General features: G+C 41.4%; 4 protein-coding genes across 7 annotated transcripts; 3 read left to right on the top strand and 1 right to left on the bottom strand.

Annotated features, from left to right (window-relative positions):
* The first annotated feature begins 32,432 nt into the window (after nucleotides 1–32,432).
* Nucleotides 32,433–123,320, top strand: rps6ka1 (ribosomal protein S6 kinase a, polypeptide 1). 3 transcript variants are annotated; one of them, XM_078423329.1, is made up of 23 exons: nucleotides 32,433–32,692; nucleotides 45,313–45,357; nucleotides 76,080–76,133; nucleotides 88,698–88,814; nucleotides 90,878–90,959; nucleotides 91,098–91,178; nucleotides 91,344–91,423; nucleotides 92,410–92,516; nucleotides 95,170–95,207; nucleotides 98,771–98,913; nucleotides 100,072–100,142; nucleotides 101,230–101,318; nucleotides 102,598–102,662; nucleotides 104,407–104,509; nucleotides 106,057–106,187; nucleotides 109,147–109,272; nucleotides 110,982–111,071; nucleotides 112,773–112,931; nucleotides 115,302–115,463; nucleotides 116,627–116,703; nucleotides 118,190–118,307; nucleotides 118,591–118,728; nucleotides 119,926–123,320. In XM_078423329.1, exons 1-23 carry the CDS (start codon nucleotides 32,630–32,632, stop codon nucleotides 120,049–120,051), a joined length of 2,265 nt encoding a protein of 754 aa, XP_078279455.1. In that variant the 5' UTR covers nucleotides 32,433–32,629; the 3' UTR covers nucleotides 120,052–123,320. The 3 variants fall into 3 exon arrangements, with proteins under 3 accessions (XP_078279455.1, XP_078279456.1, XP_078279457.1); XM_078423330.1 differs by lacking the exon at nucleotides 76,080–76,133; XM_078423331.1 differs by lacking the exons at nucleotides 32,433–32,692; nucleotides 45,313–45,357; nucleotides 76,080–76,133 and adding an exon at nucleotides 81,323–81,406.
* A 4,299-nt stretch (nucleotides 123,321–127,619) lies between these two features.
* cep85 (centrosomal protein 85) lies at nucleotides 127,620–171,745 on the top strand. 2 transcript variants are annotated; one of them, XM_078423225.1, is made up of 14 exons: nucleotides 127,620–127,734; nucleotides 137,175–137,244; nucleotides 143,158–143,307; nucleotides 146,487–147,310; nucleotides 147,818–147,948; nucleotides 149,496–149,613; nucleotides 150,189–150,374; nucleotides 152,553–152,705; nucleotides 154,184–154,338; nucleotides 156,710–156,827; nucleotides 160,467–160,517; nucleotides 161,356–161,463; nucleotides 164,146–164,371; nucleotides 169,663–171,745. In XM_078423225.1, exons 1-14 carry the CDS (start codon nucleotides 127,696–127,698, stop codon nucleotides 169,824–169,826), a joined length of 2,493 nt encoding a protein of 830 aa, XP_078279351.1. In that variant the 5' UTR covers nucleotides 127,620–127,695; the 3' UTR covers nucleotides 169,827–171,745. The 2 variants fall into 2 exon arrangements, with proteins under 2 accessions (XP_078279351.1, XP_078279353.1); XM_078423227.1 differs by lacking the exon at nucleotides 137,175–137,244 and having other exon boundaries at nucleotides 127,628–127,734; nucleotides 146,639–147,310.
* Nucleotides 171,746–173,033: 1,288 nt separating this feature from the next.
* LOC144606818 (SH3 domain-binding glutamic acid-rich-like protein 3) lies at nucleotides 173,034–183,027 on the top strand. Its single transcript, XM_078423216.1, is given in 5 exon segments — nucleotides 173,034–173,069; nucleotides 173,564–173,737; nucleotides 178,906–179,025; nucleotides 179,027–179,074; nucleotides 181,426–183,027. Coding segments are annotated over 4 exon segments (327 nt in total). The 5' UTR covers nucleotides 173,034–173,069; nucleotides 173,564–173,644; the 3' UTR covers nucleotides 181,492–183,027.
* A 3,100-nt stretch (nucleotides 183,028–186,127) lies between these two features.
* Nucleotides 186,128–239,795, bottom strand: ubxn11 (UBX domain protein 11). The gene is given in 15 exon segments (XM_078423332.1): nucleotides 186,128–186,798; nucleotides 186,800–186,926; nucleotides 189,184–189,330; nucleotides 190,479–190,549; nucleotides 196,895–196,998; nucleotides 199,534–199,681; nucleotides 200,631–200,708; nucleotides 200,959–201,176; nucleotides 222,323–222,449; nucleotides 223,718–223,794; nucleotides 224,500–224,554; nucleotides 225,427–225,527; nucleotides 226,513–226,614; nucleotides 234,679–234,716; nucleotides 239,532–239,795. Coding segments are annotated over 15 exon segments (1,518 nt in total). The 5' UTR covers nucleotides 239,606–239,795; the 3' UTR covers nucleotides 186,128–186,747.
* Nucleotides 239,796–244,215: the final 4,420 nt, after the last annotated feature.

Here is a 244,215-nt window from a genome sequence, read left to right as displayed (position 1 = left end):
CGGGGCGGTCGAAGCTGCTACGGCTGGAGCTCCCGATAGCCGGTCGCCATCCAGGGACCTGCGAACTCCCGATGTTGCGGTCTGCAGGGCCCACGGCCGAAGCCTCCGAGATGGTAAGTCCAGGCCCTGCGACCGGAGTCTTCAAGGTCGATCCCAGCTGGAGGCCGCCGACTCCACGATGTTAGGCCGTAGCGCGAACGGAGATACGACACGATAAAGGTCGCATCTCCGTTGAGGAGATTAGAAAAAAAAATGTTTCCCCCCATCCCCCACATAAACAGAGTTAAAAATAGAACAAAACGTACATTAAACGATGACAATAGACAAAAAAACAAAAAAAAGACAGAGAGACTGCCGGTGAGCCGCAGCTGCAGAACACAGCCACGCCCCCAAGATGCCATAACCAGCCTCTCGAAGCACTTCATAATGGTGGATCTCAAGGTCACTGGACGTTAGTCATTAAGGCATGTGATCTTGTATTATTTTTGTACTGGAGTGATAGTGGTCTTCTTGAAGCGGAATGGAGTACCAAGTAGCTGAAAGATGTCAGTGAACACTCCCGTTAGTTGGCCCATGCAGTTCCTAAGGACACAGCCAGTGACTCCGTCAGGGCCAGTTGCTTTCCATGGGTTCACCCTCTGGAAGAGCAATCTAATTTCTGCAACATTGACCATGGGAAAAGGCACATGCAAGTCTGACGGAACAGATGTTGGCCTTCTGCTCCGAGTATCAAATGCATTAAGTTCATCAGGTTGGGCCGCAGTTTCATAAACGATGTTGACTTTGTTTTGCAGCCCGTTGTAGTATTCAGGCCTTGCCACAGTCGACGGTGTCCAAGTGATTACGCTGGGACTCATGTTTGTCCCGGTATTTTCTGTTCTTTCCCTCTTATGCAAGTTAAGTTTCAATTGCAGGCTTTGTGTCATTCACCCAGGTCGAGATGTGAAACTTTAAACCTTCCTCGTCTGCGAAATTGAACGCACTTGTTGGTTAAAGATGCCAAGGTGTTGCAGGAGCAATGCACTAGCTTCAGACATAGGAATCTGACAATAGGTTTTCTGATTTTCAATCACTTGTTGGGAAAACTTAAAAACAAATAGATAGCACCTAACGTCAAGTGATGTTGGTTGAAATTAGGTGCAAATAGGCTCGATTATATGACAGTGATTGTAGATGTTGAAACCTAACCCCCAGTGGGGAAATTCTGGTATCTTCCAGAAACGTAATGGACTTACACTGACCAAAATAAAGATGCAAATTCTAACTACAGAGAAGAGGGAAAAAATACAAATGAATGCCAAAATGAAAAGGTAGCCACAACATATTTGTTCCAGCGTGTAGAAGTTTATATATTTCCCTTGCTAGGGGGTTGTTGGGGGTTGGCTGCTTGTCTACATGCTCAGACCATTAAATTGTTCATGATGTTTATTAAAAATAAGGGTTTAAGATGCTCTCTCATAGTTACCTGACAGAAGGTGTTGAAACCCTGTTTTTAACATTACATCTTTAATATTTTTTATAATCCCAAGAGCCTTGATGGAGAAGAGATCAAATTAAGAGCTCCAAGGTCTAACATAAAATAAAATGTTAGAAATACTCAAGAACTCTTGGTATATTTTTTAGGAAGAAGGAATCATATACCATTACCAAGGAATACACATTGCTCCCAAAATTCAGTCCCATTGACTTCAAGGAAATCTGGATTTCATTCATTCTTTTGAAATCTACAGTGACAATTTTAAGAAGCAGAGAGGCATATGCTCCTATTGTGAATTCATCACTTGTAACCCAGGATTATTTTCTCCCCGAGAGGGTCCTAAGAAATGTTATGGAGGAAAGTATTTCAACAAGAATCTTCAGTGTGCCTGCAGGAAGAAAATACTGTTTAATGTTCCAATTTGAAGGCTGAGCATTGCTATGGTTACAAGACCTGGAAAACACAATGGAGAGATCAGCGACAATCTTACAATGTTGTAACAAGTGCCCGCTTTTAGTGCTACATGCTGGACTATGCATTGATTCCATTTTCTCAGTGAATTACTGCAGCAATTGAACCACAAAGGAAGATTTCAGCTCGATTTTTAAATGAAGAAAAAAAATGAATGAAATAAGATTTAGTGTATTTTTATTTGCCAATCTCTGCTAATGGAGACTACAACCTCCATGTTTTAAATGTAATCACTTAATAAATATCATGGTAAATAAATACTGAATTTTGGAGTGCGACGGAGATTAAGATGAGTAAACCAAAACCTTTCGGCATTGATTATCTTCTTTATGTTTGTTGATTCATATACTGTTTCCCAGATAGTTCTTATGACACAATTATGAACAACTTTACAAGTATAGTTTGGAGATTAATTCATCATTTACTCTGCCCTGTCTTACTCTTTCATTCATCATATTTTACCAGTTACCATTCATCACAGTGAATGATTTCAATAAATTGCTTGAAATATATCACTGAACCAAGAAACCCCACAATGATTTGGCTTATTCATTCAATACTCTCTCAACCATTTAGCTGCTGATACAGCATCAACTCATCTAGATACATGCAGGACTTATCTTTGTATTGTACCATAGAGAAGGACCAACTCTAGATATTGTGATGGTAGAAGTAATTATTGATGAATGATAGAAACTCCACTGTGTGGTACCTTTGGATGGATGGACTAAAGATCTTCCTCATCAGTAATAATCTCATAATTTTAAGATTGCACATGATGAATTATGAAGCATATGCAGTAGATATTTGTTGTGTAACAAGGTTCCATAACACGTAGTAGACCAACCATTTGTACCTTTCCTAATATTTTGAGAGGCAGTTGGCCTGTACACATGAGTAATCCAATAACAGAGGCCTCAGTTTAATATCTGATCTGAAGGGCAACACTTAAGATTCAGCAGAATTGCTTCATTGTTGTATAAGAAGTTTATACTGTTTAGTTTAGTTTAGTTTAGAAATACTGAACGGAAACAGGCCTTTCGGCCCACTGAGTCCACACCGTCCAGCGGTTCCCGCACACTTACACTATCCTATACACACTCTAGGAACAATTTACACATACACCAAGCCAATTAATCTACATATCTGTACGTCTTTGGAGTGTGGGAGGAAACCGAAGATCTCAGAGAAAACCCATGCGGTCACGGGGAGACGTACAAACTCCGTACGGACGGCACCCGTGGTTGGAATTGAACCCGGGTCTCTGGCGCTGCAAGCACTGTAAGGCAGCAACTCTACCGCTGCGCCACCATGGATGACTATATTGTAAAGATGCACAGGGACGAGTGGTCTCAGATGTGGAAGATCAACACATGGGCAGTTAGTTAGTTAGTGCAGAATGATATGAGCACTCACAGATTGCGCTTTTGTTTTGCACTAATAATGGGGCGTTTTATTTATTGAACTTTTAAAATTTTGTTTATTATGTTATATACGGAGTACTATGGTTATAGACCTGTTATACTGCTGCAAGTAAGAACTTCATTGTTCTGTTTTGGTACATATGACAATTAAGTATTCTTGACTCTTGATTCTGGATGGGGATGGGAGGTGCAGAGTGGAATAGGGGAATGTACAGTAACTAACTCAATTATTCATTGAAACAGCTGCCTTAAACTTATCTTTTATTCATTCGAGGGAACTGGGCTTCGCAAGCTGAGCCAACATTTAATTGCCCATCCCTAATTGCCCTTGAGAAGATGGTGGTGAGCTGCCTTCTTGAGCTACTCCAGTCCTTGAGGTGTGGGTTGACCATAATACTGTTAGCGAGGGAGTTCCTGGACTTTGACCCTGGATCCAGGATTTTTAATGGTCTCATTTTGCTCTGTGCTATTTTATGATCTGATGGAATGGAGTGGCCCCACTTACATAAGTAACCAGAACAGAAACTGTCAAAACTCATCAGCTACTGCTTTTTATAGCTAATAGCGCTGAAGCCTAGCACTGATGTCATTCAAGCTGTGGCTTTACAATAAGCTACAGGGAATTTATTTTAAAAGTAAATCCTTCAAATAAAACACTTTTTAAAGTATCATTGGTATTCCGACGTGTCTAAGGCTATTAAATCAAACCTGACCACTTAGGGCATAGTGTCAATGTTTACAGGCAATGTGAAACTCAGATAAACCATGGGCAGTGAAGAGGCTAGGAAAACATCCAGGAGATTGCAGGAACCAGCATTCTATTGTAAGAGCTACAATAGAAAATAAATCATTGAGTGTAACAAGTCAAGAAGACAGTGAACAATATATATATGCAATCTTGGGCTTTCCATACAGGGGCATAGAGAACAAAACGAGGCAAGTTACCTCAAAGGCTTCAACTGGAGAACTACGTTCATTTTTCGGAGAGATGTGAAGTCGAGATTTAACATAATGATAATACAGTTAAGCGAGTGAATTGTGGTTAAATTTATTACTTTGTTTCAATATATACTGCAAGGAGAAACCATCTGCATTGACAACATATTTAGTGAATGGAGAATACAATTGCCTGTATTTGTCAAAAACAAAACAAGGATGGGATGAGAGGATTTGTAAAAAATTATCTTGATTTGGAATGTCGCTGTGACTTGTTGCTACCGAAATGCTATTCAATAATGTGCTGACAGGAGCATGTGGATGTGTCCACAAATGTGTGGCGTGCATGTGAGTGTGTGTTCAGGTCCAGGCAGCGGAGTGTGATTTCATGTCAATTTGGCCTCCTTTGATACTGGACCAAGAGGTCACATGCAGTAATAGCTGCTGTGCAACAACCATCCCAAATTAAAAGAAATCACACACATGCAACTTCAACTCTTCAGCATGAGGTTTGGGGCCATGAATATCAGGCATCTTATGAACAGCCTCAACCTCAACATCATTGCTTTAACATTGTCCAGGAAATGCAATGTGACATGATATCATTGCAGAATTTGATCGGTTCAGAGAGCAAGGTGATATGTACATCTTCTTTGGAAAACGCAAATCAGAAGACAAACTTAATTTTCATGGGGTAGCTTAGCAAACTGAAACTAAACGAGCCTTGCACCTCAGTGGATCTCCCCTGGGATCGCCACTTAATTCTCTAAATCCACTATCAAGCTAAGTGAATCAATGTCAGTGCCCTCTCCTTGCTCAACAACTCCAGCATGACTCCAGTGGGAAGGTCGTGTTGTTTACCTGCCTGACTAACACCAGATTCCCAAACAGGTACTCTATTTTGAGCTCTGTTATACAGATGGACAGAGGATGGTTCAAGAACGCTGTCAATGATTTCCCCCAGCTGTGGGGGTGTCCCTGGTCCAAGGCTGCTCAAACTGAAGGAAGGATATTTAGAACTATTGTTGCTCCCAATTATTGAAGCATACAGAGGACAAGTACAAAGTTCATAAGACACAGGAGCAGAATTTGGGCATTCAGCCCATCGAATCTGCTCCGCCATTTGATCATGGCTGATCTATTTTTCCCCCTTAACCCCATTCCCCTGCCTTCTCCCTGCAACCTTTGACACCCCTACTAATCAAGAGCTTATCAATCTCAACTTTAAAATACCCAATGACGGCCTCCACCACCGTCTCTAGTTAAATAAATTCCTCCTCATCTCCATTCTAAAGGTATGCCCTTTTATTCTGAGCCTGTGCCCTCTGGACCTACTGGAAACATCCACTCCATATCCACTCTATCTAGGCCATGGAACAAGTGCTGAACAAGTGCGACACCTTCCAAACAATCCACCTGCCTTCGCAATAAGCATCTCCTGTGCCATCTGTGAGGTGGCACAACAGCCAGAACAGCCACCTCAGAACCCATAAAACTGATATGGAAGCAACTGCCCTCAGTCCCAAAGGATTGTTGAAAAAAAGGAATGCTTGCCTTAGAAAAGCAGAACAAGTGGATGGTAAATAAACCCCTTCTATTATTGGTTGCAGAAAGCAGTTAATCAGCTGGTGTCACATGTGATTTAGTGATAGCAACACCAAGGACTGAGCTATTTTATAAAAATAGAGATCCTTCCTGTAATAGGATGAGATGTGAAAATATCCCAAGGCTTTTACAGATTCTTAACGTTCTCAGGTGACAGGGTTAACAGAGATGGAATTTAACATCTGATTCATATAATGTAGGAAATCAGCGCCTGATTTTATTTCAAGAGGGAAAAGTGTTGGGATATCCAAACAAATTAAAACTGGACACAACAAATACCATTTCTCTGAAAACGACTATCTTTACGTAAATAGAAATGTGAGCTTAATGTATAGAATGCATGAATCTTGGTAAATTAATTATAATGTTCTGTTAAGAGGAAATCAATAGTAAACTGATGTGATTTTGATTTTAAGTTTCTCTTCTTACATTTTATGTTATTATACAGGATAATGTAATAGTACTTGAAAACAATGATGTGCCTTTGATGTTGCAATGATGAAGAGCGAGCGTCAGTTTAAGAAAACTTTGCTGAGTTACTGCAGTGCGTTCTGTATATCACATGTTTTCGTTTAGAGATATGTCGTGGAAGCAGGCCCTTCAGCCCACAGAGTCCATGCCAACCAACGATTAGAGATTGGCTGTAAAATTTAAATTAGTTAATTGGCAAATTAGTAAATTGATCAGCAAATAAAAGTCGGGCTTGTTGAGGTGAAGTGGGAGGTAAAGTGTGAGTATTTGGTGTGGAGGTGGTATTTGAATTGGTTCCGCATGTGAATTGGTTCTGCATGTGAATTGGTTCTGCATGTGAATTGGTTCTGCATGTGAATTGGTTCTGCATGTGAATTGGTTCTGCATGTGAATTGGTTCTGCATGTGAATTGGTTCTGCATGTGAATTGGTTCTGCATGTGAATTGGTTCTGCATGTGAATTGGTTCTGCATGTGAATTGGTTCTGCATGTGAATTGGTTCTGCATGTGAATTGGTTCTGCATGTGAATTGGTTCTGCATGTGTCTGATATTTTAAACATGCGACTATTGCAGTGCAGAAGGAGGCTGTTGGCAGCAGAGAAGGGAATAGGTTTCACTCAACTCTGTGTCTCAATTGTAATTTGTGATTTTGTCCACTGAAGTAATGGCAGACAAGTTGTTAGTGTCTCTCCTGCAGGATGTGGGAAGTCAGGGACACTGCTGGTGCTTCTGACAACTACACCTGCAGAAATTGTGTCCAGGTGCAGCTCCAGAATGAATGTGTTAGGGAACTAGAGCAGCAGCTACATGACCTCTGGACCAGCTGGGAAAATTAGTTTCCTGGACAAGACCTACAGTGAGGTTGTCACACTGAGGATACAGAAGAGCAAAGGTGGGTGACAATGAGGAAGAGAAGTAAATATGGAGTGCAGGAGCCCCTGATGGCTGTACTTATTGAAAACAGGTATACCCTTGCGGAAGCTGTCTGAGTGGATGACACTACAAGATTGAGTGGCAGCCAGGCCTGTGACTCCAACCTTGGTGCTGAGGCTCAATGGGGAAGAGTGATGTCAGACAGGGCCATAGTGGTGGGGGACTTGATAGTCAGAGGTGTGGACAGGAGATTCTGTGGCAGCAGGTGAGACTCCAGGATGGTGTGTTGCCTCCCTGGTGCCAGGGTCCAGGACGTCTTGAAGTGGCTGCACAGCATCTTCAAGAGTGAGGGGGAGCAGCTGGAAGTTGCTGTGCATGATGGCACGAATGATATAGGTAGGAAGGAGGTACTGCAACATAAGTTTATGGAATTGGGTAGAAGACTGAAAAGCAGGACCTGCAGGGTAGTGATCTCAGGATTGCTTCCAGTACCTCGTGCTAATGAAGGAAAGAACATGAAGATGGGGGAAATGAATGTGTGGCTGAGGAATTGGTGCAGGGGGCAGGGATTTACATTTCAGGATCATTGGGATCTCTTCTGGGGCAGGGGTGACCTGTACAAAAGGGACTGGTTGCACCTTAACTGGAGGGGGGCCAACATCCTAGCAGGCAGGTTTGCTAATGCTACATGGGAGGGTTTAAACTGGATTGGCAGGGGGGTGGGATCTCATACAGGACAGAGGCGTGTGAGAGGTTAGTGGACAGAATAGGCAGGTGAAAGGTGGAGAGTGAGGAGGGTTGGTTTAAACTGCATGTATTTTAATGCAAGGGGCCTGAGGGGTAAGGCAGATGAGCTTGGGGCATGGATAGGTACGAGCGACTGGGATGTTGTAGCCATAACTGAAACCTGGTTAAGGGACAGGACTGGCAGCTCAATGTTCTGAGGTACAGGAGCTTCAGGAGAGACGGGTGAGGGAAAAAGGGGAAGGGGGGGTTGCATTGTTGGTTAAGGAGGATGTCACGGCAGTGATCACATTATAAATGGTTCATCTAGTGATGCTATATGGGTGGAGCTGAGGAACAAAAAAGGGATGATCACCTTGTTGGGGTGTACTACTGAATAGTCAAAGGGAATTAGAAGAACAAATGTGCCAGGAGATTGCAAACAGCTGCAGGTCAAATAAGGTTGTTGTAGTAGGGGATTTTAACTTTCCCAATATAGACTGGGAAAATCATAGTGTGAAGGGTTTAAATGAGGTGCAATTCCTCAAAAGTGTTCAGGAGAGTTTTCTTAAGCAGCATGTAGAGGACCCCACACATGAGAGGGCAACACTGGATCTAGTATTGGGAAAGTGGGAAGGGCAAGTTAATGAAGTGTTTGTGGAGGAGCCTGTTGGGACCAATGACCATAGTTTGACTAGGTTTAAGATAGTTATGGATAGGGATGGAGAGGGTCCACGTGTTAAAATGCTCAACTGGGATAAGGCCAACTTTGAGAGGATGAGAGACGGTCTCGGTCAAGTTGATTGGAGCAGGTTATTTGAGGGGAAAGGAACATCGGCCAAGTGGGATGTTTTTAACTGTGCTGATGAAAGCTCAGGATATGTACGTCCCCGTTAGAGTGAAGGGCAAAGCAGGCAAACGTAAGGAAGCTTGGCTGACGAGGGAAATTGAGTTGTTGGTCAAAAACAAGAAGGATGCATGGGACAGGTATAGGCAACTGGGATCAATTGCATCTGTGGAGGAGTTTCGGAAGCTAAGGAGTAAACTGAAAAAGGAGATTAGAAGGACAAAAAGGGGCCAGCAGAAAGCATTTTAATAAATACATAAGGGGGAAAAGGGTAACTAGTGAGAGAGTGGGACTTCTCAGGAATCAAAGCGATCACCTCTGTGTGGAGCCACAGGAGATGGGCAAGGTCCTCAATGAGTATTTCTCCTCTGTATTTACTGAGGAGAAAGACAGTAGGATGGATGAACTTGGGGCAGTCAATGGAAATGTCTTGAGAGCAGTCAGTGTTACCATACTGAAGGTACTGTCGTGTATGAAGGTAGACAAATCTCCAGGGCCTGATCAGATATATCCCAGGACTTAGCGGGAAACTAGAGTGGAAATTGCGGGAGTCCGGGTTGAAATTTACGAGTTGCCCTTAAATCCAGGAGAGGTGCCGGAAGACTGGAGGGTGGCAAATGTTGTGCCTCTTTTCAAGAAGGGCTGCAGGGGAAATGATGGGAACTATAGGCCAGTGAGCTTAACATCTGTAGTTGAAAAGTTACCAGAGTATTATGAGGTTGTACAGGCATTTGGATGGGCAAGGGCTGATTAGGGATAATCAGCATGGTTTTGTACGTGGGAGGTCGTGTCTCAAATCTGATTGTTTTGAAGACGTGACCAAAAAGGTCGATAAGGGCAGATCTATAGATGTTGTGTGCTGGATTTCAGTAAGGCATTTGACAAGGTTCTGCATGGTAGGCTGCTCTGGAAGGTTAGATCTCATGGAATCCAAGGAGAGATAGCTGAATAAACAGCAAATTGGCTCCATGGAAGGATGCAGAGGGTGATGGTGGAAGGTTGGTTCTCGGACTAGAGGCCTGTGACTAGTGGCGTGCCTCAGGGTTTGGTGCTGGGCCCGTTGCTGTTGGTCATCTACATCAGTGCTTCTTAAACTGGTGAATGGTTCACCCAAGGGTGAATGAAATTATTTTGGTGTGAATGAAACTAGAGTGGTGAATGAAGGGTGAATGACTTAATATATATTGTCGTCGTGGCTATCCCTCAAGGTCGAGGATGATGGTCTACGTTCCGAAGAACGAAGATTCCTGTGCGTGTGTTTGTTTAACGTGTACTTGATGTTGCTCTCCAAGAAGCACACGGTCCTTCACAAATCAATCAACTAATTCCAATGGCAAGGGAACCAAGACGATTGGAGCTCATAGATGTGTTACAGCCTTCATCCGCCTTCATAGCTGTTGAGTTCAAGATAACTTTGTCCGCCTGGTCTGCCGTTGAGGTCTTGTAGGTTCGATCGTTCTTAGTCTGGACCCTCATCCTCGACCTTACCATCATGGGTGGCCCTATCAGAAGCTAGTACTTCTGACGCCATTTCTCTCGGAATCACGGGGGCACGCAAGCCTCTTCACCACAACAAGGTGAACAAGGTTAATATATAAAATTATACACAAGGGAGAATAAGGAAAATTACCAAAAAACATAAGGAAATTTAGTCAAGGGTGAATGAAATTTTGTAATAAAGACTCAAGAGTGAATGACACTGAAATAGTTTAAGAAGCACTGATCGACATCAATGATTTGGATAAGAACGTACAGGGCAAGATTAGCATGTTTGTTGATGATACAAAAGTGATTGGTTTTGCAGATAGTGAAGATGTTTGTGAAAGATTGCAGCAAGATCTGGATCGATTGGCCAGGTGGGCGGAGGAATGTTTGATGGAATTTAACACAGAGAAGTATGAGGTGTTACATTCGAACAACGGCAGGACCTACACAGTAAATGATGGGCCTCTGGGTAGTGTTATAGAGCAGAGGGATTCAGGAGTACAGGTGCATGGTTCCTTGAAGGTCGCGTCTCAGGTGGATAAGGTGGTCAAAAAGGCTTTGGCCTTTATCAATCAGAGTATTGAGTATAGAAGTTGGGAGGTCATGTTGCAGTTGTATAAGACGTTGGTGAGACTGCATTTAGAATATTGTGTTCAGTTCTGGGCACCATGTTAAAGGAAAGATATTGTCAAGCTTGAAAGGGTTCAGGAAAGATTTACGAGGATGTTGCCAGGACGAGAGGGTTTGAGCTATAGGGAGAGGTTAAGTAGGCTGGGTCTCTATTCCATGGAGTGCAGGAGGATAAGGGGTGATCCTGTAGAGGTGTACAAATCGTTAGAGGATTAGATTGGGTAGATGCACAGTCTCTTGCCCAGAGTGGGGGAATCGAGCTCATAGGTTCAAGGTAAAGGGGAGAAGATTTAATAGGAATCTGAGGAGTAACCTTTTCACACAAAGGGTGGTCGGTGTATGGAACAAGCTGCCAGAGGAGGTAGTTGAGGCTGGGACTATCCCGTCATTTAAGGAACAGTTAGACAGATACATGGTCAGGACAGGTTTGGAGGGATATGGACCAAGTGCAGGCAAGTGGGACTAGTCTAGCTGAGACATTGTGTGGGCAAGTTGGGCCAAAAGGCCTGTTTCCACACCCTGACTCTATGACCTGTACACCAGTTCTATCCTACACAATGTACAGAAGCCAATTAACCTACAAACCTGTATGTTTTGGGAATGTGGGAGGAAACCAGAGCATCTCTTGGGTAGCTTCATAGGTCTTTCTGAGCCACTCTGGTTCAGGTGAAGGAGTTCCATTACTTTTATAAATGATGGCTGGACTTCGAGAGGCCATGGAGAACCACTCATTGCAACCAGTCTCCAACCTTCTCTCAGACATTGTGAATATAGCTGCTCCAATTAAACTCAAAGTGAAAACAGTTAGACCTCCCCATCCAGCAGTTAACAGTGAAGATCGCAACAACAACAATTTGAGGATAGGCCTTCTATGGCTATCATCAAGCAGAGAAGGCATTCAGCATAGGATAGTCCAAGGCTGTGAAGGCACACAAAAGGTGGCAATGAATTTCATCTTGATGCCTGCCTTTGCTGAATGATCAATATTCTCAGGGTCTTGTGTTGGACTATCATTGTTGAGGATGGAAGGGCACAGCATTGCACAATGGGAACATGTTGGCAAAGGACCTTTGGTTTGTTCATTTCAGGCATTAGGCACATGTGCATTCATATTTATGATGCAACATTAATAGCCCCAGTATCTGCTTCAGAACCTATCAAAGAAATCACTCATCAACTTGACTTTACGTTTTTCCCCCAGAGTTATTGCAAAGGTGAACCATTAAGAATGCCAGTTATAAATGTTATACATATTGATAGTACTGATAAACAGAAAAATATTAATTATTTATTGATGTATCTTGAGTGATTGGAATCCTTTTAATTAGCTGGGAAGCAGTTTTAACTAATAGTTAATAAAAAATATTGGAAGATCTATAACAATTAATGAATATAAATACCAAAAAAATTCTACAATTTTGTAGATAGCTCATGTAAAACAAATAGGCAAGGAGGACTGTTGTGTTTTCTATTTCTTCCTTGAGATTACCTGTAAATTCAAAGATGTAGTTTTGTCATTTCAGTTTTGTGCAATTGAAAATAGATTTTTGCCAGGGTGTGAACAACCATATATTAGTCATTTAGCATTACTCGAGCCATTCATCTGGTCACTTATTTGAAAACCAGAGTGATTTCCACATCAAGGGGTTACAAGGTGACTTTGTTCTTACTGTAAACCTCTTTTGGAATAACTTGACCAATGTTATCCTGGGGACACCAACCATTTGGCATTCTTGCACTGACTGTCCGGCCACTGAATTACTTACCAATATCCTTCTGACTCCCTGCACACTGCATTGACACACCATCTTGCACACTGCATTGACACACCATTGACACACTGCATTTGCACTGCATTGACACACCATCTTTCCACCCCAATCAATTTCCAATAACCTGATCTGCTCAACTCCACCTAAACCATAAAGTTCTATGGATTTAAATGTAAATCCCTTTTTCCACTGACCCAACTGCACGTCTCAAACATCCCAATGCTAAATCCATCCCCGTGGTCTGACTCATATTTCGCTTGGGCAGCTTACACCCCAGCGGTATGAACATTGACTTCTGTAACTTCAAGTAACCCTTGCTTTCCCTCTCTTTCCATCCCCCCCCCCTTCCCAGTTCTCCGACCAGTCCTCAAGTGTAGGTCTCCAAATGTTGTGACTCAAACTAACTGCCAGTCTCCAATACCCCAGCTCCATTGCTGCATTTTAATCCATCCCCTCCCTAACCATGTATAAATAATGGAAAGTAAAGAGTCAAAAAAGCTGCTGACATACAAATTCAGTAAAGAGATCCCATTTAAATGAAATCTGGAGATGGAAGAGGTTACAGCGGGATGCTTTTGTAATAGTTAAGCATGATTAGTATAATTAGCTGTAAGAATTTGCATGGAGAAACAATCAACTAAAATGTCACATACAAATATTATTTCCATTGAAAGGATAATGGTTCTAATTTGTCACTGCTGTATATTGTTGCCTCTCACTGAAATACAAAATGATGTGAAGGAGAGCATTTGCCAGATGAAAGAGTCAAGTATCAACCAGTCACTCCATGATTCTCAACCGTGCCCATTCAGTTAGAAGCTGGTGTAGGTGTGTTCCACTATCTATTACTCCATCAATTTTTATGTTGCAACAAGTTTACTAATCAGTCCACTGACATTCTCATCCAAGGTATTTATTTCACAAAATGCTGGAGTAACTCAACAGGTCAGGCAGCATCTCAGGAGAGAAGGAATGGGTGACGTTTCGGATCGAGACCCTTCTTCAGACAAGTCATTTGTATACATGATAAACAACAATAGGCCCAGAACTGATCCTGAGGTATCGACTGACGTCTATTACAAACCCACTGACTCCCACAACTATCTCGACTACACTTCTTCTCACCCTGCTTTCTGCAAAGACTCTATCCCCTACTCCCAAATCCTCCCTCCACGCCGCATCTGCGCCCAAGATGAGGTGTTCCATACCAGGACATCTGACATGTCCTTATTCTTTAGGGAACGGGGGTTCCTCTCTCACATCATAGATGAGACCCTCACTTGTGTCTCCTCGGTACCCCACAGCTCTGCCCTTGCTCCCCTCCCCCTAGTTGCAACAGAGACAGTCCCCATAGTCCTTACCTTTCACCCCATCAGCTGTCACATACAACACATAATCCTCCAAAGATTTCACCACCTCCAACGGGATCCTACTAGTTACATCTTCCCATCTCCACCCCTTTCCGCCTTCCGCAGAGACCGTTCCCTCCTCAACTCCCTAGTTAACTCATCCCTTCCCAACCAAACCACCCCATCGCCAGGTACCTTCTGCAACTGCAGAAGATGCAACACCTGTCCCTATACCTCCTCCCTCGACTCTGTCCAGGGAGCCTGACGGTCCTTTCAGGTTGAGCAGAGGTTCATTTGCATCTCCTCCAACTTCATCTACTGTATCCGTTGTTCAAGAAGTGGACTCTTATACTTTGGCACGACCAAACATAGACTGGGCGATCGTTTTGCTGAATCCCTTTGCTCAGTCTGCCTGAACCTACCTGATCCCCCGGTTGCTAGACATTTTAATTCTCTTTCCCATTCCCACACAGGCCTTTCTGTCCTAGGTCTCCTCCATTGTCAGAGTGAGGCTAAACGCAAATTGGAGGAACTGTATCTCATTTTTCGCATGGGCAGCTTACAGAATTCTATCAAGGCACTTTCCACTCAAATTTGTGAACATTTTGTGTGATAAAGTGTCTTGATTCAACTAGATTTTAAATGTAAATCGAAATCAGTATTTAAGTTTATTGTGAAAGACTTTTTCAGGATGCATTAAAAATTGATAAGTATTGGGGAAAAGGAAATAAAATTCAAACATTTTGTGTAAATTAAAAAAAAAAATCTCAGTTGAAAAGGTTTTTATTCTCTGTTAACGTGCAGCTGGAGATCTGTAAAAAATGTGTGTGCATGGCAAGGAACAAACGTGGAAATCATATTAAAAATTCATATGAGACAATCAGAAAATGATAGGTTTCATTGGGATAAAATAGAACATCTAAAATAAGCATTAAATGGAAACAAACTCCTTCAGGTGGAAAATTAAGAATATGTTTAAAGAACGCACAATGTAAAACAGCACTTGCATGCATATGAACAATACATTAGATCACCAATTATATAATATTTAGCTAAAGACACAAATTGGAGATACAAAACAGGAAACTAATTAAAGGGATACTTTTCCACACTCTTTATTGGCTATTCCTTAACTAACAAAAACTGAGAGCTAGAAATTTAACAAGCACTTCATATTTATTTAAGCAATGTGAGAGAGAATTGAAGTTTAAAATCGATCATGGACATTTCCATGGTTGGAATGTGGTTATCATATTCCAGTTTTGAATGTGTGTTATGCACTGATGATGGGTGCTGATCGTGTGCATTAGTGGCATTATTCAATGTGCAAAATGTCTGATGTTCCTGTTGGAACAACTATGTGAGCTTTAACATGTAGTGAAACGTTCAGACCTGAACTGGAGAAATAAGCTTCTCAAAGGACAAGAGGTCGCCAATATGGCATGCGAGACCTCTATTTTTCCTTGGACCATTTCAAAGATTACTCCTAAACTCTACTTGGAAATAAGTATTGTTTCATTGGTTGTTGAATAAAGGGTTCCTGGTCCTGTGTCCATCTGCCAGTCATTGCCAGGGAATGTGTGTGAAGCTTGCTGCTTAAACTGGCAGTTCCTTTTGAGTTTCAACCATTATGGGGTGGGGTTGGGGAGAGGAAGAAGTGTTGCTCATCAGTTTCTGCTTTTTCTCTGACTTTTGTACTGCTATCATGTCCAATCATGTTAAGGCCCAAAATGTATAAATCTTACAAGCACAATTCTCTGCGTGTGTAAGCACAGAAGATCCATTCTTTGTGGCCCTGGAAGAAACTCTTGTGGATTCACTACCGAATTCTATGCTGTAACACATTTCTGTGGATGTTGGAATTTCAACATGTCCGTCTTCAGAAAGAATTTATTTTCTCTACTGACATGTGACTTTAGCAAGTCCTTTCTTTTTTGCATTGCATAAAAAGAATTTTTAAAAACAAAGCCTTTGGTAAACTTTTTCAGTTAAGATTCATTTTGTAATGTTCATGCTCTTGCCAAATGGTGAATAATCTTTGTTTTTGTCACCATATAGCTCACCGATTGGAGCCTTATATGCTGTAACAGCAAAAGAAGAGCTGAATTTTCATGCCAGCATACAATTCCTTGAGATCCTGCAAGTAACTAACTGCAAGGAAGTTGAAACACAAGCTTCTACCTAGAATACATCATGCAACTAGAGTGTAAGTCCTTTACATACAACATCATACAAGTGTTTCGTTATTTTTCAGGCTGCAGCTGCAAAAAAATTCCTTCTGTTCTGAATATGTTCAAAGAAGGGTCTCGGCCCAAAATATCACATATTCCTTCTCTCCAGAGATGCTGCCTGTCCCGCTGAGTTACTCCAGCATTTTGTGTCTTTCTTCAGTGTAAACTAGCATCTGCAGTTCCCTCCTACACATTATTTTTTTACATTTTTTAGAACAGAAATAATTATCAAGGCTGGGAGAAACATTCTTAACTTTGAATTTATATGTTCGAATAATATGTCTGGTATATATTTTGGGGGTTAATTAAGGCATAAACTGTTTCCACTGTGAAAATAAAAAGTACAATAATACTAGGATGCTGTGGAATGTATTTTTAGAATTTGATTTCATGATTTTGCTAAAACAGGAAGTGGCAACAGGAGAATTTCATGGGAGTAATACCAGTGGACCTGCTTTTGCTTTCTCCCTGGCACTCAAATAGGATGTAAAAATGTGAATGGAGGAAATATGAAAACAATTGATATAAAATTATTGATATAATTGATATAAAAGGCTATAAAATTCCAAAGCAAAAGATGAAATATTATTCATCAAGCTGCTGTTGAGCTTTATTGGAGATGTAAAGGGGCCTAAGTATAGAGAAGTCAGAGGTGAAGTTAGGACCAGAAATAAAATTGGAGAAATAAGGTCTGAGGTGAAGTTAGGACCAGAAATAAAATTTGAGAAGTAAGGTAATCATTTTCAATGAATAATAGGATACCTTCAAATACCAGGAGTGGATATTTCACAACCAATTGCTTCAGAAGATGTGAAAGAATTGGGTTGGATATAAAAAGAGGGTAAGTAACAAAAGGATTGAAGTCAAAGAGACAATAGCAGATCGATTGGGGGCTATAATAAAAGGGAATCTACCAGTAACACAAAACTGGTGGGACCATCTAAGGAGTACAATGGAGATACTGTATATTGAAGGAGACAAAATGCAGAACCCCTATGTGGACTTCCCATGGATATTAGATCAAATAAAAGTGATATAGAGAAGTTAGATGACATTACACAAAGTAAAAAAAGAGACACAGTCCAGATTAGGTGCTGAGGGAAAAGTAGAAATCTTGGAGGTGCTGTATATGGTTTTCCAAACATTCTTGGATAGAGGGGTTGTGCCGATGTCCCAAAGGATTGTAAATATCCACCCTATTTTCAGAAAAAAGTAAAACAATTAGTAATTACAGACTAGGCAGTTTAACTTGGACAAGCATTAACTATTGGAGGAGAATGTGCACGAATTTGTTAAAGACAAATTACACCTGATAAAGTTGATAGTTTTTTTGATGAGATATTGAAGAGGTTATTTGAGGGCAATGTAATTAGATGTATTTCTGAAAGGAGTTTGATGAAGTACCACATAGATTGTTAATGATATTCAGGATAATGAGATAAAAGAGACAGTAGCAACATGTATAATATTCATTAAGGGAATAAAATAGAGTTGTGGTGACTTTTTTTATACTGGAAGGCATGTTCCCTAGGATTTATTACGAGTGGACTAACTGCAATAGCTGTGGGTGATGATTTGGAAGAGAGCCAGGGAGTAAGTTCAAATTATTTTACTTCAATATTTTTGACTGATTTGTAAATGTTTTAATGTGATTTAATTAACCCTTATGTTCATTTTAAAAACTATATTAGTTTTAATTCTCTGTTGTTCAACGTGGGCCTTGGCGGCAACGGAGCCTTGGTGGCAGTGGGGCCTTGCGGTCGATGAGCGTGAGGGGGGAGGGGAAGACAATGGGGACCCGGTGTGGGGGGACCGCCGTGAAGAACAATGGGAACCCGGCATGAGGGGACCACTGTGAGGGTCGGTGGGAGAATAAAAGGGGACCAGGTGTGGAGGAGGCACTCTAATTTAGAATCCTCTGCCCAGGGGATAAGTCTATGTTTGTTTGTTTGTTCATTTTTTCCGGTGAGGGCGCCGTGCATACGGCAGCCAGCTGACAGTCGCTTGTCTTTTTCTTTTTGTTTTCACTTTTAATTTCAAGTTTTTGTGTACCTTGTGTGTTGTGACTGTCAGCAGACCAATTTCCCTCCGGGGATGAATAAAGTTTTATCGTATCGTACTCATCACAAAACGCCAGTGAGTTCATCATAATTTTCCTTTAACATAGCCTTCCCTAATCAATCCCCACTTGTCCAACAGCTAGCAAATGTTTGAGCTTTACTGACTGGGAGTTGCTGGATTTATCTTTAAATTTTTCTGAAACAAATGCAATTCACCAGTCTGCCTATCTGCAGACGTTTGAAGAATCCCACATCCTCAATTTCTAGTCCTATTTCTTTCAGCAATCTAGAATGCATCGAATGTGACCAAAGAAATGTATCTACCAAATATAGCTATCCTTTCTTGTACCTTGCTTTATGAACTTTTCGCCCATTCCATATCTCAAGTATACCTTCCTTTTCTGTGATCGCAGCAATATCTTTGGTGAAGATCATGTAACATGTTCAATTAATGCCTCAGCCATGCAGTCTGCCTCGATAACCAGATCTTCTTTTTGATCCTTGATTGGTCTCATATCTTCTCTTACTTCCTGTTAACTCTTTACATACCTGAGAAAATCATTGGATACTCTTATTTCTGTTGCCAGTCTTTTTTCGTGGTCTTTCCTTTGACTCTTACGTTCTTTCTAGTTTGACTCTGAACTTACTCTAATCAACTTGGGTTCTCACTTGTGTTATCAATCTGACACCTTTTTGGTTTTCTCTTTATAATCCCTTGATCATGCAACAAGCCCTCATTTTAATTACCCTCACTTTCTCCCTTATAAAATCATATCTAAGCCAGAAAGGCTGCTCATTTTTCCACAGCAATTCTAAACCTTGGATGTTCTGATCGCTGTTCCCTAAAAGATCTCCCACTATCTATTTGCTCCTTTCCCCAGGACCAATTTCAGCAATGCTTCTTACCTCATTGGGCCAGTAGAGAGGTCTGATAGACAGTGGGAAGAGGAGGTTATCAGTGATGAATGGTTGATGAGTGAGCAGGACCTGTGGGAACAAAAATGGCAACAAAGTTTATTAAGAATGAAACATGAGATATGAGGAAGATACGAGTGACTGTTTCAGTAGCAACTGGGATTATCAATGCAGGGTGGGTGTGTATCAGAAGTGGAAGTAGACTGCACTGTGATGGGGAGAACGTTGGATTTGAAACTAATCTTTGAGTCAAGCTGGAAGAATGCAAACAATTTAGCTGAACTTGAGAAGCTGAATAGGGAATGGAACAAAATTAGTTTCAAAGATATGAGTTTGTGGTGGGGGCTAAAGGTACCACGAGAATTCTGCGAAGGGAATAGACATATGATATTTCAAGTTGGGACCCTTCTTCAGACACTAAGACTAAATAAGGGTCATGACCCGAAACATTGACTGTCATTCTTTCCACAGATGCTGCCTGACCTGATGAGTTCCCCCAGCACTTTGTATTGTGACAAGAGAGATGCTGTCTTCAGTTTTCCAATTTTTAACTGGTGGAAATTATGGCCGAGAAGGGATACTGGGCAATAAATCTATTAAGCTGAATGAGTGGTTTAACTGAGGGGGGGATGGTGGAGTGAAAAAGATAGGGGTTGTCAAAAAAAGAGTTGGATAGTGGGCAGAATAGCTTGGGGAAGAGGCCAAAGATGGATTAATGGAATACTCAAAACATTACTGGGATAAGGTCAGAGAGAGTAATCATTGCTGAGAATGTGTCAGATGCAATTTGATAAGTAAGTGAACCGACCAAGAAAGAGTAATAACAGTATCTGGCTCTAACTAGCTAAATTATAACATACACTACCTCTATCATTATGCACCATTATTTGAATTATTTTCAGGTCTAAAATATCATTTGCTAATAGTAAAATACATCAAAATAAATTAATAATCTCTTGAAAATGGCTGATAATTCTTAAATAATCTACAAACGTAATAACTTCACTCTGACAGATCGATGCTCATAATCTCGAGGTTACTCTTATGTACAGTATGCACACCGCAACATTCTTATCAAATAGCTAGGCATGCCAAGACACATTTTTGTTAAAGTTGTTTTCTGAATATTATTCACAACCCAGTGTTTCTTAATGTTGGTTTGTTCATGTCATTACAATTTTCAAATATTTAAACCTTACTATTTATGTGACCTTTGAAATATAGTAAGCCCATTAGTAGTATGCCTCAAGCACACAGAATCGAGCTGTATCGTACCACGGCTTTTATGATAACCTTTGCCTGGTCAATAGATTTAAGGAGACAGGTAAGATTAAAATCATCCAGGTTAAAAATACAAACATGCTCAAACACTCTGCATCCACTTAGAAGAAGAAAATTTGCAATGATTTTTGCTTCAACTTTTCTGTACAAATAATGTTATGCAGTTCAAAATTTAAATCTGGCTATTTGTTTCATTAATGTCAGCAAAAATACAATTTTTTTAACTGAATTGTTTTCATGGTTTTTACATTCAATATAATGATAGCCATTATAAATAACTATCATGCAAGGTAATGAAAGCTAGTCCCACTTAATTAATGTATTACTGTAACACTAAGAATTGTTAAGGGCCTTCCATAGCATCTGCTGTCAAGTGGCATTAACAAAGCATAAACTGTTATTGAAACAGTGTAACAAATCAAGGTATGATTTGCAAAGTTTAAAAGGACAGCTTCTTCTGTGTTTATGGTCATTTTTTGACCGGTGGGCTAATGCACCGAGGGACTAATAGCTTTTAAAAAATACAGCACAGATAAAGTTTGAGAGTAATTCTTATACTTTTAGTGAGTTTTGTGCTTGATGAAGGCAATGATTAGTTAGAGAAAGGAATAGGTGTCCAAAGGGAGCAATAAATAAAATGTGGTAAATGAACAGGACATGAAATTAATAGACTTGTTTATATTTAACAGAAATACTTCATGTTCTGCTTTACTTGGCTCCCAGTGGAATGCATTTCTGTTTAAAGTAAGATTGATTCCACAGTAACAGTTTCAATGTTAAACGACACTGCATGCAGCTGTTCAAAAGTCACAATTACTGTGCAATGTGAAAAATGAATTCCTTGTCTGAATGGCTGAAAACCAGAAAATTTGGCAGCAGAACTTGCAGCAACAGGAATTGGCCCAGATAACAAGCAGCAACTTGCATGTTGCTACAGTAGTTTAATTTCCTTTGGTGGGGTGAGAAGATTGTCTCAAGCAGGATCCCTGTCAGTTCATATATTGTTGAAGCAGGCAAATTCATTAACTGGAGTGCTGGAAAACAAAGAACAGTCACATCTATGTCATATTTTCGTTTTGGTCCATAGTCACAATCCCAGGGAAGTACGAGTACTGTGTAGGAAGGAACTGCAGATGATGGTTTACACCAAAGATAGACACAAAATGTTGGAGTAACTCAACAGGACAGGCAGCATCTCTGGAGAGGATTGGGTGACATTTTGGGTCAAGACCCTTCTTCAGACTGAGAATCATGAGAGAAGAAAACCAGAGATATGGAAGGGTACAAAGAGCATGTAAGGTATGAAAAGGACAGATCAAAGCAGACAGTGATCAAGGAAATGTACAATGGTTCATTGTTGGGTATGGAGAAGGTGATAACGATGCATACAAACAGTAAACATAGAAACATAGAAAATAGGTGCAGGAGTAGGCCATTCGGCCCTTTGAGTCTGCACCGCCATTCAATATGATCATGGCTGATCATCCAGCTCAGTAACCTGTACCTGCCTTCTCTCCATACCCCCTGATCCCTTTAGCCACAAGGGCCACATCTAACTCCCTCTTAAATATAGCCAATGAACTGGCCTCAACTACCTTCTGTGGCAGAGAATTCCACAGACTCACCATTCTGTGTGAAGAAATGTTTTCTCATCTCGGTCCTAAAGGACTTCCCCTTTATTCTTAAGCTGTGACCCCTGGTTCTGGACTCCCCCAACATCGGGAACAATCTTCCCACATTTAGCCTCTCCAACCCCTTAAGAATTTTATATGTTTCTATAAGATCCCCCCAGTCTTCTAAATTCCAGCGAGTACAAGCCTATGAATCAGGAGGGCAGTGAAACTAGTAGGAAAACTAGGGTGGGGATGGACAGAGAAAGAGAGAAAGGTATGTTACATAAATAGGTTGAAAAACCTTGAAGTTAGAGAAAACAATATTCATACCACTGGATTGTAAGCTGCCCAAATGAAATATGAGGTGCTGTTCCTCCAATTTGCATTTGGCCTCACTCTGACAGTGGAGGCAGCTAAGGACAGAAGGGTCAGTATGGGAATTTGAGGGGGAGTTAGAGTGTATTGCAACCGGGAGATCGTGTAGGCTGAGGCGGACTGAGCAAAGGTGTTCAGCAAAATGATTGCAGAGTCTGCGCTTGTTCACACCTCGAACAGTGGATACAGTAGATGAGGTTGGAGGAGGTGCAAGATAGGGTAGACAGGCCAGGGTGGAAATATCCAGCACTAGTGGGCATAGCTATAAGGTGAGAGGGGGAAAGTTTAATGGAGATATGCGGAGCAATTTTTTTGCAGTGGGAGCCGTAGTCGTCATACTAGTTTCATTGTTGTCTTGCTGAGTTTCACTGTTTATGTCACTCATTATCACTGCATAACTCATCGTTGACGTGCTGAGTTACTCCAGTTTTCTGTATCTGTCTTCAAGTCTATCCAAAGTGTAGCTGAAACCCTCTAATCCAAGCAGAATTCAGGTAATTTTCCTCTGCACCCTTCCCAAAACCTCCACATCCTTCCTGTTATGGGACAACTAGAGCTGCACGCAATACTCCGGTCACTGACTGGTCTGTAATGATGCAGCTGCAGCACTGAGGAAAGCCAGCCTGATGACTGACCGTGTCTGCATCCCTCCTCAGTGTGTAGGAAGGAACTGTAGATATTTGTTTACACCGAAGATAGACATGAAAAGCTAGAGTAACGCAGCGAATCTCAAAAAGCAACGATGAGGGGAAGGTGATAATCAGTAATACAAACAGTGAAACTCAGCAGGACCACAGTGAAAGTAGTACAAAGACTAGGGTAGGAGAGGGACAGAGAGAGAGAGAGAGGGGATGCAAGAGTTACTTACGTCTGCTTACAAGGGTTGCACAGACTGTTTTTATCACTTGTTATCACCTTCCGCACAACCAACAATGGGCCGCTGTGGGCTCCATCTTTCCTTGATGGTCATTGCTTTCTGCATATCTTTCATTCATTTGTCCTATGTACCTTTTCAGGCCTCTAGTTTCCCTCTCCCTTGACTCTCAGTCTGAAGAAGGTTCTTGCCACCTATTCCTTTTCTCCAGAGACGCTGCCTGACCCTCTGAGTTACCCCAACTCTTTGTGTCTGTCTTTAAGTCTATCCAAATTCTTCCTGTATCTGAAATCCTCTAGTCCAGGCAGCATTTTGGTAAATCTCCTCTGCACCCTTTCCAAAGCCTTCACATCCTTCCTGTAATGGGACAAGAGCTGCACACAATACTCTGGTCACTGACTGCTCTGCAGTGATTCAGCTGCAGCACTGAGGAAAGGCAGCTCAATGACTGATTGTGCCTGCTTATTCCCTCAGTAAACTGATCTCATCTACCTGCACATGATCCATATCCCTCTATTCCTGGTACCTATCTAAAAGTCTCTTAAATACCACTACGCTATATGCTTCCACCAACATCACTGGCAATGCATTCGAGGCTCCACTAGTCTCTAAAAAAACATGCCCCACACGTCTCCATTAAACTTTGCCTCTCACCTTATAACTATGTTCTCTAGTGTTCAGTTTATTGTCTCATGTACCAATGTACAGTGAAAAGCTTTTGTTGTGCGCTATCCAGTCAGCAGAAAGACAATACATGATTACAATCGAGCCATTTAAAGTGTAACTGTACATGATAAGGGAATAACGTTTAGTGCAAGGTAAAGCCCGATCAAGAATTGTCCGAGGGTCACCAAAGAGGTAGATAGTAGTTCATCACTGTTCTCTGGTTATGGTAGGAAGGTTCAGTTGCCTGATAACAGCTCGGAAGAAACTGTCCCTGAATCTGGAGGTGTGCGTTGCGTATTGGATAGTGTTGGACATTTCCACACAAGGAGAAAGGTTCTAATTGCCTTCACTCTCTATGTCGCTCTTAATTTTATAAACATCTATCAAGTCTCTCTTCTGGGGTAGGGGTGACCTGTACAAAAGGGATGGGTTACACCTTAACAGCAGGGGGACCAACATTCTGGCAGGCAGGTTTGCTAGTGCTACACGTGTGGGTTTAAACTAAGTAGTGGGGGGGGAGGGGTTGACAAATTGGGAATATGAAGATGGAGTTAAAGGGGAAGCGAATACAGGAGAAATTGCAAAGGACTCTCGAATAAATGGGAAGGAAAGTTCTAGATGGGATAAGAGAGTAAGTTCAGGGCCAATGGTGACCGGTGTGAGTGGGGAGGTGAATACCAAAGTTAAAGTGTTGTATTTAAATGCGCAAAGTATAAAAAATAAAGTGGATGAGCTTGAGGCTCACTTAGACATTGGCAAGTCTGATGTTGCAGCTACATGGCTACAAGAGGTCCAGGGCTGGGAACTGAATATTCAAGTTCTATAGTTCAATACTGAATATTCAAGTTCTATAGTTCTCAACGTATAGCAAAGACAGACAGGTGGGCAGAGGAGGTGGGGTCGCTCTGTTGGTAAGAAATGATATTTACTCCCTTGCAAGGGGTGACATAGAATCAGGAGATGTAGAATCAGTATGGATAGAAATGAGGAATTGTAAGGGAAAAAAGACCCTAATGGGAGTTATCTACAGGCCCCCAAACAGTAGCCTCGACATAGGGTGCAAGTTGAATCAAGAGCTAAAATTGGCATGTCGCAAATGTAATGCTACGGTGGTTATGGGAGATATCAACATGCAGGTTGACTGGGAAAATAATGTTGGTACTGGACCCCAGGAAAGGGAGTTTGTGGAGTGCCTCCGAGATGGATTCTTAGAACAGCTTGTACTGGAGCCTACTAGGGAGAAGGCAATTCTGGATTTAGTGTTGTGTAATGAACCTGATCTGATAAGGGAACTCAAGGTAAAAGAGCCATTAGGAGGCAGTGATCACAATATGATAAGTTTTACTCTACAAATTGAGAGGGAGAAGGGAAAATCGGAAGTGTCAGCATTACAGTATAGCAAAGGGGATTACAGAGGCATGAGGCAAGAGCTGGCCAGATTTGACTGGAAGGAGGCCCTAGCAGGGAAGACGGTGGAACAGCAATGGCAGGTATTCCTGGGAATAATGCAGAAGTTGCAGGATTAATTTATCCCAAAGAGGAGGAAAGATTCTAAGGGGAGTAAGAGGCACCCATGGCTGACAAGGGAAGTCAAGGACAGCATAAAAATAAAAGAGAAGTATAGCATAACAAAGAAGAGTGGGAAGCCAGAGAATTGGGACTCCTTTAAAGAGCAACAGAAGGTAACTAAAAAGGTAATATGGGGAGAAAAGATGAGGTACGAGGGTAAGCTAGCCAATAATATAAAGGAGGATAGTAAAAGCTTTTTTAGGTTTGTGAAGAGGAAAAAAATAGTCAAGGCAAATAGTCAGAAGCTGGGGAATTTATTATGGGGAACAAGTAAATGGCAGACGAGTTGAACCGGTACTTTGGATCTGTCCTCACTAAGGAAGATACAAACAATCTCCCAGATGTTCTAGTGGCCAGAGATCCTAGGGTGACGGAGGAACTGAAGGAAATTCACATTAGGCAGGAAATGGTGTTGGGTAGACTGATGGGACTGAAGGCTGATAAATCCCCAGGGCCTGATAGTCTGCATCCCAGGGTACTTAAGGAGGTGGCTCTAGAAATCGTGGATGCATTGGTGATCATTTTCCAATGTTCTATAGATTCAGGATCAGTTCCTGTGAATTGGAGGGTAGCTAATGTTATCCCACTTTTTAAAAAAGGAGGGAGAGAGAAAACTGGAAATTATAGACCAGTTAGTCTGACATCAGTGATGGGGAAGATGCTGGAGTCAATTATAAAAGATGAAATTGCGGAGCATTTGGATAGCAGTAACAGGATCGTTCTGAGTCAGCATGGATTTATGAAGGGGAAATCATGCTTGACTAATCTACTGGAATTTTTTGAGGATGTAACTAGGAAAATTGACAGGGGAGAGCCGGTGGATGTGGTGTACCTTGACTTTCAGAAAGCCTTTGACAAGGTCCCACATAGGAGATTAGTGGGCAAAATTAGAGCACATGGTATTGGGGGTAGGGTACTGACATGGATAGAAAATTGGTTGGCAGACAGAAAGCAAAGAGTGGGGATAAATAGGTCCCTTTCAGAATGGCAGGAAGTAACTAGTGGGGTACCGCAAGGCTCGGTGCTGGGACCGCAGCTATTTACAATATACATTAATGACTTGGATGAAGGGATTAAAAGTACCATTAGCAAATTTGCAGATGATATAAAGCTGGGTGGCAGTGTGAACTATGAGGAAGATGCTATGAGGTTGCAGGGTGACTTGGACAGGTTGTGTGAGTGGCCGGATGCATGGCAGATGCTGTTTAATGTGGATAAGTGTGAGGTTATAGACTTTGGTGGTAAGTTAGGAAAAGGGGACGTACAACGAGATCTGGGTGTCCTAGTGCATCAATCACTGAAAGGAAGCATGCAGCTACAGCAGGCAGTGAAGAAAGCCAATGGAATGCTGGCCTTCATAACAAGAGGAGTTGAGTATAGGAGCAAAGAGGTCCTTCTGCAGTTGTACAGGGCCCTAGTGAGACCGCACCTGGACTACTGTGTGCAGTTTTGGTCTCCAAATTTGAGGAAGGATATTCTTGCTATTGAGGGTGTGCAGCGTAGGTTTACTAGGTTAATTCCCAGAATGGTGGGACTGTCATATGATGAAAGCCTGGAGCGGCTAGGCTTGTATACACTGGAATTTAGAAGGATGAGAGAGGATCTTATCGAAACATAAGATTATTAAGGGGTTGGACACGTTAGAGGCAGGAAACATGTTCCCAATGTTGGGGGAGTCCAGATCCAGGGGCCACAGTTTAAGAATAAGGGGTAGGCCATTTAGAACGGAGATGATGAAAAACTTTTTCAGTCAGAGTTGTAAATCTGTGGAATTCTCTGCCTCAGAAGGCAGTGGAGGCCAATTCTCTGAATGCATTCAAGAGAGAGCTAGATAGAGCTCTTAAGGATAGCGGAGTCAGGGGGTATGGGGAGAAGGCAGGAACGGGGTACTGATTGAGAATGATCAGCCATGATCACATTGAATGGTGGTGCTGGCTCGAAGGGCCGAATGGCCTACTCCTGCACCTATTGTCTAAGTGTTCGCCCAGCCTCGTCACCTGGGTCCAGGGCTTCCACACCTCAAAAAAAAAATTCCTTAAATAGAATCCCAAATTTCCTGGAATTTGATGGTATTTCCTGAAATTTTCAAAAATGCTTCCAGCGTGCTATTTGTTGTTGTTTTTCTTTCGTGGGCACACGTTAACAACACAAAGAACACGGCAAAACAGATCTATGTAACTACACCATATCTGCCTGCTTCTGTTACTCACTTGCAGTGTTATGCAAGGCATTATACTCTGTGCACATATATGATGTAGCCTAGCCTGCATGGTATGCATATTGTGCGTTGAGTGCAGTGTGTGCCTGGAATACAGTGTCACAAAGAACTCATTACAACAAGGGTCATTGACTATGTTCACTTCAGTCTCTTTACTGGTCTTTAGTTCAGACACATTATGCAACATGCAGCTACTGTACAGTACATGTACAGGGAAATTATCTTTGGATTGTATGAAAGATGTACTGAAAAAATAATACATTTCATAACTTACCAATCTATCCCCTACTCCCAATTCCTCCGCCTGCGCCGCATCTGCGCCCGGGATGAGGTGTTTTACACTAGGGCATCAGAGATGGCCTCATTCTACAGGAAACGGGGCTTCCCCTCTTCCATTATAGATGAGGCTCTCATTAGGGTCTCTTCTACATCCCACAGCCCCGCTCTTGCTCCCCCGCCCCTCATTCATAACAAGGACAGAATCCCCCTCGTTCTCACCTTCCACCCCATCAGCCAGCGTATCCAACAAATCATCCACCAACATTTCCGTCACCTACAACGGGACCCCACTACTGGCCACATCTTCCCATCCCCTCCCCTTTCTGCATTTCGCAGAGACCGTTCCCTCCGTAACTCCATGGTCCACTCGCCCCTTCCTACCCAAACCACCCCATCCCCGGGCACTTTCTCCTGCAACTGCAGGAGATGGAACACCTGTCCCTTTACCTCTCCCCTCAACTCCATCCAAGGACCCAAACAGTCTTTCCAGGTGAGACAGAGGTTCACCTGTACCTCCTCCAACCTCATTTATTGTATCCGCTGCTCTAGATGTCAACTTCTTTACATCGGCGAAACCAAACGCAGGCTCGGCGATTGTTTCGCTCAATACCTTCGCTCAGTCCGCCTTAACCAAACTGATCTCCCGGTGGCTGAGCACTTTAACTCCCCCTCCCAGTCTGACTTTTCTGTCATGGGCCTCCTCCAGTGCCATAGTGAAGCCCACCGGAAATTGGAGGAACAGCACCTCATATTTCGCTTGGGCAGCTTGCAGCCCAGCGGTATGAACATTGACTTCTCCAACTTTAGATAGTTCCTCTGTCCCTCTCTTCTCCCCCCTCCCTCTTCCCAGTTCTTCCTCTAACTTCCTGTCTCCACCTATATCCTTCCTTTGTCCCTCCCCCCTGACATCAGTCTGAAGAAGGGTCTCGACCCGAAACGTCACCCATTCCTTCTCTCCTGAGATGCTGCCTGACCTGCTGAGTTACTCCAGCATTTTGTGAATAAATACCTTCGTTTTGTACCAGCATCTGCAGTTATTTTCTTACACTTATACTTGCAGAACTCAGCCATGAATTTCCTGCGGAGTTCAGCTGCCTCTGCATTGTCTGCATTAGCCTGCATCCTGGCATGTTGTTTGAGCATGCCCTTGCAAGGATCCAACTGTGCAGCTTGCTGTTGTCCTTTCTTCTGAAATGTTAGTTTTGTTAACAGCAGTCCAAGCAAGCTCTCTTGTTTTAGATTTGTCCTGTGGTCATTCTTTATCAGTTTGAGTTGGCTGAAAACCCTTTCAACAGCAGCATCTGAGAAAGGAAATGACAGCAACACGCTGATTACTTTGCTCAAATTTGTGTGCACTTTTGGTTTCCACAGGCATCTTTCTGTGTGAATACTTTTCTCCAATACTCCTGTACTGACAAACTGCCATTCAAAGTGGGGTGCATGGAGTGTGTTCTCCATTCAGTGTCAACATCTTGAACTGATGCAACTTCCTCCAGGTATGGAAGTTTTTGGTACAATGGTGCCAAGGATGGTTCAGTCAGATTGTATGCTACTGCTGGGACCAGACATCTCAGGAAATCCAGTTCCTGAAGATTGCTGAATCTGTGTTGGATCTGTTTCACACATTCCATGAGAAATTGCTTGCAGTGATTCTGGAACAATGTAACGTCTGGGTGGTTTTCCCCAACATTGTCACTGATACTTTGAATTGTGATTGAGGCCTTTACCCCAGTGTACACTTTACATAGTGGTATGTGATTTTCTTCATCATTCACATTGAGTTTTAAGGGGTCACACATTCTGACATGTGACAGCTCCATATAATCTGATGAAAGACCCACCAACAACTGTGAAACTTCATGTTTGAGAACATGCACGGTACGGCACGGTAGCACAGCGGTAGAGTTGCTGCTTTACAGCGAATGCAGCGCCGGAGACTCAGGTTCGATCCTGACTACGGGTGCTGCACTGTAAGGAGTTTGTACGTTCTCCCCGTGACCTGCGTGGGTTTTCTCCGAGATCTTCGGTTTCCTCCCACACTCCAAAGACGTACAGGTATGTAGGTTAATTGGCTGGGTAAATGTAAAAATTGTCCCTAGTGGGTGTAGGATGGTGTTAATGTACGGGGATCGTTGGGCGGCACGGACTTGGTGGGCCGAAAAGGCCTGTTTCCGGCTGTAGATATATGATATGATATGATATGCAGAAGAGGAACTTCACTCTGGAAGAGTTTATTGAATGAAGTGAATCTGCCAATGTTATATGACATAAACTCAAGGTATGCCAATGTGAACATATTGGTCAGGCTCTTCAGGATTGAGTCATTTGTATGTGTAGGATCTTCAATTGCAACTCCTTGGAAGTAGAGTTTTAGAGCTTCATACTGTTCTAGTATTCGGTCTACGCATTTTCATTGAAAGCTACCTGGTTGGTCCTGCCCTGAGGATATTATGATTGTCTATGTCAAAGAAATCCTGGAATTCCCTGAAAGCATGTCCTCTGTGAGGACATGCGGAAATGAGAGTAAATGTTCCTGCACAAGTCGTCCAGTGACTTTGGTAGCTTCAACGAAGCATGAGACGCACACAGATGAATTAAATGACAAGAGCATTTGATTGGCATGATCAAAGGGTGATGCTTACGAAGCAGCTGAGAAACTGAATGATGGACTCCAAACATAACATTGCATGTGTCCAATGACAAAATCCAATGACACTCTCCATTGGAATATGTTTTTCCTGCAAACACTGAATAACTGCATTGTAGATGGTATCTGCCTTTCCATTCGGCAGATCGATGAGATCAATAAATACAGTATTTATTTTGAAGCTTTCTGCGTCAAAATATGTCCCAATTACAGCCATTTAACTCTTTGTTGACTCATCAATGATTAATTAAAATTTGTGACCTTTCAGTTGTTCAACTCCCTCTTTCATGTAATGAAAGCCTAGCACCTGTCTGATTGTGATGGTTGCTTTCTGTTAACCTAAAGTAACATGCTTGAGAGTTTCAACAGAGGGAGATAAACACCTCAGCAATGCAAGCAGATCTGAGAGATATTGGAAGATTGTTTTCAACCAAGAAACTACACATCTTTATTTCCATTTTAGAAATCGAACTTGAAGACTGAAAGAACGTCTGGATTCCAGGTTGTGATTTAGCCAGATCCTCACTCATTTTGGAAGCTTGCTGACGAGTCTTGCTCTCTTTGTGTCTCATAAATGCACTTTTCCCCATAGTGATGTCCACTTTACAAATGCTACAAAACGGTACAAACTTCCCAGCGCTGTCTTTCTTCTTCTGCAGCCACTGTGAAAAAAGCGAGTTATGAAGCCACCCATCTGAAAACTTGGGTACATACTTAGCTTTCTTCTTGGCAGACAAACACGACAGTACTGCTTCTGGTGCATCGAACTGTTCCCCATCCTTGCTTGAACGGATCAGGGGGTATGGAGAGAAGGCAGGTACAGGCTACTGAGCTGGATGATCAGCCATGATCATATTGAATGGCGGTGCAGGCTCAAAGGGCCGAATGGCCTACTCCTGCACCTATTTTCTATGTTTCTATGTACCACCGCGAGGTCCATCATGAATATGATCGTCATTGGAACTTTTATTAGATCCAATCCCTTTCATCCAGTCTTACGCTTTGTAAAGTGATCCATTTCACAACACGATCCAAATCGCTTGGTATTGGATGATTTGATTCTGTACCAATTAAAGGTAAGTAAGAAAAATTGTTTGTTTTTGATTTTTTCTATTGTGCTTTGTCTTTACACATCCCAATTCTCTTGGTTTTGAATAAAAGAACAATGGTCATAAAATGTATGACTAAGTTATGAAGAAAGAATTTCATTTAAAACTACACATACCTAATTTCATTGAAGACATACTTGCTCCAGTGGTCTTCAACAGCAAATCACAAAGGTCCATTTCCCCCCACACCCCCATCTCCCACTGCTACTCCCCGTTTTGCGGAAAAATGTGAGGCGAAATCGGAATGTGGAAATGAAATAAGAAAGCGGAAACTTTCCGCCAAATTCGGTAAGGGTTGGGAGGTCTATCGGACCCCTTTGTGGGCCGGATGCAGAAATTTTCCAAAATTATTGATTTCCCTAAAATTACCCGAAGACAACCAGAATTTCGGGTAATTTCTGTCGCAGTGGGAACACAGGCAGCCTAGGCCTGGACCTGGACACGCCGGCCTTCTTTTGGCGGGCTTTGGCAGCACGCACGGACGACACCCAGCGTCATGACGTAGATGGCGCAGGTGGGCGGAGCCTGGCAGACGGCGGGGGAGCGGAGGCTGCGAGTTGGTGTCTGCGTTTCGCGGGATAGGGAGCTTTGGAGCGGCGCGGAGCGGCAGAGACTGAGATTTGACGCGGACCTCGCCTGGCGGCGGGCTCTGACTTGTTACCCGCTGTCTGACCCACCGACACCAGCTCACCCGGGAGCGTCCCCGCGTCCTCAAGCCGCTCGCGCAGGATGCCGTTGGCACAGTTAGCCGGACCCTGGCCCAAAGTGGACGTGGTTCACCTGGAAACTGAGGTAAATATTGCAGTCGACGGGGACATGCCTTGCTTGGAATGGGGGTCTAAAAGTCGCCCGAGGGCGGACGGTGGGCATTGACCGTGCGGCAAGGAGACCGCCACAACACCAGCTGGGGTGTCCGGCTGAGGTGATTGAATGGGAAACGATGCCGTCTGAGAAACTCTGAGTGTTTTGTGTGAAGGAGAGAGAATTCCATTGAAGTTGCGGTTGAAAGGGCTGGAGTGCTCCAGCTCGCACTTCTCAGCGGTGATTCACTGCAATTCCAGTTGAATTGTGCAAAAGCACTTTTCGGGCTATGTTGGATTGCTCACAGACGGCATTTATGAATAATCGAACCCATAAAACAGTAATTAAGTTTAACTTTGGAGATGCTGGTTATATTGGCAGGCTGTGGTTATAATTATAAACATTTAAAAAAAAATCGATCCTTGTAGTTCCTGTCAATATTTTGCTATGCGCTGTCAACATCACGTTTAGATTTTTCGAACTTCACTATTGTTGTTAATTTGTTGACTTTTGCACGAATAAACCAATGTATAACGCCTTTAAAGGGTCGCCATCTTTATGAACATTTTATCGGAATAACCCGATTAATTTTTCAATCGCTGGAAAATGAAATGACATTGACATTGAATATCTCGCATTACAGCATCAAAAAATGACACGAGAAAGAAAGAAAGGGATATAGCTTTTGTAATGGCATTGGATAAAACCTTTCATTGAAAGGATTAATGACCTTATACCCCGCAGCTACCAGGGGATTCCTCTTCCATGAGCATTGTTGTTCAGTCCAAAATACGAATAGTTACTACTTTGTAATATGGGAGCTCCCTTAATATGGAATTAAATCTGAAATCGAAGTACTGAAAAAAAGTACGTTTTACTACAGTGAGTAGAAGTGAAAGGTGGTGCATATGCCGGGTAGAAGTCCGACATAATGCACTTGGACAATGTTATTGCATTTTCCCAGAGAATAGCAGCCAGGGTTGAAAAATGCAGAGAGATCTCGAACTTGGGTAAAACGACTGAAACTGAATCAACGTCATCCTCGGGGAGGAAATATGATCCGGTGTAGTATCGTTGTAAACCATTACAGTTCATGTATTTTTCAGAGTTTGACTGAACTGTAGCAGAATTAAATGTTTTGTATTTTGCTAAATCTATTGAGTGATTCAATATATTCTTTTTGATCCAAATGGTATGCTCCAGAAATATCGTTCTAAACAAGTGCAATCGTTCGTTAAGGGGGAGGTGCAGCACAAATCTCATGGGCAGGTTATTCAGTTAACGATTATTTCTCTGAAGGACATGTGGTTTTAGTGCCCATTGATCTCGAAATCCTGCAATATTAAGGGTGTTCTTGAAACTGCAATGCTGACTACCTGGTAGAAATGTTCTGATATTATTATTTGATTGAATAAACTGCCAACACTAAATGAAATGTGGTTAATCAGCAACGTTGATAATTTGAAAGTCAAAAGGCATGTAACTGACATTGCATTTTTGTGTGGTTGACATTTCATGGAATAGGAACAGCTGTGGTCTGTATAATGGAAGGTCTTTGATGAAGCTACAAATAATATCATACTATTTTACTCCTTTCTAATATTCTGACATAAAAGACGTCCTGTGAGAATGCATGAAGGATATTAAATGACTAATCTTAGACATTCCTTTGGAATTGAGAATACATCCATTCCGGTTTTGTGGAGTTTGAAGGGGCTAAAGAGGCCATAGTTGGAACTGCTGATTCTTACCAGTGCGGCAGGTGGGTGGTTTGTTAGATGACATGGTTCCTTGCTTGTGCATGGGCTCAGAATGCTCATGAGGTGTGGCCTCAAGGTTCTCAATATCATCCTGAATGCTCCACCTTCAGTGTTCATGACCCACAGATACTCCCAAACATCAGTGAGAATGTTGCATCTCTTCAAGGAGGCTTCAAAAGCATCTTTAATATTTCTCTCTTGTCTGAATTGGGCATTTGAACAGTGTGATTTGCCCGACACAGCTGATTGAGTATAAATAGGACCTCCAGACTTGCGATGTTGGATTGGGAGAGAACATTGATATTATTTAGAATATAGACACAAAATGCTGGAGTAACTCAGCGAGACAGGCGGCATCTATGGAGAGAAGGAATGGGTGACGTTTCGGGTCGAGACCCTTCTTCAGACTGATGTCAGGGGAGTGGGCGGGACAGAGATAGAATGTAGTCGTAGACAGTAAGACTGGTGGGAGAACTGGGAAAGGGGAGGGGATGGACAGAGAGGGAAAGCAAGGGCTATTTGAAATTAGACTTCAAACTAACTTCAAACTTCAAGTTCTGTTCTAACTTCAAATAGCCCTTGCTTTCCCTCTCTCTCCATCCCCTTCCCAGTTCTCCCACCAGTCTTACTGTCTCCGACGACATTCTATATCTGTCCTACCTACTCCCTTGACATCAGTCTGAAGAGGGTCTCTACCTGAAACGTCATCCATTCCTTCTCACCATAGATGCTGCTTGTCCTGCTGATACAGTGTGGAAACAGGCCCTTCGGCCAACGGAGCCCACGCCGACAAAACATCACCCGTACATTCATTGTTATCCCAGTTTTGCATCCTACACGCAAGCCAATTGACCTACAAACCTGCATATATTTGGCATCATCTGAAGTTCTTTCCTACACATTGATATTATTTACGTCCGTGCAATGAATTTGAGGGAATTTGGAGACACAGAGTTCGTGTGGATATCTTTGAAGTACCTTGAGATTCTTGTTATATGTGGTCTGGGTCTCAAATGCTTTTCGGAGGGCAGGAATCACTGCTACCTGGTAGACCATGAATGATAACTTATGAAAAATAATAGCCCTTTAATTTTGCTTGTCACAAAATAAGTCCTTTTCAAGGCTACAGTAAACAGCTAAGAGAAAGCGATGCTACACTAAATGTAGTATCCAATATTATAAAAGTAACTTTGTAACTGCCTGTTGTAATTTTGAAATATTTTGGGGAAGCCAGCATGAGAAGCGTCTTGTGTAGAATCAGCAGTGAATGCATTACGATGTGGGTAAGTTATTTCACAATGGGAGTATTGCAAACAGATACCTAGTACAAGGATACACTTTCCTGAAAGTGGTATCATAGGTGATGAAGGAGACTTTTGGCCTGCTGGCCTTCATCAATAAGGGCATTGAGTATAGAAGGTGGGAGGTTATGTATTACAAGACATTGGGTAGGGTCAGGAAACATGTTATCAAACTGGAAAGAGTGCAGCAAAGACTGATGAGGATTTTGCCAGGACTTGAGGTCTGAGTTATACAGTGAGGTTAGGTAAATTGAGACTATATTCCTTGGAGTGTTGGAGACTTAGGGGTGATCTTGCAGAAATAAATAAAATCATGAGTGGACTAGATAGGGTGAATGCACAGAATCTTTTACCCAGGGTAGGGAAATCAAGAAACCTGAAATCAATCGTGAATCTGAGGGGCAACTTGAGCACACAGGAAGTGGTAGGTATATGGAACAAGCTGCTGATGAAGTGGTTGAGGCAGGTACATTAACATTTAAAAGACATTTGAACAGGCACATAGTTGGAAAGAGTTTAGAGAGATATGGGTCAAACTTGGGCAGATGGAACTCACATGGATGGGCATCCTGGTTGGCATGGATGAGTTGGGCTGAAGGCTCTGTTTTTGTGTTGTGTAATTGTGACTCCAGGTGTTGCTGTCACACATGTTTTTCAATTCCTTTTTCTAAAAATGCTAGCATATATTGGATATTCCTAATCACCCTTGATAAAGAGATGATAAGTCATGCTCGATCCTCTGAAGTCCTTTTGGTGAAGGTATTCCTACAGCACTATTGGGTTGGGAATTCCAGGATTTAGGCTCGCAGGCAATGAAGGAACCATGCCTGGGTGCTGTGCGACTTGCAGAACAGCCTACAGATGGTGATGTTCCCATAAACCTGCTCCTCGTGAGCTCTTTTTCGAGAAAGCCTGACGCTTGTCTGAATGTCACTTGTCGTATCAGCCCATGCCTGAATGTAATGTAGCTCTGCTGCATGCAAACTGCAACTGCCTCATTTGTTACGGAGTTGTGAATGGATTTGAGCATTATTTCATACCCAACTTGTGAACTGATGTTGGAAGGAAAGTCATTGATGAAGCAGCTCAAGGAGTTTGGGTCCAGGACTCTGCCTGTGAGCTCTGCAGCAAAGTCCTGGAGTGGGAGGGCTAACCGCCAACAATCGCTGCCACCTTCCTTTCGAGTACTTTAGGATCATTGGAGTGCTCTCTACTTGATGTCCTTTGATTTCAACGTTACTATGGTTTTTTGATGCCACATTTGGTTAAATGCTGTCTAAAAGTCAGGTTATTGCTGAATAAATTAGACGATGGGATTGTTGACACTGTCTTCTGTTGCATTGCTGCTGATTGAGAGTAGATAGTGGAGATCTGCCCCAGGTAGCGACAGTGTTCTGTTCCTGAGAATTGTTTACAACCTGAACAGTCTGCAAGTTGGAAATATGGCCACAAACTGAGTTCCCACATGCTGAAGATACTTGCAGCCCCACGGCAGTCAACAAACCCTGACCACTGGTGTCGCAAACACTCGTTCATATGTACTGGCTAGACACGTTGGGTATTCGTAAGCTGGGCAGGGCCTGTAATTAGCTGAATTGGATTTGTCCTGCTTTTTATGAACAGGTCAAACATGAATAATTTTCCATATTGTCAGGTGGATGCCGGTATTGTAGCTAGACTGGAGCACCATAACTGGATGTACAGCGAGTTCCAGAGTGCAGGTCTCCATTACTGCAGCTAAGATATTGTCTGGACCTGTAATTTTTGCTATATCCAGTGCTGTCAGCCACAAATCGAGCTTGGGTTTTCTGATGGGGTTCTTGCAGAGGGGGATTACTTAGTTCTGCCAATTGTATGCTGTTTCTATCTAACATATACTTACAATAGTACTAGGTTGTGATTTCACCAAGTTAATGACACACTCATAACTTACTCGATGCTGCTCCTGGTATGTCCTTCCTCATTGAAACATGTGTCTACTTTGTATGTAATGTTGGAGTGAAGGATAGAAAAAGTGTTCTTTCGATCCAATGAGTTTTAAAAAAAATTGTTAATTGCAATATTATGAGGGCAGGACTGATACCATTTTTAAGTTTACAAGTATCGAAGTTGCCTTTTCGTTTTTGTTATCTCAGGGAATTAAATGGCTCATTTGCCAAGTTTCTCTTATTGCATCTGTATATGAGATTACAGTAGCATTTAGTGCCAAATCTTTAATCAAATGTTTGGCTTTGACTCATTACAACATTCTCCCTAGGAAGTACAATTGTACCATCAATCTGATGTTTGAATTAATACATTTGATTATCCGAATCCAAGCTGATTTAAAAGCGAGGTTATTGGGGATTATATATGCTGTTTCATGTGTGTATTATATGTGTTCAATGCATGTGGCCATTATGATTTGTAAAACAAACTTAAGAATGGGCTGTTCTTAAGTCATTGCTTTGACTAATGGTGAAATGTAAGTCAGCAAGGTAATCTGTTTTTCAGCATGCATGCACATTTAACTTAAACTAAAACCATTAGGTACAAATGCATTATTTTGATTTAAATTTCATGTTCTTTCGAACTGCTGCTTCTTTGAAAATTGCAATTTGTGAATAATTAACTGATCATTCATAATTCTGGTTCATGCTGTGATATTTTGGTTGCTTTGCATCCATGCTTATCAAAACTTTTTTTTCTGATGATTATTCTGACTATTTTCTTTCCATAGATGCTGCCTGACTTTTGGCAATCTTTCCAGCTTTTACTGTTTCAGATTTTCAGCATTCACAGTTATTTAAAATATTCAGAATTTTTCCTGGCTTTTTCAGAAACATATAATTTTTAGTGTAGTTTAGAGATACAGCGTGGAAACAGGCCCTTTGGTCCACGGAGCCCACGCCGACAAAACATTACCCATACATTCATTCTGTTATCCCAGTTTTGCATCCTACATGCAAGCCAATTGACCTACAAACCTGCATATATTTGGGCATCATCTTCAGCTACCTTAATCACTGCTAACATTTTTAATTTTAATGCAACCATTATACCAAAAAGATGGTGGCTGCAATGCAGACCTTCTGAATTAACATCGCTCTCAAATTATGATTGCAATCAGCTAATTTTGATCTTTATTAATAGGCAAGATCTTTCCAGCTGAGTACCACTGGCTAGATTGGCTTCCTGCAGTTTCTCCACATACTAAATGCAACCTAAAGCAGGGTGGATCATTAGCATTTTGCCAGGGCTGTGGGAAATTATTTTAGGGTGTCGCATAAAGTGGGTCAGAATTTCTGTGCATAATTTATGGCAAGCATATTTTAGGGGGAGCAATGTATTTTTAATAATATGCTGATGTTTTTTCAAATGTAGGTTTGCAACTTTTTTATTTTGGTGACCCACATGTGGGTTGCAACCCATGAATTGATAATGACAGCCTTGTATATTTTACTTCCTCTCTGAAGAGATTTTGGTGTGATATTTATTTTTTTACTTTGATTAACTGTGCCTGATTTTCATCTTGCTGATGTTGATTTCATTTGAGTCTTTGGACATTTACAAGCAAACCAATTTACCAGTCAGTCCTGGGATGTGGTTTAGGGAATTGATGAGGGGTCTTTATTGCTGTGTCTCCGCTGGTACAACAAGGATGCAGAGTTTGTGTCTACTGATGCACAGTTTGCATGTCTTGTCGATGTTGGTGACTGCTGTACAAGTTTAAGGCCCATACTTTAAAATTGCATCTTCAATGATATGAAAGCATTTTCATGAATATTTGGATATAGTTTTGTGTGGTCAGTGGAGAGTTAGTTAAGACTGCCTTTTCATTGAGTGGATTGAATATGGGTGGATTTTACAATCTTCTCACAAACTCAGTGGTAATAAATTTTTAAAATGTCTATGCTGATCTGCAAGCATTGAATTGATTGGGGCTGGAAAGTATCCGGTTTTGAATTTAGGTTGACTGGACTTGCATCATCTTACATTTACATTGTGCCTTTTAAAGCAATGAAATGTTCACAAGGCGTTTCGCAGAAGCATCTGCCACGGAGATGCCAAGGGAATTACAGGGAGAGATGCCAAAAACCTGGTCAAGGAGAGAGACTTGATGCTGCTTATTGTAGAAAGAGTGGAAATGAGGCTGAGGTATAAGAGATAATTCCAAAATTTAGTGTTTAATCTAGAAATGGTTCGGCATTTGTAGAGCTCATGGAAGTTAAAGATGAGAATGAGTATTTCAATTGTGGGATATGAACCAAGGAAACTATAAATTTTGCAGCTGTTGCTTACCAGGGTGCCAATGCAGGTTAGTTAACGTTAGAGTGAGGGAGAATGGATATGTTATGTGGTTTAGGATATGGGTGTCAATTCTAGGTGAGCTGGTGTTTATGCCGATTGGCAAAAAAGTGCATTGGAATAACAAGGCCTCGGATAACAAAGGCACGAATGGGATTTTCAGCAGATGACCTATTTCCAGGTTCTAACAAAGTGTCCTAGATGTAAAACATTGTTTGTCATTTCACAGATGCTGCCAGACCTACAGTGTTTCCAGTATTTTCCGTTTTTATTTCTGTGAACAGTTTTCCATAGCCTTAGTTTCTTTTCAAAGAAAAGGGGTTGGTGATGAGGAAACATTTGTACCTGGTGGGATATAAACTACAATCTATTTTTGTCCGTATTTATCTGTGGACGGCTTGATTGTATTCATGTATAGTTCTCTGACAGTATACCACACAAACAAAAGTATTTCACTGTACCTCGATACAGGTGATAATAATAAACAAAACTATGTTAGTCAACCTATGTGACAATTTAGAGACTAGACCTCGAACGTGAATGGTGAGTTGTGCTCGGTGTCAACACTATACACATGAAACTGATGCTGTGGTTTCAGATATTTTTATCGAGGCAGCATATTATTGAGAAATATAAGACAGGAGAAATCTTCTTGGAGAATACCAGAGAAAATGGTGAGGTGTGGGAATGGAAGTCATTATAACTGATTCTTTTGCTAAGTCTAGGTAGATAAGAATAGAACTAAGCTTGTGGAGTTTCAGCTACCTGTATGGAAAGAAACTCTACTGTATTGCGGTTATGGGTGTTAATGGCATGCTTCTGTTTAGTAAATTTTGCATATTTTAAGAACTGATTTTTAAAAATTGGTCAGTTTGGTATCACACTGCAGTTATGTGATTTGAAATTTCGGTATCTTTGCAAAATTCCCCTGGAACATGACTCTAGAGTTACACTGTAATAAAATGGAGCTGCAGATGCTGATTTATACTAAAGGTAGACACAAAATACTGGAGTAACTCAGCAGGTCAGGCAGCAAAGATGGACACAAAAGCTGGAATAACTCAGCGGGACAGGCAGCATCTCTGGAGAGAAGGAATGGGTGATGTTTCGGGTCAAGACCCTTCTTCAGACTAGTTAGGGATAAGGGAAACGAGAGAAATAGACAATGATATAGAGAGATAAAGAACAACGAATGAAAGATATGCAAAAAGTAACAATGATAAAGGAGACAGGCCATTGTTAGCTGTTTGTTGGGTGAAAACGAGAAGCTGGTGTGACTTTGGTGGGGGAGGGATAGAGAGAAAGAGGGAATGTCGGGGTTACTTCAAGTTAGAGAAATCAATATTCATACCACTGGGCTATAAGTTGCCCAAGCAAAATATGAGATGCTGTTCCTCCAATTTGCGTTTAACCTCACTCTGACAATGGAGGAAACCTAGGACAGAAAGGTATGTGTGGGAATGGGAAAGAGAATTAAAGTGTTTAGCAACTGGGAGATCAGGTAGCTTCAGGTGGACTGAGTGAAGGTGTTCAGTGAAACGATCGCCCAGGCTACGTTTGGTCTCGCCGATGTATAAGGGTCCACATCTTGAACAATGGATACAGTAGATGAGGTTGAACGAGGTGCAAGTGATCCTCTGCCCAACCTGAAGGACTGTCGGGGTCCCTGGACAGAGTCGAGGGAGGAGGTATAGGGACAGGTGTTGCACCTTCTGTGGTTGCTGGGGAAAGTACCTGGGGAGGGAGTGGTTTGGGTGGGAAGGGATGGGTTAATCAGGTCTCCGCAGAAGGCGGAAAGTGGTAGAGAAGGGAAGATGTGACTAGTGTTCAGATCCCGTTGGAGGTGCTGAACATTTCGGAGGATTACGTGTTGTATGCAATGGCTAATGTGGTGAAAGGTAAGGACTAGGGCGGCTCTGTCTCTGATGCGATTAGGGGGAGGGGGAGCGGGAGCAAGGGCGGAGCTGCAGGGCACCGAGGAGACACGAGTGAGGGCTTCGTCTATGATGGGAGATGGAACCCTCATTCCCTAACGAATGAGATCTCGGATGTCCTGTATGGAACACCTCATCTTGAGCGCAGATGCAGTGTAGACGGAGGAATTGGGAGTAGGGAATTGTCTTTGCAGGAAGCAGGGTGGGAAGAAGTGTATTTGAGATAGTTGTGGGAGTCAGTAGGTTTGTAATAGACATCAGACGATAGTCGATTTCCTGTGATGGAGACTGTGAGATCAAGACTGTGGTCAGGTAGCATGTCTAGAGAAAATGAATAAGTGATGATTTGGGTCAGGACCCTTCTTCAAGACTGAAATGTCACTGATCCATTTTCTCCAGAGATGCTGCCTGACCCGCTGAGTCACTGCAGCAGTTTATCTATCCAGTTATACTGTCAGTTGTCAAATTCACAGAAATGGCACCATAATTGGTCCCAAAAATGATACAAAGACGAAATCCATATTGCATCTCTTTTTTAAGTGGGACATTTGACCCTTTCTACTGGTTGCCTAATCTAGCTGAGGTAGATTTATGGATACACCGGGAAGCTATACTTTTACGATAACCTGATTTGTAACATTGTTGAATAAAGCAATGATGCAAGCAAATAATAAAAGTGAAGACGGTGCTGCGTTTTTGCATGGAATCATGCCAATGAAAAGTCTATCAGAAAATTTACCTAGTGAGATCATTAGTGATTTTAATACCATTTAAGGTTTTGGAGTTATGGGTTTAATGTTTAATATTTGCAGATTATTTTTGAAACCTCTTCACCTACACAAGAATCTGGTGAAGAACATGGTTTAGCCGTTTTGGCTTTTCATACTTTTATTTAGGACACCCAGCCCTACTACCCATCACTACCCTACTACCCAGCCCTACTACCCTACACACATCACTACCATTTTCCAACTGTTGATGCAGGTCTGGACCCAACTAAGAGGAAAACAAGATCAGAAAAGGATTTTTTACTGCTTTTTAACCCTTTGTATGGAGCTGCAGTACAGACGAGAGAGAGTGAGAGTAAGCTTATAATAAGATATAATAAGCATAGTTTCATTAAACAAAAATCAGATTATGAAAATTTTGTTCTTTCAGTTGATCATTGGGGCAAAATAAAAACTAACAAAGACGTTTTAAGTTGCATTTAAATTTTAGGCGGAACCTTTTTAGTGTAGACTGTTTAAGGTGCCTTAAATCTTGCTAAACATTGGCCTTGCTCTGTTTCACATTTCCCTTTAAGATTCATCAACCAGGTTTTGCCAAATTAGTCCTCTTCCCACATGAAATGTTCATTGTTGGGCCAAATTGGAAAAAAATGTGAAGAATAGCTGCACAGTGCTTCAATATTTATTTAACAATTTGTATGGGTTTCAGTAGAAATGGTAAGGTCTTTGACATGTGGTTTGGCGTCACTTAAGAGCCTAAAATATTCTCTATTGCCTTTTCCTGTGGTTTGGATGATGGTGTTGTGTGGAAGTAGTTTAGTCCCTTATGGGAGAGTGAAGGAGAAGTTTCTCGTGGTTACAATTATTTGGCACTCCCTAGCATGAGCAAGATTCTCAAAGGCTTATGTACGGATTGTTTTAATTTCTTCAGATTTGGAATCCTATATGGATAAATAACATTTATGTCTAGTGTGTTTGGTGTTCTGGACCTGGGCAACAAAAACTAGACAACATTCAGGCATGGCTGATAATGGCAAGTATATTTGTACTAAAAAAAGGCTGCAAAACTGCCATCATATTAATAAGAGTGTCTACCTTCAATGATCAATTGCATTAGCATCATCAAAATCATCCTATCGATATTGTGCAGGTTACTATTGACTGGGATCTCGATTACACCAGCTCCATAAATAACACTTTATAATGCAAGTTAGAGGCTGGGAATGTCTTGCAATGAGTGGCTCAGCTTGGGACACCCCAAAGCCTTGCATCTATCAACAAGTCACAAGTCAGGTGTACAAATACATGCTATCTAAATGTGCAGCACCAACATCTTTAAGAGGGCCCATACCATTCAGGCCAAGCAGTTCACTTGATCTGCACCCCAAAACATTGACTCCCTCCAACTCTATCACATAGTGGCTGCAATGTATCCCAGCTACAAAATGCTGGGATATTTTGTATATTCACCTGTCACCTGTCTTGGCTATTCTGACAGAAGTGCCTAGACTCACCAGCTCCATTTGGACTTCTCAACTCCCCCATCAGGACAGAGGACAAAGGTAGCAGGTGAATGGGAATGCCACCACCTACAGGTCCCTTCCTGGTAACATTTCATCCTGATTTGGAAATATATTGTTGGATTCAAATTTTTGAACTCCCTTTCTAACAGTAGGGATATCTTGTCCAGAAGGTGCCTCATCACCATCTTACCAAAACCATTAAGGAATGAACGATAAATGCCAGCAATGCCCAGATCCCCCCTAAAAAAACACATGGAAAGAGTAGGAGTGATCTGAAAAGTCATGGAGAACCATGACTTTTGGCAGTGATGGAAGTACAGTTTGCATATTTTAAAATTGAAATTTGATGATTTTCGTGGTGGTTAGGATGTGTTGGAAACACACAAACAGGTTCAGTCAGAAAAACATGCCAGAGAATGTGAGGAGCCCCTGTGCCATAGGAAAAGTTTTTAAAAGGGAATTGAACATATTGGCGTTGTCTTAATAATTGATGTTAAAGGAACATTCCAACCAGTACTTCATGAGCTGAGCAGTCAAACACCACCTTGGCAATGAGAGGCAAAGAGCTAAAGCTGGATGTTTTCACATCAATTTATCCTGGGTAAAGTAATGTCTTAATGGAAAACAATGTTCACAGCATTATGTGATTTGTACGAGTGTGTGCTTCTCTCATGGCTCAGCCAGATTGGAATCCTCTGCTGTGCTGTAGTGACGTATTCTGCAGAGGCAACTGACATTTATTTAAATCACACGATGTAGGAGATCTGAACAGGTTTTCCCATTCATTGTGCAATCATCTATTTTGCATATAAAAACCGGAGTAAAACAGACGAATGTTATTTGAAGTTCGGCATTTTTTGAAAAACAGATTCTTCAAACAGTATTTCCATTGGAAGCTTTGCAATGGCTGGGTGTTTTTCCAAATCTGTACACACTATATCCTTGCATGGTACTTTTGTAAACTAAAATTTAACTATGCAGTTTGTAAGAATATATTTTATTGCATTGTTTGCTTTTTGCTTAATGATGTAATAATATTTGTACCTTTAGGTGACAATTTATTCTCTTTATTTTACAGAATGGGCATGGAGTGTCAGAGGAGATGGCAGATATTCCATCGCAGGTATTGATGTACAGTATGTTATAAGTGGAAGTATGTGAAAATAATTGGAGACATAAAAATTCAGTATATATAGAATGCTGCAGAATTAAAAATTCAGTTTCCAGATTAAAGTAATGATGGGAGCAATACTCTATTGCCAGGTGTCTCACCAGTTTAAAAATCTGTTATTGATACTGTTTAGGAAAGAAAGGCACTATGTAATCTGGAAATCAGAAATAAAAATACAAACTTGGGAGTGCATCTGTAGGGAGAGAAACAGAGTTAACATTCACCACAATGACCTTTCATTGGAATTGGAAAATGTTTTGGATACACAGATTTCAGTTCAAAAAGGCAGGCAAGTGTAAGACGAAAGAAGTCGTTAATAGGCTAAGTAAGCAGATAATCCAATGGTGAAGAGGTAATTGGGAGAGCTGGCATCTGAAACTACAGCAGGAAACACTAGATGTGAAATCTTGACAATTATATTTTTCCTTTCACTGTACTACTTTAACTTCTTTGTACCCTTCCAAAACCAGAAAAGGATTTAATTAATCTCCTATTTTCATGGCATCTTCTGCCATTTCTGATGCTTCCAAATTGATACTGCTATCATACACATCTTCCCCTTCCCTTGCCTTCCAGTGTTCAGATGCAATATCTCCATCAATACCCATTCTTCTTCCTTTGCATCATAGGAGATGCATTGTCTCAAATTTCCCCGCTTTCAACGTTGTAAACAATTTTCCAGGTGAAATAGTTGTTTGTTTACATCTTTCAGTTCCCTGCTCACAATGTGGCTTCCTTCATATCGTTGGGACCAAATGCAAACAATCCTGAGCTTCTGGCCCCGTGTCACTTAAAACATTGGTTCCACTCCCTCTCTGATCTTTTTACATGACAACCCCACCTCCTTCCCCTTGATGCTTGATATAAGCATGGAGAATAGCACAGCATCTTCCAAACTTAGCATTTCATTTTAGCAGTTAAGATACTGAAAATTTCCAGCCTTTTCCGATTTCATTTCTCACATGAATGGTGGGTTGTTCCCTTAATCCCTCATGATAGTGGTGGTTTGGGGAGGAGGAACATTGTGGATTGACACCGAAAAAAATAAATTACTATTGTGGATAGAAAAAAAGTGTTTCCTTTTTAGAATATGAGCATATCTTTAAATGAGTAATTTTATCTCGCCTGCTTTCCAATCTCTCTCAGTTCTTGCCTGTTCATTCTTTTCTTCCTCTATTCATTTCCCCTGAGCCTTAAACCCGTTGATTGTACAGCTTTCCCAATTCCAATCAAAGGTTATCAGTGTGCAATATAACAATTTCCTTGTCCACAGATGCTACCTGAGCATTTCTAATATTTTCTTTTATTGTTGCCACATATCTTTTTAATAGAATGCATGTCCATCTGTACTAGATGTTTAATACATCTTCATCGCACTGCTGCCTTACACTACCCTCCTTTGTACCTACAACACAACCAACTTTCACATCATCTGTAAATTTACTCACCATATCTTCCACAAATTGCTCACTGCTCACAAATGCTTGGTCAAGAAAACCCCTGACCACTTCTTCATGGATGCACTGCCTTTATAACGCACATCGTTGCCATCATTATTCCAAATATCATTTTACGACTTGAAAAGTTGCAGCAATTAATTAACAGTATATGGTGTTGGTTTTAAAATAAAGTTACAACAGACTTGAATGAAAATAAATTCAGTAAACAAATTAGTATTTTGTAACATAGATTCAGACCTCGGTGATTCAAGAGCTAGTCTGGAAGCTGCAATGTTCAGAGTATCTGCCTTCATCACATCCCCAGACAGAAGATAAGTTTTACTCCGATCCCTTTTATAGCTCACCTTAAACCCATGCCGCCTCATCTTGGACTCTTATCTTCTCATCTTCGATTCTTAAGGATTCTTGGCTGAAATGTTCCAAGCCAGGCAACATCCTGGTGAATTTCCTCTGTATCCTCTCCAGTGCAATTACGTGCTTTGTATAGCGTGACGATTCGAACAAAAAACTCCCAAGATTGACCTAAACAAAGTTTTATAAAGTTGTTTCCCGACTGTGATACTCTGTGCCATGTCCAATGTAAATATCCCAAATGCCTTCCTCTAGGATCTATAACTTGTTACACCTAGGTCCTCATTAACACTCCCTTGGGCCCCACAATTTTCTGCAAATGGTCTATCCCCTCCCAAAATACATCACCTCGTTCTTGAATCACCGAGATATAGAAGACTATGGATGGACGTACGATCTGCTGTATGACTTTATGACTTGATGGTGATAATTGTGCAAAATAAATGAATGCTTCACTTGTGAAACTTTTTCACAGTAAGTGTGCACTTGCACTGTAATGAATAATTTATTTTTTTATCATGTCTCGATCTGAGGCAGGGAAAGTAAACATTATACAATCGTCAACAGCCTTTTGTAATGTGATGAACTTCTTTAAACCCAGATTTGTGTGTCATACAATTACTGTTACATAATACATAATGTGTTCCCTTTTCAATTTCAATAGGCAACTTCTGCGCAAATAATTCGCTTGTGAATTAAACTAAATAAATTTAGGTAGATATGATTTAATGCTGGTTCAGTTTCTACAATTGGCAGCTGGGAACTTTATAGTGCTTGGAGTGTCCATTATCGCTAATGTAACAGCATTAGTATTGGAGAATGTTTCCGAGTAATTTTAAACTAGAAATCCTGGTGCCAGCAGTTGCCTTTATTGATGTCCACATGTCTTCTCAAATACTATTTAGGATTGTAGCACTACCTTTTTAAAAAAAATTGTATTGGCAAGGAAACTTGAAGCAATTCTCAGAAATTATTACAATCATTGTTCTCCAGCAATTCAGATCAATAATAAGCTATATATAAATCTCTTTAAAGGTACGTTGGATTTCTCTTTTTACACCGGTCTTTGATCTTTAAAAAAAAAAGGACCAATGTACTGTGGTTTAAGAACTTTATTTCCCAGCAGAAAGTTGAACATTAGGCTCAAAAGTGCTCTCAAACGCATTGGGCTAGGTACTGGGATGGAGTGCCATTGTTCTGATATGTTTCATGCCAACCTTGTTTTGTTTTGCTGGTTTAGAATTTCCAAAGACTGTAACAGTTTAAAATACAGATGCAGAAATTAATTGAAAGAGAAATACTGCTGGTTTTGGAAATCAGAAATGAGAACTGAAACATCCTGAAAATATTTGAGATAAATATTTTGGATTTTTAACCTTGCTTCAGAGCTTGATAAAAGCTTATAGAAATTGATAAGTGTGTAAACCACAAAGTGCTGGAATGACTAAGCGGGTTAGACTGCGTCTGTGGTGGGAATTATATGTTTGCTTGTGTGTCTACAGATGCTGCCTGACCAACTGAGTACTTCCACCATTTTGTTTACATTTTGATATGATAATTTAAGTAGAAAGTTTTGTTTCCATAAAATTAATGTGTCCTTGTACTTGTAGCTTGTTCAGATGAATATTGATATAAGCTTGGCTGCTGACATCCCCTCATTTTGCAAAATAAGTATTATGAGTGGGTGCTAAATGGATACCGCAACACTCTTACACTAGAATCATTGCTTTCCATATGGAAATGCAAATTCTATTTTTTGTTTTCATACACAATCCGCTCATTTATAATATCAGTCCTTATTGACAGTAACCTTTCCTACTTGCATCATATGGTGTGAGCTTTTAATTCAAGTGGGTCATGAGAGCCATTGACATCTAATGAATAATATGGGGAAAAAACAGAATGCTTAATTAAGTGCTTTAGTTTCGATATTTCACTCTATTGTAAGGAATCAATTCTCTTGTGGATAGACGAGGAAGGAGATAATAATGTGATAGAATTTTTCATGTAAGTGCAAAAGTATCACAAAATTGCAAATTTGCAGATGATACAAAGCTGGGTGGTAGTGTGAAATGTGAGGAAGATGCTATGAGGTTGCAGGGTGACTTGGACAGGTTGTGTGAGGGGGCGGATGCATGGCAGATGCAGTTTAATGTGGATAAGTGAGGTTATCCACTTTGGTGGTAAGAATAGGAAGGCAGAGTATTATCTGAATGGTGTCAAGTTAGGAAAAGGGGATGTACAACGAGGTCTGGGTGTCCTAGTGCATCAGTCACTGAAAGGAAGCATGCAGGTACAGCAGGCAGTGAAGAAAGCCAATGGAATGTTGGCCTTCATAACAAGAGGAGTTGAGTATAGGAGCAAAGAGGTCCTTCTGCAGTTGTACAGGGCCCTAGTGAGACCGCACCTGGAGTACTGTGTGCAGTTTTGGTCTCCAAATTTGAGGAAGGATATTCTTGCTATTGAGGGCGTGCAGCGTAGGTTTACTAGGTTAATTCCCAGAATGGCGGGACTGTCATATGTTGAAAGCCTGGAGTGGCTAGGCTTGTATACACTGGAATTTAGAAGGATGAGAGGGGATCTTATCGAAACATATAAGATTATTAAGGGGTTGGACACGTTAGAGGCAGGAAACATGTTCCCAATGTTGGGGGAGTCCAGATCCAGGGGCCACAGTTTAAGAATAAGGCGTAGGCCATTTAGAACGGAGATGATGAATAATTTTTTCAGTCAGAGAGTTGTAAATCTGTGGAATTCTCTGCCTCAGAAGGCAGTGGAGGCCAATTCTCTGAATGCATTCAAGAGAGAGCTAGATAGAGCTCCTAAGGGGGATGGGGAGAAGGCAGGAACGGGGTACTGATTGAGAATGATCAGCCATGATCACATTGAATGGCGGTGCTGGCTCGAAGGGCTGAATGGCCTCCTCCTGCACCTATTGTCTATTGTCTAAATTGTTGGTAAGTAAAATTTTAAATTTAAATGAAGCAAGCTATGCATTTAAAGCAGTTTGCAAGATAAAATGTCTTGCCTTGCAATATTTTTTAATGCAGCAAAAAATCTATTAATATGAGGTAATTAGTGCAACTCTTATGTTACCATAAGTGCAACTCTTATGTTATGTTACAAAGAAGGGTCTCGACCCGAAACGTCACCCATTCCTTCTCTCCCGAGATGTTGCCTGACCTGCTGAGTTACTCCAGCATTTTGTGAATAAATACCTTCGAGTGCAACTCTTATGTTACCCTCATGGTATATTACTGTCTAAAGAAGTCAGCAGGGAAACCATGATTTTATTCATGGTAACACTGGAGAGTATACCATGTAAACTTTTGTTTAACAAGAGAATGAAGAATAAACCTGCAAACTGTAGACAAGGCACTCCATTTCATTTGGGCACAGTTTTTTGAAATGTACAATGGAGATCTTAGTGAAGTTAATCATGGAAATGGATGTGGCCAAAATAGCCATTTTTGATTTGTTTCTTGCTTATTTCATCTTTGTATAAATTTTCAGGCTGTCTTTATGCATGCCGTGGTATAAATGTCACACTGTGGAATCTGGTTGAAACATTCTTGCATCATATTTAGCAGTTAGAATTGAGCAATGGTGTTTATTGGAGATAGATTTTCCGTTTCATTCATCTGTATTTCCATTTTATTCAGTTGTAAACAATACGATTCTTCTCCACAAACACCCTAATATCCCTCCATTTTTATGGTGGTCTCAATTAGCATTCTACAGATCCAGTCATGAGAGTACTTAAATCCATCTCAAGTTGACCAGGTCTAATACCTGGGTGATCTTTTATTATTTATGTTTATAGGCAGAGTATTGCTACATACAGATACCTACCAGTTGGCAGAGTGGGCAACAAAGAGAAAATAGAATGGTGATATGCTGACCCATGAGTGCAATGCCCATGGAGTGTGGACTTTGGCGAGTAAGGGATTTAAGTTGCTAATTGTAAAATTTCGACTTGTTTAATTGTCAAAATAAATGTATCTGTTTAGTGAGCTTAATTTAAGCTGAAGGAGGCAGCGCAGGGTGGTGGAGATCTATGCACTCCTATGTCCTGGCCCTCCATATAGTCAAAAGAACACTTGTCAGTTGGAGCAACTACTGCTCCAGATTTTGGAACTTGGTAGCAGCTGACATCACGTGCGAGGCTAAGTGTTTTGTGGCCAGCATCTTTCAGGAGGTGGTCTCCTTGCTTGTTCTATCATATGATGTAACCATGCATCAGAAGTCATCACATGGTGAATGCAATTCTTAAAGGTATATACATGCTCAAAATAGACTGCATTCTCTGCATGATATAATATGCCATTTCTATCGCTGGGGGGGGGTTGTGGGTTTTGCTACCTAATAGCATTTTGAAAGTAACCTCACCAGAAGGAAATCAGTTGTTCATGATGCGGCTTGTTGCCACTTTCTCAAGAGAAATTAGGATGGGTATTAATCCCTTGTTTCCCACACCTTCTCGACGAGCGAGATGAAGCAAATTTAACTAACTGCAGATCTTATTTCTGTTAAAAGTTTAATTGATATTTTGGTCGTTATATCCACTGGTGTGCGCATAACCTTTAAAAGCATGTTCAATATTTTGTTTCTAGGTTTGGTATTTGGAAAGATTCATTTGTTATTTAGAAAGGTATTTGTGTTTCAGTTTTGTATGACTAATACTACAGTCTTAAAATGGTCTGTTAAACTGGGTGAGGCCACTTTCTGGATCTGGTAATTGATCAAAGGTTAGTACAAGGTGAAAGAAAGTTGGCAGTTAGCCTGTAAAATGTATTTAAAAAAGATAAGAATTCTTTTGAGTTGCAAAGCATTGGCAGATTTGCTGGTACATAATGTTTAACTAAATGGGCATCAAAATGCTAGGCGTGAACAGCTAATCTGTCAGAAGGTTGATTTAATATTCTGTGTTGATATTCATGGTTATTAATCTATTTTTGTCTGATCTGCACATTTAACATGAGTTTGGATGTCCATTATTTGAAAAGAGAAGTGAGTTCTGACATTGACCTCTTTTCTCACATCTGGGCATCCATCATATTCTGTTAAATCTTTGTAGGTTTTATCTGAGTAACAGTGTTCATTTAGTTAATGCTTGTTGATTGGTGTGGTGACTAATTTGCTGCTGTACATTTTTTTTAAAGTTTGTTTGGCTTTCCTCACAACAAGAAGCGATAAGCCTATCCTTAACGTGTACAAAATCATGAGAGGAATAGATCAGGTGGACGCACAGAGTAAGGGAATCAAGAACCAGAGGACATAGGTTTAAGGTGAATGGGGAAAGATTTAATAGGAACCAAAAGGGTAACTTTTTCACATAGGGAGTGGGGGGTGTATGGAACAAGTTGTCGGAGGAGGTAGTTCAGACAGGTAGTCTCACAAAATTTAAGAAACATTTGCGCAAGTATGTGGATAGGACAGGTTTAGGGGGATAAGGGCCAAATGCAGGCAGGTGGGATAAGTATAGATGGGACTTGTTGGTTGGTGTGGGTAAGTTTGGTGGAAGGGCCTGTTTCCACATTGTATGACTCTAGGACTTGCTCAGTGTGGCACAGAGACTGCAGTCTGGGAATTGTTTACTGGGAGCTCTTTGGTGGTATCATTGGTGATTATTAGTCTTTGTAAAAGACAGTGGATCAAATACCCTGTAGACCTCAGTAAATACGTTGACAATCATCTGAAGATCCATTTCTGAATGACGTGCTACAGATGTTATCAATGTTCTGAAATAAAGATTGGAAATGCTGGGAAAAATACTGAGCAGGTCAAGTCACATCAAGAGAGAGAAATGGTCGATGCCCTTCCTATTTGTAAGCTTTCCTAGTTTTGATTAATGTTTTAATTTGCAGAATAAGGGAAGGTTGAGGAAAATAGACAATGTTAATGGGTGATTGAATATGACAATACAAATTGAGAGCATGAATACGCCACTAGGGCCATTGAGCCAACACCACTATTCAATTAGATTGTGACTGATCTGAATCTCTGTGGCGGTGCCCGGGGATTAGGCCACTCCCTGGGTCATCCACCTCGGCACTGAGTGGACAGGGCTGGGGAGGGGTCCGGAGCTACGGGGTTTGCCTGAAGGGGCTAGAGTGAACTCGTGCGGGAAACTGAAGAGAGTGAATGTTCTGATGCTACATTAAAATTACTGTTAATCCTTACCTGGCGTCTTGACTGATTCCTGCTGCATCCAGACCCACTACACCTCAATATATTCCTGTGCACTGTGGTAACCTTTTGCTCCCTTGATTTCAAGTACTTATCTAGCTCTTTGAGGAAGAGGTTTCCCAAGATTTGCAACCATGAGAGAAAAGAAAATTTGCTTCATCTCCATCTTGGATGGGTTACCCTTATTTTTAAACTGTGACCCATACTTCTAGGAATTCCCACCTCAAGAAACATTCTTGTCAAGACCCTCAGGTTCTTAAATGTTTTCTTCAAGTTCCTTCTAATTCTTGTATACTCCAGAGTTTTTTCAAGTAAGACTTTTCATTGTACCTGCACCTCGCCATACCTCGCATGTGACAATAAACTCAACTTGACTTGAGGGCGTACAAATCTAGCCTGTCCATGCTTTCCTCTTAGCACAGTGTGCCCATTCTTGGTATAGTAAATGACTTTGACCTACTTCCAGTATATTGACAATATTAAAAGAGGAGACAAGCACTGTACAGTTTTTTAATTATGGTGTTACCAATGTTTTATATGACTGAAGGGTGGTGACTATATTTATACCAAATGGGTCGAGCAATGTGATAGCTTCTTCCTATAAGTGTGAAAGGCAAAGATGATTAGGGAACCTTGGATGACAGATTATTAAAGGTTTGATTATTAAATAGTGTATGACAAGTATAGACAATTGGAATTGAATAAGTTTCTGGAGGAATATAGAGGGTGAAGGAGATGTAGAGCAAGGCCATGAAATATCGTTGTCAAATAAGAATGAGGAGACATATTATAAGAATATCAGGCACAAGAATAGCCAGGGAGAAAGTGGGTCTCCTTGGGGTCCAAAGGATAACCTATGTGTGGAGCCAGGAGATGTGGCAAGATTTAGTTTTGTTTTAGTTTTAGAGATACAAAGCGGAAATGGGCCCTTAGGCCCACAGAGTCCTCATTGACCAGCGACCCCCGCACATTAACACCATCCTACACACACTAGGGACAATTTACATTTATACCAATCCTGAATGAATGCTTATCTGTATTTAACCAAGGAGAAGCTTGTTGAAGATAATAAGTTCGGGGGGGGGGGGGGGGGGGGGTACATTGAATAGTTTAGAGCACATCAGTATTAACAAGGGGGAGATGTTAGAAGGCATTGAATTCATAAATGTTGGTAAATCTCCAGGACCAGATGAGATCAAACACAAAATGTAACTTGGAAACCTACTTATGGCTCAGAATCACTCAGGGTGGTTGAGTTTATGAAAGTTTGAAGAATATTATGGAATGATCAACAAACAGGGATTCCTCTTGGAAAAGTATGTCCAAGATTGTAAGTCTCAGTTACTGATTGGACTTAACTCTGGACCCTTCAATAAAGGCAGTTCTCGCCTCCACAACAATGAATTGCTGCTGATTTGATTGATTAGAACATTTCTTTTTCTGGCAAGAGGAACAAAGGTTAATTTGAGGTGGAAGAAGATGAGGAAGATTAAACTTAGTCATGACAAAATCTCCCAATCTGTCGTAGAACTTCCATTATAACAGTTCTTGAAATTAGTTCTATGGCCTTGTGCCTATATCCTCATTGTTCCATATGTCTCTTGCAAGCCACTGGCTAATAATGGCCTGAGATCTAATTCCACTGACCTTCATGTTGAATTACATTTATCCATCTTTGAATACCGTTTCCAACCAAACTGTAGTTTTTAAAGATCAGTTGCGTGAAGATTTACGCTGTTCGGAAAGGTTGAAACAAATTGGTTTTACTGAGGAATGGACTTGTTTCAAACTCAGTCATGCTTTCATATAATTCATCTTTATATCTGTGCAGATGTTTTAACTTTTTTTTTCACCAAGCTTTCTTAATGTTAAATTGTAAGAGCAGCTAGTGGAATGGATTAGAATACTGACCATTTTCTATAAATATTTGCAAAGAATTATGGACTGCTTATGTGTGACCCAGTGAATCTGACGTAGGAATACCAACATCGCAGTAAACGGGATCTTTATCTCTTTGTAATTAGACCCATCTTTTGATTGCTAGTTTTTAAATATCAGGAGTTAAAGTAATATAGAGGCACAGATGAAGATAACTGCAACAGATGTTTTACTAGTAAGATTACGTCCCACCAAAAAATGAAGGGATTAATGTGGCATTGTAATGAGGTTTCCAAATCCAGGCATTTCAACCGCACTGTGAAGTGTCAATGCATTTTTGACCAGGTTGGGGTGAGAGAATTCATGCATCCCTTAATCAAATCCCCCTGAGATGAGCAGTTATTTTCTGATTACAAGAATGCTTTGTCTTGGGTGGATATAGTTGTCAGTTTTTCTAATTTATTTAAATGTCTTTGATAAATAGTTTTTGATATTCAAAATGTTTAGATTATTTAGTTTGAAAACTAACTCCATAAAGTCAAAGCTTTTTAAATTGGATTTTTAGCCAGTATCATCTATATACTAAAACTCTTGTTTGAATTCTTGTTTGTGACTGAACTTAAGCCAAAACGGTATACGATAGCGCTACAATTTTAGGCCCACCTTACTCACCATTGTCACTTTAGTGATAATGCAAGTAGTTTTATTGAAATCGGTGTTATATTTTAGAAGTTATTCACATTTTAAAGTTTAAAAGGAGGGGAGCAGGGAGGAGGGAGGGAAGGGGGGAGGAGGGGAGGGTGGGGTTGAGGAGAGAGGGGAGTGGGAGAGGACAGGGTGCTGCACCAATGCAGGAGAGGTTTGGGCCCATTTAAAGTTTAAATCTATCCTAGCGGGGGAGGGAGGTGGGAGGAGGATAAGGGGGATGGTGTGGGGGGGGGAGGGGAAGGGAGGGGCAGAAAGCAGAGGGAGGGGGAAGGAGGGAGGGAGGGAGATGGGAGGGGGAGTGGGGGGGGGAGAGGGGAGGAGAGAATGAGGGAGGAGAGAATGAGGGAGGAGAGAATGGGGGAGGAGAGGGTGCTGCACCAATGCAGGAGAGGTTTGGGCCCAACGGGTCCACTTGGTCTAGTTTTACTTAAAATCAACAAAATCATTTCTGCAACTTCCCAGCACCCCAATTCAGGGTGCTCTAATCACAGGATAAGGACACCTATTTAAGACTGAGATGAACATTCTGTCAAAGATTGTGACTTAAGTCCCAAACCTGAAACATTAACTGTTTCTCTCTTCACAGATGCTATTTGAACTGTGCTTCCAACATTTTCTGTTCTTATTTCAGATTTCCAGCATCTGAAATACAATACAATACAATACAATATATCTTTATTGTCATTGTACACGGGTACAACGAGATTGGGAATGCGCCTCCCATACGATGCAATAAATTAATTAGCTAGTCAGTATTAATTTAAACAACCCAATGAAACAAATTAGAACAGTTTTAAAACAGAATAAAGTGCAAGTAGATCTGTGCTGGTTCACTGTGCGATGTGACCATCCGGCTCAGCAGGACCGGTTCGTAGCAGCTATGGCTCTGGGGATGTAGCTGTTCCTGAGTCTGGAGGTGCGGGCGTAAAAGGCCTTGTATCGTCTGCCCGATGGTAGAAGATCGAACAGACTGTTGCAGGGGTGTGAAGAGTCTTTGTGGATGCTGGTGGCTTTTCTGAGGCATAGTGTGTTGTAGATGCCCTCCAAGGCTGGTAGCTGTGTTCCGATGGTCCTCTGAGGTCTATGGACTACCCGCTGAAGAGCTTTCCTCTCTGCCTCCGTACAGCTGAGATACCACACAGGGATGCCAAGTGTTAGAATACACTCTATGGTGCCACGGTAGAAGGTCGTCAGCAGCTGTTGGGGTAGACCAGACTTTTTCAGTGTTCTTAGGTAGAACAGTCGTTGCTGTGCCTTCTTGACCAGCGCAGCAGTGTTATTGGACCATGTTAGGTCCTTTGAAATGCGAGTGCCCAGAAACTTGAAGCTGGACACTCTCTCCACACTGTCCCCATTGATAAAGATCGGGGCGTATTCCCCGTTGTGTGACCTACGGAAGTTGATGATCAGCTCCTTGGTCTTGGTGGTATCTAGGGACAGGTTGTTATCAAAGCACCAGTCCGCCAGGTTCTGCACCTCCGCTCTGTATTTTGTTTCATCACCGTTGGTGATCAGCTCGATCACCATTGTGTCGTCTCCAAACTTGACAATGGTGTTGATGTTGAATGCAGGAACACAGTCGTGTGTGAAGAGGGATTAGTGCATGGGGCTCAAAACACAGCCCTGTGGTGTGCCGGTACTCAGGGTGATAGTGGAGGACAGGTGCGGGCCCATTCTCACTGCCTGCAGTCGCTCCAGCAGGAAGTCCAGGATCCAGTCACATAACGACGAGCTGAGGCCTAGCTGGTGGAATTTGGTGATGAGCTTGGTGGTGATGACCGTGTTGAAGGCAGAGCTATAATCAATGAATAGCGTCCTCACGTAATTGCCCTGTCTCTCCAGGTGAGTCAGGACAGTGTGAAGAGCCAGAGAGATGGCGTCCTCTGTGGATCTGTTTGCCCTGTATGCAAATTGATGTGGGTCCAGTGAGTCAGGGATGCTGGATTTGATGTGTGAGAGGACCAGCCTTTCAAAGCACTTCATGACTATAGGAGTTAGGGCAACCGGACAGTAGTCGTTCAGGTTGGTGATCTTTGCTTTTTTTCGGCACCGGCACTATGGTAGCCGACTTCAGGCACTTGGGGACCTTAGCCAGAGATAATGACAGGTTAAAGATCCTGGTGAATACCTCAGCCAACTGTTCAGCACAGTCCCTAAGTACCCTTCCTTGAACTCCATCCGGGCCTGCAGCCTTGCATGGGTTGACCCTTTGCAGAGCGCGTTGTACTTCCTGTATGCTCAGTTGCAAGACCAGTCCCTCCGCCTCGGCTGGGGTTCTTCCACTCAAGGTGGTGTTGCCAGTTTTGAAGCGGGCAAAGAAGGTGTTTAGCTCGTTGGTTAGTGTGATATCGCTGTGGGGGCAGGCAGGGCTGCTCTTGTAGCCAGTGATGTCCCTGCCACATGCTTCTGGTGTCCGTGGTATTGAAGTGGTCTTCCACCCGTTGCCTGTGGGTGTCTTTGGCCCTTTTAATACCTTTGTTCAGGTTTGACCTGGCAACACTGTATGCTGAAGTGTCACCAGATTTAAAGGCATTGTTGCGTGCCCTCAACAGGTTCTGTACCTCCTTATTCATCCAGGGTTTCCGGTTTGGGAACATCTTTATTTCCTTGTCCTCCGTGACATTCTCCACACAGCAGTTGATGTAGGAGAGCACAGTGGATGTGTATTCCTCCAAGTCCTGTTGTGCAAACAGGTCCCAGTCGGTGCGATCAAAGCAGTTGTGGGGTGGCGTCCTCAGGCCATATTTTGACCGTCTTTATTGCAGGTTTGGTCTTGCGGATGAGGGGTTTGTATGCGGGCAGTAGAAGCAGTGAGAGGTGATCGGATTGTCCCAGGGTGGGCACGGGAGAGCTCTGTAGAAAGGTGGGAGATAATAGGGCAGGAGGTGTTGCACGTCCTGCATTTTTTTACAAGCGGTCATAAGATGTCGACTTGATATTGGTGGAAATAGAAGAGGAAACTGGATGGCGCAGACTTTTTGAAATGCTGAAATGGTATAGACAGGAATGATTGGCCTGGAAGTGGTAATACGTTGAAGGTGTCTGAAAATAGCGAGTAGTTGCAGCTTTCTAGCTGAGAGGCAACAAGATGAGAGTAGAAATGCAGAGAAAGGTACATACAGTTCAGAGCCATCAACTATGATGGAGGAAAATAACATTTGAAGAGGAAAGGCTTGATCATAAAGGGATGTTTATTACCACTAGTGTGGAATGCGGTGTTAGAACAGATTCAAATGTGAAACTAGGAGAATGGAGCACTAAGCCGGAGGGTAGGATCAATGTTGTCAAATTAGCTGTGAGAACCCAAGTGCTTGTAGTGGATTCTGGTTGTTAGCTTGCCCCCTGAAGTAGAAAAAGGGAAGTTGAGAAAGAAAGGGTACAGGTTGAAGATGAACTATTTGAAAGTGAGAGGAGAGTGGAAATTTGCAACAGAGATAATGAAAATATATAGAGTTGGAAACGGAACTGGATTGTCATCAAAGTTTGTGAAACCGTAATGCCTACAGTACCTCTTGCTGTCAGCACGATCAATGTTACAGCAAGGAATTATAGACAATAGACAATAGGTGCAGGAGTAGGCCATTCAGCCCTTCGAGCCAGCACCGCCATTCAATGCGATCATGGCTGATCACTCTCAATCAGTACCTGCCTTCTCCCCATACCCCCTCACTCCGCTATCCTTAAGAGCTCTATCCAGCTCTCTCTTGAATTGATGGAGGCATGTTTGAAATATTTGGTGGGGAAAGTACTGTGCTGCTATTCTGTATTTAACCACATGCTGTATTATCTCATAATTATCACAGCACATAATTTTAGCTTGGGGATCTAGTTCTGTCTTGGAAAACAATTCTTCAAATTGCGGTTAGAAAGGAAGAACATTATAAGTAGGATAAATAAGGATAGCCAGCTCATTGACATTGATCTTCTGAAATAGAGATGAAAAATTACGTATCAAAACAGGTGTAATTAGTTTATTGTCTTTTATACCAGGATGCAATGAATTTCCTTGTTCCTTGCATATTGCGTGCAGCTCAGAGGAGATAGTAAATGATAATAACGAGAGATGCAACAATAAATACAACAAATGTAGCAGATTGGAGCAAAGTTGTGCAGTCTGATGTACTACACATACTAAAGTGCAATTATGTGTTGGAATATGTGGCAGCACTTCTAGGGAGTGTGAAAGAGGTGATTTATTCAGGAGAATGATAGCTGTGGGGAAGAGGCTGTTCTTAAGTCTGGACATCTGGGGTTTTGAGCTCTTCTAGAAGGTGGAGGTGAAAAAAGGAACTGACTTGTGATAACTGAGGTAAATAAATTCTATTCAGGATGTCGATGAACCTCTTAATGGGAATTTTAATGAAATGTCCAGGGGACGGTGTCCAGTTGCTTAATTTGAATTTTTAAAGTCTGAATTAACTGGTTTGAAAAGAGACTTGTGACAACTATCGAACTAGAAGCAGAAGATATTTTGCTTTGCTAAGATAGTGACTATATATTGAAATGTGAATTTGACCTTGAACAGGCCATACTTCAAATGTATTCAGTGTACCAGACCTTTAGCGCATTAGCAGGTCAAGCAATACAAACGCATTTTAAAATAGGCTTTTGATCCAGTGTAATTGAAGAAAGGGTTTTAATGTTTTGCGTATTTTCTGCTTTCTCATCAGAGATCAGGCAGCTGCGTGAGGATCTGAAATGCATGCATTCCCTCTGAGTAATGTAAATCTCATGCATATGTGTTTATCCCTTGGTTTCATGAAATTGAAGAAATTTGTAGCATAGATGGAGGCATTCTGCTTATGTCTGTGCCCTCAGAGGAAGAGCTAATGTCAATGTCTCAGCTCTTGGTCCAAACATCTCCTTCATTGGTGTAGCACCCCCTCCTCCCCTTCACCCCTTCCCCATCCCCTTCACCCCTCCCTCTTTTTGTCCAGCATTTTGTCTCTACCTTCAGTTTTGAATAATCTGAGTATGGCCTACCCTCTCAACTGATCTAGATTATTTTGCAAATTTAGATATCCTTCCTCACGGTACACTGTACCACCAATTTCAAAACAAGAGTGAAGTCAGCACTGGTCCCTGTAGCATTCCACTGGTCATAGAAGCCAAAGTGCTTCAATGTGTTAAATCTAGCAGTTCACAGTAAATTCTGAATAGGGGTATGACATCTTATAACATCTTGTATGACATTTCCCATATGGCACATATAATTTCTGTCAATGAAATAAGGAAATTAATACTGTTCCTGGACAAATGATATGTTACTGAATGATGTGCATTTGAGGACATGTATAGGACGGCAATACATGCCGAATTACATAAAATTGAGATTGTGAAACCGAGGGACCTTGGAGTGAATGTCAACTGATCCGTAAAGGTAGTAAGATGGATCGATAAAGGGATGCTTTCTTTTAATAGCTAAGATTTCAAAATAAGAGTCGGGTTACCCTGCAGATAGACATAATGGTGTGCAGAGATCTTGTTGCCACATTATAGGGAAGATCTGAAAGCAGTGGGAGGGTTCAGAAGCGATTAATATTGCCTGAAACATTTAGCCAAAGGAAAGATTTGATAGGCTACAATTGCTTTCTTTGGAACAGAGGAGACCATCCCAAAGAGGTCATATAAAAAGAAAATCATATTCTAGAGATAAAGTACAAAACTTCTACAACACAATCCCTGGTGCATCCTGTCCCACCAGCAGTGTAAATCAACTAGAGATGGTAGTACACTCCAGTAAACCCAGTGCGGATGCATGTGTCCTTGCCAGCATTACCGTTGCAGCCCTTGGGGCCACAAAAGTTCCCACCTTCACAGTAAGGAGTTTCTCCATCGTGTTTTTGCTGTAGTCCTGTTGAATGGGATTGATATAAGGGATTGAGCAACTTGAAACATTCTTGAGGCTCTGTGGACCATTTATGGTAGCAGAAACGTTCATAATCTAACCTCATGGCCTGGCATAGATTAGCTCTCCTGTTCCATTCAAGATGGGGATTAACCATTTCTGCTCGTGAGGGCAATAATTTGGTTGACAAGTGCAGAAGAGTACGTTGGGAGCAACACGAGGAGTATCTGAAAATAATTTGTCACATTGGTGTAGTAGCAACAGAGGACTGTATATGTGCTGAACAGTATGCAGTGGGTAGTGCTAAGCCATCCCACAATCACTGGATCTGCAGTCCTGCTACATGAACGATAATGAATAGCTAAGCTAACAGGAGAACACTTTATTTTTAAAAAACCAGCAAGGCCCAGCAGGTGAATGCTAAAAATGAGGCTGAAGCACTTATAATAATTGTAACAGAAGTCGATCTATAAATAATTCCATTCACCCGATCGGATATCAATCTCTCCACAATTGCTGCCTGCCGTCATAAATATTTTCACCTTTATTTTCTGTTCTGTAAGATCCTAAGGTTCTGATGGTATGAGTGTGGAAATGATATTATCTCTGAAAATCTAGTGTCTCAGTGCTTTTAAAAATGTTATCTAGTTTGGACAGAGATACGTTGAATTATTTTCTGAGTCTTTGGAACCCTCTTATTCATCGCATGATAAAGGCTGAATCTTTTAAGGGAACTCTCTTATTCAAAGCATGATAAAGTCTGAATCTTTTAATATTTTAAGGTGGAGGTAGTTAGTAGATAAATAAGAGAGTGAAAGGTTACTTTGGATATAAATGAAGAGTGTTTAATTGTCAAAACAGCATTACATGTCTGTAAACATGGTACTCATAGATGGCACAACATACACATTCAACCAAAATATTAGTACAAAACAAAAGTCCGAAGTCTCCAGTGCAACCAAAATATTTCCTGGTTTAGTTGATATTTGTAGTATTTAAGAACCTGATGGTTGTTGGGGACAAGCGGTTCCTGGATCTGGAGATCCCAGTTTCCAGACACCGATACCTTCTTCCCGATGGCAGGAGTGAAATGAGAGCATGGACAGGGTGGTGAGGTTCCTTGATGATGCTGGATGCCCTTTTGAGGGCCACTGAAAAATCCCTTTGATGGTGGAATACAGAGTTGAGATTACAATTGGATTGGATCAGTTTTGATGTTAGACACTGCCACCTGTATATTCCACTGCTGGAGTAAATAAATATCTAAGCTATTATGATGATGAGTAAAAAGGTTAATTGATGGGGTGTAGTAAACTGGGATGCTTTGTCCCGATGTTATCCCATTTGAGAATTATTGGAATTGCACCCATTCAGATATGTGTAGAGTTTTCCATCACAGTCTTAACCTTTGCATTGTCAATGATGGAAAGGTTTTCTGGAGACAGGAGGTGAATCTGTGCTGCATTTCTGTGCCTGGGCATTTTCGTAATGATTTCTTTAGGTCCAGTTGAGTTTCAGGTCCATGGGGATTCCCAGAATATTGATGGATGGGTGGATGTTTATCAAGGGCAGGCAAGGTGATTCACTTTTATTGGAGATTGTCTTTGCCTGGCACTTGTGTGGTGTGCTTGCTTTATTTCAGCACATGCCTGAATGCTGTCTGGGTCATGCCGGATGGAGCCATGGATTGTTTCATTTACTGACGAGCTGGAAATGGAATTGGACTGTGTGTAATTATCAGTGGATATCTCCACTTCTGAACATGTGCTGGAAGGAAAACCATTGATGAAACAGCCCTGAGGAACACTTACGGTGATATCCTGGGGCTGAGAAAATTGAATTCCAATACTTCAATCATCTTCTGTGTGCGATACAATACCAATCATTGGAGCATTTTCTCTTTCTGCCCATCCACTATAAATTTTACCAAGGCATCATGCAGTCAGATGGCTATTTTGATATCAAGGATAGTCACTATCCTGATCCCTGGAACTCAGCTCTTTGGTCTTGCTTTTACAAGACTTTGGGATGTGAAGCTAAGGAGGCCTGTTGAAATCCATACTGGGCATTGGTGGATAGGTTTGTTGTGAGTAAGTGCTGCTGATGTTTCCATTACTTTGAGCATAGATTGAACTGGTGGTAATAGGCTGCGTTGTATTTGCCCTTTATTTATGAATGGAGGGTAGATTCACTTTCATCTGAGTATTTAAATTGCTCTTCATTACTTTTCTGAATGGCCACTAAACTTTCAGAGATTGTAACCATTGGTTCCTCACAGCCCAACCAGGGAACGGTACACCTGGTCAAACCAGTGAGAATTTTGTACTTTGAAATCAGTGCTCATTCTAAATTCAGGAGAATACAGGCCCAACCCCCGTATGACTAACTTTCCATCCCAGGAATCAATCTAGTAAACCTTCACTGTGTCCCTCCATTGCAAGTACAGTGAAAGTCTGATAGTCTACTGTTGGGAAATCCTGATGATTTGGTATCTGGTTCACCAAGTTATGTTTCCAGCTCTCTCTTTGACAAACTCGGGCCCCAGTTCCCGTGTCCTCATCCCGGTATCTGATTCCCCACCACATTTATTATCACACTGTGTAACCTCTTCAATGAAATAATTAATTTTAAAAGTTAAGAGCTATTAATAGAAGTGATATTTTGTGGTTCGGAAACCACCTAAGTGCTGATTGTGCTTGAGTTTTAGTTTATCCTACAGTGAGAGTAGATGTTAACACACTATTCCACATTATAGCCACACAGTGACCACATAGAGTTGAAGTAAGCTGTTTTGTACACTGTTTCCATAATCCTGTTGCAATAAAAGGCATTATAATGTTTTCTTTCCTAATTGTTTGTCGTACTGGTCTACTAGCATTCATCGTGCCGGGACATCCTGCGTGCCTCTGAGCAGCAATAATTCATTAACCTCTTGCCATTAAATTAATATTCAGCATTCACGATTGAACTCTGTTTTCCACCTATTGTGTCCTTGCATGTTCACTCAGCCTTTCTCTATCCCCCAAAACCCCTATGCTTGTTCTTCAACAACCCACACTGCCACCTAGCTTTATATTTTAAAAGCTCTGAAGCAAAATAATTGCATTATTTTTGAACAGCCTTTTTGATGTTGTTTTTTTCGCATGAGTTGCCTATTCCTGTCATGGAAATTGAAATGACAGTGGAAACTATTAATGTTTGTTGTTACATCAGGGAATTCAGAAGTTACTATTAGCAATTTCCTGCTGTTTCACTTGCTGTGTTGTTTTGTTGGCGTCTCCAGTGAATCAAAGTAAACGAATGATCTGACAAATGTGTCAAGGTGTTTTCTATTCATTGCTGAAACTATGTTGCATTGTAATAAGCTGTATTGCATTGAGCTGTAAATTTTTAATGACATTATGGGCTTGCGTTACTTGTCAGGTTCCATAAAAGATTGATTTGTTGATTATAATTTTGGTAAGTTCTATTTTCAAGGCTTAAAGTGCGATAGTTTAGCTTCTACTTTCTAACATAAAATGTACAGGCCATTTAATCCTAAATTTATGTTTCCATTTCTTAAGATCAGGAATGTTCCTGTTTCCAGTCCAATGCGATCACCATTTAACCTGATTCCATTAAGGTCCAAAAATCTATTGATCCTTTCTTGAATGACTCAACTATAGCAATCATGTGGTGGGGACCTACAAATAATTCATAGCATAAAATAAATTTCTTGTCTCTTTCCTCAGAGGTTGATCCCTTATCTATACTCAAGACTGTTCTAGGTCTTGATTGTCCTTCCAGAGTTTACTGCCAGCAATCTACACTGCAAATCTAACATTGTTTTAAACTTTAGGTGTTGGTCAAATTTAGTTAATCTTTCCTTATTGGGCTGCCTCTCATCCTTAGAATTAACTGAGAGAATCTATGTTGGATCGATTCCAAGGCAAGTGTAGCATATCCTCCTTTAAGGACAGAACAAAACTCGGCACAATACTCCAAATTAGGTTTCATGAAACCCTTTGGATTTTCAGTAAAGCTCAACATACCACCTGCCTGTGTATTAGTTTACTGTTCTTGCATTTTTATTTTCCATGTAACATCATAGAAAATTTATTGCAAAGGCAGATTTTAACCCATTTTATTTGATGGGCATGAAAGTATGACCCAGTCCTGTTTCACCTTCCAGCAGCAGCTCTGGAGCTTACTGTTACACTATTCTTCAGATACTTTTGAAATGTGAATAGGTTGGCTGCCTCTGCTTCCTTTTGAGGCCACGAGCTCTGACTCCTACCTCCACCTGGATGTTTTCATTCTCATCTGTCCCATTGTCCTATTAGTTGGTTTAAAAATCAACAATCCCTGGTTTTTGAGCCTTTTGTTGAGAAGAAATAAGTCCTTTTTATTTTATTGATTATTGTTTTCATTAATTATTATCATTTTCCTGCTCCTCCTGCAATCAATCTGAAGAAGTCCTCACCCAAAACATCACCTATCCATTTCTGCAGAGATGCCGTCTGACCCGTTGCGTTAGTCTAGCACTTTGTGTCTATCTTTGGTATAAACTAGCATCTGCACTTCCTTGTTGTAAGTTTTTTATAAACTCCGTCTTTGCCCTCATAATTTTACTTCAATTTCCATCCATTAACTTGTATTCAACCTCTCTGTTCCAGAGAAAACAACCCCAGTCTATGCATTGGTACCATTTTTTAAATTCTGGCTAACCCTGCTCACGTATTCTAGATGCTGCCTGACCCGAGATACTGCCTGACCCGTTGAGTTACTCCAGCATTTTGTGTCTACCTTTCAATTTAAACCAACATCTACAGTTTTTTTTTTTCCTACACATTTTGTGTCTACCACATATTCTAGGCCTCACCTATTAAAGATAAATATCTTGCATGCCTATACGGCCAATTTATTAAGCTGTTCTTTATCTTTGCATGGCTGAATGGATGTACATCTTAATGTCTTTTAGACCTCTCAGTTACATTCCATTGTTTATTCCCTTGTTTCATCTCCCAGATGCATTACTTCTCACAAGACTGATTTCCATTTGCCACGATTTTATCCAGCTGACCAGTCTATCTTTTATCTTGCCTACAATACAAGACTTTCTTATCATATCATCATATATATACAGCCGGAAACAGGCCTTTTCGGCCCTCCAAGTCCGTGCCGCCCAGCGATCCCCGTACATTAACACTATCCTACACCCACTAGGGACAATTTTTACATTTACCCAGCCAATTAACCTACATACCTGTACGTCTTTGGAGTGTGGGATGAAACCGAAGATCTCGGAGAAAACCCACGCACACTATCAACCACACTGCCAAATTTTGTATCATCTGGATTTTTAAATTGTGTTCCCAATATTTAAATCTAAGTCCAATCGTACATTAATGTCAATCAATTAAAGAAAGGTTGTATCTGACCATGCTGATTGCGATTTTTGAGTAATATCCTCAAGTCTCTTCAACAATCACAAATATTGTACAGAGCATAATTCCAACAATTGGGGGTAATTTCTCCTTCATTCTCTTTGAGCAGTTTTATCAGAGCTTTCTGATCCGCACAGTTAAATGTTGCCTTGATATCAAAGATGTTTACTTTTGGCTTGCTTCTGAAATTTAGTTTTCTGTTCCTGAATGTGGACTAAGGCTGTACTGAGGTGCAGGAATGAATGGAGCTGACAAAATCCAAACTGGAGTTTAATGCTAAAACAAGTTGGTGGTGCATGAAGCAGTTTGATTTAACTGCTGGTCATACCTTCCAGTGTTTTGTTCAGGATTGAAGGGCGGCGCAGTAATAGTGTTGTTGCCTTACGGAGCCAGACAAACAGGTTTGATCCTGTCTACGGGTGCTGTCTTACAAAGTTTGTACGTTCTCCCTGTGGCATTGTGGATTTTCTCTGGGGCTTCATTTTCTCCCACATTCCAAAGAAGTGCAGGTTTATAGGTTAATTGGCTTCTGTAAATTGTCCCTAATATGTAGGATAGAACTAGTATACAGGTGATCGTTGGTCGGCGGAAAGGTAGTGGGCCGAAGGGCCTGTTTCCATGCTCTATTTCTAAACAAAGCTAAAACAGATGGGACAATAATTGATTGGATTGTGTTTTGTTTTGTCCTGTTAGCCCGTTTTAAAACTTGTTAGGTAGAAGTTGAAGTAGTGCCTAAGTTTGGAGCAGAAGACTTCAATGTTGCTTAGGATGTTGAACAAAACATTAAGAGCTGAAAGAACTCAGCGGGACAGGCAGCATCTGGGGAGGGAATAGGCAGACCTTTATTTCCAAAAATAAACTTTGTTCAGAATAAAAAATGCATGCAAACAAGAACTATGCAAATGCATGCAATAAAAAATGCATGCAAACAAGAACTGCAAAACCTCTTCCGGCATTCTCAGCAGCTGTACATAAATTCATTAGCGTTGTATTTGGTAGTGTTCACAGAATATTATACCAGGCACCCTTGCCACTCATGGCCCCCCGGGGTGATATCCCCTCCCTCGTTTGAGGGGTGTCTCCACCAAACCTTGCCCCCAATGCACAGTAGCAGAAGTACCCCAAACTGTGGTCTTCCCCGGGGAATGAGCAGACGACGTTTCGGATCGGTTCCCTTCTTCAGACTGATTGCAATGGTGGGGAGAAAGCTGCAAAAGAGGTGGGACTGGACAAAGTCTGGCAAGTTACAGATGGAAACAGGGGGGATGATAATTGGGTGAAGTGACAAAGGCAAGAGGTGTAAAGGAGTTGAAAGGGTATCAGATAGGTCGAGGGGAGGAAAAGATAAAATGTAAAATGTTGTCGGTCCATAAAAATTGCTATAACCAGTGTTTTATGCTGATGTGTCATTTCGATTGAATCAAATTTACTGAAGCTTTTACGATGATGGGGAGCTCAAATGAGAAGTTGAGATGGGGCATTTCTGGCTGAAGATGTATGCAATACCTCAACCCTGTCTTCAGCATTTAAGAACTGCACCCCATTGCAGTTGAGGTGGAAATTTATTTTGCTCCTTTCCCTCGTGGAGCTTTTTGTCTGCCACCATACACAATTGAATGTGATAACAGTACAGTACTTTAATTTGAAGCATTAGTGTTAGGATTGCTCAGCTGTGTTTTTGCATGCTGCAGCTTTGCCAGATTGCCACTTCAATTTTTGGGATGCCCTATGCAGCAATTAACACGCTTTCAGTGCTGGAGGTAAGCCAATTTCCCTTATTTCCTATGATTTTTATTTCCCATGATCCAGATAAATCTAGATTTAGCAAACAAATAACTGACACTGCTTGTGATTTTTCTAACTGCTAAATGATGGATTCCAGCATTTTGCCACCAACAAGATGTCAGACTAATGGATTCATATTTACCTTTTTTTCCTGTCTATCCTTGCTGACTGATTGACAGTACCCTCGCTATTTTCTAATCTGGTATTGCTCAAGAATCCTGGGAATGTTGAAAGACCTTTACTGATGGTCTGCAGCAATAATGGGCCACTGTTCATTAAATTAAAAGATATGCCTGGTTTTGATTACCCTTTTCTCGGTTTTACTTTAATGATATCAATGATTTTTAGGCTCTTCTGTCATTTGATTTTACACATCACAGAAAAAGTCAATGTTTTTATCAACTTTCCAATTCAAATTTCTTATGACTTTGTCTCAATGGTGCTTGTGCTTAGTTTTGCTTTCTATGGAGACTCTTAATCCTTTTTGTGTTGCTCACTGTTATAAATTATCTTCTCCCCCTATCAGTTTTCCACTCATTCATTTCTGCTTCTGAAAGGTTTTCAGATTATCAATCTTTGTTAGCAAACAATGCATCGCTATTCTCAACAAACTTTTATTTCTCATTGTATATTTTAATTGAGAATTTTGGATTATTTCTTGACAGGTTTGAAATAATTCTTGAAATGTTGGTCTTTGGCCATTGTTAATTATTTTACTCTGTTTTTGCAATCCATCATAGCTTATGCACAACTCATAGCTGTGTAATGATCTATTTATCAATAATCCAGTTTCCCAGTAATCCAACCTTAATTTTGTGCGTTCTAAAATATTTCAGTTTTCTTCATTGGCAATACTTGTGCCTTGTCCTTGCTGGTTTGCTGTCTGTGTGATTTCAATGCCTTTGCTGACCAGTCAACATAATGACATTGGTTGCCTGAGATTCTATTGAATCGTACTAATAATCAATAACTGCAAAGGAGACATTCATGTCATTGGGAATGCTGGAACTTTGAGTATCTTTGTTGAAGGTTTGCAATGAATGCTGTTACTAGGCTGTTGTCTACCAAATCATTTCCACCATTTAAATGCTTTTGTAACTGCATTTCTCAAAAGCCTAAATTGAATGATTAATGAAGGTAGAGTCCTTATGATTTGATTTCAGCACCTGAATTTGCACTTAAAATAACTGTTATAGAGCACGACAATCAAGTAATGCATTTGCGTGGGAGTGTTGTAATCACCTCTTTTGCAGTGGTTGAAAAGTACTCTTTAAAAGCACATGGAAAGAAATAATTGTGCTCTGTACTTGTATGTAATTTAAATAATGGAGAACAGAAATATTGCGATGCTTTCAAATTTGAACCTCCTGCCCCTATCGCTTAATAAAACAAAGTTTATCCTCTTGTTTATTTTCAGGCAAAGGTGCATCTCCTAAAAAGTAATGAGATGACCATACCAAAAAATTACTATGGTGAGGCCAAATGTAAATTGGAACAACATCTCATATTCCGTTTAGGTAGTTTACAAACTAGTGATGTACAAATTTCAGATAACGCACAGCCCAGTGTTCTCCCCACATGCACTCTCCTGATCACCTAGGTTTCTTCCCCCTTTATCTTTCCCATTCCAGCCCTTCTCTCTCCCCCCCCCCCCCCACTTCCTCTCCCCTCCACCTGGTTCCTCCTGTTATTAAACCCTCATTCCTACTCCCCTCATCCGGTTCCAGCTTTCAGCCCCACACCTCTCATGTGCTGCTAAATTCTGGCAATCTATCCTCTTCCCCACCACTGTTCTGATGTAGTGTCTTAATTCGAAACAATGTCATATACCTTTTACCCTTACAGAGGCTGCTGGAGCCACTGAGTTCTTGAAGTGTTCTGATTTTTTTTTGGTGCTGCTCTGGCCTTCCCCAAGGCGTCCCACCCCTTCCCCAAGGCGTCCCACCCATGGCCTCGCTCTCTATCCTCCCTGTTTTTCTTTACAGTACTCTTTTTGCCCCACTACCATCAGCCTGCTAAATCCAGCTTTCCCACCCCTCCCCTCCAGCTTTTTGTCACTGGGCCTTCCTTTACATTTTTAACAGAAGAACAAAAACAGGAAGAATACTCAGAGCGGACATGGAAATTGTGCAAGGATGTAACATTTCGACAAGTTTCAACAGAGTTTGCTGTAATTAAAACTGATGGATCTTTAACTGAAGGTCTCAGTTAATAGATTTTGGCAAAATAAATGAAAACTAATTAACCCTTGAGCTAAACGACAAAAAAAAAATCAACCGCGAATTAGGGGTAAAGGTGCATAAAGGATGAGGTTGATAGTGACAATTGTATGCCCAGACCAGTGAAACAATTTAATCATAATCATACTTTATTAGCCAAGTATGTTTTGCAACATACGAGGAATTTTATTTGCCATACAGTCATACCAATAAAAAGCAACAGAACACACAAAATACATTTTAACATAAATCCATCACAGTGACTCCTCCACATTCCTCACTAGGATGGAAGGTGAAAAAAAGTTCAATCTTCTTCCCTTCTCCTGCGGTTGGGGGCCCCAAGCCTTCCGTTGACAGGGCGATCTTAGCTCTTGTAGCCAGCGGTCGAGCCCTCCATGTTGGGGCGATCAAGCTCCTGCATTGGGGGGGGATCTCAGCTCCCCCGCGCCAGATGATCTGACCCCGGGGTCGGGGCTAGTCGAACCTCTTGCATCTTTGGAGCTTCCCGACATTGGTCTTTACCTGAGACTGCGAGCTCCTCGATGGTGAAATCCGCAGGCCGCAGTTGGAGCGTCGATCCCAGGCAAGGGATCACGGTGTCCAAGGGATGGTGGGTCTATGGCCCCGTGGTGGAGCTCAAAGCCAGTCTCAAACAAAGCCGCCATCGACGTGATGTTAGGCCACAGAGCGACCGGAGATACGATCCGGAAAACAATCTCATCTCCGGCAAGGTAAGAGATTGAAAAAAAGTTTCCTCCAACACCCTAACCCACTCCCCACATGAAACAAACCAGAGAACATTAACACATACTTTTAAAACACACTAAAAATACCAAAAATGATGAAAAGCCAGACAGACCGTTGGCGAGGCTGCCATTGCTGATGGCGCCACCCGGTGGAATTTACTGTGAATAGTTTGGGGTTGATGACCACAAGATCACAGTCAGACCTAAGTTGCCAGATATGTTATTACTCTATTTCATATCCTATCCTTCCCACTCTACCGTGCCTCTTCTCATCACATTTGGTGGAAGAATCTTTAGGGACAAACCAGTCAGTTTAAGTAGAACAAAGCGTCAGTTCAGTGTAATTCAAGTTAAAATAATTCTGTTATTTCATGGCACGGGTGGCGTCAGCAATGGCTGCCTGCAACAGTCTCTCTGTCCCGTCCTTTTGTTGTTTGTATGTGTTAAATGTATGTTTTTAGTGTGCTTTTGCTTGTTTTATGTGGGGGGGGGGAGTTGGGGGAAACCTATTCTAATCTCTTACCTCGACAGATGCGGGGGGGGGTTTCCGTATCGTATCACCGTCCGCACTGCGGCCTAACATCGAGGAGTTGGCGGCCTTTGCTGGAGACCGACTTCGAGCTCCACTGTGGGCGTCTGCGGGACTTTAACATCGCGGAGCTTGCGGTCTCTGGTTAGAGACCGACTTCGGGAAATCCAAGCTGCAGGAGCTGAATTGTTGACCTGAAATGTTGATTTTGTTTCTTGCAATGGCATTTCCTAATTTTATCATGGAAGTTGCACTTTATGACCAGATTATGTATTACACCAAAAGTATTGTTTCTCTCATTGTCAGAATTTTCAGTCATGTGAGCTGAGATTGCTGAATACAATCACAGGTTGTAATTTAGAAGGATGAGAGGGGATCTTATCGAAACGTATAAGATTAATAAGGGGTTGGACACGTTAGAGGCAGGAAACATGTTCCCAATGTTGGGGGAGTCCAGAACAAGGGGCCACAGTTTAAGAATAAGGGGTAGGCTATTTAGAACGGAGATGGGGAAAAACTTTTTCAGTTAGAGAGTTGTGAATCTGGAATTCTCTGCCTCAGAAGGCAGTTGGGGCCAAGTCTCTGAATGCATTCAAGAGAGAGCTAGATAGAGCTCTTAAGGATAGCGGAGTCAGGGGGTATGGGGAGAAGGCAGGAACGGGGTACTGATTGAGAATGATCAGCCATGATCACATTGAATGGCGGTGCTGGCTTGAAGGGCCGAATGGCCTACTCCTGCACCTATTGTCTATTGTAATGTACATGGCAGCGCATAGATGTCTTTGTGGACATATGTTTTGATTGCAGAGCAACAGACTTTTCAATTTTATTATCTCTGGTGGGCGCTGCTGAGAATGCTTGAACAGGAATTATATCGCTTTGTGATAAATGTAGTGTAGATAATTTGAAGATTAATACTTCAATTCTGGTGCAAGCTGTAAATTATGCTCAAAAGACGATCATTGTGATGATATTTAAATCCATTGGAGAGAGCACGTGGCATTTTATAGCTTTTGTCTCAGATTACAGTTTCAATCTTCCTTCAGAAATCTAAGAATTAAAATGATTATTGTAAAAATATTTTTTCCTCACTGCTCGTTCTTTGAAATCAGGACAGATTTTATTAAAATTAGTCTTAACTGGATAACTTCAGATTCCATAGTGGGAGTTTAATCAGTGCTATTTTTGTTGACAGTATACGTGCACAGTGCAATCAAAGTCAAAAACGAAATTTTCAAATTTTTAATATTGCAAAAAGATTAGTTGAAAAAATAACATTTATTAATTAAATTAGGCAGTGTCTTAAACTGCTTAAGCAACCTATTGGACGACAAACTGCCATAGACAGCCACAGCAAAGAAGTATATGCATACAGTCACTTTTTTTGTCTACTAAAAAAGCACTGGGTTTAATTAATTGGTTGTGATATTTTTTAATACTGAAAGGCAAAAGTTGAGCTTATACAGGCAGCTTCAGGAACAATTTCATTGGAGGAATTACAATTTGATATCAGTATTGGGTGTTTTGTGATGCACAATGAGTGACCATTGTGGTTTTTCGAAAGGAAATTGCACAAGACCCTGAGTAAAAACTGAAATATAACTTGCCCAGTTCTAATGTGGTTACATTGCGGGCATGAATGGCTGTTACTAAGTACTGAAACAGTATGCTGAAGACACTGTTCGGCATTAAAACCAGGTTACAAGAAGTAAGTCTTTATTCTTGATTTTGTTAAGAATTTGGTCTTCTATTTGGAGTGCTTATTTCCGTTGCTGTTGTAGGTTTTATTTTGTTGACTTTTCTCATCTGGGATAGAAGTTTGCTGGAAGTGACTTTACAGAGTTTCATTTCTCTATTCTATGAATGGAGTTACGAGAAACTGGAAAAAGTAGGTGGTCTTAATAACTAACGTCTTTTTAGTTGATGCATACGGTCCGGTCCAAATTATCCACCAGTCACATATAGGCATTTTAAAAATGGTTTTTGTTGTCTTCCTAAATGATAAAAGCACTGCCCTGAGTAAACCCAAACTTGCAGATACCCAAATGCTAAGTTTGATCTCCTGTTTGTATCGTAAGCTGAACTGTGCTGGGAAGTAGGCTAGCCACAGTCCTATTTCCAGGGTAGAGTGTTTAGAACTAGAGGACATATGTTTATGGTAAGAGGGAAAAGCTTTAGAAGGAGCCTGAGGGCTAACATTTTATACACATATGGTACGGGCATGGTAAACACAACATAGGATGAACTGGTAGAGGAAGTGGTAGAGGCAAGTGTAATTATGGTACTTCAAAGATATTCCTGAGGGGCCTATTTTCATGCTGTGTAGCTCCATGGCACTTTTAGTTGGGGTTGCAGTTACCTTTGGTACTCTTGGGTGGATTTGGGAATGTAATTTCAGATTCCTGCATTTGATTATGATCAAGTGACCCCTGTAATATTCTGATTATCATGTTGAGATGATCTGCAAGCAAAGGGAGAAGCATGTGGAGTTGTGAGGGATCAATACAGCAAAACCATCATAACCAAGATGGGCCTTAATAATAGGCAGGTGCAGCTAATTTGAGAATTTGTCCAAACATCTTGTGCTCATTCATGTAGAATTGCCTTGTAGTGCGAGTAATGGACAGCAGTTGATGTCTACGGTTCTAAACTGCACCACAAATTCTGGTTCCAAGAAAAGTGATTGTTAAACAGGAGGTGGAAAAAAATACCTTGCAGCTTGCTGTAGCTGTAATTGCTTCCATAATTTACAGATTACATCAAAGCACATTCTGTGTTAGAGCTTCATTCCTAAAGATCAAAACAATTGATATAAAAGGACACAAAGATCTGGAGTAAATCAGCGGGTCAGGCAGCAACTCTGGAGGTAATGTTTCAGATTGGGATCCTTCTTCAAACCCGAACCAAAACATCACCTATCCATGTTCTCCAGATATGCTGTGTGGCCTGGTAAATTACTCCAGCACCTTGTGTCTTTTTGTGTAAACCAGCATCTGCAGTTCCATGTTTTCACATCTCAATTGATACGGTTAGCTGGTCAGCATTTTTTTTAAAGAAAAAAGAGATAACACTTCCAATGGTTCCCTTAATTTTGTAGCATGCTGTTTGATAATTATCATGTTATGCTCATTGTGCTTGAATTAACATTTGCACAGCTGGGTGCATCAAGCAACATTCTGTTACTGTCCATGAGCAAAGGGAGAAGCGGGTGGAATTGACAAAGCAACACAGCTGAACTGTGATTGCCAAGATGGGTGTCAACAAAAAAATATGCTTTGCAAATATGTTGTCTGACACTTCCAACAAAACAGGAGGCGGCCATTTGACCCATTGGATCAGTGCTGCCTTCGAGAAGAGCTATTCCTTTAGTCCCATTCTCAATTTCATTATTACCCTATAACCTTGCATCCTGGTCTCTCTGACCTATGCCCTTCAACTTTGATTTTTATTTTGCCATTAGCCTATTTAAAAGGGTAATATAGAGTAGCCAATTAATCTAAATCCCATGTGTTTTATTTTGCAATCTCTAATCTAGGAAAAGTCAGAAATCACATGGATAGAAAAGGATTTTGCCTCTTTAAGTTGCAAGGTAAGATGAAGACACATGTCATGCACATACTTCCACTGTTACCAAAATACATTGCCTTGCTTGGCAAATTGCACACTGATTATTCTGAATAGAACATTATGGCATTGACTTATTTTCTTAATGTTCCTATGTCTGGTCCTAATTTTTATTTACTTTTAAAATTTTATTTGGTATATATCATAGTGTAATATTTTTGTCCTATTGAACAATACTATGGGATGTATTTAGAACACTTTGTATGAAATTTGCATGGTTCGTTTTGTAAATCGGCTGTTTTTGAAGGCAATTCTGTTCACAACTGGATCTCTATGATCAACACAGCATGGGTATACTTAAAATGGATGCTGACTTGGTAAGATTTATTTGCAAGACAGATCGTGTGAAAGGTTTAATTCAGGAGAATAAATCTTGATGTTTTAAACTTCATCTGCACACTTCTCCCACACACCTTTATCTTATTGGAATGTTAGTTAAGTTTTGACATCCAAAATCACCATGAATGTTGTTGTTTGCTGTTAATTTTAACCAGTGAGAATTAGTTTCTGCCATTTTAGCCTGATTATTGTAATGCTATAGCTTTTAATTACATTTTGTTTGATATTCTTTAGTTTCATGGGGTAGAATTATATGTTAAACATTTCTGTGATCAGTTAGAGAAGTACATTGCTTGCACTGCAGATCATGAATTTGTAAAATACAGGAAAGGTCTTGCAACAGGTAGAATTACCAGAAAGGAGTTGATTAGTACTCACTTCCACTTATGTTGACTTGACACTGTCAAAAAGGAACCGAGACAAAAGGCTGACCAATGGTTGGAGAAGTGAGATGAATTGAAAGGAGTAAAATGGTTGAATTTAAATTGGACAATTTGGAGGCAGAAGGTAGACTTTCCTAGAAGCAATTATGTATTATTGAAGGCAAGTGGAAAGATTAACAGGTGTTTCTCCATGAATGTTGACGATTACATAAAATAGAGGCATACATTTTTCTCCAACTAACAATCTGGTCCAAGTATTGACTGGCACTGACCTAGTGCTCACGGATTAGAATTTAAGTGTGTCCACAAAGGTTTTCTGAAGCAATATATAGATGGATCTACAAGTGAGAGGGCTGTATGTGACCTATCTTAGGAAATGAGGCTGGGCAAGTAGTTTGTATGTCAGTGGGGAAGCATTTTCAGAATGTTAATTTCGAGGGAGTCATTGAAAAAGTTAAAGTCCTAAATTGGGGGAAGTTTAGTTTTGATGGCATCAGACGAAAACTCTCAAAAGTTGATTGAGAGTGGCTGTGGCAGGTAAAGCAACATCTGGCAAGCGGGAGACTTTTAAAAGTGAGATGGGAAGAGTTCAAGGCCAGCATGTTCTTGTCAGAATGAAGGACAAGAATGACAAGGTTAGGGAACCTTTGAAGAAGGATATTGTGGATCTATTCAGGAAAAAGGAGAAGGCATATGTCCGGTATAGGCAGCAGGGATCAAATGAGTCGTTTGAGGAGCATTAGGGATGTAGGAGTACACTTAAGAAGAAAATTGAGATATCTCTGGCAACTAAGATAAAGGAGAAACCTGAAAGATTCTTTAACTATGTTAAGAATTAACATGGTAGCTTGGGAGAGAAGGTCCTTAAGGAACTGAAATTTTAATGTGTGGAACCACAGGAAATGGGTGAAGTCTTAAATTATTATTTCTGGTTTGTATTTACCATGGATAAGGTCATGGAAGTTCGTGAGTTCAGGAAGGGACTGTTGACATCCTGAAACATGTCAATATTAAGAAAGAAAATGTGCTGGTGGTCATGAATTGCAAAAGGGTGTATGAATTCCATAACCTTGACCAGGTATATCCTAGAATATTGTGAGAAGTAAGGGGAGTTTGTGGCAGCCCTGGCAGAGATTGTTGCATCTTCATCAATCACAGGTGAGGTTCTGGAAGACTAAGATATCTGATGTTGTGCACTAAGAAGGGAAGCATATATAAGCCAGGGAACCACAGGCTGGTGAGGTTTATATTAGTGATAGAAATGTTTTTGAAAGGGATTCTGAAAAATATTTGCATTTGGAAAGGCATGGTCTGATTTGGGATTGGTGCATGGAAATCACGTATCTCACATTTGAGCCTTTTGAAGAGGTGACTAAGAGGATTGATGAGACAGTGATAGAATCTACATAGACTTCCTCATGACCTTTGACAAGATCTTGTGGAGACCCCAGTTGACCACAGGGATTGAGACTACGTCCTCTGTATCTCATTTAAATATTAATGATTTGGATGAGCATTGAGGTGGCATTGTTAGTAGGTACGCAGATGACGGTAGAGTGCACAGTGAAGGTTGTTGTCATAAGGTTACAGTCGGGTCTAGATCAAATGGGAAAGTGGTTCGGGAATTGCAACTGGAATTTAAACCAGGCCAGGGTTTTGAAGATGTGTTGGAGAACAGAGAGACCTTGGGGTACAAATACATAGTATCTTGAGAGTGGTGATACTGGTAGACAACTTGATGAAGAAGGTGTAAGGTATGCTTGCCTGCATTATCTGAAGCAGTGTGTACAAAAGAAAGTTCATCTTATTACAGTTGTACAAAATGTTTTTTAGGCCGCACATGGAGTATTATGTGCATTGCTGGCAGTCACATTACAGGAATAATATGATTAAGCTCGGAGGGGACCAAAATAGATCCACAAGCATATTTCCTGGATTGGAGTTCTTGAAGTACAAGGAGAGATTGGATAGGATGGTTTTGTTATCCCTGGAGTAAAGAAGGCAGAGAGGTGAAGTGATTGAGGCATACAAATCAGGCATGTGAATTTTCTGTGTTTTTGCGGATTTCCGCATTTAAAAAATCAGTTTTCCTCGCTTTTTGCATGATTTCCGTGTTTTTCACTTTGCCAAATAAACGGAGAAATCATATTGAAAAAAAAAAAAAAGTAAAATAAACAATGTATAGACTTGTAATGAACACTAGGGTTCCGCTAGAGATCGCTAGGGGTTCTGTGAGAAATCCCCCGCGCCCTGGATGTCTCCCCGAAAATGTGGCACCTAGGCTGGGCAAGGCAGCCAATCTCAACGTCATCAGGACTTCACGGCCGATTGGTGGGTTGAATTTGCAACATGCGGCCGGGGCTCTGGAACTCCAGCCCAGCTGGAGCCCGCAAATCTATCCCCTTAGCCGACTTCCTTGGCCTGCTGATTAAACCAGCAAAGCTCTGGAACCAAGAGTGCCAGAAAATCAGTGGTGGAACTGTAATAAATAAATATTACATTTAAGTGCAAGATTATACAACTAAATTAATGAAGACAGGGTTAAAATATAATATATAAAACACAGCAGAAAAGCCATTTACCATGTTTTTGGGCTGATTATCAATTAATGTGCAAATTTACTTAAATGTTATTAATGTACAGTGATATATTCACATTAATTTGTTATGTCAGTTTTTACTTTGAAATGCACTAAAAGAGGCTTGACTTTGGACATTTTCAAAAAATTTCAATTTTGAAGTGTTTGGTATCTGGAATGAGCTGCCAGTAGTGGTGATGGAGACAAGAACACCAATATTTAGGAGTCATCTGCACAGTTACTTGAGTGACCAGAGCACAGAGCTATATGTGATTAATGTGGGCGTGGGAGATTAGTATGAAGAGGCAAGAAGATCGGCATCGACAGGGTGAGCGGAAGAGCCTGTTTCAATGTTCTATAACTCTGAATGTCTGACTTTATGATAGCTTCAATCTTTTTTCTAAATTCTTTTCATTCTGTAGCAAATACTCTAGGTAATTTTTAAACTTTAAAATCTCTCTAAAAAATATAAGACCAACTTGGATGAAGGTGTCCACAGGACAAAGGTGAGCAAGGTGGTGCTAAAATTGTTGCGCTATCGTGTATCGGGTTTTTTTTCGTGTACCTTTTTTTGTGGATGAAAAGCACACAAAACAACCGGACAAAGAAACAACGGGACAAAGAAATAGATACAGAACAAACAAGATGAGTGTTTTAGTAATATAATATAATATAAATAGATAGATGTGCAGGGCAAGCCTTTTTTTACAGATATTGTTAGGTGCCTGGAACATGATGCCAGGGGTGGAGGTGGTGGTGTTTTAAGAGACATTTGGATACGCACGTGAATATGCAGGGGATGGAGGGGTATGGAATGTGAGCGGCAAGAAAATATTAGTTTAATTTGGCATCATGTTCGGCACAGACATCGTGAACAGAAGGGCCTGTTCCTGTGGTATTCTGATCAATGTTCTACATATAGACACAAAATTTCACCTTTTACATATTTTTAAAAAATTTGTTTCTTATTTTTATAATTCATGTGTAGCATTGTACTATTAATCATATTGGTTTGAAAATTGTAGCTGATGCTTAAATTAGAATACTTTGTGGAAATTGGGTTGTGGTTTGTGCAAGCTAAGATTTGCTGCTAACTGCAAGATTGACCAATTGCCATTAGTAAAAGTCAAGAAATAATGAAAATTAAAAATGCTCTAAAAATCTTTCAGATGTGTAATTCATTTATTTTGTTTGTCGCATTACCTCTATGTAGTGTTTCCCTGTTGAGATGAGTAGGAAAGAAAAATCTTGTTTTAAATATGTTGATACTGAGATTCAGGAAGCTTTGCTCTGCATTGTCAATTTGACAATTTTAGAAATAAATTTCATCTTTGCTTTAAATATTTTAATTGAAATGTCCCCTAAAAATTGTTAGGGGGCAACAATGAGTGAGGGAGTGGGTAGGCTGTACACATTGGAGGTTAAAGAAATGTTCATGTTTTGCTTTTAGGGTGTTGTATGAGTAGGAAGCCTGCGGTCTTTATTTTTGCTGCAAATATTCAGGTGCATATTCTTTCCAAGTAGCAGCAAGTTATCTTGTGCATTTGCTCTTCACTGATGCACCGTAAAAGTAATTGTGCATGTAGTTAAAAGAGCAAATTCAGTGCAGTTTGTAATCTGTTTTCTGACTGGCCAATAGACTCTTACAAATTCTTGATGTTATCTGGATCAGGGGTTATTACACAGGCAACTTCCTTCCTGTGCCAAAAGATAGTTTGATGTTTCATTTTGATTTCTCCTGAAGCTGCAACCTCTTTGAATTTTTAATGAGAATGTTTGTCTGCATATGCGTATTATGCTGTTTGTCCCAGTAGACTAAATGGCAAAATTATGGAAAAGGAGCCAAGAAGGTTCAAACTCCTAAAAAATTTCTTAGTTAATCGGCGCAAAAAGGGCCAGGACCAAATGTGCAAAGTGGACTCGTCAAGCTATGCTCAGGTATTTGTGTGAGTATTTGTCATTGTGTTATAACTGATTAAATTAGATGCAAAGCAATGAAAGAGAAATGTTTCAGGAATGTTACGCAGGCAAAGTGATGCCTCCTTTTGGAGTGGTATTTGGCAATCTTTACTTGGTGTTGCAGGAAAACCAGAAGAGTGTAACTTATCTGTATTTGTTGATGGTGCAACAATAAATGAGAAGACATACTGCAAAGAAAATATTTGGACTCTGAGGATAGAGATGGGTTGAGTGAGTGCATTAAAACTTGGCCATGGAAATTGAGCTAGAATACTGAGGTGATGCATTTTAGTAAGACAAATCAAAAGGGGAAGTCTTTTCCAAATGCAGAAAGGCTGCAAATGAGGGAAGTACAGAGAGATCTAGGTGTTCCTGTGCATGAATCACGTTGGCACGTAGGCACAGCAAGTAATTAAAAGATAACTATCATGTTGGCTTCACGCGAGGCTGCCGATGCTGGAATCTTGAGCAAAAAAAACTGCTGAAGTAACTCTTCTTCGGGTCAGGCAACATTTGTGGAGGGAAAAGGACAGATGATGTTTTGGGTCTGGGCCCTTCAGACCTGTACTGACCTATCTTTGGTTTCCTCTACTGCCACAGTGAGGTCACTTGAAAATTGGAAGAGCAACACCTCGTATTCTGCCTGGGTAGCCTGCAGCCCAATGATATGGACAATGAATGCACTAATTCTTCCACTTCCCCTCACTTTCTACCAGGTATTTCCCCTCTACTCCTTCAATCTGTCAAATGTCTGAATCCGAAAAGTCATCTGTCCATTTCCCTCTGCAGATATTGCCTGACCTGCGGAGTTCCTCCAGCAGTTTGTTTCTTGAAGATATTGGCTTCTGTTGCTAAGGCATTGGATTTAAAAAAAAGTATTTTTACAATTGTACAAGATGTTTGTGTGAAATTAGAAATGTGTACAATTTTGGTCCTCTTATTTGGGAAAGGATTTGCTAAAATTAGAGGCAGTCCAGAAGCGATGCACTAGGATATTTCCGGGATGAGACACCATCAAATCACAAACTACTAAAAAAAAATTGTCTTGCAAGTTTAGAAGAATACAGGGTAATTTTTGTCAAACTATGTAAGGTCCAAAGAGGGAATGATGAGGTAGATGTTGAAACTTACCACAAAGGTGACATAATTATGAGATAAGGGGTGACAATTAACACTGATGTGTGTCAGAACTTTTCTTATAGATTGGTGAATCCCAGAGGGTTGTGGTGGGCCTGATATTGAAAAATTGGGAAATTCAGGGCAAAGTAAAACTGGCACAAGGGAAGACCTAGGGGTGGGAATGACCTGCTATGATCATACTGAATGTAAGGGCAGGCTTGAGGAACCAGGTGCCTACTCCTATTTTCTGATGTGTTCTTAAATGTTAGCATGGCTTATTGAGTCTGAAGAAGGGTCTCGACCCGAAACGTTCAGTCTGAAGAAGGGTCTCGACCCGAAACGTCACCCGTTCCTTCTCTCCTGAGATGCTGCCTGACCTGCTGAGTTACTCCAGCATTTTGTGAATAAATACCTTCGATTTGTACCAGCATCTGCAGTTATTTTCTTACATGGCTTATTGTTGTATCTTTCGATAGAGTTTCTCAGTCTTCTATAATCACATCGCACCTTATGTCTTCATGGTTTCTTCATTCAGCTAAATTGCTGGAGGTTTTATCTGAAACTAAATTTTTAAAAATGATAATTGTTCCCTAATAGCCCATTAATTACCAGAGTCTCAATACATTCGTCCATAATATATAATGCTAGATCCAAAGTAATAGGTTCCCTCGTGGGTACCCCAACATACTGATTTTAGACCAGTTACATCTTCCCTCCCCAAATCCATGTTATTTATGCTATTGGAGCTCATTTAGATTCCCAGATATTTTTGTATCGCAGCTAAACTTGTTACGTGCACCTCTAATTTCCTGCTTTATGTTATGTGCTACAATTATATTATTATTTGAGAATTTATTCACAAAATGCTGGAGTAACTCAGCAGGGCAGGCAGCATCTCAGGAGAGAAGGAATGGGTGACGTTTCAGGTCGAGACCCTTCTTCAGACTGATGTCAGGGGGCGGGACAAAGGAAGGATATAGGTGGAGACAGGAAGTTAGAGGGAGAACTGGGAAGGGGGAGGGGAAGAGAGGGACAGAAGAACTATATAAAGTTGGAGAAGTCAATGTTCATACCGCTGGGCTGCAAGCTGCCCAAGTGAAATATGAGGTGCTGTTCCTCCAATTTCCGGTGGGCCTCACTATGGCACTGGAGGAGACCCATGACAGAAAGGTCAGACTGGGAGTGGGAGGGGGAGTTAAAGTGCTCAGCCACCGGGAGATCAGGTTGGTTAAGGCGGACTGAGCAGTGTTGAGCGAAACGATCGCCAAGCCTGCATTTGCCTGGTATTTTGCCTCTTGTATGGCTGGACTGGGTTAGCAGCCAATTTTTGCATTCAGGATGATTCACCATCCATACTGTGTCATCTAACCCATCAATACGGTCTCTTATCCCTTTCTTCTATGGTTGTTCCTCACTTTTTCTGAAGTTGGACTATGCTAGATGATTCAAGTACTCCATGTGGTGTTGAGTTTTGGATTCTAACCACTGGGTAAAAAGTTAATGATCATTAAGTGGATTGTCAACTTAATGATCAGTTTTAGCAACAAGTTTCCCATTTAACACTGAATTAGATACTATACCTTGCTGTGATCACAGTTTTTTAAGAGATCAATAATTGTGATGTAGAGGTAGCTTGCTTCTCAGTTCATTCCTCAATATATTACTCTAAAAAAACGTCTAGACCTCTTCAAACTCTTACTCCAACGGTGCGAGGTCCCAACCTGCTTTAAAAGACGTCCGTAATACGCACAAGAAAAATAAAGTGACATACCAATCGGTGGCATTCACGTCTCGTGATGAAGTGCTTTGAGTGGTTAGTTATGACGCAAATCAACTCCTGCCTTAGTAATAATCCGGACCCACTTCAGTTCACCTACTGCCTCAACTGATCGACAGTGGATGCAATCTCGCTAGCTCTCCACTCTTCAATGGACCAGTTGGGCAATAGGAAAACGTATGTCAAGATGCTGTTCATCAACTACAGATCTGTGTTTAGCACCACCATACTTTTCAACTTATCGTCAAACTCAGAGGACTGAGTCTTTGCTCCTCCCTGTGCAACTGATTTTTCGACTTCCTCATCGGCAGATAACAATGTATAAATTGGCCAGAACACCACCACCTTGCTGACCATCAGCACGGGCACTTCAAGACTGTGTGCTCAGCCCCTTGCTCTACTTTCTTTCTGTACCCATGATTGTGTTGCTAGAGACCGCTCCAATGCCATTTTAAAATTCACCACAATACCAGCGTCATGGATAAATAATGTGTAACAAGGAAGTACAGAAGGAGATTAATAATCTGGTTGAGTGATGCCATGAATCTGGTTCTCAACATTATCAAGACCAAAGAGCTGACTGTTGACCAGGATTTGAAAACCAAGTAATTATGCACCAAGCGATTATGCAGGGCAGCCATAGAGATAATCACCAGTTTCAAGTTCGTTGGCATTTACTTTTCTGAAGATTTGTCCTGGGCCCAGCACATTGACGCAATCACAAAGTAAGTTCATCAATGGAGACGCAAGAAACTGCAGATGCTGGAATTTTGAACAAAGTCGATTTTTTTTTTCCATGGGAGTTGATTCTGTTGAGATGTGTGGAACTCCCAGCAAATTCTGTGGTACAATTTCACAATTCAGTATGTACGATTTATCCATTGCTTGAATTATGGATGGCACAAAATAAGACAGAGTGTGAGTAGGAAATTATGAAGCCACATTGGAACTTGGAAAATAAGTTAAGGGAAGTATTGACGCAAAGTCTTAATCCAGCATTAGAATAAAAATATTGTAGGAAAATAACTGCAGATGCTGATACAAATCGAAGGTATCACAAAATGCTGAAGTAACTCAGCGGATCAGGCAGCATCTAGGAGAGAGGGAATGGGTGAAGTTTCGGGTCTAGACCCTTCTTCAGAATAAAAATATTTGTCTTTAATAGTATTAAGCATGTTATGATAGAGACTGAAATATGTCTGGTATTGCATCAAATTTAAAAACACTAATCATCATCAATTGGAAGCAAAAATTATAAAGGCAAATAAAATGAAATCCAAATACTCGGCTGAGGCCAGGGTGCTCCTTAGTCAATTCCACTCTCCTCGGAAGCAAGTTCCTAATCATTTCCACTTGCTGCATTAAAAAAAAGTTCTTCCTCACAGTTCTTCTTCTTGCCGAAAACCTTAAATCTGTGGTTTGAAATTTTTTAATTTTTAAATTTTCACTTATTCTCAGTGAATGGGAATAGATTTTTCTTATCTATGTCTGGTATAATCCCCATAAAATCTCCTTTAAATCCTCCTTTGCTCCTTGGAGAACAATCTTGCCCCTTTGATTTAACCTCTGTTAAAATCCCTCATCCTTAGATTGATTCTGGTTAATCCCCTCTGCATCTGCTCCAAGGTCTTCACATTTTTCACATCCTTCCCCGTGTGCGGTGACCAAAACTGGATGCACAACTTTTGTTATGGCCTAACTAGAATTTTATCAAGATTTAGCTCTCAATTTTGCATTGATTTTGTACTCAAAATCCTTATTTATGAAGCTCAGGATTTAATGTTTCTCACACTCTTCAAATATCCATGCACGTGAACCCGCAGTTCCCTCTTTGGCAGCAAGCTCTTTAGAATTGTGTAATTTACTTTGTGTTGCCTCTCCTGACCCTTCTGCTAAAATGAATTACCTCACCCTTCTTGGAATTAAATACCATCTGCCACTTTGCAAACTAATCTGTGGTGTTGCAGCTTATTGATCTTGTCCTCATTGTTTCCCACGCCTCTAAATTTGATATCATTGGCAGAATTTGAAGTTGTGCTGTGATATATATACATTAATTGGATATTGTAGATATTAGACCACAAAACAAAAAGTGAGTGGTTCCGACAGTAGCCTCGGTGAACATAACATTCAAATATAATGCAGTATGAAAATAACCAATTACCACAGCTCAGTGCTTTCCCTTTTAACTTAGCTAATGTGACTTTTTTTGGAAATCAGTTTTGCTAAACAGTCTTTGATGTGATACTTTGTCAAATGCTTTCTTAAAATCCATATACGTAGAAGATAGAGCAGTACAGCAGAGGAACAGGCACTTTGGTCCACATGTATGTTCTGTGTCTTTAAAAAACATCCCAGCACATATCTTTTAAACTTTGCCCCCTCGCCTTAAAGCTGTGCTCTCCATCCTTTGCCATTTCCCCCCTGGAAAAAGGATCCTGACTCTCTACTATATCTATAACTTTCTATAATTCTATCAGGTTATCTCTCAACCTCCAGGGCTCTAGTGAAAATAATGTTAGTCTGTCCAACCTTCACTTGTAGCTAATACTTCCTAATCCAGGTGATTCTGATAAACTCTTCTGCATCCTTTCCAAAGCCTCCACGTCTTTCCTGTAACAGGGCGACAATATCTGCATGCAATACTCCAGATGGAACCCGAACTAAGTCTTTTCGAGCTCCCTGACACATTTAAAAGCCTGACCAATTAAGGCAAGTACGCCGTATGCCTTCTTTATCACTATCTACTTGTGTTGTCACTTTCAGGGTTATGGACTGGGATCCCAAGTTCCCTCTATACATCAATGCTATTCAGGATCTTGCCATTAGCAGTATAATTTCCACTTACATTTGACATCCCAAAATGCAGGCTTGCTTGGATTAAACTCCATCTGCCATTTCTGTAGCCGATCTATATCCCGCTGTCCGCAATTCCAGTAATCTTGGTGTCATCTGCAAATTTACTAACCCACTGAACTTTTCTCTCTTATTTATCATATTGTTTACAGTGTACTATGTTTACATATTCTGTTGTGCTGCAGCAAGTAAGAATATCATTGTTTTATCTGGGAATTATGACAATAAAACACTCTTCAAGATTCAAGATTCAAGATAGCTTTATTTGTCATCCAATATTGGACGAAATTCAGTCACCCACAGTCCAACAATAAAAGCATTAAATAAGCATTAAAATTACACAACCCCAAAAAACCCCCAAAACACAGTCCAACAATAAAAGCATTAAATAGGCATTCAAATTACACAACCCCAAAAAACCCCAAAACACAGCCCAACAATAAAAGCATTAAATAGGCATTCAAATTACCCAACCCCAAAAACACACAAAAAAAGAAACATCCATCAAAGAAACATCCATCACAGTGAGTCTCCTCCAGTCCTCTCCTCACTGTGATGGAAGGCCACAATGTCTTTCCCTTCTCCTGCTGTCTTGACTCTTGACTCTTGATCTACATTAATAAATCTCACAGCCAAGAGAAGTCCCAGCACGGATTATTTCAGAACTCCACTTGTCACAGACCTTTGACCAGAATAATGCCCTTTCACTACCACCGTGTATTCTATGTGTATACCACTTCTGAATCCATATGACCAAATCCCCATGAATCCTGTGCATCTTAATCTTAATCTTAATCAGTCTGAAGAAGGGTCTTGACCCGAAACGTCACCCATTCCTTCTCTCCTGAGATGCTGCCTGACCTGCTGAGTTATTCCAGCATTTTGTGAATAAATACCTTCGAGTTGTACCAGCATCTGCAGTTAATTTCTTATATTATCTTAATCTTCTTGATCAACCTACTGTGGCGGACTAAATTAAATGCCTTATTTTCTTTCTTTCCTGGATGAAATGAAGTTTCTTTGACCTGAAAGGGTAACCATTTTTTATCATTTCATAGATGATTCCTAACCAACATTTTTATTCTGTTTCCATTTCAGCATTTTCAGCATCAACAGTATTTTTGATTTTCAGTTATGACTGGAAAAACTGGGTTTAAAATAAAAACACTTTCTGGGGAGAAAACGCCTTATGTACAAAAGCAAGGAAATCATGATAAATCTTATACTAGATCAGCCACAGCTCATCTCTCAAATCTGTATGAGAGACTTGAGAGGAAAAAAAATGAAGGGAGAGTACAGAAGGACTTTGGAGAGGGGAGGGGTTATTGGAGAGGATGCTTCAGTTTGCAAGGACAACGGTCAAAGTTGTGTCTTTTCAGGAGGGGGTGATGAAGACAGTTTTGAAGGGAAGTTCATGAGATCTGGCATTAAAGGAACACAAATAGGCATTGACTATCAATTTCTGCTGCCTTAAACTAGTAAAAAGTAAGAAATTAACGGGACTACCCTTGTTTTCAGGATGAAGAAAATGTGAAGGAGATCAACATAACTCATCATGTTAAAGAAGGATCAGAGAAAGCAGATACATCCCACTTTGAGCTCCTGAAGGTACTGGGCCAGGGATCGTTTGGAAAGGTCAGTTTGACTTGTACTATTATTTTGAACAATAGTTTGCTAGAATGTTTATCATGATGCATTGATTTTTCACTAAAATATATGATCTTTTTCCATTCTATTTTATTTCCAGGTATCTAAAATGAGGACTTTAGATCTGATAAATTCTTATTAACTGTTAGTTATTACAGTCTATATGGTACAGTACAAGATAAAAGATCCTTCAGCCCACAATGTCTGTGTGGAACATGATCCCAAATGAAATCTACTTCTCTGCCTGCATGTGAGCCCTATCCTTCCATTCCCTGCATATCCATGTGCCTATCCAAAAGCCTCTTAAATGCCACTATGGCATCTGCTTCCAACACCACCCATGGCAGCATTTTCCAGGCACCCACCATTCTCAGTGTAAAAAAAAACACACCGCACATATCTCCATTAAACTTTCCCTGTCCCACCTTAAAGCTATGCCCTGTTGTACTTAACAGTTACACCCAGGGAAAAAGCTTCTAACTGCCTACATGATCTATGCCTCTTGTAGTTTCCTAATCTTCCATCAGTCTCCTCTCAGCCCCTGACACTCCACAGAAAGCAATCCAGATTTGTCCAACCTCTCCATATAGATAATGCCCTCCAATCTAGGCAGCATTTTGCTTACATTTTCTGTACACCCTCTCCAAACCTTTCACATCCTTCCTGTAATGGGACAACCAGAACTGTACACAATACTCCAAGTTTTATAAAGATGCAACATGGCCTCCTGACTCCTGTACTTAATGCCCCAATCTTTGAAGGCAAGCGTACCATATGTCAACTTTATTACAGTTTCTGCAGTGATGCTACTTTCAGGGAGCTAAGGACTTGGACCCTAAGATTCCTCTGAGCATCGATATTATATATATATATACACGACCATTTAAAGAGAACAGATTGCATTTATGTATATTTTGTGCCTTTCAAGACACCTCTAAAACCCTTTACAATAAATAAAGCACCTTTGTAATATTGGAAATATGACGGCGTTTACACACAGATCTCTAAAACATAAATACCAGATTATCTATTTTAGCAATGACTAGACCAAGTGGACCTGTTGGGGCCAAACCTCTCCTGCATTGGTGAAGCACCCTCTCCTTCTCCCTCCACTCCCCCACTCCCTCCACCCCCCCACTCCCTCCACCCCCACTCCCTCCACCCCCACTCACTCCACCCCCACTCCCTCCACCCCCACTCCCTCCACCCCCACTCCCTCCACCCCCACTCCCTCCACCTCCACCCCCTCCCCCCCTTATCCTCCCTCCTTCCCCTCCCTCACCCTCAACCCCCCTTATCCTCCCTCCTCTCCCTCCCTCGGAGATATTTTAAAACTTTAAAATGTGAATAACTAAAAATATAACACCGATTTCAAAGAAATTTCTTCCATTAGCACCAAAGGGACGACGGTGAGGAAGGTGGGCCTAAAATTGTCGCACTATCGTGTACTGTTTTGGCTGTAGTTCAGGAACAAACAAACAAATAAACAAGAGTTTTAGTATATAGATGTTTCACGGCTAATGGTTGCTCAGAGCGTGAGAGTTGTCTTCCTTGTTCCTCTTTTAAATAACAGCACAAGAACCCATACTGGGCATTGATTCAATGACTCATTCAAAATATGGCACCATTAATAGTTGATGCACTTCCTAAATTGTACATGAGCATCTTGGCCTAGAATAAGTGCTTAATAAGACTTGAATTTATGAATATATTAAGATATTTAACTCCTGGTGGATCATTCAGACGTACTTGTTGGAAATCATTAAGTTTGATGTTAATGTTTGCATTCCCATAACAAATTTGTTCTTTATCTGGATTGTATCCATTGTGGAATATGCTTTTTGCACTCTTGATCACCTAACAGACAGCCTGCGGTGTGGCTTCTCTTCCCTCTAACCAATCCAACATGGGTAGATTAATTAGGTTAATTTTTGGCAGTTTATGTTCCAAAGAGCTTCACAAGGCTTCCCTTCATTTTAAGTTAAGGTTTTCAGGAAAGAAGTGGGCTAACAAAGATCTGTGGTTCAAGTTTAAAATCTGTTTTTTTGCAGGTGTTTCTTGTCAGAAAAATCAAAATGCCAGATGCAGGTCAGCTGTATGCCATGAAGGTACTGAAGAAAGCAACACTAAAAGGTAGATTCCTATTAAAGCAGAGTTGACAATGGAGGGTGGGATAGTGGAAAAACAATTAGACAATGTATACTGCACTGAATGCTGGAAAAAAATAATTTCACCAACATTGCACCAACAACAACTTTCCCTTTTTTTCAGTGCGAGATCGAGTACGGACAAAATTGGAGCGAGATATTTTGGTGGATGTAAATCACCCATTCATTGTGAAGCTGCATTATGGTGAGCTTTTGTTTTTGTTCTTTGAAAGCAATGCAGCAAATCTAAAACACTCACATGGGTTTAGAGCAAATGAAAAGTAATTGAAGGGATTATCAAAAGAGCATTTCAAAATCAGGATTTCAAAAGATGATGTGCATATGTTAAAAGCTGTTCACCTTTTGCCAGCTTTTCAAACAGAAGGCAAGCTTTACCTCATCCTGGACTTCCTCAGAGGAGGTGATCTATTTACCCGGCTTTCTAAAGAGGTATGATGTTTTCTCTCTCTTTCTCTTCCCTAAATATTGCACCCTTTGCTGCAAATTTGCAGAAGGATCGTCAATTTGGGTGAGATTCAGTCAAATATACAAACATTAGAACAGTCTAGAAGACAGAGCAGGCATGAGCATGATAAAAGTTTTGAAAAGCTAAATTGCATCTATTTTAATGTAAGAACCATTAATGTAATAATGTAAGGAGCCATAATACAAGGCAGAAGAACTTGAGTATTGATTGGTGCATGAGAGTATGATATTGCTGCAACCACTGAGACATGGTTGAAAGAAAGGCAGGACTGGCAACACGCCATTCCAGGACACAGAGGTTTAAGATGTGATGCTGGGTTTTTTTTTAAAAGAGAAGGCAATGCAGTTTGATTAAACTGCAATGCAGTTTGATGGTCTAAGTCATCCTCCTTTATTACTGCAGTGATAAAGGAGGATGACTTAGACCATGCCTGGAGTACTGTGTAAAGTTTTGGTCTCCACACTTAAGGGACAAGAAGACAAAGAAAAGATTCAATATTGTTGTTCCGGGGATGAAATGGTTAACGTATAAAGAGATGTTGAGCAAGTTGATTCCATACTTATTAGAGTTTAGAAGAATGAGACATAATAGTTTTGAAAGATATGATTGAGGGGTGTTCACAGGTGGATGCCTCGGAGGATGTTTCCCCTTTAGGGGGGCATCATTTCAGAACAAGGGCTCAGCATATTTAGTCCTGGGTGAGGAAGGCTTTTTCTCCTTGAAGGTCATTATTATTCCAATGTTCTACTGCATAGAGCTGTGGAGGCAGAGTCAATGAATATAATTATGGTGGAGAATAAAAGATATTTGAACCACAAGGGAGTCATAGAGTATGGAGAGAGACAAGGGAAAAGTGATTTTGAGTCCAAGATTGGATTGGCGATAATCTTAACGAATGGCAGAGCAGGCATGAAGGACTGATTGATCAACATCTCCTGCTCTCTTTTAGGTGATGTTCACAGAAGAAGATGTTAAGATATATCTGGCAGAATTGGCTTTAGCCTTGGACCACCTTCACAGTCTTGGAATTATCTACCGAGACCTCAAACCAGAAAAGTAAGTGTTACATGCTTAGACTTTTATACACAGGAGCCCTGCTTAGCTCTGTCACTCAATAAATTAATTTGTTGTGGGGCTTTGTCCTCCTTTCTGATTACTCATAGATATCACCTTGCATTTTCTTTCTGCTTTTTAAAAATGTGTAGACGATTGCTCAGTTGGCATGCGGTTCTGTTGGGAACCTATGGACAGGCTGCCAGGGCAAGCATTTCCTCTGCTCATTGCTCTAGTGTGGGGTTTAGGGACACAACCTGCCCCTCACAGTGAATGCAAGACATTGCTGGGGGTTTGCAGTGCAGAAAGAATGGGTCGACTGGGCTTATATTCACTGGAATTTAGGAGGATGAGAGGGGATCTTATAGAAACATATGAAATTCTTAAGGGATTGGACAGACTAGATGCAGGAAAAATGTTCCCGATGTTGGGGAGTCCAGAACCAGGGGTCACAGTTTAAGAATAAGGTGTAGCCTATTTAGGACTGAGATGAGGAAAAACCTTTTCACCCAGAGAGTTGTGAATCTGTGGAATTCTCTGCCACAGAAGGCAGTGGAGGCCAATTTACTGGATGTTTTCAAGAGAGAGTTAGACATAGCTCTTAGGGCTAATGGAATCAAGGGATATGGGAAAAAGCAGGAACGGGGTACTGATTTTGGATGATCAGCTATGATTATATTGAATGGCGGTGCTGGCTCGAAGGGCTGAATGGCCTACTCCTGCACCTATTTTCTATGTTTCATGCATTGTCAGATTGTCTCTTTTTATTTCATTCAATTTTCATAATTACAATAGAATGGTGGGTGAGTGGGGGGTAATATTCAGAAAAAATACCACGAGCCCAGCTAAAAAAGTCAAAGCAGTGGAGTATAGAATAATCTGAAAGTTTGGTAACTTAAATTGTAATTAAACTGATGTTTAATTATTTTATGATTTTGATTCAGTTGCAGTGGTCTTACCCAATGTATAAATCGTAATCTTGGTTTGGAGGCCAGTAACCACTGTCGTGCTTGTTACTGGAGAGAAATAATTGAGCAGAGGACAGCTGAGTAACCAAACAGAATAAAGAACAGCAGCTTCTGTCACATCCAGCTGATGGTGATGACAGTGGCCTTTCAATAGTCTGGGTAGTCTGTTAAACATGTAGAGCAGTTGCTGCCAAACTCTAGCTATGGCCCACATCTCAGCGTGGTGTGCTTGCATTTCATGCCCCAGCCTGCCCAACACAAGACCTTACAGCCAGCCCCCCCCTCCCACATCCAGAGGTGGGGAATTCATTATTGGATTCATGTGGGGTGCCCAGTGCGACAGGGTGGACAGCACATGTTCATGCCATGTTCCTTGTCTAGTGGTACTTTATAATAACACACCTCGAAGTAAAGGTAAAACAACCAACCCCTTTTGGCACTGGGAATACTAAGTGAGGCACCAGTATACTGATGTTTATGTATATATCACAAATAACTAATGTCCCAGCACAGATCCCTCTGAATGTCTTGAACTAAGATAAAGGTTTATGTATTGGGCCTAACAACTTCACAATAGACACCAAATCATAAATTGCTAGCTTAGCTTATATTGTTAAGCTTGAAAATTATTCAAAAGTAAAGTGCTTTGTCATTTTCTGCAGGGGCTCACTTCAGAGAGGTTTGTTTTCTAAACTCGACCCTCCTTTCCCTCACAATTATGTACTTTAATTCCAAAAATTGAATGAAAAGAATATATACTTATAATTATGAACCCCGATTTGAAAATCTAAGATCCAGCTTTAAATGAGCAACGAGCAATCTGCTGGAGGAACTCTGCTGGAAAAAGCAACATCTGTGGGAACACAGGAACTGTCAAAGTTTCTGGTCGCGGCCCTGCATCAAAATGGAGAGGTGCAGTGTCCTGCTTTAGAAAAATGCAGCAAAAAATATAGTTGTTTGGAGTGAGATTCTGTAAACCCATTGCAGGGCTAATTAGTTACATGTACCACAGGCAGTTGTGGGAGAGTCCGATACAATTGGAAGTCACGGAAAATAAGTGTGTTAAATGTGATTCGGTTAGATTGAGTGACAGAATGACAATACTCTGTATTTTCTGTATCTATTCATGTTTAGGAGTGCCGTGTGCAGTATGGAATTTTCTTGCCAGAACACTAAAATTCTATTCCAGCTTCAGTGACATGGTGGATTTGCAACTTATGTATTTAAAGTCGACCTCGAGCTGCAAAGTAGAGATGAAACTTTACTGATAAAATATCTTGCATAATATCATTCAATGTAAAGTTCTCACTCTTTGCAACTTCATGTTACTGCTGAGATCATGTTGACTTCCAACATGCCAGGGGCCACAGTTTGAGAATAAGGGGTAAGCCATTTAGAACAGAGATGAGGAAAAACTTTTTCAGTCATAGAGAATTGTAAATCTGTGGAATTCTCTGCCTCAGAAGGCAGTGGAGGCCAGTTCTCTGAATGCTTTCAAGAGAGAGCTAGATAGAGCTCTTAAGGATAGCGGAGTCAGGGGGTATGGGGAGAAGACAGGAACGGGGTACTGATTGAGAATGATCAGCCATGATCACATTGAATGTTGGTGCTGGCTCGAAGGGCTGAATGGCCTACTCCTGCACCTATTGTCTATTGTTTATTGTCTATTTTATTTTTTCTTCTCACAGTATTCTACTGGATGAAGAAGGACATATTAAGCTAACAGGTGAGCCGTAAAAGAACAGGAAATCTAATGTTAACTCATCTTTGACTGTTACAAATAGATTGCTCTTTGCTCAACAGATGTCACAAGCTATTAATTTGGTGTGGATTTTTCGACATTTCTTGCATTCTCGTAATGCTCTTATGCAACTTTTAATTGAGCAAGTACTCAAGTTGCAATTTATTTCTCTATTTGTTTACAACATATTGTTTCTGTAGAAATTATGCCTAAACGTAAAAGCTGGACCCTATTAGCGGAATGTTCCACATCTGGTCACAACAGCACAGCCTGAGACTATATCCAACATGGAAGAATAAAATTAAAGATCAGGCTCTGATGCACAATTTTTAAAAAAAGCACACATGCTGATTAACATTTCAACCATGCACGGGTACTCTCTGACCAAGCACAGCCTCACATTCTCTTGTCCACACCCTGTTCCTCAGACCTCTCCCTCTCAAAGTTCCATCTTTTCCTAATCCTCTCCCTTCATACCCCTTTCGCTAGCCCATTTCCATGTTCTCAGTTCTCCATCCAATTCCCAAAACCACACATCGTAATAACTAGGGGCCAATTCCAAACTGAGGGACATTTTTCCGTACTCCTCCTGGCAGCTGCTATATTTGATGCTCATGGCCTGTGTACATTCCCCTCAAGCTTACCCCAGAGGCACCACACTGTAACTATCTATGTATCTATGTAATGTTACCTGGTGTTCATCGGCCATGGTTGCCAAATCTGCAGTGAGCAGATGGGGGATCTCTGCATGTAAGTTGCTTAATTAAGTGATTTGTCCTTCACTGAATAGGTACCTCAGCTATGAATACCTCTCCTTGAATAGAGCTTTGTTTTCTGAGTCAGTTGATTTTCCTACCTCGGCAGTTCTGTTGCCATTGTCATTTAGGGACCAGGCTGATGGAGATGATGGACCAGATTATACAGTGGACAGTCCAGCATGTATTTCATTTTGTAGAGTCCACAAGATTGTCTGCAATTTGTACAGAGTCCACAAGGTTGTCCACATCACTCGTTGGTTGATGGACTGTCCACTGCCTAATCTGTTCTATCATCTGCATCTTGTAAAGGGATGTTATTCTGGCTGGAGGTCTGTGACCAGTGGTGTTCCACAGGGATCAATGTTGGGACCTTTTTTGTTTGTGATATATATATAAATGACTAGATGTAAATGTAGATGAGTTGGTTAGTAAGTTTGCAAATGATACAAAAATTGGAATTGTGGACAGTGAAAAAGGCTCTCAAGGGATGCAGTAGGATATAGTTGAATTACAGATATGGGCAGTTGAAATTTAATCGGGACACATGTGAGTGTTGCATTTGGGGAGGTTAGATGTAAGGGGAAAACATATATTGTGAATTGCAGGACGCTAAAGAGCATTAATGCACAGAGGAATCTTGAGGCTCAAGTCCATAGCTCCCTGAAAGTAGCAATACAAGTGGATAGAGTGGTGATGAAGCCGTATGGCATGCTTGCCTTCATCAGTTGAACATTAAGTACAAGAGTCAGGAAGGCACATTGCAATTTTATAAAATGTTGGTGAAATTGCATTTGGAGTATTATGTGCAGTTCTGGTCACCTTATTACAAGAGGAATGTGGAGGATTTGGAACACTGTCTGAATTGGTGGGTGTTGGTTGTAAGGAGAGAATGGAAAAACTTTGATTGTATTCTCTCAGCGTCAGATGCTGAGGGGAGACGATTGAAGTTTATAAAATTATGAGAAGCATAAGTAAGGTAGATGTTCAGAGTCTTTTTCACTGTTGGAAATATCAAATCCTGGTGGGAAGAGCATTAAGGTAAAAGGGAATGACAGGATTAAGTTAGATCATGCAGGCAAAAGGGATTAGTTCACTTTGGCATAATTTTGGCACAGAATTCATGGGATAAAGGGCATGTTCCTCTGCTGGACTGTTCCACGTTCTATGTTTCCTTCTTCTGAGACTCAAGAAATGAGAACCTGCAATGAAAAAGTAAATGAAAGAGTAAACTGAGTCGTTACGTTTAACAGGAATGTCGATGACTTCATCCCTCAGCATACTTTTGGCTACAGTCTTGCCACAAACCCGGCCCAGACAGAAGTTAAATAGGCAATGCAGCAACTGTAAAACAGCAAGGCCTCTGTACCAAATAAAATCTCTTCTGAAGTATTTGAAAAAAGATAGAAATAATTCTGGTGCAGATTCATGACCTAATTTCCCTCCTCTGGAAGTGGAGAATGGGCAAGGAGAGTTCAGAGACACCATTATTGTGATAATTTTCAGGAAAGGATCCCAGAGCCATTGTAGCAATTACTGGACACTACATCTGCTGCCTGCCACAGGGAAGGTAATTAATTCTCCTCTTCTATTGGCTGAAGAGCTGCTATCGGAGTTGCAATGTGGACTCAGTGAAAACGTAACATGGATATGATGTTTATCATGCAGTAAATGCAAAAAAATGCTCATTTAGTCACCAATGAATGCATGTGGCCTTTTTCAATCTCTCAAATGTCTTCAACTTGTTAATCAAGGAGAATAATGGAGAATCTTTCACACATTTGGCTGTCATGAGAAATTCATTCCACAATGAAAGCTTGGACTGCCGTCGGTCTGGCTGGAGCAGCCACTTGGGCCACATTGTGTTAATTGTCACCTGCCAAGCTTGGCATAGGCTGGATGAGAAATTTTATTATACATGTGATACACGATGGCATGCAAGTTCTGATCCCAAATGACAAATTTGCCACAAATCCAATCCCAATAAGTCACACTGATTTCCTTTATTTTTCTCTCTACAATATTGCACCTCGTCTCCCTAAAGCTTCTAATGGGAGTGGGGTTATTGGATGAATGGGGTCCCTTGATGTCTGAACACATGACCTTGACCTCTTCCACAGACGATGCTTGTTTCTGTGTACATTTGGTGGCTTGGCTCCAAGTTAATGTTGACTCTAAAGTGTATGAGAAATTGAGCTGCACGCTAAGTATCTTTAAGACAAAAGTCTTAAATATATTGATGATGAAATTGACCAGCATAGCACTCGGGGCCAGCCCAGTCTTCAGTTGACTGCCAAGACAGGGACCAAAATTGTCCCAAACGTACCCTGAAATGTGTGAATACTTTTAACATGCTAGAAGAATACAAGTTGTTTTGGGTATCCAAGTCATTTAATTTTTTTATCCAGTCATGATTTTTATACTTCAACCACTTCACTCATACGTGCATATCATAAAGCTCTGTTATACTGTTATACTGTTATCTCTATCCTGTATTTACTCTCTCCTTGCTCTTGCTCCATAATTCCCTGTTTATCCCTTCAAAATAATTGTATAATTGTCAAACTCCAACCTCTCAAAGAGAGTATTACCCCTCTAATGTTTACCATCATTGTTCAGTTCAGTGGTTCTCTGAAAATATTCAGAAAGGTGAATTTAGTAACTGTTGCTTGCTGGTGGTGGTGGTGGTAGCTGTTAAATATAAACAATAAAGTTGAAATAGAGCAACTGAGTCAAGCTGGTGACTGAACTGCTTGTATAAGTCTGACATAGTTTTATGTTCATGTTTTTAAGACTTTGGCCTGAGTAAGGAAGCTGTTGACCATGAGAAGAAGGCGTATTCGTTTTGTGGAACTGTTGAGTACATGGCTCCTGAAGTGGTTAATCGGCGTGGCCATACACACAGTGCTGACTGGTGGTCCTATGGTGTTTTAATGGTACTTTATCATTACTCCTATGCAATTTTACTCCCGGCTATCCATTTTTTAAAGACCATTTTCCAACTGGTGTCTCCAATCCACAAGCACACTCCAGGTAAACAGTGAGTGCCAAGCTTTGGCTATTTGCCACGGCCATTGCTGTTTTTCATTATATCATCAGTATTTCTTGGGGCAATGTCTCTGGTTGAGCAAGATTACACATCCCAGTTCTTTGGGTTCTGAAGTGATCAAACTCAATGCAGGATCTACAGTCTGCTACTAATGGGGTGGGTGGGGAGGATTATTCTACGTTCTGTCTCCTCCATTTGGCCTCTTCGTTATGGCAGTTGAGACATTCAAAGTGTTCAATGTCTTTCCAAATGCATCTCCACCAGTTTGAGCAGCTTTGGGCCAGGAACTGTTATGAGTCAGTGTGAATTTTCTTTTTTTACAAGTACCATACATTATGTAGGAGGTGATGGGACTTCTGGAGATGAGGATTGAAGTGGAGCAAATAGATCAGAAGAGTAAGTTGACAAGAAACAAGAAAACTTATATGAAGAGACACCACATGTATGTAGAAAGGAAGCAAGTGTTTAAAGTCATTCTTTGTCTTTTGGAGGATGAAACTGGGAAATTAATCAAAGGAAACTTGGAAATAACTCAGATTTTGAACAGATTGGTTATTCTCTACTGTAAGGATGAACATTAAAATAATCCTAATTATGGCAGAAAATCTTGTGGTGAAAGGGATGGAAAGAACATTAATTGTCACTGGAGGAAAAAGTGATATTTTTGAACTATAGATGAATTGAATGTTAAAGTAACAAAGCAGAAAAATGGAATTGAGGCGAAGCGTATATTGGTTTGATCTTATTGAATGGTGGAACCGGCTCAAGAAGGCCTTGTTAATAATAACTCTTGTTATTATTAACTGTGTTCATATGACAGAAGAGACATAATGTAAGTGAAACTGGGAACATTGCAGTTGTGACTCTAATTCCATCACTTAAATCTTGCTAGTTTTTAAAGTTACATCATACTTTAATGGTAGATTTTATTTCAAGGAGTGTAAAGGTTGCCCAGCACTATGTTGTTGAGCAGTTTTACTGAAGTGTTTTAGTCTCCTTTGAATTCTAAGCCACATTAATTATGTTTCTCTACTATTTTTTGCAGTTTGAAATGCTTACTGGTTCTCTGCCCTTCCAAGGAAAAGACAGAAAGGAAACCATGACGCTCATTCTGAAGTAAAATTATGTTATTTTGCTAATGCTAGTAATAGAGCTGGATGATCAGCCATGATCATATTGAATGGCGGTGCAGGCTCGAAGGGCCGAATGGCCTACTCCTGCACCTATTTTCTATGTTTCTAACAAAACATTCTTGTGATTCTGCTACAATGAATGTTCCTCCTTGAGATAAATCTGTGAGGGAATGGTGTGGGTGTTTATAGACGGAAGTGGTTGATTAGGGTACCTCACCATCATTTTGAGACAAATTATTGATGTCAGATAATGGCCTTGTCTACAATCCATGATTAATTGAAAAATGAAATGTACCTTTCAGCAAAAAAAAATCACCAATCCTTTCGACACCAGACTTTAACCTCCGATTTGGCTGTATTTCCTACATAAATGTGTAGAAAGTAAGCATTCGGCATTAGTTTGTATGATTCATTATGATTTCTGACTTAATTGATTTTGGGCATTAAAGTTTTTAAAGTAGTCTGGAATCAAATTCAAATAACAGTTTTTGAAAGTTCACATCACATTGTTGTTCTGAATCAATGTTTTTGCAGTAGTTTGAGATGGCTCAAGCTATCAACAATTCAAACTGTTGAGAATTGGAAACAGTTTATTTCTATAAATTTCATTAGTGACCTGTATATGATGATGATAGACACAAAAAGCTAGAGTAACTCAGCAGGACAGGCAGCATCTCTGGAGAGAAGGAATGGGTACCTTTTCGGGTCGAGATCCTTCTTCAGAAGAAGAACCAGTCTGAAGAAGGGTCTCGACCTGAAACGTCACCCATTCCTTCTCTCCAGAGATGCTGCCTGTCCCGTTGAGTTTCTCCAGCTTTTTGTGTCTTTCTTCAGTTAAACCAGCATCTGCAGTTCCTTCCTACACATGTATATGATGGTGTTGGGTATTAAGGTGCAAGTTTTATACATTTAAAGAATGATGTTTGGAGCAGCGCAAAATATAAAATGAAAATGGTGACTAAATTCACTTTGCAAATTAGACACTAATATTGTTGCTTCTGAATTTTTCGTGGTTAATGTGGATGAAATGTTCTGGAAAGGGCTTTTAAATTGTGAACTTTTTTCTATAGAGCGAAATTGGGGATGCCTCAGTTCTTGAGTGCTGATGCCCAAGGTTTGTTACGGGCACTTTTCAAGAGAAATCCTGGCAACAGATTAGGTAAATATTGAGCTGGGCTTTGTAGATTCAGATGCTTACATCATTAAATTTAATATTGAATGTGGAATTTCCTATTTCCCTGAAGTATAAGATAAAATCATTCTTTATAATTAACTTACTTTTTGAAAAGTTAAATTTGAACTCATAAGAGTTTATCACAATTCTTAATTGTTGAAAGCTGGCAGATGAATTTGCACATTTGGCTAAAACAACATTTTAGACAACTATTTAATCTGTTTGTAACTTCCTGCCCTCCTTGATATAATATACTATTCCACTTCCCGTCATGTGCAGACAGCTCTTTTCCTCTTAGTGGCTCATGCATTTATATAATCTCTTTAAGTAGTAAAACAAAAAGTGCTTCACGGGAGCATTATTGTAATACAATTTTATTGGAAATTGTCATAAATAAAAATTATCCACAAGAGTAATTTATTAAATGAAGTAAAATCTTAGTGTCAGAGCAGAATTTTTTACTGACTTTCTCCATGTAGACAGACAACTGCTGGCACTTTCCATTCTAAACATTGTTGTAAGGAGATAAGTTGATCACAAATAATTCTTAGCGGTGCAGTATAAACCAATATAAAAGATACCAGAAATATTCCAAATCCCTACCCCCTTTTAATAATGTAAAACAAAAAGAATAGAATACAAATTGAGAACATTCACTTGTTCTTGATATGCTTCACTTTGGCACAAAGTCTTCTAGGTACTGAAATTGATGGACTGTCCTTCTAGATCAGGTTGCAATTTTTCCAGAACCAAGCGTTGGACTATGCTGTTCTCACTTTGAAGATGAGAGGTGCTTAGATGGTATTTATGTATTTAAATGCTAATCGTATGCATTGATTTTGGCTGATATTTAGGAATACAGTATCTGAGTAAAGTAAGAATAAGATGTGGTGTTTCAACAGGTTAGGAAAATGGGTGAATTTGACAATATCACTGCTTGGGTTTCCTTCATGCCATCTTGAATTACCTAGTCAAATATTTCATTATGCCTTTCACAAAAAAATAAAATTCACTATATAAACTTGGGATTTAGTTTTGCTGTATAAGAATTTATGACCAGCAATTAAATATTCTTTAAAGAAGCAGAGGCAAAATCACATGAATGCTGGCAGTCTGAAGTGCTAAAACTGCAGATCAACAGAGAGAATCAAAGTCGATGATTTATGTTAATGACAGACATTTGGGAAATTAGGGAATCTACAATGTTAACATTGAAGAAGTGTTGACTGTTGTAACTTCATTGTCTCTATGATTTAACTTTTAGGAGCTGGCGTGGATGGTGTTGAAGAACTCAAACGGCATCCCTTCTTCGCAAATATAGATTGGAATGTAAGTGGCAAATATGTTTTGGCTATATTCTGTCAAAATGTCATCTATAATTCCAAAGCTCCGGATGGACATGACAAAGATACTGGCTCAATTCTTCAGTAACGTTCCTGTTCAACAACCAAAAACCCACAAAAAAGCAAAATAGAAGAAATTACCATTGTGTAATATTCCAGTAACTATTTCAGTGTAACTGAATGAATTAATTATTGGGATTAAGCTTCTAAAGAGGTGGACAAGCTTCCACTCCTGTTGCTTTGTGGTTTCTAAGCCCGGGAAGTTGGAAATTGTCACTCCATCTATCACATGTGTGCCCTCAAGACTGGCTGTCATCCATTTATAACCAGCATCGATAATGGGCGCACAAGAGATTACAGATGTTGGAATATTGAGCAAAAAACAAACTGCTGGAGAAACTCAGCGGGTCAGACAACATCAGTGGAGAAAAATGGAACGACGATGTTTTGGGTTGGGACCCTTTAATTTTTCCCTTGGCAGAGAGGTCATTTAACAAAGAAAGGTAGTTTATGAACACCTGACTTATGTAAAGCCTTACATATGAATAAGTGTTTGGAAGATCAGTGGGACGTGCTGGCTGCTGGGGAGGCTGCAGTTATTTTCTATCAGGTGGGAACAGGGTTTGCAGCTGCTTTTCTGACTTGCAAACCGTTTGTGTTATGAACAGTTCTAGGGAATGGAACCCTACAGAAAACCTGGGGAGAATTGGGAATGGACATAAAAATTAGATGGACATAAAAAGCAAATCTATTTGAGGATTAAAAAGTCACTCAAATAGTAGTGAAGGGTTGAAACTTGCTTCTTAAAGTTTGTGGAGGCATAGACTTTTTAAAATATCACCCTGGGTGCTGTAATTACACTCGTGAGAATATGGGCAGATCAAATGGATAGGTACAAATTTGCAATTAAAAATCATCTTTGCTGTAATGCTCACGGCTATAAATAAAGAACTGTAAGTCTGATTAGCCTTCATGGCCAACATGAACAAGGTAGAATGAAAGCAGAGTATTACAGAAGGTAATTGAGGCCAGTTCATTGGCTATATTTAAGAGGGAGTTAGATGTGGCCCTTTTTGCTAAAGGGATCAGGGAGTATGGAGAGAAGGCAGGTACAGGCTACTGAGCTGAATGATCAGCCATGATCATATTGAATGGCGGTGCAGGCTCGAAGGGCCGAATGGCCTACTCCTGCACCTATTTTCTATGTTTTTATGTTTCTATGATTTCCTCCATTACCAAAAGTAACATTTTGTGGCAGGGAATGCTTCATGCAGGAATATAGAATGCACTTTACTCTGCATAAATTAAAGGGAATTAAAAGAACAGAGTGAACTTCAGAATTTGAACTTTTGAGAGGGCATTGAATTTGACATTGATATCCCTGACAAATGTACTTTACTCATTGGCAGAGCTTGCTTCCCATGTTGAGAATGAAACCGTTAACGTTTACTCCAGAAGCCCACTACTACTATCACTGTTTTAGAATTTAATCTGGAGAGTTCTGGAACATGCCCAAACTCACCAACCTTAATTGGATGGCCCAGGGAGGGTGACCATTCCTCCTACCCTCCACTTGCATGACATTTTCATGAGGCATTGGCAAAAGCGGAAGTAAATTCATTAGGCATTTGGTATAGACGAGTATAAATGTCATTAAATATTTAATAGAAATAAAATAGTAGGGCAGGAAGAGTTTCTGTAAGTTTCATGTTTATTTTTAATGCATTTAGAAACTCTACAGAAGGGAACTGAAGCCGCCATTCAGACCGGCTGTGGCCAGGCCAGATGATACCTTTTATTTTGATCCTGAGTTTACGGAACGAACGCCCAAAGGTTTGTACCGGGTGTGTGCATGTGTGATGTCTAACTGACATAATTATGGTATTTAAACATAGCCACATCAAGATCTTTGAGGCTAAGACAGGGTAGTAACATCCAGCGAGTGGCAACTCTAGCATTGTAATTTGAGCTAAGTTATTTCAGAGTCAATTGGTTTTAAAGTTTATGTTGCTGTTTGACCTCCTCCCCCTGAGGCAATGTGAGTTGAGGGGTCTTTCCCTGAGAAAACAATGACTTTTGCTCAATGCCTGCCCAAAGAGGTATCCCATATTATGCCCCCTGTAAGATTGAGATTTAGACCTACAATTACACGGATCCTTAATGTCATGATGCTTTATTCTCCTTATTAGGCTCTTTCTACTGTCCTACATATATTGCATTTTTTTCTACAGTATTTCCTGTGCCTGACTAGAAAACTAATTAATTAAGATGAGTATCTTGTTGTCCATAATGCATATTAATGCTTAATCTTGTACGTCATGGTGTATTCTTTTGAAGATCTTGTGCAAGATACTAGCTTTCTCTGGTTTCTTGTTTTTGATTTTTTTTCAAATGGAGATTGAATTTGTTAAGATTTCCTTCCATTCTTGGCTTCTTAATTAGCCATGTTTTGACTGCTCTTGTCCATGTTGCATAAATATTCATACAATCCTAACACACAATGCAACGTTTTGGGGTCCTAATGCACATGACATTACTTTGTTTGTAGCCAAGTTTTCTCCCCACTCTATGGTTAATGTTCTGTGTAACAAGAACCCTCCATTAACTTAAGTTTAGTATGTCTAGTGTGAACCTCCCAGGCAGGTTAGCTGTAGGAGATATTATGATTGGATCCAATTCTATTTAACAAATATCTACTAGGACTTCTCAAGAACAATTATGTTGTATACTTCCATGGAGACATGAGACTGCTGGAGTTCCTTCAATTCTTTGTTTTTTGCTCAATTATACTTCCGTTCCTTAAACCTCTTAGAAAAACCAGAGCAAAGCCAAATGTGATGTCATGACGCTGCACATTCTAGGAAATTACCCTAAAATGTTTCATCATTATATTTTAAGTTTCTCATTTGTACAACATTTACCTGCCACCCCTTTAGGCAGAATGGCATTGTTAGTTTACCTAAGTTTACAAAGCGTCAAGATCCATTGTAATTACTTTGTGGTGCACTTCTCCACACAAGCAACATTTGTTCCTGATCAAAAAGCTGCTCCCTCACAGTGCTGGAGAGCCAGGTTCGATCTTCACTTTGGGGGCTGTCTATGTGGAGTTTGCACATTCACCCTGTGACCCATGTGAGCTTTCTCCGGGTGCTCCGGTTTCCTCCCACGTCCCAAAGATGTGCGTGTTTGTAGGTTAATTGGCCTCTGTAAAATTTCTGCTAATACGTAGGGAGAGGATAAAATAAATGAGATTACATTAAAAATAGTGTGAATGGGTGATCGGTAGTCGATGTGATGTGGACTTGTTGGGCCAAAGGGCCTGTTTCCATGCTGTATTTCTGAACTAAACTAAATATCAAATTCCTTTTACTGGATCCCAGATTCTCCTGGTGTTCCTCCAAGTGCCAGTGCCCACAAGTTATTCCGAGGCTTTAGTTTTGTGGCAACAGGAGTGGAAGAGGAAGAAGTAAAGAGTGTCAATTCAAATCTGGTCATTCACCCAGTGTTGCAGGTAAGATTATCATAACCACTTCAAATAGAGTAACCCTGTGTGGGGAAAGGTGGAGTGGCTTGGGCAAAGGAATAACTATTTATTTTCCTTTCCACGAAGCTGTAACTGTGATATGGAAAGAAAACCAATCCAAAGCTTGGCATGTTCTAATGAATAGAATCAGACCTAAACAGCACGGAAATGTGGCCTTCAGCCCATGTTTTCCGTTCCAACCAAGTTGGCATTCTGGGCTAGTCGCATTTACCCCATATCCCTCTAAATCCTTCCTATCCAAATATCTGTCTAAATGTCTTTTGAAAGTTGTAATTGTATCTGCTTCTTTTGTTTGATCTGGCAGCTCATTTCAGATGGGTTCTGATACCCTCTGAGTGAAAGATTTGCCCGTGAGGTCCTTCTTAAATCTCTCCTCTATGCCCTCTGGTGTTAGAATCCTCTGGCCTGGGGAAAAAACGAAGAGTCTGAAGAAGGGTCTCGACCCAAAACATCACCCATTCTATCTCTCCAGAGATACTGTCTGTCCTGCTGAGTTACTCCAGCATTTTGTGTTTATCTTCAAAAAAAAGGACCATGCTCCTCATCATCTTATGCACCCCAATAAGCTGTCTACCCTCGGCCGTCTCTGCTCTAAAGAAAAATGTCCTAGTTTATCCAACCTCTCCCTATACTTCAAGCCCACAAGTCCAAATAACATCCTTATCAATCTCTTTTGCACCCTCTCCATTTTAACATCACCCTTTCTGGATGACAAAAACTACACATTGTACTCCAAGCGTTGTTGTACACCAATGACTTGTACATCAGTAACATAATGTCCCAGCTTTTGTATTCATTACCCTTCCCATTGAAGGTGTGTGCCAAATGCTGCCTTCACCACATTGTCTACCTGACTCGCTACTTTCACGGAACCATATGCACATCGCTCTGTTCTGAAACACTCTCCAGGGGTCTACCATTTAACTGTGTTGAGATTTAATAATAAACAGTTAAAACTGCAACATGAAACCTTTCTGGCATAGATAGCCCCTTTATCAGAATTCCAAAAGTTAACTTCTGGCTTCTCCAACATAGAGGAAACGACATGATGCACAATGAATATAGTCCACTAGTTTGGAAAAAGTGCAAGAATATATCACCTGGAAAAAATGTTTGGGAAAGCTGGAATATGAGAAGGGAAGAGGTAAAAAAGCAGGTGTTGTATCTCTTGCTGTTTCTTGAACTGGGCTTGAGCTTCATTGGAGCAATTTAGGAGAGAATAAGGAAGGAGTGAGGCTGTTTGTCATTTACATGTAACATTGTTTCAGTTCAACATTAGTTCCAGGATTGCAACTTGCCTTCTGATGAGGCTCATCACAGCCTTCTGGACTCATTTACGTATTTCCCCATACACTTAATTTTGCTTTGCTTCTTAACCCATTAATTACATTTGCCTTGGACCATCATGCCTTTGGTCATTTCATCCCTCATGTTTTCCACCCATCTTATTCCCATTTTATTCTCCTTCATTCTCTCCATTGTTGTCCTTATTTTTGCACTTTTCCTTAACTTTTTCCGCCATTGGTGACATTATCAACCTGAAATGTTAACTTGGTCTTTACACAGAAGCTTATCAGCTCAGTATTTCCAGAATTTACTGTTTGTTATATTAGAAGTAGCAGATTGATTTTTGACTTTCATCAACTTCAATCGCCCTGATTATAAATTAATTTTGCCAGAATCTTTTAGCAGTTTATAAAATTGCTGTGAGGGGATCACCAAGGGTTTTATTCAGTGAAGTCTACGCTAATGGGTTGAATTTAACTGCCTGCAAACTGACAACCTAATATTCAATGTGACACACTCCTAATTACTTTAATCCTCAAAGCACCACAACGAAGAGCCAGCATCCAAAAATACCTCTGAGCCAGAAAGTCTTTTAATGTTTATTTTAGTCAGAGTTTATTAAACATAGTTTTTGAATCTTTACATAAACTTGTTTTTTTGAGATGGTCTTAGCAAACCTCTGACATTTTGTCAACATTTAAATAGTTAACATAATCCTTTTTTGACCTTAAATTCCTGTCCCTACTTTTCTCTTATTTTCCATTTAGTTTCTTGTGAACATTATTATTGGCTTTTCCTTTGCCGTACTTTATAATTGATTTCTTTGGGATCGGGAAATGAGGTACTAGCTGGTGGGTTTTTAGTTTTGTGAACAGTATCTTCCCCAGGGTTGTGACTTGTGCATGATTGTTATTTATTCTGTTTATTCTTAGCAAGTCTTGATCTATTTTGCTATCAAGCAATTTTAACACTTTTTTTATGGGATAAGTTCATTTTCACTTTTTCCCTCTGCATAGATGGTTTACTATGTAGGTAATACATTGTTATTATGTTCATACCTAATAAAATATTTCATTCCAATGTTAATTATGCTACATTTTCGACTTCGTATTTAGCTACACATTCATACTCAACATGATTGTCAACAAAACCATTCAAAAAGACTTATTCTTCCACAATCATTATTGATCTGCTTTCACTGTCAATTCCTTGCAGCTTCTAATTTAAAATTCGCATTCTGTGCAAAAAATCACATCTAATACTGCCGTTTCATTATCTACCCTTGGCTCTACATCACTTTTCTTCAGAGTTTTCCCTACTTTTCCTCTTTGGCTCAGGCTGTAAAAAACACCTTTTCCTACAAAACATTTTGGCCTCTGATTACCCAACTTTGAAAGCATTGTTTCTTCAGCCTTGATACCTCACCCTCCTCTTTTAGCATCCTCTTTAAAAATCTACCTCTGGATCACTACATCCAGTCTATTCTTTGGCTCCAACTTGTTTTCCTGGCTTTATTGTCATTTGGAGAATTTATCTGTATGAACATTACTTGATAAATATAGATTGTTAATTTAAATGGTGTGCAATGTAATGATGTGGAGGGACACATTTTTGAAGTAGTTGTGTTTTTTTTTTGCAGCAACTGCATGGAAACAACATGAATTTTACTGATGGTTACGAGGTGAAGGAGGATATTGGTGCAGGTTCATACTCTGTCTGTAAACGTTGCATTCACAAGACCACAAATATGGAGTATGCCGTCAAGGTAAGAATCATTCGTAAGAAGGTGCCTATTTGTTCTTACTGTTGGGTTGCACTCTGAGAGGCTGATGAGGCAAGCACATCCTTTGTGGTCCTACCCCGTAACTTAATAAAATATTAAAGTTTTAATTAAAAGGATTTCTACACCAAAAAGTTCTGTTTTTTTCAGTAGAGAACGATGGGAAGATCAGGCAAACAGTCTGTTCTCCTCTACAAATGAGGTTCTGATCCCCTTTGGTTTGCTATCTCCCTGGTATTCAAAAATCACTACTTAGACTCCAGGCCAAAATGAGAAAAATTTACACATGGCAAATTTATGTTTACCAATTACACATACATGTCCCTTGCATCAAAATCCACATGACAGTGTATAACTTAGTTAAGGTTGGTTAAATGCATGCAGGTGTGTTGCTGATATGAAACTGCTTATCAGTGTCGCATCTTGATGAACTTCCCTTTGCTTTATCAATTATGAGACATTTGAGACATTAAACAAGCAGCCAAAAGCTGTGCCTGAGCTATCTTCATTGCCTGGGTCTAAATAGGGAAACTCTGCTTCCTGGTGGAGTCTTCAGACAGTAATGGCACAGTGCAATAACTGCAATAACTGAAGAGTTGCTGCTTCACTGCGTCACTAATTCAGATTAATTCTTGACCGTGGAGGAGTTTGCACATTTTCTCGCCGACCACAGATTTCCCCTGGGTGATTCTTTTTCCCAGCCATTTTATAAAGATATGTGGGCTGTAAGGTTAATTGGCTGCTGTAAATTACCCTAATACGTAGGTGAGTGCTAAAATCTGAGGCTATTTAATGAGAATGTTGGGACAATAGTTTACAGGAATAAATTAGTGGAGCAGTAGCATTATGGTGCGAGCAATGAAGCCTTGATGGGCTGAATTGCCTCCTCCTATGTCATAAGAAAATATGAAAATTTTGAAACTGCACTGTAAATTTGTTTTTCTTGTGAGTATTTTCATATGCGTGGTGGAAATTTCTCATTTATAAACAGGGATTACCTCAGTTTAAATTTTACATTGTCAGAAATTTCACCAAGAAGTCGGCTAGTGTCAATTAAAGGTAAATCTTGCCTCCAGTGCAATCCTGTCTCTGTGCTATATGAAAGTCAGAAAGTCAGGGCTTTGGTTAGCCCGCATTTGGAGATTTGCATGCAGTTCTAGTCGCCCCAATGCAGGAAAGATGTGGAGGCTTTGGAGAGGGTGCAGAGGAGGTTTACCAGAAAGCGTGGGGCAAGTTCTTTTTTCCACAGAGTAGTGGGGGCCTGGAATGCAATGTCAGGTGTGGTGGTGGAGGCAGATGCATTAGTGGCATCTAAGAGGCTTATAAATAGGGACAAGGAATAGAAGGATATGGATCATGTACAGGCAGATGAAATCAGTTTAACTGGACATCATGTTCAGCACAAACATAGTGGACTGAAGTGCTCAATCATGTTCTATGTTCTATGCATGACTCTAAGACTCTTAAAAATTGTTTTTGTTATGATAGGTTGGGTAATATAACTCCACATTTCCTTTGGCAGATCATCTGATAAGTGTAGTCAGTGCTCAGAAACAGTGGCAAGATCTTACAACGGAAATAGAGCTTAATTTAATTGTCCCCACACTTCATCCCTGCATGATAATTCACCCATAGCCTACTTTAATTTGACTCTTATCTTTTAACAATTAAAATGAGGTCTTTGTTCATTTCAGATTGTTGAGAAGAGCAAGAGAGACCCTTCAGAGGAAGTTGAAATTCTGCTGCGGTATGGCCAACACCCAAACATTATTACGCTGAAAGATGTGAGTTTCAAGATACAGTGTACTGTGTGACTGGGTTTGAGGCATTAACAACAGGAAGAAATGCATGAGTCATAACCTGTGCAAATATTGAACCTGTCAATTTCCAAGTATTTCACTAAATGTTTGCAATTGTGTTAATGCAATAAATTAGATGTTAATCAAAAATGAAACAAAGCATGGACATAGCAAAGAATTAAACTATAAAGGTGATGTGCAGTACAATATTGTTCCAAGTTTTAAAAGTCAGCATGTGCAGCAAATGAATTCCTGAACGGGGCAAGAGAAGAAACTGCACAATGGAATCTATACAGCAACCCTTATGAATATAAAGAAAGTGAACATGTTTACACCAAGAAAATGTTGGGCTTAATTTCCGGATTTTCTTTTTCAATCCTCTTAATATATTTAAATTAATTTTTGAAGTGTGCCTATTGTGGGAAGAACGACAATTTTTGACCATCCCAAGTTTTGTAAATAGTTTGTATGGCTTTTAATCCAGTTCGCTAAGAGTCAACTTTTTTAATGAATGATTGGAGTTGTAAATAAACCAGATGAGGCAAGTTGCCAGGGCTATTTCTGCTAGACGATACAAAGATATTTATGGAATCTTTCATAGACACTTTAACTGAAACCAATCTTTTATTTGCAATTTCTCAAAAATGTCCAGATGACTTTTTAACTTTCATTTTATTGGATTATTAATTCAGTCCTTTTGATTGACATGATAGGTGACATTGCGGGTTGGGGCCCTTCTCAGACTGATTGTAGGGGCGAGAAGAAAGCTGGAAAAGGGATCATAAGAGATAGGAGTAGAATTAGGCCATTCGGCCCATCAAGTCTACTCTGCCATTCAATCATGGCTGATCTATCTCTTCCTCCTAAACCCATTCTCCTGCCTTCTCCCCATAACCTCTGACACCCGTACCAATCAAGAATCTATCTATCTCTGCCTCAAATATATCCACTGACTTTGCCTCTACAGCCTTCCGTGACAACGAATTCCACAGGTTTACCACCCTCTGACTAAAGAAATTTCTCCGCATCTCCTTCCTAAAAGAACGTCCTTTAATTCTGAGGCTGTGACCTCTAGTCCTAGACTCTCCGACTATTGAAAACATCCTCTCCAAATCCACTCTATCCAAGCCTTTCACTATTCTGTACGTTTCAATAAGGTCCCCCGCTCATTCTTTTGAATTCCAACGAATATTGGCTCATTGCCGTCAAACGCGCGTCATATATTAACCTAGTCGTTCCTGGGCTAATTCTTGTAAACCTCCTCTGGAGCCTCTCCAGAACCAGCACATCCTTCCTCAGATTTGGTGCCCAAAATTGCTCACAATATTCCAATTGTGACCTGACCATGTAGAGCCTCAGCATTACATCCCTGAGGAGAGGCGGATCAAAGCATGGCAGGTAATAGGTTGACACAGGTGAGGTGGTAGGGGGCTTGTGTTGACCATTACCTATGCACCATGGCCCATCTATCAATTGCCTGGGGCATGCAGGAATATCCAGTAATAAATCTGATTGATCTAGTTCCATTCAGTTTCTTTGGCAAAGAATTATGTGCCAAATTGGATTGGAAAAGGGAGAAAATAATCAAATCAGAACCAACAGCTAAAGAGTTAAATGGAAACAAGTTAGAGAACATTATGGGCTTCTCTGACAATCATTTGTTTTGACTTGGTTATGCTCGTCTAGGTCTACAATGACAATAAGCACATCTACCTCGTGACAGAGTTGATGAGAGGTGGTGAACTGTTGGATAAAATAATGCAGGAGAAAGGCTTTTCTGAGAGGGAGGCGAGTGCTCTTCTTCACACTATTGCCAAGACGGTGGAATACCTGCATTCCCAGGGGGTAAGTGATTATTGTTCCCTGTTTTTTATTGCTGCACAGACTATTTTTAAAAAAGCTGATTTGCTTTTCTGACTATTCATTCCTGGTATTTGTGTATCGCTGCATTTATTGCCCACTCCTAATGCTCCTGAACATTATGGCCATTTTAGAGGGCAGTGAGGTATCCACACATGACTGGAGATGTCTGTAGACCAGACTGAGTAAGGGTGATTGCCTTCCTTTCCCATTAGTGACCAGTGATGTTTTTAATAATGATACAGTTATATATCTGGTTCAGTAAAACTTGGATAATCCACTGTCCGAGCATTTGGAAATCCCAATGATTCGGCATCTGGTTCTTTGGTGATGTTTACTGTGCTTGCAATATGCTTGCTGGGACATTGGTTCCCACGTTTCCTTTAAACCGAGCAGGTTCACTGGAATGTCACTGTGTAACATCTTTTAAAATTGTGAATTTGAAGTTGTTGGAGTATCAATAAAAACGATACGTGATAGTCTGGAAAATCTTCTCGTCCAACAACTGCTTAAATTGTGCTCTCGTTTGAAATCCTGTACAACAATGAAATTAAGTATTTATCAAATGTTCTCCTCGGCCCCTTCTCCAGTGAGAAAAATCTAGAAGTCTTTTCCTAATGCAGATCAGGAAGTGAAGTGACTTGCAACTCTCTGCTGGGAGGATGCAGCTCTCCCAGACTTGCAGGAGGTGATGGTCCAGAAACATGTGCAGTTCAAATTGAGAATAAGAAAAAGAAATTTCAAAGAAACTGCGTTTTAATTGTTCTTTGTTTTAAATAGTTGTTGAGCAACACAATAGCACAGCTGGTAGAGCTCCTAAGTCAGCGCCGGAGACCCAGGTTCAATCCTGACCTCAGGTGATGTGTCTGTACTGAATCTACACATTGTCTACATGACCGTGCAGGTTTCCTCACACATGCCCAAAGACTGGGTTTGCAGGTTAATTGGCCTCTGTAAATTGCCCCTGGTGTGGAGTGTTTGCCAAAGTGAGATCTCATGAAAATAGTGTGAGCATGTGATTGATGGTGAGCATGGACCCAGTGGGCCAGAGGGCCGTTCCTATGCTGTATCTCTGAACTGAACTAAATTAACTTTTCAGTGTTGATCAATGTAACAAATATTTTCTCAAACCTAGTTTGGGTCCAGCCCAGGTTAATGTAAATTAAATAAATTTGAATAATTTAAATGTGATGATTTCAATATGTTTACATCCTGAATCTCATCGCAGAGAATGGTAGCAAAATGGTTGAATCACAATGGTAATAATCGAGAGGTCAGGCCGAATGATCTCAAGACACGAGTTCATAATCCATTGAGCTAGGTGGAAATTTAAATTTAGCTAATTAAAAATAAATCTGGAATTTTAAAAACGTTTGATTTTATCAGCAGAAGTTACGAGCAGATCTCAGGTTACAACAGTGTTCAATTCCTGAGGACTGTTTGTAAGTAAGAGGATCAGAGCTGTGACAGGAGAATGGGTGGGCACTGGCAGAATCTCACTGAGCACTCACTAGCAGCCTCACTGCATCAGCGTGGCTCAACTCAGGCTAGGTTTGTTATGACTAAGGGATGTGCGGTAGGGTAATTAGGTGCAGGAAAATGCCCTTTTTCTACCTGGTAGAATTAAACACCCTGCACTCACTCCTCAAGAATGACTGAGCTAATGGAATAAGGTGAAGCTATTATGTCTGTGTCATTTGTGGCTGATGTGTTTCTGGTTCTTGGATGTATTCAGCAGGTCAGATGATGCACAGAGAGGAGAAAACGAAATGGTAGCAGAAATTGTTCATATGTAGACACCAAGAAAGAGCATTTTATCTAAAGTTTGATATCAAATCCAAAAGGCTGCATCTTGCACAGATGGAAGATGTGATGTTGAAAGATCAGAGTGAGATGGTGCAATAAAGTGGCATGCAACTGGAAGCTTGTGGTTATTCCTTGATGCGCAAACAGGTTTTCAAAACCTGCCAAATAGGATTTAATTTGCTTTCTGTGAAAAGGAGGATTTAATAGTGAAATTTTCCCCAGTGACAAGGGCCTGTTCTTAAACAAGTTGTTTTGACGCATGGGTAGTTAAGAAACACAAATCTTTAGCATTATAGGTGGGATGTAGGGATTGCTGTTCAATATGGCAGGTAAGGAAGGAATTTTAAACAGCATTTAAATCAGACTCTAACTTCATAAGTTAGATAGAAATTGGATGACTGAAGTTGTTCCAAATCTGAATGTTGTTGCCTTTTAGTTTTCACTCATGAGAAATGTATTCTTCACACATATTTGTCAAAATACATTTGAGGCCTGTTTTAATCCACTGAGATCTTAATTTTGTTATTGATGACTTAATCTCTCTCCCAGGTGGTTCACAGAGACCTGAAGCCAAGCAATATCCTGTATGTCGATGATTCAGATAATCCTGAATCTATTCGAATCTGTGATTTTGGTTTTGCTAAGCAGCTGAGGGCTGACAATGGTCTACTCATGACTCCATGCTACACGGCCAACTTTGTGGCCCCAGAGGTAAGAACTACTTAAACAATTTTAATGATCATACGGGGAAATATGGATTAATTTCCAACAGATCTGCATTTCACAACTTTTACATTCTTTTGTGTGTTTTTTGTCTCTATCTGCCTTCGTTAACCATGTAACTTTATCAATATCAATGTCTGAAGAAGGGTCCCGACCCGAATCATCACCTATCCATTATCTCAAGAGATGCTGCCTGACCCGCTGAGTTACTGCAGCATTTTCTCTATCTAACTTTATCAATAGCTGATCAACATGGCAGCCCTGATCTTGGTTTATTAGAAATCAAAGATAATAGAGCAGAGATAGACCACTCGACCCTAACAACCGTAGTATGTCATGGTGCCATTTTAGTAGGCAGAAACTTGCAGAAACAATTAAAAAGAAAAATAACAAAAATCTATGAATTGATAGATGAGATATATTCTGCATTTTTATGGTATCATCACACATACAGTTCCCCCAAAACACTGATTACACTGCGAAAGGCATAGCGAACAGCGGGTTTTGCTTATTACAATGGCGGACGTTATGCTCTTTTGCGTTCTACACTTCAGTATATGCGGAGTGGTTCATCTTGCTCCTCTAGTATCTTTGTTAGAAATATTCTCTTTGTCCTGTCTGTCCCTCCCTCAACTGCTCTGAGAGTGACTGCCCCCAGCTGGCTGCCCTTAGTGTTTCAGTCTGAACTTAGAATCTTGAAAGGCGAATAACTGGATGAACCATCTGAGGCCAAATTTTGTGAAACATCTGGATTAAGAGTACATTCTTCTGACAAATGTATGCTAACAATTGATCCTCATCTATAAGTAAGAAGCAAGAATAAAGTTATCAAAATAGAAATATAACGATATATATTTTTAATCCTTGGACTGGCTTAGAAAGATTTAAGCTCATAACGAGTTTGTTTAGAATTACTGAACAGCTGGAAAGGAGACATATTTTTGTGCTTTAAATTATTTCTACAATGTGAGATTTATTGCAAAATGTGGCAAACAGAATTCCTGTGATATTTGTAAACAGAACATAGGGATTTTATTTTATCTTTTTATTGCACTTAATATTCCCCATTGACAATTTAAAGAGCATTGTTTTGAGCTAGTACATACCATTCACATTATGAATAGAAATGTATATAATGGATCTGTATTCAGGTTCTCAAACGCCAAGGATACGACGAAGGTTGTGATATTTGGAGTCTGGGCATTTTACTATACACCATGTTGGCTGGGTGAGTGGCTATTTTCCTTTTTTCTTTGGCCAGTGTTATATCAAAAATGTATCTGGTTATGTATCCTGTACAAATACACTTTCAATGCAAGCATTAGCAAGATCATTCCAGTTATTTTCTGGCAAATTGCAGTTTGTAAATCTGAAAAAAAATGCCCTGGCATACTTTGTACGAGTTATTGAGCTGACTACCGCTTTATTTCATCCTCTACCTGATTCAGTTAATAATAATTTGCCCTTTCAGGCAGATGTTTTATTTGTTCTAAATATAATTTATTCCTGAGCACTACATCCAATGTGACAGTTCAGTTGAGGTCTGAGTTGTGGGTTTCATTGTTTGAGTGAGACGTGAAATTGAAACCCTTCTGAATTTGAGCAATTGAGGAACTATAACATTAGTGAAAAACCAAGGCAACTGTCTGACCAATATTCTGTTATGAAATATACTGCAGAATAGATCATTGAATCACTAACCACTTTGCCCTGCAATTTTGCAGTGGACTAACTTCCTGCATGACTTTCTTGTGAGTAATTTGTGTGAGATATTTAGAGATTAAAATGTTAATGCTTTTATTCATTTGCTTTTCAAAAACAACCCTGACTAAAGGCCTGAATATATTACTTCTCTCTTGATATTTAATAGCTCTGCAACACAAAGTGCATTTGAAGATTCACGAAAGGAATTGTTAACAATTTCTAAATTTCAGGAACAACATTTCTATTTTAATCTGTGTTTGGTTCTGATGTTTAAAGGGCTAAACTTTCCATCTCTATGAATAACCATGTGACAAAGGCAACTGGCAAACTTACATCCTGCAGCAAAGAAGGGGTCATCATAAAGAAACATTACACTGCCTACAAATTTATAATCATGGTTGATTACAGTATAGGAATGAGGTTTTTGCAGTCTGAAAGAAAAATGTAAATTAGAGAAGTGTGTGATAAAGCATATCTTTCAACCGAAGCATAGCATTGACTTCACTTATCATATTGCCATTATTATCTGTAAGGCAGTGGGGTGTTCAACCAAAATTAACATTTAACAAAAGATGGGCTCCATATTCAACAAGGCAAGTTTTACCCATTTTCTTTCGACCTTTTTTCAGTACTTTTGTGCAAGTGTCTCGAGAGAGAATGTAAAAGATTGAATCACCTTCATAAGTGATACGGGCAGAATTGAGCCATTCGGCCCATCAAGTCTACTCCGCCTGTCTGCATGGCTGATCTATCTTTCCCTCTCAAACCCATTCTCCCTCTGGGTGAAATGCTGATTGTATATCTGGATCAGAAACCAAAGTTGCTTACACAAGATGATAACTGAGCAGTTGCTCTGTGAAATACTTTCATATTTGACATGGCTGAAAGTACCGTCATCCGCTATTTTAGTCAACATATTATTATGTATAGTGTAATATCAGGCTGTTAAAGTCGGTTCAAATCTTGTTGGTGCAGAATTCTGCTCATAACCTATGGCTACTTTAAACCAGGTTTACCCCATTTGCTAATGGCCCAGATGACACACCAAATGAGATTCTGGCTAGGATTGGAGGTGGTCACTACAGTTTGCAGGGTGGAAACTGGGACAAAGCTTCTTCTGCTGCAAAGGTCAGTTTAATTTATTTTAAATTATTTCCTAGCTTTGCACATTGTCCTTGGATACACTTAATCAGGTCCAGATATTTATCCATCATAATATGCCTTCAGACCACCAGCACCTCATCTGATTTGTGGATATGTAGCAATAAATCAGTACTATATGAATGTAAGTTTCTTCATTAAACATCAAATTCAATTTATTTACTATTGAACAATGTAATTGGTATTGTGTCTTTTGGTCAATGAATGCTGATAAAACACGTGCTTAAATTACAATATTCCTTATTGACAGGACCTTGTTTCCAAGATGTTGCATGTGGATCCACACCGACGACTGACAGCAAAACAGGTCCTGAAGCATCCATGGATTGTGAACCGAGATCAGCTGCCACGGAGCCAGCTTGCCCGGCACGATGTCAAGCTTGTTAAAGTAGGTTGTCATTGCAGCAGACATGTAATCACACAGCACGGACACAGGCCCTTTGGCTCAACTTGCCCATGCTGAGCTAGATGCCACTTCTACACCAGTCCCATCTGCCTGTGTTTGGCCCATGACCCAATTACTTAGATTTATAGTCAAAGAGTATGGATATGGGCTATTCGGCCCACCACATCAATACGAACAAGTCTGCACCCATCTATGTTAATCCCATTTTTGCCCTTATCCTTCTATTCCTAGGCACGATGTACGTGCTTGGTTAGATACTTAAATACTGTCAGTGGCTGCACTTCCACCATTCTCCCTGGCATTTCATTCCAGGTACTAGAATTGGCATGAAGAAAGATTCCTTTTAGATTACTTACCTCTGACTCTAAATCTGTCTTCTAATTTTATTAACCTCTGCTGAGGGGAGAGGCTTCCTGCAGTCTATCCTATTTATAGCCCTCATAGTTTTATATTCCCTCTTAAATTCCTCTTAATTGAAAACAACTAGCTTTTCCAGTCTCTCCTCATAACTGAAACATTCCACACCAGGCAATATTCTGTTAGTGAATTTCCTCTGCACCCCCTTCAGTGATTAAGCTCCCCCTTCCATTTCTCAGGCCACTTCACTCACACATTGATATCACCCTGGCTATCTTCCATACTTGCAACAACTCCATCAGTCTTTGTGTCGTCGTTTAGACCTGAAAATCTCCTACATCTACATCCAAATCGTTCACGTTGCAACCACAGGTAACTCTCTGCTACCAAACTCCATCCCTTTACTATCCCTTTGAATCCTCTTCCATCCTGATGGCATCAGTGTGATCTGGAACGGAATTACATGCATTTTCAGTTAAGGCACATTCCTGAGCAAGTGCACCGGAATCCTATTGTTTGGGCATCATCCTTCACAATACCTGGCTAGTCTGCACTTCCCAAGCAAATTAAAACATGTGAACTGTTCTGTTAGGTATACCAAACAGATGCTGTGATATTTCAACTTAATGCTAGTCTGGTGTGAATCCTTTTCAATTCCTGGTTTGACATAATTTTGGGGAAACAAAAATGGCATAATATTCAACTAAATTATGTTCATAAACCCAGAATCAATGATTATAAATGGAGGTAATGTACATCATGTGTTCTGTGCTGCAAATTGTTTCCTGGTTGGGTTTTGAAATAATGTTTTCTTCTGCCCAGGGTGCCATGGCTGCCACATTCTCAGCCTTGAGCAGCTCTCCACCAGCACCAAAACTGGAATCTGTGAAAGCATCAACCTTAGCTCAACGCAGAGAACTAAAGAAACTGCCATCCACATCACTGTAACTCAGTATTGGCACCTACAGCTCACCACAAACTAAGAGCACTTCTGGGAAAGCTAAATTCCATGCACAGTCATAGAGAGCGGCCCCCTCGAAGATACGGAGTTTGGAGCTTTGGGAATCGTTGGGCCAATTTTGGAGAACGTGAGAGACAAAGGAATGAAGCCAAGGAACTCTGCTTGCCATCATGTGAAGAATTTTACAAACTTTATTGCAGAGTCTTAAATATCTCGCACCAGTTTTTGCTGAACACCATCTCGAGCTGTCGGGAAGCTTTCAGGTTCTGTTCAAGAACATTTATTGTGGGTTTTTAATGCTTTACACAGAAAAATGCAGTATTTTTTAAACTGGCAATGAACATGTTATTGGGTGTAGGTCATGCAAACCATAATTGCCAGTGAATCCTTAAACTGTTATCAGATCAAAGTTTGGGTACAGATTATGCAGCAACATTCCTACGAGCTTTGAAGTTTTTAAATAATGATTGTGTCTGGAAGTTCATCATTGTTCAAGTGGTCCTTTTTGTTTCAGTACTATTTCCCCCTCCAATGCAGTTACCTAACTCATGCTATCTATATGTGGTAAAGGCTTCATTATGTACCATGAAAATCAATGTTTGTTGCTGCTTCAATTTATTTTTCCTAGGATTACATGAACAGAATAGCACAGTAAATGAAAAGCTGTATTATAATAACTTAATCTGCCAATGGGCAATTGAAATCAACCTAATACATTAGATATTATACATAAAGCAAGCATCAAAATGTTTAAGATCAACATAATCTGACACAAATATTTGGCAAACTATATACCCGTAGGTTATGTTGCTAGACATAGAACTATTTAGATAATAAACCATTTAGTTAGTTGTCCCATAACCATTGCTTGGATTTTGTTTTTGATTAACTATCCTGACACTGCCAAAATCTTTCTTATTACATACCTGAATAGTGTCAGTATCTCGAGCAACTTTATATCGGTGAATGACGGTATTGAGAGTGAATATTTGGTTGCATGTGGTAGAATCTGGAGGTGATTGTACACTGGGATGAGACTACAGCAGCAATGTTTGTGTATGCAGACCCTACATGTAAATGGAGTAATTATGTATTGGTGTGATTGTGTAACTGGGGATGGTTATATCAGGAGTGATTTGTGCATTGGGAATGTAATAACTTGGAGTGGTTGTGCTTTGAACTGTGCTAGTAATAGGACTGATTACTTATCGAAGGAGTACATGTAACTGGCATTATTGGAGATTCGGGTCTTGTCAGCAGCGTCTGCTGTGTTTGTGTTCCAATCAAGGCTGAAACAATAATGGTTTCAAAGATCAGTGATTTTAATAAGTAATAAAGATGATGAATAATTAAATTGAAATGCTTTCTTCATTGTCGGATCTTTAATAGGAATTCTTAATGCAATGCCGAGGGGAAACAGCTCTTCAAATTGAATGGTTGACTCCTGTTTCCTTATGATATGTTGGATAATTGATCTTAGGAGATGATAGCACTAGTTAAACAAATGGCATGATGAATTGCACATTCATTGGCAATAGGTTAAACATGAAGCATGTCTGTATGTTGTAGTGTTAGGGTGTAGTTCTAGACAGGCTGATCATTTTGAGGCAGTGTATGTAAACATTTATACTGAACCCAAAAGCACATTAGATTATTGGGGTACATGTGATTCGATTTTATTCTGTCTGTGAAATAATGTACTTGTATATTTTCCATGTACTGACCCACCAATAAATACCTCCAGCATTTGTTATCCTGAAGTGGAGGAAACTGACTGTCTTAAAACTCATTTAATTGCTCTTTGAAGAAAAAAAATCTCCCAGGTAGTTTATATACTATATAATTTTGGAGGTGCTTGTAATATAGTTACACAAAATATATAGATTTGCAAACCCCTATACAACATAGACATTTGACAGCCATTTAGCTACTTCTGATGTCTGTATTCTGTAGATGTCATACTCACACAGCACGGTAGTGCAGATGTGACGTATCCCATCACATACTTTACTGACTGCAGGATCATTCAACCTGGTTTGCTATCCTTTGCAGGAACAATCATCTTGCTCGATTACTGCACATCCTGAGAGTTACTCATGTTTATGAGATGATCATTGGTGACCAGGTCACTTATTCATTTAGCTATTTTTGCTGACACTGATGCAGTGTTTTTTTTGTGAATGGGCTGTGCAAAACAACTAAAGTTTGGAAATTTGATCATTGCTGCATAACTGAAAATTGAGTTTTCCCAAGGTGATCATGATAACAACAATTGCTCAGTTGTCCTGTGTGACTGGAAAATCAATAGGGCACTTCCTGGCATAACTTGCCTTTGGGTGTCCAATGTATTTTTTGAATTGTAAATGCTGCAATTTATCATACAGTGATCTTTTTGGAACATTGCAGGAAAAAATGGTCAATTTTTTCAGGAGAGTCATTGCAAATTCTTAGGACAAAGCTATGCTGGACTGGGACTCCATGACATTCATTTCCAATACATAGCCTCATTCTTCAGGACCCTAATGCACCATGCTACCATCCCATTGATTTCCCCAATCTCCTAACTCCCTGCATTCTTTGGGATCTTCCCCTGATTCTCTCTACCTCTCCTAACTTCCTTCAATCAGCTAGATCTCCAACCTCTTCCACTCCCCGCACCCCCATCTCCCAGCCTTAACTGTCCCTGCAACTCTAATCTTCAGCCAGCTGACAACTGGATCTCTTGACTTCTACTGAGCCAAATCAGCAACAAACTCCTGCCTCTGTTTCCACTTCCCAATCCGAATCAGACATGATGCAGCACCACAACTCTCTTCCTTTGACCCTAACAGCTTCTCTGATGGCGTTGGTGAAAACTGACCCTCAAGTTATTTAGATCGTTACATATTCTGATCATTATTTCTGATCCTGCATTCTCCAATGTTGTTGCTGCAGACAATCAGTGGGGTTGGACTCTGTTTCCAGCATAGATTGATATTGTTATGCCCACAGATTTTATTTTTAGGAGAACGAGGGTGGATGGGAGGGCATGGTGCTCTTCTGTTGTGTGGAACAAGCAAGGTGTAATTTCTGTAACTTGCAATCAACTTTAATGTTCTTATTAAAATTATGGGCTAAAATTAAGTTTCAAAGGATGTAACATTTTCTATCATTTGAGATGAATTGTTGATTTTGTAATTTGTTCATGTAATTTTAAGTTTTAAATGTCTCTGCTCCATTATCAGAGGTCTGTCTATACTGCAAAACCGAATAAACAGCAGAACTGCACTGCCTGAGTCTCATCAAATTTCTTCCATTTTTGAATTGCTTATGTAACAAGAATTTTGTTTGTACCATAGCAAAGAACGATAATAAACAGACTTGAATTTGAATGTGGGTTACAGAATGACAAGGACAGAAATTGGGATGCAGTCACCATGTCACTGTGTGACAAAGGTGGTTGTGAGGGGAATAATATTTTAATTGTGTAGGAAGGAACTGCAAATGCTGGTTTAAACTGAAGATAGACACAAAATGCTGGAGTAACTCAGCAGGACAGGCAGCATCTCTGGAAAGAAGGAATGGGTAACGTTTTGGGTCAAAAATGTTTTATTGTTGTATGTCCCAGATAGAACAATAAAATTCTTACTTGCAGCAGCACAACAGAATATGTAAACATAGAACACTGTAAACAATATAATAACGAGATTTTTAAAAGTTCAATGTGTATATTATTATATATATATATATATATACATATATATACAAATACACACATATATATATATATATATATATATATATATAGATCATATATATGCACACATACACACAAAAAACAAACAATAATAGTGCAATAATAGTCTATGTAGTTCAGAGCTTATTTGAGGTCAAGATCCTTCAGACAAAGTCATGGGAAAGGAAAATGAGAGAAATAGACGATGTAGCGAGATTTAGAACAATAAATTAAAGATATGCAAAAAAAATTAAACAATGATAAAGGACACAGGCCACTGTTAGCTGTTTGTTGGGTGAAAACGAGAAGATGGTGCGACGAGTGGAGGAGGGATGGAATGCCAGAGTTACTTGAAGTTAGACAAATCAAAATCATACCACTGGTTTGTGAGCTGCGCAAGTGAAATATGAGATGCTGTTCCTCCAATTTGCGTTTAGCCTCACTCTGACAATGGAGGAGTCCAAGGACAGGAAGGTCAGTGTGGAAATGGGAAGGAGAATTAAAGTGTTTAGCAACCGGGAGATCTGGTAGGTCCAGGCGGACTGAGCGAAGGAGTCGCTGATTCAGCCTCATCCCATCACTATTTACCAGACCAGACCTGAAATAGAAGCAACATCATTCAGATCATCACTCAGTGAATTTTGTGTGATTCCTGAACGACACTATTTCCAAAAACATTACCTTGTGAAAAAAATCGTGGTACTGACACTGCTTTTATTCACCTTTTCTGTGGCTGAAGATGTTGCTTTGGAAGATCTGTGTTATAACAAGAGTTGATCAGCAGGTCAAAATGTGGAAACCCACTTTTGATGAATTCAAGAAAAAGAAAATTGGGGGTACTTGTGAAGCAACTGTCTACTTCAAGGAAGTGCAATGGGTGATCTTACTTTTACATTTGCATGAATAACTAATCAATCGATCCAAAGATGTTTCAACCACTTGGCAATAGCATAATACCCTCACCTCTCCTGCGGGTACCAATTGTGAAACCATAATTACATTTGATTCTCGGAGGTGGGTTGGGGAGGCATGAGAACAAATGGAGCACCCTATTACAGGTGCACTAACCAGTCTAACTAATGATAATCAAATCCAGATAAGTCCCAATTTTGCCTCTTTTCCCATGGCAATCACAGAGCAAACATTAATCAATCAAACATTAATCGCAAGAATGCCATCTCTCTGCATCAATCCCCTTTGTTCTGGAGTTAACTGGACTATATGTTCTTTTACAAAATCAACACTGAAAGAGGAAAAGTAAAGTCTGCACAAAACAACGAAATATGTCCAAAATAGGGGCCAAATTCACAGTAACACTGACATTTTCCCCAAATCACTCTTTAATTGTATATGCTTACCTGATATGAGAAAATTCTACCTACTCAAACAATAAAACAAACAATCTATCTGTGTGGTAGGTGAAGAATTATTACTGACAGCTTTAAGCCATGAACATAATATGAACATCCTTTCTAGAAAGCTGAGGTTGCAAGGGAGTAAGGCAACAGCAAACAACATCAAATACCTTCTGTTTTGGTACAATATGGAGAAAAAAAAGCTTAGGTTTGCACAAGAGCTTCCTTGTAATACCACGATGAGTTATGTAGGCATGACTTGCAGACCTTGATGATGGACTTGGGAATTAGGGTGACTGAACAGTTTCTTACTGGGTGGGATAGAAGAGAAATGGACCATGTCCATAACCAAGAGAATATTTTAGGAAACCCTATATAATGCAATGAAAATGTAAGACATCGTCCGCTTGTTCCCTTTTCTCAATCCACGTTCAGAAGCAATGTTTAATAAATTTCAGATACAACAAAATCATAGAGGAAAGAGTTTTTGTCTGTCTAGGAAGTCTCTATGAGGTAACCAAAATGAACCTGCTAAGCAATTTTCTTCTCTCTACAGCTTAGTATCTTGACCTTTTTATATATTTTTATACTGATGACTGATTTAATTCAAGATATTCTGAGCCTGATCCATTCCAAGATATGGTGCCCACACCTAAACACTATGGCGATATTATAATCAGAGTTTCCATTGCAGACATTCCATTTAAATATTTTTGATACCTCCTTGCCAGCATTGAGTTATTTTCATTTATTCACATCACTATTTAGGAAATATTCTGATGAAATAGTCTCAATTCGTCAAAATGTGTGATCTCACATTGAGCTACATTTATCACAATCAATTAATGCTCTTGCTCCCTTTTTGAAATAATCTGGGCTATTTTATCACGTCTTATTCGTCCTATAAATTTGTGTCATTCTTCACTTAACACTTAAGCTACCAACATCAATCTCATGCACAAACAACAAAGTGCTCGAGGAACTCAGCGCCTCGTGTAGCCTCTGGATTTATTCATTCATTGAGAGAATAGACAAAGGACGTTTTGCGTCGGGACTCTTCATCCAAATGATGGAATTGGGGTAGAAAGATGGCAGAGGTGATGACAGCATAGCAAGTGATTTGTGGATAAAGGTGAGTGCATAGAAACAGAAAATTAGGTGCAGGAGTAGACCATCCGGCCCTTCGTGCTAGCACGGCCATTCAATATGATCGTGGCTGATCATCTTAAATCAGTACCCTATTCCTGCTTTTTCCCCATATCCCTTGATTCCTTTAGCCCCAAGAGCTAAATCTAACTTGAAAACATCCAATGAATTGGCCTCCACTGCCTTTTGTGGCAGAGAATTCCACAGATTCACAACTCTCTGGGTGAAGCAGATTTTCCTCATCTCAGTCCTAAATGGCCTACCCCTTATTCTTAAACTGTGACTCCTGGTTCTGGACTCCCCCAACATCGGGAACATTTTTCTTGTATCTAGCCTGTCCAATCCTTTAAGAATTTTATATTTTTCTATAAAATTCCCTCTCGTCCTAAATTCCAGTGAATACAAGCCCAGTCGACCCATCCTTTCATCATATGTCAGTCCTGTCATCCCGGGAATGAACCGGGATGCTGCACTCCCAGCAATGGCACCCCATCTCTTCCTTTCGGTCTATCCTTCCTGAATATTGAATATCCCTGCATGTTTATCTCCCAACCTTGGTCACCCTGAATCACGTCTCCGTAATTCCAACTATATCACATTTCCTGTAATGCAGAAAGGGAAAGCTGATGCAATCATTATCTTCCCCTCCTAATTGCTAATTAGTGATTTGATCAAGCAAACAACCTGCCGCACTGAAACTGCCTCATCAAAATAAGCCTGTGGAACTAAATTTCTTTGGTTAGATACAAGTTGGTAAAATAATGATATGACATATTTAACATTACTACCTTCTAGCCAACACAATTCTGCAATCTTCTATCAAAACTGGTCAGAGTGGGGTTTCAAAATTAGAGGGAACTAAAACAAAAAGTGTTAGAAACACTCAGCACAACAGGCAGCATTTGTGGAAATTTATCTGAAAACGGGTTGCTGCCTGTTTGGAGGGAAAAGGACCCTAACTGTCCTTTTCCCTCCAAAGACACCGCTTTACCCGCTGATCCAGCACGTTGTTTTTTTGTATTCAGGTTTCCAGCATCTGTTGTAATCTCTATTGCTCCAATTAAACGCGAGATTTATTTCACTTATTACGGTATGGGGCTTTAAGCGCCGCTTGTTGGTGTATTACGGCTTCCGGCAGTTCGTTTGAATCGCGTCCCGTGTTCGTTGCTGCAACCTGTGCTCGGCGCAACCAAACATCATGGCGGCCAAGGCACCGCCCCCCCGCGGGACTCATTGACAGCTCTCTCATCCAATAAACAACCGATCCTATTCCAGTGTCAGAGCTGGGGCCCGCGCTCGGCCAATTGGAGGAGTGGGCGGGGAGTAAGGGTTGGTTGCACGGTAGAGTAACGGCTTCCTCGGCGCGGCGTTGAGGGAGAGTCGCCAGTGTCCCTGCGGCAGATGCTCATGAATCCATGCCAGTGTTGCAGCTAATCGGCCGGCCAGAGTGCGAGGTGAGATGAGGGCTGTGGATGTGAAGCGAGGAGTATGGGTGTCTGGAACTGTAATGTTGCTGTGGTCGTTGTTAGGGTGACCCAAGACGCGTAGATTTTATGGGTCAAGGCCCTTACTTCTCTTAACCCAACCACCCTCACCTTGTCTAAAGTCCCTTCCCCACCCCCACCCTCCCCTCTCTCCCATCTCGCCCCTCACCTTCCCTCTCGCCCCCTAGTCTGGCTGCGCCTCTTCCCCACGTTCCCCTTGTAACACCTCCTACTCGTCCCCACAGCTCGCCCCCCCCCTTCACCCCCACAGCTTGTTTCACCCCCACAGCTTGTTTCACCCCCATAGTTCGCCTCCCCCTTCCGTTCTGCCTCCACCCCCACAGCTTGTTTCACCCCCACAGCTTGTTTCACCCCCATAGTTCGCCTCCCCCTTCCGTTCTGCCTCCACCCCCACAGCTTGTTTCACCCCCACAGCTTGTTTCACCCCCATAGTTCGCCTCCCCCCTCCGTTCTGCCTCCACCCCCACAGCTTGTTTCACCCCCACAGCTTGTTTCACCCCCATAGTTCGCCTCCCCCCTCCGTTCTGCCTCCACCCCCACAGCTTGTTTCACCCCCACAGCTTGTTTCACCCCCATAGTTCGCCTCCCCCCTCCGTTCTGCCTCCACCCCCCCCCCCCCCCATATTTCCCGGAACCTCTGCACCACCTTCTTCCCCCTACAACAACTCCTCTGCCCCCTTTGCTCGTCCCCTTCTTGTCCTCCTCCCTCTGTCCCCCTTGCACCTCCTCCCTCTGTCCCCCTTGCACCTCCTGCAGCTGCCCCCTTCCCCTCTACACCTTATTTTCAAAGCTACTGTCTGACTGCTGAACATTTACAGATTTTTATATTAAATTTGTTTACCAGGCAAAAGTAATTGGCCTCTTTTGTCATAGTGATACATCATGGAAGCAGTCCCTTTGGCCCAACTTGCTCATGCTGATCAAGATGTCTTATCTATGCTAGTCCCATTTGGCCCATAATGCTGTAAACCTTTCGTATTCATAAACATGTCCAAATGTCTTTTAAATGTTGTTTCAGCACCTGTCTCAACTAGCTCTTTCCATATATACCCACCACCCTTTGTGTGAAAATGTTACCCTCAAATTCTTATTAAATCTTTCTCCTCTCTTAAACTCGTGGTTCTTCTTTTCCCCTACCCTGGGCGAAACTCTGTACATTCATCCAATCTATTCACCTCATGATTTTGTGTTTTGTTCATTCCTTCCACCACTGATGTACCTTGGCAGCAGATTGTACCATGTGCAAGATGCACTTCAGCTGCATCAACAACACCATCAAAATCTGTGAACTTCAGCAAGGGGATGAGCAGCTGATGCTTGGCATTGCCATCATCTACCAGCTCGCCCAAGTCTCTCACTAGCCTGATGTATATTTTTCTGTTCCTTTATTGTTATTGCATTTAAATAAACTTGAACTCAATTTAGTGTAAACAATTTCTAATGTAATGTGCATACATTGAGGGTTTGCACTGGTTGGTAAAACGATCTTGACATCTTTTGAATTTTTACATAATTTGGGATCTTGGAACTGTTTGCATTAGCATTGTTAGCTGTGATAATAATCACACTGATCTGCAGTCTATCGGATGAGGGAGAGCCCTTTGAAATCTTAATTTAAATGCATTTATTTCAGTGAAGTATCCTGTTTATGTTACTCCCCCATAATGAGTCTTTCATTTGTGGTTCGAAATTGTTTATTCCTGATTTATGAAATATAGTTTATCTTTGTGCTTTAGTATTATATGCCCAGAAATGTATTATGTTGGCGGAATTAGAGTCTAATTATTGCAGTTTATACTTTGGAAAAGTTGCTTCACGTGAAATATTAAAACAATTAAGGTGTTGTCTGGTATCTTTATCTTAAAATATGTATAGTATCTGAGGTAAGCTAACTTTCCATTTGATAAATGCTGTCCTGGGTGCAGACACTAAAGGTCATCTGTATGTGCAGAATTGCATACATATGTCGCTAAACTGAGATACATTTGCACTTCAAATCAATCAAGTATTTGGGTTTGGCTTTTACTAAGCTTTGCATAATCTTGTAGATTTATCTATGTTATTAAAAATTAACTAACCAATGTTCTGTTAAAATAAAGGGCTGTGTGTCATTCCAGACTAGGTCCTCCTTTTATCTAATTGAATAGGCAGATTTGACCTTGGTTTATTGTTTCCTTCAAAGATGCAGCTTTTGCCAAAGCAGCAATAGCTTCAGCTAAAATTTTCCATTAAATTATGCTGTGTAGCTTAAAAAAACTAGAAAGTATTTGGGTGGTTGAGAAGGCGAGTTATCCACTGTGCCAGATTGATAACATCTCTTCTGGTTGGAACTTCAATCTGTTCTTATCAGAACAACTCAATTCACTGGTTAGAGAATATATTTCAGAACTTTTATTGTAGCAGTGTGGAGCGCCTCTAGGTTGCAGTTGGTAAGATGTCTTGTAGCCTAATTTAGACGGCAGTTTATTTAATTTTGAATGAATAAGATGCAGCATTCTAGGTTTCTTGTTTGGGGGGTGGGGGGGAGATTGTCGTTTGTCACGTTATGCTGTTGATTCTTTGTAGAGTGTTGTTGTGTTCTAGTAATACATGGTCAGCCCATTATGTTACTTCATGTAGATATAAATGAACTTGGAACACCACTTGAATCAGGACTTTTAAAAAAACGAACCCTGAGTTTGGGAACTCAGCTGGCCAGGTAGCACCTGTAGGGGGAAAAATGACAGGTGACATTTCAGTTTGGAGCCCTTGTTCTGACTGATGCGGTACTTTTCCCTTCACTGATGCTGCCAGACCAACTGAGTTCCTCCAGCACTTGTTTTTGTTCAAGATTCCAGCATTTGCAGTCTCTCGACTTAACTTTTCAAACTGTCCTATCTTAATTACTGTAAAATAGAATTTAATGAGTGTCTAGTTGTTATGGGAGTATGCAGCTTTTGTAAAGATAGCAAAAGTGTTTGAAGATATTGCCTCAAGTAAATCAAGTGCTTAATAAATGGAAGTACATTTTCTAAAAAAATGAATGTATGGGTTTAGTATAATAAATTTTGTATGTAAAGTGGTAATACTAGCCTCTGGCCTGCTCTCGTAGTTATGGTGTTTGTTTTGCTGGTCTCGTTGAGTTTCTGGCCAATGTGAGAAAAGTGCTGAGCCACAGGATCACAATGATATGGTTTTGAGCTGCCATATCTTTTCTCTCATTTAGCACAATGTAGTAAATGGTGTGACTAGAGTGAAGGTGTTCCACAATCAGTGCTATGGTCACTGCTACAAATGCATTGTCATAAGTGAGGGTGAGGTCAAGTAAATGCAGATCCATTCTGACAGCTGTCTTTCATTGCTCAGTCATTTTGGTCTGTAGCGATGCCACTCTTGATTATGGACATTGTAATCCCCTACCCAGAGTACACCTGTCTTTGCTACTTTCAGTGTCTTTTCTGAGTGTTGTTCAATGCAGACTCCGATTCAACAGTTAAGGGAGGGCAATAGATGGTAACCAGAGCGGGTTTCCTTGCTCATATTTGGCCTAATGCTGTGAAACTACTTGAGGCCTGGAGTTGATGTTGAAGACTCCATGGGCTATTTTTACCTGTGATCCAAAGTGCAGCTTTTTAATAGATCTGAACTATCGGTGAGCAGGATGTTTGTAATGCCATTGTCTCATTGGGTATGTCTCTTCAGTTTTACAAAGTTATTTTTCAACTAAAGGAATTTGTACATCACTGCCCACTTAAGAATACATTGAACTGAACTGTAAAGGATTTTGCACACCCTTTTTGATATGCACTTGAGATGTTTCCAGCAATGTATCCCTTTTATCAATCGAGGAATGGTTGGACAAAGTGCATGAATGGCCTCTCAGATGGTGAGTGAAAGCTTGGTGTGGTTAGCATGTGGGTGGGAAGGTGTGTTCAGAACATTTTGTAAATGAGAAATGGGAGCATTGAAGGCAGAGTTGTGAAGGAATGTGGCAGCCAAAAAAAAAACCTTTTGGTCTACCTTAAGGCTTGATCCTAATATGTGAAATATCTTAATGCATACACAGATGATACAGCATCGCATTATGGAAATTTGGATGTATGTTATTTGGAACGCAGCACAGAAACAGGTTGTTCTTCCGATTGTGTCCAAATTGGCATTTGTGACTAACTTGCCTTCCCATCATTCCAACTCTAGCAACATAATTTGTCCCTTTGCCCTCTTTTGCTTATCCAATTGTGCTTAAATTGATCCGATATTTGCTTCAATCATTTCCTGTTACTGTATAGTGAATTCCACATTCTCGCCACACTGAGTTTCTCCTCTATTGGGTGAAGTTTACGGATGGAGCATTGTTCTAAACTTTTTCACACCTCAATATAACTGTCTGTACACTATCTAACTTCTTTAATTTTAACAGCCACATATCAGGTGACTCTACAACTATACTTTTGCTCTCCACAAAGAGAAATTAAAAATGAAACTTAAAATAACATCGATTAGAAATTAGAAATAAAAATGTAGTTTTGATTTCAGTATCTTTTCAACCACTCCATCAAAGCCACATACATAAACTTGAGGGGCTGCAGCATGTTCAAGGACTGTTCACTGATGAAATTCTTCCCTTATTTCAGTAATTGCACCTAATATTAACTATTTTTGAACGAGCTGCTATATATCAGTGTTTATGTAAACAGAGAAGGGACTGCAGCTTATGTGGTCTCCCATTTTTTCCCTTTTCATTTTTCATACTTCCACTGCCTCCTCTTCCTTACCCCCTCCCATTCCAGTTAATGAATCTTGTCTGTTTAGTGGTCCCATTGTTTCTGTCCTATGTGATACTGCCAACACATAAATATGCATCTGTACAATGATATTCCTGTGTGAAGAGCATCCAGTGTGTCCAGGACGGCGCCATTCAGTCTGCCTGTACAGATTGGGATTCGTGACATTGGATTCCAATTCTCCAATGGCTGTATTATGTTACAGCCAAAGGTTTTCCTTGCTGTATTGCCGAGACCAATTGCTTAGTATGGTACACATTGCACCATGTCTCTCATTTGGAGGAGTGATGTAAACTGTGCATGTTGGTCTGTCAAAAACAATTTATTGCAAAGCTTTAACCCTTCTGTTAACAAGAATATTGATGGGGCATCTAATCATAAATCTCAATCCACAAAATGCTATAATGTTGAATACTGGAAGATTTTTATCTGTAAGTTCAAGGTGGCTTTGCAGGCCCATGAAAGGCCATGTGATGCTGTAATGCTTTACTTTGTGATCTCTTACAAATTGCTGGCACTTCCAATTAGGCTGTATTTTGAATAGACTTTGGCTTCCAACTGACCTTCCCAAATTGTTTATCTTGATTTATTTTTAACAACTGAATCTAAAATGGTAAATTTACTTTTTTTCCCTATTGTTGACTGGCTCGCAAGATAGATTGTAAATGCAATGTTGCGTCATTCTTCTTGGGATTGGGATATGCTACATAAACTTTTCTGATTATTGTCCACAGTACTTCCTCATCTTGACAGGTATTAAACTTTTTCAATTGGCCTGCTGATCACTTCTATCTGAGCTTGGAAATAGTGGCACTTTGGGCAAAGATTGCAAGTCATTTTTATATCTGGTGAACATGCAGGACTCCATGAATTGGTAACATTGTTGCAGGAAAAAGTATTGTATATGAGTTGAGTATAGTTTGTAAGAGATCAATAAAGTATAATCTGATTACAAAATCAACAAAAGTTTTCTGTTTTAAATTCTTATAACTTTTTGTCATATTTATTTTCAAGAGTTGATGTTGCACTTTAAATTCCAGTTATTGGAATAAATCTGAAACCTTGTATATCTTTTTTTACTGCAAAATATACCATTATTGACTGAATATTTGTGCATACTGGTTTTCTTGTCACTTTTTTCACAATAACTAAAGCTGAGTGTTTTGAAGCATCCTTGTTTGGCCAAATATGCAAATATTTTAAGTTCCTTTTTTAATAATTAATTGCTTTAATATTTGCCATTCTGTTGTTTTAAAGAAAAATGTTGCCTTGCTTTGATGTGATGATTTCTCTGGAAGACTGCTCGTATGCCATGTTTTAAAGATGGAACAGATGGCCTGCAATGCTTAAACCATGGTTGAAAAGAGTAGGATAAAAGGGTGAAGTAAATTGAGAAGTAGTGATTAGCTGGCTGTAGTTGATGTCATAGAGGGGTAATTGATTTGAATGTATCTTTTGTTAATGTTCCTGCCTTGGTAGTGCAACTTTGGCATATAAAGACCTCATGATGTCACTGTCATAGTGATGGTGTGTTTGTGAGCAGGGAATGGTGATTGTTAGACCACCATTAGCAAATTACAAATGACAAGGTTGAGGCATTGACACTTCAACGTGCAAATACACTTGGAACACCTGTTCCCTGGGTAGGCTTACGTATAGAGATGCATTGCTAAGACTACTGGTACAAACTCTTGTGCCTTGCCATTGCTAGGTTGGAAGTTCAGATTGAGGAGCTCAGCCCTCTGCTAGAACCCATGTGACAATTAAGCATTTAGTGATTTTATTGCTACATGACTTGCTACATATAGTATGAGCCACTAAGGTTAGGTGCAATAGCTGTCTGAGGGCTCATCTTGGTGGGTTGGGGTGAATATTCAGTGCTGATTGGGAGCTGCATCTATTGAGTACAGGGTTTTGCTGAGGCTGTTCTATCTCACCATAGTAGCATGGAGTCATACAGCTCAGCAAAAGGGCTTTCAGTGCACCATGTTCATGCTGACCATCAGTAACCCATTAATATTAATCCCATTTACACTTGGTGTTTTATATGACTTGATTCACGTGACTGTCCAGATACATTCTAAGTGTTGAAAGTACCTACCTCCTCTACGTTCTCAGGCAGTGCATTTCGCATTGCAACCATTGTCATGGTAAAAAGTATTTTCATAATATTTACTCTAATCTTCCTCAATCCAATGCTGTCTTGTTTTAGCCACCATCCTTCCTATCTATGCCTCCCATTATTTTATATACCTGCAACACGTCCTTCCTCAGCTTATCCAATCTTTGCTTGTTATGTGAAATCTTTCATCCCAGGCAACATCTGGGTAAATCACTTTTGCACCCCCTCTAGTGCAATCACATACTTCCTATAATGTTGTGACTAAAACCGCACACTGCAGTCCAGTTGTGGCTTAAAGTTTTATAAAGTTGTACTATGACATCCTTGAACTTGCATTTTTTCCCCTGGTTTATGAAAGTCAACATCCTGAATGCTTTTTCACCTCCTTATCTACCGTTAGGTGTTTGAGGATCCCTAATTCTCGATAGTCCCAGGAGCGCTGTAATTAACAGTGTGCTCTTATTAGGCCTTTTAAATCTGCATCACCTCACACTTGTCAGGAGATTAAATTCCATGTGCCATTCAACATTCCAGCTGGCCAATATTGTTTAATCTAATAGAAGCAGTTTATGCTTTTAATCTCCATGTCACTTTACCCACCCACATCAGCTCTGCCTATTGAACAGATTTGGTTTATCTATTTGATGTACATATACTTTATCTCCATTCCACTGCCAAATTTGTTTTAATTGCTGCCGCACTTCTTGCATACGCAGGTGCCTGAAGTGTCCTTGATTTCCCAGCTAGTGCAAGTGGAGCATGCCATGGGCAGAGATCTGCTGCTTAGGATTACATCTTTGATTAGCATGCTAAAAATTAAAGGGAGTGATTAATTATATCGGGGGCTTTATTCCGTAATAAGTACAATCTAGTTCAAGGTAAAATCCCAACGCTTGGAGATTTAAAGCTGTAAAGGAAGGTAGTAAAATCTACTTGTTGGTACTCACTAATCACCCTCCTCATTGAGATTCATTTCTGCTGACAAAACATGAGTAGGAACTGCCTGCCCCAAATGATCTGTCTCATTGTCTGTTAGATGTCCCCAACCTGGACATTATTCTTACTACGCAGAAATGTCTCCAAACTAAAAATTCATTGTATTTCCATTTTTGGTAAGTTAGACATGAATCCAAGAAACTATTGATTATCTGGAAAACACAATGCTGTTTTGATATTACTTTTTAAAAGTTGCTTTTTAACTTTTCACTTGCAAAATAGAGAATTGCTATGATTTTATGCATTGTTTTATTTTTGAATAGAATTTTAAATGGCTAATATATCTATTGAATAGTCAGAATGTTGTTCTGTGGTTCAGCATCGACTTTTGGGTGAATATCTTGTAATGTTTGGGATGCTTAGATTTATTATAATTTGAGGTTGTTAGATATGTCTCAATGTAATTCTTTTTCAAAATGGGGTAGAATAAGTGCTCCTTTGAAACATAGAAGATGGACACGAAAGAAGTACTCCTTGTGTCGAGTGAAAATTTGCTTCCTGTGCTGTAGAATTTTAAATAGTGAAACAAATTTTGCAATAGTACTTCTATCTCCTCCCCACCCTCTGCAAGTTTCTGCATTCCTTACACTTTTGATATTACATATAAATCACGGCTTACCAACTGTTGTGAAACTTTATTTTTTTAAAACATTTTCTAGTTTTTGTGTCTGGATTATGTCTACAACCAAGCAGGTTTATTAAAACAGTAAATTTTACATTTCTGATTAAAAATAATGTTTGATTATGAGTATCTTTATTAGTCATTTGGTGTGCTATAAAACACTTTTGTACCCATGTCAGAACAAGCCTGACTCTTTCAAAAAGGAGCTTTAGAAAAACTATTCTTAAAATAGATTTATAATTGTGCACCTCTGAATTATACTTTGGGGTGGATCAATCAGGGTATTACCATGGACACTAAGATTTTTTAAAATACTGGCATTAGCTCCTGTTGTGTAGCCGAGGAACATTAAATGTACATTTAAAAGATGTTAATATTTGGCTGTTTTCTAATAGGAAATTGTTCAATGTCTATTGTGTATTTTTGAACTAATTATTTATTTGAATTCTCTTATGTTTTCTGCCTGTTTTGATAAATCTGTACTTGATTTATCCAAACAAATAGTATTTTTTTTTACATAAGTTTTCAATATAAAATAAAACCAAGAGTAGCTCTATATGATAAACTGGTTGTGTTTGTAGTTGGCTGGGTTTTTTTTTGGCATGATATTTCCTCCTGGATTGTGACTATTTGCCCATCTGTGACTAAGAGTAGCCATTATCATTGTATCTGTGGAACCGAGTACTGAAAAAGCATGAGGGAAATGAATAATAGAGGTTAAGATGGTAAACTTTTGAGTCTAGAACGTTTTTACAGATTTCTGTGTGGATCTACAATTTGGAGTTTAAACATTAATGTGGTACTATGACATTTCTACATATAAACATATTATTTTACTTTTACAAAGGTATCTGAACTATTAATATTTTTTTTTAATTGTATGCAGGTGAACTCATTTTACATGGCTACCTCTAGGAAGCATAGAGACTCAATTGAACACCAGACCAACACAAAAGGTAAAACATTACAAATTTCAAAAACATAAATTTGCGGCTTGACTACATTAACATTGGTTCAGTTCTGGCAATCAGCACACACAGAACTGTGTCCTATGAGTTGCTTGTTGCAGCAACACACCATTCTACAATAAAAAAACAAAAATGTTATAAATGCCCAGAAGTTTGGGTTGTATCTGTATAGAAGAACGGTTGATTTTTCAGGTTGATGGATCTTCAGCACCAACAAAGTTGGAAAATAAGCTCAATTTAAGTTACCAAAAGGAGGGAGGAGTGCCGAGAAGAAAAGGGAATCTCTCCGACATGGAGATCTAAAAATTGAATGACATACTAGTTAGTGGTTCGGGTTGAGAAAGTGTATTAAAAGCTGATCAGTTTGGATGAGATGTAAGCAGAAGACGAAGGCGGTAGAAGAATGAGAATAATATTGTAGCTGAGATGCCAAATACTCCCCTTGCAGGAAATCTGAAATATAGAATGCTGGATCTACATGGGTCAGAAGGCATCTGAAGAGAAGCATTTCCAAAGTTTAGTTTAGAGATACAGTGCGGAAACAGGCCCTTTCGGCCCACCGGGTGTGCGCCGACCAGCGATTCCCGCACATTAACACTATCCTATATCAATTACGGACATTTTTACATTTACCAAGCCAATTAACCTACAAACCTGTGCGTCTTTGGAGTGTGGGAGGAAACCGAAGATCTTGGAGAAAACCCACGCAGGTCACGGGGAGAACGTACAAACTCCGTACAGCCAGTATCCGTAGTCGGGATCAAACCCAGGTCTCCGGCACTGCATTCGCAGCAACTTTACCTCTGCGCCATCGTGCCGCCCTTAAGACAATGTTTATGACAAAGGTCCTCCTTTTGTCATAAACTAAAAATGTGAGCATTGTGTCAAAATAGAACCTTGCATAAGAATAGTGTAAATACTGCTGCCCCAAGGGTGAAATAGTATCTTCCAATATACAAATATTTGAAGTGTAAGTGTATATAGCAACAAAATCTTCCATTTCTATCTCACTGTATTTGATGTATGTAACTGGAATCAATTAAAAAAATACTTGTTTCCAAATTGTCTAATCGGTTGGTGCATTTGGTTGTTAATCTCCTGGGCTTTTATTTGTATTCCAAAATTTGAAACTGTTTTGAAGGTCTGTCCAAGTATTATTGCATTGCCATTTATTCTGTTGAATTGGCCAGATTCTTTTTTTTTTTATATCAAAAAATACTTTATTCAAGTAATAAATATCTGCTTACAAAACATCTTCTTTTTTAACAAACCCATCCGACATTTCCGGAGGTTACACATTCGATACAGGCATTCACTTCAAATTTACAGACATTTACTTACATTTACACACCTTTACACAGTATCCCTTATTTGGAGGGGCGTCTCCACCACACCCTGCCCCCCATGTCCAGCAGCGGAAGGACCCTAGACTGCGGTCCTCCCCCACAGGGCCTTGGCGTTGGCTGCACCGAGCTTCAGTGCGTCCCTCAGCACGTACTCCTGCAGTCTGCAGCGGACCAGTCGGCAACATTCCTTGACTGACAGCTCGCTCCGCTGGGAGGTCAACAAAGTTCGGGCAGACCAAAGAGCGTCTTTCACCGAGTTGATGACCTTCCAGCAGCACTCGATCGATATTGGCCAGATTCTTTCACAATGAATAGTGTTCTTAGTCCTGTTAAACTGTGCTCTCACTGTAAATGAAACTGAAGGTTGGCATAAATTAAATTTCTTTAATGATGAGGTGAGCGTCACTGAAACACTTCATTATTTCATCGGGCAATATTTGTAAAATAAGAGTTGCTAATTTGGATGAAAAGTTCAAAATACTGTTGAAGACTAACTTTCTTTTTTGAAGTATGTTCTTTCCATAATTAAGGTGACATAATTAAATCACTGTAGGTATAACCAGTACTTGCCCATAACCACCCATGCCTTTTCCATTTTTGCCTCTTTTTTTAGCTTTATTCCTTCCCATCTACCGGGGATTCTGACATACTAGGATGTTTATTGCTGGACACCTTGTCCAAATGGATAGTCACTTGAGACAACACAATGAAGAGAAGGGAATCTGATAATGAGCATTAAAGCTGAGCTTCAGGTTAATACTTCAAGTTGAGAAACCTCTGTCATCCTGCTACTGCACTAGTAGATCAGCCTGAAGAAGGGTCTCAACCCGAAACGTCACCCATTCCTTCTCTCCAGAGATGCTGCCTTTTCCCGCTAAGTTACTCCAGCATTTTGTGTCTATCTTCTACCACTGCACTATTTAGTTTTGAAACAGTATAAGTTGGGACTGGTTTGAAATCTGCCTCGCCCTTGCAAAGAATCTCTACTAGTGTTGTTGTTAGCAATAATAAGCTTCTTTGTGCAGCTATGGAAATATGAAAAAAAAGTACATGTATTATGAGCTTTTTCCTTCAGGAAATATCATCCCTCCTAGGTATCTATTTTCAAAACTAATTACACTGCCTATAAATATGAAATACTTCATGTTTCTACCTTGAGAATAATGAACATATTCTATTGCACTGAACATTTTGTATCTAGATAAATGGTTTCATACCAATGAGTCTAAAATGTTATCTAAGTTGACTTTTAGTATGATCTTTTCTCATTGAAAAGCATGGGTAGAAATTAGGGGCATAAATATTTGATCGTCGCTCCCAATATTCTCATGATGTTGCACTGAATTAGTCCTTTTGTGTGGTAGTTGCATAATTTTACTGTAGTTCCACTTCGGGAAAAGAAACAGTATTGTAATGAAGTATCATAACTCAACGTGGTGTTAAAGTATATATCTCTTTGGTTATATCTGCTCATTTAGTGCTACTATTAGGCTACGGGGTAATAACGTTTTTTTGTGGGCAGCTGCTTGGTGCATTTCAGTTTTCTGGGTATGTAGCACGTTTTGCACGGTGTCTACCAATTCAAAGTGGCTTTTTGTGGCAAAAATCTTTCAAGTGGTTACTTGTGTATCAATGATTTACTAGTATAATGGTACTGGCAGATTATATCAACGTAAAATAGTTAGGAGCCAAATGAGGACTGGTGGCACAAACACTTTTATCCCAGTGCCATCTATGCTAATTGGGTCTAAATGTGCTCCGATTTCTGGAAATGTTTTGAGTGAATAAACTTGCAGCAGAAAATTGAGTGTTAATCCATTAATATTTGTCTAGAATGCAAGCTAGAGTGGAAGATTCACACTGGTTGGGGGATAAAATGCATATTGCCGTGTCCAAATGATTGTAGGGTAGGTGTGGTGTTTTAATTTGGAATACCAGCAGTGCATGGAAATTGAAGTTTTCAAGAAGCATTCCATTATCAATTTTTGACTTTGGGTTATTGAAGAGCAAATTGACTTCAGCCCTCATAACAGGCATGGTGCCAAGATGGGCAAAATGAACCTGAATTCCAAATATGAGCTGAATATGACCATCTGTGACACATTGCAGTTTAGCAGTAAGGTGTACAGGCAAAATTGTAATGGATAGGGTCTGGGTAAAACTTTCACATGTTCTTGTTCTTTGTGTAAAAGGAGTTTATTATGGTTATTTAAAGATAAACTAGAATATTGTTGTCGGAGACCCTTTGAAACATTTTTAACTGCTTCATCAATGAAATGCCTTGCAAAGCCAGACATTGAAATGGACACTTGTATTTGCAGCAGATATTGAAAGGGTTTCTGTTCACTTTTAGCAGACTTGGACATAATTCAGGCTTGTGCTGATCAGCGCAATGTAACTTTTAGTTGTACAGGTGCCAGACAGTAACTTTCTCAAGCAGAAGCCATTAACAATCACTTTATTCCATTCAATGGCATGAGTCTCAATTCCTATCAATATTCTGATGGTCATCATTGACCAGAAAGTTAACTGATTTGTGTTCTGCCATATTGTTCTGTATGGGCCTTTTTGAAATAGCTCAATGGAACAGAATCCCTTAATATACATTTTTTTTTCTAATATAGTGAGTGTAAACATGAGAAATGGAAACAAAGGTCGGTCATTGTGATCCTCGCTCCAGCTTTCTAACTAAACTGAACTGAAACTAAATTAAGATAATCTCTTATTCCCATTGCAAATATTATTTTCCTCCATTTCACTATATTCCATCTGTCAGGTCCTCACCCTTTACTTATCTTTTCTATAGTTCTATTAGCCTTTCTTCATCTTTCTTACAGCTTTCATCGGCACCTAGCTTTGTATCATCAATAAACTTGATCTTTTTACACTTGGTTCACTGCTCCAAAATACCGATACAGATTGTGAACAGCTGTGGTCCCAACACCTATGCTTACGCCATGTGCTAGGTATAGGCTCCCCAACTGAACATGAACTGCTTCCTTTTTACTGTCTGTTACCTATACATGTCTTATTATTGCAAATCCCACGTGCTCTTTTGTGATACCTTGAGGCCTCCTGAAAGTACAAATGCAAGTTATTTTAGGGTGTCCTTTTTATGGAATGGCTAAATGAAATTGTACACGTTCAAAATTCCATTAGCTGCTTTAATCTCCATGCTGTGCTTCAATCAGCCTCGAAATAGACTGGTGAAATCAGCTAAGCTTCCAGCACTTGGTTGTTGTCCAGTGACCTTTCTGAACAGAACATATTAAACATTGGCTGAGAATAGAATCCTGCTTTTTTTCCATGTAGAACAGTCCTGACGTGGAATATGTCCCGACCGGAATATGCTTGATGGCCTAGAGGCTGATGGCAATTTAATTGAAGCTGTTGGGTACCATTTAAAATTTCCTTTGCTCTTTCCTCTCTGTGTCTCTTCAGCAGTTTACCTTAACCTTGGATGTGGTGTCTCATTGTATCAATAACAGTATTTTTACTTTCTCCAGCTGTTAATTGTGATGGGGTGATAACCTGTATAGTTTTACCAAGTTCAAGTTTTGGTTGAGATCATGGAAATATTTTAGGACAGTTTCACCTGGACCAACGATGAATGCATCCTAAATGGAAAGAGTTGTTTCAACTATTATAGTTGATGTACATTATAGCTGGAATGCGCACTCGCTAATTATTGGGAAGGTGGAGGCTATTGTCTTTGAACTCTCCTTATTCACCTTTTCCAAAACCTGCCCTTTGCTCGTACTTGGTGCTATGCAATTCTTCAAATTGTCATCCTTCTTCTCAATTCATCCACATCCTGGCTCTAATCTCCTGTATCCCTCGTACCACTGAAGATATCTGGTTTCTCAATTCCAGCTCTTGGCGATCCATGGTTGTAATTGATGTCTCTGTCTTTTGTCAAAGCCCTGAACTCCAGAATCCATGAAATCCCTCTTTTGAATTTTTAATTATTCTCTAAAATGTTTAAAATCTGCCCATTTGAAGCATTTGATCATCTGCTCTAATATCATCTGATATGAAATAAAAACAAATTGTTGGAAATACTCTGCTCGTGCAGTAGCGGTAGAGAGATAAACAAGAATTAGAGGTTTTAAATCATTAACCTATGATTCTTATGAAAAGGTCACTGACTTGAAATGTTAATTCCAAATAGTTAAGTAGAATTTTGATTTATTTTAGCTTTCCATCAGCATACATACTTTCTATCTTCTGGTGTAGCTCTGTCAGAGTTTAGTTTGATGCTCTACCTGTGAAGCCTGGTTTTCTTTTATTCCTTGCTTGTGGTGACATGAAATGTTTCCTCATAGGAAGTGAACTATTTCAGAAATGTGGCTTTCCGCTATCATATACCTGTGCTTGAGCTCTGCTTCTCTAGCTATGCTGTATCATCGATTTATTCTAAAATTCCATCTTCCATACATTTTATCTGCGGATTTCTGAATGTTATTTCTTACCATGGTATCTGATGGAATGGAATCAAAATGCAGTTATCATTAAAGCAGACATTGAATTTGAATATGAATCCCCTTCTCCACAGACTCCAATTTACAGAGAACAAGTTATTGTGAAACTGAGTGGCAAACACCAATACTTTCACAAAAGTGCCAACGTAAGACTGAAAGCAGGCCCAGTACAGCTGATAGTGGGGACACGGCTTTGGGCACATCCTGTTCTGAGAGCACAGATGGTAAGTTGAAATGTGTGGGATGTATACACATGTACACTCTCTTTTAAATACCGAAGATGACTTCATATTCTGCTTCATGTTGTTGAATCTGAACTTGAGATTAATTTACTAGTTGTCAACTTTAACTGTGGTGATAGCTAGGTGTTAGGCAGGAAGAAAATTGGTCTTGGGTTACAAAGTCAGAAATCCAATAATCCAAGATGATTATTGAGTGGAAATTGAATTGGATTATGGTTGTGCTATCTTTTAGTAGATTATTGTGCTAGCATTCACTTTAGGTTTGCCGATGACATTACTTGTGTAATGCAACAACAGCACCCAGATGAAATGCCTAACATTCTTCTGATGAAGGATCCTGGACCTGAATTGTTAACTGATTCTCTTTCTGCAGATGCTACCAGACCTGAAATGTTTCCAGCATTTTCTCTTTTTAGTTCAGATTTCCAGCTTCCTGAAGCTTTCTGATTTTCATTCATCATACAGTATTTTTTATCTAGTTTAGTTTATTGTCACGTGTACCGAGGTAGAGTGAAAACCAGTCAGCAGAAAGACAGGACGGCATGGTTGTGCATCAGTAGAGTTGTCTTCCAGTGCCAGAGACCTAGGTTCGCTCCTGACTACAGGTGCTGGCAGTATGGAGTATGTATGCCATAGGAGAGGATAATTAATGCAGTTCCTGCATATTGTGCTTATTTTAATGATGCTATTCTTTTTTAACTCTATGGACATCCACAAATCTCTTTTTAAATCCCAATTAATTAAAAGAAAAGCATATGATCCATAAAAACCTGGAACAATTTCGTAAAATGGTAGAAATATACAGTAATGTGGTGATGAAAGATCCGTGCTTCAAACATTAATACCTCTCAGTGCTGTAAAAGTACCTCTCAAAGCTAATTATTTTCCAGGTGTTCTGAATAAGTTTGTAAATGACTGTGCACTTTTGTTTTGAAGCTCTACATTTGAAATTCATAGCTATATCTTTGATGTTATGTATAATTCAATGTTGTATTTTGCTGAAGTCCTAATACTGTATTCACCATATCTAACCGAGGCTGTGGGACTGTACAAGCTCTGCACTGTCACTCATGAAACTTGAGAAGCAGTTCTAATTATACCAGCAACACTCTTAATGTCAATGTGCTCACCGTTAAAATGGAATATTCGTACTCATTTCTTCTCCCATTTAGCTTGATCCTGATGAAAATTTGTTCCAATCAAACTTGTAGCAGTCAGCAACTGTTTGTATGTCTGAGCAAAGCTTGAGTTTCAGTGAAACCTGGGACATTTGTTTTGTTGACTATTTTAAATGACGGTGCTGCACAAATGGAGTTTTTTTTAGACTAAGTGTTGCCTTTCAGATTTAAAAGGTAAGATTTATTTGGTAAGATTCTAAGTTTGTGAGCACTTTGGGACTCATTTCTAGGATTTATTTCAGTTTGTTAATGAAACTAGTATCTCAATTTTAGCTACCTTGCAAGTGTAAAGTTCTGTTTCCCATTTAAAAATTGTTTCGCGAGTATCTTAAATTATTGTAGATGGCTGGTATGCATGCTTGTTTCAACACACTGGTTGGTGTCCATGGTCCCTTCAACACATCAGTCTATTTCCTGTACTAAGTTTAAATTGACTGGATTTGCAAAATAATTTATTCAGTGACTACTTTTAAATAAAAGGTTAATATATTGGAGTATTAATTGGTATAACATTCTAGTCTGTCACCAGCAATATCCCAAACGTTATGAATTAACGGAGTGTAACAGTTTCTAAATTAATTTACAATTACAAGGTGACAATTAAAATTTGCTCTTGTGCAATATTCCTTATCGAATTTTAAATTGTTGAACGAGTAATCCTTTTGCCAATATTGATGCAGCCAACAGTCAATGGGAGGTAGAGGAACTGATTTATAGGCAGATGTCGGAGAGATGCAATAAAAATAGGGTTATCAACTTAGGATTGCAATTTTGCGAATATTAACTGGGGTTGCCTTGGCGTTAAAGGCTTAGTATGTGTAATTTGAGAATTTTGATACATTACGTAGACATACCAACGAGAGAGAGTGCATTATTGAACCTTGGGCAATGTAGCTAGTCAAGTGGCGGGAGTGTCAGTGGTGGATCATATCTATTTTAAAGCTGTTATGGAAAAGGGTAGGATGGACTTGTAATAAAGATCTTAATATGGGGAGGCCAATTTCATTAATCTCAAAGGCAATTTCATTAATATTGCAGAGGTCGAGCAGGTATATTGTATCTGCTCTTTATTAGTTGGGGCATTGAATATGGAAATATGAAAATTATCCTCCAACTTTCTAAAAAGTTTTGATCAGACATCTCGTTGAGTAATGTCTGCTGTTCTGGACATCATGCCATACTATAAGGAGGATGTAATGGTGCTGGAAAGGATGCAGAGTGGATTTGCCAGGACGTGCCTGGGATGGAACATTTCTATTAGGAGAGATCGAAGACTTGAGGCTTGTTCTCTGGAGTGGAGGAGGTTGAGAGGGAATGTGGTTGAGGTTTATAAAATTTGATGGGTGGAGATGAGGTAGACATCAGGAAACTTTATTTCCCCATTTCAGGTAGATGAAACAAGAGGGCAAAGATTTGGGGTAAGGAGGAAGAATTTTAGAGGGGTTATATTATGGGGAGGATACCTGGAAAACACTGAGCATACTGGGTCGCTGACAGCATTTAAGTTCCTGGATGAGTGCTTAATTTGCCTAGAGAAATCCCATCCCCCAGCACTTGGTCTGTAGCAGAAAAGGCTACAGACCAAGTGCTGGGAGATGGTATTACTCTGGAAGGGTGAGCACTGGTTGTTCATTGGTGGGCCAAATGACCCGTTTCCAGGCTGTATGATTTTATGGACTAAGTTTTTGAAATTTAAAAATGCAAATTACAATTCAATTCTTTGAAACATTTCAATAACTGTCCATAATTTTTTTTATCATAAAAGCAGTATAAAGTAAACCAAGAGGGCTTAAATGTTTCATTTTTAATTATTTTTGATTAACTGCATATGCAGTAGTGTATGAAAATAGCCACCTGAAAATCTCACGAGATAAATGCAAGGAACCACCTATCCCTACTGTCTTTTTAAAACTGAGCCCTCTGTTGTGAATGGTGGCCATTCTTCAGAAAAATAATTTACATTTTGTCTTTCTCTCTGCATAGATTTCTGCTGCTTCACTGAGAGTTCTTCCTTCAAACCCATACACTCACAGTCCATCATCCCCACTGCCCATGTCATGCCTTCCACATCCGGCAATGTGCCATCTAACCTCCATCCAAAGGATAATTCAGTTTTCAGTTCCATGTCTCTACAGCTAAGTGGTCCGTCAGATGCAAGAGACGAAAAGTTTGGGAAGAAGTGTTCTTCATTATCCAAATTGAAAGGAATGGATATTTCCAGTTTTGAAACTAGAACCGGCAAAATAGATTCCTCTGCTAATGTGAGAGCTTTGCCTGCAGCTACAACAAATTCCTGCAGACCTGGATTGAATGTGCTTGACTGTTCTTCACACCCAAATGTTGAACATCTGAGATTGGAGGAAATTATGCAAAAATTTGAAACTCCTCATTTTGAACCAACCTTAAATCAGTCTGCATTTTTGGAGACAATGTGTGGTGATTCCCAGTACAGGTTTCAAGGATGTATCAGGGGCAACGGACATCTTAACATCAACAGTGCTGGAAATGAGGATAATTGCAATAGTTATGACATGACTTTTAAATCTTTACCCGAGAGTAAATCTGCACCAGTTGCAACTGCACAGTTGGGACCAAGACCTTGCTTGCAGCCAAATGTTGGAGGGGGCTCTGTTCCTGAAGGACTCCATAGTTCACAAGCACAGCAAACACTTTGGGCTCCAATAGGTTTGAGAGAACAAATGCACGGGAAGCAGCCCAGACTTCGATCCAAAGATAGACCTTGTGATCTGACTACATGGCAGCAACAACAGTTGGAGAGTCTAAGGCTACAAGTGGAACATATGCAGGTAAAGCAGTTATGTTCATTTTGCGCTTCAGAAATTTCTGTAACCAGGTGTGGAGGAAAAGGAGACAATTTTGTTATGATCGAAGATGTGTGGCATTTCCATTGTGGCATTCCCTACAGATGCACTTGTCACTAGGTCAATGAGCTATGTACTGCATCTCTAACGTCAGTGAAAGTTCAGATGGAGAAATTGAATGTGGCAAGTTCACTGCTGATACCAGTTCTCTTTCTCTACATTTTTCTTTTGGCTTTGATGGGTTAGTACATCTTCCTAAGAATTCTCGTGTTCTTGGGGGTGTTTGTCCATGATTGACTGAATTACTAAGTTAAATTGATTTTTTTTTTGGAGTAAGATTTTATGCAGGAATTGAGGAATTGTTTTGAGACATGACTCTTGTAACATTTGCACTTGGAGCTTTTTGAATCAAGACTAGTAGAAGTATTATTGTTATTATAGGTTTATGCTGCTTCCAATAGATTTATTTCTTTTCATTCTCATTCCTTTTAGGTTTTGAACCATGGATCTCAGCAATATCCCACGATATATCCTCCTTATGCACACCATGAACCTAATAAATGGGACCCACTTATAAAAGCAAATGAGAGCTTGTTGAAAGAGAAGGAACTGGTGATTGAAAGGTATATGTAGTTTGTGTTTGTAAAAATCTTTTCTATTGGGGTAGGCCAGGCTGTGAGAAAGATAGATGTACCCATTTGGTATTGATTTTTAAATGGTTTCTCCCTAGGTACAGTAGGGGTTTAAGCACAGTAAGGTTTAATGTAGTCATTCCTAACAAGTACTTCCAGGTACAAAGTATCACATGTTTTAGCAAATATTCTCAACTCATCTGCAGCAGATTTGAATGTTGATTGCATGCTGCTGTGAGATTTTCCAAAATACCTAATCTGGTGTTCCACTTTTCACACCAGATATGTCTACATCCCTTCAGTGACTAATATTTTGAGCATCTATTGAGATAATGGAAATTTATATTATTCCAGATTTCACAGGGATCCTTGTAAGAAATAGTTGGTTTTACCAGGCTGAGTTTCCTGTATCGGATGTGCTGAAACCATGCTGTTACAAACGATATGATTTTAAGTTCATATCATTATAATGCAAATCCAATCAATTAGCTACATGCATGAATGAAAAATACATCATAGAGTCATATAGTGATACAGTGTGGAAACAGGCCCTTCGGCACAACTTGCCCACACTGGCCAACATGTCCCAGCTACACTAATCCCACCTGCCTGCGCCTGGTCCATATCCCTCCAAACCTGTCCTATCCATGTACCTGTCCAACTGCTTCTTAAACAATGGGATATTCTCAGCCTCGACTACCTCCGCTGGTAGTTTGTTCCATACACCCACCGCCCTCTGTGTGGAAAAAGTTACCCCTCGGATTCGTACTAAGTCTTTCCTCGTTCACCTTGAACCTATGTCCTCTGGTCCTCGATTTCCCTACTTTGGGCAAGAGACTCTGTGCATCTACCCGATCTATTTCTTATGATTTTGTACACCTCTATAAGATCACCCCCCATCCTCCTGTGCTCCACCCAGCCTACTCAACCTCTCCCTATAGCTCACATCCTCTAGTCCTAGCAACATCCTCATAAATCTTTTCTGAACCCTTTCAAGCTTGACAATATCTTTCCTATAACATGGTGCCCAGAACCGAACACAGCATTTTAAATGCGTTATCACTAACGTCTTATACAACTGCAACATGACCTCCCAACTTCTATACTCAATACTCTGACTGATGAAGGCCAATGTGCCAAAAGCCTTTTTGACCACCTTATCTACTTGTGACTGGACTTTCAAGGACCCTTGCACCTGTACTCCTAGATCCCTCTGCTCTACAACACTCCCCAGAAGCCTACCATTTACTGTGTAGGTCATGCCCTTGTTAGACATCTCAAAATGCAACACCTCGCACTTCTCTGTATTAAATTCTATCAACCATTCCTCTGCCCACCAGGCCAATCGATCCAGATCCTGCTGTAATCTTTCACAACCATCTTCACTATCTGCAAAACCATTCACTTTTGAATCATCAGCATACTTGCTAATCTTGCCCTGTTTGTGCTCATTGTTTAAATAATCTTGAATTTGGACTCTTTAAACAATGTTGTACAGGCAGTATCAGTCACAATTTCTTCTTTGCTTGGCATTATAGGCAGAAACAACAGATCTCTCAGCTGGAGCAGAAGATGAGGGAGAGTGAGTTACAGATGCACAATGCTCTGTTTGGACGTACTGTACCACTCAGTGATGTCTGCATACTCCGACTGCAGGTACTATGGCTTAAATGATGAAACCTAGGACGAGACCAAGTCTGTAAAACAAATTGGATTTTGCAAGCCTAAAATATGGGGTATGGGGAGATTTAGAAAGATGAACAAATACCAAATTGAAGGAACTTGGCAAATCAGGAACATCTGGGGAGGAGAATGGACAGGTAATGTTTTATGTCTGGACCCTCCTTCAGACCATCAGTGAATCTAGAAAAGCGGAGGAGGATTAGGGGGTGGAGGGGTGGAACCTTGATCAAATTTTTTTTTAAACTGTTGCTGGAAATCTGAAATAAAATTGAAGGTCTAGCAATACTCAGCAGGTCTTGTAGCACTCTGCAGAATGATGCCAATGACACTGTAGAACAATTAACCATCATTCTCCATAGAGCCTGACCAGCTGTTTATTTGTGATGGTGAGTGTTAAATGCAATTTAGTAATTGAAATCATTGACCACATTGTATATATTTTACAATTAAACTTGGATGTTCAAATTATTGAGCCATTTTATTCATCAAATTTAAACAGGATTCCTTGTAAACAAAAATAATAAATTGGGGATTTCTTTGTTTCACAGGAATCTCTCAGGGAAAATGCTTTCTTGCGGGCACGTTTTGCTGAGCATTCAGAGGCTTTGGGAAGTGAGAAACTGGACATGGAGAAAAAATTAGCAACAGCAGAAGTGGAGGTTTGCCGGCTGAATGAGAGTATCGGAGAAACTGCGCAGAAGCATTCGGATGATATGAAGAGAATGGAAGAAAAGGCAAGTGTGGTGACAGGATGGGGTGGCTCTAAACTTGATTAGCCCCATCCGCAAACCAGACTTTCTATTCTAATTTCTTTGTGAAGCTGTGTGGGTTCATAAGACTACCTTTATTTGAAGATTTATCCATCAATACACTGAATCCAGCAATACCTGATTTATATCTGCTTTTATGTTTTGAGATGGGTGATGTAGCTCATATTTTGTCTGTTTTTATTTGCTGGATTTGGGCAGAAACCGCAGATGTGTTGGCAGTTGTCCAATTAATAGGAATCTAGTTAGGAGCCGGTAGGGCAGTGCAGTGAGATCAGGAGGGTGGTACAATGGCGCTGCTGGTAGAGCCGCTGCTTCACAATACCGGAGACCCAGGTTCGATCCTGTCCTTAGATGCTGTCTGTGTGGAGTTCACACTTTGTCCCTGTGACCGTATGGTGTCCTCTGGGTGCTCCGGTTTCTTCCTATGTCCCCAAGACATGAAGATTTTTATAGGTTAATTGGCCTCTGTAAATTACTGTTAGTGTGCAAGAAATGGATTAGAAAGTGGTCTAATTTAGAACAAGTGTGAACGAGTGATTGATGGTTGGCGTGGTTTCAGTGGGCAGAAAGGCCCTTTTCCATGCTGTGATCTCTAAACTAAATCTTAACTAGACATGCACAGTTCCAGTTTGCCACTGGGTGGTGCTGCTCACATGTGAATTCAAATTGCAGAAACCCACTGCATTGATTTGGTTAATTCACACATGGGAACAGTACTTTCAATCCAGTTTAGCCATGATCATCTTCAAAGACTAGTATAAACCTATTGGGGTAGGTGTAAATATAGTATTTGAAAGTAAAGTCAGGGAGAGTAAAGCAACATAATCAAAGGAAAGTAATGTTTTATTTACAGTAGTGGAAAGACCAGTATTAATTGAGGATACAAGGAACTGCACATGCTGATTTACAAAAAAAAAGGCACGGTGCTGGAGTAACTCAATGGGTCAGACGGCGTCTCTGGAGAAAGTGGATAGATGGCATTTCTGGTCGAGACCTTTCTTCTGACTGGATACTATCTTAATTGACCTTTTGTAATTTTCTACTGTTAAGGATAGTGAAAGGGGAACCAATCAAGCGAGTGGTTTGCTTTTGACATTGGGCCTGTCTTTTGAAGTTGCATTCATCCAGATATGGGGAGAATGAGGTTGTGATGTGGAAAGACTTTGGTAGTCTGGAAGTGAGTCACATGTCACAGGATACCTTGCCTCTGACTTCTTGTTATATTTGCGGCTCATGCAGTTGAGTTTCTGGTGAGAGGTTCCTCTCAGAATACGAATGGTAGAAGATGTGTCTGAGGTATTAAATATCTAGGGTAGGCAGTCAGATGCTTTCTTGAAGGTTGTGGCCTGGAGTTTATCAGAGCAAATGTGACTTGCCACTTATTAGCCAGGTCTGAATGGCCTTGCTGCAAATAGGTGTGCACTATATTTATTGAGGCGTTTTAAAAAGTAAATATTGTGCAGTGGTCAGCAAATATCCCCGGCTAGTAAGTGGGGAGGGAGCCCCATGGTGATTGAACACATCCTGCCAGTGGTGGCGGCCTGAAGAAAATGGCTACAACGTGAGCCACAACAACAGCTGCGGCAGCTGGTGAAGAAGGTCTCGTTAATGCACCTTGCGAGCCAGGGTTATTGCCTGTAGTTCTTTTCACTATAACTGAAATCTGTTATAAGGGGGTCTGCTAAAAAGAGAATTTACTCTGCTACAAAATAGCATACACCAATACAGCCTCAAACCTCTGATCTTAGTTTAACGCATAAGTATAACTTTGCATGTATTTCCCTTTAAACTTTGAATGTAACTACCTTAGTGGTAGCTTGTAGGGTGATCACTGGTATTAATGTTTGCCTCAATTCCCTTGTGCATTGTCAAATTTTAAAATACAAAAGTCTCAGCTGTGACAACTAATTGATGCAACTGTCTCCTTGATCGTGCTATTGTGTCCATGTATGTATATATGTTCATGAATTGGTATGTGACGTACTGTCTTGTTTAGCACTGTCGCACAACATTTTCCAATTTTTCACTAATCTACACAAAGTAAACATTAGAGTTAGGGTAAGGGTCTCTTTTGCAATCTGCAGTACATACAGAATATGAACTTTTTTAAACACCAATTATTCTGGCTTTGTATTGCTGTAGGTCCGAGGCCGTGACAAACACATCAACAACCTCAAGAGGAAGTGTCAGAAGGAGGCAGAACAGAATAGGGAGAAGCAGCAACGAATTGAAACTCTGGAGCGGTATCTAGCGGACTTGCCCACCCTGGATGATTATCAAAAGCAGAGCCAACAGGTGAGACTGACCGAGGGTGTGAGCAAATTAAGTTTGCATTGATAGTTGTAGTTTTACAAACTTAGTTTGTGAGCACCGATGTACACAACCTACCGTGAGCTGATATTTCCATGCCTTTCGTCCACAGCCACATAGCCTTGTAACATGGGTACATCCCTGGGCAGATTAATTGAATCATGCATATACCCGGATATAAATACCATGTTGCAGAGTTACATTTTATCCATTATTATTGCGCCATTACCACTTTGATATATTATATGTCCACCATGCTTCCTAATCAAGTTTTTAAATGGTTTAGTGTGGAATCACCAGATTCTGAGTTTCCAATGATTTTTCATCTCCATACCACAACTGAATTATGGCATCGATGAGCTTCTGTTTTCCTTTCAGAGATGAACCAGTTCTCCAGGTTTTCTATCTATCATGCCACCTAATTAGCACCAGTAAAGATTTTTTCTTGAAAGATTGTTGGCAGCATACCTCAGAAGAAATTTGCTAAATTATAAAATACAGTGGAACAATATGGAAGAGTGATGAGGTGCTGGACTAATGCATGCTTCTCTTTGACTGCATTGTTTTTACAATCATAAGGTCTGGTCTCTGTTCTAATGGAATTAGGGACTGAGCTCTAGAAGAAGTAAGTAATTTATTTATGTTGTAGTGCAAGATTATTGAGCTTCAATTATCAGAGTTGAAATGTGGAGGAAAATATAATTTCAGATGTCAATTTGCATTAATGCAAATACTGTATGCAATGTCCAATGAACCTTTACTTTTTTGACAATAGGCATACAGCAAGTTTCCCAATCTCTATTTTGCTTTTTGGCTTATTTTGGTCGTAGTTTGTATAAATTTTCATTATTTTGGGGTGTTGTGATATACTTGTGACGTGTCCTCTTCAGTCGTTTGCCCCTGGCTACAGTGTAGAAATGGCAAAATGTACTGGCAGATTGGTCAATCAAGTATACTGCCTTGCTGACTACTGTCCAACTATGATCTATCCATGGGTCCTCCAAGTTATTTAATATGCAGAGATATATAGGACTCTGACAGTGTGAATATCCCAGTCATATACACCAATGTACTCGTTCTGCTTTTGGGCAATTCGGTCACAGATATACTGTTTGATAGTAGACCTTAGCATTCAGTGATTCGAGAGCAGCTATTGGGAGCCACCAATAACTGTCCAAGGAATATTGTTCTATAAATCCTGCAAATACCTATATTGGTACTGTAGCATTTACCTTTATCACATTGTTTACCAACAGAGCTTGCCTCTATTTGCACTGAAGTTAAAGTCGGTCTCCTGTTTAATTTTTAATTAGGCAATGTTTGGACATTGGCATCCAAGGGCTGCTAAAAGAGTGAAGAGATAATAGCAGGAAAGTTAGGCTGACATGGGGAACTTGTGCAGGTATTATAGTTGTTGACTGTGCTGGTGTCTAGTATCATGGATCAAGTATTCTGTTTTGCAGCTGAAGGACTCTGAGCAGCAAACTGATCTGCTGCAGAGCACAGTACAGGATCTCGAGGCCAAACTTGGAGAAGCTCGTGCTCGCTGCAGGGAAAAGGACAACGTTCTGGAAAACCAAAAGCAGAAGGAGATGGAGCTGGTCTCCACTGTTCATGGGTAAAACAACCTATGGGCACTTGCATGTATTGTTCTGTTATTGCCCTAGGGGTTATCTATGGGATTGGGTCTGTAGTCTGAAATGCACAAGAGGGATTATTTTCCACCAATTTTATAGCTATCTCTTCAACCGTTTGCTGTGCAACACCAAAAAACTTCAGAATGAGTATAGCAATACTCATGAGTAAGAATACCATGAGTAAAAGCCAAGGGTACGCACCTATCCTCTAAATTTGTTCGTTCTGAGTGATCTACTGTGAATTTTTAGCACTTGCATTGTCTGCATTTATGCAAATATCAATGAAATTCTGAAAAGATAAATAATGAACCGCACAATGAAAGGTTATGCCTGGGCATGGAGCAGAGTCATGGTTTTACAGCACGGAAACAGATCCTTCTGCCTAAAATATTCAGGCCACTCTATACCCATCTACATTAACTCCATTTACCTGCATTAGGACCGTGTCTCAGTAGTTTGAGATTTTCATTAATAGAGTAGATCTCTTGGTCCTTAAATCAAAGTTAATTTTGCCTATTCTTGCTCCATGCCATAAGCTGAGAATTCCAAAGTTTAAATTAAATGTTTTTCAACACATACAGGGTGGTGAATGCCTGGATGGTGGAGGCAGATACTATAATGACATTTAAGAAACTTTTGGATAGGCACATGAATACGGAGGGATGTGGATTATGAGCTGGCAGATCAGAGTTGGTCTTGGCATAATCTTCCAAGACCAACTCTGATAGCGCAGCGGTAGAGTTGCTGCTTTACAGCGAATGCAGCGCCGGAGACTCAGGTTCGATCCTGACTACGGGTGCTGCACTGTAAGGAGTTTGTACGTTCTCCCCGTGACCTGCGTGGGTTTACTCCGAGATCTTCGGTTTCCTCCCACACTCCAAAGACGTACAGGTATGTAGGTTAATTGGCTGGGTAAAATGTAAAAATTGTCCCTAGTGGGTGTAGGATAGTGTTAATGTACGGGGATCACTGGGCGGCACAGACTTGGAGGGCCGAAAAGGCCTGTTTCCGGCTGTATGTATATGATATGATATGACACTGGCTGAAGGCTTGTTCTGGTGCTGTACTGTTATGTGGTCTATTATGGGGCACCATATTTGTTCTGAATTCATGGTTTGGCAGGCTGCTTGGTCTCCACTTCGCAGAGACCATGAAGATCATGTCACCAGTCTGAGTGCTGGTGAATCTCTGAACCCCCAGCATCTTCTAAAATCAGGTATCTAAAGCAATGGCAAACAATGTCTTTGTTACGTTCAGGAGTGAAATTCGTTTTCCAGGGCTGGAATTAAGCTAATATAACAATCTTATAATAGGAGTCCAAAGTTTACAGAAGTTTTTGAAATCAGTAAATTTCTTTCATTGTCATATAGACCCAGACTGGGTATCAAATGCGTTCTTTCCCATTTTCATAGTAGATGGTGGCGAACTAGCTGGATTTTTGCAAAAATCTTATTCTCAATTTATTATTGATTTCTGGGTTTCCTATGTTCAACCATACTGGAAAGAAATGGTTAATTAATTTAACCATAATTAATTTGCTGTTCGGATTGATTTGCTCCTTTCCTGCTACTCTCCAAAGCTGTCCCCTTCCTATGTTCCTATTCCTGGAGTCTCGGTCAGTGAGCCTAAGTATGTTCCTTGACATTCCTTCCTTCCATTCTGAAGGCTTCTAGCAGTCCTGTAATCCAGATTAGTTGACGCAAGTCAGTAATGCTTGCATCGCCAATAGTGGTCGCAAATAGGGAGGTCAGGAGATTTGATTGGATTGCTCAGTGTGACAGCAGAAGAGAGGTCCTGCTAGTTTGATACATGATTGATTAGAAGATAGGCTAATGCATGTTTGCTTAAATGCTAATCTTGGAAGCTCATGGGTGCTGGAAGCCGCAATAACTTCTGATGGCACATCAGAATTCGCACTCCACATTTTTAACAGTTGTAAGCAGAGTACAACCTGTCATGGTTTGTGTCAGGCGTTAATTTAATTTCTGAATTTGCAGTAATACACAATACTGCTACACAAAACAAGTTGCTGTACTCGTGATTAGGGATCCTGCCTTCAACATCCACTGTTTGGAAGAGTAAAATCACCTGTTACTAAACACTCCTCTTTTTAGCCCTTGGATTGTTGAGGAAAGCTGTTATGTCACCCCACTTAAATATGAATATATTATAACTACACATGACCATCACAAATGACCGCATGCTATTGCTGACTACTCAATACCCTGGAAGAATCCTTGGTGCACTTGACCATGTGAACATCTGAATTGATTCCAGATCTGTACCAACTATCCTTCGCATTTGTTATCGTAAATTCGGAAGAGATTTTGTGCCATACTGTTCTCTTTTCAGCCTCCAGGAGAAAGTTGCAAAATGCTTGGAGGATGGTGTGCGGTTACCTATCCTGAATGTAGAGACATTGAGGTGTGAGAGCAACAACCTCAAAGGAGATTATGAACGAGCTATGAAGGTGAGCATTCACCGTTAGGTGGCATCTGAAGATTGCTTGGTGTACGTTTGCTAATTATTTCAATGTTCCTTTGCGGCAAGTGAGCATCTCTTGCGCTTGTCGTTCCCAAATTGACTTGAAGCAGAAGTGAAATATCACCTTCCAATACTGCAGTTTATTCTGGTAACACTAACGTTTACAGCTGTGGGAGTACTAAGTTTAAGGATATGGTTCCAACAATGATTATATTTCCAGGTTAAGATGGTGCGTGTGACTTTGGATGGAACCCATAGTTAATGGTGCTTCTGACTTTGGGCCTCTTTGGTGGTGGTGCTTTCAGAGGAACAGGAAAGTACTTGGGTTGGATTTTACAGCCAGGTTATACTAATGGTGGAGGAAACAAACACTGAGGGTGGTGGATTGGTTCCTAATCAAGCGGGCAGCTTTATTCTTGCTGAGTTATTTGTATATAGGTTGAACACCGGTTTTCCGGCAACTGATAATCTGCTCCCCACTATAATCTGGACAGAATGATGAGAACTCAGTTGAAATTTTCTGAGTGGTCACAGGTAGCATTGTAAACTGAATGACCTGCCGACTCATCCCTGTTTAAAATTGTGACAAATTCACTAAACTGACTAAAAAGAAATCTAAAGGTGCTTTAGAGATGCGAGGATAATCAAGGAAAGAGTTTGGGTCCAAAAGTGGAAAATGTGGAGTCGGAGAATCTCTGTAGATTTATTTTTTCCACAAATTTTGGGTGAAGTTTATTCTGGAAATCAAAATTTTGAGTATTGAATTGTGAATTCTGTAGACACAAAATGCTAGAGTAACTCAGTGGCTGTAACGCAGTAGTCGCCTAGAAGGATGTTAGGAAATATGGAGAGCCAAAAGATCTTTAAGTGTAAGCACCCTTAAAGAATTGGCCACATTCTCATTCCTTTACTCTGTCCCGCATGCATTTTTCATATTCATTTGTCTTTTAAAAGCTAATTGCAGAATCTGCGCTTACTTTTTCTAACAATTGACAAACATTTAGTTTATTACAACTTCATCCCTGCTTTGAGCACTTCTGTCAAATCACTTTGATCTTTATACTAAAGCCAGTTTTTCCTGTCTGTTTATAAATGAAAGCTCATCCTGAGATTATTTTAATAAAATTGCTTAATTAATATCTGCACAATTTGGCACAATTACTAAACTGGGTCACCTAGAATAGGCCAAAGGATTCTAATTGCAGCCTAACCAGTGCTATTAGGTTTAACATTGCCCCCAAGATAATGTGTTCATTGACCCACTTGGAAAATCTTGGACCTTGGGTGCATTATTAATAAGGGATTATTGGCATGATTTACTTTTCAAAATGTGGGTGCCTGATTATCTGAAACTCTGCTCTTGAATTCCTTTTAAAGTTTTATCTGTCTTTGTAGAAGGCTTCATTCTTGTTTGTCACATTTCTTTAATGTTTGTTTGCAGACTTTATTTTGCTAGTCTGTCATTTTCACAAATGAACTCTTAATTTACGCGTGACGGCATTTTACTTGCTATATTTTCAATTTTCTCATCTGGTGCAACTTCACTGCAAATAATTCATGTTATTCTCTCAGTAAAATAACCACCTGATTGGATGTAATGTAAAAATGTAGTTCTTGCCATTTCACAATGGATATTGAGCCAATGGTTGACTGGATTTTAGAGGTGAAATGGAGGGCCATGAAGGGATTTCCAGAAAAAATAACTGAAGCACATGTTGTTGACCCTGGAGGAAATGGAAATTGGCTTGGCTGATCAAAGTGAGGAAAACAGAGGAAATGCTTCCATTGCAAAGTTAAAATATGAAAATTAAGCGATTGCGTTGCCGTTTTTTTGCCACACAAATAGTCCTACTCTTGTTCCTCTGGTCTCTGAGCTGATCTTGTGTTGACAATTTTTGTTTCAATCAGCCACCCTGCAAATGAATTCTACAGCATCACAACTGAGGTTGAATGTTGGATTTAATCTTGTATCTATGATTTCAGAATTTAGTGTTAGTGAGTGTTTCTATATTGCCAATACAACATGCTTTAAGTACTATTCCATGTGCTTGCTACCCTTGGCTTTGGTAGATGTGGTTAGGTAATGCTAGTGGTGTTTACTAAGAGGGTAACTGCTATGCATTTTGAAGATGGCGCACACCGATGCCATAATGTGTGGGTGATGAACGCCATGAACATTTAGGTTGGTAGATAGGGTGCCACTCAAGGATGTTGATCTTGAATGTTGTTGCTGCTGCACTCACCCAGTGAAGTGGAGAGCATTCTATTATGCTTCTGATGTGCGCATAGTGGCAATGGTTAGTTCATTGAGGCAGAATACAGTACAGCTGTGTTATGGAGGGATGCATTTCTAAATAACTGTATTGCTATTTTCTATAAAGGAAATCTTTGACAAAAATTGACACAATTTGTTTCTTTAACATTTTATTTACTTTGTTCTTATATAGATTCTGAATGAATTTTGATTCAGTATCTCACAAATTTTGGTTGTGATTTGTAATTTCTGTAAGTGTGAATCTCCTTTAGTTGAACTGTTGTACCGCTTGTGTTCCTGTAGTCATAATATTTATGTGGCTGTTCCATCTGTTTCTGGGGAATGGTGAAGTGCCATATAGTGATTGCAAGAGAACTTGATATTGCCACTGAATGTCCAGATTAGGTGGACAGTTCATACTGAGACTTGGTGCTTGGCATTATTGTGGCTTGCCACTCTTTAGCGCATGCTTGAATGTTATCTGACATTGCTGCATGCAGGCTTGGACTGATTCACTTTCTGAGGGGTTGTGAATAGAACTGAATACAATCATCAGTTAACATAGTCATTTTTAACAATATGGAAAAAAAGGTCATTAAAACAATTAAAAAATAGTTGAGACTATGGCACGGCCTGAGGAACTCGTGCAGTGATGTCCTGGGATTCGGGTGATTGACCTCTAGCAACCACATTTGTCTTTTTATGTGAGTTATGTTTCCAGCCATTGCAATGTCTTCCTCTTGATGATTAGTGACCAATTTTACCAGTGCTCCATGATGCTGCCCTCTGAAATGCTGCCTTGGTGTTTGAAGGACCTGTCATTTCATCTCTAGAATCCATCTCTCTGCATCTTTGAACCAAGTCTGTGGTTCGCATTTTGGAGCCATGTGGTCCAGACTAAACTCAAATTAGGTATTGTTGATCAAGTTGTTAGAGAATAAATACTGCTTTGATCTGGATAATAATGATCTAAATTCCGATATCAGAGTAATAATCAGCTAAATTGGATTTGTCTTCTAATCTTTAGTGATCTCTTCTGTGGTATGTCTAGAAATGGAGCACTGCAGCCCTGTTGATGGAGAGTTATAGGGTTTGATTTTGGGGGAAATTCTTTTTCTAGTGGATATTTTACTGGAGCTGCAGGAGAGTCATTGCACTCAAGGCAAAAACAATCTAGCATTAAGAAATAATTCACTGTAAATACCAAAATGTGATAATTGCTATTAAATTTATTGTTCAGTACCTGTGCCCTACTGTCCTGCTTACAAATATAGGTGGAGAATTTGATATGCAGGCATTTGTGTAAAGTGATTTGAAGATCTGACAAATCATGCTCTTTATGAATGTTGCTTCTAATTGTTTACTTGTTAGATTATCGATAAACAGCAAAGGAAAATGGAGCAGCTTGCCTCACAAATACAGGTAAGGAGACTTCCAAATCCAATTTCTGACACTTTGAGCTTTGGGAGTGATATTCAATACCAGCCTATAATATTGGGAAGAATTTCCAATAGTCAGGGTATTGAGTACAGTAGTTGGGATGTAATAAGAAAGACTGCTTATGCTGATTTTTATCAAAGGTAGATGTAAAATGCTAGAGTAACTCAGTGGGTTAGGCAGCATCTCTGGAGAAAATGGATTGGTGACTATTTGGGTCAGGACCCTCGCGACATTGTGTTACTGTTGTACATGACCTTGATGAGGCTGCATTTGGAGTATTTTGTTCACTTTTTGTCATGCTGCCAAAGGAAAGATGGTTTAAAGCTGGACAAAGTGCAAATAATATTTATGAAGACGTTGTCAGGACTCGAGAGCCAGTTACAGAGATTGGGCAGGCTAGGACTTTATTCCTTGGATTGCAGGAGGACGAAGGAGTAATCTGAGAGGTGTACAAGATCATGAAGGGAATAGGTTGGGTGAATACAGTCTTTTAACCAGAGTAGGGGAAACAAGAACCAAACATCATAGGTTTGAAGTGAGAGAGGAACAATTTAATAGGGACCTGAGAGACCAACTTTTCACACAGAGGATGATGAGTAGATGGAATGAGCTGCCAGAAGAGGTAGTGGAAGCAGGTACTATAACAACATTTTAAAAGACAAGTACATGGATAGGAAAGGTTTAGAGGGATATATTGGCCAAACAGGCAGGTGGGACTAGTGTAGTTGGGGCATCTTGGTGGTCTTGGGGAAAGTTGGGTCAAAGGGTATGTTTCCGTGCTGTATAGCTCCATAACTTTATTTTTTACACTGATCCATAGGCCCAGGAGGAACGGGTTATTCAGGAAGAGGGGACAAGCCAAGGTCTTCGAGAAGAACTGTCAGAGAAAGAAAATGGATCACAATTATTGAGAAAGGCAATGAAAGAGGTGAGAAATAGAGCTAAGACAGGCTTTCAGATCTCAAGATGAATCCTGGATCTGAAATAACTAGCTTCAAATAACTACAGCAATGCTCCTTTATGTTGGTATGCTCAAGTATTAAACAGTTTCATCCTTTTATTTTCACTAATTTCAATTTTACCAGACCTCATTGATGTGTACATCCAACATTGTCATGATGCCAAGACTCCTGCCATCCATCTTATCAATGCCCCTCAGTCACTTGGTTCTAGGGGAACAAAATCCCAGGCTAATCGGGCTCCTCAACCTCAAGCCCTCTGGTCACAACAATATTTTTGAATTTTTTACTGCACTTTAGCTAAATCATAACCTTTCTAGAGCTGCACATAATCCAGGTGCAGTCTCACCAGCTTTCTATACACTGCAACACGTCGTAATGATTGTATGCAATGCACCTTGCAAAAACAGCAAACACAGCCAATGCTTTTGTTTGTTGCCATTTTGTTTACCTGTGTCACTACTCTGAGGGAACTATACATATTAGTACCCCTAGGTTTTTATTATACAACACTCCCCAGGGCTCTGCAATTTATAATACAAGTCCTGTCCTGGTTTAACTTCCTAAATGCACCACTTTGTAGTTAACTTTGCAAAGTTAAATGCCATCTATTCCTTTGCTCACTTTCCCCTTTGCTCTAGATCCTGTTGTAAACAGAGACAATCGCCTCCAATGTCCACGCCAATTTTGGTGTCATCTGAAAACGTTCTAAATGTGCCGCTTACATTCTCATCCATATTGTTAATATATAAATGACAAACGGCAGGAGACTCGACTCGACACCAATCGCTACAACACACCTTTGGTCACAGGCTTTCAATCTGAAAACAACCCTCCATTACCACACCCTGATTCCCTCTACAAAGTCAATTTTGTATCTACTTGGTTAGCTCCCCATGCATCCCTTGTGGTCTTGTAATAACAAGGAACTACAGATGCTGATTTATACAAAAGAAAGGAACGCCATTTATGGAATTCAGTGGGTCAGGCTGCATCCCTGGAGCATGGATGAGTGACATTTCAGATTGTAACCCTTCAGACTGATTGAATATCTAAGATTTCTAGCATATGCCATTTTAAAATCCGATTTTCATTTCCTGTTCTCGGGGCCTTGTTTGTACAAGAAAAGCTCTATCTGTCTTTACAAAGTGGTATTTGGAGGGTGGAAGTAGGCTAATGGAGGGACAGGGCTGAAGGAACATCCTGACCTTTACCAGAGTAGCACCCAGGCTGATTCTGGAAATCTGGGCTGAGATAGGGAGGCAAGGGAAGAATGGTCTAATATCTGTCAGGGGATTGGCTAGGCCAATGTAGAAGCAAAGTGAAAGGAGTGCATGAACCACCTCTTAATTAACCAATTTATGGTTAACTGCAGGCTCAGCGATCGTTTTGCTGAACACCTCCGCTCAGTCTGTCTTAACCTACCTGATCTCCCGGTGGCTCAGCACTTCAACTCCCCTTCCCATTCCCAATCTGACCTTTGTCCTAGGCCTCCTCCATTGTCAGAGTGAAGCCTAGCGCAAATTGGAGGAATAGTACCTCATATTTTGCTTGGGTAGTTTACACCCCAGCGGTATGAACATTGACTTCTCTAACTTCAAATAGTCCCTGCTTTTCCTCTATCCCTCCACCTTCTCAGTTCTCCCACTAGTCTTCCTGTCTCCGACCTCATTCTATCTTTGTCCCGTCCCCTCTCCTGAATTCAGTCTGAAGAAGGGTCTCGACCCGAAACATCACCCATTCCTTCTCTTCCGAGATGCTGCCTCACCCGCTGAGTTACTCCAGCATTTTGTGTCTACCAATGGTTAACTGTCACTTGTTACGTTTGACACATGCTAAAGTTTTAACCTTATTTTACACTGTAGGTAATGGGAGCAGATTAAAATAAAAACAGGATTAATTTAATCAAAGAATGAATTACCTCTGCCTATTCAAAGACAACTGAGATTTGAAAGGATTGATTCCTTTGAGGATTTGCATTCCAAAGACGGATCTCAATTATGATGAACTTCTTTTTGCATTAACATTGTAAATTAAATTATTTTTTTATACAAAATTATTGTTTGCTGTAATTAGAAACAAACCTCATTTGGGCAAGGCTGTTTATTTGGAAAGTCTCATTAACCACCTGAACCAGTGGTTCAACTGATACTGATAGCAAATTTGTTTTTGACTCTTACTGTTTGATCTCCTTTTAGCTGAGATTTGGTGAGATTTAAAAAAATTATTATGGCTCATTTCATCTTTATGTTACAAAAAATACATATGTGACAAACAAACAATTTTCAAGATATTATTGCAACAGTTGCAATGCAAATGTAGATTAAAAGAATGCAACGTTGAGGAAATAAATGTCAGACGGGAGTGCCGAACTGGCTACAGCCTCGGTGAGAATGGGGCATTCAAGTGGCCACCATCTTTATAAATGCTTATTTTACATTATTCCTTGCAGCTCATGATAAGAGCTATGGAACTTCAAACTGTTTGGGGTTGCTTGGCTTTTTCCATTGCATACTGCTTTGTTTGCTTTATATGCATTTAAACGTATGTTGTAATTTCATCATCTTGGCACCATTCAGTTATGTTTGATCTGCCAGAGGAATTGTATTCCATAATCTCTAAAATCACTTTAACATTGCTCTGTATTTCAGCTTTCTGCACAGAATCAGGAACTTATTGAAAAGAACTTGACTCTTCAGGAACACTTGGGACAATTGGACCAAAGTAAGCAACTACCATTGGAGTGCATGCAGCTATCAGAGAAATTGCACAGAGAGCTGGCCAGGAGTCTGTATGATCTACAAGCAATTTGCAACATCCTCACACAGAGAACCCAAGGCAAAGATCCGAGCCTCTCTCTCCTCCTTGGTATACAATGTAAGTATCCAGTGTATCCTTGTGCTCTTTGAACAATGTAATTATTAGGTAACTAGATAATATCTAAAAATAGACGGGTGGAATATCTGCCATTGCATTAGTAGATCCGACAACAAAACTTTGAATCCCAAAGTTTTAAAAAACTAAGTCAGATTGGGGAGGATTAAACTAAATTGGCAATGTTTGGGGGGAAAAAAACAGCATTTTAGTAAAAAGTATTAAGATTTCATGATGGATAATGGTAGATAGTAGTATAGAAGGACTTACTCTTGCACGGTTAAAATGGAGCAGGCCAACGAGAGAAACATTTAGGAAGAACAATGAAAAAGGAGTGGAAGGTGCAATGGTGAAGGATGATCTGATCATAGAATTGTTACAGCACCAAAGTTTCAGTCCAAATCACTAGTTCCACGCCTTCTCAGGGTTGCAAAGGTTTCCTCGTATATTTATTTAATCTCCTTTTGAAGGCTCTTTTGGAACCTGCCTCTGTTACATATGCAGGCAATGTATTCCAGATTCCAACTCCATGATGAATGGGAGTGTGCCACTCCTGATTTTTATCCCTACTTTTCTTTGACCCCCTCCTTCAGTGGGGGATCATCCCCCTATACACACTGTCCAGACCCATCAACATATTGGAATTTCTATCAGATCTCCCTTTGGCCTTCCCTTTAAGCTGTCCCAGCTTCCCTAATCCATCCTTGTAATTATAACCTTGCATCCCTGGAGCCATTCTTATAAATCTGTGGATCCTGTCCGATGTCTCCACGTCCTTTCTGTAATGAGGCAACTGGAATTAAACGCACTACGCCAGCTGAGGCTAGCCATTGTATAATTAAGATTCAGCGTATGCCTTATTAACTCTTTCACCATCTGTCTTGCCACTTTTAATTACTTTGCACCTATACCCTAAGCCTCATTTACTCTGCAACATTCTATCCATATCCTTCATTCTTTTTTCTCTTTCTCCATTTTTCCTTCCAAAATGAATCACTTTGCATTTCCTCCTATTAAACATCATCTGCCATTTGCTGCCCATTTCATTTTGTGTGTGTGTGGCATGCATGCAATAACTTGCTTATAATAAATACTGCTAAGTTTTATGTCATGTACAAATACAGTTACTGTAGTTTGCACCCCTCCTCACCCCCCCCCCCCCCCCCCGTCCAGATGGGTAACATCAATCAATAAAAGGTACCAGCATGATGCTTATAGATGCAGTACTGTGGGAATAACAGCAGGTAAAGAAGACGGGTGAGAGTAGTCTATAGGTCCCTACAGTGTTGCTTCTCGGTAAGAAACCGTATCAAACATGTGTAAGAAAGGAACTACAATATGGGTGATTTTGATTTGCACATTGATTGGACTAATCAAACCGGTAAGGGTACCATTAAAGTGCAATTTGTGGAGTGCATTGAGGATTGTTTCTTTGACCACTATACAGCAGACCTACCTAGTAGTGAGTTAATAATGATGTAGGAGTAATTAAGGATCCATTTGGGAGTAGTGATCACAACATAGTAGAATTGTGGATATAGTTTGAGCGAACACCTGGGGTCCACAACCAATGTGCTCAATCTACATAAGGGCCATGACATTGTATGCAGATAGTTGTCTGGAATGGAGTAAATAGACAGAAGGATAGGTGGGGGAGGGGGGGCATGGAGGATATTCAAACAGCTAGTTAATAATGCTCTGCAGATTTATTCTAATTAGAAAGAGGGATCCCAGAAGAAAGGTAAATTATCTATGGTTACAAAAGAGATCGAGGAAAATAATAAATCAAAGACGAGCACACAAAATAGCAATGACTAATGGTAAACCAGAAGACTTGAATTTTACAAGAGCTAAATTTCTTGGGGATGAAGAAAATTGTTTGGGAAAAAAAAGCATGTAAGTAATATTAAAACAAACAGCAGAAGTGGAACAGAGCAGTGGTGGGGCTGTTTAAAAAAATGATGTTTGATTAGCTCATTGTGAGGCACAGTAGCCAGTAAGAAGTGAAAGTATAACAGCAGCTGTTTAGGAAAGGTCTGTGTTGAGGTGCCTGTGCTGTTTTGAGAGTAGGTATTGAGGCTTTGACTCGTGGCTTCTGCACGATGAGGCTCGGCAGAGTCGGACTCTCTGTATCAAGTAACTAGGCCATCTTGACTAAAGGTGATGAATCTAGGGGTAGTGGGATGGAGGTTACAAAATGGCTTCCCATAATTTTCCAATCCTCTGACAAAAGGACATAAAGGGTGTGTTAAGTTTATTAGTATATACAGTGGTCTTAATCATTGACTTTGAGACATGAGTTTAAATCTAGCATCACAGCTGCGGAATATAAATTCAGCTAATTAACTAGAATAAATCACTAGCATCAGAAGTACCATGAAACAACTGGGTTGTTGTAAATCTCCACCTGGTTCACTGATGTTATTTAAGGAAGGACATATGCTGTCCTTACCTAGTTTGATCTCTCGTGTCACTCCAGAGCTACCAGTGTGATTAATTCTAACTGCCCCTTAACTGAGAAGGCAGTTGGTCCCAGTGACATTCATATACCGAGAGTGAATAAAAAAGATAGAGAAAACTGGCAAAAGTAACAACCTTGTTATCAAAAATGTGTAAAGACATGTCAAAATGCAGGCTGGAAAGTTTAACCTTGGTTGCAGCAAGCTTTTAAAAACAACAATCAGGGAACGCAATAATCACTTAAAATTAGAGTTAATAAAGGAGAGACAGCACAGGGTTGTCAAAACCAAATTATCTTTAACCTGATTTAAGTACACAATGGATTTTCAGAAGGCATTTGATACTATTGTGTAAAAGGATGGCTGGCAAAATTGAAGTCCAAGAAATTATAGACCCATGATTTAAAAAGGCAATAGGCAGTGTTTTAGACTGATGGATGGTAGATGGTTGCTTTGAAATATGTTGTTCAGTCAGGAAGAGTATAATAAACTGCAAGAAAACCATAGTTAGAGAAGAGGCAAATAGAATTTTATGCCAAAAAGTCTAAATTGATGCACTAGTAGAGAAAAGTGAGCAATTTAAACTATGTGGCTCAGTTCTAAAAGATATACAGGAACAGAAAGACATGTATTTCAGTATGTCCTTAAGTGACAGCATGTGTATTTATTAAAGTGATAAATTACAAAGCAGGGAAATTATGTTGGACCTGTTACAAAAAAAAGTGCTGGTTATGTACAACTTGAACATTGCATCTGATTCTGGTTAATACATTTCAGCAAGAATGTGAAGTTTAAGTAAGAATGCCGATGGGATACTTGCAGAATGAGCTTTAAAAAAATGTTTTGATGGATTGTACTTTTGATATTGAGCAATGAAATTCGGTTGAATTTATTCAGTGCAAACACTACAATGTCTTGCCACCCAACCCACCATCAACTTGGTGATAGTGCTGATGAAATTTCTGTCATGTTACAGAGTGCCATACCGTCAGCATTAGTAGTACTTTCTGGATAAGAAGCTTATTTAAATTGTATCATGGAAGAATAGAAAGCTGATTTAAATTATTTTACAGAATGGTTGCAATCTGATATTGGTGAGTGAGCAGGTTCGTTATTTTCAATTAATTTGGAGTGTTTCCACTTTACACATGATAACCACTACAGAAAATCAATAATTTAACGTCATGAACCCTCAAATATCTGGAGGCTGTTTACTTTGTAGTTGACGCTCTATCTGTCTCCAGTCCCTAGAGGAGAGCCAGCAGTGAGGTAATGAGCCGCCTGGTGACTGTGACCCCGGTGAGACCCACGGGAACACCTCCCTCACCATGCTGTTCCTGCTCTGGCAAGCTGAGGCGATTCTCTTATGAAATGAACAAAAGTTACATAAATATAAGAGAAAGTAAAGGAAACAACCATACACCAAACAAACTTGTCCACATCAAAAAGGGAAAACATTAGCAATCCAAGATTCTCTGGTTTGAGGCCTTTATTTCCTGCCCATACATTTGTTTATACCTAGCTGCAGTTTACCTCTTCTTACCCCTCCCCCCCCCCCCCCCCCCTTCACCATTTTAATACCTGGTTTGTGTTGAGCTGCTTTTAACTAACAATTGGATCTTTCTCCCACCCTAACATTGTTTTCATGCCTATGAACTCCTGCCTCAGCTGAGAACCATAATTGAGCAGACAGAAATAACCTTATTTGTGGAGCTCAGTTTTAGACACTAGTTTTATTTTTAAGTAATTCAATAGCTGATCTTGACTATACTTGAATTTGGGCAGATGCCATTCCAATTTTCAAATTGGAAACAAGACACAAACCAATTAAATTGGCCAAATTAGGTTAATGAAAGTGAAATACAAGAGGGTATTCTGGGGAATTAACACCAATGCGTGTCAGTGTCCCAGGGAGCAGACAATGAAACTTGAGATTGGTGGATGTAATTAGCCTTGCTGAGGAAGGTAAATCAGTAGTAGTAGTTTAGTTTAGAGATACAGTGAGGCAACACACCGCTGCGCCCTAAGATCCTACTTCACAGTTCCCCGCATTTCAAGTAGAGCAGATTGAAAATCAAGAGTTGAGAGTTTTATTGAGATATATATCCTTAAAACGGAACAATAATGTTTCCATGCAGCTGTCAAGAGTGTTTTATTCATGTTCATGCTCAGGCTGAAAATCTGCTTTGAAAGGTGAAAGTGATTAAGAGGAGTGTAATCAACCCTGTGTCACCTGTTGTCTTACTCGTGCTATTAAAAAGCTTAATTACTCAAATAAATTTATCTCATTTGCATTTACAAACTGAGGTGTAAAATAAATGTTGTGGTATAAAAAAAATGTAAATAAATGCCTTTTGCTGCTGAAGACTAAAAAGGATCTTGCTGATCATGGTTCTGATCATAGATAGTTAGAATTTATTGAAGCCATTGAGCTTTGATCAATGAGGCAGATGAGATACAGAAGCAGTGAGAGATGCTTGGAGGCATAATGGACCAAATCATGCTATGGCCAACAATTCCAAAAGGAATTGCCTATTAAGCCATTTCCAGGATCGACTAGGACACTACTGTATTCTGATTGCAGTACTCAATCATCTACAATATTGGTTCCTGACATTGACTATCTGAAATTAGTATTTCACTCTCAGCCTGACTCCTCATCTTAAATGCAGTAGTGGGAATGAGAAAGGAATTAAGGTTACACAATGATCAGGCATGGAGTCATGGAGCTGGAATGAATGGAGGTCTTTGAAAAAGCAAGCCTACATAAATTGGGCAAAATGACATTTACCTTGTCACAGTATAATATTGTTGTGTTTAATTCTTTGTTCTCAGCAATGCATTACTCCAGTACAGAAGAAGGAGACTGGCAAAACATTGAGCTTCTGACCAAGAAACTGGCTGAAGTGAGACAGCTGGGCCGAGACATTGACGAGCTGCGAGCAACAATATCAGATCGATATGCTCGGGACATGGGAGACAACTGTATCACACAGTGAATATATGCAATGTGGTGGGGGTGGGGCACCATTCAGGATCTTTATGTTAGACAATCTGACAAAAATGCCTTAATTGAAATTAATTCAAGAAAGTAGTTCACAAACTCCCCGCATTGGCACTTTCCCGTAAATTATAACGGCAATGATCTCATCACAGCTGTGATTTGCACCACCTTTAATGTGACCACCTTTAACATGTCTTCCTGGTGTTGTTGCTGTGTTTGTGGTAACTATTCGAGCTACAGAGAAATGCTTCATCTACCTTGTGAACAGTCCTTGTGAATAGTCATCTTGTAATGAAGGTAGCAAAACATCTAGTGACCTGTTGAGTCGTGCACTACTGCACACGCCAGAAACCCAGAATTTTCTATTTTAAGTTTGTACAATGAGTAAATGTTTCTCACACCAATTCTCAGTTGTATTTTCGTCTGCTAAATTACTTAAACTGAAGTTTGCAGATATCATACAATCCCAAGTATGCGGAATGAAAAGCCATTTTGAGCAGGCAATGAAATTAAATTTGGTGGAAATGTTATTGGCTGAATTTAGAGACGGGTGTGGTGCTCAGACTGGTGAAACTTGGGATGTGCAGACTTGTAGATTTATCAGTAAAATTTAAATACAATATAGAAGGAGGAATGAAAATGAATTGACAAGTTGGGGTAGCATTTTTAGTTTCCACCTTAATCTTAACATGGGGTACTGTGATACCTCTTGACATCCATTACAAGTAATACTTAAACAGCTGGACAGGAGTGAGTACATACAGTTCTCTTGGTCCACACCAGCTGCGTTAAATCAATCTCTAGCTTTTTAAAATGTTAAATCTTGTACTTTTTTTTTGGTGAACTTTGCACTCAAAGTGAATTACCTTCCCTACCTTGTATGGGCCTTGTATGTATTGTCACTTTGGGAATTCCATCTGCAAATTTCTCCTCTCCTGTGGAACTATACCTATTTGTGTTTCCACACAGTACATTGATAGATACTGTAAGCCAAATGCAGATTGAGTGTGTTAAGAATTGGATTGGGACTGCCCCAACCAAACCTAGAACTTAAATTGTGCAGAAAAATATTAAATCTACGACTTGTGTGGATTGTATAATGCTCTTGTGGATCTTGGAAGTGGAGTTTATTCTAATGAATTGTTGAAAGATTTTCAAACTGAGTTGCATTGATTGAGTTGCACTAAATATGTTAGTGACACAGTTTCAGATTGTGCATCTGTTCTGGTTAACTGTTGGGAAGAGAGAGTGTGGGAAATGGTGTTGTATTTATGTTTGAGTAAAGTGGATCTGGAGCCTGATCCAGCATTGATCATTTATTGGACTCTACATTGTTGAAAAGTTAATTCAACAAGATTCTTGCCTTTTAATGAGCAATGCTAATTGGTTCATCAATTTTATTCACGTACGAAGTTAACTGGAAATGTTGTAGATTCACTACAGGCATCTGGGTATCTCATTGTTTTTGTCTAATACTGACAGATAAGCTTGTTTTCAGCTGCATTCATGGGGAGAAAAATTGTGCCTTTTGTTACAGAAATAAGAGGTTATAAATTATTTCAGTGCCACCAATCTCACTGTCCAGTGGTCTGTGAATGAAAGCTTTCCTTTGTATAATATTTGATGTAAAGTTGAATTGTTTCTGAACTTCTACCAGAGTATGAAATGTTTTTTCATACTGAAAAATATAAAGATGTCAGCATATAGGGAATAATTTTTGTGGTACAACTGGAAAAATGTGCCCTGCACATTGAGCCATAAACATAGCTCCTTATAACTTATCTTGCAATTTAACTGAGCAGGGGTTATTGTGGTCAAATTCAAACCCTCTCAATTGCCTTGAAAAGACATCTCTTTATACTGATTTTATTAACATTTTGTAAGTTTTTAATGCCAGAATTATTTATAAATTTATTACATGTAATTATGTTTGTATTTGCAAATAAAATTTTCTATTTAACTGGCTGCACATGTGGCATCTTGGAACCTGTTGTTGGCTTTTATTAATTTGGGTTTCAAAATTCCTCGCGGGAACAAAATGTATCTACACCTGGCTTGAGTTTCTTGCCTGCAATTCTCTGCCTGTGGTGGCATCTCGTGAGAGGAAAAAAAGGATGAGGGGGAAGCTCTTCCAAGGCTTCATCGTTGCAAAAATGTCCCTTTCCATCAAAACCTGTGGCTCTCATTTGTGTTTGGAAGGCTCCAACGCTTTGCCCCCCCCCCATCCCACCCCCCACCCCCCCCCCCCCCCCATCTCCCACCCCCCACCCCCCCCCATCTCCCACCTCCCAATCATGAGCTGCCGCCAAATGTTCAACACATGGATATCTTTTCCCTCCTTGTGCGCCACCAATGTAGCTTGTGTCCCAATATCATTTACATTTTTTTCTGGTGCCTATGAAGCATCTTGATGCACAATTACTGTGCTAAAATTGCTGTATAAATTTGTCATTGTCATAGGAACTAAAATATATTTGAATAAAATGCAGATCTTGCCAACATAAAATAATAAATTAATTGTTAACCAATTGTAGATTAATTTCAGAAAGATGAAATTAACTTCCACTCTGATTCCAGAGTTACTGAAACAAGGACACAATCAGTCAACCCAATGTGCCATATGTGATAATGTTAACATGAGAAGCTCGAATTTCTTATGGGGTTTGGCTGTTCTTTGGGGTTTGGGCGGCTGACCTGCACAATGGAAAAACCTGTTTTCTTCGCAGAAGTCTGCGGGTTTGATTAATCTGCTGCCGACTGAATGCAAGGTGGTGGTGCAACACAGATCAGGTGGTCCTGAATGAATCGCCAGTGTGCATCATTCTGCATCCCACACAGCAAAATACAATTAACACTGGAAAACACTAAAACGTTGAAAATGTCCAACAAGGCAAGCGTATCTTCAGAGAGAGAAACAAATTTACATTAAATCATTAAAAGCCTAAAGCTACAAAATTGGAAATATACTTGCATGATTTACTCAATGTTCCACATTTATGACATTTTGGAAACGTAATCATGGTAGTTTATTTTATTGTCGCGTGCACCGAGGTACAGTGAGAAGCTTTTTGCGTCAGTCTAAATTACATTTAGAATAGAGATAAACATTCTGGGTCTGTTACTTTAACAGGACGGATTACATGGAGCTTTTCTCTGTGTGGACCCCACCCTGCAGTGTAAAGAAAGTTTTACACTCGGCTAATAAACGCCCTAAAGGCAGCGTCTCTGGAGAACATGGGTAAGTAACGTGTAAGAAGGAACTGCAGATGCTGGTTTAATCCGATGATAGACAAAAAATGCTGGAGTAACTCAACGGGGCATCATCTCTGGAGAGAAGGAATGGGTGACGACCCCAGGTCTCGACATCACCCATTTCTTCTCTCTTGACTCTCCACAGGTGCTGCCTGTCCCGCTGAGTTACTCCAGCTTTTTGTGTCTATTTTATGGGTAAGTAACGTTTCGGATCGGGACCCTTCACACTTTCATCTAATCGTTGATGAATCCGCCCTGTGAATGTTCAAAGCAAAAATAACACTTTTATCTAGAGGACAAATTGACTTGTGTAACCGAGTACACAATGAATTTTAACCACAGTTCATTTCTCACCCACCCCTTTTGTTTTTGGTTGTAACGGCCCCTGCATTGTGTTGACAACAGGAGGCTGAAGTAATTATAAACGCGGAGCTGCAGGTTGAGTGAAGCTGACAAGAACTCTTGTTTTTACATTCAAAGACGGTCCCTCGACATTTCTGACGCGAGGAACGGGAGATGTTGCTATTGGCCTGGTGAATCACATGGCGAAGTGCTGCTTGGATGTTGGAGTCTGTGTCCGAGAGGGAGAGCGAGAGCATCGGCGCCGAAATGAGTATACGAGTGTATTACACAACTGTTGCCGGCTCCAGGGAGGTGAGTGTGCCACGGAATGTGGGGGCGAAGAGGGTAGTGGTGGTGGTGAGGAGGGTGGGGGAGAGATGCTGAAACGGGCCATTGTTGGGGAACAGCGAGGGACAGAAACTGACACACCCGGTGATGGAGCTGCAGAAAGTGGCGAAGGAACCCAGGCTATGACTGCGCACATATATTGGAAGCCTTGGGATGCAATTGAAGGATGTTCAGTAACCGAGCAAGATTACCTCCCCCAGTCATTGCAAAGTCTGGTTAGATTAAAGCAAACGCCACTTACATTTACTAGCATTCACTTTAAAAAAAATCCCTTTCTTGTAATTCAGCTGTGAGTTTTGCCCCACGCCCTCCCACCCTATTTCATTCACACACAGCTTGTTGTCCTGACACCCGCTTATTCCTGGTTCCACCATTGTAACTCGGCCACTGCAATATTTAACCACGACTTGTCTGTCCTGGGTTTTGTGTATTTTATGGAAGTTTTAAAAAAAAATGTCACCATCGCTCTGAATATCTCCAACCCCAACCCCCTTTCTCCAGAAAATATTTTTGTGCAATAAACAGTTGTGTTACGCGTGATGATTAGACTGGGGCGTGTTTTATGACAAATGTAGAATTTTGAGTAAAGCTGCAAACAAAAAACACATTCCCCGGGAAGGTGATTACATTTGAAGTAATTAGAGTTAATAATCTGCTTTAGGATTTCCTGTAATTTAAGATTGGACATATTCAGGCTTTCCTCTTGGATTTTTTTTAGTGAATTGTAAACTGTTATACAGTCTAGTTAAAAGGATTCCATTTTAAGGGGGGAAATTAGGAGAAGGAAATGAGCATTAATTCAGGTTTGGCAAACCTTGGAGTTTCATGACGATGTTGTAGACCCAACCCATCAACAAAGAGTATAAAGCACAGGACCATGCTAGGTTATGCATGTTTCACAATATCTACTTTCCATTTGTGTGCAAAATAATATTTGAAATTAAATAGTTTATTGTGTACATTCTACTGCTATTTGTATTTATACATGACTTGTAATATGGTTAAAAAATACAAGACTCTTTCATGGAGTATCAAACAATACTTGAGAGAAAATCACTTGACAAAATATTTTGCTGAACTGTCAAAATCTTGATCAAATAGGAGTGTTTCTATAGAGCACCTTTTACACAGAATGGAGAAGCAGAAAGATAGATATTCTAGAGCATGAAGCCAAGGCTATTGAAGGATGTGCCAGAGATGAGACAATGGAAATCGATGCACATGACCTTGGAGTTGGGGAAACTGAATAATCTCAGAGGGTTGTGTCCTGCAGGTTTCTGTGGCACAGGGGTAAGACCATGGAAGCATGAGAATTTTATGTATTACTTAGCTGGAATTCTTGTGTGAGTTGCTATGCACAAGGCTGATGGCGACCTGCAATATCGACTCCATTGTTTCTTTGGTTTAGAAACTTTTTTTAAAAATCCAAGTTCAGGGATATTACCAAAGGAGAGCATGTGCATTGAATCTGAACCGAAACAATGTAAGTAGACAGAATTTTATGAGCACCAGGAAGTGTTGCAAAAGTAATGGTTCCCTTTTTAAAAAGAGAAACCAGTGAGCTGAAGGAGATTATTATCATCATGTAAGGATTCAATTAGTGCAGACACAGATTGTGTTTCCTTATGCAGAGAAGAAGGGGCCAATAATGTAAGACAGTCAGCATAAAATCAATCAGGGAATTGGAAGATATTTATATAGTGAGCCTTGAGAATATCAAACGTATTAGCACACAATCTTAAAGCAATTAGTATTGATGTGTTAAGAGGAGCCTTGATAAATGAAGGAGGAGGAAATTGAGGATGTAGGAGGAGGGGGGGGGGGGGGGGGTTGTCATGAGTGATAACCAGAAGGGAGCAATTACTGTGTTATACCTTCAATGTAATGAAGAACGTCAGGCTCAATGGTTGGTAGATTTAAATCTATGTTAATATGTGTGTAAACGATATAGTTTTACAATAGAAAAAGTGAATTTCTACTCGTGCTTGGCAGGTTGGAGATTTTTTCATGAGTCATATTGCATCTTAACTTTCTGTCAGAATATCACTCTCTTAGTTAGGATTTCCAGGCATCAGTGATTTAATGCCATCCTGATCAATAAAGAGCAGGAATGGAGGGCGACATGGATGAATTTCCGAAACGCAAAGCAGATATGGAAAATCAATCCCTTGTTACAGAAGAAAGCAACCTCGCCCTTCGTCAATGAACCAGCTCTCTGAAAATGCTATCTAATGTATTCTCCTGTCTGCTCTTTTCCTACAATTCCCCAAATTGTTTCCAATTTAATTCCCTTTTGGAAGTCGTTGTTGAATTTGCTTTTATCGCTCTCTTAGGGTGTGCCTTCAGGTTATTCTACAGTCATCATAATGTTTCGTATCCCTTTTGGTGCTCAATGTAAGCTTTGGTTACTGAATTTTCCACTGGAAGTGGTTTCTCTTTATCAAAAGGCCTCATAATTATGTACATTGCCATTCCTATTTCCATACGACATGTGTTTTGTCTCATTTAATCTTTGCTTGAAGCAGATCCCAGCTTCTCTAGTTTAAAATGTCATACAATAATAAATGAGACAGTTATTAATGAATAACTAGTTATAAATAACGCAGTGCATAATTCAAATTTGCAAGCATTGTCATTATGGGGTGCTGTGCATCTCTTTCACCCTGTCTCAATCCTCTAATGACCCTCTGTTCCTCCCCTCCTCCCACCATCTGCTTCTGGCAAGCAGCAAAGTAATGTATAAACACCAAAGGCAGCGAGAAAGCTTTCTCTACACCACAGATTCCAGCAGAATATACATTCATCTGACCACTTATTGGTAGATCTGCCACAGTTTTGAAGACTGACTCTGTGCATGGTAACTTGATCCAGGGGCAGTCCTGGGAAATTGAGATCATCATATTCACAATGTCTTATAAAACCTGCTTTCATTCAGCCACTTGGCCTTTCATAAAAACAAAGCATTTAAATAATTTCAATTTTCTCATAAAATTGCTCGATTCCTGTTGAAAATGGCCCTTGGAAACGTTGCCCTCGAGGCCTGGTCTCCCGTTGGTGCCTGGGGCTCAGGTTTAGTTTTGAGAACACACTGGATGTGGCTATTTCCTGGCCTCCCAGTGCAGCTGTAAAGAAAGGGCGAAGCTGCTTTGTTAGACAGAGGTTTGTTCTGTTCAAATCTGAGCTGAGCCTCCCACACACGGATTCTGACCCGAGCTCATTTACCGATTGTTGCCAACTGGTTTGGATGTTCACCAACTCATTCCAGCTGAAAAACACTCTTTTTCTGGTCAGTGTCTATTCTAATGATGGAATTGCGGAATAATGTGTGCTGTGAGAACTGAAAATCCCATCACACTTTCAATCAATTTATAAAATAAATCCTAATCAGGAGAAAATTACTGGAATGGCATTAAAAGTCCAATTAATTAATCAATATCTCTTATAGATTGATTATTTTCAATGCAAACTCTACTCATCAGTAACCAGCTCCACACCTCTCCTTGCATCTCTCAAACCGACAGACTTATTAGCATTGGTGTCATTGTAACCCTTTGTGGATCTTGTGCTGTGGCATCACTATGATTAATGGTTTCCACCCTGTGACACTGCAGTTGAAAGCTTCATCAATGCCTTTGTTGCCTCTATTTGAGCGCAGTCCTGACTGGTGCCCATCCCCAACCTCCACACTGTAAACCCGAGAGAATCCAAAATCTGCACACTCCTGTTTGTCATCACCCCCTGTTGATCCTACACAAGCTCCCGGTGAAGTGAGGGCTTGATTTTACCATTCTCACCCTTGCCCCTCTCTGTAGTTTTCACCAAGGATATAATTTTCTGAACTATCTGTGCTCCCCTACTTCTGGCCTCTCTTCTCATTCCGGATTTTATTGCAGTGAAGGATTTGCCTTCGGCTGCCAAGACTCCTAAGTTAAGGACTTCCTGTGTAAATCACTCTGAAAACAACTTTCTTACATTTGCCTTGCCTTGACATTGGCTTTTTGTAAAATATGTTCCAGAGAAGGAAGCCTGCTGCTGTTTTCTGGGTCAGTCGATACAAGATTCCAGCCCCAACCAATGTGGTTGTTTTTTAACTTTGTGCTTCATGATAAAATCTTGGAGCCACAGGAGAGCGAAAAAAAATGACAAAAATGAAAGTTCTTGCAGAAATCTGGGCAGAAAATCTCTAACATATTGGAGTTTAATATCGTCTTAGTAAACCAAGTGTATGACTGCCATGACATTTCAAGTCCCTGGACGCTGTGATGCTTGATTGAGTATTAAATTAGCCGAAATATTTGGCCTCATAACCCTGAGTATTTTATTGCAGACAAATAATCACCTCACTCCCTTTTAATGGTGTAATGTTTAAAATATTTTTAGAAAGTGCTGCACTGCAAATCATCCCCTTGTATCAGTTTGATGAAAGGCAGACAATTTGCAGAGTCTGGCTTTCTTAATTTCCACGTTACTGAATGATATTTTGATATTTGATATTTTGCTGCTACCTCTCTCTCTCTCTCTCTCTCTCTCTCTCTCTCTCCTCTCTCTCTCTCCTCTCTCTCTCCTCTCTTCTCTCTCTCTCTCATCTCTCTCTCTCTCTCTCTCTCTCTCTCTCTCTCGCTCTCTCTCTTCTCTCTCTCTCTCTCTCTCTCTCTCTCCTCTCTCTCTCTCTCTCTCTCTCTCTCTCTCTCTCTCCTCCCTCTCTCTCTCTCTCTCTCTCTCTCTCTCCTCCCTCTCTCTCCCCTCTCTCTCTCTCTCTCCCTCCCCCTCCCTCCCTCCCTCCCTCCTCTCTCTCTCTCTCTCTCCTCTCTCTCCTCTCTCTCTCTCTCTCTCTCTCTCTCTCTCTCTCTCTCTCTCTCTCTCTCTCTCTCTCTCTCCCCCTCTCTCTCCCTCTCTCTCCCCCCCCTCCCCCTCCCTCCCTCCCTCTCTCTCTCTCTCTCTCCTCCCCCTCCCCTCCCTCCCTCCCTCCCTCCCTCCCTCCCTCCCTCCTCCCTCCCTCCCTCCCCTCCCTCCCTCCCTCCCTCCCTCTCTCCTCTTCCCTCTCTCCCTCTCTCTCCCTCTCTCCCTCTCTCCCTCTCCCTCCCTCTCTCTCTCTCTCTCTCTCTCTCTCTCCCTCTCTCTCTCTCTCTCAGGTGAAATCCCAACAGTCGGAGGTGACGCGCGTCATGGACAGTAAGGCATTAAGTACGAAAATGATCGACATTGCACAGAATAATTCTGTGAAAGAGGAGATGAGGAGCAAGTCGGGCAACCCCCAGTGCGCTGCCTCCTCAGATCTTCAACGGTGACCAGCACTGTGGGGTAAGGCTGGGGTGTAGTGGGCGCCCTTCATCTCATCCCCAACAATCACCAGTCCCTGGTGCCCCATACACAAGGGACAAGCACCTTCCACCAGGCACTTCCACCTTCAGAATGCATCCTTTGAGTGAAGTAAAACAAAACTAATCTCTCCGGATGGAAATCCCAAAAAACTGCAGATGTGAAAGATCTAAAATAAAAACTTCTGCAAATGCTGCAGTATCTGTGAAAAGAGGAAACAGAAATAGCTGGAGGAAATCAGTGAGTCAGGCAGCAACTGTGGAAGGATATGGATTGTCAACGTTTCAGGTGAAGACAAATACAACTAGATGAACAGCATCTCAAATTCTGCCTGGGTAAATCACAACCCGATGGCATGATCATTCAGGGCACCTGCTCCCCCTCGGCCTCTCTATCCACCCCGATCTCCATTCGCATCCTTCTTTCCCACAACACCACTCCCCTCCCATCACAATCTACCCACCCACTCCATCTGCCCATCATTTGCACACTCCTGTCATCCGTTCCTTCACCTCCACTATTCCCATCGCCCCACCCCACCTCCTTTATTTGATCTCGTGTTCCACCTTCCTTTTCCATCAGATTCCATTATCTGCAGCACTGATTATCACTACCCATCGTGTTCCAGTCAACATTATCTCCCCCACCTGACCCAATCCACCCCTCCTCATCTGGATCCAAATATCACTTGCCCATCCCCATACCTCCTATAGGGGCTGTCTGTTCTCCACTCTTGTACTCTAGATAAAAAGTATCAACCCAGATCATCGACTATCTTATTCCCTCCACAGATGCTGCTCAACCTGCTGAGTTCCTTACCAGATTGGGGGTTTTTTTGCTCCAGATTCCAGTATCTGTTGTCTTTTGTGTGTCTGTGGAAAGAGAAACAATAACATTTTTTAATCTCATTGGTTCTGTGCTGGGGAGCAAAGTGACCTCAACAGACTCCCACAAGTTCGACCTGGATGTTTAGATTATATGCATCACAAGTGGAGTTTGGGGTGCCTGTGCGATAGAGTGGAGGCACGTTTTGGGGGTGTTTATGTGGAGTGTTGGTAGAAGCAGGAATTTGGAGCATTTGGCGGGTAAGAATCAGAGAGGAGCAGAGGTTCATATGGTGAACGGATCTATGTTTGTGTGAGGAGCAGGGGGTTGGTGTATAATGTGGGCTGTCGGCATGGAGGTGGTATGTGGAGGGTGAGTTGACTGGGTATGTAGGTTTGGTCGGCAGTCAGGAGCGTCTCTAGTGAATAGGACCAGGCATCTGTTTGAGGAGGGTGTGTATCTCTATGGGAACATGTGTTCGAGGGGCAGGTCAGTGTGAGTGTGTGGAGGGGCTGGTGAGTTTGCATGCTGGTAGGGTGAGTGGTGTTCCCGTGTGCGGCAGATGGCCATAGTGCCCTTATTTGATTTTATAGTGAACAGATCTTCTGAGAGCAGTGTTTGTTGATGTCTGTTTACATAGAATATTGCACTGTTGACTCACGATTGCATTAGCAACCCTGGAGTTTTACTCCCAAATCTGCTTTTGGCATATTCCTCCAGCTGCAGATTCTTTGAAAACAGTTAGCATTTAAGTCTTGCCTTTAAGAAGTAAAAACATCCCAAGATACTTCAGAAGTGTTTCCATGCAAAATATCACGAGGCAAGTATAGAATGAAAAAAAATATTTTCCCTGATCAGACACTTAGTTGCAAGGAACTGCTGAATTCAGGAGAAATGTGTTGGTGAGGTCGCAGGACTGCATAGGGATTGAATTCCAGCCACGATGGCTCTGGTGCTGATAATGCTGGGGTGATCAAATTAGCATTGAGTAAGAATCAGAATGAGAGGTTACAGAGGGGCGTGATGGTCACAGAGTGAAGCAGTTTCTGGAGAATTGGACGGAACATCTGAAGGGAATGGAAATGTTGCCAACATGGGCACAAATGGGGTCACAGTGTGAGGGGTGCGGAAGGAACAAGGCCAGGAAAGGATTGCAATAGTCAGGTTTGAAATTAGAGGTGGGTGGGGGATGTCACAATGGATGATGGGGCGGTCCGGTCCAATCCATGCATGAGGTGGATGGTGCAGAGGAAGCCACAGATATCCCTGTGGCTATCAAACTGTACAAGTCCTCCCCCTTCTGTCGTGGGATTGACTGACTCCCCCTCTCCCCCCCCCCCCCCCCCCCCCCCCATCTTTGCACGTCTCCAATCCTTTCCACTTGTCACTTTAATTTCATGCTTCATGTATTTTGTGTTTTTGTGACTGATGGCAGATCAATTTCCCTCCTGGGATAAATAAAGTTCTATCATATCGTATCGTAATCAATGGCCTCTTGTTTCTGCCAGGGTTACGAGGATTTTGTGGAGGCGGTGGAAGCGAGTGATGTGCGAAAGTTTCTGAAGCTCGACTAGGTTCCGTCTGCCAGATTGACAAGAGGCAGAGTGCTGAGCCAACCCTGGAGCAACACACTCGCCACGAGCGATCCCAATCACACTGCCGTGTTAGAGCCACCCAGTAACAGCAACAGCTTCTCTGCATATCAGCCTGGCCTCCTTCATTGGAAGCATGTTGCCAATTCATCCATTCAATTGTCTTTCTTCCACTAGCTATTAATGAGTTTAAACCTAGTCATTCCACAACTGAATTAAAGCTTTGCCATTCCTTGGGGAAGGTGCAGGATGCAAAATCATCTGGGAGAGGGGGGGAGGGGGAGGGGGAGGGGTTGAGTGAACCTGAGCCTTGGGGAAAGCCTGAAGGTAGGGCATGTGGTGGGAAGGAAGGGGGAATTCAGAATACCACTGAATGAGGCCACTTTAATATTCTACTCCCTATCACCAGCTATTTGGGATGGGAGGGTGATTGAATGGAGCAGGAAGGGAAGTGGGGCTGGGTCCTGAGGTGTCTTTAGGGAATGGGAGGCAACCTGGGATTGGACTGAGGGGGTGGTTGCTGATGGAAAGTAATGGGTCCTTGAATGAAAGGAGGGGGTTTAATGTGAGGAGTGAGGTAGATGATGGAGCTCCTGGTGGTGTGGGCTGTGGTGGGTGAGGTAATGGAAAGATTATCTTTTTGTCCTGTAATGGGGGAGTGTCCCAATGAATGATCTTTATTGGGGCTGCCTCAGGTTCTCATTTGTAAATGTCATATGATGATTGCTGGAACCATGGATGTTACGCCATTGAGACCCAAGATTCTTCCTGTGATATTCAATTTAAAGGGACGGGTGGATTTGGGGAGGTGGCTCATTCTCATTCAACTCTGTGGGGTGCCCATCATGGTTCATCATTACTCCAGGAGTGACTCACTGACATCTTGTTGACCATTTCTGGTGGGTACATGGACCATTGAAATGACCTTTGCTGATTAGGCCTCCAGTTTGTGTAAGTGTCATCTTCCATTGGGGTTGACATCCAGTTATGCTGGTTGTTCACCACCCAGTGAGATGGCTTTCCATTTGTAACATGTTTCCTCACCCCCTCATGTAGTCCCATGAATTTTGCCCACATCCTGCTATCATTCCTTGACTGGGAATAACTCCCTGCTGCAGCCTCTCCCCAGAGTCCAGTGCATTGACTCATTATTTATGTGATTGCACTTATTACCGGAACGTCTGCAAGGGTGCACAATAACTTCAGGAAATGCTTCACAGCCAGACTGTTCCTGTAACGTTCTCCTTTATTGCTCTCTTTCCCTCTTCACAACTCTCTCTGTCTCTGTCTCTCTCTCTCTGTCTCTCTCTCTCTCTCTCTCTCTGTATCTCTCTCTCTATCCCACTCTCACCTTCGCTCTCACTATCCCAGTCTTTCACATCACTTTATCTCTCTCTCTCGCGCGCTATCCCACTCTCTCTCTCTCTCTCTCGCTATCCCAACCTGGACCAAGTAGGATTTCTGCCAAAATATTAAATAATGTCTTCCAGGAAGATATGGAATGTTTTGAACTCTCAACACTGTGTCCTTGCGTCTTTGTGTTTGCTTATCGAAGTGAATAGTCGAGTGCTCGCTCGCCCGGTGGGTGGGTGGGTGGGTGTCAAGAATGGGAGGCGAGGGTTTAGAGCGTGTGTGGTGGTTGCTCCGTGTGTGGTGGTTCCGCTCTAAAAGTAGGAGAGTAAAGGAGGTTAACAAACTTCTTCAAACGTTGAGCCTGACACTTAAGAGTGCAAACTCAACCAGGAGGGATTGGTGTATTTCAGATGAAAGGATTGAGTGACCCACAACCTTGATGACGGGTTCAGGGAGATATGGACCAATTGCAGGCAACGGGACTAGCCCAATATGCCAGTTGGGGTTGGCATGGACCAGGAGGCCCGAAGGGCCTGTTTCCACGCTGTACAGCTCTATGGCTCAATGTAGGCAGAGGGGTGCAGTCTTCAGCCAAGTGGAGTAGGGCCAGTTTGGATGCTCCATGTCCTGTGGGTGAGTGGATGGGAGGGGGTGACAACCGGGAGGAGCGGGGAAGTTGCAGGAAGAGGTCAACGCCTGTGCTCGGTTAGAGGAAGTCTGACTTGCTCGCAACCCAGGCGTGTATGATGTGTAGATTAATGTAGCGGACATGACAGCTCGGGTTAAAGCTGGATATCACCCGGAGTTGGCTGTCTGCACCGCTCCCCGGGGTTGATAGCTCGGGTGTTAAGCTTTGTGTGTTTGTGAACGGTTCTTCCCATCAAATTAAAACCAGACAATTGGTGGCGTGTCCCGCTCATTATTAGCTCAGCCATTCAGTGTAAACAAATACCTTGAACAAGAATGGCTGCGGTCGGGGGATTGTGGAGCAACAACACAAATCATAAGCAAAGGTAAATATATTCGCGTGTGTGTTTGCTGCAGTAACCTGGCAGCTAGTTACACATTACAGCTTCCACAAGCAGGAACCTCTGCCCCTCTTCTGTGTTGATGATGTTTGGTGTTGCGTGGTTCGTTGCTGCTCCAGCTTTCTGTCTGGCACCAAGGAGCAGCTGCTTGGGACCAAGAGGCCGAGTCAGGGACCAATGTCCGTCCCTCCAGTCTCTTGTTTCCAGAATTGATGTTATTCGTTCCCAGAGTGTAAAACAGCTGGAGAGCACGGGCTTGTGTTTGCAGAGCTGTTATCTGGTAACGCTGGACAGAAACTAACCAATCAGGTGATTTATGTTTGTGTCTCTTTGCTCAATAATGGAGATTCATCAATCATTCTACAGGAGTAGAATGCTCCTCTTCTCCGCACATTCACAGGTTAAAACAGCGGCTCGGCTCATTGTTTCGGAAGGAACTGCAGATGCTGGTTTACACCGAAGATAGACAACATGCTGGAGTAACTCAGCGGGCCAGGCAAGCATCACTGGAGAAATGGACAGCTCGTTGTCCGAGTTTCCCGTGGACAATATCATGTCCGAAATTCCCTTCTGTTGATGATAAATCAGAATGTGGCAGAAGGATAGGGTTGGTTCGTACACAAAAGGGCACAGTGCTGGAGTTAGAATCCACAAGCTCGTGAATAGAAACACAAAATACTGGAAGCACTCAGGCAGTATCTGAGGAAACATCCTCGCTGTATCCAGCTCATTGAGCCGCCAGAATTGTGTACATTTTAGTAAGACCACTTCCCACACGTCTAAACTACGTTTCGATACGTTTCAATAAAGTGTCCTCTTTTGCTAAACTCCGGGGGATACAAGCTCTGTTTGTCCAATTTCTCCTCAGAACACTTCCAAATTAAATAAATAGCAATGCATCTCACAGAATGCAAGCAGGACTGCTATATCTTTGTGTGTTACTTTAAGCCCAGCTGCAGTATGATGCCCAAGTCTGCACATCAGACTTTAGAAAAACCAAGGAGAGACTGGAAGAGGTTCACTTGCAGTGCAGGGGATGAAGGATCACATCTGGAGATGCTGCAATGGAACAGGTTCGCTTGCAGTGCAGGGGATGTAGGATCACATCTGGAGATGCTGGAATTGTTTCTGCACTTTACTGCTTTTACATGTTCTTTCAGGTTTTTGCCTCATTCATTTACCAACCAGATGGTTTCATCAATAATTTATCACCACAGCAACCATTCCATCACAGATATTCCATTTGTCCTTTCTATCACTTCCTTAGTTTAGTTTAGAGATTCAGCATGGAAACAGGCCCTTCAGTCCATCGAGTCTGCGCCAACCAGTGATCTCCGTACACTAGTCCTATCCTAAAGGCCAGGGACAATTTAAGAAGCCAATCAACCTATAAGAAGGGTCTCGACCGGAGCATCCAGAGAAAATCCATGTGGTCACAGGGAGAACGTACAAACTCTGTACAGACAGCACCCGTAGTCAGGAACAAACACGGGTCTCTGGCACTGTAAAGGAACAACTCTACAGCTGCGCCACAACTTGAAACCAATATGTTTTTTCTCCTTCCCAATTCTAATGAATAGTTAAGTATTAAGGTTAATAGTTCCTCTTTCCATAGATGCTGCTTCTTGACCGGCTGAATGTTTCCAAAAATTTTATTGCAAAATCAAAAAACCTTCCGTGTAGTGAGTAGTTACAATTTGGAACACATTGCTAATAGGATGGGAAACACAAATGAAACTGCAGCCTTCAAAGGAGACTTGGATAACTACTTGGAAAGAAAAGATTGCATTAATCCAGGGGGAAAAACATTGAGAAGATACTAATCGGACTGCCGTTTGAAGAGACAAGTGATGATTCAATGGGTGGAATAGTTTTCATCTGAGCTGAACTATACCAGGTGAATGCTAAGGAAAATATACATCCATAATTCAAAATCAATAGACTAAAGATGCTGGAAAGCTGAAATAAAAATAGCATCTGTGGAAAGAGAATTAAATGCTCAGAAGGAAACTGCTTCATTAGGACACAGTTCTGCAGCATTTTCTAATTTTATTCAAGAGCTTTACATTAACCTCTAGTTCTGTTCCTCTGAATCTGCCCCCTGAAATTAGATCTTTGACCTGCCTCATGGGACTAAATTCTGTTTTCTAAAAATGCGTAGGTGTTTTTCAGAACTTAATGGTGAACTTCCCCAGCTGGTATTAAATAATCCTTCAGACTTATTTTTCTCACTTTTATTTTTAGTTTGTACAATTTAGAAGAATATCCATTGTGTCTGTTTTAATCACAGTTAAAGGACACACATCATTTATTTCAACCAAATGTCTGATACCTGTTAAGTTGAAAGAGGAACTGCAGGCAGGTAGGTTAGTCCATTAGAGGTTTTGAAGAGTGAAGAAGGAATCAGGACTTCAAGCTGCCCGAAGGAAGACCATTTCAAACCAAGTTTATCAGTTGGAAATTTCACTGACTTCTGACCCTGCTTTCTGACTTTCTACATTTTTGTTGGGGGTCGGGTTAAGGGATCCTCACCTGAGCCTTCACTGGTGATATCACAGCACTACCAGGGCATTTAATCAAGTAATTGGCTAGTTAGGACATTTAAAATTATTCTTTTTAAACTGGGCCCATTCTCTGCACAGCCATTTAGAAGGGTAAAATACTACAGTACTTTCTAATTTTACAGTAGACTTTTGATAACATATTTTGGTGATTCTCCAGAGCCACACACACTGGACTCAGTTGCTGTGACCCACTCTCGGTATTAGTGGGTGGACGGCAGGCTTCTTTGATCAACTTGGTTTTAAGAGGAATTAAATCATCCATGTCTCGGCAGGAGCCCTTCACTCCTTGAGGTTTATTCCTTGCAAGGAGTGGCCATTTCTTGCTGTTGTCCAATGATCTGGGGGCCGATGTGGTCGTAGGATGAGGGTGGCGTTTGGAACGAGTCCACATTCCTTCAGCGTCTTGCTCTGGTCACTGTAGACTTTCTGGGGGAAGGTGCTGATAATGTCGTAATCAACCTGCTGCTCTCCCCTGCAACGTATCGAATGGCAGGAAGAATCTTAAAATCCTAGCACAGAATTTAGAAACCTCTGGACAATCCAGCCCAGTAATGAGAGATGCAGAGAAGATTCACCAGGGGTGGAAAATGCCAATTATAAGGAAACATTGAATGGGCAGGGGTTGTTTTCTTTAGAGCAGAGGAGGCCGAGGAGGAGGGAGGAGGGAGGAGGGGGGGGGGGGGGGGGGGTGAGGGAAGAACATGATCGAGATATACAAAATAATGAAGGACATGTCAAGATAATTAATAAGAGACTTTTCCCTCATAACTGAGATGTCAAAGTAGAAGATAAAGGGAGATGAGGTGGAGAAAGGATCTGTGCAGGAATCTAAAGGTGGTTGGAATCTGGAATATTGTATCAGAAGGGGTATTAACAATTTGCATGACAATGTTATTAATATCGTTTGCAGATGACAGTGTTGGTGGTGCAGTGGACAATGAAAGAGAGTAAGATTACAACAGGATCTTGATGAAATGGGCCAAGGAATGGCAGATGGAATTTTAGTAATTAAATATGAGGTGTAACAATTTGGTATGTTAAACCAGGGCAGGAATTACACAGTAAATGGCAGGGCTCTGGAGAGTGATGTACAACAGAGGGACCTTGGTACACAGTTCCCTGAAAATAATGACACAGGTAGACGGGATGGTGAAGAAGCAATTGGCATACTTGTCTTCATCGGTCAGGGTATTGGGTACAGGAATCAGGACACTGTGTGCAGCTGTACAAGTCATTTGTGAGACCCATTTGGAGTGTTGTCTGCACTTCTGGTTGCCAGGCACCAGGAAGGATGTCATTAAGCTGGAAAGGGTGCGGAAAAGTTTCACCAGGATGTTCCCAGGGCTGGTAAGCTTGAGTTATGAAGAGGAGCTGGAGAGACTGACCATTTTCCTTAGAGCTTAGGAGGCCGACCGGTGACCTTATTTAGATGTATAAAATCATGACGGGCACGGATAAAATGAATATCCAGTCTCATTGCCAGCATATGAGAGTTTAAAAATAGAGGGCAAATATTTAAGGTGAGATGGCAAAGATTTAAACGGGACTTGAGGGGTAACATTTTCACACCGAGGATGGTGTGTATATGGAATGAGCTGCCGGAGGAAGCTGTAGAATTAGGTCGGTGGGTACAATTACAATGTTCAACAGACATTTTACAGCACTTAGCTGTAGCCCTCAGTGTCGTGCTGTTTCATGGGCTCATTTATATACTTATTAAATCTTGCACTGCCTCCACCAACTCCTCATTCAATGCCTTCCAGAGTTCAACCGCTCTCTGAGTGATAATGAATCTTCCACAAGTCACCTTACTTCAACCATGCTTTTTGGTTTTAGACATCATCAAAAGGGATGACGTTTTTCACTTCCTACCCTCTCTGTGCCCCTCGTGATTTTGTTTATCACATTGCTACTTTTAGTGCTTTGCTACCACATTTCATGCAATAAAGAGACGACCTGTTTCAAACATCATTGGAGGATCCTGAGTTTGGGAAAGGTGTGATATAAATGCAAGCTTTTCTTTTCTAATCAGTGGATGGAAGAGTGAGTCTAGATATTTGTAACTAAAAGGATCAAAGGGTGTCTGTAGAGAGGAGAGTTGACCTGCACTTACGGGCAAGGGGTTGGTTATTGTTGTGAGTTGACCTGCACTTACGGGGAAGGGGTTGGTTATTGTTGTGAGTTGACCTGCACTTACGGGCAAGGGGTTGGTTATTGTTGTGAGTTGACCTGCACTTACGGGGAAGGGGTTGGTTATTGTTGTGAGTTGACCTGCACTTACGGGCAAGGGGTTGGTTATTGTTGTGAGTTCCAGTCCTCTCCGACTGTCATGGTCCCTTCCTTTCCCACCTTTCCTGGCGTAAACCCTCCATTTCCTGCCGTGGCTCACCTTTGTGCGTCCCGTATCTCTCTACCGCCATTCTGTTATTCAGTGCCACGGATCAATATCAACTTAACTTTGATAAATTCAATTGGCACTGAACTTTCTGGGGGAGTGAGGAGGAGTTCCACAACCCTTTGCCACAGCACATGAGTGGACTGGTCTGACTTTCTGGATGGATGTCCTTCCAGAGCAAATGGATTCTCTCTGTTAACTGTGTGGAATCCTTTAAACATCTTAACACATCCAGAACCATGTCTGTGGGGACTGCCAGCTTGTTCCTGCCGATCTAGGGTGTTCTGACACAAAAAGAGGCCGAGACTCAGGTTGCACTCTGCCAGCCTGTTACCTGCTCTGGTCCAGCCGAGTACGAAGATCTCCAATAGTCTCTGAGAAAAACATTTTCACGATGTACGTCATCTCTCCATTCTCTGATCTGATCCTGAGGGTGGCGATGTTCCTCGATCTTGGGGCAATTTCATCTTGGACCTCCAGCCTGTGATGAGGAAGAAAGGTATCATATGGTCTTTGTGAGTCAATACTTGAATATCGTATGGGACCATAACTGTATTAGGTAACCAGAATATCAGGTGAAGCCACGCTATAACATTTATATACACAGTATGTTTACAAACCCAGCAATTGGATTTTAAAAAAATTGCATTTAATGAGCAAATAGTATATAATCCACAATTCTCGGTATGTTTTTGAAACATTTGTGCACACTTCCTGTTGAAGATTCGCCATTTAAAAATTTGGACCTGGCACTTCCTGTCACAATTTATCCTAATATTGCCATCATTTCCCTGTTACATTTGCCCACTTAAACCCATCATCAAGTTGTTCTTTAATTAGTTGACTGACAGATATTTGAACAAAGGGCTGTGACCTCCAAATAAAATTAACAAATAATTCAACAAGGAGAACATCACATTGAACATAATTAACTATGCCTGCTTTTTAAGTGTCTCAAGCAGATAATTTTCATTTGTTATAAATCATTCCTGGTTTTTAATATGCACAGAACCTCATTGATCAGATGACATAGTTTACATGTGCTTCAGACCATGGGCCCCTGTGCACTTGGTGATACTGTGGTTTGGGATCAACCTTGGCCACAGAGTGGCGTCAGCCTACTCCACAGTTTGAAGATCTTTTTTTGGGTTATCCATGCACCAGTAGCCATGACCTCCCACAACCTCCCCCATCTCTATTCTTTGCCTTCCCCCCTCCTCTTCACACTTCAACAGTGCAGTCCTACATTCCATGGGTCAGCACATGAACCCCATTGCTGCTGCCTACCCAAAACGCAGTGCCAGTGAAGCACCCCGGACCTGCTTTAATGCTTCCTGCAGGCAATAGACTTGGATGTTCTGGAAGTCATGTTTTGGTAACTTCCAATTGAACGGTAGGGCTACACTGTGTGCATGTTTAGTACACCAGACATGATGGAAAGCCAATTTCCAGATACATGGTACATGCCAACATACGCCTGCTGTGGTACACGATTGATTCCAAGATGGAAATTGAAAGATTGGTCGGTCTGTGAATTCCAATCCTTCGCTTCCCCTGAAGAGCATCTCTTTGTCACCCCATTTGAATCAAACCAAACTTCTTCTGACCCCTTCTTTGCAAGCCCTGTACCTCTCTTTCAGTGCTTGTAGACATGGAGTTTCGATCAGCGTGATGCTTTCATCTGCTGCTTTGGGAGGCACCTTTAGGGAGAACAAAATGAAAAAAATTAGTCTAGAATAAGGACTCCCTCAGCCCACAGAGCCTCATCCTTAACAGCAGATGTATTTCGTAAATCCCAGTGGGCTGAGAGAGCTGCTGGGAAAATCCTATAGACAAGCAATGTTTAGCATTGGATGATTTCACTTTCACTGTGAAGGTACCAGCTCAAAAGTGGAATGGATGAAGCCTGCTGAAGCTAAGTCATTCACATTCAGTAAAAAACAAACTGTTGGAGGAACTCAACGGATCAGGCAGCATCTGGGGAGGCAGAGGCATAGCTGGTGCATCAGGCCTGACCAGGCAGGGCGTTGACCCAACACGTTGCTTATCTCTTTGCCTCTACAGATGCTGTCTGATCCGCTGAGCTCCTCCAGCAGTTTGTTTATCTTGTTTCCAAGCCTTTCGTGTTACCCTGATAGGATGGCCCAGAAACTCTGGGGTACATTGAAATGGATTTCAGCACGAAACAATCAAAAACATGGATGCTAAACCTGATTAAGTCTTATTTCAGGTTACTGTAGGATAGTAATTATCCTCCAGTTCCTACTTGTTTGACTGAGCACAAGCCACATTTGGTGGTGTCCTACAGTGCTCAACAACATGTTTGGACACCAGACTTGAGCTTCCCTTCCCTTGAAGTAGATTTTCATAACATAAACAAGACCAGCCTCAGCATAAATGAGATGGGGGCTGGTCTGTTGCCATGCAATTCAACATTTCTTTCAGATATCTTTAAAATCTTAACATTACTTGGATCTAATCATATCTGCCCCCTCCCCCCATCCTCCGCTGTAACTGAACCATCTTACCACAACTAGACAGAGGTCCGGAACTACTATCTACCTGTAGACCCTCCGACTATCTTTGATCGGACTTTACGGGCTTTATCTTGCACTAAACATTATTCACGTTATTCCCTTTATCATGTATCTACACACTGAATGGCTCGATTTGTAATTATGTATTGTCTTTCCGTTAAATGGTTAGCACCCATCAAAAAATTTTCACTGTACCTTGGTACACGGAACAAAAAACTAAACTAATTGTCCTTCAGAAGCCCCAATACTGGACATTGCATTGTATACCCCCTCACTGTGCCCTATCTATATCCACTCCCACTCCGTGCTGCTCAAAGTCCTGATCTTCAACTCCAAATTCTTCTTCTGCTTGCTCTGCTCTTCCAGAACTAATGGAACATATCTATGTGGAGACTTAAGAATATCAGCCCCATCTTATTGCAAAGTTGCCTTGGGACTCATCCAGAGTAGATTATTGCAGCGGGTGAACATGTATGGACCCAATAAGCCTTACTGAGGTAATACCTTTTGAAGCATGGATGCTTCCACCCCTGTGTTTACGGTTAAATAAATATCCCACCGATTGTTTTCCATCCCTACACTATGTTGGTCTTTCTCCTACTCTGTGCAGCATCGACACAGGGCAGTGTATTTGACGCTCCATCCCTCCCCAGTGAATCCCTCCTTGGGAAATCACCTGCTTCCAACTCGGGATTTCTCTTTGGGAAATTTAAAGATAATTAAAATTCCAATTACATTCAATTCCTGATGATCAACACCAGGAGGCAGTAATGACTCACTGGTAATCATGACAAGCTCAGCGAAACAGTACAAAGTCTGACCTTTGCAAAACTGCAGCAACTTACAAGCACAGGATGCAGACTGAAATATCATTTGAAGGTTACATATCAGGTAGTTGAGAATGAATTTCAGAATAGAATCCAAGTAAGATTTTTGGAGCATTAAATATTGACTGTCAGACACCCATAAATGATTCACAAACAGGAATCTAATCAAGAAAGGGACTGAGAGTTGGGTGAATGGGATTATGGTGGTGGTGGATACATGTAGATGTTTTTATCTATATATATTATGTCCTGGACTCCTGCATTTAATTGGAAGGGGGTGGAGGATTTAACTATACAATAGAGGTATGAAGGGATAAAATATCCCATCAATATAAATTAATTAATGTAACTACATGGAAGATAGATTGAATTAAAATACATTTATATGTTCACTTTCACATTTTCAGGAAGCCCCAACATGCTTCACAGGCTATAAATTACTTCGTAGTTGTAGTCATTTTCTTCACTGTGGAACGTTGCAGCCAATTTCATCTACATGATGGCGCAGATATGCAAGCCTTTTTTAAATTTCTCATCTGAATCTCTGTGCCTTCAATAACATGGGGCTCTCTCAGTGCTACACAGGAATACCTGACTGGATTTTGTCTTCAGTAACCTGGAATGGTGCTCGAAAGCCACAAACATATAGATCAAGAGTTGAGAGTGGTTTATCAAAAAAAACTGCAGGTGCAGGAAATGTAAAATGAAAATGTTGAAATACTCAGCAGGTCAAGCCACATCTGAGAGAAGAGAACTTATTGTTTCATGAACTCAAAAAGAGACAAGAATTTTCACTCGCTTGTTGTCTCATTTCCAGTTCTAACAAAGTGTTGACCTGAAACATTAACTCTGTTTCTCTTCCCACGGTTGCAATCTGACCCGTTGAGTGTATCCAGCATTTTCTGTTTTTTTTAAATATGGAGTGATATGAACTAACTCAAGCATACCTGACTCCAAACACATTCAGAGTAGATGTAGGAAATGTTGTCCACTTGCAAGTGGTTTGAGATCACCAATGGTCATGGACACTGTGATGTCTGTTTGGTCGGTTAGTCATTTGATGATGTTATTCACCAGCGCTGAGAGGGAAATGAAAATGAATCTGCTGCACATTGTGTGCAGTGGGATTTCCTGTACAGAGCTTCTCTCATTTATATTTAGTATTCTGGTGTTAGATTTCTTATTGTCAACTGATCATAAATAAGCCTTCATTTTTGATGTGGAATGAGCTATGACAAGCTATAATCCACAATCTATAATTCCTCTGACTGTCATAGTGGGGCTGGTTCATCTTCTCCAGATCACAGAACAATGGAAGATAAAAGCAGAGTGCTTGTAATTACTATAAATATGACGATCTGATCAATGGTATACTGGTTTCAGTAAACTAACATGGAGTCATAGAGTTGTACAGCGTGGAAACAGGCCCTTCGGCCCAACTTGCCCATGCCAACCAACATGCCCCTTCTACACCAGTCCTACTTGCCCGTGCTTGGCCTATATCCTCATAAACCTATCTTATCCATGTACCTGTCCAAATGTCTCTTAAACAGGGCACTATTTTCTCCACACCTGGTGTGGGCAGGGTTTAGGAGAGATGGGAAAGAGTTCCATCCTGCAGATAAAACATTAAGCCAAGGCCCCACCCAAAGTTAAATATTCCAAGGCAGTAATTCAAAGAAGAGTGGGGAAATTCACCTCGATGCCCTGAGTCACATTCATATCTCAACTCATTTAACTGGAAAGCAGGTAAACTGGCCACTTATCTCATTGCTCTTTGCAGGAGTTTGGCAAGTGCGAATAACCTGCATTAAAACAACAACTACATTGAAAAAAACAAATAAATTGTCTATGAAGAACTTTGGGACATGCTGAGCTTGTGACAGGTGCAGTGTAAAATGAAACCAATGTGAATATACTGCACGTGTGAGGAAAGATGGTGACTGTTAACAGACTGTACAACCATGGAGGGCATCACAGACCACAAGGAGCTGCAACTCTCTACTTAGCTTCACCATCTCCAGGGCGGCATGGTGGCACAGTGGTAGAGTTGCTGCCTTAAAGCGCCAGAGACCTGGGCTCGATCCTGACTACAGATGCCTGTCTGTGCGGAGTTTGTACGTTCTCCCTGTTTGTACGTTCTCCAGAGATCTTGGGGCACAGATCAAGTCCAGGAACCTTGGGCTATTTTTCCTTTAAGGGCCTGTCCCACTTAGGTGATTTTTTAGGCGACTGCCGGCGACTGTCATAGTTGTAGCAGGTCGCCGAAAAACCGGCGACTGGACCCCCCCCCCCCCCACGACAATGTCTACGACAAGCTACAACAACCTACCACCTAGTCGACGTCAAGCTACGGCAAGCTACCGACAGCCGGCGGCCAATCGCCGCGAGTTGGACGTCCACCTATGACCGCACCTACAACATACAGAGGCGACAACCTACGATAACCGAAGTCAACCTATGTCCCCCCTCGACAAGCTACAACAGGCTACGACAACTGAAGACAATTCACGTAATTTTCACCTCCGGTTTTGATGCCGGTCGGTACCTGTCGCCGGTTGACATAGGTGGTCGCCAATGGAATTCACCGAAGTCAGCACCGGCGACAACCTACGTCACCTGGCGACAACCTACGACACCTGGCGACAACCTACGACAGTGCCCACGTCAGGAGACGTCAAGCTACGCTCATTGGCGTCAAACCCACTGTCACCGAAATTTTTTCAACATTCTGAAAATCCAGCAGCGACCAGAAAGACGCTACGACTCTTTGGACTGTCATAGTTGTAGCAGGTCGCCGAAAAACCGGCGACTGGACCCCCCCCCCCCCCCACGACAATGTCTACGACAAGCTACAACAACCTACCACCTAGTCGACGTCAAGCTACGGCAAGCTACCGACAGCCGGCGGCCAATCGCCGCGAGTTGGACGTCCACCTATGACCGCACCTACAACATACAGAGGCGACAACCTACGATAACCGAAGTCAACCTATGTCCCCCCTCGACAAGCTACAACAGGCTACGACAACTGAAGACAATTCACGTAATTTTCACCTCCGGTTTTGATGCCGGTCGGTACCTGTCGCCGGTTGACATAGGTGGTCGCCAATGGAATTCACCGAAGTCAGCACCGGCGACAACCTACGTCACCTGGCGACAACCTACGACACCTGGCGACAACCTACGACAGTGCCCACGTCAGGAGACGTCAAGCTACGCTCATTGGCGTCAAACCCACTGTCACCGAAATTTTTTCAACATTCTGAAAATCCAGCAGCGACCAGAAAGACGCTACGACTCTTTGGAGACGACTCACGGCCATACAGGCGACCGTGTGGCGACAGCCTAGCCTAAAATATAGCCTAACTGAGACAGGCCCTTAATAAAATAACCTCGAGGTGGCTCAAGGTTGACCTTGAGGTTTAACTTTGAGATTTAAATAACCTCAAGGCTGCTGTGGACAATGAGAGCCTCCCCTTCATTGCTGCTGTAGTCTCGAATCAACTAAAGCATCATGGGCCACGATTTACTGACCAGTCTTCCTCTACAGATTGACCGTGGAGAGAGTTAACAACTTTAAGTTCCTAGACGTGCAAATCTCTGAAGATCTGTTCTGAACCTAGCACATTAATGTAATCATAAACAAAGCCCACCAATGCTTCTACTTCCTTAGAAGACAGAAGATTTGGTATGTCAATGAACATTCCCTTGAACTTCTACAAGTGGAGAGCATAGAGAGTAGGGAGATTACAGCGAGTGGGAGACATTACCCAGTCAATTAACTCCCCATCATTGAAGGGATTTATAGAAGGCACTGCCTCAAAAAGACAGCCAATATTATCAAAAACCCACATCATCCTGGCCATACTCTTATTTCACTTTGACCTTCAGGAAGAAGGTTCAGTAGTGTGAAAACTGTGGCCACTAGTTTCAAGAATAGCTACTTCCCAACAACCATCAGGCTCTTGAACACTACACAATGCTAACCTCAACTATGAACTTCCATGGACTGTTTTTGGTTTCACTGAGAATTTGGGGTTTGTTTTGCACTAGTATTGTGCTTATTAATTTATTGATTTTTTTTTCATTATATTTTATCCATGTGAATTGTGTTTATGGGCTTGTAGTACTCTGCAAGTAGGAAGGTTATTGTTCTGTGCAGGAAGGACCTGCAGATGCTGGTTTAAACCGATGATAGACACAAAATGCTGGAGTAACTCAGCGGAACAGGCAGCATCTCTGGAGAGAGGGAATAGATAACGTTTCAGGTCGGGACCCTTTAAACTAGGGTAAAGGGGAAGAAGAGAAATAAATGGCGATGTAGCGAGATATAGATCATGCAAAAAAGTAACAATGATAAAGTAAACGGGCCGCTGCTAGCTGTTCGCTAAGTGAGAACGAGAAGCTGGTATGACTTGGGTGGGGGAGGGAGGAAATGCAGGAGTCACTTGAAGTTAGTGAAATCAATATTCATACCTTTGGGCTGTAAGCTGCCCAAGTGAAAGTATTGTTGTTAAGCATTTAATAGTTCTGTTGTTGGTACATATGATAATTAAACATTCTTGACTCTCTCGACTCTTAATTTTAGTTTGTCGAGCCTGTTTTACAATTCTGTTCCCACGTCTGACCCCGTTTTGCACAGAGTGGCTGAATGGGACTTTCCCCACCACCCAGTTACCTGCAGCAGGGCTTTGATCTCTCCCCTGATGTCAAACACCTTCCCAGAGCGGATGACAGATCTAGGTAGGTTGTTCAGAAATTGCTCCACTGATAGCTGCTGACCTTCAAAACAAGACGTACAGGGTTTTTATCTGTTTCACAAGGATGGCATTTCCCCCTCTCCTCCCTACAGGATTTACCACAGACTGTGCCTAATTTGAAGCCAGGTGTCCATGGATAATACAGTCTCCTGAACCCATCATCCTTCATAATGCAACCATTCAATCCAACATTCACCCCGTGGATACACACTCCCACCTTCATCTCCCACAAATCCCACCGTCATCCTGCACTGATACAGTGCCATCTTTGTCACCTCCTTGCCTCCCCCTTGAGAGAGGGATGCTCTCTGTGACGCGGCGCAGTGGCACAGCTAATGAAGCCGCTGCCTCACGGCTCCACTGTCTATGGTTCCACCCTGACCTCAGGTGCTGTCTGTGGGGAGTTTGCATCTTCCCTCTGTGACTATGGGTTGGCTCCGGGTACACCAATTTTCTTCCACATCCCAAAGGCGTTTGGATGCAAGTAGGTGAGTGATAAAATGTGAGGGTCGAGAAGGGTAGAATTGACAAGGTCTTTGGATGAACAAGATGGGATTGGTGCAAAGGGATGCTTGATTGTTGTGTATGGGCTAAAGGGTCTGTTTCTGTGCTGCATGAATCCATAATGCCTGTGCAGGTGTTGATCTGAATGGTTTGAACTTTGTTGAAACAAATACCACCTGTGCCCACATCAGAACCAGCCTGTTAAACATGAACCAAACCAGTAGCATGAATTCTGCTCAATTGAACAGAACTGTACTGATCTAAAATACAAGATTAAGGAGTGCATGTGCCTTCATGTGGTCTTCCTTTCAGTTTGGTGTCATTTACTTTCCATGCATTGAGCCGGTAGTTGGTTGGGGGAAACTACAGAGCCTCGTTCAGACCTGTTGCTGGCCCAGCCAGAGACTTGCAGTTCTTCCCCAGCCTAATCCTCAAGACCTGTAATTATCCCGTCTATCTCCAGTCTTCACGAGCTATGATTCTTCCCACTCCGCCGAGGAGCACATTACCCGCAGTCCAACCCTTGGGCATATAATGGCAACACCTCGCCCACCCACCCATGTTTGGAACAACACCCCCACCCAACATGACGCTGCTACTCAAATTCACCAACCAACCATTTCCTGACCCTCTACCCTGTTATCTCCATAACCACACTTTAATCTCTCAGATATCCGAGTTCCTCCCTCGGCCAGATACCCTGTGACCCACAGTGCCCTCATCTCCACTATCAAAGACTTGTGGCCCATCACCTAGTGCACCAACTGCACGACCAGTTACTTAATTTCAGTAACTGGAATTATTAAATCAGATTTTTCCCAAAGCTTCCCATCTACTTGTCATACTGTTGCACCCCACTACTTTCTCTTTGCTCCCGAGTGGATAATGGACCTCTCCCGTTTTCTACTGATCCTTTTGGTATTGGAAGTCCACCTGCTCATCACTCCAGGATGGCTCGCCCTGATCTGTGCTCCTTGATTTCTTGGCAAAGTGTTCTCTAACATCCCCTTTTTTTTTAGAGATGCAGCGCAGAAACAGGCCCTTCGGCCCACCGGGTCCGCGCTGCCCAGCGATCCCCGCACACACTAACACCATCCTACACCCACTAGGGACAATTTTTATTTATTTTTTTACATTTGCCCAGCCAATTAACCTACATACCTGTACGTCCAATTCCTCTGCAGATACATCTACCTTTGGCTGCACTATTTTGAGAATCTCATGCTACATATATTTTACTTGCTGTTCCACAGCTATTGTGCACCTATTGCTGGTGGACATTTGCACATCCTGGCTTTCAAAAAAACATTTATAAACCTCTTGTTTTTGTTACATAGGTGATCCACTGTTAGCGTGGACTCAGTGGGCCGAAGGGCCCGTTTCTGCGTTGTATCTCTAATTTTCTAAAACCTAAAGATTTTTGCCTTTGGGGCCGCACCTGAAAGACTGGATTCTCAGAGACACGAAATCGGACTTTACCACACTCATACAGAGGCCGTACAAACAAGGGCCAATTTAAAGCCTCACACTTTGAAGGATAGCTGGCAAGGTGGCAAAGTCTAGAGTCTTATTAGTTGGAAACAATTTAAAGTGTTTACTTTTCTGGGTAGGGAAATTCATGCAGTGTGTATGTTAGGCTCACAGATAACAAACAGGAAGTATAACACTACAGATGGTGTAGGTGACTCAGGGAGTGTGACAAGTGTATAATTTGCACACAGGCATAACTGGTAATCAGTAACCTGTTTGCCACTGTCCATTTTCTTCTAAGTTGATTGCATGCTAAATTGAATTTCACCTCACTCAATTTGGTGCATATCTGCGGGCATGTGGGAGTTAACGTGAGAATTTAAATCGCTCAGGCTAACCCAAGATATTATTGACAACCTTACTAAAAAAAAATTGTGGTATGCGTGGCAAGAAAAAGACATGCCCATTGAAAACACAATTAGTGGGTGTGTTGCCTGCCAGGAGGCAATGTGTGGGGTTTTCCCATTGCCTGCCTCCAGTGGGTGAAAGGCTAAGGTTTTTACAGTTGCAGTCATCTACTTACCTGAAACTTCACTTGTCTCCTGCACAAACTTAAAATCTTGCTCTTTGGAGCCTATGTAACCAAGATATCCATCTACTTTTTGTCCCACACCAGGGAATTCCACACGTTCTCGTCTATCCCTGAAGATCACATCCCGTTTATCAGTCACCTGGACAAACCGCAAAGCACAAAGACAACTGTAGGTTAACTAAGGCCTCATTGTATTTAAGATATCAATTACAGTCTATTATTAACATAAATTACACTCCTCACCAGGAACACACAGCTGCCAATCTTACCTTCTGGCAGATCCCATAATCTCATAGAGGCACAAGGAACTGCAGATGCTGGTTTACAAAAAAGGCCCAAAGTGCTGGAGTAACTCAGTGAGTCAGGCAGCATCTCTGGAGAACCAGCTTCTGCTGTCTAAAGAAGGGTCGGGACCCTTCTCTAGACTGTTTTTGGGTAGAGACCCTTCTTTAGACTGCAGATGCTGGTTTATAAAAAAGACAAAGTGCTGAGATAACTCAGTGTTTCAGGCTGCCTGGCTGTGTCTTTTTTTCCCTCATAATCTAATCCTTTCCTAATCTCATCAACCATACAATCCCAAAACTGCCCTGGCTCATTGATAACTTTCAGATCCATTGTTGCCCCTCCAATAACTACTAATAAACCAGCGTCTGTAATATCTGGTTAGTGAGCTGGCCCCAGAATCTCTCTGAGGTCTAGTATTCTCTAGTCAGTAATCTCAACATTGAGCCATCTTAACTCAATGGACACTCCTGCTTATCCCACCTGCCTATACGAGAAAATGAATGAATTCTACCCTCCTCCAAAACATAGTATCCATCCCTACAATCAATGCTATGAACAATTAATTTTCCAATTTCAGGTAACCTATTCTAAAGATGGCCAGCACACGGCTGGCCATAAACTACTTGGCATTAACATGCTTCAGGATAGCTCAAAGGTGTGAAAAGTGCTGTATATTCTGTGTTCCCAACTAACCATTCTTGCAACGTCAGCCTAAAGGAGTAAATAAACTCCTTTTGTTTTTGGTGCTGCTTTATCAAGTACATTTATATTTTACAATAATATTTATTTCTTCGGGTTTTTACCTTGATTGGAATTCCATTTGGAAATCTGATCTGCAGTTCTGAAGGGAAATATCCATCCATGATATCCTGCATACAACGCTAAAAATCAAACAGTTTAGAAAGTAAGAGATCTGTTTACATAAAATTGTCTTGTGGAATTCAGATTGGATATGATGGCCAAAATAAAGTTAAATCCTCTATCTAAGGAAGAGCCAACATAATCTCTGGAGCTCACACAGTGTAATCAATAAAGATACACCTTGTATATAGGATTACAAGGCATTTAGCTCATGTACAATCATCAATGCATTTGGCTCATGGTACCTACTGCTTAAGGTGTCTGCGTTACCTGTGTTGAAGGCTGGCTGAATGATCTGAATGGACCATTAAACATCACTATCCCATTTTGGAACAGAGTGAGGAGTATGGGATCAGGTCTCTTTAGCCGAGCTCCTCCTGTGACGTGCTCAACAGCAGCTTCCCCTTCACCCGCCAGAATATTCAGATCTTTGATATTTTGTAGAACCAAATCAAAATTTATTTGAGAATATTTTGTCGTGGCATCACCTGTAAATATAAACAAAGTCGCCAAACAGTTTGAAAGAGAGTGCAAGTATCACCACCTATTTAATAGACCATGGGTAATACAGTAAAGGGGAAACATATCAAAATGGTTTGCAAATTTCTATGCCATTCAGTGTAATGGATTTTCATTTCCTCAGTGATTCTTAGACACAAACATCACACAGAACTCCGAGTGGAGGAAAGAAATTTGAGTGGAGGTTGGAACAGTCAGGAGTGTTTTGATACCCAAGGATGTGGATAGAGAGCAGCAAGGCAAATGAACAGGGAGTTCCCAAGAATACAGACTCATGACTGAGAGGAAGCCCACAGATCTGAGAACAATAGAAACAGACAATAGCCCAGAGTGGAAGAGCAAAGGCGAAAGGTTAGTGAGTAAAGCTGGAGGAGATGCCAAAGGTATTGCCCGAAGCCATGAAGGAATATGAAAGAGAACATAAATGATCTACACAGGCAAATATGTCAATAGAAGTTGTCATGGTTGAGGCCAATAGTCTTGTGAGATAGACAAGCAAAACTTATTTCAGTGGTAGGTTGTTGGAGAAGATTCTGCAGAACAATATTTATGTTCATTTGAAAAGCCAGGGACTGATTTGGAGGAGTTGGCATGATCTTGTACAGGGGAGAATCATGTCTTAAAACTCTGGGGATTTTTTTTGAGGGGCTAAACAAAGAAATTGATGACGACAGGGCAGTAGATATTGTCTATATGGAGTTTAGTGAGGATTATCATATCATATCATATCATATATCTACAGCCGGAAACAGGCCTTTTCGGCCCTCCAAGTCCGTGCCGCCCAGTGATCCCCGTACATTAACACTATCCTACACCCACTAGGGACAATTTTTACATTTACCCAGCCAATTAACCTACATACCTGTACGTCTTTGGATTAGATAAGGTCCACGAGGTAGGTTGATCGAGGAAGTTAAGTCACAGGGATCTCAGGTGTTGGTAAACAGATCTTAAACTAGCTGAGTGAGAGGAGACAGAAGGAGTGATAGCTGGGCTTTTTTTTTTACTGGAAATCTGTAACAAGTTGTCTACCACACGGAGTGGTGTTCGGACCTTTATTGTTTATACACGTAAATTAAATGACTTGGATGTGAATTAATGGGGCAGGATTGCAGACAACACAAAACTTGGTGGAGTCATAGAAAACAAAGAAGTTTGTTTAAGGGACATTGATTAGCGGAAAAGTTGGGTAACGAGTGGGCATAAAGTATGAATGTGAAGGGTACAAGATGATACCAGAATCGTGTTGATTCTTGTGTATTGTCTCAGTGTAATCTACTATTCTTACACCTTTGTACTTGAGTATGATTGTGCCCATTTATAGTAAGATGTTTATTGAACTGGTTGCAAAATAGGATTTTCACTGTGCTGAGGAGCATGTGACTATAAAGTACCATTGAGTAGAGGATCATGGGCCTAATGCAGGGAAATGGGATTAGCATAGATGACATTGCAGTTGACAAGGGCAGACGAGTTATCATGCGGGTAAGAGTCTAGAAATGCAAGTATAGCCACAGGATTGAGTTGCTCACCTATGACCGAGGAGAAAATTCTTCTCCAACGGTTACGTTTTGGAATTCTTGACTCGAGAGGATGCTGGTTTCTAGGTCAGTAATAAATTTCAGGTTGAGATTGATATATTTTTGAACTGCAGGAGAATCAATGATCATGGAAGTGGGGCAAGAAAGTGGAGTAAAGACCATTGGGTCATGCCAATTACTATCAGGACCATTGAATCTCATTCATAAAGTGATGGAAGGTGTCATCGACAGTGCAATCAAATGGCATTCACTACTGATAACCTACTCACCATTGCTAAGCTTGGGTTTGTCCAGGACGTGATTCCAGACCTTATCGCAGATTTGGTCTAAAGGGCCCAAAGAGTAGACTTTCAGAGAAAAAGTGAGAGTGACCATCTTTGATATCAAGGCAGCATTTGACCAGGTTTTGCATCAAGGCTTCCTGGTAAAACTTAAAAGTCAATGGGCATCAAAAAGGAAACACTCCAGTGGTTGAAGTCACACAAGGGAAAATGGTTTATGGATGGTCAATCGCTCAGCCCCAGGACGTCACTGTAGGTGTTCCTCAGGTCAATGTGTCAGACCTATCTATCTTCACATCAATGACTTCCTTGAAAGTGTCAGAAGTGGGGATGTTCGCTGATGACTGCACAATGATCAATCCTATTTGCAACTCCTCAGCAAATGAAGCAACACACACTTGCTTGCTAGACCTACAGTAGGCCACATTCAGGCAAGAACTGATAAATGGCATGTAATATTGGTCCCTCAAATCTGCCAGTAAATGACCATATTCAACAAGAAAGTGTCTAACCATCTACTCTTGATGTTCAAAGGCATTATTATCACCTAGTAGCCCATGATTATGGCGCGGCCTTGTCGAGGGAAGTGCCCTGTGAGAAAAGTGTGAGTCTTTGGCGAGGAGGCTGAGGGAGGGCGCCACACCAAACACTGCAGAGGGTGAGACGCAAGAAGGAAATGCCAAGCAAGCTGATTCAGTGTGATGCTTGCAGGATGCGGGAGGTCAAGGACACTGCTGGTGCCTCTGGCTGCTACAAGTGCGAGAAGTGTATCCAGGTACAGCTCCTGAAGGACCGTGTTGGGGAACTGGAGAAGCAAGTGGATGACCTCAGGTTCGTCCGAGAAACTGAGTCGTTCCTCGACAAGTCCTACAGTGGGATTGTTACACCAAAGGTACTGGAAGAGAGAAGGTGGGTGACGGTGAGAAATGGAAGGAAACATGGAGTGCAAAGGTCCCCGGGTGTTGTGCCTCTTGAGAACAGGTTCACCCACTTGGAAACTGTCGGGGAAGAAGACGTTACCACACTGAGCGGCAGACTGGCTTGCGAAGCAAAAAGTGCTGTTGAGCCAAAACCAAAGAGGCCGACATCAGGCATCGCTGTGGTAGTAGGAGTCTCCATTGTGAGAGGTACGGACAGGGGTTTCTGCGACAACAGGCGGGATTCGAGGATGGTGTGCTGCCTCCCTGGTGCCAGGATCCAGGATGTCACGGACAGAGTACAGGAAATCCTCAAGGGCGAAGGTGAACAGCCGGAAGTGGTAGTGCATGTTGGCACAAACGATGTCGGAAAGAAGGGGATGGATATTCTGCAGCATGACTTTAGAGAGCTCGGAAAAATGCTGAAAAGCAGGACCTATGGGGTGGTTATCTCCGGTTTGCTTCCAGTTCCTTGTGCTGGCGAGAGCAGGAACAGGGAGCTACACGACCTGAATGTGTGGCTGAGGAAATGGTGCAGGGGGCAGTGAGATTTAGATTCTTAGATCACTGGGCTCTGTTTTGGGGTAAGGGGGAATTGGACAAAAGGGATGGATTGCACCTTAACAGGTGGGGGACCAGCATTCTGGCAGGCAGGTTTGCCACCGCTACATGGGTGGTTTTAAACTAAATAAGGGGGGGGGGGGTCAAATGGGATAGTCAAGGATGGAGTTAAAGGGAAAGAGAGTAAAGGGATAGTTAATGACCCCAGAATTAACGGGAAAGAAAGCTCACAAAGGGATAGGAGAGTATGGCCAAGTGTAATAGGGATCGACGTGAAGGGTGAGATGAGTAAGGAATTAAAAGTATTGTATATGAATGCACGAAGTATAAGAAGTAAAGTAGATGAGCTTGAGGCTCAGTTAGAGGTTGGTAGATATGACATTGTGGGGATTACAGAGACGTGGCTGCAGGAGGATCGGGCCTGGGAACTTAATATTCAGGGTTAGACATCCTATAGAAAGGACAGGCAGGTGGGCAGAGGCGGTGGGGTAGCTCTGCTGGTGAGGGATGAAATTCAGTCCCTTGCAAGGGGTGACATAGGGACTGACGAGGTAGAGTCACTGTGGATTGAGTTAAGGAATTGTAAAGGTAAGAAGACACTAATACAGACCCCCAAATAGTAGCCCGGATGTAGGGTGTAAGATGCAGCAGGAGTTAAAACTGTCATGTAAGAAAGGTAATGACACTGTGGTGATGGGCGATTTCAATATGCAGGTAGACTGGGAAAATCAGGTTGGTTCTGGACCCCAAGAAAGAGAGTTTGTAGAGTGCCTCCGAGATGGATTCTTAGAGCAGCTTGTAATGGAGCTTACCGGAGAAAAGGCAATTCTGGATTTAGTGTTGTCCAATGAACCAGATTTGATAAGAGAACTCGAGGTAAAGGAACCGCTTGGAGGTAATGATCATAATGTGATTAATTTTAATCTGCAATTTGAGAAGGAGAAGGTTAAATCGGAAGTGTCAGTGTTGCAGTTGAACAAAGGGGACTATGAAGGCATGAGAGAGGAGCTGGCCAAGGTAGACTGGAAAGGGATCCTAGCAGGATGGACGGTGGAACAGCAATGGCAGGAATTTCTGGGCATAATCCGGAAGACGCAGGATCATTTCATTCCAAAAAGGAAGCAAGATTCTAAGGGGAGTAGGAGGCAACCGTGGCTGACAAGGGAAGTTAGGGATGGAATAAAACTAAAAGAAAAGATGTATAACACAGCAAAGAGTAGCCGGAAGCCAGAGGATTGGGAAACTTTCATAGGATAACAGAAGGTAACAAAACGAGCTGAAAAGATGAAGTACGAGGGGAAGCTGGCCAAGAATATAAAGAAGGACAGTAAAAGCTTCTTTAGATTTGTTAAGCGAAAAAGAGTAGCAAAGTCAAATGTGGGCCCCTTGAAGGCAGACACGGGTGAAATTATTATGGGTAACAAGGATATGGCAGGAGAGTTGAACAGGTACTTCGGATCTGTCTTCACTAAGGAAGACACAGACAATCTCCCAGATGTACTGGAGGACAGAGGAAGTAGGGGGGTAGAGGAACTGAAAGAAATTTTCATTAGGCGAGAAATTGTATTGGGTAGACTAATGGGACTGAAGGATGATAAATCCCCTGGGCCTGATGGTCTGCATCCCAGGGTCCTCAGGGAGGTGGCTCTAGAAATAGTGGACGCATTGGTGATCATTTTCCAATGTTCAATAGATTCGGGATCAGTTCCTGTGGATTGGAAGATAGCTAATGTTATTCCACTTTTCAAGAAAGGAGCGAGAGAGAAAACGGGGAATTACAGACCAGTTAGCCTGACTTCGGTGGTGGGAAAGATGCTGGAGTCAATTATTAAAGAGTTAATAACGGTGCATTTGGATAGCAGTAAAAGGATAAGTCCAAGTCAGCATGGATTTATGAAAGGGAAATCATGCTTGACTAATCTTCTGGGTTTTTTTTTGAGGCCGTGACAAGTAAAATGGATGAAGGGGAGCCAGTGGATGTAGTGTATCTAGACTTTCAGAAAGCCTTTGATAAGGTCCCTCACGGGAGATTTGTGACTAAAATTAGAGCACATGGTATTGTGGGTAGGGTGTTGACAAGGATAGAAAATTGGTTGGCAGACAGGAAGCAAAGAGTAGGAGTAAACGGGTCCTTTTCAGAATGGCAGGCAGTGGCGAGTGGAGTGCCGCAAGGCTCGGTGTTGGGGCCACAACTGTTTACCATATATATTAATGGTTTGGAAGAGGGAATTAGAAGCAACACTAGCAGGTTTGCGGATGACACAAAGCTGGGTGGCAGTGTAAACTGTGAAGAGGATGTTAGGAGGTTGCAGGGTGACCTGGACAGGTTGAGTGAGTGGGCAGATGCAGTATAATATAGACAAATGTGAGGTTATCCACTTTGGCGACAGAAACAAGGAGTCAGATTATTATCTCAATGGAGTTAGGTTAGGTAAGGGGGAGGTCCAGCGAGACCTGGATGTCCTTGTACACCAGTCACTGAAAGTTGGTGTGCAGGTACAGCAGGCAGTGAAGAAAGCTAATGGAATGTTGGCCTTCATAACAAGAGGATTTCAGTATAGGAGTAAAGTGGTTCTTCTGCAGTTGTATAGGGCCCTGGTAAGACCACATCTAGAGTATTGTGTACCATTTTGGTCTCCTAATTTGAGGAAGGACATCCTTGTAATTGAGGCAGTGCAGAGTACGTTCACGAGATTAATCCCTGGGATGGCAGGACTGACATATGAGGAAAGATTGAAAAGACTAGGCTTGTATTCACTGGAGTTTAGAAGGATGAGAGGGGATCTTATGGAAACATATAAAATTATAAAAGCACTGGACAAGCTAGATGCAGGAAAAATGTTCCCAATGTTGGGCGAGTCCAGAACCAAGGGCCACAGTCTTAGAATAAAGGGTTGGCCATTTAAAACTGAGGTGAGAAAAACCTTTTTCACCCAGAGAGTTGTGAATTTGTGGAATTCTCTGCCACAGAGGGCAGTGTAAGCCAAATCACTGGATGGATTTAAGAGAGGGTTAGATAGAGCTCTAGGGGCTAGTGAAATCAAGGGATATGGGGAGAAGGCAGGCACGGGGTATTGATTGGGGACGATCAGCCATGATCACAATGAATGGTGGTGCTGCCTCGAAGGGCCGAATGGCCTCCTCCTGCACCTATTTTCTATGTTTCTATGACCAATATCCAAGGGACACCACTGACCAGAAACGCAACTACACCAGTTCCATAAATACAGTGGTTACATCAGAGGCTGGATGTTCTGTGGAAAAGTGACTTCACTTCCTGACACCACAAGACCGGGGGTGATGGAGGGGGGGGGGGGGGGGGGGGTGATGGGAGGAGGTCCTAGTGCATGAAACAAAAAAAAATGACATTCAGGGCCAGCAAACTATTAGTAATGATAATGGAAATGTTTGGAGACACAAGAGATTGTTTATTAATGTACTATGTTTGCTGAAGTGGTATAGAAAATCCTGTGGTTGTGTAAAGTGTTATTAAAACAAAGTAAGTAATTTTATGTTTTCAAGCATTTCCTATGTATTCCACTGGACTAAACTGGAGTACATATAAGGTTGCCAATCTTTCGGGATTAACCAACTGGGTTCGGAAACCAAACACAGACCCAGAAGTTATTAGCATTTATTTCATTATTACCTCCCAACCTGTCCATCTAAGATGTAGGAGCACCCTGAAAACACCCAGTCTTAGGGAGAATGTGAAAACTCCACACAGGCAATGCCCTAGACGAGGGGGCACCTGGAGGATGCAAGATGCAAATGTTTAAAAAATGACAGCAGATTGAAACTCTCCAAATTTCTGAACTCTACCAAATATCGTGCAGGGAGAGTTTGAAGAAGTGGGTGTCTGAGGAACTGAGCCAGGGATCAATTGAGCTTGTTTTTTTCTTTGTTTTTTGCAAAAACATTCAGGAAAGGAAATCTTCACAAATATATTTGTGATGCTGCTGTTTGTTTACCTTTGCTGCATTTCTATGTTTAAACTCTTTCATGAAGAGACCTTTCTATGTTCCAGAAGATAGACACAAAATGCTGGAGTAATTCAACAGGACAGGCAGCATCTCGGGACAGAAGGACTGGGTGACATTTCTGGTCTAGATCCTTCTTCAGAGCCTTTTTCTATTCTCCAGGATGAATGTCACAAGTCTGACTAAAGGATCACTGACCAAGAAACTGCTGAACAGGCAAGGTGCAGAGTTTTAATATCATAACAGAATTCATGCAGGACTTCCAAGGCATGTCAAGTTCAGAATGATGTAGGGAATAGACTGGAATTTGGGGCGGAATCGCTACTTGGCTCCTCAGCCATGCTTTGCCAATTAATAAAATCATGGATGATCTGATGGCATCTTCAATGTAACATCCTTCTGACCGTCAGTAATCTTTCATCCCCTTGATCATCAAGAATTGTCTACTCTTAGTTCATCAAAGACTTTGCTTCTATTACTTTGAAACAAGCTCCATGGATTGTCAACTGAGAGAAAAAACCCCATCTTACCTTGGTCTCAAATGGCCAACGTCTTATTCTTAAACAGGAATCTCTAGTTTTTAATTATTTAATAAGTGGAAAGATGCACAAACTATCATGATTCTTCTAACTTTGTAGAGCTAGAAAATATATCCCAGTGCGTCATGGATCAACAAGAGGTGGGGGGGGGGGGGGGGTCAGTGGGTTGCAGCTGAGGTTGAGAGAGGCTGGGAAAGTTAGTGAATTTTGATTCAGATGAAAGCATCAAGTATTAAATTGGAATATCCAAGGAGGGGGAAGTGATTGGCTGGCGGGGTATTCTGTATTATTCACAAAATGCTGGAGTAACTCAGCAGGTCAGGCAGCATCTCGGGAGAGAAGGAATGGGTGACGTTTCGGGTCGAGACCCTTCTTCAGACTGATGTCGGGGGTGGGACAAAGGAAGGATATAGGTGGAGACAGGAAGATAGAGGGAGATCTGGGAAGGAGGAGGGGAAGGGAGGGACAGAGGAGCTATCTGAAGTTGGAGAAGTCGACGTTCATACCACCGGGCCGCAAACTGCCCAGGCGAAATATGAGGTGCTGCTCCTCCAACTTCCGGCGGGCCTCACCATGGCACTGGAGGAGGCCCATGACAGAGAGGTCAGACTGGGAATGGGAGGGGGAGTTAAAGTGCTGGGCCACCGGGAGATCAGTTGCGTTAATGCGGACCGAGCGCAGGTGTTCAGCGAAGCGATCGCCGAGCCTGCGCTTGGTTTCGCCGATATAGATAAGCTGACATCTAGAGCAGCGGATGCAATAGATGAGGTTGGAGGAGGTGCAGGTGAACCTCTGTCTCACCTGGAAAGAATGTTTGGGTCCTTTGATGGAGTTGAGGGGGGAGGTAAAGGGACAGGTGTTGCATCTCGTGCGGTTGCAAGGGAAAGTGCCCGGGGTTAGGGTGGTTTGGGTAGGAAGGGACGAGTGGACCAGGGAGTTGCGGAGGGAACGGTCTCTGCGGAACGCAGAGAGGGGAGGGGATGGGAAGATATGGCCAGTGGTGGGGTCCTGTTGTAGGTGACGGAAATGTTGGTGGATAATATGTTGGATCCGCTGGCTGGTGGGGTGGAAGGTGAGAACGAGGGGGATCCTGTCCTTGTTGCGAGTGTGGGGATGGGGAGCAAGAGCGGAGCTGCGGGATGTAGAAGAGACCCTAGTGAGAGCCTCATCTATAATGGAGGAGGGGAAGCCCCGTTTTCTGAAAAACGAGGACATCTCGGAAGCCCTAGTGTGAAACACCTCATCCCGGGCGCAGATGCGGCGTAGACGGAGGAATTGGGAGTAGGGGATAGACTTTTTGCAGGGGACCGGGTGGGAAGAAGTGTAGTCCAGATATTCTGTATTATATTCTGTATTCTGTATTCTGTATTATATTCTGTATTATATTCAGCCTGGAGTCTGGTTGTCCAAGTCTGAAGTGAAAGGTAAGTATTCAGAATGAGGAGCAGGTAATGGCATCTGTCCATAGAAGATACATGTGCCAGACTCCATTGTTACAGGCAGCATCCCTGGAGAAAAAGGATGGGTGACGTTTCCAGTCGAGACCCTTCTTCAGACTTGACTCTCTCAGACTTTAGTCTGAAGGGTTTCGACCCGAAACATCACCCGTCCTCTTTCTCCACAGATGCTGTCTGACCCACTGAGTTACTCCATCACTTTGTGTCTATTTTCAGTACACACCAGCATTGCAGTTCCTTTCTACACACTCCACAGTTACAGACCTGATTAAAGTGGTCCACCTTAAGTTGCACAGCAGGTGAGGCCTATTTCAGACAAAGAGATGTTTCTGCATGAGAGCCATCTCACATGAAGGCAAAAATGAATTTTGTTCAAGCAATGTCAAAATGTGCCCGACACATCATTTGACACCACTGCATTTCTGTGTGAAAGTTCACCATTGCTTGGCAAATCTGCAACCAAACGAGTGTTTTATTGGAAATATGTTTCTGGGGTTTTTGACAAAAGAAAATGAGGACAACCACAGTGAACTACAGATACATGATTCTGCAGATGCTGGAATCTGAAGCAGAAAATGAGTCGAGTAGCAACTGGTGGGTGGGTGGTGATGGAGGAAAGAAATCGTCAAAGTTTCATGGTCGAGACCCTGCATCAGGACTGAGAGTGAAAAGGGAAAATATCAAGAGGAGAGAGTGAGGGTTGAGACAGGAGCAAATGGAGCTAGGTAGGGGAGGGAGATGAATAAGGTGGAGACAATCGCTGGAGAGTATTAGGCAGGAATACCAAGGCTGCCAGTGCTGGGAAATGATAAGTACGAGAAGTTTTAATCGGAACTATTGAAGAAAAAAAGAAAGGGTAGATGGCAGTGGTCTGGTGGTGAACTCTGTGAATAGTAGATGGATGGAACGGAGGCAAAAATGGTGATGGGAAGCTAGAAAGTGGGGGGAGGAGGCGGTCGGTATGGGAAAAGGAACAAAAATGTGAAGACTTGAGGTGGAAGGATAAGAAAACACCACAGGTTACCTGAGATTGGAAAATTTACTGTTCATTCCATTGGGTTATAGACTACTCAGCCAGAATATGAGATGATGTTCTAGTTCATGCTGGCAATGGAGTATGCAAAGGATGGCAACTTGGTGTGGGAATGGGAAGGGGAGTTGAAATGGCATGCAACTGGGAGCTTGGGGCGACCATTACGGACAAAGCACAATTGCTCTGTAAACCAGTCATTAAGACTGTGTTTGGTCTCACTAATGTGGAACAGGCCACATGGAGGGTACCAAATGTAGCAGACAAGGTTGGTGGAGATGCACATATATTTTGGTCAACCTAAACCACACTTATAGATTTAAGTAGATGACAAGTAACTGCCTGGTTTAGTTTAGTTTAGAGATACAGTGCGGAAACAGGCCCTTCGGCCCACCGAGTCCGTGCCAACCAGCGATGCCTGTACACTCGTGCTATCCTACACACTAGGGACAAGTTACAATTTTTACTGCAGCCAAATCAACCTACAAACCTGTACCTCTTTGGAGTGTGGGAGGAAACCGGTGCTCCCAGAGAGAATCCACGCAGTCATGGGGCGAACGAACAAACTCTGTACGGATAGCATCCCTAGTCAGGATCAAACCAGGGTCTCTGGTGCTGTAAGGCAGCAACTCTACCGCTGCGCCACTGTGCCGGGATGGTGTTGGGATAGGTGCTCTTCAGGATTATGGGAATACAGCACTATGAAGCCCTGTGTCCTCAATATGGATCATAGATTGCAAAATAATTTCTTTTTGCACAATTCAGAAACCGAGTACAGTTCTCTGCCCTTCACAGCAACTATGTGTCTCAGTCCACAGAATAGAGGTATCCCCTCTTCCTCCCTTTGTTCAGTTGAGATTGTTCCACTGGAAGTGGTCAGAGAGGCACATAGAAACCAGATATGATACAGCAATTAAAGCCTGATTTATTTTCCTGTGGAAGCTGTGAAGAAAGAATATTGCAAAGACAAAATCTCAGAAATTAAGAGAGCAACATGTTGGATGATTGTGAAAGAAAAAGCCGAGGGAAATGGTCTGCACGTCAGGGTATGTGTTCTGTGGCTCAAAGAAATGTTGAGGTAGTTGGGTAATTCCTGTTCTATCTAAGAATTTAAAATTGCCCTTATGATGGATCATGGATGCTGCTACTATGATTGTTGTCAGCAGAATGTAGAATCTGCCCCAGGGTGTAATTGAGGGCAGTCAGGGTGCTTGAGACCTCCAGGATCACACTGTTCATGTTGTGCTCCAACTTTTGGATGCCTTTCATAACCGGCTCCTCCAGGCTGGGATAACTGGAGCCCAGGAGAGAAATCTCAGCATCCTGCAGTACGGTTACATCCTCCTCAAGGACATTCTGGGGTTTACAAGTCAGGACATCAGTGTACGACAAAGCCTGCTCTGGTTGAGGAACTATGGACTGTGACTCACTTTCACCGGACTCAGTCATGCAAGATTGCCATGGCTGATGGTGGCTGCTGTCCCTGTCTGCACGATTATGATCACTGAAGTCTGCAGGAAAGAAAGATAAGTTCATCACCAGCTGTGACACGCAAGGGCAAGCAGCAATCTCAGTCAGCTGGACTATTTCAAAGTAATTGTGCCCATTTTCAAAAAAAAGTATATTTCTAGTGATTTCTAAAATAATGTACTTCCCAGAAGTGTCATAGAATGAAGAGAGTTACAGCACCAATGAAGCCATTCTACACATCCGGTTCAATAGACAATAGGTGCAGGAGTAGGCCATTCGGCCCTTCGAGCCAGCACCGCCATTCAATGCGATCATGGCTGATCATTCTCAATCAGTACCCCGTTCCTGCTTTCTCCCCATACCCCCTGACTCCGCTATCCTTAAGAGCTCTATCTAGCTCTCTCTTGAATGTATTCAGGGAATTGGCCTCCACTGCCCTCTGAGGCAGAGAACTCCACAGATTCACAACTCTCTGACTAAAAAGGTTTTTCCTCATCTCTGCTCTAAATGGCCTACCCCTTATTCTTAAACTGTGGCCCCTGGTTCTGGACTCCCCCAACATTGGGAACATGTTTCCTGCCTCTAACATGTCCAACCCCTTAATAATCTTCATACTGGCTCTATGTAAGAACAGTTGAGTTTGTCTCACATAGCCCTTTCCTTTCAAATCCTCACCCAGCTCCTTTTTGAACGATACAATGGATCTGCTTCCACGTGCAATGTATTCAAGACCACAACCACTAACTGTTTTCCTCGTGAGTCATTTGACTATTTTATCAGTCACATTCATTCTACACTCTGTTTTTTTGCACTTCCTCTTTCGACTGTTTAAAGTAACTATCTGATTACCATGTGACCTCTTCTGTTCCAAGGAAAACACCAGCTTCTCCAGTCTAAAGACCCTCTCATAATTTTTATAAATCTCTTTATTGTTCATAAATCCTTTATATATTTCTTAAAGTGCGAATCCTGGATGTAGAATATAGAGGGTTTGGATACATACATGAGGGGGTGGGGGGGGGGCATGGAATACCTTTGGCAGATAATGTAAAGGAGAATCCAAAGATTTTATATATGCAAGAGTAAAACTAGGTAATGATTACGGTCCCTTAACGATCAACAAGGTCATCTATGTGTGGACACACAGGAGATGGCTGAGATGTTAAATAAACATGTCTTGTCTATATTTACCTTGGAGAAAGGCATGGATGCTAAAAGAAATTCAGGGATGTTAATAATGATGTCTTGAACAGAGCTCATATTGCAGAAGAGGGAGTGATGTATTTTTTTAAAAATGCACTACGATAGATAAATCCCCAAGACCTGACCAAGTGCATCCTACAACATTGTGGGAAACTAGGGAACTAATGGCTGAGCCATGGCAGAGATAGTTGTATTATCCATGGCTACGGGTGAGATGATGGAGAACTGGGGGGTGGCTAATGCTCTGCCTCTATTTAAGAAAGGCTGCAAGGAGAAGCCTGAGAACTACAGATCGTAAGGGCTGCACAGTGATGCGGCTGGTACAGCTGCTACCTCACAGCTCCAGAGACATTGGTTCAACACTGATGCCTGGTGCTGTTTGCGTGAAGTTTTCAAGATCCCCCTGTGACTCTGTGCGTTTCCTCAGGGTGCCCCAGTTTCCTCCCACATACTAAAGACATGCTGGTTTGTTGGTTAATTGGCCTTTGTAAACTGCCCTTATGGTGCAGGGAGTGGATGCAAAAATGGGTTAACATAGAACCAGTGTGAATGGGTGATCGATGATCGGCTTGGACTTGGTGGGTCGACGGACCTGTTTCCAAACTGTATTGTTCAAAATAATTACACGAGTTGTTGGTATGTTATTAAAAGGAATTCTGAGAGTCAGGATCCATTTGGTCTTGGAAAGGCATGGACTGATTGGAGATAGTCAGGCTGGCTTTGTGTGTTGGAAATCACATCTCACAGATTAGATTTTTTGAAGAGTTGACCAAGAGAAGATTGACAAGAGGGAGGTAACAAATGTTGTATTCTTTTACTTCTGCAAATTCATGCAGTAATTACCGAGGGACTACGCCCTTTGCAAGAGTGAAACCACAGGTCCTGTTACCACAGAGCATGGTCCAATAAATCAACCTCAGATCAATGTCACCAAGATATAATGGCCTTGATTTCTCCACAAAGCGTAATGAAGCTTCAATTTAAGCAGCTTAAGTGCCTGAAAATATGATAACGTAAATACGTTGAGGAAATGAGGCTTGACAATGTAGCAACAGCACTAACAAAAGTATGAGAGGCTGTGACCTTCAGATAAGCAATCTACAAACTGCTGTGTCAAAAAAAAACCCAACTACAAACGATACCTCCTGCTGTGGTCAGGGTGTCACACCAAGTCAGTTTGACAGTGGCACCAAGGTGTAAGTAATATTAAATTCCCTGAACCCATCATGCAGAGCATGCGGCAGTTTGGTTTGGATTTGGAAAATGGCGCCAAACATGGTGCCTCTTGCATGCAGGCTCAATAGACTATTTCAGTACAACTGCTAATTGGGGGTGGTAAGGTGATACACCATTGAACTGTAAGAAAATAATTTCATTGTGTGTTTGCACTTCACACGAGTGACAATAAAGCACCATTGAACTGATTAATCAGATTAATTGAGGTTTAGTGGTTTAATCTTCAATGTGCACCCCACACCCCCTCCCACTCGAGGTATTCATCCCACAGTAATCATGAGATCTGGGTTTCCTTGAGAGGAGAGTTAAGGCTTTTAGTTGATGTCTCATCCAGGAAGATTACACCCCTGACAGTGAAGTAACACAAAGAAGTGTCACATTAGGGGCAGCACCATGGCGCACCAGGTGGAGCTGCTGCCTCACAATGCCAGAGACCAGGGGTTTGATCCTGACCTTGGATCAAGTCAAATTTATTTGTCACATACACATACACGATGTGCAGTGAAATGAAAGTGGCAATGCCTGCGGATTGTGCACAAAAAAGAATTACAGTTACAGCATATAAATAAAGTTAATAAGTTACTATAGTGTAGACAAAAAATTAGTCTCTGGGGTTATAAAAGTTGACGGTCCTGATGGCCTGTGGGAAGAAACTCCGTCTCATCCTCTCCGTTTTCACAGCGTGACAGCGGAGGCGTTTGCCTGATCGTAGCATCTGGAACAGTCCGTTACTGGGGTGGCAGGGGTCCCTCATGATCTTGCTTGCTCTGGATCTGCACCTCCTGCTGTATAGGTCCTGCAGGGGGACGAGTGTAGTTCCCATGGTGCGTTCTGCCGAACGCACTACTCTCTGCAGGGCCATCCTGTCCTGGGCAGAGCTGTTCCCAAACCAGACTGTAATGTTGCCGGACAGGATGCTCTCTACAGCCCCAGAGTAGAAGCAATGAAGGATCCTCAGAGACACTCTGAATTTCCTCAGTTGTCTAAGGTGGTAAAGGCGCTGCTTTGCCTTACCCACCAGTGCGGCAATGTACATTGCCCACATCAGATCCTCTGTGATGCGGACTCCCAAGTATTTAAAACTGCTCATCCTATCCATAGTAGACCCATTTATCTCCAGTGGCGTGTACGTCCTTGGATGTTTAGCCCTTCTGAAGTCCACAATCAGCTCCTTCGTTTTAGTGACATTCAAGAGGAGGCTATTGTCCTGACACCAGAGTGCCAGATCAGCCACCTCCTCCCGGTAGGCCTTCTCATCGTTGTTGGAGATCCGGCCCACCACCACAGTGTCATCAGCAAACTTGATAATGGAGTTTGAGCTGAACCTGGCCCCACAGTCATGTGTGTACAGGGAGTACAGTAGGGGGCTAAGGATGCAGCCCTGGGGGGATCCTATGTTCAGGGTGAGGGAGCTAGATGTGTGTTCCCCATCCTGATCACTTGGGGCCTGGCGGTGAGAAAGTCCAGGACCCAGGCACACAGAGGGGTGCTAAGCCCCAGTTCCAGCAGCTTCTCAACCAGTCTGCTGGGGACTATTGTGTTGAATGCTGAACTAAAGTCAATGAACAGCATCCTCACATAGCCCCCCTGGTTGTCCAGATGAGAGAGAGCGGTGTGTAGAACCTGGGAGACTGCATCATCCGTGGACCTGTTCGGACGGTATGCGAACTGTAGTGGGTCCATGTTGCGAGGAAGGAGGGCGCAGATGTGCTTCTTGACTAGCCTCTCAAAGCATTTCATGACAACCGAGGTGAGGGCCACCGGTCGGTAGTCATTTAAACACGCTGGAGGGGCATTCTTTGGCACCGGTACAATGATGGATCTTTTGAAGCATGCAGGGACCACGGACTTGGCCAAGGAGAGGTTGAATATTGTGGTGAGCACTGGAGCAAGCTGAGTAGCACAAGACTTTAGCACTCGCCCAGATATACCATCTGGGCCTCCAGCTTTCCTCGTGTTCACACGCGTCAGAGCCCACCTCACCTCATGCTCGGATGTGTGCACATCCCCGGCGGTGGATCCCCCTCCAGCCTCGCTAGCCAGCGCCCCTTCGGTGCTGTTTTTAGACGGCGAGTTGGTGGTGTTACCCGTCTCAAACCGTGCATAAAAAGAGTTCAGGTCATCAACTAAGGAGGAGCCGGCACTTCCGGTTGAGGGGGTGCTGGACCTGTAGCTAGTTGACTTCTGTGTGGAGTTTGCACATTCTCCCTGTTACTGCGTGCGTTTCCTCTGGGTACTCTGGTTTCCTCCCATATCCCAAATATGTCTGGATTTGTAGGTTAATTGGTGCCTATGTAGGGAATGGATGCTAATTTCCTCAAACTCAATTGCAACAAATCTGAAATCATCATCATTGGTCCAAAAACGCTCACCAAATCCACCCAAAACTTCATCCTCAACATTGATGGTCTCCCAGTATCCACCTCCCCTCACATCCGGAATCTTGGAATCATCTTTGATCAAACCCTCTCCTTCGACAAACACATCAAACACATCACAAAGACAGCCTTCTTCCACCTCAAAAACATTGCCCGTCTCCGTCCATGCCTCTCCTCCACAGCTGCAGAAACCCTCATCCACGCCTTCATCACCTCCCGTCTGGACTACTGCAACAGCCTCCTCTATGGCGCACCCTCAAAAATCATCAGTAAACTTCAATACATTCAAAACTCCGCTACCCGTCTACTCACCCACACCCCGATCCATGACCATATCACCCCCGTCCTTTACAAACTCCACTGGCTCCCCATCCCCCAGAGAATCCAGTACAAAATCCTTCTCATGACCTACAAAGCCCTCCATAACCTGGCCCCATCCTACCTGACCGACCTCCTCCACAGGCACATTCCCACCTGCACCCTCCGCTCTGCTGCTGCCAATCTCCTATCCCCCCACATCCGGACCAAACTCAGATCCTGGGGGGGACAGGGCTTTCTCCATCGCTGCTCCCACCCTATGGAACTCACTACCTCAAACCGTCAGAGACTCCTCCACACTCACCACATTCAAAACATCATTGAAGTCTCACCTATTCAGTACTGCCTTCAACCACTGAAGGTCACCCCACCCTCTGTCTCCTTTCTCTGTTCGTTTACTTATTTATCTATTTATTCACTTCCCAATGCTCTCTAAATCCCTGTAAAGCGTCTTTGAGTATATGAAAAGCGCTATATAAATGTAATGTATTATTATTATTATTATTATAAAGTGGGATAACATAGAACTAGTGTGGACGGGTGATCGATGGTCAGTGTGGACTAGGTGGGCCGATGGACCTTTTTGCATGCTGCATCTCTAAACTCTAAACTTTAGTGCGAAAGTCACTTGAGTACAATTTGAGTCATAACCTCTTGATTTAAAGGCAAAATCAGTACTCTATCATGGTCATTACCAATAAACAGATAAGAGCTTAACTTCAACCTACTAATGATCTCAATTCTCTTATTGGAATGGTATATGGACACAAAAGGTTTATAGGGATATGGGCTAAACATGGGCTGGTGGGATTACCTATTATCCAAAAGGTCAAAGTCATAGCACAGAAATAGGCCCTTCGGGGCATCTTGGTTGGCATGGGCATTGGACCGAAGGGCCTATTTCTGTGCTATGACTTTGGCCTTTTGAATTTCAGACATTCCCATAGTATAGATTTCAATGCGAATAAGGTGCATTGGAGTTGACTAAAATCTAGAATGAAGAGAGAAATTTCAATTGGAGATGATAGATGATCAGAGCCTATCATACTCTGCCCCTTTCTGGCAACATGAACAACATTAAGAAAAAAAAATTGGGCAAGGTTGGTAAGTCCATTAATGCATGTTTTGTGTAAATTTTACCAACCCTAGCAGCGTAAAAAAAATATAATTATAGGCTGTCTCTAAGAACGATCTGTATTTTTGTACAGCTATCCTGCTGGAACAACCCAAGACATTTCTCAACCAAGTAGGTTGTAATGTAAATGAGTGAGTAATTCCAGTGTTTCTCATTTGTTGGCACCTTAAAATGTATTTGTTTAAATCATTACCATGTTCAGCTCTCCTAATCACACTTTAATGTCTGAGCTTCACTCTCCTGATCTATTTCATTACATGGAATTCATTTTATGTTAAAGACAAATTGTTTTGAAGAAGGGAACTTTCAAGCCATGGGACTGAAGTAAAAAATGTCTTTAACGGAAGGAGAAATCTAGTGCTTGTTCGATTCCTATGAAGGACACTTTCTATACAAACAAAATCATATTTTGCTCGAAAAGATTGTTTCAGTTTAAAAGACAATAGGAAGAAAAGAGTTTACGATCTATTTGTTGGAGCATTCAAAGGTTCTAACAGTTAAATTTCGGCTAAACCACAGTCTTTCCGTGGTGTAACAGTAAACAGGATTCATCTGCAGCATGTTCAACAACTCTCTGCTTCATCTTGCTAAATGATCAAACAGCAAACGCACACCCTCCAAGCTTGAAATAAACATTGCCTTGGAGTTTGCAACCATCTTAAGACACTCAACTCCATTTTATTTTTATTGCTCTGCCGGCTCCCTGCTCTCTTTTCATACCAACACCTGGCAATTCAGTACTAGAATAAAGGCAGAAAATGTTGATAATAAGAGCTGATCAAGAGGCATTTGTGAAGAGAGAAATAGGGTCGGTTCCAGATCAATGGCTGTTTATCTGTTCTCTCTCCATAAATGGTGCCCAATCTGCTGACTTTCTACAGCATTTTGCATTTATAATTCCAATTTCCAGTATCAACTTTTTTTTGCCTTATGGTTAGTATCAAAATGTCTGCTACACCCTTTGTTCGGTAGTAACCACATGCTCGAGCAAAATCTAACGCGGTCTGTCTAGATTGCTGCCAGGGATTCCTTAGGCATTTCAATAAAGAAAGGGACTGCTCTCAGTGTCTAGATTAGCATTCCTCCTTCAACCAAGGCCAGCAAAACTGATAAGGGAATTGCATTGATCTATACTCAATATTGTACCTGAGCCAGTCATACAAATGTACTCTTTTTGTAAACACATTATTATTTATAATAATTCACTTAGAATATTTCTGCAACTTTTATGACCATAGAAAGATGTAGAATAGCATAAGCCTAAAATATGTGGGTTAAGTGATAGCTTCGTCCAATGATCCAGTTGACTGGGAGATGGAAGGATACCTATCTCCTCTCACCCACAGGGGATTTTTTTTTTAGAGTCCCTGAACTCCCAGCAAAATCTGCCCTAAGATGATCCACACTGGATTATCGTCAATAAAATCTAGAACCCTGAGCAAAAACACATCAGTCTGAGGAAAGGTCCCGACCCGAAACATAATCTTTCCATCTCTTCCATAGATGTTGACTGGCCTGCTGAGTTTCCCCAACCTACTGTGTTTTGCTCAGGATTTTAACATCTACTGTTCCTTTTGCCTCCAAACCTGGAACCTGCACTCACTAACCCACAAAAAATGATTGCCACAAATAGTATGATGCCTTTAAGGAGAACTTGGATACACATGAAGGAGAAAAGGACTAGAGGATATCCAGGTGGTGTTTAGATGTATTTAGATGTAGTGGGTTGGCAGGAAGCCTACATTTGGTATAAAGACTGGTATTAATCACATATTCAAAATGGCCTATTTTTGTGCTGTTGAATTCTAAATAATTCTATTTAAATGGTTTAAATAAAATGAACCTCTTTTTCTTATTGAATTTAGGGATATGAATTCTATGGTTCATAATATTATGTTCCTAAGACTTTTAAGCCATATGCTTGAACAAATGACCCTGGACAGGTATTTCATTTTGGGATGTTGAACAAGGTCAGGACCTGCACAGTAAATCACAGGCCTCTGGGTAGTGTTGTAGAGCAGAGGGATCTAGGGGTACAGGTGCATGGTTCCTTGAAGGTCAAATCGCAGGTAGATAGGTGTTCAAAAAGACTTTTGGCACTTTGGCCTTCATCAGTCAGACTATTGAGTATAGAAGTTGGGAGGTCATGTTGCAGTTGTAGAAGACGTTGGTGAGACTGAATTTAGAATATTGTGTTCAGTTCTGGGCACCATGTTATAGGAAAGATATTGTCAAGCTTGAAAGGGTTCAGAAAAGATTTACAAGGATGTTGCCAGGACAAGAGGGGGTGAGAGCTATAGAGAAAGGTTGAGTAAACTGGGTCTCTATTCCATGGAGCGCAGGAGGATGAGGGGAGATCTTAGAGGTATACACAATCATGAGAGGAATAGATTGGGTAGATGCACAGTCTTTTGCCCAGAGTAGGGGAATCGAGGACCAGAGGACATAGGTTGAAGGTGAAGGGGAAAAGATTTAATAGGAATCCGAAGGGTAACTTTTTCACACAAAGGGTGGTGGGTGGGTGTATGGAATAAGCTGCCAGAGGAGGTAGTTGCGGCTGGGGCTTTCTCATCGTTTAAGAAACAGTTGGACAGGTACCTGTATAGGACAAGTTTGGAGGGATATGGACTAAGTGCAGGAAGTGGGACTAGTGTAGCTGGGACATTGTTGGCCAGTGTGGGCGAGTTGGGCCGAAGGGCCTATTTCCACACTGTATCACTGCATGACTCTGTCTCAAGCTAGTAAAGCTTTCAAGCTACTAAAGGGACCTTGATAAGGGTCCTTATTTTTAAAAGGAAAATCTGCCAGCCTCACTTTGTTAAAATACCTGTGTCTGACCTATGTCCTTTCCAGGGGACACAAGTTCTCCGTGATTCTGGGATACCTCTGTCTGCAGATAGAGTCCAAACAAGGCCTTCCGGTAACAGTGCAACTTTGGGGTGTCAGAGGTTATGGGGAGATGGCAGGAGAATGGGGTTGAGAGGGAAAGATAGATCAGCCATGAATGAATGGCGGAGTAGAATGATGGACCGAAAGTCCTAATTCTGCTCCTATAACTTATGAACTTACCTGGGTACAGAACTGGCCCATTGGCATCAGGGTTCACTCCAGGTTCCTTTTCTTCCTTTAGATAAACATTGCTGGTTTCATCCTTCTTGGCACCAACCCAGATCATCCCGTAATCGTTCAGGAACTTCTGCAGAAACCAGCCATATCAAACAAGTCACCGCTCTCCTCCCATTCTTGTTTTTGGTTGATTTTTAAAAGAAAAGGCGAAAATAACTTTATTCAAAATATTCCTGAAAGCCATTTTCATGGAATGATGTTGGGGCCACGAGCTGACTATACCTTGGCAGCTCTTTGAAATAATTATTCCCTGCCCTTTTCCACTGTCATGCAACTTGCACTTCTAGCCAATCAACTCCATGAATAAAACCATACATTCTGTACTAATTAAATAGCATTGGGAAAATTATTATCGAATCATTTTTATTTTTAAGCAGTGCATTCCAAATTATAAAACCGATTAAGTAAAAAAGAACTTAACACAGTTATTTTCTGTTTCAACTTATTTACTATACCAAAACCCTTTGGTGCTTGTTTTTGTTGAGGAACTTGTATGCCGATGTACCTACCACAGGATTATGGGACTCCAAATATCTGCTGGCTCAATTGATTATCTTGAAATTAAAAGGTCATTGATCGAAATGCACCCCAGACAATGGAGCATGTCACCTGGGCTAGCACTATAGAAAAGGACTGAGGGAGCACAGTATTATCAGAGACAGAGTTATGGGAGTACTACACTGTTGAAAGGGTAGCACCAAGGGTGCACTGTCTCAATAGGAGAATTGAATGAATGCTGCACTACTGAGGGTCAGGAAGGACTGCATTGTCAGGGGGATAGGAATAATTAGATGAATTATGTACTAAAATTTCTGACTCTTGAAATAAATCTAACTTTTAAAAAAGGATGATATCCATTAAGCCAAAAATGAAACTGTTAAACAAGTGTTGTAGTGTAGTTTACAAGAGACCTTAGAAATAACATAGCACATGGCCAGAAGACTACATCTGGAGTAAGTTTGTTGAGTACCAAATGATCATTTTCCAATTGACTCCTGGAAAATGATGAGAACAATTCCAAAAAGTGATGCAGAACTGCACTAAGCTAGGATGGACTGAGAAGGGGGGAGATCATTGAGGTTATTTACAATTAAAGTAGATAGTGGAACCTGTTAGATTTCAATTTAAAAAATAACCTTCCAAGTAGACTCAAAACATCAAAGTCTGGGTTAAGGAGTCAGTCAGACAGATAGAAGTGTCGAATACTAATGAAAACTGTAGTTTTGGTTGAAAGGGGAGGGCTAAAGAAGGGCAGATTCGGTGCAAGGGAGAAGCGTGATAATTGTGCAGGAGGCAGTGTGATGAATCTTGATTCCAAAGAACAGGCAGATCTCTTACTTCCATTTCCCACACTTGATTCTGTAGCTGTAGATATCTTGCCAGCTCCTGCTGTCTTTTGGGCTCATCTGCTATTTCTGTTCAGAAAATAAAGAGAAACAGATTGAACAGAAAATGAATCCCCCAATTCCACCAGTTCCTGTCCCAATTATCCAGCCTCCCAAAGTAGTCAGTCCCATCTTTGCATAGCAAAACAAAGAAAACAAAAACCGAGAAACAAAGAACTGCAGCTGCTGGTTAATATACAAAAGGACACAAAATGCTGCAATAATTCAGCGGATCAGGCAGCATCTCTAGAGAACATGGGCAGGTGACATTTCCGGTCAAACCCCTTCTTCTATTCTACCCACCATACAAATTAAATTTAGTTTATTACCAACCTCGGTAGTTCCCCATATCTTCTGCGACAAAAGGCTTCCTCATTTTGACTATCACTACCAAATCTACTCTTTGTAAGGAAAATAACCACAAGTTGTCCAGTCTCTCCACATTTCTTAAGTCCTCTATCTTTAGTGCATTCTAATAAATCTCATCCACACTATCTCCCAGACCTTGACATTCTTTCAAAACTATGAAGTCCAGAACAAAACCAACTCTATACCCAGATCAATCTTTAAATGGAGGTTCGGTGACTAATCTCAAAGCTTGGCGACATCAGAGAATTTGACTAAACTGGACCGTGTATTGTAACAATTATAAAAAGGTTTGCAGAACTACATACGACACTCCATCATTGTTGCACAGCATTAGAATCAGACTGAAAAGTTAACAAATGCTCTTACTGTTAGATAGTTGGAGCACACTCAGCTTTTCTTCCAATATGGCTATTTGCTGATTCTGTAAAAAATATAAAATGCAATTCAATCTTTTCTGGGAGGTGAATCACTATTTTGCACCAGGATATATACCTGGGAAGCTCTCCCTCATCAATTGACAATGGGAAACCTTCACGGGAACAGCTCGCAAATACATGGAATCACAATCCAATTCCTGGAAATTACTTACATGAAAACCATATAGGATACAGCCCAGAATATAGTCAGATTATCCAACATCAAACAAATTTTGGTCATCTCTATTTATGTGTGAACAAAAATCATATGCAAGGAAGATCTCATCAGAAGTTGCACCTGAAACATGGTGTTGTGGTTGTGCTTCATGATATATTGATCATCAATAACACAGCTGGGAAAAATAATTAATAAAGAGTAGGGAAAATCATCATCATATCATCATATATATACAGCCGGAAACAGGCCTTTTCGGCCCTCCAAGTCCGTGCCGCCCAGTGATCCCCGTACATTAACACTATCCTACACCCACTAGGGACAATTTTTACACTTACCCAGCCAATTAACCTACATACCTGTACGTCTTTGGAGTGTGGGAGGAAACCGAAGATCTCGGAGAAAACCCACGCAGGTCACAGGGAGAACGTACAAACTCCTTACAGTGCAGCACCCGTAGTCAGGATCGAACCTGCGTCTCCGGCGCTGCATTCGCTGTAAAGCAGCAACTCTACCGCTGCGCTACCGTGCCGCCCTTTGTACATAAAGCATTGAATCCTGAATATGCAAACAATGCAGTGCAAAATCTCTCCAAAGTAATTTGTGGAGTCAGTAGTTCATGTAGTTTCCTTCTGTGCTGCGTTACTCTATAATTCTATTATTGTGAACTCTTTGATGGCATTGATTGGAAATGTTCATTACCTTCTTGCTGATCTCCAGGGCTTGGCTTCGGACCCGCTGCTCCATCTTGGTCAGCCGCTTCATCATTGTAGACAAGAGTTCATTGTCACCAGGACTAGTGTCTGGAGATGGAAACCAATTTTTCATGAAAGGCAAATCAGAAAAGTTAAAGCAATATTAACTCAACCTCCAACCTGCAGTTATCAGCTGCACCCAGTCAAAAGCATTAGTGATTTTGAGTCATAAGTTAATGGGTCAAAGTTGTATTCCTGAGACTCGTGCACAAAGATCTAGGTTGACAATTTACATTAGTGATGTGCTGCACCAATATAGGTATCTTTTTGCAGATAATTCATTAAAACTACGTAATAAATATTGGCTAATAAATAATTAACAGGCCATCACCATCCATCAGCAGCCTGCACAGTGTTATTCAGTCTTTCTTAGCCTCATTTTTATCTCACACATTCCTATGTTCCCTCCACCCCTTCCCTTTATTCTGCAATATAAAAGATGTTTGATTACTAATTTTTACTAGTTCTGATTTTTACTAGTTCTAATTTTTACTAGTTTTACTAGTTCATCCACCCAAAATGTTCATTGTATTCCTCGCCCCACAGATACTCTCTGGCCTGCTGAGTACTTGCAAGGTTTTCCATTTGTTCTTGTAATGTCTAAATTGGTTGTTTCGTGCAACAATACCCCAAACCACTCCCTTCATCCCATCCCCTTCACCCCCCCATACACCCCCCCCATACACCCCCCACCCACCCCCGCCACCTTTGGAGCACATCCTACTATTGGTAATTGGATCTTAAGCCTTGAAGAGCTCATGCTATGAAATTCCCTTCTTGAATCTCTGTTCCCCAATCTTCCAATCCCACCTCAATGGCCATGCTAGTTGGAATTTCAAAGCGTGACAACTGCAAGCTTAAGATACAGCCACTGTGGTAGGATGAAAGCCAAAGGCATGGGGTTGTCCCTTCAAATATCCCTCTATTTGATTTGACAATATTTTCTTGTTATACGCTTGTGGATCCAATGCAGAGAGCACCATTGATAGCAAACACTAACAAAGGCATTTTGTGGCCTTTTAACAACCCATACCATTTGCCTTTGACTTTGTTGGTCGAGAGGGAGTGGAAGAGATTGGGTTGTGTGCCCATGATAAAGGAGGTAGGATTTCACTCAGTAAGGCAGCCTCATCATCTGCAGAAAAAAGAAACAAAGTTGATAATAATGTTTTGCTGTACTATTTCCACTACTCTTTGAAGCTCCCTCTACATACATTCCCAGGAAATTCATAGGAAATTTCCAGCAGTCAGTATCATATATGCAAAGTTTCCTCTGGTGATGATATCTCAACACTGTATCTAAACTCACACACCAACTCGTGATCTTCTATATCTGTGACTCCTATCGTATCAGCCATGGCAGTCAAACTACCAAGGCTAATTTATTTATAATGTGTTCTGAGTGAACTCCCATTGTAGATAAGAACATGGCGTGTGGTGTGCAGACGCCAAAGGCAGACCATTAGTATGAAAACATTTTTGCAGCACTGCAATGCAAGCATTTTTTTCTAACTTCCTGTAAACACTATCCTCTCAGCCTGCAAGATGAAATGAAAGGCGTTTCGACACATGGTGTTTCCTGTACTGTCTATAAATGTGACAATATTTCTAATGAAAATTCTGGTGTAATGTTCAATTCATTGTACACTTACAATTGTACCCTGTCGATCAGTCCATGCCCAAATGTTGGCAGGTGCTGCTACAAATAGGCAATTATTGCTACATTTTCTGAGGAGCTGTAAATGGAATTGAATATCACTACCAAATCCACTCTTTGTAAGGAAAAGAACCATAAGTTGTCCAGTCTCTCCACATTTCTTAAGTCCTCCATCTTTAGTGCATTCTAATAAATCTCTAAGAAATATGAGATGCTATTCCTCCAATTTGCATCTGATAATGGAGGAGACCGAGGACAGAAAGGTCTGTGCAGGAATGGGAAGGAGAATTAAAGTATCCAGAACCGGGAGATCAGGTTAGTTCAGACGGGCTGAGCGAAGGTGTTCTGCAAAACGATCGCCCAATCTGCATTTGGTCCCGCCAATGTATTAGAATCCACATCTTGAACAACGGATACAGTAAATGAGGTTGGAGGTTGGAAGGGGGTGCAAGTGAACCTCTGCCTAACCTGAAAGGACTGTTGGGGTCCCTGGACAAAGTCGAGGGAGACGGTATAACGACAGGTGTTGCATTTTCTGCAGTTGCAGGGGAAGGTACCTGGGGAGGGGGTGGTTTGGGTGGGAAGGGATGAGTTAACAAAGGAATTGAAATATATGTGATTTTAGATAAGTGGGCTTAAAATCCAGAGACTGATACAAGATGTGTTCCAGGCTGCTCTAGGAGGCAAATGACGAAATTGCTGGGATTCGCACAAAAAAGTCTAAATCTGCTCTGGTGCCAGATGACTGGTGAATGTGATAACTCTTCAGGTAGAACAGAAAGAGTAAGCCAGGCATTACAGGTTGGTGAGACTGATGTCAATAGTAGGGAAATTATAAGCAAAACTTCCGGGAGACAGGATTCATCTCCATTGAGTGAGAGCGATTGATTAGGAATGGTCAGCATCCTTTATTGACGGGCCATTTTTCCGAGTATTTTGATTACATCTTTTGAGGAGGTGACCGAGTGTTTCAATTAGGCAATGCATTTGATATGGTCTGCATGGAATTCAGTAAGCCTTTTGACAATGTTCCACATGGGAGACTGGTTCAACAGTTAAGAGTTATGGGATCAAGAGTAATTTGGCAAATAGGGAGTGATAGGAGTCAGTGCTCCCATCACCAAAATTGCATTCCCTGCCTGGTCTGCCATTTTCACGATTAACATACAAGCACTTCACTCTCCCCAACCTTTATCCATCTCCGCCTCTCAATTCCTGTGTCAGCTCATTTAACATGTAGAACATTACACACTCATTATCCTGAAATATGTCACTTCGTACATCTAGGTTAAATTTAATTTGTCCACATATCCATCCATTTTGTCAATACATTCTTCAGAATTCTGTTCTACCCTGTTGTCCATTGTTTTTTTAGATGAATAAACAAGAATAATTTTGTAAACTTCTTTCTAACTGTAGTTTTTGAGCACTGGATTTGAGGTGCTGGATCTTATCACAGCAGCGTTGAATATTTGTTGTCTCACTGTTATCCAGGGAAAATGACCAATTCTGCAAATGACCATCAAGGCAATGGATTTCCACATGTTAATTAACCAATTTTTAAAAAGAGCTATTATCTATAATAGAGGCACAAGAGACTGCAAGAGTTTTTGATGTTTCAGGTCACTTTGCCAGAGACAGTTACAAAAATGAAATAAAAGTTTAATTGTCACCATTGCAAAATATTATGGGTCAAAAAGTGCTATAAAATTAATAGGTGGTTAAGGGTGATTTGTTAGGGGGGGGGGCATTTGTTTAATTGCCATTTGCTGTTATTGATGCACAGCCATTATATATAAAGATGGAAGCAAAGTTAAACAGTACACAAACCTGTAATGTCCCGTCAGATCTGTTAGTCTTGTGTCATGTTCTGTGTTTAGATTCTCATTTCAGGTCCCTTGACTTCCTGCCATTGTAATTGTCAGCCCCACCTTGATTGTTTCCACCTGTGTGCCCTTACCTCATGTATATATAGTCCACGCCTCCCTTTGTCCTGTGCCAGTTCGTATTGTGATTCATGTGCTCTCGGTCGTAGTATAGCTAGTAAGTAATTTTTGTAACTAATGTTTTTGTAGCTGAGTAAGTTTAGAGTTTTTGGTTTGAATCGCAGTGTTCTTTAATGTGAAACTTAAAGAACGCCTTTATTTTCTCCAAATTGACTCTTGTGTGTGAGTCGTGCGTTTGAGTCCAGTTCCTGTGTGCCCCAGAGCATAACAGAACGAACTGGCCATAATATGGACTCAGCTGACTCCAAGATTTGGAAATCAGCCCTTGCCAACCAGGGCACTAAGATCCAGCACCAGGAGGAGCAGCTGCGCTCAGTCAGTCACGGGGTGCGCGAGCTGAACGATAGACAAAGCGAGTTCCAGTCATCAGTGACGACCCAGATTAACCACCTCGCTGTACAACTCCATCAGGTTCTGGCTCGTCTTGACCCAACCTCGGCAACTTCTCCACTGGCTCACGTTGAACCTTCAGCCGGCCATCCGCCTGCTGTTCCGGCCATACCTGCGAACCCCACGCTGATTCTACGCCTGGCTTCACCAGATAAGTTCTCTGGAGACTCGGAGAATTGTAGATCATTCCTTGTACAATGTGATCTCCACTTCAAGCATAACCCTGCACACTTCCCCTCAGACCAGGCCAGGGTAGCATTTATTGTGTCCCATTTGACGGGACGAGCCGCAGCATGGGCCACTATTTTTGATCACACTTCCTCTGCTAAGGAAGCTTCCCGAGTCTTACTGCAGCTAAAACAGAACACTCGCCCAGTGATAGACTATGCCATTGACTTCCGAACCCTTGCAACAGACAGTGGGTGGAATATGCCTGCACAAGTGGATGCATTCATGAATGGGTTGTCGGAGGCTATAAAGGACAGACTTTCACCTTTTGAGTTACCCAGTGATCTAGAGACATTAATTACCAGGGCTATTCGTGTCGATAACAGGATAAAGGAAAAGGAAAGACACCAGGCTGCTGATCGTCCTCCCAATCACCAGGGGCGCTCCTCCGGGTCCTTCACACCGAAGAAGTCATCGTTCCCTGTCCATCGCTGGCTGGAGAAAACAGCGTCCTCTCAGCCGTCGGAGGAACCCATGCAGCTAGGACGAACCAGGCTGACTCCGGAGCAGCGACAGCGCCGCCTGAAGGACGGAGCCTGCTTTTACTGCGGTCAACAAGGACACCGTCTGGCCGACTGCTCGGTAAAAGGGGGTGGCTCACCAGTGAAAAGGAGGACACTGGTGAGCCAATTCCCCGTTTCGGACTTACCTCCTCGACCTCTGACACAGGCCACCCTCACTCTGAATCAGCAAATTGTGACTCGGGGGGTTTTGATCGACTCCGGAGCCGACGAGAGTCTCATGGACTGGACTCTAGCTCGATCGTATAAGGTTAAATCTGTGCCCTTGTTGCAACCTATTGTGGCGAGCGCTTTAGATGGACGTCAGTTGTTTGAGATAACTCATCGCACAGAACCTGTCAAAGTCATGTTCAATGCTAACCATGTGGAGATAATGTCTTTTCACTTGTTTGACTCAGCTCAACATCCCTTGGTCTTTGGTTTCCCTTGGCTGCAGAAACACAATCCTCAGATTGATTGGCGATCTGGTAAGATCAGACGATGGGGGGTTGAGTGCACACAATCATGTCTTGTTGAACCAGTGAACAAAGGGGTGAGTTACGGGAAGATCGGGGCGGTTTTGGGAATAAATGTTCTTAAATCTGAAGAAATAAAGATTTCTAATGATGATGATGATGACTATCCCGATCTGTTGAAGGTTCCACCCTGTTACCATGAACTGAAGGAGGTGTTCAACAAGTCCAGGGCCACCACCCTACCTCATCGACCTTTCGACTGCGCTATCAACCTGCTGCCGGGGGCCCCTATTCCCAAGGGGCGACTGTACTCCATATCCGGCCCCGAGAGGAAGGCGATGGATGAGTACATTGAGTCCTCCCTGAGGACGGGCATTATTCGCCCGTCCTCCTCGGCAGCAGGCGCGGGGTTTTTCTTTGTGGGCAAGAAAGATGGGTCACTTCGTCCCTGCATAGATTACAGCTTCCTAAACGAGATTACGATCATGAATCGTTACCCACTTCCTTTGATGTCTTCTGCTTTTGAACTGTTGCACAAAGCCAAAGTATTCACTAAACTAGACTTAAGGAATGCATACCATCTAGTGAGAATCAGAGAGGGGGATGAGTGGAAAACTGGGTTTAACACCCCTAACGGGCACTACGAGTATTTGGTGATGCCGTTCGGGTTAACCAATGCCCCCGCAGTCTTCCAAGCTTTTATGAACGAGGTCCTCAGGGAATTTCTCAATGAGTGTGTTTTTGTCTACCTTGATGACATTCTTATCTTCTCTCCAGACATAGTCTCATGAGCGTCATGTCAAGTGTGTGTTGCAGAAGCTCTTAGCTAACCGTCTGTATGTGAAGGCCGAGAAGTGCGACTTCCACGCAGACACAATGTCTTTTCTGGGCTACATTATATCGGCCGACCACATCCAGATGGACCCTGGTAAGGTCAGTGCGGTGGCCGATTGGCCCACCCCCACTAACAGAAAGAAGGTGCAACAGTTTCTCGGATTTGCAAACTTTTACAGACGTTTTATTAGAGACTTCAGTGCTGTTGCTGCTCCTCTGCACTCTCTCACGTCTTCTAAGACCCAGTTCCAGTGGAATCCTCAGGCCGAAGCCGCCTTCCAGCGCCTCAAAACATTGTTCACCAACGCTCCTGTTCTGACCATCCCAGATCCCCAGAGACAGTTCATTGTGGAGGTGGATGCCTCCAACGAGGGGATTGGTGCGGTACTTTCCCAGAGAGCGGAGAAGGACAACCGGATTCATCCCTGCGCCTACCTGTCACGTAAGTTGACCCCCGCAGAAAAGAATTACGATGTCGGAAACAAAGAACTGCTGGCGGTCAGAGCCGCATTGGGGGAGTGGAGGCACTGGCTGGAGGGGGCCGAGCAGCCTTTTCTGGTATGGACAGATCACAAGAACCTGGAATACATCCGTAAAGCCAAGAGACTCAACTCACGTCAGGCCAGATGGACTCTGTTTTTTAGTAGGTTCAACTTTTCTCTGTCTTACAGGCCCGGTTCCCAGAACACAAAACCAGACGCCCTGTCCCGACTTTATGACCTTGAACCTGATACCAGAGAACCCGAACCCATCCTGCCACTTAACCGTGTGGTAGGAGCGGTGTCTTGGCAGATCGAAACAGATGTGAAGCAGGCTAATGATGAGACTCCAGCACCGAGTGGCTGTCCTACTAACTGTTTGTTTGTTCCTGTGACATTGCGCCCCCAGGTAATCCACTGGGCTCACACGTCCCTGCTCACATGCCATCCAGGTGCCAAGAGAACTGTTTTTGTGGTTAAACAGCGTTTTTGGTGGCCTTCACTTGAGAAGGATGTAGCTGAATATGTGGCCGCCTGCCCTGTCTGTGCAAGGAGCAAGCCCTCCAGACAAGCCCAAGCGGGCCTGCTGCACCCACTTTCAGTCCCTCAGAGGCCCTGGTCCCACATCTCCATTGACTTTGTTACTGGGTTGCCGGCCTCCAAAGGTAACACAACTGTCCTGACGGTGGTAGACCGATTTTCAAAGATGGTACATTTTATCGCTGTGGCCAAGCTCCCCTCTGCCAAAGAGACGGCAGAGGTAATGATGTCTCACGTTTTCCGTATCCATGGTTTCCCTACAGACATTGTCTCGGACCGAGGTCCTCAGTTTGTGTCCAAGTTTTGGAGTGAGTTTTGTTCCCTCATAGGTGCCACCGTCAGCCTGTCTTCTGGTTACCATCCGCAATCCAATGGCCAGACTGAGCGGATGAACCAGGAGCTCGAGACCTGCTTGCGCTGTCTGATCGCGCAGAACCAGACCACCTGGAGCGACCATCTCATCTGGGTCGAGTACGCACGCAACACGCTTCCTACGGCTGCCACGGGACTCACACCCTTCCAGTGTGCCTACGGCTACCAGCCCCCCTTGTTCTCGGCTTATGAGGGTGAGGTGACGGTGCCTTCTGCCCACGCCATGATCCGACGCTGTCGCCGAATCTGGGACGGAGCTCGGAGGGTTCTACTCCGGGGTCAGTCCCGGATGAAAGCGGCAGCCGACCGCCACCGCAGATCCGCTCCGCATTATCGCCCAGGCCAGAATGTATGGCTGTCTACAAAGGACTTGCCACTTCACGTCCACGCCAGAAAGCTGGCTCCAAGGTTCGTGGGTCCATTTCCCATTTCGAAAGTCATTAACCCTGTTTCGGTCCGTCTACAACTCCCCAGGTCATTAAGGGTTCACCCTACATTCCACGTCAGCAAAATAAAACGGTCAAGGAAAGTGCACTCGTGCCCGCCTCCAAGCCCCCTCCACCCCCCCCCCCCCCCCCCGGCTCGTCGACGGTGGTCCAGTCTACACAGTTAAGGCACTTCTTGCAGTCCGCAAGAGAGGTCGCGGTCGCCAGTTTCTGGTCGACTGGGAAGGCTACGGTCCTGAGGAGAGGTGCTGGATTCCTGCCAGCTTCATTTTGGACAAAACTTTGATCAAGGACTTTGACAAGACTCATCCTGACCAGCCTGGACCGTCAGGAGTCGGTCCTAAAGGGGGGGGGGGGGGGGTACTGTAATGTCCCGTCAGATCTGTTAGTCTTGTGTCATGTTCTGTGTTTAGATTCTCATTTCAGGTCCCTTGACTTCCTGCCATTGTGATTGTCAGCCCCGCCTTGATTGTTGCCACCTGTGTGCCCTTACCTCATGTATATATAGTCCACGCCTCCCTTTGTCCTGTGCCAGTTCGTATTGTGATTCATGTGCTCTGATTCATGTGCTCTCGGTCGTAGTATAGCTAGTAAGTAATTTTTGTAACTAATGTTTTTGTAGCTGAGTAAGTTTAGAGTTTTTGGTTCGAATCGCAGTGTTCTTTAATGTGAAAATTAAAGAACGCCTTTATTTTCTTCAAATTGACTCTTGTGTGTGAGTCGTGCGTTTGAGTCCAGTTCCTGTGTGCCCCAGAGCATAACAAAACCACACCGAGTTGCTGGATTTTAGTGCTTGATTATTTTCCTATTACATCTGTCCTCTGCAACTCCTTACTAACCCTTCGTTCATCGAATTCAAATGAAACTGTTGGCATGGCAATCTGAGCATGACTAGAGTGTGCAGATTGGATGCTGCCAAGACTCTGCACCAAACTTGATAAAAATCTGCAGAGCATTGTCTTGGACTGGAAGATCTTCAGCCTCTGCACCTATGACACACCCCCCAGACAGGAATTTTTCAGATGGAATCATGAGAATGGATCTTTACCTCTTTTCATCCAGCAGTCAATTGTAGGTACATAGTTCCTTAAGTGTAAATGATCAGCAGCATACTGAAAGGTGCTGGACTTAGCTACAGACATCTATGAGGAATATTGCTGCATTGCAGAGGCACAAGTGGCTTTAACAGTGAGAGTTTACAGCAGTTGCTGCAAGTTACTGTGTTGATGGTTTAGAGTTTGGTAGTGAAAGAGAAAATTGGTCTGTCCTACCTGTATAGGAGCTCTCTTCAAAGCAGACAACTTGTTTGCTGTGGAGAATATAAAGAAAAAATTAAGACTAACACATATAAACAGAAATGCTGGAAGGTCTTGGCATCATTGGGGAAAGAAACAGAGTTGACATTTCAGGTCAAAGATCCTTCACCAGAACAAGACAAGTGAAAAAATTGTGGAGAGTGGAGTGGGGTGGAGACAAAGAATGGAGACAATAGAGAGAATGTCCGCAATAGGTTGCAGATCAAAGTTATCAAGGTAATAATTGATTTATAAATTGCCAATGAGACAGAAAAGTTAAAAAAAGAGGGGAAAAAAAGGGAGTGGGTACCTAATTTTTTTTAAAAATCAGTATAAAGTCTCATGGGCTTCAACATACTAAGAAAGAAGAGGTGCTGTTCCTAGTTCTTATATTGAGCATTATTGAAGCATGTAGGAGGCCAAAGATGGAGAGACCAAAGTGGGAGTATGGTTGTGAATTAAATGACAGGTGGCTGGAGGCTCAGAATTGCTCATGCAACTGAACAACGATGTCCTGCAAAGAGATTGCCAATTTGTATTTGGTATTTCCAATGGAGATAAGAATACGTAGTGCACAAGCATTAAATTGACAGAAATGCGAGTGAGAAGTAAGTTCATTTCAAAGGGTCGCTGGATGATGGGAGGGCAGAGGTGAAAGGGCTTATCCTGTATTTCCTTTGGTTGCATGAAAAAGTGCCATGACAAAATGCAAACGTGGGTCTGGAAGTCACAGATTGAATGATTCCTCTGGAATGCTGAAATAAGAGGAAGATATGTCATGAGGTGGAATCAGTTGGAGATTTAAGATATTATGGGGAATCCTTCACTGAATGTGGAAACTGGTAAAGTGAAAGCAAGAACAAAGCAAAAGTATTGTATGCAAACGAGACACATTTGAGAGGCCTTTCAATTCTGCAAACATTGGGATGTACCATAGGACTTCACTGTGTAGCCTGGGAAGATGCAAACCCAGATAGGCTTCCCCTTTTGTCACTTTCCACCGCAACAGCCTCATATTCAATGGATCAACTGCAAGTCATTGATATATGGCAACAACCTCTTTATTCCATCAACTAGGTGCAGTGGACTAACACCGTAGTAGCTGAAACAACCACAGAACATCTTCTTTTCAGGGTTTCAGAACATGTTGACCTCAGAACATGTTGACCACATTGACCCTGAAGCAGGAAATCGCTTTTGTCACTGAATAATACACCTCTCCAGTCCTCACATGGTCCACTGGTAGAGTTTCTTCCTTATCACAGCATTTAGAAGTTGTGTTTTCTTAGGTCTTCTAGCTGTACAAATGACTTCAAAGAGGCATCAGTGCAGGGGGTTTGAGTTTATAGAAACTCCTGGTGCCTCAAATCTTTCTTCAGAGCATCACTTGTCTTTCTCAGATCCTTCTTACTCTCCTGAATCATCAAGGCCTCATCCCTTGGAGTTGTCTTCCTTATGCAGCCAGATTTGCCTCACTCCTACCAACTTTGTTCACAAAATGCTGGAGTAACTCAGCAGGTCAGGCAGCATCTCAGGAGAGAAGGAATGGGTGACGTTTTGGGTTGACACCCTTCTTCAGACTGATGTCAGGGGGGGCGGGACAAAGGAAGGATATAGGTGGAGACAGGAAGACCGTGGGAGATCTGGGAAGGGGGAGGGGACGAGAGCTGCCCAGGCGAAATGTGAGGTGCTGTTCCTCCAATTTCCGGTGGGCCTCACTATGTCACTGAAGGAGGCCCATGACAGAAAGGTCAGACTGGGAGTGGGAGGGGGAGTTGAAGTTGAAGTGCTCAGCCACCGGGAGATCAGGTTGGTTAAGGCGGACTGAGCGAAGGTGTTGAGCGAAGCGATCGCCAAGCCTGTGTTTGGTGTCGCAGATGTAAAGAAGTTGTGATCTCCTGCTGGGGCTTAGAGCAATGTTGATGCAAGGTTGATCCCGCGGCCCGGACTCACCACCTGCGGCGCTGGCCGCCTTCGGATGCTGCGGGAGCGGCTGCGAATCGTCTCCGGCGCGGGCCGCGTGGATGTCGGAAGCCCGCAGGCCCCTGGGTGGGGGCCGACATCGGGAGCTCCGGCAGCGGCAGAGGCAGCGTGTTCGCCCGTCCCGAATCGCGGACCTTTCACCGTCCAGCACGGCCCGGAATATCATATCATATCTATCATATATATACAGCCGGAAACAGGCCTTTTTTGGCCCACCAAGTCCGTGCCGCCCAGCGATCCCCGTACATTAACACTATCCTACACCCACTAGGGACAATTTTTACATTTTACCCAGCCAATTAACCTACATACCTGTACGTCTTTGGAGTGTGGGAGGAAACCGAAGATCTCGGAGAAAACCCACGCAGGTCACGGGGAGAACGTACAAACTCCTTACAGTGCAGCACCCGTAGTCAGGATCGAACCTGAGTCTCTGGCGCTGCATTCGCTGTAAAGCAGCAACTCTACCGCTGCGCTACCGTGCCGCGGGATTTTCACCGCCCAGCGGGGGCTTCAATGTCGGGAGCCCCGACCGCCCCGACGTGGCAACTCCAACAGCCTGACCGCGGGAGAAGACGGCAGGGGAAGAGAAAAGACATTGTGGCCTTCCATCACAGTGAGGAGGTGACTGGAGGAGACTCACTGTGATGGATGTTTCTTTTTGTTTGGTGTTAGTTTGTGATTGTATGTGTTATTGCATTTTTATTGATTATTCTTATTGGTCTTATTGTTCAACTGCGGGTAATGTTTCATTTCACTACACATTTATGTGTATGTGACAAATAAACGACTATTGACTATTGTTATGATCTTTGCTTTCTTCCTTGAAGTGCAATCCATTTTGTGAATGGCTAGCTATTTTGTGAATTCACGAGTTGTTAACTTAAATGACGAGACAGCGGTTGGATGATGCAATACGTCCTGGTGTAAGGCTGTTATTTTGTCTTCAATTTATTTTGAATGTTGTCATTTTTAAATATAAGAATGAATGGTGGACATAAAACCTCATGAAAAACAGCATAATCAGCCCAAGATGCAATTAATTTGGACGAAGATGCAAAAGTGGGTTATCACTGCAGCTTCCCTTAACATACAAAATCAGGTCAGCTTGGTTGTGACACCACCATACCATAATCAATGTTATTTAAAATGTTATCCTTGACTGTCTTGGGAAGTGAAGTGATTCTATGGAACTCCTCCAAGCGTAGAATACGTAGAGGATTTAAGTGTTTGGAGTCCTTAGTGTGCAGGTGTGATTCAAGGAAATGCCTATAATGTTACACAAAGTTAAAAGTTGAGCTAAAACTGTTGATTAGAAAATACTGTGAAAACTATGTCAATATTAGAAAATAAAAGATATCAAAATGCTGGGGAAAAGAGATGGAATTCCTCGTTGTCTTTAATGCGGAAATGATGACAGGTGATGAAACTGTGAAGTAGATTGGGGTCACTCATCTTGGGCTGCAGTTCAATGCATCCATTTTGTGCTACTTCACTGTTGCAAATCCAAATCATTTTTCTAAGGATACAAGATAGTCATGGATAAATCCAACAGGGAATTCAAGAGAAACTATTTACCTGCCAAATGATTAAAATGTGGTCTTATTACGAATATGAAGTGGCTGAAAAGAGCATGGGTTATTTAGAAGGTGGGTAAATATTTATGTTGACAGGATGAGTTAGAGGTTGGTAGAGCTTGAATGGAGCACAAACACCAGTTGGGCTTCAAGGCTTGTTGTCTTGATGCATATGTGACATGATCATAAGTGATAGCAGCAGAATTAGGCCATTAGCTTTTTGGGAATCCTGCACCAGCACTCCCAAGTCTCTGCACCTCCGGTTTCTGGGTTCTCTCCCCATTTAGAAAATAATCTACACCTTTATTCACACAGAGAGTGGTGAATCTGTGGAATTCTCTGCCACAGAAGGTAGTTGAGGCCAGTTCATTGGCTATATTTAAGAGGGAATTAGATGTGGCCCTTGTGGCTAAAGGGATCAGGGGGTATGGAGAGAAGGCAGGTACGGGATACTGAGTTGGTTGATCAGCCATGATCATATTGAATGGCGGTGCAGGCTCGAAGGGCCGAATGGCCTACTCCTGCACCTATTTTCTATGTTTCTATGTTTCCTACTACCAAAATGCATGACTCCACACTGCCACACTATATTCCATCTGCCACTTCTCTGCCCGCTCTCCCAACCTATCCAAGTCCTTCTACAGAGTCCCTGCTTTCTCTTATTCTAATAATTATATGAAAAATAAAGCTGGAGATGTTTGCTGTTACGTATTTGATTTTTCATATGGAAATATTGTGGCAGTGTAGACTCATCTATGGTTTCTCCATTTCTGATATTTACCCCTGGACACAAATGTTAAAGAATAGAATATAACAGCTTCAGCCTAGGCAACTCTGCTTTTCTAGTCTATGCATTAAAATGGATAACCTCATTCTTCAACATGAAATTACATTTGCTATGTTCTTGCACATTCACTCAACTTAACCCACTGGAGCCTCTTTACATTCTTCTCCCTATTCACAATCAAACCTAGTTGTGTCATCAGCAGCAAATATGATATAACATTTGATCCTTCTGCCAAATTGTGAACAGCAGCTGTCCAAGCCACTGATCCCAGCAATGCTTCACTGGTCAACCTGAAAAAGGCTTGCTTCTTCCCACTCGTTGTAACTCACTCGTGCTGATCTGCAAACCACTTCACAGCAGCAATGAATCTCACACAATTTACAAAATCGTGTGTGGGTGGGTGGGTGGGTGGGAGTCTGCATCCATTTATTTGCAGCAAAAACTAAAATCCAAAATAAACAAAGAATGCAAACCTTACTTACACGTCTCCCTGCAGACCTGGCAGGTGCAGCGCGACTTTCCTCAGCTTTCCCAAAGATGACAGTGGGGAGCTCATTGTCCTTCTAATATATCCGATGCTCAACCCACTTTCTGGCCTTAACTACACTGGCCTGTGCCCAGATCCCCAGCCACTCCCTTCCAAGACAAGTGAACAGACTCTAGACCTCACTAGCTTCTCCCACCCTGCTGACCGAGAAGTCTCCAGACCTTCCTTCCTTCTTCAATGGCTGCCCAGTAACCAAGACACTCTGCTGCTGACCCTGTAATCCAGTAACCCGTCCCCCCGTGTTCACTCCCCCCTCCTTCGTGAACCATTAACATGCCCCCACCGCCATTCCTTTCCCCCTTGATGACCATTGACCACTCTGCCAGGATTCTCTCCTCCTCTCCCCCCCCCCCCTCCACCTTGCCCGACCCCAGCTTGGTTGCTATGCGTCCGCCGCCGTATTGTCCACCGTGTTGCTAAGGACGTTCAAAAAGCGAGGAGGTGATTGGTTGCGCTGACTCGGAATTAATGTCCACGGCGATTGGTCTCCCCCCCCCCCCCCCCCGTGACCAGTCATGTCCAATCAGGGATCAGGCACGGCCTGTGGTCAGACCAGGTGATGCTACCTTGCTCCAGGTGAGAATGATCATCCATGGTCATGGTTTTACAAACCAGGTACAATGCAGGACACAAAAGTGCTGGAGTAACTCAGCGGGCCAGGCAGCATCTCTGGAGAACGGGTCACCCAATGATGTCCAGAGATGCTGCCTGACCCGCTGAGTTACTCCCAACACTTTTTGTGTCTTTTTAAAAAATAAATCAGCATCTCGTAGTCCCTTGCTTCTACAGGGACAATGCCACCCTCCAAAGACCAAGGCAATTCCCTCTCATTATTGATCAGGCGAACGTACTCAGTTACGGACCAGGTATGAAAATAAAAATAAAATTGCTGATGCTGGAAAATCTGAAATAGAAACAGAAAATGCTGGAAAATCACAAAAGGTTAGGCTGTACCTCTCGAAAGAGAAAAGGTTAACATTTTAGGTCATTAGAGTGATACATTGTGGAAACAGCCCTTCGGCCCAACTTCACACCAACCAACATGTCCCAATTACACTAGTTCCACCTGTCTGTGATTGGTCCATATCCCACCAAACCTGTCCTATCCACCATATACCTGTCTATGGGACATTGCGACCTGAAAAAAATCACATGTGGTTAAAGTGCACATTGTCAGATTTTATTAAAGGCCATTTTTATACATTTTGTTTTCACCATGTAGAAATTACAGCAATGTTTATACATAGTCCTCCCATTTCAAGGCACCATAATGTTTGGGACACAGCAATGTCATGTAAATGAATGTAGTCATGTTTGGTATTTTGTTGCATATCCTTTGCATGCAATGACTGCTTGAAGTTTGCAATACATGGACGTCACCAGTTGCTGGGTGTCTTATCTGGTGATGCTCTGCCAGGCCTGTATTGCAGCCATCTTTAACTTATGCTTGTTTTGGGGGCTAGTCCCCTTCAGTTTTTTCTTCAGCGTATAAAAGACATGCTCAGTTGGGTTCAGACCGGGTGATTGACTTGGCCACTCAAGAATTGACCATTTTTTAGCTTTGAAAAACTCCTTTGATGCTTTAGCAGTATGTTTGGGATTATTGGCTTGCTGTAGAATGAACTACCGGCCAATACGTTTTGAGGCATTTGTTTGAACTTGAGCAGATAGGATGTGTCTGTACACTTCAGAATTCATTATGCTACTACCATCAGTAGTTGTATCATCAATGAAGATAAATGAGCCAGTACCTTCAGCAGGCATACATACCCAGGCCATAACACCCCCACCACTGTGTTTCACAGATGAGGTGGTATACTTTGGATCTTGGGTAGTTCCTTCTCTCCTCCATACTTTGCTCTTGCCATCACTCTATAAGTTAAACTTCATCTCATCTATCCACAAGACCTTTTTTCCAGAACTGTGGTTGCTCTTTTAAGTACTTCTTGGCAAACTGTAACCTGGCCATCCTATGTTTGCGGCGAACCAGTGGTTTGCATCTTGCAGTGTAGCCTCTGTATTTCTGTTCATGAATTCTTCTACAGACGGTGGTCATTGACAAATCCACGTCTGACTCCTGAAGAGTGTTTCTGATCTGGTTGGACAGGTGTTTGGGGATTTTTCTTTATTATAGAGAGAATTCTTCTGTCATCAGCTGTGGAGGTCTTCCTTGGCCTGCCAGTCCCTTTGCGATTAGTAAGCTCACCAGTGCTCTCTTTCTTCTTAGTGATGTTCCAAACAGTTGATTTTGGTAAGCCTAAGGTTTGGCTGATGTCTCTTAACAATTTTATTCTTGTTTCTCAGTCTCATAATGGCTTCCATTGGCACAACTTTGGTCCTCATGTTGATAAACAGCAATAAAAGTTTTCAAAGGTGATGGGAAGCCTGGAGGACTGAGAGCTCCCTTATACCTGCATTTAGGAGGCATATAAACACACCTGAGCAATTACAAACACCTGTGAAGCCATGTGTCCCAAACATTATGGTGCCCTGAAATGGGGGGGGGGGGGGGGGGGGGGGGGGACTATGTATAAACATTGCTGTAATTTCTACTTGGTGAAACCAAAATGTATAAAAATGGCCTTTAATAAAATCTGACAATGTGCAATTTAACCACATGTGATTTTTTTTTTCTATTACAAATCTCAAATTGTGGAGTATAGAGGCAAATAAATAAATGATGGGTCTTTGTCCCCAAACATTATGGAGGGCACTGAAAATATGCAAATGTCTTCCTTATCTCTTTGCCACATTGTTAACATAGACCACAGATGTTCCTATGTGTACTTTCAACACTCGGTAGAGCAGTTTACTGCCACATCAAGCAGCATGGAGAAAGCTACCAAGATTTATGAACTTTCCAACCCAATTGATTCCAAGCTGGTTGAACATTGTAAAATTTTCTCATGCCGAGATATTTTCCTATGTATGTGTCACAATTGAACATGACATTTCTCAATATAAAATTTGAGTCACACTTAAAAGAATAAAAGGCAAACACTGAGATAATTAAAGGTTGTATTGTCTTGTTGGCCATCCGATTAAATTCTTGTGAAGTAAAATGTGTAGGAATAAACTGCAGATGCTGGTTTACACTGAAGATAGACACAAAATGCCAGAGTAACTCAATGGGTCAGGCAGCATCTCTGGAAAAAAGTAATAGTTGATATTTCGGGTCGAAACCTTTCTTCGGACAGAGTTGGGGGGGGAGGAAAACCAGAGGAATGAACAGAAGGAAGAAATCCCAGCTCGCACCAATGATCAAGGAAAGGTGGAGCCCAAAATGGTCAATTTTTGGCTGTGGAAGAGGTGATAAGGAAGGGATATATGGATAAGTACAGTGGAACTTGCCAGACTATGAGGTGAGGGAGAGACGGAGAGAGAGGGAATCCAGGGGGTTACTTGAAATTAGAGAAATTAGAAAGCTTACAACCCAGGGCATGAATATTGATTTAGAAGGATGAGAGGGGATCTTATCGAAACGTATAAAATTATTAAGGGGTTGGACACGTTAGAGGCAGGAAACATGTTCCCAATGTTGGGGGAGTCCAGAACCAGGGGCCACAGTTTAAGAATAAGGGGTAGGCCATTTAGAACAGAGATGAGGAAAAACTTTTTTAGTCAGATAGTTGTGAAACTGTGGAATTCTCTGCCTCAGAGGGCAGTGGAGGCCAATTCTCTGAATACATTCAAGAGAGAGCTAGATAGAGCTCTTAAGGATAGCGGAATCAGGGGGTATGGGGAGAAGGCAGGAACGGGGTACTGATTGAGAATGATCAGCCATGATCATATTGAATGGCGGTGTTGGCTCGAAGGGCCGAATGGCCTTCTCCTGCACCTGTTTTCTATTGTCTATTGTCTATTGATTTATCTAACCGCAAGTAACCCTTGCAGCCCCTCTCTCCTTTGTCCCTCCCCCACCCTCATCGTCATATTAGTTTCACAGTCTGTATAACTCAGGCAAAATAATAAGGCAGGCAAAATAATAAAAGATCCATCCCACCCCGGCCACCGTCTGTTTGTTCATCTGCCCTCTGGTCGACGTTTCAGGTCGATCAAATCCCGAACAAACAGACTTAAGAACAGTTTTTACCCCAGGGCCATACGAGAACTGAACACTACCTTTGCACTAGGCAACACCGTTAAAAAATCTTGTATTTAATATAATTGTATTTATTTGTTTTTGCATTATTGCATATATGTTTGTACGCACCGTCAGGATTGGCTATTTTTTAATTTCGTTGTACTCGTTGCAATGACAATAAATGAATATTATTATTATTATTATTATTATTATTATTATCACCTCCCCACAGCCAACAATGGACCACTGTGGGCTCCACCTTTTCTTGTTCGTCATAACTTTTTACATATCTTTGTTTAATTTGTTCCATATCTATATCATCGTCCAAATCTCCCGTTTCCCTTTCCCCTGATTCTCAGTCTTAAGAAGGGTCTCGACCCGAAACGTCACCTATTCCTTTTCTTCAGAGAGGCTGCCTGACCCACTGAGTTACTCCAGCTTTTTGTGTCTATCTTCTGTCAACTGCCCAAGCCTGTATTATAATGTGAAACAGACTGTTCATTCTTTTTTGCTATAAAGTAGACTTTGGATTTCA

Source organism: Rhinoraja longicauda, chromosome 27 (genome assembly GCF_053455715.1).
Source record: "Rhinoraja longicauda isolate Sanriku21f chromosome 27, sRhiLon1.1, whole genome shotgun sequence".
In the NCBI taxonomy this organism is placed as follows: Eukaryota; Metazoa; Chordata; class Chondrichthyes; order Rajiformes; family Arhynchobatidae; genus Rhinoraja; species Rhinoraja longicauda.
This window is presented reverse-complemented; position numbering and strand designations above follow the sequence as displayed.

Excerpts from the sequence above, each read along its gene's own strand:
- rps6ka1 (XM_078423329.1), top strand. The coding sequence starts at position 32,630 with ATGCCGTTGGCACAGTTAGCCGGACCCTGGCCCAAAGTGGACGTGGTT. Across the intron at positions 90,960-91,097 it reads GAAGAAAGCAACACTAAAAG|TGCGAGATCGAGTACGGACA; the intron begins GTAGATTCCTAT and ends CCTTTTTTTCAG. Across the intron at positions 102,663-104,406 it reads TCGCAAATATAGATTGGAAT|AAACTCTACAGAAGGGAACT; the intron begins GTAAGTGGCAAA and ends TAATGCATTTAG.
- cep85 (XM_078423225.1), top strand. The coding sequence starts at position 127,696 with ATGCCAGTGTTGCAGCTAATCGGCCGGCCAGAGTGCGAG. Across the intron at positions 127,735-137,174 it reads TCGGCCGGCCAGAGTGCGAG|GTGAACTCATTTTACATGGC; the intron begins GTGAGATGAGGG and ends AATTGTATGCAG. Across the intron at positions 137,245-143,157 it reads ACACCAGACCAACACAAAAG|ACTCCAATTTACAGAGAACA; the intron begins GTAAAACATTAC and ends CCTTCTCCACAG.